General features: G+C 40.1%; 1 protein-coding gene across 1 annotated transcript; it reads left to right on the top strand.

The window, feature by feature from the left end:
* The first annotated feature begins 52,230 nt into the window (after positions 1–52,230).
* Positions 52,231–280,013, top strand: ANO4 (anoctamin 4). Its single transcript, XM_060112423.1, has 25 exons — positions 52,231–52,302; positions 89,793–89,929; positions 92,552–92,710; positions 120,660–120,760; positions 124,077–124,121; positions 134,345–134,476; positions 166,340–166,446; positions 172,745–172,800; positions 175,037–175,158; positions 178,363–178,497; positions 179,567–179,663; positions 184,755–184,815; positions 203,323–203,405; positions 209,744–209,884; positions 210,616–210,780; positions 217,161–217,197; positions 219,290–219,401; positions 220,324–220,381; positions 220,521–220,618; positions 222,462–222,604; positions 249,303–249,455; positions 250,836–250,983; positions 257,634–257,753; positions 277,950–278,055; positions 279,822–280,013. Exons 1-25 carry the CDS (start codon positions 52,248–52,250, stop codon positions 280,011–280,013), a joined length of 2,763 nt encoding a protein of 920 aa, XP_059968406.1. The 5' UTR covers positions 52,231–52,247.
* The last annotated feature ends 8,345 nt before the right edge of the window (positions 280,014–288,358 follow it).

Here is a 288,358-nt window from a genome sequence, read left to right as displayed (position 1 = left end):
TTTTGATTACTTCATAGCCAGAATTGAGTCACATGACTGCTCCTAGCTTCAGGGATGTCTGGAAAGCAAGAAGTTTGAACTGGGCATGTTGCTGCCTTGAACGCAATTCATACTTTCTTAGTTAAGATGGAACTAACAGTGTTTGCCACAGGGGACAGCCTATGGTAAAACATATACAGATAAGTCTCAAAAGAAAAATATACACGGTCTCTATGTATATGCAATATATATGTGAAAATTACAGAATCTGTAAGTTTCCAAAATGCAAGTTGAAACAACAAATAGTTACAGCTTTTGTGTATCAAGTTGGCAATTTAAATAAAAGTGATCATTCCCACAGTTAGCAAGCATAAGGTGAAATGGCATTCCTTTATTCTGCTGAAGGAAGTATAACTTGGTATAACCTTTCTGGGAGCAGTTTAATAATACATGTGGTGTGTGTGAAGGTATCTTGTTGAGGGTTTGTTTTGCATTTCCCTGATGACTAATGGAATTGAGCACCTTTTCATGGGTTTCATCTGAATTTCCCCCCCTTTGGTGAGTTGCCTGTTCAAGTCTCTTGCCTATTTTTCTGCTTAATTATTGTCCCTTTCTTAATATGAAGACGTTCTTTATTTTCCTGGGTACAAACCATTTGTCTGGGGTATGTGCTGAAAACATCTTCTCCCAGTCTGTAACTTGCCTTTTCAAAGCTCTCCTGATAATGTCTTTATGTACAGAAGTTCTTAATTTCAATGTCTCATTTTCAGTCTTTTCCTTTGTTCGTATATTGTATGTCCTCTTTAAGAATTTTCTCTTTACTCCAAGTTCTTGAAAAGATGTTCTAATGACCCAGAAAATTTGCCATATTCACCTTCATATTAGATCTAAATACACATTAAAAAGACTGTCCTCTCTCAATGACTTGGTATCATTACCTTTTCCATAATTCAAGTGCCTGTATACGCACTGGTTTCTTTCGGAGCTCTTGCCTCTGCTCCATTGGTCTATTTGTCAGTCACTGTACCAGTACCACTCTCTCTTAATTACTTTTTGAATAACTTTCGATATCCAAGATTTGGTAAGTGTTTCCACATTATTTTCCTCTCATAGTTTGGAACCTATAAATTCCTTTATTTACATTTACCTTAGAAATTACAGCATACTTCCCTTAACCTATTAGTCTAATGATAATTGAGGCACACGAAAATGTTTTCTATGTATACTTAAAGTTTAAAGATAGTGTCTCTATCCCAAACAACACAAGGATCTTGTCTTTCTTTTTCAAGAGGGTCTCGTATTCTTAGCCGATAAATACATGCTAGGATAAGTTTGTCATATAAAGCCTGTTAGGATTTTGACTAAGATTGCTTTATATTTGGAGACCAATTTGGGGAGAATTGATATGTTAAGTATTTTGAGACTTTCTGTACAGTATAGCTTGTCTTAAGGCTGCTTAGTTTTCTTAATTATGTTTTCCAGTTTTTTAGACAGGTATTATATAACATCAGGTTTAGCCTTAGATATTTGGTATTTTGACACTGATACAATAATATTCTCTTTAACTTTATTTGGTGTTAGAAGTATAATTAACTTTTAAGGTATTGACTTTATATTTAGCAACATTGCTAAAGTTATGAATTCTAATTATTTGTCAATTCTCTTCAATTTTCTATGAACATAATCATATCATCTGCAAATAATAATAGTCTTGTTTCTTTCCTTTTAAACTTTGTGTCTTTTATTTTCTTGTCTTACTGTCCTGGCTAACTATATCAGTTCAGTGTTGAAATGATGGTAGCATGCATATGTGCCTTGTATCTTTGAGAAAGAAACAAAACTTTGAGTAATTCACTGTTAAGTATGATGTTTTTGTATATTTATCATTAGATTAAGAATATTTTCCCCCTAATATGCTAAGGGATGAGCATATGACTTCTTTATTATGTTGACTTTTAAAACATTTTATTTTGAAAAATTTCAAACTTACAGGAAGGTTGCCAGAAAGTGCAATGTAGGAGGTTAAAGAAGATCTTGCTGCGGTTTATGTCAGTGTTTTTCCTATGTTTTCCTCTAAGAGTTCTATAGTGTCTGATCTTACATTTAGGTCTTTAATCCAGTTGGAGTTTATTTTAGTGTAGGGTGTTAGGTAGTGTTCTAATTTCAGTCTTTTACATGTAGCTGTCTAGTTTTCCCAGCACCACTCATTGAAGAGGCTGTCTTTTCTCCATTGTATGTTCTTGCCTCCTTTGTCATAAATTAGGTGACCATATGTGTGTGGGTTTATCTCTGGGCTTTCTTTCCTGTACCATTGATCTATATTTCTGTTTTTGTGCCTGTATCATACTCTCTCGATTACTGTAGCTTTGTAGTATAGTTTGAAATCGGTGAGCCTGATTCCTCCAGCTCCATATTTCTTTCTCAAGATTGCTTTGGCTATTCGGGGTCTTTTGTATATTAAAAAAAATTAATTAAAAAAATAGAGTGACTAAAAGAGGCTGTTAAAAAAAAACAGTGCAGTGTACTCCTTGATACTCTTCACTTAGATTCACTTATTGTTAACATTTTGTCACATTTACTTTATCACTCTCTATTCATATCTTTATTGCTATTGTTCCCAAACTACTTGAAAGCCAGCTGCAGATATCATGACTCTATAATCCTAAATATCTTCTAAGACCAAGGACATTCTCCTGTAAATCACTATACAGTTGTCAAATTCAGGAAGTAAGATACTGATATCACTCTATTATCTAATATATAGTCCATAGTCAAATTAACCCAGTTGTCCCAATAATGTCCTTTATAACAATTTGTTTTTTCTATCCCTGATCATGCATTGCATTTAGCTGTCTTATATCTTTAGTCTCCTTTAATCTGGAACCTCAACTTTTCTTTTTCTTCCATTTTACTATGTGCTTCCCATTTTTTTGGCTCCCTTTCTTGCTTTCTTTTGGTTTGGGTATTTTTTAACTTGTTTTTTCCTCTGTTAGTAAAAGGCTATAGTCTTTTACTTACCTTACCTTAGAAACTATAGCATGCTTCCTTGACTTGTTACAGTCTGGTGTTAATTGTAGTTTCCATAGATGTTGAAAATATACAGTAGTCAAGGGCTAAAGATAGTATCTTTACCCTTTTCCCCAACAGCACAAAGGTCCAAGTGCTGTTTAACTACACTCTTCCACTCCTTTAAGTAATATTATGGTTTAGTATTTTACTTATACCTGCTTTGTAATCACCCCCAAATTAATCATTATTTTTGTTGCTGTTGTAGTCAGTTCTATGTAGACTTACCAACACAATAACTAGTTTATTTGCTTATTATTGCTTTTTGCATTTCACTTATTCCTTCTGGATTCTGCTTGGTTTTTAACAAGGAGCATCTTTATGGCTCTATGAGTGGTAAAATCTTATTTTCTTGAAAATGTCTTTGTTTTGCTTCTTTCATCAATAATATTGTTGCTGAGTATAGAATTTTAAAGTGAGTTATTTTCCCTCAGTTCCTAGAAAACACTTTCTAGAGTTCTTAGAAGATATTTTTTCATTGCTTTCTGCACATTTTGTAGCTGATGAGAAATCTGTCAATCTGATTATGGTTTCCTTGTTGGTAATTTTCTTGTTCTCTCTTTGTTTTAGCTATTTTCCTCTTTCCTTTGAAGAAGTGCAGTATTCAGTTGTGACAGCTGTAGTTAGAAGTATCAGAGACCCATGTATTCCTTCAATTGTGAATTTTATTCAATTGTTATTTTGAATTTTCTCTCCCCAATTCTGTCTTTTCATTTTAGAACTTGAGTATACAGCTATACACCAGGTTGAATATTCCAACCTTCATGCATGTTAATGGATCTTTCATATTTTTCATTTCTGTTTCTTTAATTCTTGGAGTATAAATTATTTTATTTTTATCTACTTTATCTTCCACATGTTCCATAAATTTGTAGCTTTCCCTTGTAACCTTACCTTCTGCAGGAGTTTACATTATTGTGGTTGTTACGTGTGCATTAGTGGGGAGGGTGTTCCCTGTGTTCTCTTCTAATTCTCTTCTGGTTCCTTCCAGAACCAATTCATGTTTGCCCTCTAACTGACCTAGAGCATGAACTGACTTCTATTTTAATTTCTCAGCTCACGATCCTTACTCCGTACAAATGTGAGTTGGATTCTATACCCACCCATGCTCAAGCCTAGGGTTTGGATTTCTCACAGGTAACTTTTTTCCTTCCTCATGGCATTTTGCAGTCACCAAGATTCCTTGTCCCTTTCTTGGGTGAGTGGGCAGAGCTTATCTAGTACCCTTTTCATGGACTGGGTGACCTTCTGAGTTCCTGGGCTTTATTTGTGGGTGTGTAATACCAGCTCTCACCTCATGTGGTCCCAAGTCCATTCTTTTTATCTCCTCATATGCTTTATTCCCCAAGCTCCTAGGTTCTTATGTCTTAATCTGAAACCCATTTGGACCACGATTCCTGCTTCCTGATCAGGAGTTAAGTTCCTTCTTTGTTTCTGTAGATGGGCTGTTCCATTTCTTCTAGTTTGGTTCTGGCCACTTTATTTGTTAAATCTTGATTGTCATTTCTGTTATTAATGTCAGCTTGGTTCAGAACATCCTTTTCTCTTTATTTTTGATTATCTTCTATTTTCTGTTCTTAAGCTTTTATTATTATCATTGTTAGTATTATTTACTAAAACAACATTATGCTAACATTGGAGGAGTTTTTATAAAAACTAGAAAAATTTCCCCATAATCTCATAATTGGGGCAGAATGGTCTATCTCTAGTCCCTGGATATCCTTCAAATCTTTAGTCATAGGGTTTTGTAGTTCCAACTGTGCCAATATTTAATTTTGTGTTTTAATTCTATTCTGGTTTACTTTTTTTCCATATTTCTAAGTAATCTTCATTTTTAATGGCACTACGGTAGTCTATCGAATTGATGTACCCCATCATGCTTAGAGTTTCTTGTTTTGTTTTTCATTGTTTTAAACAAATTTTTCCCAGAATATTTTTTGGATATGTAGCTTTTACATTATTTTCTAAGGCTAAAGTCTGAGAATGGAGAATGTTAAATTAAAAGCTCTTGTTTGGGCACTGCCAATTTGTCCTTTGAGTGGACTTTCTCATTTTACAGTGATGTGAGGAATACATTCACATACCAACAACAACAACAACAAAACATTTATTTAACACCCACTGTGTGGGAAGCTCTACACATTTTGAATGCCATAGTGATGAACAGGACCTCCTTCAAGTTTCAAGGAACTTACAGTGAAGCCAAGGATATAGACGTGTTAACAACTTCTGTAATATTAGGGTAAAAGGAACAAGTATGGCCGTCAAAATCTAATCAAGGAAGAGATTTCACAGAAGAGCTTGCATTGTAACCATGGATAGAGGAAGGAGTAGGATTTCCCTGGACAAGGAGAGGCTGGACAATGTTCCATGCTGAGGTGGCTTAATAGACCCAAGAGCCAGAGGTATGAAGAAGTCTATGGTGCATTTGGAGAACATTGAAATTGATGATGTGGCTGGAACAAGGGGTGAGAGAAAGGAGTAGATAGGAAATGAAATTGAAAGAAGGTTGCTAGGTTGTAGTTCTGGAGGACTTGTTAAACGATCTTGGACATAATCAGCCAGAGTTTTCATTTCTGCTTTTAATGGCAAATGGTGGTTTTAGGAAAGCATGCATTGTAGAATCATGGTACCTTATGGTTGGGAGAGGACTAGCCAGCCAGCTCTTTATTTTACAAATGGGGAAAATGATTACTGTAGGAGTTAAGGAAATTTTCCAAGTTTATATTGATAAGTAGGAGTATATATGAAGGTAAAATTGCTCCCTCTTTCAGAGAATATTTGTTGAGCATCTGTTCATGGTTCTGTACTAAGCACTGCAAGGTGAAAAGATGAGTAAAGTATAAGGCCAGCTGTCATAGCCAGTTAGGGGAAAAAGGCAATCAATAGTTGTAAAAACAACAGGGTGAGAACACTGAGAGATGGGTCAAGGGTATTGTGAGAACACAGAAGAAGAGCAGTGTTTTAGCTTGTCAAGATGATAGGGGGAGTGTTTGTGGAAGATGCCTGTATTGTATTATAAAGGATGGGTAGGAAGAAGTTTGCCAGCTGTACCAAGACCATGGTTGAGGAAAGGGTGTTCCAAGTGAGCAAAGGCATGGGATGGAAAATAGAAAAGTGAATATGGGAACCAAAGCAGTTTCATATTGTGGGCGAATCACATGTAAGGCAGAGGGCGGCAGGATGTTAAGCGGGGACTAGATGCCTAGATCATGTTTGCCCTGGTAAGCAGTATGGGCTTTATCTTTTAGGACAGTAAAGGATCTTAAAATTTTTAAGAGGAAAACTTGGTAGGACTTTCTGATTGATTGGATGTAGGGGTAAGGATGTGGGAGAGATGAGCAAAATATGATTCTCAGGTAGACTTATCCTTCTAGTTTGGTTCATCAGGATTTAAGGTGGTGGTGCTTTTGTTTCAGTAGAAGTGGTGCAGTGTGGTGTCATGTGAAGGTGAAGAAGGCTTCACTGGCATATGGTGACTCAAGTGTTCTCGAAATGCCTGAGAGGATATCCAGGTACTTCTGGAGGTCACTGCCAGCGGCTATGCACATTGCCACATTTTTAATAGCCCCTCCTTACTGTGGAAGTAAAAATGCATTTGTAAGGTTCAGAAAACCTTCTTAAATGGACAACCTCAAGTGTACAACAGGTAAAGCAGAACCAGAAGTTTTTATGGGTCGTGGAGTTTTTATGGGTCTTGGAGCTCAGCATTACAGCATGGCAGTACTAGGTGGTAATAATAGAAACTAACATTATAGGGCCCTCACTATTTTCTACATATGGTGCTAAATGCTCTATATTAATGATCTTATTTAATCCTCACTACATCCTTCACATGGAGAAATAAGGGCACCAGAGAATTTAATTACTTGCCCAAGGTCACTAACTCTAATGCAGATCCTGGAGCCTTGACTCCAAAGGCCCTGGCTCGTCAACTCCAGGCCATCCTGCCTCCCCATGAAGCTCATACACAGGCAAGTGGGCTGCATGGAGACTTTTGGGGTTCAGCTATCAAAATGATGGCATCATTGAACCACTGATGTGAAATAAGAGGTGGGGTGCCTTACATCAGCTGTGTTTGAGGAGTGGTAGGATGTGGCATGGAAGGAAGAAACTGGATTGTCTCTGAAGCTCTCTGAGTTTGTATTAAACTACAATCTCCATAAACCAAAACTATAAAATTGCCTATGGCACTTCTTTTCTTATGAAAGAATTTCCTCACTAAATCAGTTAATGGGAGGGAAGACTAAACGAAACAAATTAAGATAACATGAAAACGAAACCATTAGAACCAGAAAAAGAAGTGCAACCATCTCTTTTTTTTTTTTTTTTTTTTTTCTTTTTGCGGTACGCGGGCCTCTCACTGTTGTGGCCTCTCCCGTTGCGGAGCACAGGCTCCGGACGCGCAGGCCCAGCGGCCATGGCTCACGGGCCCAGCCGCTCCGCGGCATATGGGATCCTCCCAGATCGGGGCACGAACCCGCATCCCCTGCATCGGCAGGCGGACTCTCAACCACTGCGCCACCAGGGAGGCCCGCAACCATCTCTTAATTCCTTAAGAAGGATATATATATATGAAAGCATAAACTCCGTCATTGGTGGCAGAATTTGAGATCAAAGCCTTCATAGGTTGAGAAGAGCAATTTTTTAACTAAACTGATGAAAATTCATATAATTAATATTTTATATTTGCGAAAATAAGCTATAGACCTATACTAAATAGAGAAAATGGACATTTTCTATATTAATATAGGCATGGATTCTATAACTAATTGCTGCTTATCGTCCTTTGCTTCTTAGAAACTTTATGCTCCCTCACGGTTTAAGGAAGGTCCTTCCGAATTTCTCCTGTTTGGTTACAGATAATATGTACATATGAATATTTTTGTCTTTCTTTGCCTGGTTTCCTGTTCAAATAGTCAATGCCCGTGTGACGTAGGGTCTTCTCTTCTCACAGATATGGAGTGGAGTTTGAGGATTTGGGGTTCATTTTCCTTCAGCTTCCTGTTTCTTGTCAGTAGCTTCATTGCAAGAACCACCACTTCTCTGCCATCTGCCCTGCTTTGCTTCCTTGACTATTTCCACCTCCAGTTCCCTCATTTTCTAATTACTCCCAACAGCAGTGTCTCAAACATATATTGGAAGCAAGATTCCCACCATGGCTAAATAGGAATAAGAAAGTGTCACATACTAGACTTTTCCAAAAGGAGCCATTGTGCATCTGAATTTTCTTCTTCCAGACAAAGAGAAGGAATTCTCAAGGGAAGTCAAGCCTTAGGACAGAAAGTAACACAATAAACATATTCAGGAATAGCACTTTCAAACTTCCATTTTGTTTGGTAGAGGTACCAAGACTACCTCTCAGGTAGTCTTCAGGGCTGTTCACAAATATTTTGATTCCCTCCCTCTTTGGGGGGTATAGTGCAGTTGCTCTTTCTTTACTCAGCTCAGCTGAACTCAGATATGACCGTATGTCTGTGCTAGCCAATGAAATGTTAGTGGCAAATGCACTTCTGAGTAGAACCTTTAAGAGCCAGTATGTGCTTTGATGTCTTCTAATTTTTGATAGTAGCTGCTCTATCAGCTTGAGTCTGAATGGCAGTGTGAACAGAGTCCCTCAGTTGATTCACAATGGAACATGAGCAAGAAATAAATCTTTTGTTGTCTTAAGTCACTGAGATTTTGGCAGGTTGTTTCTGTGTCATCAGCAAGTCCATCCTGACTAATACACCAAAACACTTCTAGCGTCTGAAACCCATAAAAAATGTGTAACAGATACAAATGTCAAATATCTCTTAACATGTGGATCAAAGATGATTTGAAGACTTAAAAATTAAAGCGTTCTTAAAGCATTCACTCTAAGAGAAGGTGCTTCTGCATCCGTATAGTAGTGCATAATCTATCACACCATAGTTTTGTGTTTATAGATCTGCCATGGTTCTGCAGGCTCTTTGAGGGCAGGGATGATGTCTCATTCTTTTTCAATCCTGGGCACCTAGCATGACATGTGCTATTTAGTGAGCACTAGATGATGTTACATCAATGAAAAGGACCAAAAAATTGCCTGGCACATAATAGGTGCTCAATGACTATATGGTGTTAAATATCTTAATATTTGTAGTTGTATTTCTGTCCTCCATGGCAGCTCTTTGGCTAATTTTCCGGGCACAAAGAAGCAGTTTAACGTGGATTCTCAAGTTGTATCTTCCCTGCCACCAAAGCCTTTAAAATGTCTTATTTAAAGAAGTACCATTAGCACATCTTTAGCTGGAGGGATGAAGTATTTGCATATAGGATGGTTTGGAGCTGGATGCTGAGCTTGCATCTTGACCATCTTTCCACTGGGCATTATAATGAGGAGAAAATTCGGATGCTAAAGCTTGTCTAATGTGTAGTTATTGATTCAAAGTTTATTGCTTCACCAGGGATAGCATAGAATTTTATTTGGTTAAAAAGTGCTTAGTGCATGTTATTCTGGGGTGTTGAGGGATCATGACTTGGCCGTTTCGTGTGCTCACCTTGATCCAGTGATAGCTCTGTCTCGGTCCCCAGCCCCCTGCCAGCCCCATTTTGTTCCTTTTCAGAAAGGATTTCAGGCATCTGGGAGAACACATGTACACAAGGCTGATGTGATTGGGTCCCTGCTTGCCTACCTCTCCATACTCTCCCTCCTAAATTTAAATTCCCTAAGTGGAGCACATTTTCCCTGGTTCTGCCCTTTGGCTAAGCAGTTTCTCCAGTGCCCAAAAGGCCCTTCCCTGGGTTCATTCATCCATTTTCATATGTGTATTAAGAGCCTCCTCAATGCCAAGCATTGTCCTAAGCCTTGTGAGTACCGCTTTCCTGGAACTTAGATTCGATTGGAAGAGACAGATGATTAACAAGCAAATATATGATATGTCAGTTGGCTGTAAGTGCTATTGTGAAAAACAGAGAGGATAAAGGGGATCATGATTGTGGGAGTGGGGTGGACCAGTGTTGCTAATTGCTGCAGGGAAAGGAAAGCCTAACGGATAAGGTGCTTATCAGATGCCTTAAGGAAGTAAGGAAGAAAGCCATGAGCACCTGGGGTGGAGAGGAGCTAGAAGGGGTCCTAGCAGAAAGAACAGTAAATACAAAGGCTCTGAGGCAGGAGCACGCTTGGAGGGCTTGAAGAAGAAGAAGGAAGCCAGAATCAGAGGGCTGGGATTGGGGGATTGGGTGGATCATGTAGGGCTTTTTGGTTGGTGCAATTTGGTCTTTAGTCTGAATGAAATGGGAAGCTATTGTGAGTTTTTGAGCAGAGGTGTATCTTAAAAGGATCTGGGTGAAGAAATGAGAAGAGACAGCAGGGTGGCTGGAACAGAAAAAGGATGATGGGTTAGGAACCTGTTAGACTAATGCAGCCGGAGATGACGGCTTTGACCTTCCGCTCTCAGCTCAACTGTTGGCTCCTCTGGGAACCCTCTCTTCACAGCCTCAGCTGAGCTGGATCCACCTCTTCTGAGCTCCCGTAACAAGCTTACTCTCAAAATTAAATTGGGTAGTTGAGTCCACTTAAGTCTATAACTGAGAGCTCTCAGAATTAGTTTTTTTTTTTTTTTTTTTGCTGTACGCGGGCCTCTCACTGTTGTGGCCTCTCCCGTTGCGGAGCACAGGCTCCGGACGCTCAGGCTCAGCGGCCATGGCTCACGGGCCCAGCCGCTCCGCGGCATATGGGATCCTCCCAGACCGGGGCACGAACCCGTATCCCCTGCATCGGCAGGCGGACTCTCAACCACTGCGCCACCAGGGAGGCCCTCAGAATTAATTTTTAATTAGAATACAAAGTTTAGTACAGATAATCAATAAAAATAGGCTATTTCAAAGTTTGCATGTATATTTTTAAAACTTAAGAGTAACGGTAATGATTGTTTAGAACTTTGACTAATCAGAAGATTTTTGAGGGAGGGATATTTTGATAAGGTTTAAAATTGCCAGTGAATGGTAATAATAAAAAGCAGACTGACTCATAGTGGGTTCTATTATTGTTTTTAAATTCTTTATAACCTACCCTCTTAATGCCTGCACCCAGGGTGGACTGGGGACACCTGATAAGTCACTGATAGTAAGTACTTTTTCAGTTGCAGGTGACAAAGCACCCAACTCGAAGTGCCTTGAGCAAAGGAAAAGTCCCATAAACTCTAGCTTCAGGCATGGTTTGATCCTGGGACTCAAACAGGATCATCAGAGTTGCTCCCCATCCTTCCAATCTGTTTTCCTCTGGGTTGACATCCTTCTTAGGCAGGCTGTCCACTCGCAGTTTCAAGGTGGCTGACAGTGGCTCCAACCTTTTGGATGCCTTGCTCCAGGTCACTGTAGTGAAAGTTCCACAATATGACTCTAATGCTGTCATATGATTCCTCTTGACTCAATTTCTGTGGTCAATGGGATGTGATCCTCGAACTGGCCAGACATACCTGGGTCTCTTTCCCCCTTGTAGGTCTGGGGGGATGGGTTGGGTCCATTTCACTTAAAGCCTATGGAACAGAGCAGGGGAGGGCAGGCCCCCAAGAACAATTAGGATGCTGTTAGCAGAACAAGGAAGAATACCTACTAGGTAGTCAAACAACAATCATGTACCACAAGCAGTTATTTCCTATGTCTGTCCAAAATTCTGTCCTAAAGGGGTCCCCAGTTAGATGTGAAGTTCTCACCCCTAAATTGATTGTCACTACAGCTTCCTCTCCCTTTAGGCTTAGGATCTCAGTGGGAATCCCCTCTTCAACCCTCACCCTCACACACATACGCGCTCTCACACAGATGCCTTTCATAACAAGCTCTACTTTTGCCTCAAGGACTTTACTTGAACTTATATTTATTGTGTATGTGATAAAAAAAAATAATGCCTCACAAAAGCTGTATTTTATTTTACCCTGTTGATGCTATATAAATCTGGGTCTCATCAGGAAACAGATGGAACACTCAGATTAGAATAATTTGAAGAATGTAATAGAGGGACCATTTGCAAAGGTGTGGGCAAGGTGCCAGGAAACCACAGGGACAGTACAGCACCCCTGGGTTAGAACTACAGCTGTGTTTACCTCCCGTAGGCCTGGAGGGGAGGGGGGAGGAGAGAGCCACTGGCAGACTTGGCTGGGAGAACACAGCCGTCTGTTGCTGATCCTACAGGGAAGGGACTGGGGGTGTTAATATCCCCCCATCTCTCCCCCTTAGCCCTCCCGTCTTCTACTGGTGCCTCCCATTGGCAGACCCCACTGGAAGCCACAGGGCAGGGGAGCTCATTGATATTATCCTTTCCAGCCAGCCTCTCAATACATAGGACAGGATGGAGAGAAGATGAGGAGGGGCAATGGACGATCCCCAGCAGGGCTACGCCTTTTGTGTTCCTCAGTAAATGCTCTTATCTTCTAAGTGAAAAGTCCTTATTCCCTTCACAAGGGACGAAGGAAGTCCCATCAGCTGTGGCTCATTGTTGAATAATGTCACCTCAGTGATACTCCCTCCTCCACCTAATAGCAAGGGAATAAAAGAACAATGTAAAACATAGCAGCTGCAGTTCTTGATTCTGAGGCACAAGCTGTTTTCTCCCATCCCCGCTCCGTGTTCCCCTTACTTTCTCCCAGCTCTTCAGCTAGATGCGGCTGGAAGGGGGTCTCAGACCCGGCAGCCCCTTCTTCACTGGGTTGCTTCAGTGTTCCCTGGTTCCAGGCATAGACCTCCATGTTGTCTTAGCAGCCCAGTTTCTCCCTGGTAATTGGAATTAATCAGTGAGTCCTCTGCCTGTTGGTTCGGTAGTATGACCAACCCTAACTACCCAGGGGTAAACTCAGCTTCCAAGTCTATGGAACTCTTGCTGTGTTTCCTGATGGAAGCATTTCTCCCTTAGGCACTGGGACTTCCAAGGTCAGGTGGTCAAGGTCATGAGGGTGAGAAGCAAAAATTCTGCAAGGGGGTTACTATGTGCTCAGGTTAGAGTTAAGATAGGAACACTCTCACCTTTCCTCGTTGTTTCTGGACCTAGGCATTTTGGTTGAGGAGGAGTAAAATATGTAAAATGCTGTTGACGTGGGAAACCTGATAAAACAAGCGAATCCCTGGATGAGAGTGCAATGCGACACTTCCGTTGCCTAGACAGAGGCAGTGTTAAATGAGATACCACAGCAAATGGGCACGGCATCCTGCAAGTCCTTGGACAGTGGAGCTGGCAGAAGTGTACCAGACAGTATTTCAGAGAGGTCTGATGCTAATAGTAAAGGTATACTGTTTTTTCTCCCCTGAAACTGAAAGCAAACTGATTCTGATTTACTTTATTTATAGGACGGGGGAAAGAGCATTTGTCCAGTCAGTAGCTGTGTACCAGATGCCAGTCTGTGTTGATTTCTACAGTAAAAATACTACTTCTGGAGCCACAGCTGTGATTGGCAGTGCCACTTGGTTCAGTTTGTGATTGTCTCTTAATAGTCTCCATAAACCATCTGGCTATTTTTTCCGAGTTGAATGAAGATAAGATAGGAATCAATACCCTTTAATTCTTCAAGTCTTCAATAGTAGCACCAGTCTCTGCAATTCCTCCAGGTGTGGCAATGATTTTAGTTTATTCTGTCTGGTAGGGTAGTTCTAGAAGTGCCTGTTTGCCCCTCACTCAGTGAATCCGTGAAACAATGTGAGGGTTTTGCCAGTTGACACATGTATCTATTTCTGCTCTGAATTCTGGGACAGGGGAAATAGCCCCAGGCTGGGTCTCTGGTGCCATTGAACCCATTATGGGCTGGACTCAAGCCAAGACTCTCTATCACGTATCTCCACAAGCCCTCCTCCCTCACATCTGAACGGTGCACCACAGCAATATTTCAGAGAGCTCTCCAAAGTGCAGTGTAAATTCAGACCCAGGATCTAAGCCGTGGAAGATCTGAGTAGTTCCATTTCTCCATAGTCTGCATAGTCATCTGGAAACAGCTACCAGATTCTCCGTGGAAGGCTTGAGGGACGCCTGAGGCAAGACTGCAGGGTCCTCCTCAAAAGGAACTTAGTAAGAGACTGAAAATCCCCGCTATTAGGTTTCAGTCTATCAGACCTAGAATTTTTCCACTTGTGTGTTTCAAGTAGCACCTTCATAGGTTGCCCATCTTTGTCTGTTTCATTTTGTTTGAATCCTGTGACCCTTAGTCATCACCACAGATCCTTGTGAATCAAGGCTGTGATTATCATCTCTGTGGTTTGTTACATCCGTCTTGTTACTGACAGTTACATGCTACCTGCTGCCTTTTTCCACTCTTGGATCCCTTTATTTCCATTGAGACCGAAGAAACTGATTCTATTTCAGCATCTTCCCCCTCACATACACACCCCACCACCATCTCCAGCCTGCAGAGGACAGCCACCGCAAACTTTTCAAGGGTGCCTTCCCCCTAATATTGGTGAAGTGTGGGATTTAGGGTTAGGGAGTGGCAGTTGCTCATAATAGGTTCACTTCAGCACTCCCATCTCTCGAAGTCTTGAGACTCCTTCCCCTACGGCAGGAGTCAGCTCAGCCAACTTCTCTGCAGGGCCAGATAGTAAATATTTTAAGCCTTGTGAGCCAGGAGGCAAAATTCAGCAACTGTTCTTGTGAAAGGCAGGTCATTGTGTATTTGTTTTTGATATTTAAGAATTATAAAAACAATTATTAGTTTCGGACCATCCCAAAACGGACAGGAGTCCAGATTTGGCCCATGGGCCATAGTTTGAAGACCCCCGCTCTACAAGATGGCAGGAAGTTGACCACATAAACTTAGGCCACCTTTGAGTCCAGGCTTTAATTTGACCTTTTGCCAGATCACTGATGCCACTCTCAGGTGATCAAGCTAAAACCTAAAATCCTGGGTGAATGTACATTGTCAATGATTTGAACCAGATCAAGGCTTCTATTTTGTCCTTGGGAGCTCGTAAATTCTCTCCTGATTCCTGCCAGTATAGATTGGCGAGATTCCGTCAATCTTAAGGTATGTAGTCTGTCTCCTACTTCTCCCTCTAGGCTGTGCTAGGACCTAACCTTAGAGGTAGACCTAGAGGCAATGAGAAGTGGTAGCAGTGGGTCCTGAGGGGAATAACCCACTAACAGATCATTGTGCAGGGAGAGGCCATTTTTCTTAGGGAGGAAATATCTGTCGCCACGTGCAGCAGGACCTTGTGGGTTCAGTTTTCAGCTTTGTCTGCTCACATGATCCCACCCATTTATCAGGATCACGCTCCCTCCCCACCAGTGCTTTATCTTACTCCAGGACCCCTGGTATCACTGTTCATGCTCTTGGCACCACAGTTCTGCCACCTTTACAGTCAGGCTCTGGGCTTGGGCCTCAGCCATGTCTGCCCTGCGACTCTAGAGGATGAAGGATTGCTGAGATTGTAGGAGATGAGTGGCTATGGGGATTTTCTGGCTTATCCATGCATGTTCTCAATTGTATATTCATAGATTTCAATTTCTCATTTTCCTTCTGTACACCTTCCAGGGCTCTGAGAAGCAGCCAAGAGACTTGATAATTTTATAATCACTGCCATCACCACAGCAATTAAGTGCCTCAGCCACTTGACCTGCCAGCACCTACCCTTCCACCTGACCTTCATCCTGGGCCACCACTGGTAACCATTTGAGTGACTGATGTCACCACTTGCCCTGGGTCACTGGTCTTTCCTTTCTTCCTGGCAAGGAGGTTCTGCCTGCGCTTCTCAAATATATGAGCAATTTCAATACAGCATCCCACTTCCAGGTGTCAGCAGAAAACAGCACACTCAAATTAGGATAATTTGAGAATTTTATAAAGGGCTCTAGAGGCCTGAAGCAGTGATGTGAGGGAGCATTTACTGGAACCCAAAGCAGACATAACTGTGTGGAAAGGGCTGCCAGAAAGGAGCTGAGAGGATTCTAAGTTGAGGCACATGGTCTGTACTCTTGAAGTTTTCCTGTAATATTTTATGCGGCAAATCTCATTTTAAATGTACCTTGTTTAAAACTCCAGAGCATCGTGTGACTCCTGTTTTGAAAAGTCCACAAAGTAATTATTTTACTTTCTTTAGACATCCTTATCATATTCTGCAGCTGATGGAATTCAGTTAAGCAGAATTGGTTATCTATTGAAAAAAATAAATGGATTATGGTGAGGATTCATTTTAGTTTAATTTTTATTTTTTTTTACAGCATAGTCCTTGAAAGATGAGTTTGTCATTCCATATAGTTGCAGGATTTTTTATTCTTTTATTTTTAGAAAACCATCCTGATTTTCTATTTTCTTACTTTCAAATACCATCACAGCATAATTTATTTTAACCCCTTAGCCTGTGGGTCACTTTTATCTGATTATTTCTCTCATTTAAATTTTAATTAGGGTTTTCAAGCCCTACTTTTAGACATTGCACACTGCAGGACAATAAATATACTTTTGTAGTGTGGCAGGGTGATCCATAGTCCAGGAAATCAATATCCAGGCTTCTATATGCATTAGTTCAAGGCAGGAGCAACTTTCTCATTTGTTCCTAAGATTACTTTGGGTTTCCAAACAATTATATTGGATTCCATCCATTAAAGGTATAAGTCTGTTGTTCCAAAGAAGTCTCCTTCTCCACAATGGTATTTTTCAGGTATTATTGGGATATGTTCTTATTTATCTGGAGAATGGGTACACTTTCTGTCTACATCCTTTACTCATTCATTGCATCATTCCTACCCAGTCAGAGGAGATGACAAAAAAACCCCTCATTTAATAGGTGACACACATACCTCTTAACATCACTGTCCCCATATATGATGCAATTAATTGTCTCCTAGAAATCCTTTTACTAGGACTGTTCCTTGAGGTCTGTCTCCATCCATCACTTTGTGATTACTGAATGTTTGAATCACCTTAAAATCTAAGATCTGTCCCTAAAAGAAAAGAGGTCATTTGTCATGTCTCTTTTATTAAAAGAAGGACTAGACAAGACAAAGAGGTGTTACATAATCCATTGCACCCATGGAACTTTCTAAATCCTATTTCAAAATGAATAACAATTTCTGTAATCAAACTCTGTACAAAATAAATGGGATGCTGTTTGTGAGAAACCCCTCTCTCTATAGCGAAGTTCTTTGCAGCCTTCAATTTACAGCTTAAAGGTCAACTTCTCTGTGAAGTTTTTGAAACTGCTGGAAGCAATTAGCTATTCCCAGAACTGTGCCCCAGTGCACTTTGTATGTACTTCTGTTATAGCACTAAACACCTCGTGGCTTGTAAAGTATCTTTTTACAAGTTTTTCTCCTACTGGAAACTGCGTACCCCCAGAGCAAGCACAGACTGTTAATTATTCATCATTCTGTACCTGGGGCTGCTTTAGTGCATGTTGCCCGACTGAGTAAATTCTGAGCCGCAGGGTTAGCTGAATATCTTGCCGATTGCCACTAATACCCCCAAATTACTGAATTTATGATGCACTAGTCATGCAATTTTCCTAACCCAACAGCCAAATTTTTCACTATTTCTTCATTCATTCAACATGTATTGAGCACCTACTGCATTCCAAGTTCTGATCTGAGCTTTGAGAATCAAGCAAGAGTAAGCTCTTGTTCTGCCTTGCCCTTCAGTTAGGAAGACAGACATAAAAACAAACAATTATTAGAGGCTGTCACAGGGCAGAGAGAGAGCAAAAGGAATTGAGGGGGGGCAGGGCGGCTCACCAACCCCAGGAAGAGACACGTGGCCTTGAGATCTGCTCGATTTTCTGAGCAGCACTGGCAAACCAGTGTACTCAGGAACATGGGTTTCTGAGTCCAGGTAACCATTTGCATTTCACTTTTTGTTGCTAAGTGATTACGAGGTTAGCTGCGGAATTAATGGGCATTTTCAGCTAAGCAAGTCATTAAAAATAAATGGAAGTCCAATTTAGCTACTCTTTTAGCTTTAATAAACTAATATGTTACAGTAAGAGCCTTGTTAATTTGTATGTTGATAGGAAAAAGCCACAAAAATGACCTGATTTGCACTTTAATTTAGATTCAAGCAACTATAATTTTATAAAAATGGGACATGGCCATCTAAAAAGTACTTAGTTACGTAATTTCTAGAAGTCATTGAGAGTAATTGTCGTATCGTAATCTAAATGCTTCCCTGAGGTTCCCATAGGAAAGAATATTCTGTCCTAAACCACCTCTAGGGCCTTATTTTCCCCCACTGTCATTTATTTAACAAATACTGAGTACCTACTATGTGCCAGTGAACAAAAAGACAAAAATCCCAAGGTCACTCGACCTAAGTAAGGGCACATATTATAATTACTGAAAAAGGTACCCTCAGAGGGTCCTTCCGACATCCTGCACACTGGGATTCCTGAGCCAGCCCTTTGTGAGGCCCCCTCTCCTTTTAAAACTGCATAGACCCCGGAGACCTGCTGCCGGAGAAGTGGTGAGTTTGTACTGGAGTAAGTCTGGTTGCTATAGCAGATAAACATCAAAATCCCTTTGGTTTAGAATAGAGGTTGCTCACTCAGGTGAAGTCCAACTGTCCAGCAGGAAGGGGTGAATCTCTGCTCCACCTCCAGGGATCCAGATGGCTCTGTTTTGCCATCGTGGACAAGTGGTTTCCAAGGTCAACCTGAGGTTCACCAACCAGCTGGCTGACCACACAGAGAAAGAACAGGTGATTTCATGCGAGAAGTTTCTCTGAGCCAGAATGGCACATGATACATCTGCCCTTATTCCACTGGCCAGAACTTAGGCATTTGGGCACACATACTGCAAGGGAGGGAGCCTGGGAAATGTAGTCTAGCTGTGTGCACAGGAAAAAAAATGGGGGAACTGGGTTTGGTGAACAGCCAGTCTCCACCACAATGATGATGACCTTTTTTAAAAAAAATCATGTTATATGCAGCTACCATTTATTGAATACCAACTTGTAATAGTAAGGACTTTATACCAATTACATAATTTTCATAACAGCCCCCTTCACCATTCATTTGTTGACAGATCTTTATTGTGCTCCTGTCACGTGCCAAGCAGTGGATGTGATAAAAAGTTGGTCAGATTAGGGACATACCGTTGACCCTTGAACAATACGGGTTTGAACTGTGCGGATTCACTTATGTATGGATTTTTTCAATAGTAAGTAAAACGGTACTACACAATCCGTGGTGGGTTGAACCTGTAGCTGCAGAATCCCAGGAATGGACTTGAGGTTATGGGAGAACTTCCTATAAGGAGGGCTGACTATATATGCAGATTTTTGACCACCTGGAGGGTCTGTTCCCCTAACCCCCACGTTGTTCAGGAGTCCACTGTATTTTGAAGGTAAAGCTGGTGGGATTTTTTTCATAGATTGATTCTGGGATATAAGAGCAATAGAGGGATCATGAAAGACTTTCAAGTTTGGGCATGAGCAAGTGGTAGAATGAAGGCATCATTGACTGAAATTGGGGCACCGAGGCAGGGACAGGGTGTGAGGTGGATAAAGGGAGCTTAAAAATTTTTTTTGGCCACGTCAAGTATGAGTTACCTCCTCGTCATTCTGGTGGGGATGACAAGGAGGCAGTTGTCTGGGGCTCAGGGGAGAAGTTTGGGACTAGAGATTTAATTTAGATGTCACCAGTATAGACATGGTTATTAAGCCTTGAGAGCAAGTGAGATCCTTAGAGTGGGGAGTGTAGTTAGGAGAAAAGAGTTGAGATGGTGCTTGGGGACCCTCTCATCTTTAGACACAGAGGAACCAGAGCTGGCTTCTGGGCATGAACAGACGACTCCTACGCTTAGAAGGGCCTCACGCTTGATTTAATGGTTTGCCATTATGGTCTTGAAGTTCTTACTTTTTTAAGGCCCTCCCCTATTTGCATTCTAAAGCGAGTCCTGCGAATTATGTAGCCAGTCCTGGAAAGAATTCCTAATGAGACAGGAAGCTGTGAGGGTGTGAGGTCCTGAAGGCAAGGAAAAGGAGGGCTTTCAAGAAGATGTGTGAGAGATCAAGGAAAATCAAGACAGAGGAAATCACCATGGGATTTATCAAGATGGAGATTGCTGGTGATGCTGACAAAAGCCATGAGAGCAGAGTGGAGAGGATGGAAAGCCCTTTGGAGCTGGTTGAAAAGAGAATGGTCCTAGAGCTGACTGTGCCCACAGTTTTGCTGATAGCAGGGATCAAGTAAGTGGAAGGAGATGCTGGGTCAAGGCATGCTTTTGAATGGATGTTTATCTGTAATATGATTCAGTAGAGAGGGAGACATGGGTGATGTGGTGAGAAAGTTGAATTACAGGGGAAAGTGTTGGAGGAAGTAAGAGGGCAGAGACTCAGAGGACAAGTGGAGGGATTGTTTTAAGAACAGACATGTTCTTCCATTTCAGAAGCAGAGAAGGCAGAGTCTATGGGCTTATGTAAGTTGGTAATTTAGAGTTGGTTCCAGTCTGGGTGCCTATTTTTTTCTTAATGGAGTATGAGGTGAGGTCAGCAGCTGAGATGGTGAGAGAAAATGTCATGAGTTTGGTGAGTTACTTCAGACCTGAAAGGTTAATTTACTTTATAGAAAAAGGTAGAATTGTTGGGCAATCCCACAGTGAGTTCCCATTTGAGATTTTGTGAACATCCATTTACAGTCAACATGGTTGAGTGATTCTTCTTCAGGTGCAAGTATAGAGTAGAAGGATAGTTGAGTTTAGACAGAATTGGTTCTTGTGGTGCTATTATTGTCCTTGTTTTACAGGTGAAGAAACGGGTTCAGAGAAGTAAACAACTTGCTAGTAATCAACAGAATTTGGACATAAATCTTCTGACCCCAGGCCCCCAGCTCTTGAACATTATGTCATATTTCAGAGCTGCTCTTGATATCATGCAGTAATCAGTATAGATTCTGCAATATTCTGTTCCTTCCTTCAACAGATGAGTAATAAAATTGAGATACAGACTATGCACTGTAATTTGTATCTCAATTTTTCTGGCATTGTCCAAAATGTTACATTTCTTAGCTAGTTATCAAATCCTGGCCTTTGGAATTGCAAAGCAATATCAGCCATTAAAGATATGCTGGTGGGGTGAGAAAGTATTGCAGAGTTTGATACCACTTCTGCTGCCTACTGGCCAAGTGACTTGCAGCACTGTGTAAAAATCCATTCAATAGTAATTGAGCATCTATAGTGGGCCAATCAGTACAGAAGGTGCTGAGGATACTGTGGTGAATCAGACTAGTCGTGTCCCCAAGGAATTAGAGTCTGGTGAATTCAGTGAGATAACGTATGAACAATGTTTGTATATTGAGTGTGGGCACTGGACAGGTGTTAATTCTTGATACAGTTGGTCGGGTACATGATGACACTTCTTGGTGAGAACATCAACACCCAATTCCAGTGGGAAGTTTGTTACATTTCCTGATCAGATACTAAGTGAGGGTCCCACTTATGTGTAAATATCCAGTGATGTTACTGTTTAAAAATTGGTCTAGGGGGCTTCCCTGGTGGCGCAGTGGTTGAGAATCTGCCTGCCAATGCAGGGGACACGGGTTCGAGCCCTGGTCTGGGAAGATCCCACATGCCGTGGAGCAACTAGGCCTGTGAGCCACAGTTACTGAGCCTGCGCGTCTGGAGCCTGTGCTCCGCGACGAGAGGTAGTGATAGTGAGAGGCCCACGCACCGCGATGAAGAGTGGCCCCTGCTTACCCCAACTAGAGAAAGTCCTCACACAGAAACAAAGACCCAACACAGACAAAAATAAATAAATAAATTAATTAATTAAAAAAAAAAAGAATGCAACACAATTCTTAAAAAAAAAAAAAAAATTGGTCTTACCCCACTGAGTCAGAATCAACAACTTATAGCCAAGGCAGGACTCTTACTGAATTGACTCTCCCTCTAAAATCTTTTTCCTAAACAATAGGAATGAACACAAGTTAGCATGATTGTCTGTTGGCAATGCTGGAATAGTCTCCCTGAGGAGTACTGTTCTCTAACTGGCAGTTATTGTATTTCATTTTTTTTTTTTTAATGAAAGGAGCATCAGCTTTTCTGGTTTATTTGCTTTTAAAAAGCAATGAGAATTCTTTAGTAAAATGAATCAACCATTGATCTTAAATTTTATCTTCTCAAGGATGCACGTTCTAATTCACCAGTCAATATTTATTCCTGAGCCTCAAACCTTGAAAAGGTCTGTCCATAGTACTTGAATTAGTGTGTCTCCAGAAACCAACACCTGGGAAGGTGCTTGTTTTGTACCACACATGAGGCTGGATTTTGTACTCCTGGAGGGGAGATATTTTGTCCTTCATCTCTGTATTGGAGTGCCCACAACAGCAAGTTCTGTTCAATGAATGAAGGAATGGACCCACCTTGGGGAAAGGGGTTTGTTTGATATCAATGTATTGAGTTTAGTACTATAAATCTTTTTTAAAGTTTTTAAATTTTATATTGGAGTATAGTTGATTTAACAATGTGGTGTTAGTTTCAGGTGTACAGCAAAGTGATTCAGTTATACATATACATGTATCTATACTTTTTCAAATTAGTTATAGAATATTGAGCAGAGTTCCCTGTACTATCCAGTAGGTCCTTGTTGGTTATCTAGTTTAAATATAGCAGTGTGTACATGTCAATCTCAACCTCCCAATCTGTCCCTCCCCTCCCACCCCCCTGAATACCATAAATCTTGCTTTCTAAAAGTTCTAGTGCCGTTAAAGTATCTGACAGTGAAGCAAGCGATTGAAACACATCCTTGTGAATGTTAGATGTATTATTATACACTCAATTTAGCTTTTTGTTTTTATATAATTCCTCTCTGAGTAGAAATCATGTTGTAGGTAAAGGAGCGAGAAGTGAAGTCTGGAGACCTGTTGATTAGTCTCAACCTCCACTAATAGAGCAGATAGCTTTGGATAACCGTGGGGCCTGATTTGGGGATATGGGATTGGAATAGAGCCTGTGAATCTAACTGTGGTCTACTTTGGAGGTTGGGAGTCCCTCAGGGCCGAGAGCAGATCTTTTGCATCTATTTCAGCACCTAGCACAGTACTAGGCACATTATAAATGTATCCTGTTTATTCTTTGGGGAAAGATATGTAAGTAAACATTTTTTTGTATACTTGAAAGTTGTTGAGAGTAGACCTTAAGCATTCTCACCACAAAAAAACCACTTAACTATGTGAGGCGATGGATGTGTTAATTATATTGATCTTGGTAGTCATTCTATAATGTGTATGTCTGTCAAATAATTACATTGTACACTTTATAAATTTATTTATTTATTTATTTTTGGCCACCTTGGGTCTTTGTTGCTGCGCGTGGGCTTTCTCTAGTTGCGGTGAGCAGGGGCCACTCTTCATTGCAGTGTGCAGGCTTCTCAGGGCGGTGGCTTCTCTTGTTGCAGAGCACGGGCTCTAGGTGTGCAGGCTTCAGTAGTTGTGACTCACAGGCTCTAGAGCGCAGGCTCAGTAGTTGTGGCACACGGGCTTAGTTGCTCCATGGCATGTGGGATCTTCCCAGACCAGGGCTTGAACCCGTGTCCCCTGCATTGGTAGGTGGATTCTTAACCACTGTGCCACCAGGAAAGTCCCTGTATACTTTAAATATATACAATTATTTGTCAATTTTCCTCAACAAAGTTCGGGAAAATAAATGAAGGCACAGACCATTTCTTGTTTTTCATGTATTTCTAACATCAGGCAAAATAGGGACATAGTAAATGTCCCGTAATTCCTTCCTTCCTTCCCTCTTTTTCTTTCATCTTCTACAGAAATTTATTGAACGCCTTCTAAGTGCCAGGCACTTGGGATACATCAATGAAGAACACAGTCCAGATGGGACAGTTGAATGTGTAGGCAATTACAAAATAATATAATAATAGTTATAGTAGAAGTATAAGAGAAGATAATGGTTATAACAGAATTTCACTGGAGCACAAAGGGAGGAGAAGGTATATCTGCGTAGCTGTTGGGGAGGGCACTTGAGAATGGTATTGGCTGAGCTACCTCTAGAAGGAAGAGTAGGGGTTGTTATGGTGGACCAGGATTGAAGGGCCGGGGGCACTCGAAGTAGAGAGGATGGCACACACATGTTTATGGAGTTATGATGTAGTACAGTACACACCATGGGGGTAGTTTAGGATGGCTGCAGGCAGAAGTGGGTAATGGGGGAAAGAGTGTGGACAGAGAGCAGAGAAATAAGATGATTCTAGGAGCTCGTTAGAAGTCAGATCCTGAAGAACATCACAAAATAGGAAAAATTGAATGGTATGTGTGCTTTTCTGGAAGACTGAAATTAAATTCTTTAGGTCCTCTATCAGTAGTAATAGTGGTAGTAATAGCATTGGCTAATTATTATTGGGTGTTTCCTAGAGACAAGTACCATTCTAAGCATGTGACTCATTTAATCTTCATAATAACTCTTAAGAGTTTATCCCCATTTGACAGATGAGGAAACTGAGGCATAAAGGTGCTTCATGCCAGATCACAGAACTAGTCTAGACTTTAACCCTGAGGGTCTGGATCAGGAGTCTGTTCTTAATTGCTGTGCTATGCTGCAGCATGGAAAATAAATTCTAATATTGCAAGCCTGAAGTTAATTTATTGAAGAAAAAGTCACATATATCATTTAATTCTCATTTCATATCCAAAGGGCAGCATGAATCACTGCTTCCGGGCTTCAGTGTTTTTTTTTTAATGCCTTGACCATGCTTCTTCCTAATGATGTGATATTTCTGAGGTGAACAGGTTAAGGTCACTGCCAATAGATCCTCACCACCATTGCCCTCATATAAACATGTTTTACTTCAGTAAAACATGTCAGTGTGTTTAGTGCAACTTCCAATTAGGCCTTTGTGCTGCAAGTGTGCCTAGTCTATCTAAGCTGTGAAGACATTTATGTGACCATCTGCCCTGAAATTTCCTTCTTTACATCCACCCAGTGTACCCTTAGGAGGAGTCAGATATTGTGGACAAGTATGCCTTTCCATCAGAGTTCGTTTGCAGAATATATGTCAAGCATTGATTGGCTCTACTTGTCAAACTCTCCACCACTTAATAATGAGTAGACCACAATGAAAAATGATTTCCATTTAGGTTTCTGGCATTAAACCTTAGCGGTCTGTTGTGATGGAAGGATTTCAGACCAGACTATCTGATCTTAGTTTTTGCTCAGATGCTAAAATTGTTATGTGGTCTTGCGCCAGTCATTGAACTGTTCTGGACCTTGGTTTCCTCATTTGGAATATGAGGATTTTGGAATAGATATCTGTAGACTTTCTTCCAACTCTAACGTTAACGTGCTTGTGGAGTGTTGCAATCCAACACAATTTTTTAAAAGGGAGAAAAGCAGTTGTCATGACAACTGTTATTTAGTACATAACCCTGTTTCTTTTGTTTTCAGCTTATATAGGTATAATTAACAAAATAGTAATATACTTATACATCATGTAATATACTACATGATGATTTGAAATACATATACATTATGAAAGGATTCCCACCATCAACTTAATCATCACCTCACAGATTCAGATTTGCTTTTCTTTTGTGTGTGTGTGTGTGACAACACTTAAATTCTAGTTTCTTGGCAAATTTTAATTCTATAATACAGTATTATCAATTATGCTCACCATGTTATACATTAGATCCTCAGACCTTACTCATCTTGAAAGTTTGTACCCTTTTACCAGCCTCACCATATTTCCCCCATCCCCCACCCCCTGGCAACCACCAATCTTCTCTGCTTCTATGACTTTAGGTTTTTTTAGATTATACATGTAAGTGAGATCATATGGTATTTGCCTTTCTGTCTAATTTATTTCACATAGCATAATGCCCTCTAGGTTCGTTCATTTAATGCAAATGGCAGAATTTCCTTATTTTTATGGCTAAATGATATTCCATTATATGTTTATACTGCATTCTCTATCCATTCATCCATCAGTGACATTTAGGTTGTTTCCATGTCTTGGCTATTGTAAATAATGCTGCAGTGATCATGGGGGTGCACGCATCTCTTTGAGAAAATGCTTTTGTTTCCTTTGGAAACGTACCCAGAAGTGGGGTTGCTGGATCATACAGCAGTTCCATTTTTAAGTTCCTGGGGAACCTCTTTCCATAGTGGCTGTACGAATTTACACTCCCACCAACAGTGTACAAGATTTCTCTACATCCTCACCAGCACTGGTTATCTCTTGTTTATTTGATACTAGACATCCTAATAAGCATGAGATAATATCTTGTTGTGGTTTTGATTTGCAGTTCCCTGATGATTAGTGATGTTGAGCATCTTTTTATGTACCTTTTGGCCATTTGTATGTTTTCTTAGGAAAAAGGTCTATTCAGGTCCTTTGCTCATTTTTTTAATTGGGTTCTTGTTTGTTTCTTGCTGTTGCATTATACGAGTTCTTGTGTACTCCATAACCAAAAAATGAAAAAAAACAAAACCTCTGCACAGCATACCAGGGTAGCAGAGAGGTCCATCCATCTGTGCACCTGAAAGTGGGTGGATTGGACTCTAGAGGAGGCAGCAGATTGAGGGAAGTGGTGGTGGAGCCAGTGGTGGCAGAGGTGGTGACAGCAGAGAAGGTGGTGGCTGGTGTGGCAGATGAGGTGGAGGGTGAAGGTGGTGAATCGGGCTCTACCTAGCCATGCGCACTGTAGCTGGAGGGACCAGTTGCTGTCTCTGAAGAGAGACTGCAGTGACTAAGAGGAGGGAAAGGAAAGGGCAGTAGGCAGACAAGAGAGAACTGAAGGAAAGTATCTTCTGCTGTCTGCCCTGGGAGACAAGAGGACTGCCCATGGACCTCTGGGATTCCCCTCACCTGAGGATCAGCCTACCAGGTCCTGGGCACACCCAAAGCCCCAGGTACTAAGTACAGACCTTCTCTGCTCTGTCAGCACCTCTTGCTTTTTTTTAATGCATTCCTTCCTTACCTTAGTGGTAAGGAAACCAAAAACTTATGCTATAGTGTTACCTTCTAGAAAATAAAAGGAAGGCACCTAACCATCAATCTATTGAACTGTTAGAATCGAAGTAAACAGAGCCTTATCTAAATAAGAAAGGTGCTTGCTACTTCAAATGCAGCAGCAAAGGCACTTCTCCTTAAACACCATGAGAAATCATAGTAATATGGTGTCACAAAAAGAAAATGACAATTTTCCGGCAACTGAAACCAAAAACATGGAATATGGTGATCTAAGTGGCAAAGAATTTAAAATAGCTGTTATAAAGAAATTCAGTGAGCTACAGGAAAACTCAGAAAGGCACTACAAATGGGTTCAGGATAAAATTAGCAAATGGAAGGAGTACTTTACCAAAGATGTGGAAATTCTAAAAAAGAACCAAACAAATTCTGGAGCTGAAGAACTCAGATGAGATGAAGAATGCTTTAAGAATCCATTGGAAATAGAGCAGATCATAACTGAATAAAGAATTAGCAAGTTCCATAATAGAGATATAGAAATGAATTAGGTGGAAGAGAGAGAACTAAGAGTTACAAGTGAAGAAACCCTATGAGGGCTGTCTGACTCCAATAAAAAGCCAACATAAGAATAATGGATATCCCTGAAGAAGAGAGGGAAAAGGGAACAGAGTTTATTTACAGAAATAATACCTGAGAACTTCCCAAACCTAGAGAAGGAACTGGATCTGCAAGTCCATGAAGCTAATAAAACACCTAATTATCTCAATGCAAAAAGACCTTCTCCAATATACATTATATTAAAACTGTCAAAAGTCAAGGATAAAGGGTTTTAAAGGCAGACAGGAAAAAAGGCAGTAACCTACAAAGGAACCCCCCCATCAAGGTATCTGCAAAAACTCTACAGGCCAGGAGATAGTAGAATGACATGTTCAAAATATTGAAAGATAAAAATGCCAGCCAAGAATATTCTATCCAGCAAAATTATCCTTCAAATATGAAGGAGAGATAAAGCCTTTTCCAGACAAATGGAAGCTGAGAGGGAGTTCACCACCACTAGACCTACTTTACAAGAAATATTGAACAGAGCTCTTCAAGCCAAAATTAAAACATGAAATCACCCAGAACTCTGATTAAGTTGATAGTCAGAATTAGAATACTAACTCTCTTTTTAGAATAGTATATTAAGCTTTTAACTATAGCAAAAGTTAAAGGAAAAGAACATTAAAAATAACAGTAGCGGGCTTCCCTGGTGGCGCAATGGCTGGGAGTCTGCCTGCCGATGCAGGGGACGTGGGTTCGTGCTCTGGTCCGGGAGGATCCCACATGCCACGGAGCGGCTGGGCCCATGAGCCATGGCCGCTGGGCCTGCGCGTCTGGAGCCTGTGCTCCTCAATGGGAGAGGCCACAACAGTGAGAGGCCCGCGTACTGCAAAAAAAAAAAAAAAAAAAAAGCTACTACACATTTGACTATATCATAGTCATAGCTACTACAACTTGGTAATGAAATTACAACATCAAAAATATAAAAAGGGAAGTGTAAAAGGTTGGAAACTTTATAGGTGTATGAAGATAAATTGCTATCAGCAGAAAAAGGACTATTTTATCTATGAGACGTTTTATATAAACCTCATGGCACCCACAAAGCAAAAATCTAAGGAAAAGACACAAAACATTAAATATGGTATTGCCACCAAAAATAGACACATCAACAAATGCAACAGAGTAGAGAGCCCAGAATTAAGCATCAGCATATATGGTCAACTACTATTCAACCCAGGAGACAAAAATACCCAATGGGAAAATGATAGCCTCTTCTCCAGCTGCTGGGAAAGCTGGAGAAACACATTTAGGACAATAAAATTGTCTCACACCACTCACAAAAACTAACTCAAAATGGATCAAAGACTTAAACAGGATACCATAAAACTCCTAGAATAAAACATGGGAAGAAGCTCATAGATATTGGTCTTGGCAATAATTTGGGGCACATGATGCCAAAAGCACAAGCAACAAAAGAAAAAAATCAACAAATGGGACTATATCAAATTCAAAAGCTTCTGCATGCAAAAGAATCAATGAAATGAAAAGACAGCCTATAGAATGGGAGAAATTTTTTGCAAACCGTATATCATGCAAGAGGTTCATACCCAAAATATGTAAAGAACTCAGTCAACTCAATAACAAAAACAATCTGATTTAAAAGTGGGTGGAAGAACTAAATAGACATTTCTCCAAAAACAATATGGCCAACAAACACATGAAAAATACTCAACATCACTAATCACCAGGGAAATGCAAGCCAATACAACAAGGAGGTAATAACTCACAAAGTTAGAATGGCTGTCAAGAAGGCAAGAGACAGTAAGTGCTGGTGAGGGTGTGGTGAAAAGGGAACTCTTATACGTTGTTGATGGAAATCTAAATTGGTACAACCATGATGGAAAACAATATAGTAGAGGCTCCTCAAAAAGTTGAAAAAGTTGAAAATGATCTATCATATGAGCCAGCAATTCCGCTTCCGGGTATATACCCAAACAGGATTTCAACAAGATATACATACTCCCATGTTTATTGCAGCATTAGTCACAGTAGCCAAAATATGGAAACAACTCAAATGCCCATCAACAGATACATGGATAAAGACATGGTACATAAACACAATGGAATATTATTCAGCTATTAGAAAGGAAGATACCCTCCCCTTTGCAACAATATGGATGGACCTTGAGCGCATTATGCTAAATGAGATAAGTCAGATAGAGAAAGACAAGTTCTATATGATATCACTTATATGTGGAATCTAAAAAAAAGTCAAACCTGTAAAAAAGAAAAAAAAAAGAGAAAAACAAAAAAAGCAAATTGGTAGTTACCATGGGATTAGGGAGGTATATAAGAGTGATGGTGTTTGGGAATTCCCTGGCAGTCCAGTGATTAGGGCTCTGTGCTTCCACTGAAGGGGGCATGGGTTCAGTCCCTGGTCAAGGAACTATGATTCCACAAGCTGCGCAGTGTGGCCGAGAAAAAAAAAGGAGTGATGGTGTTTAAGGGTACAAACTTCTAATAATTAGTAAATAAGCCATACAGATATAATGCACAGTATAGTGAATAGAGAGAATAATATTGTACTATAATTATATAATGTGATAAATATTGGTAAATCAGCAGTCATATTACAATATGTAAGTATATCAAAGTAACAAAACTGCACATCTTGAAGTTGTACAGTGTTACCCATCAAAGTTGTTCGACAACAAAAAAGAAAATTAAATGAACATGTATGCATGTCTTTATTTCTAGCTCTCTATTCTGTTCCATTGATCTATGTGTCTGTTTCTGTTCCAATAATATATTGATTAGTATAACTTTGTAATACAGTTTGAAATCAGGAAGTGTTGTGCCTCTAGTTTTGTTCTTTGAGATTGTTTTGGCTACTTGGGGTCTCTTTCGGTTCCATACTGATTTTAGGATTTTTTTCTGTTTCTGTGAAAAATGCCATTGGAATTTTGATAGGGATTGTGTTGAACCTGTAGATGGACATTTTAACAATATCAACTCATCCAGTCCATAAACATGGAATATCTTTCCACTTACTTGTATATTCAATTTCTCTCATCAGTGTTTTATGGTTTTCAGTGTACAGATCTTTCACCTCTTTGATTAAGTTTATTTCTAAATATTTGCTTTTTTGTTTTATGAATTTTATTTTATTTTTTTATACAGCAGATTCTTATTAGTTATCTATTTTATACATATTAGTGTATATATGTCAATCCAAATCTCCCAATTCATCCCACCACCACCCCAACTTTCCCCCCTTGGGGTTCATTACATTTGTTCTCTACACCTGTGTCTCTATTTCTGCTTTGCAAACCAGTTCATCTGTACCATTTTTCTAGATTCCACATATATGCATTAATATACACTATTTGTTTTTCTCTTTCTGACTTACTTCAATCTCTGTGACATCTCTAGGTCCATCCACGTCTCTACAAATGACCCAATTTCGTTACTTTTTGTAGCTGAGTAATATTCCATTGTATATATGTACCACATCTTCATTATCCTTTCATCTGTCAATGGGCATTTAGGTTGTTTCCATGACCTGGCTATTGTAAATAGTGCTGCAGTGTTGAACATTGGGGTGATGTGTCATTTTGAATTATGATTTTCTCTGGGTATATGCCCAGTAGTGGGATTGCTGGGTCATATGGTAGTTCTATTTTTAGTTTTTTTAAGGAACCTCCATACTGTTCTCCATAGTGGCTGTATCAATTTACATTCCCACCAGCAAGGCAAGAGGGTTCCCTTTTCTCCACACCCTCTCCAGCATTTGTTGTTTGTAGATTTTCTGATGATGCCCATTCTAACTGGTGTGAGGTGATACCTCATTGTAGTTTTCATTTGCATTCCTCTAATAACTAGTGATGCTGAGCAGCTTTTCATGTACTTCTTGGCCATCTGTATGTCTTCTTTGGAGAAATCTCTATTTAGGTCTTCTGCCCATTTTTGGATTGGGTTGTTTGTTTTTTTAATATTGAGCTGCATGAGCTGTTTTTATATTTTGGAGATTAATCCTTTGTCCGTTGATTCGTTTGCAAATATTTTCTCTCATTCTGAGGGTTGTCTTTTGGTCTTGTTTATGGTTTCCTTTGCTGTGCAAAAGGTTTGAAGTTTCATTAGGTCCCATTTGTTTATTTTTGTTTTTATTTCCATTACTCTAGGAGGTGGATCAAAAAAGATGTTGCTGTGATTTATGTCAAAGAGTGTTCTTCCTATGTTTTCCTCTAAGAGTTTTATAGTGTCTGGTCTTACACTTAGATCTCTAATCCATTTTGAGTTTATTTTTGTGTATGGTGTTAGGGAGTGTTCTAATTTCATTCTTTTACATGTAGCTGTCCAGTTTTCTGAGCACCAATTATTGGAGAGACTGTCTTTTCTCCATTGTATATCCTTGCCTCCTTTGTCATAGATTAGATGACCATAGGTGTGTGGGTTTATCTCTGGGCTTTCTATCCTGTCCCATTGAACTATATTTCTGTTTTTGTGCCAGTACCATATTGTCTTGATTACTGTAGCTTTGTAGTATAGTCTGAAGTCAGGGAGTCTGATTCCTCCAGCTCCTTTTTTTTTTTCCCTCAAGACTGCTGTGGCTATTCGGGGTCTTTTGTGTCTCCATAAAAATTTAAAAATTTTTTGTTCTAGTTCCGTAAAAACTGCCATTGGTAATTTGATAGGGATTGCATTGAATCTGTAGATTGCTTTGGGTAGTATAGTCATTTTCACAATATTGATTCTTCCAATCCAAGAACATGGTATATCTCTCCATCTGTTGGTATCATCTTTTTTTGTTTGTTTTAACATCTTTATTAGACTATAATTGCTTTACAATGCTGTGTTAGTTTCTGGCTTATAAGAAAGTGAATCAGTTATACATATGTCCCCATATCTCTTCCCTCTTGCGTCTTCCTCCCTCCCACCCTCCCTATCCCATCTCTCTAGGTGGCACCAAACTGATCTCCCTGTGGTATGCGGCTACTACCCACTAGCTATCTGTTTTATGTTTGGCAGTGTATATATGTCCATGCCATTCTCTCACTTTGTCCCAGCTTACCCTTCCCCCTCTCCATATCCTCAAGTCCATTCTCTAATAGGTTTGCATCTTTATTCCCATCTTGCCCCTAGGTTCTTCATGACCTTTTTTTTTTTTTTTTTTTTTTTTTTAGTTTCCTTATATATGTGTTAGATTACAGTATTTGTTTTTCTCTTTCTGACTTACTTCACTTTGTGTGACACACTCTAGGTCCATCCACCTCACTACAAATAACTCAATTTCGTTTCTTTTTATGGCTGAGTAATATTCCATTGTATTTATGTGGCACATCTTCTTTATCCATTCATCTGTCGATGGACACTTAGGTTGTTTCCATATCCTGGCTATTGTAAATAGAGCTGCAATGAACATTTTAGTACATGCAGAAAATAATAAGACACTGATGAAAGAAATTAAAGATGATACAAATAGATGGAAAGATATACCATGTTCTTGGATTGTAAGAATCAACATTGTGAAAATGACTATAGTACCCAAAGCAATCTACAGATTCAAAGTTGGTATCATCTTTCATTTCTTTCATCAGTGTCTTATAGTTTTCTGCATACAGGTCTTTTGTCTCCCTAGGTAGGTTTATTCCTAGGTATTTTATTCTTTTTGTTGCAGTGGTAAATGGGAGTGTTTCCTTAACTTCTCTTTCCGATTTTTCGTCATTAGTGTATAGGAATGCAAGAGATTTCTGTGCATTAATTTTGTATCTGGTGGCATCTTTAGAATTCTCTATGTGTAGTAGCATGTCATCTGCAAAGAGTGACAGTTTTACTTCTTCTTTTCCAATTTGTATTCCTTTTATTTCTTTTTCGTCTCTGATTGCTGTGGCTAGGACTTCCAAAACTCTGTTGAATAATACTGGTGAGAGTGGACATCCTTGTCTTCTTCCTGACCTTAGAGGAAATGCTTTCATTTTTTCACCATTGAGAATGATATTTGCTTTGGGTTTGTCGTATATGGCCTTTATTATGTTGAGGTAGGTTCCCTCTATGCCCACTTTCTGGAGAGTTTTTGTCATAAATATGTGTTGAATTTTGTCAGAAGCTTTTTCTGCATCTATTGAGTTGATCATATGGTTTTTCTTCTTCAATTTGTTAATATGGTGTATCACATTGATTTGCATATATTGAAGAATCCTTGCATCCCTGGGATAAATCCCACTTGATCATGGTGTATGATCCTTTTAATGTGTTGATGGATTCTGTTTGATAGTATTTTGCTGAGGATTTTTGCATCTATGTTCATCAGTGATATTGGTCTGTAATTTTCTTTTTTTGTAGTATCTTTGTCTGGTTTTGGTATCAGGGTGATGGTGGCCTCATAGAATGAGTTTGAGAGTGTTCCTTCCTCTGCAATGTTTTGGAAGAGTTTGAGAAGGATGTGTGTTAGTTCTTCTCTAAATGTTTGATAGAATTCACCTGTGAAGCCATCTGATCCTGGACTTTTGTTTGTGGGAAGATTTTTCATCACAGTTTCAATTTCATTACTTGTGATTGGTCTCTTCATATTTTCTATTTCTTCCTGGTTCAGTCTTGGAAGGTTATACCTTTCTAAGAATTTGTCCATATCTTCCGGGTTGTCCATTTTATTAGCATAGAGTTGCTTGTAGTAGTCTCTTAGGATGCTTTGTATTTCTGTGATGTCTGTTGTAACTTCTCCTTTTTCATTTCTAATTTTATTGATTTGAGTCCTCTCCCTCTTTTTCTTGATGAGTCTGGCTAATGGTTTATCAATTTTGTTTATCTTCTCAAAGAACCAGCTTGTAGTTTTATTGATTTTTGCTATTGTTTTCTTGTTTCTATTTCATTTATTCCTGCTCTGATCTTTATGATTTCTTTCCCTCTGCTAACTTTGGGTTTTGTTCTTTTTTCTCTAGTTCCTTTAGGTGTAAGATTAGATTGTTTATTTGAGATTTTTTTTGTTTCTTGAGTTAGGCTTGTGTAGCTATAAACTTCCCTCTTAGAACTGCTTTGGCTGCATCCCATAGGTTTTGGATCATCATGTTTTCATTGTCATTTGTCTCTAAGTATGTTTTATTTCCTCTTTGATTTCTTCAGTGATCTCTTGGTTAGTTAATAACGTATTGTTTAGCCTCCATGTGTTTGTGTTTTTTACGGTTTTTTCCCTGTAATTCATTTTTAATCTCATAGTGTTGTGGTCAGAAAAGATGCTTGATATGATTTTAATAATCTTAAATTTACTGAGGCTTGATATGTGACCCAAGATGTGATCTATCCTGGATTATGTTCCATGTGCACTTGAGAAGAAAGTGTAATCTTCTGTTTTTGGATGGAATGTCCTATAAATATCAATTAAATCTATCTGGTCTATTGTGTCCTTTAAAGCTTGTTTTTCCTTATTTATTTTCATTTTGGATGATCTGTCCATTGGTGTAAGTGAGGTGTTAAAATCCCCCACTATTATTGTGTTACTGTTGATTTCCTCTTTTATGGCTGTTAGCAGTTGCCTTATGTACTGAGGTGCTCCTACGTTGGGTGCATATATAATTGTTATATCTTCTTCTTGGATTGATCCCTTGATCATTATGTAGTGTCCTTCCTTGTCTCTTGTAACATTCTTTATTTTAAAGTCTATTATATCTGATATGAGTATTGCTACTCCAGCTTTCTTTTGATTTTCATTTGCATGGAATATCTTTTCCATCTCCTCACTTTCAGTCTGTATGTGTCCCTACATCTAAAGTGGGTCTCTTCTAGACAGCATATATATGGATCTTGTTTTTGTATCCATTCAGCAAGCCTGTCTCTTTTGGTTGGAGCATGTAATCCATTCATGTTTAAGGTAATTATCAATACATATGTTCCTTTGACCATTTTCTTAATTGTTTTGGGTTTGTTTTTGTAGGTCCTTTTCTTCTTTTGTGTTGCCCAGTTAGAGAATTTCCTTTAGCATTTGTTGTAGAGCTGGTTTGGTGGTGCCGAATTCTCTTAGCTTTTGCTTGTCTGTAAAGCTTTTGATTTCTCCATCGAATCTGAATGAGATCCTTGCTGGGTAGAGAAATCTTGGTTGTAGGTTCTTCCCTTTCATCACTTTAAGTATATCATGCCACTCCCTTCTGCTTGTAGTGTTTCTGCTGAGAAATCAGCTGTTAACCTTATGGGAGTTCCCTTGTATGTTATTTGTCCTTTTTCCCTTGCTGCTTTCGGTAATTTTTCTTTTTCTTTAATTTTTGCCAATTTGATTACTATGTGTCTCAGAGTGTTTCTCCTTGGGTTTATCCTGTATGGGACTCTCTGCCGTTTCCTGCACTTGGGTGGCTATTTCCTTTTCCATGTTAGGGAAGTTTTTGATTATAATCTCTTCAAATATTTTCTGTGGTCCTCTCTCTCTCTCTTCTCTTTCTGGCGCCCCTGTAATGCGAACGTTGTTGCGTTTAATGTTGTCCCAGAGGTGTCTTAGGGTGTCTTCATTTCTTTTCATTCTTTTTTCTTTATTCTGTTCTGCAGCAGTGAATTCCACCATTCTGTCTTGCAGGTCACTTATCCGTTCTTCTATCTCAGTTATTCTGCTATTGATTCCTTCTAGTGTAGTTTTCATTTCAGTTATTGTATTGTTTATCTGTGTTTGTTTGTTCTTTAATTGTTCTAGGTCTTTGTTTAACATTTCTTGCATCTTCTCGATCTTTGCTTCCATTCTTTTTCCGAGGTCCTGGATCATCTTCACTATCATTATTCTGAATTCTTTTTCTGGAAGGTTCTGTATCTCCCCTTCATTTAGTTGTTTTTCTGGGGTTTTATCTTTTTCCTTCATCTGGTACATAGCTCTCTGCCTTTTCATCTTGTCTGTCTTTCTGTGAATGTGGTTTTTGTTCCACAGGCTGCAGGATTGTAGTTCTTCTTCCTTCTGCTGTCTGCCCTGTGGAGGAGTCTTCTTAAATCCCTGCTCTGATGATGCACCCACTCACCTTGCTCACATACCTTCAGTGATTCCCCACTGTTTTAAAATGAAGATTATACTCTTCAGTGCAGCATTCAAGGCTCTTCAAAAATTCTCTAAAATTTAAAAAATTCCACACAAAAGTTTTCACGATCATAACTTTCAGTCTAAACGGCCAGTGTTACTGCTCACACATCTTACACATGCTTGAAACTGGGTACATTTTCCTTTCCTAAGTTGATTCTGTTCTTCCATGCCTTCATGCCTTTGCTTCCAGGAATGCTCTTTCCCTCCATCTCTGCCTTTTAGAAACTTGCCCAGCAATCCAGGCTTAGTGACAATACCACCTTCTTTGTGAAACCTTCCCTGATAGCCTTCTTCCCAAGCCTCTAAGTCAACCCATGGACAAAATCCAGCCCACCACTTGGTTTTATAAGTAATGTTTTATTGGAACTCAGCTACACATTCACTTACAGATCATTTATGGCTGCTTTGGGGCTACCATAATAGAGTTGAGTAATTGCAACAGAAGCCATATGGCCTGCAAAGCCAAAAAAAAATTTACTGTCTGGCTTTACAGGAAAAGTGCACTGAGCGCTTTTTCCCCTTGGAGTGTATGTAGTCTGAACTGTACCTCCCTTAGGGACTTTTCACATCTCCCTTCTATCAGAGTTAATTCTGTATAACTTTTTTCCTTGTGACAGCATACTCCTCTTGCAAACACAGCTTCTGCCTTCATCATCCTTATTTCTGTCTTTGGGCCCAGCATGGTGTAAGGCTCACTAGTTGCAGTAGAAATAAATTCATTGTGTAAAATATTCTTTTTAGCTAAATTTTACTCACTTGCTATATGACCAAAATCTTATATAACGCACTGTTCCCTCTAGGGGTTAGTGCTTATCATTTGGTGTTACTGATAGGAAACCATCTTGTGTTTCACTTCTAGAAGCATTTTATTGACTGCCAAGATAAGTTACAAAGTTGAGTCCAAGGATCTTATGGAATAGTATTCTTATACTAATTTAAGTTGCTCGCTTGGTAATATCATTTAGTAAGTGGTTCCACTGAAATTTTTCAGTGTATACTTTTTCACCATGTGTGGGTTTCACCATGTTAAGTAAATACCTAGTTTCTACTTAGCTATTTTGTTGCCTACCCCCAACTTTATGTACCTGGGGTGTGATAACATTTAACCATGGTACTCTGTTATGAAAAATACCAAATAATTACATTCATTTTAGGAAAAGCAGATGTGCTTTACTGGCTTCTTAAAGAGAGATAATTGAAGATCTCAAAAGAACTTTTTTCCAAGGTATTAATTTCAAGCTATATACTCGTAATTGCCTACATCCATCTTGTTCACATCCTTAAATATCACCTGTGACAGTTTTCTGATAAGTTTGATATCAGTCTGTGTGTGTGGATGGGGCAGGGGGGAAGGGGAGGGAGTACATTGTGCCTAAGTGTATGGAACACAAGGAAAACCCTTAAACTTTCATAAGATGAGAAGAAATCCAGTGTTTTCCTGAGTGATAATGTGGTAAAGATTTAGGATAAGTTAAATATCACAGGATGAGGTGAAGTGAGAAATTCACAGTTTAGATTAGCCTTCAGAGTAGTGAAGAAAAAGATGACCCCCAGATGAGAAAATCTTGGGGAATAAAAGTAAAGGATAGCAAACATGAAGTTTTTGAGAAGCTTCCAAAGAACTTTTCAGTGATACTGTTGAGTTATGAGAATGTAGAACCTTTAACTGGTAAAATTGAAGGAGAGGGATTTCCAAGACACTAATCGTCAAGGTTCAGGTAAAAACAGAATTTGAGTTAATGAATGGATTTTAATAAAAGGACTTCCTATGTTGCAAAGAGTGGTTGGGTTAAGGAAATTAATAAAGGTGGTGAAGTGCCCTGGGTCTACCAACAGTGGGAAGCCTTTACGATGTCAAAAGAGGCAAGGAGAGCATTAGAGACTAGCAGAGTGGGAGCCATGGAAAAGGGACCACCTGACAGGCGAAGATCTTGTGTGGGGCCCTCAGAAGTGCCGAAACAGGGAGCAGGGAAAAAGTAACTTGGCCAACACCATGAAAGCATGTTTTATGTGTCTGTTTTCATCATGTTCAGTAACATCCCCTTGGCTGAAGCAAGTCATAATGACCAAGTCCAAAATCAACAGAACAGGGAACACACTTTCCCTTTCTACTGGGAAGCACTGATGGGTCTCATGACAGAGAGAAATTATGAAGAATTGGGGGTAGTAATCTATTGTGTCACTGTAGTTTCCTAAAATGAAGTCCTTCTAGAAGAATTCTGTAGGAAGGGAAAAAAAGGAGACTCTAAATCAGCCCCAGTGGTAGGAGAGAGAGAAACTACCAAAAATTCTATGAAGAATCTAAAGGTGGGTTTGGAGGAGAGAAACCCTGGTAATTTATCCCCAGCACTTTAGTTGACTTGAAGTAATGCTGGTTGAACATTCTTTTAGGCTCTTATCCTTTCTGACTCTATAAATTATTCATATAGACATTGAACCAAAAGTTAAGTCTGGATAGTATTATATCTAGTCCTTAGCATTTCGGTCTCTTTTCAGTGTGCTTGAATGCCAAGGTAATGTGGCTTTAGACAGACAACTGTCACAATATTACAAATAACAGCAATTTGGCCAGAAGTCCTTCCTGGTTTTGATGTGTTGGTACTGCCAGATTTGTGTAACGTATGGATGCCAAGCCATCAAGTAGCCTATTCCAATGCAGGAAGACCAAACAGAAGGAGTCAGCACATGCCCAAGGACCTGGTGTGTTGGAGGAAGGTGGGGCTGGAGCAGGTCCTCTCATCAGGCCTCTTGAGATGGATTTGTTCTCTACTTTGTCAGTAAGTCTGAGAACAAAAGAAAACTAGAAATGAACCCACAGATGATTTTTTTCTTAATTAGGAAAAGGTGAGTCTTATGTTTAGCTCATGGTGATGACATTCAAAACATAGTTCTTCAGTGCCTTGAAAAGTAATTGATCTAAGAAGTGACAAGGAGAGTGATGCAAGACATAGGCGCTATTTCTGCAAGTTGTAGCACATTGACAGAGCTACAAATGTTCCTGTAGCACAAAGCGCCTCTGAATCACAGGGATGACATTTAGATGAAAGCAAATCACTTACACAGGCACGCTTCTACCGCACAATGTGGCCAGAGCTAGTGCACCTTGGAAGTGAGCCAGAAACAAAGAGCACCAAAGAATTGTATTTTATTGAGAAAAATACTTGTTTTAGCTAGAATTTTTGAAAACAAAATATATAAGGAGCTTAAAAGAAATCTAAGCCTTGTTTTGTTGTCAGGATATTAAACATTTATTGTGTTCTGTGGACCCATTAGGAGAAAACTCAAGCCAAGTAGGAAAGGTGGGCTTGACATTTAGGAGAGAGAGCAAAGTAAGAATGACTTGGAATGACTGTCACAAGGTGACAGCTGGAGACATAGAATGCATGAAAGGATGGAGAGAAAGGGAAGACCAACGTCAAAGCCTTGGGAAATGCCCACTGTGATAATGGCTCCCAAATATACATCCATGTCCTAGTCCCCAGAACCTGTGAATGTGACAGTTGGAAAAAGAGTTTGCAGGTGGGATCTTGTTTGCAGATGAGTTTGCAGCTAAGGATCTTGAGATGAAATTATTATCCTGTATTTTCCAAGTGCGTACTAAGTGCCATCACACACGTCCTTACAAGAGAGAGGTGGAGGGAGATAGACACAAACACAGAGGAGGAGGTGACATGACTATGGAGACAGAGGTTACAGTGATGTGGTCACAAGACAGAGAACACCAAGGAATGCCAGCACCCATGAGACGCTGAAAGAGGCAAGGAACAGATTTCTCCGCCAGAGCTTCTGGAGGAAGCACAGCCCCTGGAAACATCTTGATTTCAGATTTCTAGCCTCTAAAACTATAAGGTAATAAAGCCCTGTTGTTTCAAGCCACCAGAGTTGTTGTAATTTGTTGCAGTAGCCCTAGAAAGCTAATAACCCGCACCTTTGGGAACAGGAAGGGAAAGAGAGCTTAGAGTTAGGAGAGGTAGCAAGAAGGTTAAGTGTCATGGAAACCAAAGCAAGAGTTTAAAAAACAGACGAACAGAGGCAGTGATGTTAAATGTGAGGGCCTAAGGGGTGAGACTGAAGAGCAAGGGGAAGGCGTTGATAGGATGGAAGGTATTGATGACAGCTGACCTGTACCAGGCACCCGCCATGAGAACTTCATAGGTATTAACTCACTTCATTCTCACAACAACTCTAGGACGTATAAACTGTTATTATCACCATTTTATAGGTGAGTAAACTGAGGCACAAAAAGATTAAATAACCTGAACTCAGTAAAATAGGTAGTAGATGGTGTGGCCAAGAATTGAACCAGAAACCCTGTCTCTAGCACCCACATTTTAACCACAGACCATACTTCTCCTCCCTAAAAGTATGTGTTTCTCAAGGTTCTGACTTCAGATCTTTTATCAAGTAAGGTAAGTGATAGGTCTTGAGAGGAAAAGGCATTTTTGAAAGTCATTTTGGGGTAGAAAGGAGGGAGCATGAGAAACTTGACATCCCCTGGGCTCCATCTTTTCAGCCGAGGGGGAGAGGAAGCAGTACCGAAGCTGAAGGAAGCAGCCAAGCTTCAGGCCTCAAGGAGTCTAGGGAAGAGGATGAGGGTGAAACAGGGAGCTCTAAATTAAAAATGTGTTGCACAGGTGAACATGCTCCGTGTCATTTCCTTGACCAGCTTTTGACTCTGTGCTGTGTCTGTGCCCATGGAGCCTTCACACCATGCAGAACACGAGGTGCAGAGGGAGAAGTAGCTGAAGGGGAATTGTCACCACCATTTCTGCATGGAATGTCCTCTGTTTGGAGCTAAGGAAGGAGTCAGAAGTACACTGTATGATCCTTGTCCTTAGAGACTCTGGAGCTAATTGGAGAAATGGGACATCTGTGTGCCAGAAGGTAACAGAGAGTATGTGGCCACTATGTGATCAAGGCTAATGGCAAAATTAAAGAGACTGGAGTGTTGACCATGGGCCAGGGAAGCTAGAAGGGCTTCAAGAGGAAGATGCAGTTTCAGCTGGTTCTTACTGACGAAGGCATTGATAGCTGGTCAAGAACCACGGGGACATTTCAGATGGATGGAAAAGTCGGAGGGAAAGATTGTTTTACAAGAGTTTGGCTCAAAGGAGTGTCAGCGTACTCTACCTTCCAACCCTGCCTTGTTAAATTATTTAGAACCACTACAGACTTCAAACAATTCGCCTATGTATTGGTAGTTAACTCATCAGGCTACATGCTACAGTGGAAAAGATTAGAGTTAAAATTTGTTTCTCACTTGTGTGAGTAACTTTACCTCTTGAGCCTCAGGTTTCCCATCTGTAAAATGTAGAAATGATTTCTGTCTTTTAGGGTTGTGATGAGGCATTAATGATCAATATTGAGCATGGTACCTGGCATTGAATAGTGTTTACATTTTTTTCCAAAGGAGGTGACAAATTGGATGATGCAATTTATTATTATTATTTATTTTTATAAATTTATTTATTTTTGGTTGCGTTGGGTCTTCATTGCTGCGCAGGCTTTCTCTAGTTGAGGCAAGTGGAGGCTACTTTTCCTTGCCATGTGCAGGCTTCTCATTGCAGTGGCTTCTCTTGTTGCAGAGCTTGGGCTCTAGGCACGTGGGCTGCAGTAGTTGTGGCAGGCGGGCTCAGTAGTTGTGGCTTGTGGGCTCCAGAGCGCAGGCTCAGTAGTTGTTGTGCACAGGCTCCGCGGCATGTGGGATCTTCCCAGACCAGGGCCTGAACCCATGTCCCCTGCATTGGCAGGCAGATTCTTAACCACTGGACCACCAGGGAAGTCCTGCAATTTATTATTTTTGTTGTTGTTTTTTAACATCTTTATTGGAGTATGATTGCTTTACAATGGTGTGTTAGTTTCTACTTTATAGCAAAGTGAATCAGTTATACATATACATATATCCCCATATCTCTTCCCTCTGCGTCTCCCTCCCTCCCACCCTCCCTATCCCACCCCTCTAGGTGGTCACAAAGCACTGAGCTGATCTCCCTGTGCTATGTGGCTGCTTCCCACTAGCTATCTATTTTACATTTGATAGTGTATATATGTCCATGCCACTCTGTCACTTTGTCCCAGCTTACCCTTCCCCCTCCCCGTATCCTCAAGTCCATTCTCTAGTAGGTCTGCACCTTTATTCCCATCTTGATGCAATTTGTTGACTAACAATTCCTTTCTGAAGAGGTGACTACTGAATCTCCTGTAAATGTTAGCTTTTCATAAGACTGGAGTATATTTGCTGTCTTGTATACTAACTATTTGTGTACACGTCTCTTCCTCGTTGACTTAGCCTCTGTATGAGGAGAGCTCTGATGGTCCAGGCTCTTCATCTGTACCTCTGAGAATTCTTAATTCTTGGAGGACCCAGATGGGTTTGCTCAGATATCAGCGATTTTGCCCAAATTCCCCTATAACATGCCAATCTTCCTCATATCCATCCTCTCCTGGTAATACTTGTGAATTCTTTTTTATTTTTGACATTTTCCCCATGATCTACATTATTAGATTTTTTAACAAAGAGTTCAACAGTTTCAAGTACCTGTGGCCTTTATTTCCACTGTGTAATTTTTCTTCTTATCTGTCATTTTGTGCTCCTTGAGGGGAGTTATTTATATAAGAGCTAGAAGTTCCATGCTGAGTCACAATCCTGGTCCCTTCAACCCAATAAGCCTTGGCAAAAGGGACAAGAAGGAATGGTTCTGGGGGGAGATTGGTTCAAGATGGCAGAGTAGAAGGACATGTGCTCACTCCCTCTTGTGAGAGCTCCGGAATCACAACTAACTGCTGAACAGTCATTGACAGGAAGACACTGGAACTCACCAAAAAAGATAACCCACATGCAAAGATAAAGGAGAAACCACAGTGACATGGTAGGAGGGGCACAATCACAATAAATCAAATCCCATAACTGCTGGGTGGGTGACTCACAAACTGGAGAACAATTATACCACAGAAGCCCATCCACTGGAGTGAAGGTTCCGAGCCCCACATCAGGCTTCCCAACCTGGGGGTCTGGCAATGGGAGGAGGAATCCCCAGAGAATCAGATTGAAGACTAGCGGGATTTGACTGCAGGACTTTGATAGGACTGGGGGAAACTGAGACTGTACTCTTGGAGGGCACACACAAAGTAGTGTACATATCAGGACCCAGGGGGAAGGAGCAGTTGACCCCATAGGAGACTGAATCAGACCTACCTGCCAGTGTTGGAGGGTCTCCTGGAGAGGCAGGGGGCAACTTTGGCTCACTCTAGAGACAAGGACACTGGCAGCAAAAGTTCTGGGAAGTACTCCTTGGTATGAGCCCCCCCAGAGTCCACCATTAGCCCCACCAAAGAGCCTGTAGCCTCCAGTGCTGGGTCACCTCAGACCAAACAACCAACAGGGAGGGAATTCAGCCCCAGCCAACAGCAGACAAGCAGATTAAGGTTTTACTGAGCTCTGCCCACCGGAGCAACACCCATCTCTGACCACCACCAGTCCCTGCCATCAGGAAGCTTGCACAAGCCTCTTAGATGACCTCATCCACCAGAGAGCAGACAGCAGAAGCAAGAAGAACTACAATCCTGCAGCCTGTGGAACGAAAACCACATTCAAAGAAGGATAGACAAAATAAAAAGGCAGAGGACTATGTACCAGATGAAGGAACAAGATAAAAACCCAGAAAAACAACTAAATGAAGGGGAGATAGGCAACCTTCCAGAAAAAGAATTCAGAATAATGATAGAGAAGATGATCCAGGACCTCAGAAAAAGAATGGAGGCAAAGATCGAGAGGATGCAAGAAATGTTTAACAAACGCCTAGAAGGATTAAAGAACAAACACCTACAAGAATTAAAGAACAAACAAACAGAGATGAACAATACAATAACTAAAATAAAAAATATACTAGAAGGAATCAGTAGCAGAATAACTGAGTCAGAAGAACGGATAAGTGACCTACAAGACAGAATGGTGGAATTCATTGCCATGGACAGAATAAAGAGAAAAGAATGAAAAAAAAATGAAGACAGCCTAAGAGACCTCTGGGACAAAATGAAACACACCAACACTTGAATTATAGGGGTCCCAGAAGGAGTAGAGAGAGAGAAATGACCCGAGAAAATATGTGAAGAGAGTATAGTTGAAAACTTCCCTAACATGGGAAAGGAGATAGACACCCAAGTGCAGGAAGCACAGAGAGTCCCATACAGGATAAACCCAAGGAGAAACACTCCAAGACCCATGGTAATCAAATAGACAAAAATTAAAGACAAAGAAAAATTATTGAAAGCAACAAGGGAAAAACCACAAATAACATACGAGGGAACTCCCATAAGATTAACAGTTGATTTCTCAGCAGAAACTCTACAAGCCAGAAGGGAGTGGCACAATATATTTAAAGTGATGAAAGGGAAAAACCTACAAACAAGATTACTCTACCTGGCAAGATCTCATTCAGATTCGATGGAGAAATCAAAAGCTTTACAGACAAGCAAAAGCTAAGAGAATTCAACACCACCAAACCAGCTCTACAACAAATGCTAAAGGAACTTCTCTAACTGGGAAACACAAGAGAAGAAGAGGACCTACAAAAACAAACCCAAAACAATTAAGAAGAGGGTAATAGGAACATACTTATCGATAATTACCTTAAATGTGAATTGATTAAATGCTCCAACCAAAAGACACAGACTGGCTGAATGGACACAAAAACAAGACCCATATACATGCTGTCTATCAGAGACCCACTTCAGACCTAAGGACACATACAGACTGAAAGTGAGGGGATGGAAAAAGATATTCCATGCAAATGGAAATCAAAAGAAAGCTGGAGTAGCAATACTCATATCAGATAAAATAGACTTTAAAATGAAGTATGTTACAAGACTCAGGGATGGACACTACATAATGATCAAGGGACCAATCCAAGAAGAAGATATAACAATTATAAATATATATGCACCCAACATAGGAGCACCTCAATACATAAGGCAACTGCTAACAGCTATAAAAGAGGAAATCAACAGTAAAACAATAATAGTGGGGGAATTTAGCACCTCACTTACACCAGTGGACAGATCATCCAAAATGAAAATAAATAAGGAAACAGAAGCTTTAAATGACACAATAGACCAGATAGATTTAATTGATACATATAGGACATTACATCTGAAAAGAGCAGATTACACTCTCTTCTCAAGTGTACATGGAACATTCTCCAGGATAGATCACATCTTGGGTCACATTGATAAATTTAAGAAAATTGAAATCATATCAAGCATCTTTTCTGACCACAATGCTATGAGATTAGAAATAAATTACAGGGAAAATAAATGTAAAAAACACAAACACATGGAGGCTAAACAATACATTACTAAATAACCAAGAGATCACTGAATAAATCAAAGAGGAGATCAAAAAATACTTGAGACAAATGACAATGAACACATGATGGTCCAAAACCTATGGGATTCAGCAAAAGTAGTTCTAAGAGGGAAGTTTATAGCAATACAATCTTACCTCAAGAAACAAGAAAAATCTCAAATAAACAGCCTAACTTTATACTTAAAGCAACTAGAGAAAGAACAACAAACAAAACCCAAAGTTAGTAGAAGGAAAGAAATCCTAAAGATCAGAGCAGAAATAAATGAAATAGAAACAAAGAAAACAAGAGGAAAGATCAATAAAACTACAAGCTGGTTCTTTGAGAAGATAAACAAAATTTATAAACCACTAGCCAGACTCATCAAGAAAAAGAGGGAGAGGACTCAAGTCAATAAAATTAGAAATGAAAAAGGAGAAGTTACAAGGGACATCACAGAAATACAAAGCATCCTAAGCGACTACTACAAGCAACTCTATGCCAATAAAACGGATAACCTGGAAGAAATGGACAAATTCATAGAAAGGTATAACCTTCCAAGACTGAACCAGAAAGAAATAGAAAATATGAAGAGACCAATCACAAGTAATGAAATTGAAACTGTGATGAAAAATCTTCCCACAAACAAAAGTCCAGGATCAGATGGCTTCACAGGTGAATTCTATCAAACATTAAGAGAAGAGCTAACACCCATCCTTCTCAAACTCTTCCTAAAAATTGCAGAGGAAGGAACACTCTCAAACTCATTCTATGAGGCCACCATCACCCTGATACCAAAACCAGACAAAGATACTACAAAAAAAGAAAATTACAGACTAATATCACTGAGGAATATAGATGCAAAAATCCTCAACAAAATACTAGCAAACAGAATCCATCAACACAGTAAAAGGATCATACACCATAATCATGTGGGATTTATCTGAGGGATGCAAGGATTCTTCAGTATACGCAAATCAATCAGTGTGATACACCATATTAACAAACTGAAGAATAAAAACCATATGATAATCTCAATAGATGCAGAAAAAGCTTTTGACAAAATTCAACACCATTTATGATAAAAAACTCTCCAGAAAGTGGTCATAGAGGGAACCTACCTCAACATAATAAAAGCCATATATGACAAACCCACTGCAGACGTCATTCTCAATGGTGAAAAACTGAAACCATTTCCTCTAAGGTCAGGCACAAGACAAGGATGTACACTCTTGCCACTATTATCTAACATAGTTTTGGAAGTCCTAGCCTTGGAAATCAGAGAAGAAAAAGAAATAAAAGGAATACAAATTGAAAAGAAGAAGTAAAACTGTCACTGTTTGCAGATAACATGATACTATATGTAAGCAATCTTAAATATGCCACCAGAGAACTACTAGAGCTAATCAGTGAATTTGGTAATGTTGCAGTATACAAAGTTAATGCACAGAAATCTCTTGCATTCCTATACACTAACAACGAAAGGTCAGAAAGAGAAATTAAAGAAACAATCCCATTCACCATTGGAATAAAAAGAAAAAAAGTACCTAGGAATAAACCTACCTACGGAGATAAAAGCCCTGTACTCAGAAAACTTCAAGACACTGATGAAAGAAATCAAAGATGACACAAACAGATGGAGAGATATACCATGTTCTTGGATTGGAAGAATCAATATTGTGAAAATTACTGTACTACCCAAAGCAATCTACAGTTTTAGTGCAATATCTATCCAATTACCAATGACGTTTTTTACAGAAGTAGAACAAAAAATCTTAAAATGTGTATAGAGACACAAAAGGCCCTGAATAGCCAAAGCAATCTTGAGGGAAAAAGAGGAGCTGGAGGAATCAGACTCCCTGACATCGGACTATACTACAAAGCTACGGTAATCAAGACAATATGGTACTGGCACAAAAACAGAAATATAGATCAGTAGAACAGGATAGGAAGCCCAGAGATAAACCCACACACCTATGGTCAGCTAATCTATGACAAAGGAGGCAAGGATATACAATGGAGAAAAGACAGTCTCTTCAATAAGTGTTGCTCGGAAAACTGGACAGTTACATGTAGAAGAATGAAATTAGAACACTCCCTAACACCATACACAAAAATAAAATCAAAATGGATTAAAGACCTAAATGTAAGACTGGACACTGTAAAACTCTTAGAGGAAAGCATAGGAAGAACACTCTTTGACATAAATCACAGCAAGATCTTTTTTGACCCACCTCCTAGAGTAATGGAAATTAAAACAAACAAACGGGACCTAATGAGACTTAAAAGCTTTTGTGCAGCAAAGGAAGCTATAAACAAGGCGAAAAGACAACCCTCAGAATGGGAGAAAGTATTTGCAAATGAATCAATGGACAAAGGGTTAATCTCCCAAATATATAAACAGCTCATGCAACTCAATATTAAAAAAAAAAAACCCAATCAAAAAATGGGCAGAGAGGGCCTCCCTGGTGGCGCAAGTGGTTGAGAGTCCGCCTGCCGATGCAGGGGATACGGGTTCGTGCCCCGGTCTGGGAGGATCCCATATGCCGCGGAGCGGCTGGGCCTGTGAGCCATGGCCGCTGGGCCTGCGCGTCCGGAGCCTGTGCTCCGCAACGGGAGAGGCCACAGCAGTGAGAGGCCCGCATACCGCAAAAAAAAAGGGCAGAGACCTAAATAGACATTTCTCCAAAGAAGACATACAGATGGCCAAGAGGCACATGAAAAGCTGCTCAACATCACTAATTATTAGAGAAATGCAAATCAAAACTACAATGAGTTATCACCTCAGACCAGTTAGAATGGGCATCAGCAGAAAATCTACAAACAACAAATGCTGGAGAGGGTGTGGAGAAAAGGAAACTCTCTTGCACTGTTGGTGAGAATGTAAGTGGATACAGCCACTATGGAGAACAGTATGGAGGTTCCTTAAAAAACTAAAAATAGAATTATCATATAACCCAGCAATCCCACTACTGGGCACATACCCAGAGAAAACCATAAGGCAAAAAGGCACATGCACCCCAATGTTCATTGCAGCACTATTTACAATAGCCAGGTCATGGAAGCGACCTAAATACCCCTTGACAGACGAATGGATAAAGAAGATGTGGTACATATATACAATGGAATATTACTCAGCCATAAAAAAGAATTAAATTGGGTCATTTATGGAGATGTGGTTGGACATAGAGAGTGTCATACAGAGTGAAGTCAGAGGGAGAAAACATATATTGTATATTAATGCATATATGTAGAATCTAGAAAAATGGTACAGATGAACTAGTTTGCAAGGCAGAAATAGAGACACAGATGTAGAGAACAAATGTATGGACACCAAGTGGGGGAAAGTCGGGGGTGGGTGGGATGAATTGCGAGATTGGCATTGACATATAGACACTAAGATGTATAAAATAAATAACTAATAAGAACCTGTATAAAAAATAATTTTAAAAAATTTAAAAAAAGAATTGGTTTTGGGAGAGCCATCTATTTCATATATACAGACTGAGACTGCATGTACCATCTGATGTTGACTTCAAGTGTCCCTCCAAGCCCCTTCATCTGTCACCTGAAAATATGTGTGCATTCTTCTGAAGCCTTTTTTTTTTTTTTTTTTTGGCTGCATCTATTTGCAGGATATTAGGTCCCTGACCAGGGATTGAACCTGCGCCACTGCAGTGAAAGCGGTGAATCCTAACCACTGGACCACTAGGGAATTCCCATCTTCTGAAGTCTTGATGCATCTATAGACATTTGTTTTGCACCTTTCTGGAAATGTGGAGCATAGAATGGTAGTAACGAGCATGGCAGAGTGGAAGAATGCTGGGCTGATGCTGTAGTGCTAGTCCTGCCCCTAGACAGAAACCTATGAGTAAGGCTCATACTTGCTCAGGCAGCTGAGTGTCAGAGCAGGGCAAGCAGTGTGAGGGGAAGGCTGCCAGGCTGTCTCCCAAGGGGCCACCTAGCATGGCAGGTCTTACCAGGGTGAATCTCCCAAGAACAAGTCTCAGGCTCACAGCTTGTGGGCTTAGAAACCGGATCGTGAGGGCAGAGTATACTAAGTAATTTTTGAGGAGGTGGATGTGTGGAAACCCAGGGTGCCATTTTGTTAATCCACACCGAGAACCCTCTCTGCCGGAGAGGTGGGAATACTCGTGTGATTTCTCTCTCTCTGCCCTGGAAGCCACATCCTAATCCGAAGGTTGTCTGGTGAGCGTTGTCAGAGTGAGGGCAGTTAAGTGGATAAAGGAGAGAAAAATTGCGTGTCAGTGCCGTCTGGCTATGCATTTGGAAATTTTGAACTTTGCAGCTGTTGCCTGGATGGGCACTGCCCGGGTTTGTCTCTCTTACATGTTTTGTTTATTGTTGTTGTTTGTATTGTTATTGTCTTTTCCTTGGCTGACCAAACCTCATTCTGATTTGAATCATCCTTTCTTAAAATTCCTTAGAACTTACGAATTGGCCCAGGTCACATCCTGCCCCACCCCAACCTTGGGAAAATTTAAAGTAACTCTTCATACCTCTGACATGACCTATGATTGCTGATCTATAATTTACCTCTGAGCAGGTTTTTAATTTCCTTCATTTCTGGGTGTGTAGTAGACTTCTCACTGAGGCCTTCCAGTACTGATAATATGTAAACCGATTGTTTTACCCTGCCACTGCTCAGGTTCCTCATCTGTGTAAGGTACCAGATGAATTAGCTAACCGCTAAGGTAACTTCCAATGCTAAACTCCTACCTTCAAGTTTCAAGAGATTTTCCTCTTTTTTTTTTTTTTTTTTTTTTTACTGAAGTATAGTTGATTTACAATATTAGTTTCAGGTGTACAGCACAAGTGATTCAGTGTTTTTAGCTTATAATCTATCAAAAGATATTACAAGATAATGGCTATAATTCCCTGTGCTCTACAATACATTCTTGTTCTTATCTATTTTACACATAGTAGTTTGTATCTCTTAATCCCATACCCCTAACATTCCCCTCCCCACTTCCTTCTCCCAACTGGTAACCCCTCTAAAACATAATACAAAGGAACGTATAGAGCAAAACAGAAACAGACTCATAGAGATTTTCCTTTTAATGAAAAAATTTTGTGGTTTGGTGAACCTTAGCTTTCCTTCATCAGATGGCATGATTCCTTAACAAGTCCCCCTGGCTGGTTGGCATCAAATAAGGCTAACACCTTTCCTTGGCTTTTTTTTTAAAAAACAAATCTGGACTCAGTCCACCATGAGTTTGAATTGCAGCTCCGTACTCACAGTGCTTCTTTGGAAAAATCATATAACCTTTCATATTTTACTTGAGGCTTCTAAAATGATTTTCTAATTCTCTTTTCCATCAGTAATTTATTAACTGGAATTCTTCTGTAGTGAAAAACTTTGTCTTACCAACTATTTGGCTTAAGTATGGTTAGTAAAGGAAAGGCAGGGTAAATGCCTTCTTCTTTCCTTTTATTATCATTTTCTTAATAATGAATTGGTATTTTATCAACCCCCAGTGGTGATATGAGTGTTTTTATCTTTTGAGCTCAGAATTTTAAAATATAGTTTGTATGTATCAGCAGATGTAATCCATATCTATATAATCGATATAAGTTAATACAATCAATATTGTTTCTGGTGAAATTGACATGAAGTCTGGGATTTGCTTTAAACTGCTCTGGCACCTAAAAAGCAAACCGACAGCAAAGGGAGTGGAACAGGTGAATATTGGAAAGTTATTTTTTCAGCTTTTTGGGAAGATCTTTATTTAGTAAAGCTGGGTGGTAGGTACATCGAGTCCATTGTACTATTCTTTTCACTTTTAGTATGGTTGAAATTTTCCCAGGTAAAATAGCTCTAAAAACATACATAATTTTAAGGTTATGAGAGGTATAAATCTGAGTTCAGTCTTTAACTCTGGCCTATACATGAATACTGTGGAAAAAGATTCTTCAATGTTTATTGAAATGCCAGATATCACAACAGTTTCTAATCCTCATGCCACTGACAACAGCATGCCAATTATGTGCATATTTTCCAGGACTTTGGAAGAATTTTAGTATTTAACTTTATTGGATCTGTTTATAAAACTCTTGTCACAGTAACTGAGGCTGTCCACTTTTGAATGAAACAATATTCAGGAAATAATGTAATGTGAAAATCAATTGGTATCACAGTTCTTATATTACTAGCATCCCTTAAGAATTTGAAACAAAGTTACTTAATGCTTTCTGGATTTTATGCCAGAAAATAATTTGGCGTTTTAGCCATTCTGCACTGACTTCTTCAATATAATGGTGCTATTTCTTATTCCAGGTTTAAGTTTATCTATTCATGGGGCTGAAAAGCGTTTGCAAATCCACCAACGGCGAAGTGTGGCGAGCCACCCAGGGTCACGTCGCCTGCCCGTGGTCAGGCATTCCTCACTCCCACCAGGCAGAAGGTCAATAAAAATGGAGGCAAGGTCTTCTGGAATCACTAATGGGAAAACCAAAGTCTTCCACCCAGGTAATGCATGGGGAAGGGTCAACAGGGACCTGTGTTAGCAGCAGGCTGACACAGCCTGCATTATATTTTTATTGTCTAACTCTTCCATGCTTCCAGTTAAGCTCTTTTTTTTTTAACATCTTTATTGGAGTATAATTGCTTTACAATGGCGTGTTAGTTTCTGCTTTATAACAAAGTGAATCAGTTATACATATACATATGTTCCCATATCTCTTCCCTCTTGCATCTCCCTCCCTCCCACCCTCCCTATCCCACCCCTCTAGGTGGTCACAAAGCACCGAGCTGATCTCCCTGTGCTATGCGGCTGCTTCCCACTACCAAACATAAAATAGAAAGCTTGCTTTTTAGAAAGAGTCTTGTATTTTTTCTCTCTCTCTTCACTTCAGTCAGTGGTAAATGTCACCAAGACCAATAGGAGGAAAGAGAGCTTGATGTGTCAGAAAAGGTTAAGGCAACATTCCACTTACAGTGGGAGAAGCTAAATGAAAAATTTCAGTGAATAAACTTGCTCAGTTCAAAAAAGCTTATTGTATAATAAAATAATACAGAGATTTGGCCAGTTTCTTGATAATTTGCTCTAAGACAGCTCGGGGAAAAAGTCAAGCTGAAAATGTCCGCTTTGAAGCCTCAGTTATGTGGCTTGACTTGCCTGTATTTCCTCCTCAGGTGAAGGGAGAAGACTAAAGTCATATGAAGTTTCAAGGCTCTGAGAAGCATCTGTGATCTCTTAAAAATGTTAAAATGAGTGTATATCAAAGTTGGTAATTACAACTAAAAGTATTTGGGTGAGAGGCTCATTTAAGTATTCATTCACTCATTCACTCAACAAAGGTATTGAGTGCATACTATTTGCCAGGCATTGTTTTGGGTGCTGAGGAAAAACAAGTGAACACTGTCTTTCTGACTCACAGGAACATCAAATTGTGAGGAAATTCTGAAGTCACTTAGTATAAGTCTCACCCAATCCTGATTTCTCTGTGTAATGTCCTTGCAGGTGGCCACCCAACCTCAGCTAAAGTCAAGTTTCCTTCTCTAGCCATGTCATCTTCTTTCTCTCAGCTGATAACCTTGTTTCCTAACCTCATGGAGAAACCCACAAGCCACTGGGCCTGAATGACTGCAGTTCCCTTACCCTGCATCTCCACGTATATCTCTGTTTTCTCCCATCCTTCACCCTTTTCCTGTGGTTTTCAAAAGATGAGGGTCTTCCCACTGTCCTTGACCAAGCTTTCACCTGTGTCCTTCACCAGTGGCCTTGTCCACCCTTTTCCTCTCTTGGACCTTGCCCTTTCCCCTCATCCTGTGAAGAAGGCTAAAGCTTCTCTCGTTCTCATCATCTTCATTGGACACTGCATCCTTTTCTCTTCTCCGCCACTTCTCCCCTCCCTTCGGAGCCAGACTTCTGCAAGAGTAATCTGCTTGGCTGGGCTCTACTCTCTGCCTTTCCAGCCACTCTTCAACCCAACACAGTCGGATTTCTGCCTCCTCCTCTCCATCATGGCGGTTCTTGAGGCCCTTAGTGACCCCCTTTTACCATAATGTGGTGAGTAACAGACTCTTTTGATGCACCCGACCAGACTGGACCACGACTTCTTCCCAGAGCACTTCTCTGACTTCCATGATGGCCTTCTTTCTTGGTTCTCATCTCACATCTCTCACAGGTAACTCTTGACAGTTTCCCAACCTCCAGCATCTCTCTCATCCTCTTGCCTCCTGTCATAGTGTATCCTTTACACCAAAGGCAGGATGATTCATTTCCACCCCTGATCATGCCATTCATCTTGCTTGTCCTACTCATTCTAGGGCAAAGGCCAAACCTCTTAGCATGTTAAAAACAAATGCCCATCATGATCTAGCCCCTAGTGCTTCTCATCCGTTTTTTGCCCCCTTCTGCCTTAAACTTTATACTCTATTGTATCAGCTGGGGTTCAACCAGAAAAGCAGGGGCAGTAGAAGATTTATACTAGAGATTTATTAAAAAGAATTGACGTACATGATTGTGAGGGCTGTCTAGGCTGGTCTGAAATCCATAGGGCAGGCTGTTAGGAAGGTCAGGCTGGCACTCTTGGGCACAGTGGAGGTCACTGTCTACAGGTGGAATTTCTTCTTCAGGACAACCTTAGCTCTGGTTTTAAGACCTTTCAGCTGATTGAATCAGCACCCCAACCCTCTTGCTTAGAATAATCTCCCTTATTTAAAGTAATCTATTATGGACTTGTAAAATGCTTTCACAGCAGCATCCGGATTAGTGTTCACCAAGTAACTGGGGACGCTAGTCCAGCCAAGTTGGCTCATCAACTAGACCATGACGTCTGATCAGACTGACTTGCTTTCAGCTCTCCAGACACGTGATGCTATGTCATATCTCTCAACCTTTGCTCATGCTGCTCGCTCTAGGATACCCTGGTTTTGTTCCATAATCTTTTAATATCTTGAAATCGTCTGTCTCTCCACCATAAGGTCTTTAAAGGCATGGATTCTGGGATATTTATCTTGTACCTCCATTAAATAATTTGTAGGGTAGGACTGAACTGACTCTTCATTAGGTGTTTTTCATACTATTATTATAGAGTTCCTTAAACTTTTTTCTAGGTTTATTAGGGTATAATTGACAAATTACAATCGCATTCTAATTGCTCTACCTGCCTTTCGGCAAATATTTATTGAGGGCCAATTTGGTTGCCAAGCATTCTTCAAGTACTTGGAATACATCAGTGAATGAAACGAAGATCCCTGCCCCTGGAGAGTTAACATATTATATGGGGGAGATAGGTAATATATAAACATAATAAATAGTGTTTAGGAAGAAGATAAATATTATGGATAAAAGAAAAAGTAGGGGAAATCAGGTGGTAGGGTTGCATGTTGCAATTTTAAATAAGGTGGTCAGCATGTAGGCCACATTGTGGAGAAGATGTGTGATCAAGGGCTAGAAGGAGCTGAGCGGGCCGCTGAGATGGGCAAGTTCATCCCAGCAGAGGGATAGCCAGTTGACAGGCCCTACGATAGGAATGAGTCTGGCAGTTGGAGGAAAAGCACGGAGGCCCCTGAGCTTGGAGTGAGAAGGAAACATCAGCTCAGTGAGGTCAGAGGGACCAGATGGGGCAGGGCCTTGCAGGCCATGTAAGGACTTTGAGCCCTATATGAAATGGGAGCTTTTAAGGGGTTTTGAGCAGAAGAATCCCATGATCTGACTTATTTTTTAACAGGATCACTTTAGCTATTATTTGAGGATAGACTATAGGGGTAGAGGGTGAAAGGAGGAAGGTCAGATAGGAGGCCACCATAATAATCAAGTTGAGACACGATGGTAGCTCTTACTAGGGGTAGAAAAAGGCACATGAAAAGTGTTAAACATCACTAATTATTAGAGAAACGCAAATCAAACCTACAATGAGGTGTCACCTCACACCAGTCAGAATGGCCTTCATCAAAAACTCTACGAACAATAAATGCTGGAGAGGGTGTGGAGAAAAGGGAACCCTCTTGCACTGTTGGTGGGAAAGTAAATTGATACAGCCACTATGGAAAACAGTATGAAGTTTCCTTAAAAAACTAAAAATAGAACTACTATATAACCTAGTAATTCTACTACTGGGCATGTACCCAGAGAAAACCATAATTCAAAAAGGCACATGCACGCAAGCACTATTTACAGTAGCCAGGACATGGAAGCAACCTAAATGTCCATCGACAGATGAATGAATAAAGAAGATGTGGTACATATATATATATAATGGAATATTACTTAGCCATAAAAAGGAACAAAACTGGGTCATTTGTAGAGATGTGGATGGACCTAGAGACTATCATACAGAGTGAAGTAAGTCAGAAAGAGGAAAAAAAACATTGTATATTAACACATACATGTGGAATCTAAAAAAATGGTATAGATGATCTTATCTGCAAAGCAGAAATAGAGACACAGACATAGAGAACAAACATATGGATACCAAGGGGGGAGTGGGATGAATTGGGAGACGAGGATCGACATATATACAATAATGATATTATGTATAAAATAGATAACTAAGGAGAACCTACTGTAAAGCACAGGGAACTCTACTCAGTGCTCTGTGGTGACCTAAATGGGAAGGAACTCCAAAAAAGAGGGGATATAAGTATACGTATAGCTGATTCACTTTGCTGCACAGTAAAAGCTAACACAACATTGTAAAGCAACTATACTCCAGTAAAAATTTAAAAATAAAATAAAGTTGGGCCACAGAGTTTCAATGGATTAGATGTGGGATAAGAGAGAAAGGAGAGCTAAGTATGACTACATGGTTTTTGACTTGAGTAAATGGGTTTGGTATCAACTGAGATGGAGAAGGCTGAAGGCAAAGCGGACTTAGTGGATTTGAGGGCAGAAGTGGGGTCAAGATCAGAAGTCTGTGGGCAACTGGAGAGATCACGTGGGTGGTGGGATAAACATATTTGGAGTTTGAGAGATTGGTCTGGGAAGGAGATATAAAATCGACTGTTGTTGACAAGTAAATGACAAGTAAATCATCTTTAAAGCCATGAAAGGGAAAGAGATGACCAGATGGAGAAGGGGGAGAGGATTAAGGGCTAAAATCTGGCACACCTCAGTAGTAAAGGTCAGAACATGAACCACCAGCAAAGAAGGCCGAGAAGGAATGGCCAGCAAGGCTGGAGAGAAACCAGAAATCACATGTCTTGGAAGTTCAGTAAAGAAAGTTTATCACAAAGGGAGGAGTGATTATCTAGGTTAAATGTTGCTGAAAGTCAAGTAAGATGAGAAATAAGAATTGGCCGTTGATTTTAGTAAAGTGGTGATTTTGAGAAGAACAGCTTTGGTGAAGTGGTGGGGATGAAACTCTGATTAAAGTGTGTCTCAGACAGAATGGAATATGAATTGGATACTGAGAATATAGACAACTTTTTTTTTTTTTTTTTTGCGGTACGCGGGCCTCTCACTGCTGTGGCCTCTCCCGTTGCGGAGCACAGGCTCCGGACGCACAGGCTCAGCGGCCATGGCTCACAGGCCCAGCTGCTCCGCGGCATGTGGGATCTTCCCACACCGGGGCACGAACCCGCGTCCCCTGCATCGGCAGGCGGACTCTCAACCACTGCGCCACCAGGGAAGCCCCCACAGACAACTTCTTAAAAGTAGTTTTGCTGTGAAGGGTAGTGAAGAAATAGAGCAGCTGCTGGGGGAGAAGCGAGGTCAAGAGAGTTTCTTTGCAAAATAGCAAATCTCCAGCAGATAACTGGCTCTGGGGAGGGGGAAGAATTCACGATGTGAGGATCGGTGAGAGAAATGAGAGCCGTGTGCACGATAGAATCATGAACAGTTTATCTGTGATAACAGATGGGAAGGGAGAGTGTGTAGACGTTGGCAATGTGAGGAGGGTCTGAGAAGTTCTTTTGCCGCTGTTTCAGTTTTATCTGTAACGTGGTAAGGAAGGTCATAACTGAGAACGAGAAGGGAGTAAGATTGACTGAGAGGATGGTAGGATGGTGTCAACGGTGGAATATGGTTGCCGGCCCACGTTAAATGGCTATTGGAGGTTCATGGTCATGAAATTAAACTAGGACTGGTTGCGTTGGTTGTGTGTTTCTCTTTAACCTTGTGTAGCTATGTGAATGAAAACAAAGAATATATCAATATAGAGAGTTATATTTAGTCAGGGTTTTGATTTTGCCAAGGAATTAGGAAAAGAGAGAGAGAGAGGGAATCCAGGGTGCACTAGAGAGAATGATGGTAGCAGTCGATCATGTGTTTTAAGCTTAATACAGAGGGGATTGAAGACATCGGAGGGGGGAGTGAGTTTCAGTGGAAAGTTGATAGGATCACTTGGTTGAAGGTCCAAGAGGGGATTAAAGGGTACTGAGGCTAGGACAGGGGAAGAAGAGCTGAAAAGATAAGAGGTGGTAGTGAAAGAGTAGAATGCAGGGCACTGATACTACGAAGGGCGTTGCTGTTGTCAGTAATGATGGGGTTGAGGCTAGGGTATGAAGTTAGTGAGTGTAATATGATGGAGGGCAAGATCAGTGGAGGAAAGTATTCTCAGAATGAGAGGCCAGGGTTTGGGAAGGATCATCTACATAGATATTGAAGTTGAATTGAATAGTTTTGGGAGAGTGACAATAAGCCAGGAGGGAACCTCATCAGGAAATGAGGGAGCATGATGTGGAAGGCAGCAGGTGGGTGCAGTGATGACGGAGAGAAGGTGATATAATAAAACAACCTGAGATTCAAGGCTGGGAGAGTTTAGGGAAGGGGGAAGAACAGTGGTCTGAAGGTGGCATGAGGACTCAAGGAAGACACGCCCCCCTCCTCCTTCAGATCCTTTGGTGTGGGACAAAAATAGTAGCATAGGAAAGAGCCACGGGGAAGCTGTGACCTCTGGGAAGAGCCAGGCTTTCATGAAAGCAAGGAGATGAAGGGACCAATCTGAGAAAAGGCTGATGGCAAGAGAATTCTGGAAGGCCCAGTGAGCCCAGTGTTTGAAACCTCTACCGTTTCACCTCTCCCTATTTTTCCTGGCATCTTTTATACTGTGTAACCTGCCTTGTTCTACTTTATCCACAGCTCTGCACTGTTTCTCAAGTAGGCTTTTATGCTTCCATTTCTCTGCTATTCAAGTTCCTCGCTCTTTTTGGAATGCCCCGACCTCAATGCATCTCTCTCAAGCCCTTCTCATTCCTCAAAGTGTATCCCAAATCCCCCCTCCTCCCAAAAGCCTTTCTGATCCAACTGGTCAGAACTTGGAAGCCTTATCAAAGGCTGATTATTTGCTGTTTGTCGAAATCTATTGCACTCACTGGGTATAGGTTTGCATTCTGAAGTTATGCAGGGTAAATCTATTCTTCTTTCAGTGCTGATCTTTTAGTTGTTCAAAAACTCATCTTGAGCTATTTGCCAACTGAAACGTTTCCTAGATGCTTCCTTCAACAGCATGGTTTTCACCTTCTTTACCATCCTACCCACTTCACTCTTAGAAAAAGTCTTATTTCATTACTGCATCTTAGGAAATACAGTGCCCAGAATTGTACAGAATATTCTGTTTGTGTTTGACCCAGACAGAGAAGAGTCAGTCTTTGACATCCTCTACTGATATTAATGTAATAAACATTTGAAGAAATGTTAAGATATTTCCTAATGGTGTGATGTCAGCATATCTTGTCACTGCTCTTACCTTAAAACACACATCACTACATTTATCTATCATAATTTTATCATCGATTCTTGAACCCTACTTGCATTGGCTATTGGTTGAAAATATAAATAAAACCAATTCTTTAGCACATAATTATCGTTAAGAAAAATCATATTAAACAAATTATGATTAGAAACCTGGTTTTGAAAATATATGTATTTAAAACTCACATTATTAAGATAGATGTGACTTCAATCCCATCCTTTTATTTTTAGTGTACTTTTACTAATGCATCATAGTTCTCTGTTGGGAGATGATAGAAGAGCTCTCAAACCGAGTTTCTTATTTGCAGTGCATCATAGATCTTAGAAGCAGCATGTGCATTTTAGTCATAGTGAGGCCTATTAAATCATCCATCTACTTTTTACAAAGTTAATAATCTCGATTCTCAAAGCACTTTCTAAAAGCCCACTCAGACTGGTTGATAAGTACAAAAAGAAAGAACAAGAAAATCTTGTAGATCTTCTGTGCCATCAACCCTGAACAATTTCAGTTCATTTATTCCCCTTTGAGTTTACAAACATTTCTGAGTGCTTACTATGTCCTAACAAATACTTATTTGGAGGGTACTTCATTGGGGCTGGAATGGTGTAGAACTCTATTGGAGCTCACAGTCATGTCCAGAAAGACCATCAATCAGGGCTCTTTGGTTATAAATAACTGAAACCAATTATTTAATCCAAGCAAAGAAGGAATGTAAATTTGAAGGATATGGATGGAAAGGCTGGAGAACTGGCCTTGGAAAAGGAACAGACACCAAGAAAAGGACTATTTGACTTTCTGGAATAAATGAACCCTTACCATTTTTCTTTGTTTTTGCATCATTTGGCTCAGTTTTTGAAGACCTGGAAGAGATTCTATCAGCCATGTGCCTTTCCCTTGGTTGGGCAGAGAGTGATGAGAGATAAAAGGATAGGACAGAGGAGGCCTCCCTCTTCAGCTTTTATAATAGGAGGATAGGACCCCTTGATTTCTCCTCCCACCCAGGCTGCACACAGTAAGGGAAAGACATTTCCCCAAAAGGGAATAGAGGTGATGTTAGAAAAGGGAAATGTATGTGGAAGAATATCCACTACAGGGACCTATACTTAACCCGCTATAATAGAATTCATTGTATTAAGGGCTAGAATAGAGATATAAATAAAATTATGGAAACATTATTACTAGGGAAAAGATATAAGAAGGATTCTACAGATTGGACTTTGAAGGTCAGCTAAGAAATCAACAGGAAGATGGAGGGATGGCCATTCAGATATAGGAAAGAGCGTAATAATAGTGCATTATAGTGGTGATCAGTACAAGCTTTGTTGTTAGTTGTTTTAAACCCACATATGTTCCCTAATAGCTATGCAGACTTGGGCAAATGACTTTATTTCTCTGAATCTTTTTCCTCATCAGCAAAATGAGAATATTAATACCTATCTCACAGTGTTAGGATTGCCAGATGAAACACAGGACTCACAGTTAAATTTCAGATAAACAACAAATACCTTTTGGTGTAAGAATGTCCCATGAATTGCATGAGGCAGACTTATGATAAAATATTATTAGTTTATTTGAAATTCAAATTACCTGGGTACCCTATATTTTTATGTGTTATATCTGGCAACCCTATGTGGCATTGTTATGCCAGATAAATTCATTCATGTAAAATGCTCTATATGATCCTTGCACAGTAAGGTGACAGGGTCAAAGGATCATTTTTGTTGTCACCATCACCATAGACAAAATTCACAAGCCTGAAAATACTTATGACCCAGAATCATTTCTCACTCGGTCCTTGAAGCATAGAGCAGTTTCCCAGTTAACTTGAGCCAGGTTAACAATTAAGATGGTTTCCCTTTATGCTGCACTGATGCAGGAGCTGTTCACCTTCATCTTGTATTTGTATGGTTTCTCTTTCCTTCTGATTGTTTCAGATGTTTCTCTTGTGTATTGATTTCATTTTGACCTTATCTTTTAACCACTCATAATTAATGAATATTATTCCACTTTATAGGCCAATAATAAAAGTATTAAATGGCACCAGGCTTGGAACTGTCTTTTAAGGGTCAAGAACAGAGTCAACTGAAGCACTGATTGCGAATTTTCGAATTTGAAAGTGTAAAGCTTAGTGAGTATGGGTCACATTATCCCAGTTTAATGACTGTGCCACACAAAATAGAATTAGAAACTTTGTGAAATCTAAAATATTTCTTCTATTGCTTTTCCTTTATATGATAGGCCCATCGTACAGTCCTAGAGAAATGCCATTAGTCACAGAATTTGTCCTTTATTCTCTTCTAGAGTTGGTAAAGTGATGTTTTGCTGATATATTTCATTAGTTTCCCAAGTAATTTCTAACACAATTCCTTTTATCTCCCTTTAAAAGCCTAAGCAGCCCTTTCCCCTTTTATGCATGATTATTTTTCCCTTATATAGGTATGTATTTAAATGCTGGGACAAGTTGATTTCACAGGAGAGAAACTCTAGGATTTTGTTGTTTCCAGTCAGCTAGAACAACATGTATACATGTCGTCTGTATACTGTCATCTTATGCTATCTGTATACAGATGGTACTAAATGTTTGACAGTAATAAAATTACAGCCCCCCTTAAGTACTCTACCATATTCCCAACCTCAAAAACTGTTAAGCTATTTGCATTCATTATTTTATTTAATTCCATAATATCCTCATGCTGTCAGCCTTATTTTATGGTTGGGGAAACTAAGGCACAGAGAAGGTTTAAGTAACTTGCCCCAAAACACACAACCATTAAGTGGAGGAGGCAGGATTCCAACTCCAGTGGTTTGATTCTCTCATTACCTTCTTCAAACAACTTGGTAGCAATATTTCTGGCAAGTTTGTATACCAAAGCTTTGGAAAATTTAAAGCCCTATAATAGTTCAACCCGTAGCATAAGAAGACTGTATTGAGGAAGGGACCAGTTAGATTCCACTGAAAACACATAGTCACTTTAACCAGTTATTTCTTTCTATATCAGTGGTGTTCCACTTTGTAGCATCATTGTTGTTCTACTCTACATTAGACCTTTTTTTTTCAGCTTCCCTTTTTCAAATTCCAGTATTATGTCAAGGCCTGGTCTCAAATTAGGGAAACAGAATTAACTCAGCAAGTACCTTTCACATTTTGTTTAACGCAAGTACCAGAGGCTGTGGGGGAAAGGAGAGAAAAGGAGCAATTACGCAGAGATTTGAAAAAGAAAGACAGTGAAGAAAGACTTGTGTGTTGGCTGACTTGTTTCTAGTTCTGCCAAGATGAGAGTCAAGATTCAACTCATTCTTTAGGGAAAAAAAGTGAACGTATGGCTAATCTTGACCACAATAATAATCATGATACCACCACCTTACGTTAGACGATGCTCCATTGTCTCCAACGGGCTTCCACAAATATTTCTCCTGCATCTCACTGAGTTCTCACAGTGGTCCATGAGGCAGAATTAGCCCTGCTTTACTGTGCCTCAGGAAATGAAATTGCTTGACAAAAGTACAAAATTAGTCATTGATGGACCCTAGCTAAAACCCATGTCTTTAGTTTCTTACGAGTGTTTTTTCCCCCTGAGCCAATTTTTTTTCCTTGAGGGTGAAAATAGTTGAGTGTGAAATTTAGTGTTTTCTCATCACCTTATCCAGAAACAGACATTTTACTGAGAATTGTGCCTGAAACTTCTTTATTGAACCTGAGGAATCTGGCTACTCTTCTTGAATGAATCTGAAGCTTGGATGAAAATATGTATTTATTTTTCTATTTGTGAAACGGATTTTTGGTGTGGCTGGAAGATAAGATCTTCCACATGGCTTTGAGAATATGTGGGAGAAAAAGTATAAGAGCTACTTTGGACCTCTGTTTTATTTCTCATTGCCTTGAAGGTGAATGTGGTATCCTTCTAAACTATGGTTTAGAAACACTAATCATCCTTTATTTGAATCTCTTCCTCTTTAAGTGTTTTTTTTTGTAAAATGTGTGATGTGAGTTTAGTAAATAGAGGGGTGCTTAGGAAAAGAAGCTATTTTGAGCCTTGAAATGTGGGCATTGGGATCTGTGCTCCTTGCTATCATTTGCTGAGTAACAAAATTGAGTTTCCTAAAAATACATACCAAATTCTTCCCTTAGAAATTTTCACTTTTTCCCCTTTGCTGAGGGACATATGCACATATTTTGACCTATGTAGTGCATTTAGAGAGAATTTTCTGAAGAATCTTTTCACAACCATTTGAATATACAAAGTGAATAAAGAAAAGGTATCCACAAAGACAACTATTTCTGGAAAGAGTATTGTGTTTTAATGGAATTTAAAACTGCATCTTCTGCCCAAGTCTATTTCAAATAACTTTATATTTAAGAAGCTTGGAGAGATTTAAATAACTACTAACTCAAGATCATATGACTGACTAGTGGCCTGAGCCCTAACCCTAAACTAAGTTCTTAATTGTGGTAGATAGACGGTTAATAGTAAGCTTCTGCTCTACTTAATTCCCTGAGTTAGAGATAAGAGGCCGATGCACAAGATGGACATTGCAAGGCCATTCTCTTTCATACATTCATCTCAGGCCCTTCTGAAGATTTACTGTGCAAGTTAAAAGAGTAAACAACATTATAGTGATGCTGAACGTATCATGGTTTCTACTCCGTAACCCCTCCTAATCCTGAGTTTCTCTCTTCCCTTCCTCGGCAAGAGTCACTGTTGTCATAGCAACAGACCTCATCATCTAAAAGATTGGAAGACCCCCATGGAGCCCTGCCTACACTCCCACACAAATCCTTCCTGCCATTTAAAGCTTTGCAGCTCTGGTTTCCAGGCCCTCTTTGGAACTCTTAATGCAGACATTCTGTATAATTTAGATCACTATCTTGCCAATCCTGGGAAACATAGAAGTAATTTTGTTGAAGGTCAGCCATTACTGGCTGAAGCAGTGGGATTATTATTTCCATTTTAGACCTGAGAAATATCCACCGGCTGTTAGCTAAATGTGGTTCTCCAGTAAGGACCCAGTCCAGAATTGGGTCCTTAGAACTACTCAGTGTTAGTCATTTGAAGAAATATCTTTAGCTTTTATAGTGACGAGTGTGGGTGAATCAATCTGTGTATTCCTGCTAATACAAAGCCGAGATTTCTTCTGTAAAAGAATGATCTTGCAATATCACTAGATTTATAGTTAAGCAACACTAATATGAAAGAGTGGGATTTGTGTGTCTTTTTACAATAGCACATATGAAGCATCTTCTGTTGTGAAGGTTTTTTAGCTTATGGTACACTAAATAGAATTTGGTAAGCGCTATAAATGAAGTTAAGAAACACAGATGGAAAGTTTTTCCAGAACCAGTGAAATATCCCACAAGTAAATCTAGGGTTTCCAATGTCAGACCCTCCACAAGAATTGGGTTCATTTCCCCGCTTCCTTCCTAGAAGACTTATTGTGGACACTGGCTGATATAGGGAAAGTCTGAAAAGAAGACAGACTATACCTCCCTCCCTTCTTAATATCATTCTCCATCTTAACCTTGTCATAGGAACACTGAATTCATTCATGGGGAATTGAAAACACACTCCCACTTTCAAAAATGGTGTCTTTGCAGCCTCTTAAGTCCAAAAATATTACATGTGAGGGTTCATTTTAGATATTTATATCAAGTGTTGAAATATCACTGCTCTCTATTCTGTAGAAAATGCTGCTTTTGAGGATTTGTATTAAATATACCTCTCTGGACAGGAACTACCAATTTTATTTGCAGAATATAAATTGAATGTAGACAGAAGCTTAGATAGAGCATCATTTATTATCAGGTAGTCATGGAAAATACCATTTGTCCCCTTAAGCTTACTTTACAGGGTCCTCCATCTTTTGTCTTTCATGGGGAAGTTAAGATTTGATTTGCCACACTTTACGTGTTTCAATGCGGAGTAACTATTCCAAATCCAAATTACAGGATTTTTTTTACTAAATTGTTTTTATTTAGTATAGGTCCTAAACCTGGAATTGGCCCTCATTCTGCAGAGAGGGACTATATCATTTAAAATTTTTAGGGGATCATGATGGCTTAACACTATGAACCAAATTATTTATATATGTGTAAATAATTGATAATTTTTAAAAGAGCTCAAAAAATTGTCTCTTCATTTTATAAATGAGAAAAATGAGGTTCATTGTTTAATGGCTTAGGAACACATAAAAATGGAATTTAAATCCAGATCAGTGTAGTGTCAAGATATGCTTTTTATATCATTTTGTGTTAATTTGCAAATATAAGATCATCTGTATTTGATTGAACAAAAACATTGAATTTTAAGTAATTTATTTAAAGCCACTATACTAAGGCAATATAATAGAAAAATTCTATTGATAATAATTATTTGATGGGTGAGTGGGGGGCAAGGAGGAGTGGCAGTAATAGTAAGTTATATTGTCTTGTATCATAGCAGAAAACTATGTAACATATATTTGATCCTTAAACAATGGGGGGAGGCAGTTAATCTGCATATAATATATAGTTGGCTCTCCCAGTCAGTGGTTCCTTCCCATCAGCGGATTCAACCACATGCACTCTTAAGTACTGTAGTATTTACTCTTGAAAAATAGTCCTGTATAAGTGGACCTATGCAGTTCAAACCCGAGTTGTTCAAGGGTCAACTGTATAACATTGATCAAGAAACAATAGGATACACATATAGAGAGATCTAAAGGAAGTAAAAACAGAAACTCTTAAAAGGGGTTGGACTGAGGAAATAGGATTGGGGTTGAAGAAGAGTCGTCCACTGCTGATTTTCATTACAAGCTCTTTGGTACTTGAAGGTTTTCTTTATTATTTGACAAATTTTTAAAAGAAGGGAAGGGAAGAGCAAATGTATGATTTAGAATATGCCTTTCATAGTCATCTATAGCGGCGGTCCCCAACCTTTTTGGCACCAGGGACCAGTTTCGTGGAAGACAACTTTTCCACGGACCGGGGTCGGGTGGTTGGTTCAGGGAGTAACGCGAGCAGTGGGGAGTGGCAGATGAAGCTTCTCTCGCTCCCCCGCCACTCACCTCCGAGGTACCCGTCCTCGGCCCAGGGGTTGGGGACCCCTGATCTATAGATAACCTATCAAGATATGTTAAAATTGTGGACTAGAAAGGAAAACTGGGACATTTTCTTAGTCTGTATCTACTGCTGTTGCTAGTAATGTGAAATTGCTGTAAAAGAGCTTTAACTGAGAAACTAATATGTTCAAGGCCTTGTCCTAGGTTCTGTAGGAGACAAAAAGGTGGATGCAGTTTGGTGCCAGGCCTGCATCAAGTTACAATCTAGTCGAAGGTGCTAGAGATGAGGAAGAAATCTAGACAGGGAGGACTAGGAACTCACATTTGTCTGTGTCTACACGGTGCTAGGTAACTTTGATGGAAAACATGTACTGTAAAAAAGATAAAATATAGATAGTTATATGGGTTCAGTGGGTGAAAAAGGGTATTTACTTGTTAGAATCAAGAAATGCTTGAAGCACAGAGCATTTAGGAGGGGCCTTAAAAGTAGAAAGGGATTTCTGTAGACAGAGATGGTTGGGATGGGAGAGGAATTGACATATTTGGTAACTAAGAAGTTCATATTTGAAGCTTTTTTTTTGGTCCCTTTTGTATATAAGCATTTAGCTAAAATCCATGTACGCTAGGTACAAATCGAAAGTGAATTTTTAAGATGTTTGCTCAGCTGAAGATGTTTTATTGCATGCACATGCTGTTATCAAGGTTACTTTTTATCGAAACTACTTTCAGTTTTACTCATACTACAAATCACAATTAAGATTTGAATTTAATGACTCCTATCAATCAAGTGTGAGAAAAGCTAAAGGTAAATTTGGAGATCACATGAATTTTGTTCCTATTTTTCATTTTAAAAAATTGTTCAGTAGGTTCTCCACATCTTTAGGAAATCTTTTTAGCTTCCCTCTATAATGTAACTTATTTGTTTCCTTTTCTTCGGATTGCACTTAGTTGCATGTCAATTACTGAGGCCCTTCAGTTTGAAACCATGACATCTTCACCCTATTGCCTAGTTTTTTCAGAGCTTTGTGTTTTGACTCAAAGTCAGAGACATCCATGACCATAGGAAGAAGTACGATTCTCAACTTTTAGAAATCACACCAACACTACAGGATTAACAATGATTAATTAAATATCAAAAGTCCAAAGTAGACACACAACTTCTTGTATATTGAAGTTATTCAGTCTCTTTCACTTTTAGCAGTACGTGCTAAAGGTGTAGATTGTCACCTTGACGGATTCATTTGAAAATATCCTCGTCCAGTGATCACTCTCCATTTAGGAAAGTGTACAGAAGTCCTTGTTTTACAGCATCCCCTACTTCATCATCTTAGACTTTAGTGAATGACTTACTGCCAGAAATTCCAGACCATTATATTTTATGAAAGTGTATTTTCATAAAATACACTTTTTTGTACTTTATGAAATACATCTTGTATTTCATAAAATAAATAAATTTTGTATTTCTTCTAGAGCAGAGGAAGAAAAATGCCTTATATTTTAAGGATTCTAAATGCGATCTTAATGTTTAATATGAATAGAATGTTGTATCTTGCAATTTAGAGCTATTTGACTTATATAGGTTAAGAATTGTATTAATTTGGAAAAACTTTTATTATACTTTTATTAAATTAGTTCCTTAATGGTTTAACATCTTAGTCTTTAAGTCTTGAATCCTTAATTTTAAAAACTTAATATCCTCTACTGCCACAATCTGAATTTTTAAATAACTTTAAAATATTTTGTGTATTGTGAAAAACATAGAAAAAAATAAAGAATAAAACAAAATATACCCATTTCACAGCTGAGAGAACTTCTGTACCTAATGCAGTATTTTCTTCCTTTTCTAGTCATATAAAATGGTGTGGTTTTTAGTATACTTGAGATATATCTATATATTTATCTGTATCCTTATATCCACTTTCTTCACTTTTTTCTTCCCCACGTCTTTAATATTCTTTAAAGACAGACTTTGATGACCTGAATGCCTCTTTATATTGCTTCTTTTGTGACTTCTTATGCTCTTACCTGTGCTCTAACAAAAATTTATTAAAAATTATGGAATTTTAATTATGAAAAATTACTGTTATTTCATAGTCATAACTACTTCCACATGAATTTATGAACTCCTGTGACAAACAGCAAGTAAATAAATTGGGCTCCTATTTATTAGGCTATTTTAGAAGTCATTTGCTTTTTAGGTTATGTAATGACTTTTGTCCTGGTCCGAAGTCCTGGACTATTGTTAAGTCCAGTGAAAATTGGTAAATTTTCTTATTTCTAACAACCTGTGTTTTTGACTGCTTGGGTATGTGTGATTTTAAAGACCAGTTAAGGGCATGGGTTGGTGTTACATCTTTACAACTTAGTAGCTTTTTGGGGCAAATTACAACTTCTTACTGCACCTCCTTTTCAAGGTTAGAGTAAAAACTAAGTGAGACAATAAAGTACATAGCAGGCAGCCTGGCTGAAAAGTGGTATTGAATTTTTTTTTTCACCTGTCGATGTCATTGTGAGGTCTTTGGGTCTTTGGTTATTGAGCACAACAAAGGTGACTAGCCTTAGTAGAGGTTGAAAAGCAGCCAAACTTTTCCCTACCCATTCAAGGTAGCTGGCCATGGCGGAGAAAAAAACAGATAGCCCATTTAAATTCTGGGCCAGCAGGAAGACATCTTTGTTCTGTTCCATTGAGAAGCTTAGTCTCACCGATAACTTCACACCTTGCAATGAGCCAACTGAATGCATGCATTTAAAAATTCACTTCTGTGTCTGCAGTGCTTAACTGTCACTTTAAATGCATGCTGGTCCCAAATAATTGACTTATGGATTCCTTCTCATTATTCAATGGCTGGATAGTTTCTGTAGAAATGCCAGTGTTGCTATAATAAATTATTATGGATGATAATAGTAATGGCTTCCATTTACTGAGTGCTATGACAGCTAAGAGCTTTTCATGCATTATCTCATTTAGTCCTCATGGCTACTCTGTGTGACTGTTACTATCACCCATTTCATGGTTGAGGAAACTAAGATCTAGAGAGATTTGCTGTTCCCTAGTAAGAATTTGAATGCTGGTTTGTCTGCCTCCAGAATCTGAGCTTATAGCTTTACTTGTTACTCTCCTGCCTTTGTTTCATAAGTACTGCATATCCTCATAAATTTGTTCCATCTACATTAGTTGAGGGCCTACTCTGTGCTAGACACTGTTCTAAGTGATGGGTTATAGCATGCGGACAAAAGTTTCTGCCCTCCTAAAGCTCACCTTCTATTATAGTTACTTGTGTCCATCCCCCTCCCAGAATGAGTGTTTTTGTAAGATAGTAACTGTCTTATTCTTCTTGAGTTTTAGGGATGTAACTGAAATTTTATTCAAGGCTAAGAATAATTCCTGGGCTTATAAAAGAATTATTTCTACAAAAAATTTGGAAGCTAGAGTGTACCCCATTTTATTTATCAGGCTCTCTGTTAATTTTAGCACTGACATTTAGCCCTTTCAGACTCATCAGATTGGAGATGTTCTTACTGATTATTTTAAGAAGCATTCAGAGATTTATTATTATTAATGATAAAGCTACTTTTTGATATCTTGTTTTCTTTGACTTCCTTAAATGTTGTATAGGTGTGTGGAGCAGCATAAAAAAACCCTCTTTCTTTAGAACACACCAAAAATACATTGGGCAAACCTAGTACAAGGGCCTTAACTACTTCATAGAATAAATTAAAGTACTCTGGTATAATTGAAAAGTAAATGATACAACAGGGGAAGTCCAACTGTGAGAGAAAAAATTGATACCGTTTTTCTGTGATATCAGGAATATTAAATCCTTTCCTTTAAATGAATTATTACCATTTTAAGGAAGATGGTTTCATAAAGTATTAGTGGTGAATGTCCCTTTTTAGCCATGTAGAAGCTGAGAATAATTTTAAATGTCCTTGGGTGGAGGCTAGCATATTATATTCTTCACCTAGGAAATCATCCATAAATACTATGAAGTATGTGGTATTTTAATAAAGTAATTGCCTTATTTTTGCCTTGGAAATACAATTAAACCTTTGTGGTCCCATAAGGGGCAAATGGCTGGTAATGTTCCTCATTTTTTAAAAGTCATTTGTCCACGTGGGAGGATCATTGGCAAACCAGCTGGCTGTTCTTTTTAGATTTTGACATTGCTTCTCCTTGGGACCCTGATGCTGGACTATCTGATAACCAGTGCAAATTCCATGAATATCTTTCGTTTCTCTAGAAGGAGGTGTGGATTTGCAAAGCTACCAGCTGGATATGCAAATACTACCTGACGGGCCAAAGAGTGATGTGGACTTTTCAGAGATTCTTAATGCAATACAAGAAAGTAAGTTTCACTCCAATTTTAAATTCACGTGAAAGGAGAAACTGTTATAACACTTGGGAGGGGTAATTAAACTAGAAACCTTAGATGCCAAGCTTTAAAATAAAATGATGTCTTAAAAGAGATGCTGTGTAAAATAATTTTGATACCAGAAGAGATGGTTAGTGAAATGCTGGTTTAATTTTTGAAACTGAACCACATAGTTTTGGGGTCTTCGATGAAGCCTAGTGGGAAAACTGTAGAGGGATTATAAATTCTGTATATTTAGTATGCTATAATATTTAGTAAGTAACTGGGTATTATAATTTTTTAGATTCCTTGATTAATCATAATCAAAGAAAAATCTTTAAGAAAACAGAATACTATTCCTTCACTCAGATATCAGTAGTAAGAAGTAAATGTTGACGCAGTAAGCTGAAATCAGGAGAATTTTATTCTCCAAAATGGGTATTGGAGTCATTGATGCTGGGCCGTGACCAAGAAATAAATTCCTCTTTTCTAAGCATTTTGATTAATCAAGGTTTACTCTTCTCCCACTATTTTATTGTTATACAGTTCTCACTAAGAACTTTATCATAATCAATACATTTGCTCAAGTTAGAGATTTAGCATTGAGGATAGGGCTGCAGTATCACATACTAAGTCATCAGCATTCGGGTTTTGCTGTCAGAGCTCTAATTCTAGATAATGTTAGTCTTTTAATATCAAATAGTATTATGTAATATTGGATTTGAAGACTGTAGACTGGAAGAGCATTGTATAAAGAACTACTGCAATCTTTTGCTACTTTTAGTTTTTTGACATTGCATTTCTATACAATGAAATACATATTTCTAAATTATATTTATATTTCTATATTTTCTGTGAACATTTTAAAGCATTTTAGTACTATTTATCCCCTTTTGTCATTGCACTACCCTCCTGACCTTATGGGGTAATTAGTATGTCCACTTTACAGGTAGGACAGCTCAGGGTGGGAGAAGTTAAGTGCCGACGTAATAAGATAAATAATGGAGACCAGAGTGCAATGGAGAGTCTCCTACCCTTCATTTAATTCCTTCATGAATGTACTTGGTGTAGGGTTTAAACACTGAGGTGAAGGATCCTGGAATTGATGAAGATGAGGCTACTTCTGAGAGAAATATTTTTAATGAAGACTATAAGAGGACCAACTATTTGTTCTGGGTGGGCAACCCCTTCATACTAGGTTACTGAATAAAAGTGAAAAAATGTCCCCGGGAGAATAAAAATCAAATTAATAGACATTGGAAAGAAATTAACTTTTCATGGAAAGTTATAAAATTGTGTAATTACTTCCTTTGATTTGAAAGATGATAGATTATATTTTGCTGAAAGGATTTTTTTAAATAAATGATAAAAGCTGGCTTCTATGCAGATATAGGAGATGAACTTCAATTTTTTTAGGGCTGAATGAACTTATATCAGGACGGGAATAAAGACTCAGACCTACTAGAGAATGGACTTGAGGACACAGGGAGGGGAAGGGTAAGCTGGGACAAAGTGAGAGAGTGGCATGGACATATATACACTACCAAATGTAAAACTGATAGCTAGTGGGAAGCAGCCACAGAGCACAGGGAGATCAGCTTGGTGCTCTGTGACCACCTAGAGGGGTGGGATAGGGAGTGTGGGAGGGAGGGAGATGCAAGAGGGAAGAGATATGGGGATATATGTATACATATAGCTGATTCACTTTGTTATACAGCAGAAAGTAACACACCATTGTAAAGCAATTATACTCCAATAAAGATGTTTTAAAAAAACTTACTTATCAAAAAGCTAGTATTATTGTAAAAAAAAATGAACTAAATGTTCATAAGACTATTTTTATCATAATTTTTGTGAGCACACCTTAGTAAAAACACATTTGTTTATGATGTTAACTGTGTTTTAGTTTAGAATGGTGATCTCTTTATGAACAAGTAGAAGAGTACAAGTTTGTGAGAACTTGATATTTAAATTTAAAAACAAGAAAAAGGAAATATTCATTTTAAAAAGCAAATCAAGTTTTTATAGGTTTAAGAATTTTCCAATGTTTGAGAATTAATCTGTTTATTTTCTTGTTTAAAAAACAAGTTTTATGCTAAGTAGGTTTGGGAAGCTGTCCACACAGTCTGGGGCAACTCTGGTAAGAAAGATTTAGGCCGTTTATCTACCTTCAGAGTCTAACTAGAGATTCCAAATATGATTCAGATGTTTAACCAGTTCATTGAAATTTCTAAGTATAAAAACACATGGTTTGGTTCTTCAAGGGACTGTGCCTTAGATTGTTTATAGAAAGCTTTGAAAGACCAAAATATAAAAAATGTAAAAAATATAGGATTTGAACATCAGTAAAACTCCTTGTCTGTTACAAATGTTTTTATTGGGGTTAGCAGGATGATGGAAATATTTCACTGTTTCTTAGAATTTGTGGACATATATGTATGACCTTCAAGATTGGGCTAGAAGACTCTGTGTGTGTGTGTGTGTGTGTGTGTGTGTGTGTGCGTGCATGTGCATGTTTCAAACATTTCTTGAGTGTCTTAGCAGCCATCATAGTAAGTGCTCTCCCTTACTATCTCTTGTCATTGTTAAGACAACCGTAATTAATAGTTACTATTTTCTCCATTTTAAAGGTGAATATACCTCCCCAGGCGATATGATTAATATATGATAAAGTCAATATTTCATTATATGTCAGTCCTTGTTATGCTAAATAAAAAGTGAGATAAAAATGATTAGGAAAAAATGAACTACTTTAGATTTTTACAATTTGATTCTTATGTTGTTACATCTTGATGCAAGAATTCCTCTACCATGCTTCTACGTTGTAAAATACACTTACATTTTTTCCTATATTGCTTATGCCCTAAGTATAGCTTCATCTGTTCAAAAGAAGATGCCTCAGAATGGTTAACCATCCATAAGTTGTTTTTCAACTTCCCCCATATCAGATGTATGGCTTAGAGGAAGGAAAGAGTTATTTTATCCATCCATTCATGTATCCATCTCACCTGTCCTATGCCAGGTACTGTACTAGGCATAACACTTTAAAGCAGTGGTGGACGTTTTGGTGCACAGTTAGATTCAGGAAAAACTTTGTCTTATTGTTCAAAATGAAAGCAACCCACTTGCTTTCTAGGAGAAAAGCCTTTATATGTGGCAGTCTAATGTAAGGGGATACTTGTGTTTGGGTGTGTGTGTATTTTTTCCTTCATGTTTTTTTCCCCTCCCTTTCTATTCTCATCCCAAGTTAGCAGCTAGGTCTCTTCAACGCCTTTGTTTCAGCAGAGTTATTTTTTTAAAAAATAAGTTTATTTATTTGCTTGTTTTTGGCTGCATTGGGTCCTCTTGCTGTGCGCAGGCTATTTTTCATTGTGGTTCCCGGGCTTCTCACTGTGGTGGCTTCTCTTGTTGCGGAGTGCAGGCTCTAGGCATGTGGGCTTCAGTAGTTGTGGCATGTGCACTCGGTAGTTGTGGCTTGCGGGCTTTAGAGCTCAGGCTCAGTAGTTGTGGGTCACGGGCTTAGTTGCTCCACGGCATGTTGGATTTTCCCGGACCAGGGCTTGAACCCGTGTCCCCTGCATTGGCAGGCGGATTCTTAACCACTGCGCCACCAGGGAAGTCCTCTGCAGAGTTTTGTGTTGCCTAAAGTTCCTGCCTTTAGTTCTCTGAAAGTCTGAGCTCCTGAGTGCCTGATGCTTAGATAGGAGAAGAGAGAGAGAGAGAGAGAAATAGACAGGAGGAATGTCCTAAGACAAGCTTCCTTGGAGTGTCCTGCAGTGGTAGCATGGCTTCTTGTAGGTGGGTGGGAAGAGAGGGAGTGGCTGTGTTGTGTGCCTTGGGGGACTGTGCCTGGGCCACCTGAACTGCCAGCCATGGCTGAGATTCTGCAGCCTGAGGAAGGAACAGATCCTTCAGCATTCAGGGAACTTTGGAGGCTCTGGGAAGGCAGCAGTCTCATCTTCCTGTTTCTTTGTTGTATACCCAGTTCCTTGAGTAGAGTATGGAGTATAGTAGCTGCTCAGTATTTTTTGTTAATGCATGAGTGAGTGAATTCCACTGTAGACTCACAAAGGGGGCAGCTCAGCAGTAGCCAGTGGAACAGCTGGGAGACCAGAGTAGTTTGCAGAACCTCTAGAACTTTTGTGCAGTTCTGGATATGTGAGGTAGAGGAGTGGGAATGTCAGCAATGACTGAAATGAAACTGTCTGCTGCAGATGGGTTGGTTGTATCCTCTGATGGGAAACCTGTGGATATAGAGGGCCAACTGTATAGACTCTGGGCACTACTGAGTGGCATTCATACCCTGACAGACTTTATTGTGATATAGTCCATTAGGTTCTAATGGACTAGGAAACGAAAGAGAGCAAATAGCAAAGTATTTGGAAGGAGAACTGGGAGGTTGGAAGGATTATTGGATGATTGTTACACTATAGTCTGACCCTTTGTGCCTGCATATGCCCCTAAGCAATCATATAGCTGTTCCCACATTGGTGGTGCTCTTGCTTCTGTGGGTGATGAGACTTAGTCATTTCTCAGTGACATCCAGTGAGTCATTTTGAATCCAGTGTCTTGAGCCCTGATTTCCCATTGTATTTTTAATCCACATGGCTATGCTGTTTCAAAGGGGAAGATGGGGGAGAGGGAGGAACTGACATCAGTTGAACAGCTTGTCTGGCAACTCTGTGGTTGACTATTTACCTGTATTATTTTATTTAGTCTTAAACTCTCTTTGCCTTAATTTCCACATCTGTAAAAGGGAGGTAGTTATAGACAATCTATGCAAAGCCCTTAGTGCCTGGCACATGGTAAGAGCTGTGGACATGTTGGCGGCCACCTTGTCTTCATTTCTCTCAACAATCCTCTCTGGTACGTTGTATTATCCCCACTTAAAAGGTAAAGAAATTAAAGCTTGAACAAGTTAAAGAACCCAATTTAATAGTAAGTGGGAGGACTAGTGTTTGAACTCAGGTTTGTCTAAATCCAAAGCTCACACTCTTTCCAGAGAAGGGACAATTGTGGTCAGTAGACTTTTAGGATTTTTAATGCACAACATCACTGATCTTGTTTCTAGTTGTGAAAAGGGAACCGAGGCTATTGAGCAAAGTTTGCATCAGGTATACAGTCCTTCTCTAAATATCGTTCCCAGTGCTGTAAGAGGTGCCATCATTAGCTGCCTTGTTACAGAAGTGACCAAGGTGTCTGTCTTTTCTTTAGAATGGAGCAATTGCAAGAGAAGCTCTTCTTAAGAAACATGCTGTCTTGGGAACAAGTTAAGGATCTTGGCCCCGTTGCAGAGTGTATTGTGGGTACCCCATGCCGTCGTGTATGCTCAGTAATTTTATAAACAGCATCCTTCCCAACCACACATTTTTTAAAAACTCATGACGTTTTTTTAAAGGCACATTTTGAATCTTAAAGCATTTCAAGTTAACTTTCCACGGCAGAAAAAAAGTGCCTGCTCTCAGATCTGTAACCATTAGAACCCCAGCTTGCTTATCCCAGTTTTTCTTTGGGGAAATGTTAACATACCTATTTAATTGTTGCCATAACACAGTAGCAGAGGTCTCCAAACTTTTTAAAAGTCTTTCCCCCCACCATATATTTTTATATATAATATCAATAATATTGATATTATGTAATATAAATATTATATAATTAGAATATAATTATATATTATATTATCACATATAATATCTGTGTAAGACAGATAACTGAGCTGCTTGGAGTAGGTAGGGGTAAAAGGTATAGGACTTTGCGCAGTTTCCTTTTTGGCCTCCATGGCCCCTGAAGTTCCTCAAAAGAATCCTGGGGTTCCCAGGAACACACTTTGAAAATGACTGACCTATTAGAAAGGAATAAAGCCATCTAAGGAAGGATTTATGTCCTTTCCAATGATTTATTTTGAGTTTTCTAAATTAGGCTTGCTTTTTCTTCTTCTTGGTCCACCAGGCAATCTCTGCCTTAGGGACGTTATCAGATCCATTTGAAGACTAGTGAACTTCTAGAGGGTCCTAGTCTTGCTAGTGCCATATAAATGCTAAGCAGTGTTTGGTTTTTAAAATCCCAGCCGAAGGTTCTCAAAGCTATGCTGAGGCTGTGTGTTTTCCTGAATTTTTAAAAAACATTTAATCTGATCTATTTGTTGAATTTGTAAAAGTGTCAGACTTGTCGGGCTACAGATGTAAAGTCTAGCTTCATTCAGATAAATGTTAAATCTGTGACAATTGTTTGCTGGTTAAATGACTTCCTGTTCTTGAAAGCCAAACATGATTTAAGAACAGTAGAATGCTTTCCACAAAACCAAGGAGTCAGCTAGAAATAGCCTGGATTTGGGAGTCAGACCTGGGTTCAGATTCATCTCTGTCACTTATGAGCTGTGTGACCATACTTAGCACCTCTGAACCTGGCTTCTTTCTCCTACTGCCTGTCTCATAAGGTGTTCTGAGGATGAAAGGAGAAAACAAGCCTCACCATCCTTCACACCTGGTTGGCTCTGAATAAATTGTCGTCCTTTCCCACTTTCTTCCTATTTAACTCTGAATCCAAGAGAAAAACAGATTCTTTCAAGCAATGGCACTGAGATAATTAGAATAAGAAGAAAATGGCAATTGATATAATCTTAAACTAGCTTTTATTTTAAAATGGGCATTGAGCACCTCTTCTTTGCTAGCCCTTGTGTCAAATTTGGAGCTCCCTTGGGCCTTCACCTGAAAGGAACCCTAAATGTAAAGATGAACTGGTTATAAAACAGCCAGGTAAGTGTTTAAATTGAGACATGAACAATCTTTTTTCTTTTTTTTTTCTTTTTCTAATGAGGCTTTGAGGTCAATATGTAATACCTTCAGAATTCTGCCCATCAGATGTAATAATTTGGAACTCGGGATAAAAATAGTATAATGAACTGGCACGCTAGAGAACAAATATAGATACTTGGATTATACTGCACAGCCCTTTCATGTCTTCTTCAGTGACCTATAATTTCACTTTATTTTCTCTGCATCCGAAAATACTGAGATTAAAGTACTCCTGAACTATAATGCCAAGGTGGGGTTATTTTTTAAAAAGAGCAGGGAGTCGAACTATTTGATTTTTTGGAATTTATTTCTTACTCTTTTAGACTGTTTCTAAAACAGTCTAAACATTTGCGATTTGTTTTTTTGTTGCCTTTATAGCACTGATTCCTCAATTTAATCCTCTTGTCTGGAAGTACGAGGCTTCCCACTCATGTCTTGGTCATGTTTATACCTCCCGCACCTAAACTAAATGTTGGTTTAATGAACAAGTGACAGAAGATAATCAGTTCACTTGTTTGTTTGAGCCCTTGCGGTATATTTGCAGTCTCTTTTCCCAAGAGAATCGAATAATCGCTAACATCCCAAATGATTTTCACTGAAGGAATAATTGAAATAATTGCAGATATTTGAGGAGTAGATTCAGTACTCCGGCGGCAAATTTGCCTTCCCACACAGGAAGAGTGTCAGCATCTCCTGCTTCCTGGTCTTCTGCCTTCTCTGTTCTGCCTCCATTCTGGGAGAGTCACAAGCCAGCACTCAGAAATCTCTTTTCTATGCTGAGTTTGTGGCTTTACTCAGAGGCTGTAGCTGATTTTTGGTCTCCCAGGCAATTTGAGTTTCTTGACCCTTGTTCGGTTGTTAAATGTGATTCCCTGCTGTTTGGTTCCTGGGTCTCTTTAGGCTGAGTGCCTGCTTTTTGCAAAAGAGAATCATTTGGGGATCTCCCTTGCTTTCCCAAATGCATGGTACCCACCTACTGGGACCCATGTTAACTGCCAAGTTCTGTTCACACAGCCCTTCCTGAGTCTGAATACAACGCAGGTCCATACCTGGTCTGCATGGAATTTTTAAATCCTCTCTCTTTCTCTCTCTTGCCATTCTTAATTGACTTCTCTGAACATTGGACTCTCTTATTTAATGAGCCTAATTGCAGAATTCTACCAGGCAGATAATTATCAAACATTTTTTTATTCGAGAAAAGAAGTATGAGGGAGGTAATGGGATCCATTAACAAGTGACCTTGTTCGGTTGAAGAGGATGTTTGTCACGTCTGTGCCAGAGAGGGAGAGGCCCTGCTCCCACCTTGGCTGGACCATGAGCTCTGTGAGGTCAGGGGTCCTGCCTGTCATGTCCAGTACTTAAGCCCCAGCTTTTAGCCCAGCACAGTGTCTGCCCAGGGTAGGTACTCAGTAACTACTTGTTAAATAGATTTCTAAAAATAGGTGAACTTCAGAGTTGGGGGTTTTCTTAAAGAAGAGAATGAAAGTTTGCATCAAAGGAGGTTGTACTTTGTTCTTAAACCTTACCTTGTAGTTAAAGTGGATCTATCAGTGACAATGGTGAAATACTGACAAAGGGCACATGTTTATTCTGTGGAGTGTTTACATGTTCTAGAGTCGTCTTACTGACCACATGTTCAGCTCAGCATTTTCTTTTTTCTTTTTTTAGTTTAGTTTAGTTTTGTTTTGGTTTTGCGGTACGCGGGCCTCTCACTGCTGTGGCCTCTCCCGTTGCGGAGCACAGGCTCCAGACGCGCAGGCTCAGCGGCCATGGCTCACGGGCCCAGCCGCTCCATGGCATGTGGGATCTTCCTGGACCGGGGCACGAACCTGTGTCCCCTGCATCGGCAGGCGGACTCTCAACCACTGTGCCACCAGGGAAGCCCTCTTTTTTCTTTTTTTTTTTAATTTTTAAATTTTATTTTATTTCTTTTTTTATACAGCAGGTTCTTATTAGTCATCAATTTTATACACATCAGTGTATACATGTCAATCCCAATCGCCCAATTCATCACACCACCACCCCCACCTCCCCGCCGCTTTCCCCCCTTGGTGTCCATACGTTTGTTCTCTACATCTGTGTCTCTATTTATGCCCTGCAAACCGGTTCATCTGTACCATTTTTCTAGGCTCCACATATACGTGTTAACATACGATATTTGTTTTTCTCTTTCTGACTTACTTCACTCTGTATGACAGTCTCTAGATCCATCCACATCTCAACAAATGACCCAATTTCATTCCTTTTTATGGCTGAGTAATATTCCATTGTATATATGTACCACATCTTCTTTATCCATTCGTCTGTCGATGGGCATTTAGGTTGCTTCCATGACCTGGCTATTGTAAATAGTGCTGCAATGAACATTGGGGTGCATGTGTCTTTTTGAATTATGGTTTTCTCTGGGTATATGCCCAGTAATGGGATTGCTGAGTCATATGGTAATTCTATTTTTAGTTTTTTAAGGAACCTCCATACTGTTCTCCATAGTGACTGTATCAATTTACATTCCCACCAACAGTGCAAGAGGGTTCCCTTTTCTCCACACCCTCTCCAGCATTTGTTGTTTGTAGATTTTCTGATGATGCCCATTCTAACTGGTGTGAGGTGATACCTCATTGTAGTTTTGGTTTGCATTTCTCTAATAGTGATGTTGAGCAGCTTCTCATATGCTTCCTGGCCATCTGTATGTCTTCTTTGGAGAAATATCTATTTAGGTTTTCTGCCCATTTTTGTTTTTGTTTTTGTTTTTGTTTTTGTTTTGCGGTACGCGGGCCTCTCACTGTTGTGGCCTCTCCCGTTGCGGAGCACAGGCTCCGGACGCGCAGGCTCAGCCGCCATGGCTCACGGGCCCAGCCGCTCCACGGCATGTGGGATCTTCCCAGACCGGGGCACGAACCCGTGTCCCCTGCATCGGCAGGCGGACTCTCAACCACTGCGCCACCAGGGAAGCCCCATTCTGCCCATTTTTGGATTGGGTTGTTTGTTTCTTTAATATTGAGCTGCATGAGCTATTTATATATTTTGGAGATTAATCCTTTGTCCATTGATTCATTTGCAAATATTTTCTCCCATTCTGAGGGTTGTCTTTTTGTCTTGTTTATGGTTTCCTTTGCTGTGCAAAAGCTTTGCAGTTTCATGAGGTCCCATTTGTTTATTTTTGTTTTTATTTCCATTACTGTAGGAGGTGGATCAAAAAAAATCTTGCTGTGATTTATGTCAAAGAGTGTTCTTCCTATGTTTTCCTCTAAGAGTTTTATAGTGTCCGGTGTTACGTTTAGGACTCTAATCCATTTTGAGTTTCTTTTTGTGTATGGTGTTAGGGAGTGTTCTAATTTAATTCTTTTACATGTAGCTCTCCACTTTTCCGAGCACCACTTATTGAAGAGACTGTCTTTTCTCCAATGTATATCCTTGCCTCCTTTGTCATAGATTAGTTGACCATAGGTGCGTGAGTTTATCTCTGGGCTTTCTATCTTGTTCCATTGATGTATGTTTCTTTTTTTGTGCCAGTACCATATTGTCTTGATTACTGTAGCTTTGTAGTATAGTCTGAAGTCAGCGAGTCTGATTCCTCCAGCTCCGTCTTTTTTCCCTCAAGACAGCTCTGGCTATTTGGGGTCTTTTGTGTTTCCATACAAATTTTAAGATTTTTTGTTCTAGTTCCATAAAAACTGCCATTGGTAATTTGATAGGGATTGCATTGAATCTGTATTTTGCTTTGGGTAGTATAGTCATTTTCACAGTATTGATTCTTCCAGTCCAACAACATGGTATATCTCTTCATCTGTTGGTATCATCTTTAATTTCTTTCATCAGTGTCTTATAGTTTTCTGCATACAGGTCTTTTGTCTCCCTAGGTAAGTTTATTCCTAGGTATTTTATTCTTTTTGTTGCAGTGGTAAATGGGAGTGTTTCCTTAATTCCTCTTTCAGATTTTTCATCATTAGTGTATAGGAATGCAAGAGATTTCTGTGCCTTAATTTTGTATCCTGCAACTTTACCAAATTCACTGATTAGCTCTAGTAGTTTTCTGGTGGCATCTTTAGGGTTCTCTATGTATAGTATTATGTCATCGGCAAACAGTGACAGTTTTACTTCTTCTTTTCCAATTTGTATTCCTTTTATTTCTTTTTCTTCTCTGATTGCTGTGGCTAGGACTTCCAAAACTGTGTTGAAGAATAGTGGTGAGAGTGGACATCCTTGTCTTGTTCCTGACCTTAGAGGAAATGCTTTCAGTGTTTCACCATTGAGAATGATGTTTGCTGTGGGTTTGTCATATATGGCCTTTATTATGTTGACATAGGTTCCCTCTATGCCCACTTTCTGGAGACTTTTTATCATAAATCGGTGTTGAATTTTGTCAAAAGCTTTTTCTGCATCTATTGAGATGATCATATGGTTTTTATTCTTCAATTTATTAATATGGTGTATCACATTGATTGATTTGCATATATTGAAGAATCCTTGCATCCCTGGGATAAATCCCAGGGATGATCATGGTGTATTATCCTTTTAATGTGTTGTTGGATTCTGTCTGCTAGTATTTTGTTGAGGATTTTTGATCTATATTCATCAGTGATATTGGTCTGTAATATCCTTTTTTTTGCAGTATCTTTGTCTGGTTTTGGTATCAGAGTGATGGTGGCCTCATAGAATGAGTTTGGGAGTGTTCCTTCCTCTGCAGTTTTTTGGAAGAGTTTGAGAAGGATGGATGTTAGCTCTTCTCTAAATGTTTGATAGAATTCACCTGTGAAGCCATCTGGTCCTGGACTTTTGTTTGTTGGAAGATTTTTAATGAGTTTCAATTTCATTACTTGTGATTGGTCTGTTCATATTTTCTATTTCTTCCTGGTTCAGTCTTGGAAGCTTATACCTTTCTAAGAATTTGTCCATTTCTTCCAGGTTGTCCATTTTATTAACATAGAGTTACTTGTAGTAGTCTCTTAGGATGCTTTGTATTTCTGTGGTGTCTGTTGTAACTTCTCCTTTTTCATTTCTTATTTTATTGACTTGAGTCCTCTCCCTCTTTTTCTTGATGAGTCTGGCTAATGGTTTATCAATTTTGTTTATCTTCTCAAAGAACCAGCTTGTAGTTTTATTGATCTTTCCTATTGTTTTCTTTGTTTCTATTTCATTTATTTCTGCTCTGATATTTATGATTTCTTTCCTTCTGCTAACTTTGGGTTTTCTTTGTTGTTCTTCCTCTAGTTCCTTTAGGTGTAAGGTTAGATTGTTTATTTGAGATTTTTCTTGTTTCTTGAGGTAGGCTTGTATAGCTATAAACTTCCCTCTTAGAACGCTTTTGCTGCATCCCATAGGTTTTGGATCATCATGTTTTCATTGTCATTTGTCTCTAAGTATTTTTTGATTTCCTCTTGATCTCTTGGTTATTTAGTAATGTATTGTTTAGCCTCCATATGTTTGTGTTTTTTACATTTTTTTCCCTGTAATTCATTTCTAGTCTCATAGCATTGTGGTCCGAAAAGATGCTTGATATGATTTCAATTTTCTTAAATTTACTGAGGCTTGATGTGTGACCCAAGATGTGATCTATCCTGGAGAGTGTTCCATGTGCACTTGAGAAGAAAGTGTAATCTGCTGTTTTTGGATAGAATGTCCTATAATTATCAATTAAATCTATCTGGTGTATTGTGTCCTTTAAAGCTTCTGTTTCCTTATTTATTTTCATTTTGGATGATCTGTCCATTGGTGTAAGTGAGGTGTTAAAGTCCCCCACTATTACTGTGTTACTGTTGATTTCTTCTTTTATAGCTGTTAGCAGTTGCCTTATGTATTGAGGTGCTCCTATGTTGGGTGCATATATATTTATAATTGTTATATCTTCTTCTTGGATTGATCCCTTGATCATTATGAAGTGTCCTTCCTTGGCTCTTGTAACATACTTTAAAGTCCATTTTATCTGATATGAGTATTGCTACTTCAGCCTTCTTTTGATTTCCATTTGCATGGAATACCTTTTTCCATCACCTCATTTTCAGTCTGTATGTGTCCCTACGTCTGAAGTGGGTCTCTTGTAGACAGCATATATATGGGCCTTGTTTTTGTATCCATTCAGCAAGCCTGTGTCTTTTGGTTGGAGCATTTAATCTATTCATGTTTGAGGTAATTATCGATATGTATATTCCTATTACCATTTTCTTAATTGTTTTGGGTTTGTTTTTGTAGGTCCTTTTCTTCTCTTGTGTTTCCCACTTAGAGAAGTTCCTTTAGCATTTGTTGTAGAGCTGGTTTGGTGGTGCTGAATTCTCTTAGCTTTTGCTTGTTTGTAAAGATTTTGATTTCTCCATCGAATCTGAATGAGATCCTTGCTGGGTAGAGAAATCTTGGTTGTAGGTTCTTCCCTTTCATCACTTTAAGTATATCATGCCACCCCCTTCTGGCTTGTAGAGTTTCTGCTGAGAAATCAGCTGTTAACCTTATGGGAGTTCCCTTGTATGTTATTTGTCATTTTTCCCTTGTTGTTTTCAGTAATTTTTCTTTGTCTCTAATTTTTGTCAGTTTGATTACTATGTGTCTCAGCGTGTTTCTCCTTGGGTTTATCCTGCCTGGGACTCTTTGTGCTTTCTGGATTGGGTGGCTATTTCCTTTCCCATGTTAGGGAAGTTTTCGACTATAATCTCTTCAAATATTTTCTCTCTCTCTCTTTCCTTTCTCTCTCTCCTCCTTCTGGCACCCCTATAATGTGAATGTTGTTGCGTTTAATGTTGTCCCAGAGGTATCTTAGGCTGTCTTCATTTCTTTTCATTCTTTTTTCTTTATTCTGTTCCGCAGTAGTTAATTCCACCATTCTGTCTTCCAGGTCACTTATCAATTCTTCTCCCTCAGTTATTCTGCTATTGATTCCTTCTAGTGTAGTTTTCATTTCAGTTATTGTATTGTTCATTTCTGTTTGTTTGTTCTTTAATTGTTCTAGGTCTTTGTTAAACATTTCTTGCATCTTCTCAGTCTTCGCCTCCATTCTTTTTCCGAGGTCCTGGATCATCTTCACCATCATTATTCTGAATTCTTTTTCTGGAAGGTTGCCTATCTTGCCTTCATTTAGTTGTTTGTTTGGGGTTTATCTTGTTCCTTCATCTGGTACATAGCCCTCTGCCTTTTCATCTTGTCTCTCTCTCTGTGAATGTGGTTCTTGTTCCACAGGCTGCAGGTTTGTACTTCTTCTTGCTTCTGCTGTCTGCCCTCTGGTGGATGAGTCTATCTAAGAGGCTTGTGCACGTTTCCTGATGGGAGGGACCTGTGGTGGGTAGAGCTGACTGTTGCTCTGGTGGGCAGAGCTCAGTAAAAGTTTAATGCATCAGTTGACCATTTTCTGATGCTTCAGCATTTCTCATCTAGGCTGAAGCTCTTGAGAGACTGGCAGGTAATAATGATGCCTTCATACCACTCATTCTCCAAAAATCAGATTGCCTGACATACTAATTTCCCTTGAGTGGAAATCAGGTAGCATCAGTCCCATAATAACTTCCAGACAGTAATTCTTTTGGGCAGCAATAAGGATAGCAAAGGGCTTCTCTCCCATTTCCTAAGATAGCTGGTCCCTCTAGAATCAAATAGTTGGGCCTTTAATGTAGAGCAGAATTTCTCAACCTCAGCACTATTGACATTTTGGGCTGGAGAACTCTATGCTGTAAAGGCTATTCTGTGCATTGTAGGATATTTAGCAGCTTCCCTGGCTTCTTCCCACTTGATATGACTAGCACCACCCCTTGAGATAAAAAATGTCTCCAGACCATACCAGATGCCTTCAGGATGACAGTTTAGGGCCAGTTGAGGACCATAGATGTCAAAGGCTTTCTTGAACAGATTGTGACAACACCAGAAAGTGATACTGGTGGAAGATGACATGGTAATTTTCTATCTTTGGCAAAAGCATAGGGGCAATTCTCATGGATGGATGAATGGATATTCAAGAGTTTCTCCCCAGTGAGATCCAGTCACCAAGACAAAAATCTCAGTGTCCTCTTTAGCTTCCCCCTTTATCTCTCATCTCATCCCAATCCATCCCTCTGAATAACCATTCCAACTTGTAAATGCTTCCTCTGCCTTTTTGTTTTGATGATGCTAAAATGCTAACTTAAGGTCCCAGAGTCTAAAATCAAGAAACCAACATTTCTTATGCATCTGCCATATGTCAGCCACCCTGCTAATGTGTACATAATCTCACATAATACTCAGCAACCCTTAAAGAAGTTTTCTGTACCTGTCCCACCAGTGAAAAGTTGGGAACACAAATTCACACCGCTAAGCAGTAGAATTTGGAAAATAGTAAGCAGGTCTTCCAATGTTGTTAAAAGAATATTTTTACCCCATTGTTCAAATATAACCAATATCTACTTAGAAAGTCATCACTATCTCTTTGAAAATTTAACCGGTATCTACTTGAAACTCTGGAGCTCCTGGCTTGTGAATAAGAATTGTGTTTGGAGAAACGTATATGCAAGGTCCCAGAGGCATAGAACAGTGGAGAAAATAGGACTCTTACACATCATTAGATAGCGACCACTTCGAGGTCATTCTGTTATTCAACAAATATGTGTTGAGGGCTTACTCCATGCCTGGACCTCTGTACACAAGTCAAGACAGACAGGGTCCCTGCCCTTATGGAACTTATATTCTAATAGGGTAGACAGCCAGCATACAAATAAACAAATGAATAAATAATTACAGTCTACGATACATGCTGTGAAGGAAATGAGCAGTGAGAGGAAGAGATGGAGAGTAATTGAGTGAGGAGCAGCTTCTTTACATAGGGTGGTCAGGGAAGTTGTCTTTGACATCTCCCACAGCATACTGTACTTCCTCAAAAGTGTTAGTGCTTCTTCTTGATCACCTGGCACAGTGCCTGGCCCAGTGTAGATGCTCCTAAACCTTGATTGTATGAAAAGATTATGATGTTTTTCCTTTGTAGGCTCAGAGCCTAAAAACCTCTAGTAAGTGTATTAGTTACGTCTTGCTGCTGTAACAAATTACCACAAACTTAGTAACTTAAAACAGCACAGATTTATAATCTTACAGTTCTGAAGGTCAGACATCCTCAAGGTGTCAGCAAGACTGTGTTCCTTCTAGAGGCTCTAGGGGAGAATCTGCTTTCTTGCCTTTTCTGTCTTCTAGATTCCTTGACTTGTGACCTTGTCCTCTATTTTCAAAGCCATCAGCATAGCATCTTCCAGTGTCTCTCCCTCTCTCATTCTGACCTTCCTGCCTCTCCTGTAATTATATTGGCCTACTCATATAATCCTGGATAATCTCCCCATTTTAAGATCCTTGACTTAATCAAATCTATGAAGTTCCTTTTCCCATATAAGGTAACACATTCACACGTTCCAGGGATTAGGTCACCTTTGGGGTCCAGATTCAGCCTATCACAGTAAGCAATAAATGTTCATTTTATTTCCATGCCTGTTTTATTTTACAAATGAAAAACTTGCAGTTAAATGAATTGCCCAAAATCACACACTTGGATACAGCTTTAGATCCTGGTCATCCCGTCTAAGTACATTATCATTATTCTCTCTATATCTATATTCTCTCTATATCTAGACTCTGTTCTTTATAGCACTCAGCACACTTCACATTTCTTTGATTATTTGCTTTGTTGTTACCAGAAGGGCAGGAAGACACATCACTTTTATTCACCAAGGTACAGTCACTGCACAGCTCGGTGCCTGACACATAGTGTGCACACCTCTAAAATTTTTTTAGATGAAAGAATGAATACTCTTTTGTATGCTTGGATAAATAGAACTCAAACTCCTATAAATTATACTGGTCAGCAGCTTCTGATAGGTTAAAAATCCTTAGCTGTTTTTAAAGCATCAAAGAAAAAAGTGAACTTCAATGCTGACATATAATTTGAGTCAGTAAAGAAGGGGCCTCAAAAGCAAAAATAAACAACTGGGACCTAATTTAACTTAAAAGCTTTTGCACAGCAAAGGAAACCATTAACAAAACAAGAAGACAACCTATGAGAGAAAATATTTGCAAACAATGCGACTGACAAGGGCTTAATTTCCAAAATACACAAACAACTTATATAGCTCAGTATCAAAAAACAAAACAAAACAAAACCCAACAACCCAATCAAAAAATGGGCAGAATACCTAAATAGACATTACTCCAAAGAAGACATACAGATGGCCAACAGGTACATGAAAAGATGCTCAACATCACTAATTATTAGAGAAACGCAAATCAAAGCTATAATGAGGTATCACCTCACACCAGTCAGAATGGCCATCATCAAAAAGTCTACAAATAATAAATGCTGGAGAAGGTGTGGAGAAAAGGGAACCCTCCTACACTGTTGGTGGGAATGTAAATTGGTGCAGCCACTATGGAGAATAGAATGGAATTTTCCTTAAAAAACTAAAAATGACTCTGCAGTGCCAATCCTGGGCATACATCCGGAGAAAACTCTAATTCAAAAAGATACATGCACCCCGATGTTCATAGCAGCACTATTTACAATAGCCAAGACATGGAAGCAACCTAAATGTCTATTGACAGATGAATGGATAAAGAAGATGTGATACATATATACAATGGAATATTACTCAGCCATAAAAAAGAATGAAATAATGCCATTTGCAGCAACATGGATGGACCTAGAGATTATGATACTAAGTGAAGTCAGAGACAGAAAGCCAAATATCATATTTAACTTATATGTGGAATCTAAAATATGATACAACTGAACATATTTACAAAACAGAAATAGACTCACAGACATAGAAAACAAACTTATGGTCACCAAAGGCGAAAGAGGGGCAAGGATAAATTGTGAATTTGAGATTAACAGGTATACACTACTATATATAAAAATAGATAAACAACAAGGACCTACTGTATAACATAGGGAACTATATTCAATATCTTGTAATAACCTATAATGGAAAAGAATCTGAAAAAGAATATATATATGAATGTACATTCTTCCTGTACAACTGAAACATTGTAAATCAACTGTACTTCAATAAGAAAATAATGAAGGGACCCATACCTGGCATTATATTTTCCCATCCACTAGTGTTGAACTTTGCTATCTGGGGTACTGCAACAGTGTGTGCATTTGAGTGTGGTATTCTGTATTTATCACTCCATATACAGTACTTTATCTGTTGACATATTAGCATCAAGAGTCTTTTGGGAGAGTTCCTGAGTGGCTCAATTCATAATTTCAATTCATGATTAGAGGAAGAAGAAAGGCAAAAAACCTAACTGCATGCTTTATTACTGCATCAGCTTTTCTCTGTTAGGCCTTAAGAAGTAACAAAGGAGAAATAAAATCACAGTTCTTACTGAACTATGCAAGTAGCACACTTATGGGTTCACTTAGCAAGTTGTATGGCATTTAAATAAAAACAAAAATTTTTTAAATATAGATCATCTCCAACACAAAATGAGTCCTTAGAAGTCTTAAAGAACCTTATACTAAACAACTATATGAAGGAAAGCTAAACAAACACAACACCTCCTGTTATCATGGAAGACAAGTTATATTTACATTGTGAAGATACTTTGCTTCACGTTGTCCATCTTGCCTAATGAAGACACTGTTTGGTCAAACATGTTTTACATCTGACATCCGTTTCTCTTAGGAGATAATATACCTGCCATTCAAGGGGTTATTGAAGCAGTGAAAAAATATGAAGCCAAAGGGAGATGTCTTTACTTTTTTTGTGTGTCTTAATTTTTTTTAATTAATTTAATTTTTATTTTTGGCTGTGTTGGGTCTTCATTGCTGTGCATGGGCTTTCTCTAGTTGTAGCGAGTGGGGGCTACTCTTTGTGGCAGTGTGCAGGCTTTTCATTGTGGTGGCTTCTCATTGCAGAGCACGGGCTCTAGGCATGCGGGCTTCAGTAGTTGTGGCCTGCAGCCTCAGTAGTTGTGACGTGCGGGCTCTAGAGTGCAGGCTCTGTAGTTGTGGCACGTGGGCTCATTTGCTCCGCAGCATATGGGATCTTCCCGGACCAGGGCTCAAACCCCTGTCCCTTGCATTGGCAGGCAGATTCCTAACCACGGCACCACCAGCAAAGTCCCGAGATGTCTTTACTTTTAGTATTGCTTTTAAGATCCCAGGTTCTTACCCCGACTTGTATTTACTTTGATTCTAGTGGCCAAGGATGTCAATATTCTTTTTGATGAATTGGAAGCTGTCAACAGTCCTTGCAAAGATGACGATTCTCTCCTTCACCCTGGAAACCTGACCAGTACTTCAGATGATGCTAGCAGATTGGAAGCAGGGGGAGAGGTAAGAGTGTGCGATTTCTTAAAAACACAATTCTTGATCCAGGCAGGAACCTGAGAAGCATAATCCAGTAGATTGTTTAAAGTCATCATCTCATTGAACTGTGGGTTCCTGAGGAAAAAAAGGACCAAGTCTTGTAATCCTGTGATGTCCTCTAGGAGTCTAGCACATTTCAGGGATCTGAAATCTACTTACTCTCAAAACAAACTTTCAGTGGGTCATGCACTTACCTTATACCTAAAGGCATTTTGTTTTTATAGAGAAGATTCTTAAAACCACCCATCATTTTAAAATGATCTACATTCTGGGTGTCGCTAACTAGTAAAAAGTTAGCTTTACAAGGATGTTGAAATCTTGTAAAATTGAAATGAAATCAATTTCTGTTGAAATCTCCCAGCATGTAGAACAGTGACACAGAGTGGACCAGACCTCAGTAGGTGTTGTGTTGTCTGAATCCTCTCTGAGTTTCCATTTGCCTCTGTAATCTGGGAACTCACTGCAATTGTAAATAGACCCATCTGTTCATGTGTCATTTTGGGGGGAAAAAAAGTATTTTGTTAAAGGCATTCACTGTTGCTCAGCTGTGTCTCAGTGGAGTTTAATATCTCCTTTGTATATGCACTAGGTTTAGGTGATAGGAGCACAGATCAGAGTCACTAATTTATTGTGTATTCTTAACGTTTTTATTATTCCAGAGGCTGTTAACTAGTGAAAGGATAACACCTTTGACCAGGGAAAATTGTTTACTTCTACCAAGCTTCCCAGTCCTCTCTATAAATACCATATGCTACTTATCTATGTGTGCGGTTTTTTTTTGGTTTTTGTTTTTTGTTTTTTGTTTTTGTGGTACGCGGGCCTCTCACTGTTGTGGCCTCTCCCGTTTCGGAGCACAGGCTCCGGACACCCAGGCTCAATGGCCATGGCTCATGGGCCCAGCCGCTCCGCGGCATGTGGGATACTCCCAGACCGGGGCATGAACCCGTGTCCCCTGCATCAGCAGGTGGACTCTCAACCACTGTGCCACCAGGGAAGCCCTATGTGTGGGGTTTTTTTGTTTTTGTTTTTTGTAAGAAAAAACTCATTCTATCATCATCTCTTCACACAGAAACTTTGGATGCCATAATGTGGCATAAAGGAAGGACCTTGAAAGGCACCTCAAAAAGCAGCTAGTGTAATCCCCTTAATTTATAGATGATGAAACAGTCTCAGGTAGGTTAGGGCTTTGCTAACCCTCCTCTTGAAGCCTTGGCTGGTTTTGCAGATAGATGCTAATGTGTTAAATCTACAGGATGATTGTTAAGAAAGTGTTTATTTGGGTAGACTTCTGAGTACTTCTTAAGGCAGAAGCCAAAAATTGTCAGTGAGGATTGGTCCTCAATGATAAATACCTACACCAGGTATGAGACATGTTATTTCCATCACTCCTGACTGAGATTTTCCTTTTGGATGAGGTTGCATGCATGTCACTTGTGCATAAATATGGATTCTAGCAATGGCCTCGGAGGTCTGGCATGTGTTCCTTCTTCATACTACTGTTTGGAAACTGATGTGTACTGTGTCCTCCAATTTTTTGTGTGTTTATAAATACAGTTGACCCTTGAATGACGTGGGTTTGAACTGTGTGGGTCCACCTATACATGGGTGTTTTTCAATAGTAGACATTACATTACTACATGGTGTGTGGTTGTTGAATCCATGATGTTGAGGAACTGTGGATATGGAGGCCCCACTATGACTATAAGTTACAAGTGGATTTAACCCCGTTGTTGTTCACAACTGTATACACAAATATCAAAAGAAGAATATTTTTCTTATTGTGGGCAAAAAATTTGAGAAACCCTGAACTAAAGTATTACTAAAACCATCAAACCACTTGTGGTCCCATCCTTCTCTCCTACCAGATGGACTGTCTTCCTGAATTTTTGTGTTTTTTATTCTCTTGCTCTAAAAATGGTTTTACCATGCATACATAAGTAGCCTTAACAACTTATTTTACATTGATTTTATTTTGTGCTTTATAAAAAATGGTATCATGCAGTATAAAGTCTTTTGTGACTTGCTTTTTTTCTGTCAATATTGTTCTTAAGATTTTTGCTTACTATTAGATGTATCAGTAGTTCATTTTCACCGCTGTATAATATTCCACTGTATCACTGTTCTACAGTCTATTTATCTATTGGCCTGTTCATTGATTTGCACTGATTCCTATGTTTAAATTTTTTTCTCTTATGAATAATGCTGCTGTGAACATTCATATACATGTTTCCTAGTTGCTTTACCAGGAATTTCTGTAGGGATATATGTTATATAAATGTTCAATTTTACAAGATGATGCTAGTGTGTTTTCCAGAGTAAATATATCAATTTTCACTCTCACCTGTAGAATGTGAGAATTCTCAGTTGCTCCACATCCTTGCCAACAGTATTGTTAGCTGTCTTAAGTTTTGCCCATTTGACTGCTTTTTCCAATTTTTATTTTGTTTCCTCATTTATATTTTTCATTAATAAAAGTGTAATTTTGATAAAACCCAAGGAAATGCATTTAGTTTTAATTGTTCTTTAATATTACTCATCCAAGGCTCAGTTTTGAGTGTCTTAAACTGGTCCCTTTCTCTTTGTGTGCAGACAGTACCAGAAAAAAACAAATCAAATGGACTTTACTTCAGAGATGGAAAGTGTCGAATTGACTACATTCTTGTGTACAGAAAATGCAACCCCCAGATGGAAAAGAGAGAAATATTTGAAAGAAATATTAGAGCAGAAGGATTACAAATGGAGAAAGAGGTAAATAGTTTGCTTGGATGAGAAAAAATATAAATATACATCAATTCATATTGGGAGACAATTAAAAACTAAGCAGTTAGTCATTATGTTAACTGAATGTTTCATTTGCTGTGGTTTTGCCAATCTGCAGTGTGTGGAGAATGTTCTAGCAATTAGATTTTCGCAGCACAGTTTGCCTTTGAGAGCATTTTGATGCCAAAAGATTCCGTAAAAATCAAAATATTCAAATTAAATGGATTGTTTCAAAGTGTTATAATTTACCTGATTTCCTACACCTACTGCTTCTCAATGTTAATGGCGGGTTCTATTTGCATGGATTAAAGAAAACTTCGGATAAAATGCAATCACCCCACCATAGAGGCTCTTTTTACATTTCAGGAAACATAATGGGTTTGGGTATCCTCACACACAGCAGAAGAGACTGGCTGATTTGGCCCAAAACAGCTGGGACTTACAAAGTGATTCTGTTTTTAAAAGACATTCAGGTTGGTTTTATCAAGTTCCCAAACTTAGGGCTTACCTTATCTGTGTTTACTCTTCCCCTTCTCTTCTCTGCAGGGGAAGGTTGAGGATGGTACAAGAGGCCCAGCCAAGCCTCTGATAATAATCCACAATGGGATTATTGTGTACCCAGAAACGCTGTGCACATTTCTAGAACTTGGCCCTGTTAGCTGGATTATGTAACTCTTCTTAGATTTTCCCTAAACACTGTGCACAGCTTCTGGAGCTTTCCATAGTCCAGAAGAACATGTTGCCAATTAAAAGTGTTTGCTTCTGATTCTGCTTTTCAAGGCTAAAGTATAGATCTTTGAAGTCAGACATCCATGTTTTTCTTTATACGGTGAAGGTTGCATGCTAATCTTGGTACACTTTAGATAAATAGGATTTTTCCAGGTCTGTTAGACTAGCCTCAACTCTGGAGCATTTATAAAACAGAAGCAGTATTTTTCTGGAAGTCTCCAAAAAGAGAATTAGAAAAACAGTGAGATGAGTATAGCCTTAAGGGAACAGGTTCTCATTCTCAGGAAAGTGGAAGCAGATAGCTCAAAAGACTGCTTCAGCTGGAGTTTCCCCCAGAGCAACAAACAGAATTAAATATGTTGTTTTTTCCACTTTTATGGGGTTCCAGAAAATCTTTCCTATACCCACTGAACATGCCTTTGATAAATCTTGTTCTTTAAGTTTCTATTGAGACAGTTGTGTATTCTTTTCTTAACATTGATAGTACGTTAATATTTTATCCCTAAAAATCTTTTCTTCATCTTTTATTCTAAGTTTCAGAATTTTTATGTAAAGAAATAAAAGATCTGTATTGCGACATGATTTGAAATAACGAAAGTCCTTCGTGTGATCCGTTCTGACTCTGTCAAAGTTTTGATTCCCATCAAAACTAGGTAGTTTTCTTCAATTAATGAAAGATTTCTATTTTGAGCTTCATAACTATTCTCTTCACTCCTGGGGCTTCTTTTGTATAGGTCTTTTCAATGTCATCTTGTGGCTTACAAGTTAAAACTCAAAAAGCCTAATACTTTTCCAAATAAAATACATTACTAAAGAAATGACAAATCTCCTGTATGTCTCCTAAAAATCATCTGTACTACAGTATTCAGCTGCCAGAATTAGAGTGGGTAGCTGAGGACGGTTATTCTGTCTTTTAGTGTGCAGTTGGTTCTGTGTAGTCCAGAGTTGACCATAGTGTGTTAGATGTTCAGCTCATATGATTTTAGTGGTATACCAGATAATTTTGTTTGGTTCTAATTTAAAACCAATTTTAATACCTAGGTGTTTATTTTAATGTTTACTGGAAAAAAATAGCAGTTGGGAAATGGACAATATCACCATATGGCAAAACTTCATAAAAACTTATCTGAGCATCTCTTTCTCTCCCTTCCCCCGAAAAGTTCTTCTCTTGGTGGCAGCTTCCCTACAGTCCTCTATCCACTACCAACAGCTTGGCTTTCTGGAAACTTCTTCCTAAGCAGCTTTTCCCTGTGGCCCAAACTCTGCATAAGCAGCACAGTTTGACTCTAACTCTGTCTCTGAGCTCTGCTTTGCGTCCTCACAGCCACAGCCAGTTCAGCAAGAAGCGGGGGATCTCTGCACTTCCTTCCTTGCTTAGAGGCGGCAGGAAATTATAGCTAAATTAATTTTCCCCGTCACAGCGAATTAAAATAAAATGTCCCTTGTATGAACAGGAAATCTGTATCTCCTTTGTGGTATTAAATTTAAAACCCATCAGAAGCACTTTTATTTAAATCTAGTGTTTTCATAAACAGTTTCAGTAGAAAGACAGCAATTTTAACAGCTATTTCAGCTTCCAGAAGTTACTTCCACCTTTTATACATAAAACAAAGAACATAGTTCAAGGTGGAAAAGAAAAAGGAAAACCCAGGGGGGCTTCCTGTGAATCCACATATACCTGATGTGTAATCAGTGATGAACACTAAGTACGTTGTATGAATTATTAGTATCGTCTTCATTAGCTGTGTGTCATGATGTCCAACAGTTACAGAAAATGTTTCACAGACTTAGAAGCTTTTGTTTCCAAATCAGTAAAGACAGGCTCTGTAGTTGAACAGTTTAATAGAAAGAAAATCTTTATCTCTTTTAACATTGAAAGTCAAGAAACACCGCCAGGAAAATCTTTAATTCATGATAAAAGTGAGGATGTAGTCAAATTTCATCTTTGGTGGAAACTATGCCCCCCACCTGATTAGTCAGCAGGTAAGTGCTTGTTTTGGCACCCTGGGTCTTTAATATTCTGTAACTCATCTTTCATATTAGCCCAGAGAAAGCAATTCACAGCAAAGTTCCCAAATAAAGTATCAAATCCAAGTGATTTTCTTCTTAAGTGTCTGTCTGTTTAAAGAGATTCCCTTCTTTAAAGGTAAACTCATATTTATAAATTCACATTCTGATGAATTTATAAATAAAAAATAATTTTTTTTCATTTTTAATTTTATGTCCATCATTGACTCTTTGGTACCTATTTTTAAATCATTATCAATAAGAGGTTTATATCTTCCTTCATATAAAGGGTCAGGTTGTGGATGACTTTGGAATTATTTGGGATGTATGAGTACCAGTTAGATTAATGGAGCACCCTTCCTCTTTAGATTCACACAGAACATGAGGGAAAACCCATATCATCAGTTGTTTACCAAATAACTGTATTTATATATATCATACCATCTTGATGATAGTTACTTCATTCAACACATATTTATTACACACTTACTCTCTGCCAGGCACTGCCTTAAGCACTAAGAACTCAGCAGTGAATAAAACAGGCAAAAAATTCCTGCCGGGCTTCCCTGGTGGTGCAGTGGTTGAGAGTCCACCTGCTGATGCAAGGGACACAGGTTCATGCCCCGGTCCGGGAAGATCCCACATGCCGTGGAGCGGCTGGGCCCGTGAGCCATGGCCGCTGAGCCTGCGTGTCCGGAGCTTGTGCTCCACAACAGGAGAGGCCACAGCAGTGAGAGGCCCGCGTACCACAAAAAAAAAAAAAAAGAAAAGAAAAGTTTTTCAAGGCAAAGTTTTGGGAAATTTTTTCATACAGTTTATAAATGCCTTAAAATGTAACCATTAGGATAGCAACATCAACTGACTGTATATTGCTAATAATGTATATGCATGAATGAGATTAATGATTACCTTCAGTGCTCTTGGAAGAACTTAGAATACCTTAGGTAACATGTTTAACATGGTCAACGTTCAGACATTTATCTGCCCAGAGGATTTGGTTTTAGATTCATCAGGGAATAAAATTATAGAGCAACCCAGAACTGAAAAACTGTACTTGATTGCCCATCCTAGTCTTGCTTTACACCTATTCAAGGGAAAACTATACAAAGATTCCCCATGGAAGGTGCTAATCTCACCTAGATTGTTCTCTGCCTTCACAGGCTTCCTGCCCATCCTACCCTTCCTATTTTCATCCCTGTTTATGTTCTGCAACCACTGTTACTATAGATGTTCTCTCTGGATCCAGAGCTCTGAGAATGAAGGGGAAAGAACCAGAGTCTCCTCGCTTCTTTTATAGTTCAAACCATGATGAGTGTCTAAAATAAATCTGTCCGGACAAACTGAACTATCCAAATTCCTGTCCTCTAGTATTTTCTGGACCCTCAAAAGAGACTTAGACCTTACTCGACTTAATAATCTCCATTTTCTGATATGTCATATATATGTACTACCGAGGGTCTCAAGTTGGAGTTGAAGGGAGAGGAAAATTAAGGACAGTCCTAAGCAAAGAGTGAAGAAGGCAGATTTTCTTTTGAAAATCAAAGCCCTGGAAATTCCTTGAGTATTTGCCTTAATCTAATTGGGCCACTATAATAAAATACCATAGGCTGGGTGGGTTGTAAATAACAAAAATTTATTTCTCACAGTTCTAAAGGCTGGGAGTTCAAAATCAAGGTGCTGATGAGGACCCTGTTCCTGGTTCAAAGACAGCATCTTCTTGCTGTGTCTTCACATGGTGAAAGGAGGTAGAGAGCTCTCTGAGGTCTCTTTTTTAAAAGGAGCTAATCCCATTTTTGAGGACTCCATGACCTAATGACCTCTCAAAGGCCCCACCTCCTACTATACTACCGTCACATGGGGTGTTAGAATTTCAACATATGAATTTTAAGGGGATACAGTTCAGATCAGAGCAGTACCTTTCAGGAGTTCATTGTTGATCTGTACTGGCAGTGGACTTTTTAAAAAGTGGTGTCTGAGGTTGCATTTCTTTCCTAAACAGAAACAGAGCCTGAGGCAAGGATTCTTGCTAAAGTTGTTGATGGGTGGAGTGCTCTCAGGAGAAAGGGGAATGAGGGAAGTAGAAGAGGTCAGAGGAGAAAAGCTACACTGAGAGTATAGTCTCTGATCCAAGCGGGAAGCTCTGGAGCAGAGGGAGCACCACAGAGCTGGTTCACCTTTAAAGCAGAGGTCCCCCTGCCTATCAGTCATTGGCTGAGGCTGGGGGAGGTGATGGGAGGTGAGTGCTGCTCCTTCTTGGCAGAGGGTAGTTCTTCAACACCCACAGCTGCTCGGCTTCTGGGCTGTAAACCATCAGAATTCATTACCACTGACACTGTTATCTCTACTGATAGTAGAGATGCTGCCAAATCTGTGGTTTTAGATGGCCCACTTTGAGATTGCAGCAGTCAGGGAATTCATGGTGGTCTTGATGGAAGTGAAAAAAAGAGAGAACAGGTACACAGGAGCATTTATTCTGCTTTAATTTGTTCAGTTTTTCCTCTAAGTTTAGGATCCTCCATCTTAAAGGCAAGGATTCCATGTGGCTGGTGTAATCACTTTGAGGGCAGAGACGGTGTCTTACGGGTTTTTTACAGTAAGACCGAGCCCAATGCTTAGCTTGTGGGATTTTGAGTTTGTCGCAAGAGATTGTAAATAGCTGTGTAAATTTCCATGTAAATTTCCATGGCTGTGTCTGGGTAACATCAATCGATTTAGCTCTAGGATTTCTCAACCTCAGCACTATTGATGTTTGCGGCTGGGTAATTCTTTGTTGTAGCAGGCTGTTCAGTGTACTGTAGGATGTTTAGCAGCATCCCTAGCCTCTACCCACTAGATCCCAGCAGTATTCCTCCCCCAACTTCACCAAGTTATGACAACCAAAAATGTCTCCAAGTATGGTCCTGTGTCTCCAGGAGCAGGTGTATAAAATTGTCCCTAGCTGAGAACTACCGAGTTAGGCTCTTAATGCAACAAACTGCATAAAGTTGTATCTATGAGATGGCTAGAGGAATTCAAGGCAGCTATTCCATCTTACATCCACCTGGACCAGCTAACTTAAGCACTCTTAATATCAGACTCTTGAATCATGAAGATGCCTATGTCTTTGAGGAGAGAATAGGGTAAATTAAGATTGGCCTTTCAAACCAGACAACAGGGATTTAGATCACTTGCTACTTTCTCACTTACTGAGTAAATATCCAGGCAAGGCTCTTAACCACTCTGTGCCTTAGCTTCTTCTCACTTACTGAGTAAATATCCAGGCAAGGCTCTTAACCACTCTGTGCCTTAGCTTCTTCATTTATTAAACAGTAGATAATCCTAACTAATGGGGCTACTATGTAGATAAATGAGCTAATACATTATAACACGCTTAGAAGAGAGTCCAGCACATATTAGGTGGTTGTTGGTATTGATAAAAAAGGGAGTGGCTCCGCCCCTGCTCACCCTGTGTTCTGATCTCAGGCATTCAACCCCGTCCCCTCTTGGACTGAGGGTCCCTGGCTTGTGTCTAGGGAAACCTGAGGGGATCTGGTGAGTGGCAAGACATACCAATAGTAAGTCCCACCTCATCACCAGGATTTGTTCCTTCTGGTGTCACCTACCATTGCCCTAGATCAGTCCATCAGAATTAGAGCCTCATTCTCACTGGTCGCTCTTCTTAAGGTAGTTTCATCAAATGGTGGGAGCGAGGGGGCTCTCTCCTTCTCTCTCTCTGTCTCATTCTCTCTTTCTCTGTCTTTGTTTCTCTCCCTCTTTCTGTCTCTGTCTTCCTCTCCCCACCACTCCTCCTATTCTCACTCTAATTTTTGAGACCAGTTTAAAGAGCTGAGGGCCTACTTATTTTTACCTCAACTGCTTTTGCTTGTTTAGGAAGACAGAGTTTAATCAAAACATTTCTGTTGCCAGGTCAAGATGACCAGTACAAGTTATCCTGAACTGATTTACTCAAAGGATCATTCTAAATCAATACATATTTCATGTGACTCATGCATATTCCTTTGCTCAAGACAGAACAATGTTAGGGAAAAAATATACCCATTATATAAGGCACAGCTGAAGAACTCATGTCACGTTATGAACTATTGTTACCAATCCCACGAGAAGAAAATTAATCTAAAAGATCTTCTCACTGGTCTAAAATGAACTTGTCTGATATAAAACACATTTTGCATTGTCATTTGTTACTTACCAAATGTGGGCATCATAGAGTTGCAGCTGTGAAAGGAACTGAAAGTCTTTTCTTGACGGTGTTATTTTTGTTCCTGTTGTTCTTACTACGTGTTATGTTAAATTGCTGAAAACTACACAAAGTATATACTAAGGGATATGACATTAATTATTAATTAATGAGATGGAGTGATTTCAAAGCTTTGAAGCGGTCTGGAAAACCGTAAATCCATGGTCTCCTGCTTGTAATACTTACAAGTGGAAAACTTGAAAAAGGTGAACTGCAAGCTGAAGTTTATGAACCAAGCCTAATGTACTTCAATTGCAAAAGTGATGATGCAGCACTGTCCCTGGAGGCAAAGACCAAGGCTTAACTCGCTTCCTGTTGTGTCTTAGGCATATTTTAAGAGCAGTCAATGGCATCCGATGATTCCATTTCCAGATGGAGTCATTCTTCATTCATTCATCAAATATCTAATGAGCATCATGTCTACTGTGAGGGAAGAGAAGCATTAAGTGTGTCAGGTGCGATGAGTACTGTGGAGAAAATATGCAGGAATCCTGGGAGGGAGTCACTGTTTTGTTCAGGAGTTCAAGGCAAGTCACCAAGATAATGAGCAAACAAAGAGAGAAGTTGGCATGTACATTCCTAAACCCAGCTCTCAAAAGCCCCTCAGAGTTTTCCCACTGTTGGGACTACTTTTGCCTGGCATTTCCCCATGTGTGGACTGGGGTGAGGGTTGGAAGAATAAGTGGAACCACTAAGTAGGGTGAGCATGTGTCCTATAGAAGGAGGGAAACTGGCTGGATTTGGCTGGGGTGGGGGTGGGGAGGATGACAGGGTTTGCATCTCCACGACCTCTCCCAGGGCACAGAGCAGGGACAAATCAAGTGCCTGAGCAGTGTTGGGACCTTTGCGGAGACCTGACCTGGTTGCAAACCCCTCCCTAACTTGTCCTTTGCTATTCATTAGTTTAGCTTCCACCCCTTTTGGTGCTAGTCTTTCGTGGCCTTCCACACTTTTGTCTACACGTACATCAAGTTTCGTCTTTGAAGGTCTTCCCTCGTGCTTGTAACTGCTTGGCCCCTCTTCAGTTCGAGTTCTGCAGAAAACAAGCCACTCTGTGTCTTCCAAGAGCGAGGGCTTTGATACAGAGGCTTACACCATCGATAAAAAGGTCAGGGAAGTCACCTCCAGCTGCTTCCTGAAGCATCGTAGCGGTGGTCCCAAGCGCTGGCCTGGAAGCCCCTAGGGGTCCCAAGAGTGTTGAACTGTGACACAGATGATTCTCAAAAGACTTACCTGAAGCTGTCTCTAACGTACACAACTGTGTCTAGCTGCCTGCCTGGAGGAAAAAACAGCCTCTTCCACTTTCCAGATGTTACTTACCCCTCGTTGTTAACTCTAACCCAGAGCCCCCCAGAGAAGGGGATTCTGGGAAATGCAGTCCCAGCTTCTCCTCAGCAATGCAGAGGAGACTTCAGAAAGGGGGGGGGACAGAGATGCCAAGAGGACAGCAAACAGCATGGCACAGCCACTAGCCCTCCTCCTACCAGGTTTGACTGGACACCTGGCCCTTCATCTAAGGCTATGTCAGCCCCTTCTCTGTCATACCCAAAGGGTTTACAGTTGTAAGTCATGAATCCTAATACTGTCCCTCAGGGCGATGGTGGAACAGCTTTTTCTGGTGTTTCACGTGGCCGTAGCTGGATACCTTGACCGCAGACACAGGACCTCCCTCACACCCACACCTTTGTTCTGATGCTACCACTAGGCAATTCTTTGTTCACAGCAGAGCTGAATTCATTGGGACCAAATCTTTGGGAGTCAGACAGCAGCAGTCACAAGCCCACATAAGGAGACATCTGTGGGTCTGTGCTGCAGGAGGAAGGGAGAGGACAAAGGAAAGACAAGCTGAAAACTCCTCTCACAGTTGTGAAAAGAGGAAGGTTCCCTCCACCACTTGCGGCTCCGGTGGTGTTAGAGCGTCAGTCACCACGCGTACAGATGTCTATCACGTTCCAGGCTCTGTGCCAGGCAGAATCAAAAATGAAAGAATGCTCCCGTTATCCATTGTGGCCTAACAAACAACTCCAGAACTTGTGGCTTAAAACAACGGTCGTTTATTTTATTCTCAAGTCTGCAGTTGGGCAGGGCTCTGCAGGACCAGCTCTTCTCTGCTCCATGGGCATCAGCAGGGGGCATGCTCCCAGGGAGGCTGGTGGACCCCCTTTCAAGGTGACTCTCAGCTGAGAGCTCAGCCAGGCCTGGGGGCTGTAGGCTTGGTTTCTTTCCCTGTGGATCTCTGCACAGGCTTCTCTGAGGCTCCCCTGCCTCAGGCATCCTCGTGACGGGGTACCTATGTTCCAAGAGAATGAGACAGATGTGCATTTTTTTAAACTGAAGTATAGTTGATTTGCAATATTGTGTTAGTTTCAGGTATACAGCAAAGTGATTCAGTTACATATTTTTCAGATTCTTTTGCATTATAGGTTACTACAAGATATTGAATATATAATAGTTCCCTGTTCTGTACAATAGGTCCTTGTGGCTTATCTATTTTATGTACAGTAGTTTGTATCTGTTAATCCCACCCTCCTGTTTATCCCTTCCCCTCCTCCCTTTCCCCTTTGGTAGCCATGTTTGTTTTCTATGACTATGAGTCTGTTTCTGTTTTATGTATAGAGTCATTTGTATTATTTTTTAGATTCCACATATAAGTGATATCATATAATATCTCTTTCTCTGCTTGACTTAACTTCACTTAGTGTGATATCCTCTAGGTCCATTCATGTTGCTGCACCTGGTAATATTTCATTCCTTTTTATGGCTGAGTAATATTCCATTGTATATATACACCACTTCTTCTTAAACCCATCAATAGATGTGCATTTTTATGACCTAGATCCAGAAGTGTTTATTCTGCTCTCCATTGGCAGAGGTGGGAACAAAGGGAGGGGACATAGATTCCCACCTCTTGATGGAGAGAGGCAAAGTTCTGGAAGACATGTGGGATGAAGGCTATTGTCAGGGCCGTCTTTGGAAAATACAGCCACGTTATACTCAGTGCGTTTGAGGAGCTCATTGACTAAAGGTGAAGACAGGCATGAAACAGGTGATTAGGATACAACCTGAAAAGTTCCTATGAAAGCACAAAGGGAACTTCAGATTCTTCCCAGAGGTTTTAGGAAAATTAGAGGAAGTGACCTAGATCTTGAAGGATGAATTGACAGAGCAGCAAAATACAAGGGCATGGCGTTGAGACAGGAAGCAGTATGAGGAGAGGCGCAGTGACTTGTGACGGAGACATCACAGCTCCTCCGGCAGCTCTGCTTCCCCAGCTGGAGTGGGAATCCCATGAGGACCACACGGGTTTCCCCACAGAGCCTTGCATAGTGCCTGGCTCATCACTTCACCTCGACTTTCAAGCTGTTTATGCTCATTCAGCAATTTCCCATGAATGTAATTTACGTCAGATATAATTGTCCTCCTAGGCCTTGATGACTGGACTGATACTGGCCAGATAAGCATTTTTTAGTCACTTTTCTCCAAAATGGTCTAAACTAATATCATTTAGCTTCTTTGCAACCAAATCCATTACACTGTACTTCTGTTTAAGTAAAGTGTCGTCTTGTTGCTGGATCTCTTTCAGGCCAATTGTTTTACTAAGCCAACCATACCGCTATCACCTGAAAACTCACCCAAGATCATGATGGTCTTCCAAGAACATGGTATTTATTGCTCACTAGAGTTCTTTGTTTTTCATCTCCATTCTCCATTCTGACTTTTCCTACATAGGTTGAAATTAAAAAGAGCTTTATAGAAGGCTGGGAGGAGAGCAGGCAGGAGAATGAAACTGTACTGTGCACAGTTGTCCTTGACGTTAGCAGTCCAGTAGGCAGGAAAGAAAATGACACATGGTGAGACCTGGTGTCCGTTAGTGTTTCAAAATGTGTTATGTCTCCTCTCAGGGCCTCTCCTCTTCTTCAGTCTGTCGGTTCCTTGGTTTAGCCAGTATATTATTTTGGATTGCACAGCAGTAAATCACTTTGGCTTTCACTTGAGGCTGCCTTGATTCAGGTTTTCAGACTCTAATAAGTGCCTGTGGGTCTTCTAAAATCTAGTCCTAAATTCGGTGACTCATGGATTACACTGTACACATTATGTCTGACGTGTCCACTCTTGCTTCTGATTGCCAGAAGGGCTCTCCCACCCTGCAGTTCTCTATACAAACTCCAGTCAAATGAAGAACCCCTAGTCTTGATTCTTTTTGTCACACAGTGCTTTATTTGGTTGGCAAAACAAAGATAGCAATTAGCAGGTAAGTACTGAAGTTTAGTTTGTAGTTGTCCTTTTCTTCTTTTTCTATTTATACTTAGCAAAGCTATACCTTAATCTCTCTTTGAAATGAAGTCTCTTTAGGGAAAGACAGTTCTAAGTAAACCCTAAAATACTTGCAACTGAAACCTGCTTTCGAATGGGTTTAAATATTTTAAAATGTCACTGGAGTGTACATTGACTAGGATGATTAATTGTCCCAACCACTCTTTTGACCATCATTTCATTCCCCTCATTACTTCTCTTTGATTCTATGGTCCATCATTATGACTATTCATTTACAAGCACCTCAATTCTCTTATCCCTTTGTTTCTTTGACTTATTTGCCTGGCAAAGCCTTGACCTTGATTAAACCCCACCTTCTTTGTGCCTGCACCTGAGCATGTTGAATGTTGCTAGAAAAACATGCGGACTGGTTCACTTTATGGCCACCATCTCAGATGAGGACCAGAGTAACAAAGAATGCCAGGTAGCCTAGTAGGTTTGCTTCCCCCATCACCATAATGAGGAATTATCTTCATTTCTCCTTCTCATCCTTCCTTTCTTGGCCTCCTCCTTTCATTCATTCATTTTTAAAAGTTTATTCATTCAATAAATAGTGCCTGGCACAGTTCCAGGCATTCAGACTACATCAGGGAACCAAACAAAGAGCCCCTTTCCTTGAGGTGCTCACCTTCTAATGAGTGAGACAGTGAACAATAAACATAAGTAAATAGCATAGTATGTTAGAAGGTGATATGGCAAAGGAAAAAGTAGAACAAAGTGTGAGAGTACTGGGGGGTGAAGGGATATGCATTCTAAATAGGGTGTGATGTAGGGGGCTCACTGAAGATGACATCTGACCAAAGACTGAATAGGTGAGGGAGTTGGCCAGCTGTGATTCCCCACCATCTTCTTGCCCCTCCACCGTCTCACCTCCATTATCTGTATCTCCACCACCCACACACAAGCTCTGCTGATAACCTTGTCTATACTTTGATAGAGGATAGATTCAATCAGACAGGGTCTTCTGAGGCCATCCCCACACTCACTCTCTGCCTTCCCACCATGACTATGCTTGAAGTGTCTGCCACTGTTCCCAGACCCCTCCTGTTGTGTGCTGAATTCCCTCCCATTTCACCTTCTCAAGGACTTGGCTCCTGTGATCGTCTCTTCTCTCTCCTGCATCATCAATTTTTGCTCTCTTTCAATTATTATAAATATGCTCCTGTAACTCATATCTTAAGAAAAATCCCTTGAACCCCACATTCTCCTCCAATGACCACCTCGTTTCTCTTCTCCACTTCACGAAAGTCTTCTTCAAAGATTTGTCCAGCATCATTGTCTCCATATCCTCACCTACCATTCTCTCTCTTTTTTTAATTGAAGTATAGTTGATCTATGACATTGTGTTAGTTTCAGGTGTACAGCAAAGTGATTCAGTTATACATTGTTTCAGATTATATTCCATTACAGGTTATTACAAGGTATTGAATATAATTCCCTGTGCTGTATAGTATGTCCTCATTTCTTATCTATTTTATGTATAGTAGTTTGTATCTGTTAATCCCATACTACTAATTTGTCCCTCCTTCCCCCCCTTTCCCCTTTGATAACCTTAAGTTTGTTTTCTACATCTGTGAGTAAGTTCATTTGTATCATTTTTTGGAGTCTACATATAAGTGATATCATATGATATTTCTCTTTGTCTGACTTACTTCACTTAGTATGATAATTTCTAGGCTCATCCATTTTGCTGCACATGGCATTATTTCATTCTTTTTTATGGCTGAGTAATATTCCATTATAAATATATATACCACATCATCTTACAGCAGTCGTCTGTTGATGGGCCCAGTCTCTTTTCAAACTACTTAATCTGGGCTTTCTCCCTCTGTAGACACTGATTTTATTAAGGTCAGCTTTAACCAAGTCCAGTGCTCATGCCACCTCTGTTATCTTACTGGCTTTGTCAACAGCATTTGTCCATAAGGTGGATTGTTCCTTCCTTGAAAAACATTCTTTTCTTGACTTGGGAGACACCTCATGCTTTCCTGGATTTCTCCCTTCTTTACTGGCCCTTTCTCAATCTTGTTTGCTCACCCTCCTCTTCCATTTGACCTCCAAATGTTAGTACATCCTAAGACCTGGTCCTGGGTGCTTTTCCTTCTATATCTCTATCTCCTTGTGATCCCATGAAGTTCCATGTAGAGCTTTTATATAACCTCTACATTGCACTCAAGGCTTGAGCCAACAGGATTTACTACTTGATCTCAGGATAGCAGGGGAGGGGGAAGAGTTACCAGTTACTTGCAGTTACCAGGGACCCAGCATACCAGTAGCTTCATCCAGAAACCTTCCTCTGTGGAAGGGAATGGCAAATCACACACCAGTCTTCAAGGCTTCTAATCACAGCTCAATGGCCAGAGCTCATTATATGGCTCCAGATGAACACTGGGCCAGGAAACTCTGATGTCCATGTGCCCAGAGATACACTAATGGCTCCCACACAACAAGGTTTCTTGCATTATATAATTTTATATGTAATTTATATCTATATATACTTATCTATATATAGATATCTGACCATAGCTATATCTATCTATCTATCTTAGCCCTATAAAGTAGGCAAAGGAGTTATATCAGCATTACACCAATGAGGAACTGATATGGGTTGAGGTATAATCTATCAGCTACATTTTTGTTATTAAAGATCATATGAGCCCCATTTCTTGACAGCTTTTTCACAACCTTTAGGTAAAAAGCAGTTTGTAAGCTACCACTACATGTGCTGTTACTGCATCCTCTAATTTTGATCAGCATTCCACCAAGAGATAAATAGAATAGGCCTAGGAGGGATGTCATAACCTTTCCAAGTACATTAGAAAGTATTTCCAAAGTTAAATTGCTGCTTCACTGGCAGCAGACAATCTGCTTACTTGTCCTTTCTGGCTCACGCTTGTTTGATGGCTGTTAATCTCTGCAGCTTATTAAGGGCATAATGACACATGGGTTATTGACTGGGTCACAACTGTGCATACTTATCAGCAGTTCAATCGTTTGTGATAATATAAAGTATAACTGTGATGATATAGTTGTCCCCAAGTTCAACTTATCTAATACACCACCTTGAAGGATGAGAGAAATGTTATGATGAGGACTTTTGTTGGAGTTGGGTAGATCAGAACTGACATGGCTTACTTCTGAGGAGAGATTTAGTACTGCATGGAGGGAACATCCACAAAGGGAGCATTTTCTCTCTTGTGCTCCCACAGGACATGAGACCAACTTCTATTCATGTTCATCACATGTCTTAGCCTTCTCTGTATCCCAACATAGTACCTAGGATGTAGTTAAGTTTATCTTTAGGTATTTGTTGAATGACTTTATGAGTGGTTATGTTGTGAGGTAGATAAGACATTTGTTTTACATAATAGATGCACTGTGATACTAAGTAGATGTTGGAGGAAGGATATTCTGTATCAGTGTGTATTCAGTAGCACTACTCATCAGGTATAATCCCTCTTCCTGGTGGCCTCATAGACAAGTCCATATGATGACGTCTGTCCCGTGAGCTAGGCGCAGAAGTGGTGTGTGTCCTTATGAAACCCTCTGAGCTCTGCCTTCCCTCTGGCACAGTGACCCATCAGCATGAATCACTGAGTCACTGCAGTAAGCTGACCTGCAGTGGACATGTAGCATAAACAGGAAGTAGACCTTTATCCTAGCACCAGGCAATAGAAATAATGTAATTTAAATTTTTTGTAACAATATACGAAAAGTAAAAAACAGATGGAATTAATTTTAATGTTTTATTTCATCCAGTAGATCTAAATTATCATTTAAACATGTAATCAGTAGAGAAATTGATGAGATACTTTACGTTCTTTTTTTCAGACCTCTAAGTCTTCAAAATCTAGTGCATATTTTCCCCAGATCTCAATTTGGACTAGCTATATTTTAAGTACTTAGTAGCTACCATATGGACAGTACAGCACTACCATTTAAAGTCACTGATATTTAGAGTTATTTGTTGCTGCAGCATAACTTAGCTTATCCTGACTGATAACACCAAACATGGATTTTCTTCAGATATCCTGATGCAGTGAGTTTCCTAGGTGTTTTTTTTTTTTTTTTTTTTTTTGCGGTACACGAGCCTCTCACTGTTGTGGCCTCTCCCGTTGCGGAGCACAGGCTCTGACACGCAGGCTCAGCGGCCATGGCTCACGGGCCTAGCCGCTCCGCGGCATGTGGGATCTTCCCAGACCGGGGCATCAACCTGTGTCCCCTGCATCGGCAGGCAGACTCTCAACCACTACACCACCAGGGAAGCCCAAGTTTCCTAGGTTTGATGTAGGAATCACCAGGGTTGATGCAGAGTAACCAAGAGCATGTTGCATCAACGTTCACTTAATTGAAACACAGGGAACCTCTGAAGAAACATGGGAATTTGTGCTTAGCTCTTCAGCTTTGGACCTCTCCTGGTTGTGATCTAGAGGAGTGTTTACCTAAGCTTCTCATATGTAAATTTAAACCACCTTGAAAACTTTGTGGTGGCAAGAAGGTGAATTTTTCTGTCTAATAATAGTGTTTTAACAAGGTAATCAATAATGTGAGAAAGTTACTCATCTCAAGTAATTAATTAGTTATTAATTAATTAATTGAGGAATTAGTTAATTCCTCAATTAATCTGTGATCCCAAGATGTTCACAGATTAATTGAGGAAATGTTCCTTCTCCATGACTACATGCTTAGTAACATACTGGGTTCTGGGAATATAGTTGTGGGGAAGCTGTACACTTTCCTAAAGACAGCAGTGAAATATGTAATTTCAGAATTAATGGGGATATAACCTGTATTAGTTTTATATTGCTGCATAAGAGATGACCTCAAACTCAGAGGCTTAAAACAGCCCATGTTTATGATCTCATAGTTTCTCTGTGGGTCAGAAGTCTGGATAAAACTCAGTGGGGTCTTCCAATCAGGATGCCACAAGGTTGCCATCAGGGTGTCAGCCAGGCTGTGTTCCTTTCTGGAGTTCAAGGTCCTTTCACATGGTTATTGGCAGAATTTATTTCCTGGTGGTTGTCAGACTGAGGTCCCCCTTTTCTTGCTGGCTGTCAATCAGGGGCTGCTCTCAGCTGAGGCTGTTTACGACTCTTAGCCCTCCTGGGCCCTCTCACATGGTACCTTACTTCTTCCAAGCCGGCAGAAGAATCTCCCTGACCTCGAGACTCTCTTTTAAGTACTGACCTGATTGGTTCGGGCCATTCCAGGATAATCTTTCTTTTGATTAACTCAAAGTCAACGGATTAGTATCCCAAGCCCAGGAATGCCATCCCTCATATTCACAGGTCCCACCCACACTCGAGGAGTGGTGATTATCTGGTTATTCAGGATGTGTAATCCAGTGGGGTGGGAATCTTGGGGGCCATCTTAGAATTTGACTTGCCACATAACTTGAGATCTAAAGAAGCAGAAATTTATCAGGCAGAGAAAATAGCATATGAGAAAACCCCAAGACTGTCAGGAGTTTGGTGATGTGGAAAGAAGAGATGAGGGCCATGTGACTGGAACCCAGAGAAAGGAAAAATGATACAAGATAAAGGAGTAGCCGGATCATGCACTGGCCACCTTAGTGATTTTCCAGAGGGCCATGGGAAACCATGGATCACAGTGCATTTTTAAAGATGTCTCTGATGTCAGTGACAATACGCAAGGCAAGAATGGAACTGGAGGGAGCCCAGCTTCTAGAAGTCTTCAAGGAGCTCGATGATGGAGACTTACAGGGGGATGGTGTGGTGGAGATGGAGAGAAGTGGACGGATTGGAGAGAGATGTAGGAGGTAGAGTCAATCAAACACAATGATTGACTGAATGTGGGCTAAGGAAAAAGAAGTCAAAGGTGACTCTTGGAATTGAGGGACTGGGAGGATGATTGTGCCACTTCCTGAATCTGGGGACACTGAGGAGAAGAGCATTTTTTTCCAGAGAAGTGGATCTCTTTTAGACACATTGAGTCTGACGTGCCCATGCAACAGCCAGGGGTAGATACCATGTTGGCCGTTGGATTGGAACTCGGAAGAGGGGTCTGAGCCAAAGATAGGGATCTGGAAGAATCAGATGACAGGTGACATCTAAAGCCATTGGGAAGGGATGAAGTCATGCAGGGGGAACAGGTGGAATGAGACTAGAGCCTAGATGGAGTCCCTGGGAAGCCCCATTTAAAGATCTGCCAACAAGGAGTGAGTGGCCATTTCACACACCTATTTCCTGTCGCTGATGCTAATGTCATCTTCAGGGGGTGAGCATTGTGACCATTTAGGAACATACAGTAGCTCAGAGGCTTTTCTCTACCAGGGCACAATAAGTGTGTGTGTGTGTGTGTGTGAAAGAGTGAGTATGTGTATGTGTCACGCATGTACATGAGTTGTGGAGAGTGAATTGCGTCAGAATCAGCTGAAGAGTTTTTTTGAACTACACTCAGAAATTCCGATGAGTCCTCAGGGAATCGAGAATTAAAAAAATAAAAAGAAAAAAGTCTTTTTAGGGACTTATGCCCTCATTTTTCAGAGAAAACAAACTCAGGAAAGTGCAAGTCATTTGCCTGGTGACACACAGCTGAGTAGATGGAAGCCCCACTGAGAGGAGTTGAAATTGCTTAGCGATTACTTTGAGCCCTTTTAACCCTCCAGAAATGTACATTTCTCCATCCATTTCAGAGACTGGATTCCAGATCCACCAAAAAAATTCTGCCATTAGCTATAAATTAGCAGAATGTTCACCGAGCATTCTATGAGAGGAAGAAGGAAATTCTTACCTATTGAACCACTTGCAGTGGTTGTAAGCTGACAACCGTGTCAGCTTCAGAACAGTCATGCTTGGTATTGTCCTCATTTTACAGAGGAGGAAACAGGCTCATGAGCTGGTATCGTGCCAGAAACACCCAGGGAGTGTGAATGGCAGAACCAGGCTTCAAGTTTGTTTTTACCGCTGGCCTTACATTCATTTTAGGATGTTTAGAGGGAACTGTATGCACTGCACCTTGGATTTCAATACGTAACTAAGTATTTTTCAAAAAAAATAAAATGACAATGGAATTGAATCCACAAAGAAAATATATTCATGAGCCCCACTTTCCTCTTGTGAAGCAGCGGTTCTGAAGCCCAGCTGCCTTGGTGAGAATCCGGGCTCCCTCCTTACTCACTGTGTGATCTTAGCCAAGATCTTTGTGCTTTAGTTCCTCGTCTGCAGTAAAACAGGATAATGATGCTGGCTGCATAGGGCTGGTGTGAAGATTAGGTTATTTAACATGCGTAAAAGCCCTAAAACACTACGTAGCATGTGGTAGCACTATGTAACTGCTCCCACCTCTACTGCTCCTATTTTTTTTCTCCAAGAGGCTTATCTGAGTTTCCAAATTGGAAATTCATCTCTCCTTTCTTGTCCCCAGAGTGTCAAGGGTTTGCTTTGTTCTCCTGGCAACATAGTTATGAAAGAGTGAAATCCAGGTAGTTGCCTGAGTGGGTACAGAAGAGATGCAAGTGGCTATCCTGATTCGACCCTTTGTGCCCAATAGATGGAAACATGGAGCGTCTGTATGTCTCAGGTTTTCAGCCATTAACTCTTGTCCCTGCCCGGAATGCACTCTCCCTGGATAATGGAACAGCCTTCTTTCCTACTTCTTCAGGTTTCTGTTCAAACGTCACCTTATCAGAAGGCCTGTCTGCAGCACTCTGTCTAAAATAGCCTCTCCTTCTCACCGTTATTTTCTGTTTCCCTCCCCTTCTTTATTCTTCTTTGAAGCACACCGTCAGAAATATCGTGTGTCTGTTTATTGAGGGTTGTGTCCCCAATAGAACCTGAGCTCCATGAGGGCAGGGATTCGGCCTGTTTTGTTCACAGCTGTACTCCCAGCACCTAGGACAGTCCCTGGCACATAGAAGGCCCCCAGTGAAGGTTTGTGGACGACGTGCATGGATGAGTGAGTGAACGCTAAATTACAATTCACGTGATGAGATGTGTGGTCAGCTGCAGAGACCACCAGGATTTCCAGGTGCCCTTCTGCTGAACAAGTTTGGAACAAACCGAATGATTCTAGCCCCTCCTTTGCAGGTGAGGAAACCGAGGGCAGGGAAGAGGCCAGGCTCCAAATCTAAGGTGTAGCCAGAGACAGAGCCAGGATTGGGCAGTTTTCAACATGTTTTCACAGGCCATTTTAGTCTGCGCCTCAAAATAGCCCTAGATGTGTGTAGCCCCGGGAGTCATGTTGTCTCTGTGTGGCCAGTGAGAGAAGTGAGGTGACTTACCCAAACTCGCAAGGCAGAGCTGTGACAGGACCTGGCCCAGGTGTTCTGTCCACCACAGAGCAGCACATGGTTGGCTGTTGGCCAGTGATCACCTAACAAGTCACATCAAGGAGACTTCTAGAAGGTATCTAAGCCTAGGTCTCCTGTAGTCTTCTGTGCTCTAATGAAGTTCCAGCTCTTTTAAAACGGTTTTCTTCAAGGCTAAAAAAGGATTGGGGATCATCTTTGGAGCTGAGTGGCTTTTTTAAGTTCAATAGCCTCTTGCAGGGTTCCCGGTTGACATAGGGTACTCTGGGCTGCCGTAGACCCATGGGGCTATTTCCAAACAGACCCCTGTTTCATTCCCTGCTCACCTGTTCCCTGTCCCTGTTTGGCAGAAATGTAACACCAGGATGCACTTTGTGTCTTAGATGAATGAAATGAGCTTGCAAGTGAGAGACAGGCAGCTCCCTTCCAGCCAGGCATTCACTCTGTGATATCTGTGGAGAGGAACATAGTTCAGTTTGCAGATGCAGCTGCCTCTCCTAGGCCCTCCCAGCAAGCACCTTTGTGCTCCTAACGTTCCATGGCTATACTTTCATGGCCAAGATTTGGAAACCAGGTGGGAAGAAAGAAATCTTGTTCCTCAATTAAAGCTTTAACTTTAAAAAGTGTTTTTACCTGCCACAATTAATTACAAGCCTTCCTTCTTACTGCTTAAAGAGTATTTTTAGTGCACAAGGAACTGGCTAAGTACTTTGCATACATTAAAGCTTGTAGTCCTCTGAAGAAATCTGAAGTGCTGATGTTGTTCCCATTTCACAGATGAGAGAATTGAGGGTTACAGAGATTAAATAACTTGTGCAAGGTCACCAGCTACTAATATCAGATCTGGCACTTGAACCCTAACTCCAAAGCTTGGACTTTTAACCACTACACTGGGTGCTTTCTCTACTCTGTTTTCCTTCAGTGTCTAAAGAAAGGTTGCATATCCTCATGCAGCTCTTGTTTTGTAATTCTACTTAAATTCCACATATACTTTTTTATCTCCATGGCTAGGGTATTAGCATCTCAGGGGCAGGAATGGTCTCATTTTTGTATAGCCCAAAGCCAGTTGCCTTATTATAACATAAATGACCCTTTCCCAGCACAAGGCAAGTGGTTAACGCACTTGCAATAAATGTTTGATAAAGAAATGATTAACCAAATCCTTTTAAATTGCTTTCCTTTCTCCTGCTACCTTTTAAAAAGTGCCACCATCCTGTTTCAGTATAACCCAATCAGTGAAAGTGGACCTGAAATGAAAATAGATTGATAAAAATTTCCCAGGATAAGGTTTCTATGGCAAACGTGATTTCTAGTACATTTCCTTCATGCATGCACACACATTATCCACGTGTGACTGTGTACAGTATCATGATCTCATTCAGGCAAACATCATAGACGTCAAACAGAACCCAAAATTGCAATGAGTTTTTTCTTTGAAATCAGAGACGTGTGTCTAATGAGGGCCTTCAGGGGGAGGGAGGTCCCATCTGCATGTCTACCTGGGGAATCCTTGGAGGTTGCTAGGAGTGTTCATTGCCTCGGAATCCCTGGCAGGTGTGCGAGAACTACAGCCTGGGAACCTTGGGCACAGAGCGGAGACTGGAGCCGCTTCTGCCTTCTTGACAAGATGCTCTGAAGCGGCGACAGCTTTCCCCAGCATGGGCCAGGAGAGTCGCACATGGGCTTCGTCCGCTGGTTTGTGGGTGGCAGGGAGGTGTGCTTGGGAGACAGACACAGCTTGGTACCCGTGTGCCCTCCTCGAACTCAGCTCTGACTCAGGAAAGCCAGCCAGAACATGGAAGTTCCAAGTTTCCCTTCAGGGGACAAGCTGGACACTGTTAGAAGTGGAGTTCCATCTCAGCTCTACATCAGCAGCAGGACGGGGGCCAAGGGCAGTGTCAGCAGGCAAAGGGGAGGCGGCCACAGCAGCAAGGCTGGGACAAAGGGCACTGCTGAATGGGGCCACTTCTAGCCAGCAGCCCAGGCGTAGCTGCGGGAAGGGTTACCTGAGCTGCCCCTGGCTTATCTGACACAGCTCATCACTTCATCCTTCTAGAAACCCATTCCTCCTGGATTCTGCTTTGTCTTTGTCCCTCTCCTTGTTTCCCTCCCTCTCTGATGGCTCCTTCTCAGTCCGCTTTGATGGTTGCTTTCTCCTCTTCCAAACCTCTAAATGTTAGTGTGCCCCGGGGCTCAGTCCTTCCCTGTACTCCTTCCTTAGGTGACTTCATCAAGTTCTATGCTTTTAAATATCAGCTACATGCCTGCAATTCTCAATAAGTCCCACCCTCTGAGAGCCAGACTCCCATATCCATTTGCCTACTTCAAACTTCTGTGTACCTGTCGCCCAGGTATCTCAAACATGCACATCCCAGAGTAAACAGCCAACTTCTCCCTGACTCTCGTCTATATCAGCGTGGTATTAACCATCCCAGTTTCCCAGACAAAGCAACCTGCACATGATTCTAAGAGGCCGGATTCTCTTCTCACTCTCCTCATTTGATCAATCCCAAGTCCTTTCAAATCTACCTTCAGGTAGATCTCAAGTCTGTCCATTTCTCCCTTCCTTGCTGCATTTACCTTCTGGTTCCAGCCACCATCTTGTCTCACCTGGCTTCCTGGAATAACTTTTCTAGTGAAATTTTCAGCCCTGTGCTCCCTCTGGGACATTCCCCACAGGGCATTCAGAGTGTACTTTCTGAAACAAGGGATGCCGTCACCCCTCTGCCTTTAATCCATTGGTAACTTCCCATTGACCTTAGGAATACAATCCAAATTCCTTACAGCGCTGAGCGTGGCCTGGCAGTGTTTGTCCCCAGCTCTCCTCTTCAGCCCTATTCTCAGGTATTCTCCCTGCCTCACACTTCACAATATCCAGTCACCTGAGCCTTTTCAGTTCCTGGTGTCACCTCCCATCTCTGGGTCTTCGTACTTGCTGTTCCTTCTGCTTGGAATGCTTTTCACTTGGCTTCTCCCATAGCTGACATCTTCTCATCTTTTGGATCTGAGGTTAGATGTTATGGCGGCAGGGATCAAACAGCTGATCTAAAGCAAGTACCCTGCTTCTGCTGGCCCACAGCACTGTATTCTTGTCCGTTTTACCCCCTTTCGTAATTTTAAATCATATGTTTATTGGTTGTTCAATGTCTGCCTCCTGCTTCAGACTGTAAATTTGGGCTACTGTAATATATCCAAGCACCTAGCAGAGTACCTGGTATATAGTTGTCACTTAATGAATGTCTGTTGAATGAATGAATGAATCAATGTCCTTGGAGGAACATGTAGGGGACTGTGGAAGGACAGGAGATGGGATCTGGGGGCTTGACTCTCAGGGTTTCTTCTGGTGTAGCCTTGTGGTCAAAGACTGGAAAATCCTTTTCAGGTATTAGCTCCTTATCTATCATATTCACAGGTTGTAACTAGGTAACTAGCTGTGTTCTTCCCACCACTGCCAGTGTGGTGTGGCCCTTCTTAGAGATGACGATGACTAACATGTTTTGGATGTACTGTGAGTACCCCACCTGTCTTATGCCATTTAATACAACTCAATAGGTAGCTATTGCTATCATTTCCCATCTTACAGCTGAACGGACTGAGGCACAGAGAGGTTAAATAGCTTGTCCAGGATCACAGAGCTGGTGAGAGGTAGACATAGGAATATGAATCTGTGCAGTCAAACCTCGGAGTCTGCATTCCTAACTAACGTCTCGTCCAGCTACCCACGTGGCTCTGTACCTGTGCTCTCTCCCAGATTGACCTCATCCAATCCCATGGATTTAAATATTGTCTATGTCCTGGCCACACTTACTGTGTATCTCTGGCCCAGACTGCTCCCCTGAGCTCCAGACTCATTTATCTACACACAGGGCATCTTCTTGTGACCATCACAAACTTACTTAGCATTTCCTAAACTGAGTTCATGATGCACCTCCATGAACCTGCTCCCAGACCCTTTTCCAGCCATGGTTTTGGGACTCGTGAGATGTGTGCATCTACATGTCTCTGAGAGGTGGGTTGCTTGTGTTACATAATGACGTGCTATTTATTTTTTTCCTTACTGTTGCCTTATCTAACCTTCAGGTCAAGGACCATGGTTTATATATCTTTGCATTCCCAGCATCTAGTACATAGAAGGTGTTCAATTTGTTCTTGTTGAATGAACAAGAAAGAAGGAATGTTTTCTGTGAATCTTACCTATTTCTACTGCAGGTGTTTTCCATGCTACTTCTTAATTTCTCCAATCTTCTCCAAATGACATTATTTATAAGTACATTATTTATAAGCCTAGCCAGAAGACCCTGAATGAAAATACAAGAGATGAATTACAATTGCATTTCATCTACAATATAAAAACAATTCCCTGTAGTGCAAATGCACCCCAGCTAAAGCATAAAGTTGAGCTTTTTTTGTCAGCTGTGTAAAAATATTGGCTTGTTTATAAATACTATTATAAGGAGAGTTCAGCCACAAAGGCCTAACATATCTTAAACTATGAAATTTTAAATTGATACTCTTAAACTGTAAAAATTTAAATAGTATGCAGTTCAGAACGACTGTGTGTGAGAAAGATATGGATACATAATTGGCCGTTTTGCTAATTTAAACTGCTCTGGCTTACTGCTTCTCATCTTTCTTCTACTTCCTTCCACAACTCAGCCCTCCCCCTGGGAAATGACTTCTAAGGAGTCATTTGGCAAAGATTGGAGAAATTCTCAAATTCTTCTCAGATTTTCCAGACTCCTCTAAATGGTCATTTTTCTTCTCCCCAGTGTTCTAACCTAAGGGATTTTTATTGCAGTATATTAATGAAACAACTCTATGTTTCAAAAAATTCATTTTTATTTCTCTTCATTTTGGCACTTGCACACTTGGATTTATGTGGAAAGGAATACTTAATAACAAGGAAAAACCTATTTAAGCACAGTAGCGTAATCATTCAGCACTAGAGAAAAGAGTGATATATGAGCTATATAATTAGCAATCATCTGTTTCACATTTATTTGTCTGGGCTGAAGTTCAGTTTCTCCTTAAAAACAGAGTATAAGTAATAAGTCCCATATACATAGACACAGGTGTGTACACATGTGCACACACACACACACACACACGAATAGACACTCATCATCATTAATGGGAATTCAGTTAACATTTTTCTCAAGATTATCAAGATAATCTTAAATATAGCTTAATTTTCCCTCTTTGTTTTTGTTGCTTTGTTTTCTGAAATATGAAATTCTTTTCAGATTAGTCCATATAAACTGATAAAGAATTCAGAGATTGTGTCTTCAATGCACATAAAAGCCATGGATTTATTTAAACCTCAGAGTTTATCAGATAAAACTGACAAGGGAGTCAGGGGATGTGGGTGTGGACTCAGCTTTGCCTGGGATAAACTTTCAGTTTGGCTGTGGGTGACTTAACTTGACTTAGTCTCTTCCTTCTTTAAGAAATTGAAGTAAAGCCTCTCTTACAAGTTTGAGAATAAGATGAGGTAATGTGTAAAAGTGCTTCTAAAATTATAAAGCACTAAAAAATAGAATGATGGTTTTATAATTATTGTTATAATTGAAATAATAAGAAAATGGAGTTATTTTTATCATGCTGAATTAATCAAAGCAGTTGCTCTTTTATGCAGAAAACGGTTGAGATCCCACATTAGAAGTTTAGTTGACTCAGTATGTGTTCAGATAATGAACTTGGCTTTTCCAACACACAGAAGTATGGCATGTAAAACGTGCCCTAAATGGAATATAGTATTGCATTCTCCTTAATATTTTCATACATTCATGGGAGATCTACAAAATGATTATTCTTGCAATAGATTGTATATTTTCTGTAAAAGTAGCAATCACAGTAATTCCATGAAGAGAATATATTCTAAGATTATCCTCTTCTCTAAATCAAGGTTTGATTGATTCTGTAAATCAGTCACATTCCCATCTTCTTTATTTTGCACAATTTTACTCCTTCTCTCATGGGAATATGAGAGAAAGAAATAGCAGGAAGTGAGAACCTTGTCGGAAAGCTAGGTGAATTTAAAGCATTCCCGGTATTACCATGAAACCTCCCAAGTGAGGAAGCTACAAAACCTTCCCAGACTCTGAAGTGTATCTTTAGTATAAACAAAAAGGCCCATTTTAAGGAAGAATAATCTTTCTTTTGCTTTTTAACTTGGAAAACTATATTATATATGGAAAAACAAGTGGCAATCTTTTCCAAAGCACAAGAATACTCAACTGATAAGCTTTGAGAACATCTCAGATCAAGGCATCAGCACATCCACAGACATGAATGGGACACGATGGAGAGTGTGTGTGCTATGTTTCTATATATTCCTGTATGGACACTGCCACCCATGAGGTCATTCACACTACCCCTGACTACCTGGCTCTAAGCATCCAGTGCAGGGAGGTAATAGGTTACTAAACAGAAAACCAGTTTGTGCAAAGAGACACAGCCCTAGTCATTGCTTCTTCAGTGGTTGCTGGCGTGTTCGTTCTCTGTGTGGGCATCTTATTTGCAGTAACCGGCTATGTGGGCTCCAAGAGTCACTTAATCTTCATCACTCTGGCTTCATAGGACTCCCAACTTTCACTTGGGCCAGGACTAACTATTCACATTTCACTAGACAAATATTGGTTGAGTGTACCGTCTATAGCAGGCACTGTGCTAGGCCCAGAGGATTCACCCATGAATAAAAGAAACTTTCCTTGTTCTCAAGGGGCTTAGAGACAGGGGTCTGCTTATCCTAAGCTGAAAGATAAAACCTTACTTCAGCCTGAACTGCCAGAAAGTTTGATTTTTCTAACCAATATCAAAGGGTACCCCCACCACACCATTGTGGATTTGGGCCTTGGCCCTCCTCCCCATGGGAAATTCAGCATCACCAAAGTCCCTGAGAACACTGAGGTTGACACCAGTTTGATTTTCATAATATCTTGAGGAGTTCTTATGAATTAAGTACATTATTTATAAGCCTAGCCAGAAGACCCTGAATGAAAATACAAGAGATGAATTACAACTGCATTTCATCTGCAGTATAAAAACAATTCCCTGTAGTGCAAATGCACCCCAGCTAAAGCATAAAGTTGAGCTTTTTTTGGTCAGCTGTGTAAAAATATTGGCTTGTTTATAAATACTATTATAAGGAGAGTTCAGCCACAAAGGCCTAACATATCTTAAACTATGAAATTTTAAATTGATACTCTTAAACTGTAAAAATTTAAATAGTATGCAGTTCAGAACGACTGTGTGTGAGAAAGATATGGATACATAATTGGCCGTTTTGCTAATTTAAACTGCTCTGGCTTACTGCTTCTCATCTTTCTTCTACTTCCTTCCACAACTCAGCCCTCCCCCTGGGAAATGACTTCTGAAGGAAAGCTCCTAATTGGAGATGTCCCCTTGGCCAGAGGCATAGACCAAAATGTGGTGGGGGGTTAACAGAGTATGAAGCTCTAGTTTTACTTGCTTGTCTAAGTTCTGTGTTGATAAGAAGCCCCAGAGGAGGCCAAGGTTTGGGGCCAAAGAACACAGTCCTTTGAAAAAACCCTTGCTGATACTGACCCAGATTTAAGACTCACATCTCTTAGGTCCCTTTATCTCCACCACCACCAACTATTGCTTTTGCCTGGATGATTGAGAGCCTCTCTCTTTCTCTCTGCTTTCCCTTGTTGTTTATCCTCCACGCAGTAGCCACAGTGATCTTTGAATGCCTAAATCAAAATGACTTCCCCGTGTCCCTAGAATAAAGTTTAACCCTCTTGTTGTGGCCTGTGAAGCACTACATGTTCCTGCTCACCTTTCCACCCTCTGCTCGCTCCAGTCTCCATGATTAATCCACCCCAGCCCCTCTACTTGCCTCCCTGTCCCTCGACCATAGGACATACCAAGCTATTTCCCAACCTAGGGCCTTGGCACCCAGAACATTCATCCCATGCTCTTTATCCAACTGGCTTCTTCTCTATATCTCAGTTCACATGTCCCCTCCTCAGAGAGGACTTTCCTTGACCCTTTGCCCAAAGAAATGGGTACCCCACCCCAACTCTTCCTCCTAAGACTTTGTTGTCTTCAGAATACTCGTAGCTCTGAATCTGTCCCTCTCTCTTTAACTTGTTTTTGCCTGTCTTCTTCTGTGTGTGTTTTTGCAGAATGTAAATGCCATGCATCTCTCTTTTGTTCCTAAACTGGTTCTCTAGTGCCTGCCACACAGTGGTGTATTGGTTGAGTGGATATATGCACACATAAGGAGCCAGGTTGTTGCTGAACAATGCCCCCCATCTTAAACTCTGTACAAGTTCATGTGTTCTAAGTTCCAACTCAATTGAAACCATAGGAGACTTGGATATACTTTTCAATTTAGTTTCTTTTTTCTGTTTCAGTCCTCTCTAATAAATAGTGACATTATCTTTGTGAAGTTGCATGCCCCATGGGAAGTGCTCGGAAGATATGCAGAACAAATGAATGTAAGAATGCCTTTCAGGTAGGTGTAAAAGTATCCCTGCCCCCCATTCTCTCTGCTACTAATGTACTCCTCTCTCAATACAAATAAAACTGAAATACGGACTGGAACACTCTAAGAAAGTCCTTTAAATGTTTAGGAAATGCAATAAGTACTTCATGGCTAATAATGACTTCATGGCTTTTTGTGAAAATGTCTGGCTAATTCAGTCCTTAGAAGGGCAGATAGTTCACCTGCCTGTGAGAAAGAAATATTTTCCAAGTGGCATTTTCATTTCCAAAGTGCCATGTTTAGAAGCCCTGTGTACTGCTTCTTTGAATGGCCAGACCCCAGGATCAGTGGTGCAGGTCCTTACTGACTGGTCCCTTCCAGAAAAAAATGAAAATCTACTTCTAGTGAAACAAGTTCAAGAAATTTCAGGAAAATGTGGTCTTATTTTTTTAAATAACCTATTTTTAAATTTTAAAAAGTCAGGTCATAAATACTACACAAACACAAGCATTGATATTTATTCCTAGGGGAATAGAAAACACTTTGCATGGATTTCTCAGTTTATTAAAAGGATTCATTTTCCTCCATCTTACAGTGAATATTCTTATTTTCCCTGTAGATTAAGAAAAAGTGATCATTGGCTAGGTGGAAATGAAATAAAGTATTAAACCTCAAATTATAAATGCCAAGATATGTGGAAATAATGGGATCTCTTAAAGGAGGTGGAGGGGTGTCGTACCAAGGACAGTTCCAAAGGGACTAAAGAATTCAATACTTTTAGTTCACAATTTGCCCATAAAGACCAAGTCAGTGGGCAGATATTAGACAAACTGCCAATTCTAAAATATACCTCTTAATGAGCTGTGGAAAGTTATCCACACAAAGAACCATCTACATTCTTAGAAACGAAGAGGAGCTAGGAACACATTTAGAGAAGGGCAATTTCCATTCATAGGCCTGTAATATATCTCCTTGGTGCACCTTATTTTCTTTGTTTAATGGTCTTTATGTCCTAATACCAGTTCAAAATAGAGGCTGGATTTCTAGCGTCTATTTTCCTTAAGGCAAAATTCCCCAAAGAATTGAGACAGACATAATTCTAAACTTTTCAGTTATTAATCAATGTGAATTAATAGTATATCACACAAAAGGACCAAAACTAAATCTATGCTTAGAGTCATATATCAGACCAACATCTTATAGCCAACAGAGCTAAAAAGTCTACCTTTTGATAGTAGTAGTAGTTTTACAGTAGTAAAACCTAGTGAAACGGATACCCCCCTCCCCAGTAGCAATCTCATAAAACCTTTTGCCAGAACACACTTCTCAAGCACAGAACCTGAGCAGATTGTAGAAACATGAGCAATGTGATACAAAGCAAATTCCCTTAGTACCTGGAAGCATTTCATCTCTGAAGGGCCTGGCTGTATCATAGATAACACCTCTGTGTGCTCATTGCATAGCAGAAAAATGCTGCCTGCAGGCAGCATTAATACTTTTCTTATGCACTATTCAGAGACTGTGATCCAGGCAATAAAATGAAAACCATAATAGCTATGAATAATAATCTTAAATGTAGGAATTCCTACAGGGCAATATTTTAGGAGGAAATACTGTTAATGTGTGCCCACTAATTGGCCTTATTAATATTGATGTGATTTTACCTAAGCATAGCTTCACTTGATGCAACTTGGTGCATTTAAAATTTATGCTTTCATTTTGTCCGATGTTTTAGACAAATAACTCTAGCCTAAGGAGACATACGTATTTCCAAAGCAGGAATTGTCCTGCCATGTCAGTTCAACAAAATGTTCACATGTCAATTTAGCTGACTATTTAAATGCCTCCAAGAATCTTTATTTATTATTTTCTGTAGACTGTACTTCTGAATCCCAGGTTTAGTCTCCTAGGATTTTTATTTCTCCAGTGTTTAAAAGGAAGTGAGTAATAGGTTTCTTATGGGAAATTGTCGATAAAACCTGCTTCTGCTAAATACCTGTATGTCCATGGATATGGGTTTTTTAAATAGACTGTTTTTAAAACAGTTTTAGGTTTACAGACGATTAAATAGGTAGTACAGAGTGTTCGCATATACCCCCTCTCACCCTACTTACAGTTTCCTTATTATTAATATCTTGCATTAGTGTGGTATATTTGTTACAATTGATGGACCACTATTGGTACATTATTACTATCTAAAGTCCATAGTTCACTTTAGGGTTCACTTCTTGCCTTGCACAGTTCTATGGGTTTTGACAAATGCGTAGTGTCAGGTACCCCCTATTATAGTATCACACAAAATAGTTTCACTGCCCTTAAAAATCCCCTTTACTCTGTCTATTCATCCCTTCTCCCCCCAACCCAAACCCCTGGCAGCCACTGATCTTTCTCTTGTCTCTATAATTTGCCTGTTAACAACATGGGATATGTTTTTAAGTTTTCACAGATATGCAAAATAAATTTTGGTGTATAAACTTCCCATTCTCTCTAAGTGAGATATCTCAGTACCAGTTCAGAATCCGTACAAACCGTATTCATTTCATTACCACCCCATTGGTGGAAGCCCACACTATAGAAAGGGAGACTGCATTTTAATAAAGCATCTAATACATGTCTTCTCCATTCACACGACACCCAGCATTTACATTTGTAATACTTTTTAAAATGCAGGTATATAGAAGTACAACAGATCCTTAATAAGTCTGATTTTTAAAAAGATTTTTTTCCAGGATTCCTTGGTTCATCTCTTTAATTCACCTATATGAGGGCCAGTGGTTAGGCAGTATGTTCTAGTGTGGTTTTTTTTGCAGCAGGATGTTGATGCTTCTTTGTTAGTGTCCTTCCCATACTGATTGTAAAATATAAATATGTATTTTTATATTACCCTTGTCTATATCAGATGAGAGAAGCATTCTCTAAACTTAAAGTGCTATATAAATATTAGTGAATGTAATCCTGTGCCCACTAAATTATGTATGTTGCCAGCAGGCTGGCAATCCATCTCGGCATCCTGAAAAAAGAGCTGACCTCAGCCGAATTCCTACAAATACCAATTGCTCCAAATTATTGCTCTGCACAGTTTCTGTAGGCAAAGAGCAGCCATAAACAATGATGGTAACACGGAGAGGGGGCGATATCAATGGAAACGATTTCATATGATTTCATGACTCAAAAAATGCATGCCCTCCGTTCCCACTACATTTCTCACTGTTAATCTCTTTTTAGTTTTTTCTTCTTCACCTCTTACAGGCTTCTATCTTCAATCTCCTTTCCTTCCTTGCTAGTTCAAACTGTAACTGACGATGGGTTTTCTTCTCGACTGGCTTCATTTTTGCTGTTCTTCCAGGAGAAAAATCTATTACCTGCCCTGCCGGTACAAGTTCATGAGCAGGTTAGTAGCATGCTCTGTCATGATGGCGTTTGTTTTAGCTGTTGGCCTGTGTGCTCCGACAGTGACAAGGAATACAAGCTGGGGAAGGTGGGCCTTTGTCCCATGGGAAAGCTGGCTGCCGGGCCAAAAACCGCTATTTCAGGTTAGGGAAATAGCCTAGGGGAAAAAAAAAAGCAAAGATGGAAATGTTCCTCTTAGATTCTTCCCTGTGACTTCACACTTGGGCGGACAGAATTTATCTGCAGGTCTATTGAGGCTGGGTTTGGGGGTTTTTTTCTCCCCATTCTATTAGATAAATTACCAGAAAGACCCGCTGTTTAGAAAGCATCTTTGGTCTGAATGTTACTCTTTTCCGCACACAGACTCCTCCCTCTGCCATATGTAACTTGAAATCTAAGTGCAGAGACTCACCCTCTCAAAAAGCAGATGGCTTCTTGGCCCTCCATGGGTGGGGTCCGCCTATGTTAGTAATAGTTTGTTAATAAAGTCGGCAGATGTACGACCTTATTCAGAAGCCCTCCTACCCTCTTTTTACCCCTCCTCCCAAAAAATACTACTGGATGAAGATTTCCTTTACTGTGCTATGAATCCTTCCTAAGCTTGTTTCTCCTTGTTTTTTGAGAAGCCAGGGATCAAGGGGAGGCATCAGTGATGTCCTTTAATTTGACTCTGTGGTGATCATTGGCATTCTAATTTCAAGCTTTTAATTGGTCTTATGTAACCATTCACCCTGAGCTGAGCTGATAGTTAAACTTGGATACCATTGCATTTGTCTGAAAATCTTAGAGTTCAGTTCTGTGAGATTTAAGATTCCTATTCACTCTGTTTATGTGCTATGCAGAAGGATAAGTAGAAGAGTAGTTGATATATTTTAGTGAGTTACTCAAGTACCCGTGCACTCAACAAAGTATGACATGAGAATGGGCTTTTAAAGAAACTAAGACGTGGTTTCCAAAAATTTCCCTGAGCAGCATCCTTATTAGCAATCCTTCTTTCATCAGGCAGTTGCCATGGCATTTGGATTCACCACGATGAGACGAATCCCTTTTCACATAATGACCTTCTACAAAAACTTGGTGCACACTTTAGCCTATTTCAGTAGTTCTCAAACTTTAGCCAGCATCAGAATCACCTGGAGGGCTTATTAAAACACAGATTACTGGGCCTGTGCTGTAATCTATGATGTAGATGTCCAACTCTCCACCTGGAAGGTATATGAAGGCAAGGATGGCTCATCCAATTCTTTGTCTCCAGCACCTAGCATGTAGTAGGTGGGGCAAATGAATGAATGAATCTCCATACACAGGTATGAGAATTTGCTTGGGGGAAAAGGAGACTACAAAGAAAAGTATAGAAAAACCAGGACTGCCTGAAGTGTCAGACATAGACTGGGGACTGAAACATTTGCTCACACTATGGGGAACAGGTGAGGGCTTGAAAGAAAATGGTGATAAAAGGACCCATATAATCTCGGGGTTGGAGGGATATCAAATGTCATCAAGTCTAACCACTCATCGGCTACTTGAACCTCTGCTATATCATCAGGCAGCCTCTGTTTGAACATCTCTGGAGACAGCATATTCCTGAACCCATCTGTGAACACCTGTCTTAGAAAGTGCTTCCTTAAAATAAGTCAAAATCTCTCTCTCTTTAGCTTTCACTCTACAACACTCAGATTGTAGTTCTCCCTGAATAGCCAAAAGATACTCTACAAAGTAAACAGCAAAATATATGAGAAAGATTGTGAACTTATAGGCAAAAGGACTTAGCAGGTATTTGGAAATCAAGAGATGGTGGCGGACAGAAAGAGGTTTCCGTATTAAGGGATCGGGAGGCAAAAGAAGAGTAGAAATTCAGAGAGATACAGGTGTGGCAAGGAAGGTGGTGAATTTTGGTTTAATAATTCTACATTGACTCACAGTAGGTCTTCGAGGTGTTGGTGTCCTGAAGGCTTTTGAAACTGATGGCACAGCAGTTGAAGCTAGAGGTGACGCTAGAGAACCCAGTTTGGGAGACAGAGCCATAGAGGTCCTGACCTGAGCCAGGGGAGTAGATGGAATTTCCCAGGAAACGATGCAGGGAGTGAAGAGAAGAGGACCAGTAGCAATTGCTCAGAAAATCTGCTTTGAGGAGACAGGAAGAGATGGGGGAGGATGAAAAGGAACAATTGAAGAAGTAGGAGGAGAACTAAGGGAGGGCAGTGTCAAAGGCACCACGTATGAGTTCCCATAGGAAGGGGTGTTCTTCAGCTACTGATGAAGGATGAGAGATGAGAATTGATTTTTGGTCACCATGGTAACCACCGTGCTAGCAGTCTCCATGGAGTGGTGGTTCTCAAACTTTAGCATGCATCAGGATCACCTGCAGGGCTTTTTAATACTCGTATCGCTGGGCCCATTCCCCACAGGTGAGGCTCAAGAATTTGCACTTGTATCAAGATCCCGAGTGATGCTGATGTTGCTGGTCTGGAACTAGTACATTTTGAGAATGATGACTACAGAGTAGAGGGTAATAGAAGCCAAATTACAGCTGGTGGAGAATGGACAGCATCCTGATGAATCAGAGGCAGTGAGGGGTCACTACTACCTTGATAAGTTTTGTGACAAGAAGAGAGAAAGGGGATGGGATTTAGAACAGGAGCAAGAGGAGGAACACAGAGGAGGCTGCAACCATGTGACTCATCATATGTACTCTATGTTTATAGAAGGGAGGCTGGGAGTGAATAAGAGCTGGGGAAATCCTTGTTTCTGGAACTGGAAGAACAGCTTACTAAATACTAATTTTTGGCCTGAAAAAGTTGATGCTACTTCCTTAGTAGAGAATGGACTTGAGGACATGGGGAGGGGGAAGGGTAAGCTGGGACGAAGTGAGAGAGAGGCATGGACACATAAACACTACCAAATGTAAAATGGATAGCTAGTGGGAAGCAGCTGCATAGCACAGGGAGATCAGCTCAGTGCTTCGTGGCCACCTAGAGGGGTGGGATAGGGAGGGTGGGAGGGAGATGCAAGAGGGAGGGGATATGGGGATATATGTATCTGTATAGCTGATTCACTTTGTTATAAAGCAGAAACTAACACACCATTGTAAAGCAATTATACTCCAATAAAGATGTTAAAAAAAATAGTTGATACTACTTAAGTGCACACATTACAACTGTAGAAAAATCTAGGCCTTAGGAAGCACCGAAAAACTCTGGGTCAAAATAAAGGGGAAAAAAGTCCGAACTATGGTTTTATGACACACTGATTCAGAATGACCTCTTAAGCTTTACTGCTTACCACATAGGATTAAATCTGGGACATCACTTTGGTGGTATAACTTATTGAAGCCCAGTGTCTGGTGCAACTTTTTAAATGCAGTTTGTCAGAAAATTTTGTATCTACTTTAACTCTTCTCTTCACCTCAGAACAGCCTGACTTAGATGATGAAGAGTGTGTGTCTCTTTGTAGCCAGGGATGACATTACAAATTGAAGGGCACATCTATAACTTGTTATCCTAGTTGTACATCAGCAGTAAAATATTGACTTCCAGTATTCTAAAGTTCTCATGTCGTGCTATGTATGGATATTTAATTTAGCTTTTAGTTTCATCCTTACAAATGATATTTCACTTCATTAATCTGTGAAAGCACCCTTGAAACAAACCTACCTCCTTTCAGGATAAGAGAAATGAATTAGAAATTGTGAAGTTTCTGAGCAGGCAGAAAAATAGAGCGTCATTTCACAAATATCTTTATTTATGAAAGGTCACCTGACATCATAAAGCACACTCATGTAATTCAGATATGTATTTCTGGAGTAAAGGCTCTTTTCATTCACATACTTGGTCTATTAAAGGCTACTTCAACACGTACCTTTGGGCAGACTTACAGGTATTACAAATGACCTATCCAGTCAGGAAAGGAAATTTATCATCGTTCTTCTGCCTTATTATTATTATTTTTTGGCCTTCACCAGATCGTACAAATATAATCTGCAGAAGCTATGCTTACAAAGTAATAAATCTGTTGACTGTGGGTGGCTTGTAGCTGCCGTCTCATTACTACTCATTCCTTTTTCCTCCACGCCCCCGTACACATCCTGCCTGCTGTTCTCCTTCGCGGTGCTTGGCAGAATGAATGCTGGTCCCTCCTGCATTATACACTCAGTGCAGTCGTAATCTTATCAGATGAGTATACAGGCAACATGACAAAATGGCTTGGATGTTTCCATCCTCATCTTAAACAAATTAACATACGTAAATGTTCCAAACCCTTTGGACTCTTCTAATCTGTGCCCCAGTTAGCAGCCTTGTGACCTAAAAGATTGGCAGTAGCTTCCCAAGATCCCTAACGATCCAAGGAGAGGCTGCAAATACAGGAGACTTGGCTCTGAGAAGGGGAAAAAGAAATGCAAGCCTCCTGTTGTCTGTTATCCATCCAGGAGGGCTTCATTTCCTGCAATGTAAGCCTGTGTATGGTGCCTCCATTAAATTAAAAAAAAGAAAACCACTCATCTGTAGGTGCTCTCTGGGCATATTATCTCTGAAAATGTAATCTAACTGTTCAAAACCTGATGCTATTATTATAATATTCTGGTCTGGGGAAAAGCAGGTGTCTCTGAAGTAGCCTGTTTCATTTAATTCAGCCTACTTAAGTTGTCATTAGTACAAACTCCCTCCTGGGTTGTCAGTGGCTCCAGGGAAAGGCCCTCGTTTTCTGCTTCTTCAGGATATACCCTCAGCATCCAGGTTGGGACTCTGTGCACAGCCAGTGATTTATAAAAGCCTGCAGACAGGTTAGCCTGTTAGGGGTGAAGTCCTTTGCATGTGGCCTTTTCTGTAATCATCACCACTCCTGAAGGTGGGTAGGATTGTCTCCCCTTTACAACTGAGATAACTGAGGTCAAGTTGTTTTAACCAGGACTTTCCCAAGGCACATTTCCAAGGCACAGCCTGGGAGAAGTGGCAGGTCTGTGCCCATGTGTCTGTGATTGTGCTGGGCTTGCAGCTCTTTTCGCTGTGCAGAACCTCACCTGTCATGAACCGGCATTTGGTCAAGGACCCTGGACTTACCATCAGAACCACTTTCTTAAGAAAGTAACTCACCTTTTAGTCTAGATATTAACTTGGCAAGTCAAGGCCACAAATACCCAAGTGGATGATCCATCTTTATTGAGTTGCCTGTGTGGTCTGTGAGACAGCTTTTGCTCAGTAAATGGCAGAAATGGAACAAAGTGACAGTGTATCCAACCAAAGTCAGTGCTCCATCATTAAGCTGACGTTTTCTCTTTTCCCCCGTCAGAGGAGACTTTACTAAGTAAACCCTACTCCTATGTTGGAGAGACCGACAGGGTGCTTCCTGGTTAGTTGGTTTCTTGACTTTTACAGGCCTAAGTAAATTTCAGGATTGCCTGTTTAGGGATGTTTGTGGGACACGGAAGCACAGGCCTCAATATACAAGGGAGAATCATAGCTCTTGCACGTCTGCTGAGAACTCGGTAAATAAAAGTTCATTGTCATCATCATTTTCTTCATCCTAGAAACCACTACTTAACTGAGCATTTTGTCCATCCAAGGCATTGTGCAAACACTTATGCATTGTCCTTACCACTTCCTTAGGTAATGGGTACATTAGCTCAGAGGAGTTTAGTCCCTTCCCCAGCGTGGCACTCACCATTTTCATTCTGGGCAATGACGATGTGAATCCACTTCCCAGCTGACTCCAGAGTCGTCATTCTATATGAAAGGTTATCCATTGTGCCTCTTGAAAAGGAAAGCTCTTTTTTTAAAAAAAATAATGACTAACATTTATTTATTTACTGTGTTCCAGACACTGTACCAAGCACTTTTATTTTATTTTTTTATTAGTTTCTGCTTTATAATAAAGTGAATCAGTTATACATATACATCTGTTCCCATATCCCTTCCCTCTCGCATCTCCCTCCCTCCCACCCTCCCTATCCCTCCCCTCTAGGTGGTCACAAAGCACCGAGCTGATCTCCCTGTGTTATGCAGCTGCTTCCCGCTAGCTATCCACTTTAGGAAAGCTCTTTTTTTGACCTCAGCATGCAGGATCTTCGTTCCCCAGCCAGGGATCGAACCCACACCCCCCTGCAGTGGAAGCGCAGAATTTTAATCACTGGACCGCCAGAGACATCCCTAAAGGAAAACTCTTTATTAACTTGTTTGTTTAAAATGGTATAGCCAAGATATTATTGCTGAAGTCGCCACCACGTATTGAGAAGGCATCTGAGTTTTCATCTTAGAGATGAGGATACTAAGGCCCCGTGAGGAAAAAAGGGATAAAAGGCTTGTCCCAGGCACCCAGCTTAAGTCTCATGCTTTCCAGCCTGGTGGCTTTTGCACTATGTGTCTTTCCTTTGCAAGGTGGAAGGGGATCCTCCCTGATGTCTGAGTGGCACAGTTTGGGGACAGGAGTGGGTTTGTGGAAGAGTGACCATTCATCTCATCCTGCCACAGAGGGACAGACCCTTGTTCCCCGAGCCACCTACCTGGGAGGTAGGGGCAACGTGTAGGACGTCAGTCTCAGCCCATGGGGACCTGGCTAGCCAAGGTCGGGTCTCAAGGGAAAGACGGACCCAAGACCGGAGAGGTGTGTTAGTCTCCCATTGCTGTTACAATACATTCTCGCACTTAGCGGCATAGAACAACACAAATTTATTATCTCAATTCTCCAAGTCACAAGTCTGGGCTGGGGGAGGTTTCAACTGGTTTCTCTGCTTGGGGTCTCACTGGCTGAAATCAGCCAGCCGGGCTCTTCTTTGCAGGCGCTGGGGGAAGAATTGGCTTCCAGGCTCAGCCAGGTGGCTGGCACAGTTCAGTTCCATGCAGTCGTAGCACTGGGGTCTCTGTTTCCTGACTGGCTGTTAACCAAAGGTCTTTCTCAGCTTCTAGAGGCTGCCTACACTCCCTGGCTCCTGGCCCCCTTCATCTTCAAAGCCTGCTGTGGCCGGTTGAATCCTTCTCATGCTTTGAATCTCTCTGACCTCCCTTTTGCCTCATCTCTCCTGTCTCCAGCCAGAGAAAGTTCTCTGCTATTAAATGGCTTAGTGATTAAATGGGTCCCTCTGAGTAATCCAGGATGCTCTCCTTAATTTAAGGCCCATCACCTTACACCTGCAAAGTCCCTTTGCCATGTCACACAACACATTTACAGGTTCCAGGATTAGGGTGCAGAAATCTTTGGGGGGCCATTCTGCCAACCAGAAGAGAACACAAACTGTGGATCCCATTGGAACATTTTTTCTGTCATTGTGAGCACACAGCCTGGACTGGCATATGTGATGGGACCAAGGCAGCCCCTGCTTTGTCTCCCTGTTTCTTCTCAGGCTGCCCCGATGAAGGCTGCTTCACACCCTCCACCCCCAGTTAGTGTCTCAGGGGGCTTGTTTTTAAGATATCTTTTGAATATCTTTCTTCTACCATAGTGTTTCAAAAGCCCACTTCCTCCCCTTTCCATCCCTTTTACATTAGCCTCCATGGTCCTCAAGGAGTTATTAATAACACTGCTCTCTGCCTAACAGCTTCTTCAAAGCATTTCATGCACGTCCTCTTTTATAAGCCTCCTAGCAACGCTGTGAGGTCAATAAGATGATGATGATCGTAATGATCCAATTTTAAAACCCTTGAAAAATAAAGCTCAGAAAGGTGAGTGATTTGTGGAAGGTCACACAGCTGATAAGCAACAGAGCCAGGATTTAGGCATTCCAAGGACAAATCCCAGCTCCTTTCCACCATGCCAAGCAGCCTCCCCTCACTTCCTTTCCCCCCCACCCTCATTTTTCAATGAACGAATCACTTTCATACTCTGTTCTCTCTCTCCACCATCTCCACATTTCACTTAAATTGTGGTGCCACAAGCTGGTTGCTGAAAGCTACCATTTCATTCCCGTGGAGTATTTATGCCTGAATTTTTACAGCTTTGTTTTTATCCACACTGAGCACTGTACCCATCTGGATTTAATTCATAGTCATTGCACGCAGAGCCCAGATTCTGTGAGAATGCGAATTTTGCAAAGTGTAATCCGATTAGTGCTGCAGACTGGAGAGATGTGGGAGGTGAAAGCTCTATTACGGAAAACCTCTGGGCCAAAGTCTTCTTTCGTGAACAACTTTTAAGGCAATCAGATGAAATAAAGCCAACAGCCACAGGGAAGGCAACCAGCTTAACCTAGGAAGTCTAATTTAAGGACTATATCATTGAACTTGGACGAGTGATAGATGCCGGTGAAGCATAATTAACCTTTTGAATTGAAAGGCAGAAGGTCAAAAATGTTAAGAGGCAAACTGGTTGCTCAAATTCTTGTCTTTGGGAGAAAAGAAAAGATAGTGAAAATAGCCAGTGTTCACTGTGCACCAGATGCCGTTCTGGAGACTTTGTATACGTATCAATCAGTTAATCATCACAACCCTATGAATTGAGCATCATTATCATGCCCATTTTACAGATAAGGAAATTGAGACATGGCAAAGTTAAATAACTTGCCCAAGGTCACACTGCTAATAATTACAGAGCCAGGGCTTGAATCTGGGCACTCCAGCCTCAGAGTTCATGTTCTCAACCACTGTGTCGTATCACCTCTCTGAAGCTTATCATCTCACTGTATTTTAAGTGTCTTTAAAGAGATGATGGGGGAATGGGGTGGACTTGAAGGATGAAGGAGATGGGAACTTTTTCCCTTTCTTCAGCCTTTGGGCCATTCTAATCTATTATTCTTTTCTGGGTATATGACCCTGAGTAGGGTCTTTACTTCTGTGTGTGTATATGTGGTGGGGACAGGTCCTCTTGGAGAGGAGGGTCTTAAGGAAGCTGGAGGATTCTTTCCAGTTTGAACTTTCAGGGACTCTGGAAAAAGGACAGCCACCATCAGGCAGTGTGGGGGGGGGTGGTTGTGGTGAGGCTGGAACAGTGCTGAGGATAAAAGGTGGTAGAAGAGAAGTTTACTGTTATTTTTCACTTTGGAGTTGATTGGTTATATAAAAAATAATCCCTTCAGCTGAGAGTTTCACGGAAAAGGATGAATTGCCATGTAAATGATTTTAATTGGGAAAAGAAACAAAACATACCCAAATTCCATATGTTTTCGGTTAATAGACTTAGAAGGCATTTAAAGATTTTCATCCCCAGAGAAATGTGTCCCTTGAATAGCCCCTAAGTGAAGAGTTCCATTATCAACTACTTTGATGGGGGTGATCTTTAAAATCAAGAGTGCAGAATCTGCAATTTGGTTCTGGCTTTATTCTCGGGCTGGATAATCACCCCTGCCGTGGGTCTCTTTTGTGATGTGTAAAACGCAAATGGTAACCTGTTCAGTCTGCTTCACAGAGATGCTATTTGATATGTACCCTTGGAGAAAAAACATTTCAGGGGTACAGATACCTGAGGTAGCATAACCATTTAAAAGTCTGCTGTGGTATTTGCTCCTTCTAATGGTTGGCTGTGAGTGGGTGAGAATCTGGTCACTTGGAAGCCAGATGTTTTCATCAGCAGAAATCAGAGGGAACAGGGAGGTAGCCAGGGGGTAAACCATGGCTTGAAAACCACTTTGGAGACAGTGTTGTTTCCCTTGGCTTGGCATCATCGTGTGCCCTGGCCAGAGTGACACGTGTGTGTCATGATGCCCCAGCACCTGGAGAACTTTCATATCTTAGCTTGAAAAGAGACATGCAAGTTAAACAGCATGCCATCTGCTGTGAGGCTGCTTGGGGAAGGCGTGAGGGGCAGGAAGCAAATCGTGACATTGGGTTCTCTGTGCACAGTCCACCCCCTGGTATGCACTGTCACCCCTCTGTCAAAGCTAACTATAGCTACAGCTCTTCCCTGACCTCAGATGGGGAGATTTTCCAAGCACACAATGAGTTTCTGGAATCTGCAGGATGGACAAAGTTAAGGTCTCAGCTGCTTTGCTTAAGGGACTGTCCACTTCCTTTCCAGAGCTTTCCAGCCTTGTTCTGTTCCTTGGTCATTCACTGGCATGTGTAGACATATGACTCACAGCTGTGATATCATGGACAATCATATCAAAGCCCCTTGGTGAAATCCCAAGAACACTGAGTCTCGGCTCTCTTCTTTCTGTCTGTTGAGTGGGAGTTTCGTGAGTGCAGTGAGCATGCCCAGAGTGTGTGGGTCATATTTACGGCTCTGTGGAGACTTCCCTCCCGTGTTTTGGGGCAATGCTGACATGCTGTACCCTTTGGTCTTGCCTTTCATGTACCACAGGATCGATAAACAAATAAGCAGTTTTCGGAGATGGTTACCTAAGAAGCCAATGAGGCTGGACAAGGAGACACTGCCAGACCTGGAGGAGAGTGACTGCTACACTGCCCCTTTCAGCCAGCAAAGGATCCACCAGTGAGTGTTTCCCGTGAAAGCCCTTGTCGTACTAAGGACACGCAGCTGTGGTAGAGCCCTCTCTGCGCGCCTTTGATTCCTTGGCCCGTGGAAGGAACAGCGTAGTGCCCTTCTCCCGTGATAGTCCTGTGAGTGTTCATATCCCCTTTATATTAGTCAGGGTAAGCAAACTGCTCTAACAGACAATCCCCACGTCTCAGCGACTTAACACAATTGAATGCTCGTTCGTGTGTGTGTTGGTGAACCACCTTCTGCGTGGTGATTCAGAGACCCAGACTTCTGTCTTGTGGCTTCGCCAAAGCCCAGTGCTTGGAGCCCCCTGAAGGCTCATCTGCCTTGAGCCAGCAGGTAAGGAAGCTGGTCTATACCTTGCCCTGTTAAAAAGAGGGATTGTTGAGTTAAAAAAAAGCAACAACTCGGTTCACCTTTCAGTTTCCCTTTGTTTAACAACTCACCAAGTTGCCCCAGGAAAAGCCACAAAACCTAGCAGCCGGCTTCCTGGCTCATCTGTCAGTCTCTGAACAGTAATTTGTCACTTTTTACATGTGTGGTTGGGGGAGGGAGGTTAGCTAAGTAATGGAGTATTTGAGGAATTGTGAAAGTGATAAAGAATTAACTCTGAAGCTTCTGATTTGACAAGAAATCATGGCCGGATGGCAGGGTCGGTGGTAGGAGAGAAAACCATGCCAAAGGCTGTAAACAAGCAGGCAAAGACAGCCTCTTAAAAGGAGGATAAATCAAGTCAGCCTGGCCTTGCTCCCAGCCAGGCTTCAGGAATTCCTGGCTCTCCCTGTTCCAGCCATATAATAACAGCCTCAGTAAAAATGACTTACCTGAAGGGAAGAAAAGGGGTGACAGATTTTTTTTAAAAATAGGTTGCCAACTTTGAGAAAAAAATAAACCAAATGGCAGTTGCAGGGAGTGCAAGCTGGGGGCACATTTCAGCAACAGAAAATCAGTTAAAGCCTGTGGACTTCTAGAGGGCGAAGGAGGGAAGAAAAATCAAAGAGTAGATGCTCTGCATCAAAACGTATAATGCACGGGAAGCAACTCCATAAACTACTGAAATAGCCAAACTTTGGATCAGGTTAGGATTGATGCCAAACAAGCCCCATTATGTCAATGTTTAAAAGGGTTATTGAAGAAGACGTGAAACTCAGAGCCCAGCCTCAGAATCCTAGTTAAATCCTCCACGGGAAATAAGAACTGAGCGAGATTTCATGTTAACTCAGAGATCAGGACCTAGCATGTTTTCTGAAAAGAAAAAGACAGATGAAAGCTGATGTGTTCCCACTCTTAACTTAAACCCTCACTGTGCCTGTGTTGTTCATCTTGAAGTTTCTTACACAAGTGGGTGGTTGTTTGTTTTTAAATCCTCCTGGAGAGTCTGGTTTACATGCAGGTTTTCACTTTGCATCTTACTCGCTCGAGAGAGTACCTGGCACAGTGTAGGAGGGTCTCAAAAATTTTAGATGGATGGCTGGGTGGAAGAATCAATGAAATATATGTTGTGTGCCTGGGGTTTGTTTTACTTCAAAGGGACACAGGTAAATGGAAGAGGAAGATTTCCTACTCATTTTCATGCTGGTTATGTTTCCTAATGTTCTGGCTTTAGAACAGAGTTTCTCAGGAGGGTTCTCAAAATCAGAAGCACCTGGGCACCCATCAGGATCTTTAGGGACTAGAACTGAGAATCATACCTTTACAGGTACTTTAAACTATATAATAAATGAGAGATGATAGCATGTGGGATGGCGGTATTCAGTCATCTCTCACATATATTTGAGAAGCTTTTTTGACATGTTTTGGTATTCACTCACTGAATTATTGATTCATTCAGCGGTCACTAATTTGATGCCAGCTTCTTGCCAGACACTGTCTTGGTACAGGGGATATAAAGATAAATTAGACACAGCCTTGACCTTACCTGGTAAATAGATCATTTTATTTTATTTTAAATTTTGTTGGAGTCCAGTTGATTTACAATGTTGTGTTAGTTTCAGGTGTACAGCATAGTGATGCAGTTACACATATATTCATTCTTCTTCAGATTCTTTTCCCATATAGGTTATTACAGAATACTGAGGAGAGTTCCCTGTGCTATACAGTAGGTCCTTGTTGGTTATCTGTTTTATATATAGTAGTGTGTATATATTAATCCCAAGCTCCTGATTTATCCCTCCCTCACCCCCCTTTCCCCTTTGGTAACCATAAGTTTGTTTTCAAAATGCGTGAGTCTGTTTCTGTTTTGTAAGTAACGTCATTTATCATTTTAAAAATTAGGTTCCCCTAATTTTATGATATGAGTGATATCATATGATACTTGTCTTTCTCTGTCTGACTTACTTCACTTAGTATGATCATCTCTAGGTCCATCCATGTTGCTGCCAGTGGCATTGTTTTGTTCTTTTTATGGCTGAGGAATATTCTTTATCCATTCCTCTGAGAGTACACCATTTTAAGTAATTGTAGACAGTATGTTGGGTGTGACTTAAAAGAAGGAGTGCTCCATCCTCCAGATTTGGAAGGAGGTTGGTAAGAGATGAGGGTGAGTCACAAGAAGAAGATGTTTGAGATGGATCTTGAAGGATGACAGTTGTCCAGGTAGGTAAGGGAGAAGCACATCCTAAAAAGAGAGAATAACATATGTATAAAAGTATAAAGACATGAAACAGAATGGGGTGCTTGAAAAACCACAAGTAGTTTTCTGTGATGGGGTGTAGGGCGTGAGAAAACCTGGCATTAGTGTTTGAAAAAAGAGAGTGATCGGTGGAAAATGAGCTTTCAAGATAGGAGAACTAAGGAGGAAAAAGCAGAGGGCCAGTTGGAACAAAGCAAACCTAACAACCAGACCTCAGTGGGACCAAGAGAATAGTGTAGGCAGTTCTGTTGTGCCATTGGGAGATGAGAAATTGAACAAGTGTCTTGAATGTTATGGACGGGGGGATTTCTTTCTCTTTGAAAATTGTCATGCCACATGGACAACATCTCTTTAATGATAGTATAAAAGTAAGACTTGAAGAACACTGGCTGTCAAGTTGGAAACAGTTGTTTGGTACAATTAGAAAAAGATTTCCCTAGGATGGTTCGAGAGTGATTTTAGTGGGTTTAAAGTAATCAGAAGTAACTGGTTAATGAGCTCTGGGACTTATAACATGATCTCTTGGTTTTCCAAATGCAGTCAATAATCTCATGTGACTTCTTAGTTTTGCAGAATGTTTGATATTGTGTTAATCTAGGAATAAAAAAGGATAATAGAAATTTAGGGGTGTGTGTACATGAATGTAGGAGAAAGAGAAGACAATTGGAAATTTAATAAATAATGACCAAAATGGAAAAGAGCCTTAAAAATACTCTGCTTTTAGGATAAAACCCAGAATCCTAGCTTGGCCCACTAGCTCCTGCTTCTGTGGGCTTTGGCCACACTGAGCTGCTTTGACCTCATTAACTGTGCACTCTTGTCTCTGTCTACACATGCTCTTCCCTTGCCTGGAATACCCTTTCCCTTAGGCTCCCTTCTTGCACGTTGCATCAGAGACGTTTCCTCCAGAAAACCTTCCATAATTTCCAACCTTCACCCCTGATTCTGGGTGTGGGGCGCTCTTCTATGTCTAAGTAATAATGTTTTTCCTATCATAGCTCTTAACAGTATCACCCATTTTCATAGCTTTCTCCTAGACCATAAGCTCCTTGAAAGACCATCTGTATCACCACTGAGTCCCATAGTTGGTACTTAATAATGATTTGTTAAATGAGAAAATAGATGAATACATAGAAATGAAAATAGGAGAATCATATTATGAGCAAAGAATAAAGATGATGTGAAGTTAGTTCACTGCATACTCATCTCAAACCAAACTCAACATTTTCTCCTCAAACGTGGTCCACCTTCATTAGCCCCTGTCCCGTAAATGGCACTAATTTTTGTCCAGTTGCTGAAACCAAGGCCTGAAAGCTATTCTAGACACCTCCCTCACCTCCGCTTCCCACATCTAATACATCTCCAAAGGCTGTGATTTTACGTCCCAAGTGTCTCTTTAATCCAGCCATCTCTGCCACCGTGCTCTCACCTCTAAAACCCAGAAATAATATAACAGGTCCCCTGGCTCTACCCTTGCCTACCTCCATTCCATTCTCTTAAGTGCGTACAGAATGAGGTTTTAAAGATGCACGACTAATCATGTCACTTCACCCAGTTTAAAAACCTTAGAACGAATATGAAAATTATTGAGCATGACCTACGAGGCCTTGAATGGCCTGGCCATGCTGCCAACGCCTCTCCAGCCTTATCTGCCTTCACTGCCTTCCACCCCTCACTTCTTATGATCCAGACACATACAGCCTCCCTCGGTTCTTTGGATGTACTCTGCCTCAGGACATTTGCACATGATGTTTCCTCTCCTAGCATTCTCTTCCCATTCCTTCCCCCCTTCCCCAAGTTTATTCTTATTCATCCTTCAAAACTCAGCTCCAGAGACTCCTCCCAGGGAAGCCTTCCTCCCATCCTTCCAAAGACCAGGTCTCTTTGCTTTAGCAGAATGTTTCCCATGTAACATTTTTCATATATTAGATTTTATAATTATTTGGGTGTTATATGATTAATGCCTAACTCTCCAGGTAAACTTTGAACTCCATGGAGGCATAGGCCATGTCTGTTTCTGCTCACAATTATATCTCCAATACTTAACACAATGCTTAGTGTACAGTAGATGCTTCATACTTGTCTATTAAATGAAGTAAGGATAAAAGTAATAAAGATAACATGGAATAATCATAATTTTTTGTACTTTGAACTGCATTGTACAAAAGAATTAAAAGTTGAGACTCAATTAAAACACAAATAGCCTAGCTTTCTAGTTTCTAGTTAGTTCAAACAAATACCCATGTTGGGAAGCAATAAAAGCAATCCTGTGGGTACACACCTTTATATAAATCAATGTGTAGTGCCGTCGGTCATTTTATATGGTGTCACCGAAGGTGGTCCTACAGATGGGAAAACTTTATTTGATGCCAGATGCTATTTTAAAGACTTTAATCCTCACAGCAACCTGATGGGAGAGGAGGTATTATTATCACCATTCAACAGAGGAAGAAATCGAGGCACAAAGAGGTTAAGGAACCTGCAGTAGGTTACACAGCTAGGCTAGTCCACCTGCCTGAACAACCCCCAAGCATCAGTGGTTTAACTCTGTAGAAGTCTGTCTGTTATTCACATCGTGGTCTAGTGCAGGTCACCACAAGGAGGGAGGTGCATTGTCCCTTCTCTGTACAGACATTCAGGTACCCAGGCTACTTCTGTCTGGTGACTCTGCCATCCCCTAAATCCCTTCCATCTGGTTTACTGAAGGGGGGGAAAAGAGAGATGAGTGATTTTGTAGGAAGTTTTATGGGCCAGTTTTAGAAGTGGGGTACAGTACTTTTGCCCACATTTCATGGGCCTGAGCTCATCAGTTAGTGACCCCTAACTCGAGGGATGCTAACATAAATACCTGTGTGCCCAGGAGGAAAAAGGAAATAGGTTTGCTGAATAACTAGACAGTGATGGATCAGGAATTCAGATTCAGACAGAGAGGCACTAACTAGGTCCCACACTGCTCAACGTCGTGCTCTGCTGCAGGATGTCTCAACCGCGGCACTTTGATATTTTGGGCTGAATAACTCTGCTGTGGGGGCCTGGCCTGTGCATTGTAGGATGGTTCATAGTATCCATGGCTTCTATCCATCAGATGCTAATAGAAATTTCCTGCCGCTCCCCTTAGTTGTGAAAATCAAAAATGTCTCCAGACAGTGCCACGTCTTCCCTTGTGGTGGTTGGCAGGGTGAATGCAAAATCCCACCCCCTCCCTCCTTGAGAACTGTCTCTCTACTGTCTTTTATCACATGCCACCCTTCAGGCAGGCCCAGCCACTCTCTCAGATAAATTAAACTCTGGTCGAAGCTGATGGCTGTGACGGACAAGTCCATTCAGGAATTAATTTCTTCCTCTTCTCCTCCTTGCCTGTGAGTGTTGGCCCGCGTCAGTAGCACGGCCCTTCATTCTTAAAATGGCATCAGCAGTAATACCCTTGAGGCAATTACTTTCTAAGGTCGATACTCATAATAAAGTTTTTCTGCTGGGAGACAGAGAAAAGGAAATGTGCGTAAAAGAGTCATGTCATTTTTTATAATATATATATATATATATACGGTGTATTCTTTCAAGAAACAGATCGATTCTAAAATGCCTTTCAGAAAAATATTTGTGTAAGGTACAGAGAAAAATGTTCCTTCCTGAAATGGAAAACTTCTATCATTACCATTACTTTATTTTGATGAAAACCCATAAAAAGTGAGGTGACATTAAATACTGATCACTTCCTAATGGAAGAATCTGAAATGTTTGTTTGTTGTGTGTGCATGTGTTTAAATAAATATTCCTTCATTCACCTGCTCCATGCCTGTTGTTGTTCTGGGGGCTTGGGAATCAACAGTGAATAAATAGGCCAAGATTCCTGCCCTCCTGGAGCTTCCATTTTAGCTGGAGGTAACCAACACTAAGTTATAAACCAGTGGTTCTCAATCAGGGGAGTGATTTGGCAATGTCTGGAAACATTTTTGGTGGTCCCAACTTAGGGTGAGGGGTGCTACTGGTATCTAAGGGGTGGTAGGGTATCTAAGGGGTGCTACTGGTATCTAAGAGCAGGGATGCTGTTCAACATCCTTCAGTATGCGGCAGCCCCACAACAAAGAATTATCCAGCCCGGGAGGTCACTAGTGCTGACATAAAACTTTTTGGAGTCTAGTTGATTTATAATGTTGTGTTAGTTTCATGTGTACAGCATAGTGATTCAGTTATACATATACATAAACTTGGAATGGAATTTCCTCACATGCCTTTCTCCCCCTGCTAGACTGAGCTGCTGAGTGCAGGAACTGTGTGTCTGGCGGCCGGGGCCACCCGGGGCTCGATCGTAGGACCAAAAACAAAGGAGAGGAATCAGCAGAGTTGGCATTCTTGCCACCCCTGGAGGACAGAGCCTGGGCTCTGGAGTCAAGTTCGCTCATCTCCTAAAGCCAGGACACCCAGAGGAGGGGTTGAAAAACATAAATAGTATGTCATAAAACATAAACATAAAACATCAAGAGTCAGTGGTGGTCTCCATGTTCAGCTTGAAATTACCGCTGGCTTGCTGATTTATTTTTTGTCTCAATTCTGCTGAATGACCATTTTTCCTTTCCGTTAAATTCTGATGTCAGGACTAATGCCTGACCCCAAGATATTTAACTCATGCCTCAGACATTTTAATTTCATGTGTCATGTGCATATATGAAAAGGACAGTATAAAAAGACCACTTGACATGAAATTGGCTTACATGCCTTTTTTCCACCTCTAGACATTGAGCTAGGAAATCATGTAAAAGTCTAGGGAGTAACAGAATGGCACATCTCTTGGTGCCCAAGAAAGCACTAACCATGGAAATCTGGGTGCTGGGCCAGCAAGGGCTGGTAACAGGAGAAAGTTGCTGAAGGGGATGGTGGGTGGAAGTTTCTCTGTAACTGCCCCACCCCCCGCCTTTTCTTTAACATCTTTATTGGAGTATAATTGCTTTGCAGTGTTGTGTTAGTTGCTGCCGTATAACAAAGTGAATCAGCTATACATATACATATATCTCTGTATCTCTTCCCTCTTGCATCTCCCTCCCTCCCACCCGCCCTATCCCACCCCTCTAGGTGGTCACAAAGCAACGAGCTGGTCTCCCTGTGCTATGCGGCTGCTTCCCACTAGCTGTCTATTTTACATTTGGTGGTGTATACATGTCCATGCCACTCTCTCACTTCGTCCCAGCTTACCCTTCCCCCTCCCCGTGTCCTCAAGTCCATTCTCTACGTCTGCATCTTTATTCCTGTCCTGCCCCTAGGTTCGTCAGAACCTTTTTTTTTTTTTTTTTTTAAGATTCCATATATATGTGTTAGCATATGGTATTTGTTTTTCTCTTTCTGACTTCACTCTCTATGACAGACTCTAGGTCCATTCACCTCCCTACAAATGACTCAATTACATTTCTTTTTATGCCTGAGTAATATTCCATTGTATATATGTGTCACATCTTTATCCATTCAACTGTCGATGGACACTTAGATGTAATCCCCCTTTGATTACATAATCACTTGAACCTTCCTGTCAACCAAATAGGCCAGCAGACCATGGCAGTGAGGTGTGGACAAGAGTGGCCAGCCAAACGGCGGTCTTCAAGTAGTAGCGGCAGCCACTGCAAGATAAGAGTGACAAGTGCCCACTGTTAATAAACAATCCTGTGTTCCAGAATTATAATGTAGACGCATTACAACTCTGAGGGTACAGGCAGTATGATGAAGGTCAGAGAGACTAAGTGGCTTGCTCAAGGTCACTCCAGTCAATGGCAGATTAGTGAACAGGAGAGAAGTGTGTGTTCTCCACAGTTCTGCTACCTCAGGTATGTGCCACGTGAACGGGGCCAAAGTACATAGAGTTTTTCAGCCACATGACACTAGCGTGAGCCTGTAAATATAAAAATATTGGATCACCTTTGGAGTTTATTGTTGAAGCATTTGAGGTGGGGTAAAGAGAGAAAGAAAAGAAAATGGTAAAATATAAGCAAATATTCAAGCCAAGGAAAATATCTTTTAGAGTAGGCATTCAAGTTTGGGGAAAAAAAATAGGCTCAGATTTGCAGACCTTGATGGCCTATATATCTGTAATGGTTGACAAATAAGCCAATAAATTGGGCCCTAAGCCTAGTGGGCAGAGCAGAGGGAGAAATCTGCTTAGCAATCCCTCAGAGAAGTAGTGCATTTCCTAGCATTTGCAAGAAATAAAGTTCTTGCACAGGGAAGGGGGGGGGGCTCTGAGTGAAGTATCCTCAGCAACGTCCTAGAGTAAACTCCTGCTAGGGTTTCTCCAGGGACTGTTTCTGGCAGGCCCCTCAGTGTGGTTCTGGAGAATTAATTGCTCACGGCCATAACCTTCTGTAGGAGTTTAAGCACGTCTTCAGCAGAAGGCTACAGTCTACTCTAAACTAACCTCATTATAAATCTCTGTTGTTTGAACTACACCCTACAAAAATTAAAGTTGAGAACTTATTAAAAAGCACATAGCCTCACATTCTGTTTGAACATATATTCATGCTTGAGAAGCAATAAAAGCAAACCTATGGGTAGGCATGTTTATAAGCCAATGCATATGCCGTTTGGTCGTTTTATGTGGTATTGCCAGAATGGGGCCCACAGGCTGTTTACCAGCCGTGATTGTATGGGCACCTGAAATTTGATGCCACAGAGGACTCTCCTGCACTAGCCACCTGAGGGGCCCAAGGTTGTCAGCATTAGGGACAGTCATTTTATTGAAGAATTATAGTTCAGAAGACCCCTCTCAAACTCAGTTTCAGAGAAGGCAATTCAACACAACAGTAAGGAGTTTACTGAAGGAATAATGACATCTAATATTTATATGGTGCTTACTAGGTTCCAAGTACTTCACAGTTACAAATTCATTAGCCCTGTGAATAAGGTATAGCCATTATCCCCATTTTTATAGAGGAGGAAACGGAGGCACAGAGAAGTTAAGTAACTCGCCCAAGGTTACACAGTTTGTAAGTGGCCGGGCTTGGATTCTCAGGTCCCATATTATGGCTCCAGTCTTATCCTCCTAACATTATGTATTTGTGGCCACTGTTAAAATTACATGAATTCCACAGCTTAAAACAGCACAAACTGTTTTACGGTTCTATAGGTTAGAAGTCCAACATGGGTCTCACTGGGCTAAAATCAAGATGTGGAAGGGCTGCATTCTTTTCTAGAGGCTCTGGGGGAGAATCTGTTTCCTTTGCCTTTTCCAGCTTCTAGAGACGACTGCATTCCTTGGCTCATGGCCCCGTCTTTCATCTTCAAAGCCAGCAACAGTCCTTCTCACATCACTTTATTTCACTCCTTGCCTCTGTCCTTACATCTCCTTCTCTGACTCTTCTGCCTTTCTCTTCCATTTTTAAGGGCCCTTGTAATTACACTGGTCCCACCTGGATAATCCAGGCTAATCTCCCTGTTTTAAAGGCAGCTGATTAGCAACCTTAATTCCCTTTTGCCACGTAGCTTAACATGATCACAGGTTCTAGGGATTAGAATGTGGACATCTTAGGGGACTGTTATTCTGCCTAGCTTAGCTATGTAAATGTGCCAATCTGTAAAGCCCCAAGGATCTAGAACAGGTAAGTTTTGATGGGGGAAAAGAAGGAAGAAAGGAAGGGATGGAGGGTTTGGGCGTAGGATTTGGAGACATTAAATGAAATGACATGTAAAATACTTAGCCTGGTACCTGGCCCATGGTAAAGCACTCAGTAATTGATAGCTATTATTATTTTTATTATTAATACTAACAGTATTAGTAGTTAGTATTACTACTACTATAAACCAGGAGTACAGGGAGAATCCTTGGGAGAACCTCTGAAGACTTGCAGTTGCTGTATAAAGGGAAGGTTTGAGGTACAAACAGTGATTTTTGCAATGGTAACTATCTGACCCGAACTGGAACAGCATTACTTTTAAACTAAATTCTACTCAGTGTTCCAGACATGGACTGAATGTTTGTGTCCCCCAAAATACACACGTTGAAATCTAATCCCCAAGGCGATGGTATTAGGAGGTGGGGCCTTTGGGAGGTGATTAGGTCATGATGCCCCAATAAAGGGGATTTGTGCCCTTCAGAGATCTAGCTCACCACCTTTCCACCAGGTGGGGATACAGTGAGAAGTCTGCAACCTGCAAGAGGGGCCCTCACTGGAACTTGATCATGCTAGCATCCTGATCTCAGATTTCCAGCCTCCTGGAAATAAATTTCAGTTATATATAAGCCACCCAGTCTATGGCAGTTTGTTACAGCAGCCTGGACTAAGCCAGGGTGTATTACCATTTCACATTTATTTATCAGTAACAAGTGCATATTTGTTTTCTAAACCCTCTCAGCCTAGCTGTCTAAAGATACTGATTTTTCTAGCGTGTGCCTTTTACTGTATTTTCTTTTCAGCGTTTGGAGGTTTTGTGTTGTTTTCATTGATCTGAAATCTTGAGAGAGTCCTTTAGGCAGAGAGAGACTGAGATTGATTTCAGTAGGATTAATGTTCTTTTAGTGCCCCCATGACTTACAGCTGTCTCGGAGCCCTTGTTGTATGACAGACACGTATTCTGCATTAGGCTCGTCAATGTGCAGGTTGTTGGTATTGATCCATAGAGTCAGGGGAAACATCTTTCCTGGAAAGTTTTAAACTGAGATGAAAGTGAAACAAGCTGCAGAGCCTGAGATTTGTGCTTCTTGATGATGTGGCTCCTTTTAGGTAGCACATAACTTAGTGACTCCAGTTTTAAGGCACAAAGAGGGCACCTAGTCATGTGGGAAAAGTGTACCTTTGGGTGTCTGGAGATCCAGTGGTTAGTTAGCTGTGTTCTCTTAGTATTTGTGGGACCAACTTTGGATAGTCCCTTAGAACTCTTTTATTGCCATTTATCCATCTGTAAATAGTTCTTTAACATTTATCAACTTATTCATTTAACAAATGCTTTTGTATTATTATGTGGCAAGTATTGTACTATATAGTAGGGTAATATATATGTTACTATGTATTCATATGTATATTTATACGTATGTACTTTTTTTTTTTTTTTTTTTTTTTTTTGTGGTACGCGGGCCTCTCACTGTTGTGGCCTCTCCCGTTGTGGAGCACAGGCTCCGGACACGCAGGCTCAGTGGCCATGGCTCATGGGCCCAGCAGCTCCGCGGCATGTGGGATCCTCCTGGACCAGGGCACAAACGCGTGTCCCCTGCATCAGCAGGCGGACTCTCAACCACTGTGCCACCAGGGAAGCCCTGTACATATTTATTTAAAATTTTAACTCGAGCGTGTCAAATTTGACAGGAAGGAGGCTATTTGACTCATCAAAGTGGTACAAGGCAATTTAGAGCACCTTTGGGAAGAGGGAAGACTTGCCAAATTTAGGTACAATAAAATAAAGAAGGAGAAGGAAGGAGCCTGGGACCACATCTGTGCGTGGATTGTGTATGATGTAATGACACTGTGCACGATGTCACGTGGAACAGTAGTGGTCAGAGGGGGAGGAGACCACTGTGCCTGGTAGGTACCTGTGCCAGGCTCTGTGCCACGTGTTCTTCATTCATTGTGTCCTTTGACCTTTGCAGCAACACTGCAACATAATTTTATGATCCTCACTTTACAGAGGTGGAACCCAGGCTCTGAGAATTAAACGGTTTACCCAGGGCTGCATAGTAACAAGCAGACTTTGGGGTTAGAGCCCCAATCTGCCTGATTTCAAACTCCTGCTTCTTCCATGATACCATAGCTAGCATTTACCAAGTACTTACTAGACATTGGGCTACCCATGAGACTGATATATAGTATTGTGATTTCCATTTAGAGGTGGAGAAATGGAACAGAGAGAGAAAGTCAGTTATCTGAGTTCCACAGCTGGCAGAAGCAGGAAACCCTCTTGCCTGAACAGTCAGATTCCACGAACTCAGTCTTACCTGCTCTGCTGGCGCACTCACACCCTGGCTCTCCTTTATCTTCATTAGGGTTTGGGGATGAAAGACAATAGACTCACCTCTTTTAAATCACTAGTCTTGAATCTAAGGGAAGGGCAGGCCTGCTGGTAACAATTGTAAGGCCTCGGGCAAGAGTACAAACGAACCCTATAGCCCGTGTGTCTCAATAATTAAAAGTAATAAATGATGTTAACAATTAAGTACAACACTGTCTCTCCTACCTCAACAAATACACCTGCATAAAGACCTGGAAGTCCAAGTGCTCAGGCTCCTCAGAGGTCCTTTCCACTGTTGGGTGCGAGAAACAGCACCCCTACTGCCCCATGGCCTGCCCTCTTCTCTTCCCACCCATAGTTCCATCCCACACTGGGCTGCTGAGACTCATACACGTGGATACCCCAGCCCCCGTCCAGGCGCCATCCACAACCCCTGCTTGGCTACCATCAGAAAGAGCGGTGTCTTCAAGAGGCCCACAGGGGCTTCCCTGGTGGCGCAGTGGTTGAGAGTCCGCCTGCCGATGCAGGGGACACGGGTTCATGCCCCGGTCCGGGAAGATCCCACATGCCGCGGAGCGGCTGGGCCCGTGAGCCATGGCCGCCGAGCCTGCGCATCCGGAGCCTGTGCTCGGCAACGGGAGAGGCCACAACAGTGAGAGGCCCGCGTACTGCAAAAAAAAAAAAAAAAAAAAAAAAAAAAAACAAGAGGCCCACAAAGACCTGGAAGTGGGCTTGGCGCTTTGGGGGCGGGCTCCGGTGGGCACACTACCTTGGCCTTGCCGACAGCTCACCTCGTGAGGAGCAGTCAGCTGGGGGAGACCCACGTGTGAGCCCTGTGAGGTCCTGGGCTTGGGCAAGGTACTTCTTACTTCTAAGAGTAACACTAAGGAGGGGATAGACGTTAAACCTGTGGCCTTCGGGAAGAGTGCTTTATTCAAATGCCGGCTGATTCGGACCATGTCTTAGAAGTGTCTTTATCCCTGGGGGTACACCCCATTCTTCTCGTTTTCCACTTTCCTCACAGCACCCACACCATCAGTTTTGTGTTTCCCTCTCCTGACTAATGCTACCACTCCTGCACGATGACCACCTTCCTCACCGGCCGCCATCACCACCAAATCCCTTTGGTCCTAGTTCTTTTCTGACCTCACTGCCACTGCCTTGGTTGAACTGGCCACCACCTCTTGGGGGAACAGTTATAAGTCTCTTTGCTCCCTCTGTCTCTCCCCACTCCCCAGTCTGTTCACCACACTCATGTCACAGGTCATTGGCCAGGCTCCGGTCACCAGCCCATACAGCAATTTGAACAATTCCCTTCCTCCAGAATCCACAGCCCACAGATTGGCTAGCAGAGCCTGGGTCGGATTCCTCCCTTTCCTCAGCTCCTTAGCCAGGCACCCTTGGCAGGGAATTCCACGCACTGCCCCATGTGGCAACATTGCTTCCTTGCTCAAGAGCTTTCAAAGATTCCCTACGTCCTTTGAGATCAAGTTCAAACTCCTTCGCATGGCACCTAAAGCAGCTTCCCCAGCTTCTCCCCTCCCACCTAGCCTCCCGGGCTGGACAGGTTGGATGATCCTCCAACATGGCAGCGGGGGTTACCCGAATGCCTCGTGACTGATGCTCCCTCTTCCTGAGGTGGGCTCTCATTCTGCTCATTGCCTGGTGAAAGCCTTTCTTCCCCAGGAGCTAATCCAGATACCGCTGTCTTTACAAGACCTCTTATGTCTCATGCAGATGGCAATAGACTTCTGGGCCCATTAGCCTTTGTAAATGTTGTGATTATGGCACTGATTATATACAATTAGTTGTTTCCATCCATGTGTGTGTGTGTGGCACAAAACTCAATGCAGCAGCCAAAAGTAATTAGAAGGGAGTTCCAGCCTTTACTCGAGTTTCTCAAAGGACACAAAGAGAAGCCAAGTACATGGTCCTCAGAAACTACCACTCATTCTCCTTCCTTCATACCATCCTGTACTCAGGTGTTGCCCTTTTTCTCCCCCGACAAACCCATTCCTCCTTCACCCCAGCCTGCACAGTTTTTCTTTCCTCTTCCTTTATTGTTCCTCTCCTCCTCACAAGCCTCACTGCTATCTCCCATCACTTTCTTATGAGGACTGACATAGCTTCATTCACCACCAGGGAAAAAAAAAAAAATCCATCCTTTTCAGGAGAGGGTAAATTAGACCATAAATTACAGGATTGTCTTTGTTGGGTTAGAGACTGTGCCAGTCAGATTATGCTACATCCTGCTGCAGTAACAAACAACCCTCAAATCTCAGTGTCTGGCTTCTTTCTTGCTCACCTAACACATTAGCTGTGGGCCAACTGAGGCTCTTCTTCACAGGTCTCCTTTCTTATGAGATCTTGCCTGAAGAAGCAACCTGTGCCTAAGGCACGCATTCTCTCTCTCTCTTTTTAATTGAAGTAGAGTTAATTTACAATGTTATGTTACTTTCTGCTGTACAGCAAAATGACTCAGTTATACATACATATACATTCTTTTTTATATTCTCTTCCATTATGGTTTTTCTCAGGATATTGAATATAGTTCCCCATACTATATAGTAGGACTTTGTTGTTTATCCATTCTACAATATATATATATAATAGTTTGCATCTACTAATCCCAAACTCCCAACCCATCCCTCCCCCCACTCCCCTCCCCCTTGGCAACCACAAGTTTGTTCTCCATGTTTGTGAGTCTGTTTCTGTTTCGTGATAGGTTCATTTGTGTCATGTTTTAGATTCTACATATAAGTGATATCGTATGGAATTTGTCTTGCTCTTTCTGACTTACTTCACTTGGTAGGTAAGGCATGCATTCTCATGGCAGAAAAAAAAAGTAATTGTTGGGCCACACAATGGCTCTTAAAATTTCTGCTCATATTCCATCTGCCACACAAGTCTCACAGCCAAGCATGGTAATAGGGAGAGGAATTATACTTCTCCCCAGGGAAGGGGGCTGTAGGTCCTTGATAATGGGTAGGGATATATAATCCTCACAAAGAAAAGCAGCCAATTAGGAAAAATAATGCAATTTACCTAGGAATAACCCACGTTAGTATTTTTTTTTTTGTCCCGTCACATTTATATAACAGTAGTCTGTGAGCTCTTTCAGGGCTCAGATGATTTCTTATGCTGTTTTGTTTTGCTTTGTTTTGTTTTAGAAACCTTTTAGTTTTTTAGGAGAGGAAGTTTCCATGAAAGTTAGCAAAGATTCGGGCAGAAGAGAGAGAAACTCTGTGGGACAGAAATCAGACGTGGGATTGGAAGTTTTCAAAATTCAACTTCATAGACCATCTTTTTCTTTTTCTTTAAATTGAAGTACAGTTGATTTACAGTATTATATTTCATGTGTACAGAATAGTGATTCAGTATTTTGCAGATTATACTCCATTAAAAGTTATTCCAAGATCATGGCTGTAATTCCCAGTGCTATACAGTAGTACATCCTTGTTGTTTATCTATTTTATGCATAGTATACCATGGTGGTATTTCTTTCAGGTTAACAAACAGGACAGGTAGATGTCTGCTTATGTGGTATGTGATTTCTAAGAGAAGGAGTCAGCCTCTTCCCCTGACCTGTTTCTTTCTCTACCGTCCTGTATCACTCAGGCTCCATTCAGGAAAACTGAAACTCAGCAGTTATTTTAACAGAGGTTAAGGCGGGGAGTTGATTAGGTAGATATCAGAGAACTAACATGTCACCCAGGGAGCACTGAGGCCACACAGAAAATAACTTCAGGAAGTGAAGCAGCTATTGCTCCAAGGGCCAGAGGAACAGAAGGAAGAGGGTGAGGTTCTTGGAACCTTTAGAAGCTCAGAGGAGGAGCCCTGGAGCTGAGCCCTATACCTCTGAGGAGATGTTGCCCTGGCTGGTACCTCTGGGGTATGGGACAATGTAGTGAGTCTAGTTTGGAGTATTTTTTAAAAGATGAAAACTGGAACCAATTGCCACGATGAGGTTGAAGAATCACTGCTGGGGTGACATCGACAAGGAGAACGGGCAAACAGGAAAGACCGAGTCCCCTTGCCTCCATTTTTTTCCCCTTCCAGTGCCTCCTACTGGCAGAACATATCAGAGAGCCAGATGCAAAGTAGAATTGTCGTTGGCAGGGTCCCTGCTCCAACACATAGAGAATATAGAAGAGGGAAGCTAAAAGATAACTTAGTAAGCAGTACACTCCCTAATACCTGGAATTTTACAGTACGAACTTTAATCCTTTGGCTAAAGTCATCTGCATTTAAAATAAAAAATGTCCCTGGGAAAAGTGAAATTTTTAATGTTATTTTTCCTTTATATCCCATTATGAATAAGTTTATCAGATCTTTTCTAGAGAGTTAAAAACAAGGGGAGGAAGGAAGAGCTCTAGAGGGGGTACTGTCGCTGTAGCAGGAATAGATAGAGGTTGCCACTAAGATGGAAGAGAGGGGGAAAATGGTCAAAAAAGAAAAAAAAAAACAGGGATTAAGGAAGATAAATCTTTACCAAATTCCAAATTTTGTAGATGCTTGAAGTAAGTTCTAGGTCTTTGCTGATCACAACAACCAAAATAAACTGCAGGAAAGTAGACAGATCTGTCCCTTTGGTCAGCACTCAGACCTACTCAGCTCCAATAAGGGAATATAAAAACAAGATCCATGACCAAGACCAGACTAAGACAATAGCCATGGATGAGTCACTGAATGATTGATTTACACAGTGACAATTACTTAGGTAATTCAGGAGAAACCTTACTATTGACTGAATGACAGTAGGCACCCTAATTAGTAGAAAGCTAAGGCCTGGGTTATCCTAAATTGGATTTTTCTGGTCTGAGGATTAATTAGGACATCGCTTATGTTTCCAAACTTGCGTGTACAGATTTTTTAAAAAATTATTTCCTCTTCATTCTGGCTCACTTGAGTGGCAGATAAAAGTGATCTCTAATAAATTTAAATATTGCAGTGCTTTCATGTTTCCATTCTGAATATCCATTTCAATTCAGTCAGCGTCTGACAGGCACTGTGTAGGGCTGGACAAAGATGAATGAATCACAGTTTTTGTCCTTAAGTGTTAACGGTTGAGCTCACAGAGGCTCTGGAGTTTTGGGGTCCTGAACCCCAAATCCCAGCTCTGCAAATCACAAGCTGTATGATTCTGAGCTTCAATTTCTTTACTCATAAATTGGGAATAATAATACTCATGTAATACTGTAAAAAGTAGCAGCACAGTATTTAAGTACATATGATAAATGTTCAATAAATTTGTTATTGTTAATAATATATGTACCTGATATATAAATAGATAATTTTGATATATGTGAACTTTCTCACTAAAGATGGAGATACTGTAGGATTGGGCTGAATTGTTACTAATTCCAGGATATCACTTTTTTCTCTCTTCTTCTTCCCTCCATCTTTTGCTCCTCCTGCCACCTCCTCTTCCTCCAGAATTATCCAGATAACTGTCCATCTCCCTAGTTCGCTTGGTTCTGTGTATACCTAGCCAACATCAGAGATACCGTTTGGCCTACCATGTCCTAACAATAGGACAAGTGAATGCATATTCTCGTGTTAGGTGACTGACATTTCAAAAATATTTGATTCAAGCAATGATTCTCCAACCTTTTTTTACAATGACACACGGGAATGGTTACTTATGCAACACACTCCTTTGTGCTTTACTGTTCCTCTAAACAGTACATTGGTTTAAAAAAATAATTAGAATGGATTTGAGGTACCTTTATAATAACATCAATTTACTCCCATATATTCCATTCCCAAATTTAGGCACTTTAACTGTTACTAGTGTCACATTAATTATGACACACCTCACCACTAATCATGTCCTGATGTGACATGTGGATGAGACTCCCAAGTTTGTCTGTTGCTTCTTTCTTAAAACCTGTTCAAATGAACATACCAGAAATGCCACTCTTAGATATGTTCTTCTTTGAGAAACACTTGCTCATGTGCATTTCGTAGCATTATTTATAATAATAAAACATTAGAAATAGCTTAAATATACACCAGCAGGAAAGTGAACCAACAAACTGTAGTGTCCTCATACAACAGACTTCTAAGCAGCAAGAAATATGATTGGACTAGAGCTCCTTTTGTCAACATGGATGAAACTCACATGGTTGCACAAGGAAAGTAAGTTGCAAAAGAATGAGTAGAGCATGATACCATTTCTGTAAAGTTTCTAAACATACCGTCTAATGCTGTATTTTTAGGAATACAGCATTTTTGTGTATCTGAAAATATTTTATTAAAATAAAGATTTTTTAATACTTGATTTCAAAATAGCAGGTACTTATTTATCAGGGCGTGTTAGAACTTTGAGGATCAGTAATCTTTATAAAAAGTGTCAAAGAGAGAGCTAATAATATCATAAACCTACCATTTATGAGCACAGTGTGTACATGAGTACACTGCAGGCAACACCTCCTAATCTTCAAACCTCTCTCTGAAGTGGGTATTATTGTTGACCCATTTAAAAGATCAGGATACTGGGGCTTAGAGAAGTTACTTTTTAAAATTCAAATAGTTAGTACTTGGCAGAACCAAGACTCTAACCCAGGTTTGTTTTACCTTGAACCAATAAAGTAGATGCTATTATAAGAGCTCTTGGGTTCATAAAAAAGTATTCTATCTATCCATGAGGCAGCTTCTTCCTTCTGAATTGTGAGAAAATAAATTTCTATTGTTTAACTTACCCAATCCATTGTACTTTGTTATGGCAGCTGTAGCAAACGAATACACGTAGTTGTTATACTTCATTTGTAATGATAGTTTGACTAGGTATAGAAATCCTTTTCCCTTAGAATTTTTAAAGTCTTGATCCTTTGATTCTAAAACTCAATATGGCCACTGAGAACGTCAAAAACATTCCAGTTCCTAATTCCCTCTATGTAACTTGTTTTCTCCTCTATGGAAGCTTGTATGATCATTTCTTTGTCCCCCATGTTCTGAAATATCATGGTTATGTATCTTGATGTGGCTCTGTAGTCATCTATTGTACTGGTCCCTTTCAACTTGACTACTCTTATCTTTCAGTTCACAAAAATTTTCTTGAATAATTCTTGAATTTTGTGGATGAGTTGTTCTTCTCCTTCTAGAATTCTTATTTTTCAGATATTGGACTTCCTGAGCTGAGACTCTCACATCCTTATCTTTCCTCTTCATTTGTTATCTATAGTTTTTTGCCCTGGGAGATTTCTACAACTTATTTTCAAATTCTTCTATTGAGCTTTAATTTCTACTCTCATTTTGTTTTAGTTTCAAAGGACTATTTTGTTCTCGTAAGGTTCTAGCTTTTTAAGATCATATTTTGAGCTTTTTTCACAATTGCATTATCTTCTTAACTCTGAACATAATGATTTTTTAAATTGAGGTATAATTGACATATAACACAGTAGTTTCAGGTGTACAGTATAATGATTATTTGTATATACTGCAAAATGATCACCACAATAAGTCTAGTTAACATCCATGACCATACATAGTCACCAATTTTTTTTCTTGTGATAACTTTTAAGATTTACCCTTAGCAACTTTCAAATATGCAATGCAGTATTATTAACTAAAGACACCATGCTGTACATTACTTCCCATAACTTATTTATTTTATAGGTGCAAGTTTGTACCCTTTGATCCCCTTCACCAATTTTGTCCACCCCCACCCTCAGTAACCACCAGTTTGTTCATTTGTTCTCCGAATCTAGGAGCTTGTTTTCTTTTTTAGATTCCACGTATAAGCAAGATCATAGGTTATTGGTCTATTTTCCTCTGACTTACTTCACTTAGCATAATGCCCTCGGTATTCATCCATGTCATCACATGGCAAGATTTCCTTCTTTTTTATGTCTGAGTTATATATATACAACACCACATTTTCTTTATTATTCATTTATTGATGGACACAGGTTGCTTCCATATCTTGGCTATTATAAATAATACTGTAATAAATATGGGGGCACATATATCTTTTCAAGTTAGTATTTTCATTTCCTTCAGATAAATACCCAGAAGTGGAATTGCTGCATCATATGGTATATGGTAGTTCTATTTTTAATTTTTTGAGGAACATCTGTGCTGTTTTCAATAGTGGCTGTACCAGTTTAAAATCCCACCAGCAGTGCACAAGGACTCCCTTTTTTCCACATCCTCACCAACACTTGTTTCTTGTCTTTTTGATAATAGCCATTCTGATAGGTCTGAGATGGTATCTCATTGTGGTTTTGATTTTATTTTCTCTGATGATTAGTGATGTTGAGCATCTTTTCATGTTGGCCATCTATATGTCTTCTTTAGAAAAATGTCTATTCAGATCCTCTGCCCATTTTTTTATATCAGATTGTTTTTTTGTTTGTTTTTTGTTTTTTTTGCTATTGAGTTGTATGAGTTCTTTATATATTTCAGATATTAACCCCTTATCAGGTATATGATTTACAAATATTTTCTCGCATTCCGTAGGTTGCCTTTTCATTTTGTTGGTGGCTTCCTTCTCTGTGCAGAAGCTTTTTAGTTTGATGTAGTACCGCTTGTTTAGTTTTGTTTTTGTTGCCTTTGCTTTTGGTGTCAAATCCAAATAAATCATCACCAAAAGCAATGTCAGGGAGCTTACTGCTTATATTTTCTTCTAGGAGTTTTATGGCCTCAGGTCTTACATTCAAGTCTTTAATCCATTTTGAGTTAATTTTTATGTATAGTGTAAGATAGTGGTCCAGTTTCATACTTTTGCATGTGGCTATCCAGTTTTCCCAACACCATTTATGGAATAGGCTGTCCTTTCCCCATTGTATGTTGTTGGCTCCTTTGTCATAAATTAATTGACCATGTGTGTGAGTTTATTTCTGGGCTCTCAGTTCTGTCCTGTTGATCTTTGTGCGTGCTTTTATGCCAGTACCATATTGTTTTGATTACTGCAGCTTTGTAATATAGTTTGAAATCAAGGCATGTGATACCTCTAGCTTTGTTTTTTCTCAAGATTGCTTTGGCTATTCAGGGTCTTTTGTAATTCCATACAAATTTTAAGATTTTTTTTCTATCTCTGTGAAAAATGCCATTGGAATTTTGAGAGGGACTACATTGAATCTATATATTGCTTTGGGTAGTATGGACATTTTAACAATATTAATTTTTCCAGCCTATGAGCATGGAATATCTTTCCATTTGTGTCTTCTTCAATTTCTTTCATCAATGTCTTACAGTTTTCAGTGTACAGGTCTTTCACATCCTTGGTTAAATATATTTCTAGGTATTTTATTCTCTTTGATGCAATTGTAAATGAGATTGTTTTTAAATTTCTCTTTCTGAGAGTTCATTATTAGTGTATAGAAATGCAACAAATTTTTGTATATTGATTTTGTATCCTATAACTTTACTGCATTTGTTAGTTCTGACAGTTTTTTAGTGGAGAATTTAAGGTTTTCTATAAATAATATCATGTCATCTGCAAATAGTGAGTTTTACTTCTTCCTTTCCAATCTGAATGCCTTTTATTTCTTTTTCTTGCCTAATTGCTCTGCCTAGGACTTCTAATACTATGGAGTTTGGCGGGGGAAAGAGGGGGTTGTCTTTTTTCCTCCCATTTTTATTGAGATGTAATTGACCTTCAGCACTGTATAAGGTTAAGGTGTACAGCATAATGATTTGACTGACATACATCATGAAATGATTATCACAATATGTTTAGTGAACATCCAATAGTATGTGACTAAAAGTTACAACAGTTGGCCTCTTGTCTTGTTCCTGATATTAGAAGAAAAGCTTTCAGCTTTTCATCATTGAGTGTGATGTCAGTTGTGGGCTTGTCATATATGGCCTATTCATAATTATTTTTTAAATATTTCATCACTCTACATAGCCTAATTTCCTCTAATGTATTTCTTTCTGATTGTTTTTGTCTCTTTGCATTTTTCTCTATCTTTTGTGTTAATAGATTTCTTCAGATATGTAGTAATCTTTGGCTGGCTGTCCGTATTTAAGAATAGGAAATGCAAAACTTGAGAAGAAGTTTAGAGTATAAGGTAGGGCCTGTCAACTGTGGGCTTTGTGGCTGGGTAGTTTTATTTTGGAGTCTCCGATGTCACTTTAGATTTTTCATCTTAGGCTGGTCGAATTCCCCAGAGAGGTCTCTGCCAGTCTTCTGCCTGAAAAGTCAAGGCCTGGCTGCCAGTGTTATAGAGCCTAAATGGATGAAGATAGCTGGGAGTCTCAGCATCCAGGATGCAAATACTCACTTGATCCTCCGGAGTTCACTATGGTACCCCTACTCCTAACCATGCCTGATGTCTCAGTTCAGAGACTATATTACCCTATCAAAAAAAACAAAAAACAAAAAACAAAAAATACCTCCAGTACTCTGTTAGAGTACAAGTGAGGATCTAGGGATCTGACTTCTTCCTAAGCAGCTTTCAGCCAGTACTTATTTTAGCATCCCCTTCAGCCCACTTCTAGAGGTCACTGGTGCCCCAGTTCTACGATTTTATGAGATTTTGTAGCATAAATATAATTTGTCTTGGTTCTCCCCGGAGCTGATTTAGTATTCAGCTTTTTCTGGTCTCCTAACTGTTACCACTTGCCAGTCTACTTTTCTCATTCCAACATTTTCTTGCTATTTTCTTCTGCTATCCCGTCCCTTGAGTGTTACACCTTTATTTAAACACAAACACACACACATTGCTATTATTTTCATGGGGTTTTGAGAGAGAGAGAAATTGAATACAGGTGTTTAATTTTCCATCCTTACCTGAAAGTCTCAAGAGCACATATTTCTTAATTTGTATTTAACATTCAAATAGAAAAGGTGAGATTGTGAAGTACAATTAAAAATGACCATTGGAATAAAAATGTCTCACATTGCTTTTTATTCCAGTAGCTTATCGCCTAAAAAGAGGCCTGAAAATTTTTACCAGTCAGGACTCTGAATATTATATATTTAGTTCGATAATCATCTCATCCTTTTCCTCATAACAAGTATACTTAAGAAGTTAGGGGAATTCCCTGGTGGTCCAGTAGTTAGGACTCCGTGATCTCACTGCCAAGGGCCCAGGTTCAATCCCTGGTTGGGGAACTAAAATTCCACAAGCTGCGCAGTGCAGCCAAATAAAAAAGTTATTGCACTGCAGTTGCCTAAAGCCCCCAAAACTATCAAAATAGGTCTTGTCACATAAAAAATTAATTGGTTGCTTTGTTCCTACTTAGATTTTCACTAATTTGAGGACACAATTTAAGTGACAATTAACTGTATCACCTTTGCTTCTCTTTGTTAAAAAAAAAAAAAAGGGAGGTCTCTATTTAAAAGTCTAATTACGAAAGTTTCCTGAAATATTTATCTTTAAGGCATTAACCTTCACTTTTCTTTTTGTATTATGAAATAGTACAATTTCAACCATCACGAAAGACTGGTCTGTTGGTCATCTACTGCTATGTAACAGTAAAACTTACTGGCTTAAAACAGCACACGTTTTATTTGCTCATGATTCTTTTGTTTGAGCAGTTTGTGCTGGAATCAGCTGGTCAGTTCTTCCACTGGTTTCAGTTGGGGTCAACACATGGTTGCAATCATCTCTTTGCTCAGCCAGGCTGGACAGTCTGAAATTCTCTCCCTTACATGTCTGGTGGGTGGTGCCAGCTTGTGGCTGGGTTTCTCTCTCTACGTGGTCATTTATCTTCAGAGAGGCTAGCTCAGGCTTCTGTATGTTGGCAGTCTTGGGGCAGTGTTCCAAGTGGACAGGAATGGGTGCTCAGAGCTTGGGCCTCAGCTCAGAACTCAACAAAAATCACTTCTTCCACATTCTGTTGATGAAAGCCAGTCACAAGACATACTCAGATTCAAGAGGTGAGGAGATTGACTCTATCTCTTGATGGAAGAAGCAAGAAATTCACATCACAATGGGATGTGTATATAGGAATGGAAGGAAGTGTGACCATTTTTTGCATTCCACCACAGTCTTCCCTCTGGCATGTATTTTATTCACATTTCTCCCACAGAGAAAATATGCTCATTCCCATTTCAGGATCCCCAGAGTTCTCATCCCAATATGACATTAGGCTCAAAGTCCAGGATCTTTCGTTCCAACATCAGGTTTAATTGGGGATGAGAATCCTTGGAAGCAGCTCTTCAGGTATAGTTCTTGGACCAGAGACCTGTTAATATAAAAGTCAAACTAACTGCCCCTTAACTTTGCAACAGACCGTGAGGAGAGATGGGCCAAGATAATTACAATAGATGCTTCTGTTCAAAATGGAGAGCAACAGAAGCAGAGCAGTTCTGAAATCCAGTGGGGCACATACTCCAAGCCCCTGTGCTCTAGGGCCAAGAAACATGCCTTCATTAATAATCTGTTTCTGTTTCTTTCTTTGCCATATGCCTTAGATTTTTAAATTTATAGAAGTCAATAAGGTGGCTATGAATCTAAAATACTTATACAGCACCATCTATAGGTAGTTAAATGCTTCTTGAGAAAGTTTCCACTTGAAGTTTTAAACCATGGAGATTTTCATATCTTGGAGGATACTTGTTTATTTTATCAATTTCAGAAATTTCATAAGGTAGGTATTAAGCCAAATTTTTAAAAACCTCTTCATTGCCTTTATTTCCCCCAAAGTAGTAACACATACGAAGAAAGCATAACTATAAAATAAAACTGATTTTCAGAATCTTTAAGTTAGAGAAAAATGTAAAATTTATCTGTGATATAATCTGATGATTTCTGCAACATTCAGTGGGTCTCTAGGTATGGAAAACACATGGTCTGATTATTTACCCGGGCCCTAGAATAAGGAACAAGGCAGTCCAAGCCCTGCCTGCATTCTGCAGGAAAAGGGGGCAGACAGTGAACATGTAGATACATCTCTCCCCACCCCTGCCCCAATAAAAAAAATACAAAGTAAAACTTAAGAAGAAAATAAAACAAGGTAATAGAACAGAGAGGGAGTAACTTGTGAAGCAGGAGAGTGACAGTCCTAGCTAGGATGGTAAGGAGGTGACATTTAAGTTGAGACCAAAAAGTGATGCAAAAATCTAGGAACAGCATGGGCAAAAACCCTAGGCAATAACAAACTGGATTTTTTACAAGGACAGAAAAAAGGGCAATGTTGCCGGTTTACAGTGACCGAGGGGGAGAAGAAAGGAGATGAAGTCATTGGTGTAAGCAAGAACCAGACTATGTATGAGCATTTAGACCATGGAAAGGTGTTTGGGCTTTATTCAAAAATCGGTGGGATGTCATTGAAGAGCTTTAAGCAGAAGAGGGATAAGATTTTATTTATGTCTTAAAAGATCATTGCCTCATAGATTCATAGAGAATAAGCTAAAGGGAGAAAGAGTGAAATTAGAATAGTCAGGCGGCTACTGCAGTAGTCCTGGAAACAGCTTTGAAGCAAGAAGTGTGAGAAAGAATCAGATTCAGGGTAACATTTGGGAAGAGGAGCCCAAAGAACTTGATTGGATATCAGATATGAGAGCCAGAGGATCAAAGATAATTTCAAGTTTGTGACTTGAGAAATTGGGTGCATAGTAGTGCCATTTTTTTAAGATGGGAAAGACCAGGGAGAAAGCAGGTTTTTCTTTTACAAAGGTGCAGATCAAAAGTTCTGTCTGGGACATGTTGGGTTTGAGTTGTCTCTTAGACTACAAATGTGATCTCAAATAGATGATTGGACGCTATATCCAACTGCCTGCCAACTAGGTTTAGTGATCTATCTCAATAATTTATTGTCTCGCTTTGTGACTGTCTAACCCTGTCCTTGGGCAGTTAAGGCATTATGACCGTCATTTTCCTGACAGATTACTGCGTCTCAGAGAGGCTCAGTGACCTCCCCAAAACCACACAGCTAAAGGAGAAGAGCAGGACTTGAATTCAGGTCTTCAGGCAACCTGTACATGGACCTGGAGGGCACGCTCACCCCTCGCCCAGTTTCCTGCTCCAGTTACTGTAGTCAAAGGGGGATTCAAGATAAGGACCCCATCATTAGGCTCTGCCTGCATACTCAAAGTGTCACCCACAGTTTAGGCAATTGTTTATCTGCACTGTATCAGTTAGCTCCCAGCCACATGTGGCTGTTTAAATTTTAATCCATTTAAATTAAAGTAAAAATTCACTTTCTCAGTTACACTAGCCACAGTTCAGGGGCTTAATAGATACCTATGACCAGTGGTTACCATATTGGATAGCACAGATATAGAACATTTTCATTATCTTACAAATGTTTATCCAACAGTACTGGACTCTAGCTAATTCAAACTAAAGTAATTGTGAAGACAGTGTAGTCTTATCCTCATAGCTGTGGCCTAAGAGGAAAGTTTAGGAAAAAGAAATGAGTTGTTATCTGCTTTAAAAGTGGCATGCTTCATAAGCTGATTTTATACCCGGCTCTAAAAAGCACCTTTCCCCAGTTCACACCCTTGAATGTTGGCGTGTTTCTCATTTTATCGAATAGGAATATATAAGAAAGGAGCTGGGTTCTTCCCACTTTTGCAGTCCCCTAATTAAAATACATGCATACATAACATCCACGTCCCTTCCCACCCTCCACCCACCTCCATGTATAACACCCTCAACACACAGTGCTTTGCACAGAGCAAACAGAATGCTTGACTGCTAAACAGCCAGCATATTGTGATACTCTACAACACTGCCGTGGACAGCTGGCCCCAGGAGAACATATCAGTAAAGAGCAAATAACCACAGCCCCAGGAGGTCTGGAGTTAAACCTCAGTTTCACAGCGTTTTCCTTTTCTATTTCATCCCTCCTTGAGTAAAGGAGGTCGGAGCCTTCCCAAGTAAAAACCAAGAGCTGTTCTCCTCCAGGGAAGGCAGGAGGGTAGAGGTCCTGGAGGGGGTCAGCGGGAGCTTCAGGCTCAGGTCTGCCCATTACTTAGTGAGCAGGGCCTTCCTCATAGGGCAAGATGGAAGCATTCAGAAAGCCCCCTTCACACACATGCACACAGGCAGACCTTCCAGCAGTTCCTTTTACAAAAGAATAGGAAGATTTGGAGCAAGGCATTTGGGGTTTTTTTTAATTATTATTTAATTATTTATTTATTTTTGGCTGTGTTGGGTCTTTGTTGCTGCTCACAGGCTTTCTCTAGTTGCGGTGAGTGGGGGGCTACTGTTTGTTGTGGTGTGCAGGCTTCTCATTGCGGTGGCTTCTCTTGTTGCGGAGCACGGGCTCTAGGTGCGCGAGCTTCAGTAGTTGTGGCATGAGGGCTCAGTAGTTGTGGCTCGCGGGCTCTAGAGCTCAGGCTCCGTAGCTGTGGTGCACGGGCTTAGTTGCTCCGCGGCATGTGGGATCTTCCCGGACTAGGGCTCGAACCCGTGTCCCCTGCATTGGCAGGCGGATTCTCAACCACTGCGCCACCAGGGAAGCCCAGCATTTGGTTTTTTAACCCTTTCTCAACACCTGCTGGTTGTATGACTTTGGGCACGTTACAGAATTCCTCCAAGGGGTAGGATAAGGAGGTAGATGTTTACAGCCTTAATCATATAGTTGATCCTCCACCAATTCAGCAGTTTATTCCCCTCCTCACCACTGAGGGTGAAAGTAAGAACAACCTAGAAGAGAAATTGCATTTTCCCTTTAGATTTTCTTTTTTCTAGTATTTCAGGGGTTTTTTATAGGCAGTGCTTATGATAAAAATGTCTTAAGTGTGTTCAGTGAAGTTTCCTTCCTACCTTCCCAGTCACCTAGTCCTTCCCATAGGCAAACAGTCTTTCCAGATGTTTATATATCCTTCCATAGTCATTCTATGCATGCACCGGCAAACATATATGTCAACACATATATCTATGTACTCCTTTACATGTGTATGTTTTCCTCTAGGACACAAATAGCTGTATGACTGTTTTGAACCTTATTTTTGCCCTGTAGTATCTTGGAGATTTTTTATATCTACACTGAGCATCCTTAATCTCTTTACAGCTGCAGTGTTCCATTGTAGAGTTGTACCATTATTTGTTTATCCACTCCTCTGCTGATGAATTATTTAGGTCATTTCCAGAGGTTTGCTATTATAACCCATGCCACAATGAACATTCTTGTACATCTGTCACTTTGCACATGGGTGAGCATACTTGTAGAATAAATTTCCAGAGAGGAATTGCTAGATCAGAGGAGATGTGATGAGGCTATATGAATAATTTTGATAGACCTGGTCAAGATGCCTTCATACAATTTGTACTTGTTTGCTGCCCAGCAGCAATGTGTGAAAGCAGAGCTGAGTTTCTAAGCCTGGGTGGAACCCTCATACCTCAGAGACTGAGCACCAAGTCTTACATTTCCCAAAACAGCTCCACTTAGATGGTGTTTGTGTGTGATTTCATTTGAAGAGGGTTGTTTTGTAAGTGGCTAAGAAAAGCCTGAGAACCGTGATGTGGGAAGTCATCACTGTTCTTTCTCTTAGCCCTCCAGTTTGAAGGAGTGACAGAGAAAATGAGATTGCTCCCCACCCTACAAGAAGATCCTTAGACAAGTAACGTGGAGAGAATAGTTCATATGGTAGCTGGACAGATGGAGTGGGTAGAAAGGTTTCCAGGAAGCAGAAATAGAGGCCAAGGTATAATGAGATGAGAGTCAGTCTCATAGGTCCCCACATTAGCTGGCGTTCTCCAGAAGATCTCATTTGTTCTCATTTGAGCCAACTTTAAGGGCTTATCATATGCCAAACCCCGTACCAGTACTGGAAACAGAGATGCACGTGGTCGGTCCCTGCTCTGAAGAAGCTCTTACAGAGAAGACAGTCATGTAGGCAAACAAGTTCTATATAATGTTATAGAAACAACAGCAATGGTGACAGCTAACTCTGAGAGCTGATGAAATGCCAGACTCAGGCTCAGCGGTGCTCCTCATCTCAGCTAATTCTGCAGAAACCCTATGAAAATGATGACAGTGCTATCCCATTTCACAGATGAGGAAACCAAGACCCAGGGAAGTTGAGGGACAGTCCCAACACCACACAGTAAGTGGCAAAGCTGGGGTTCAGGCTGAGGTCTGTCTCACTTCAAAGTCTTAAGGGAAAGTGGGCGTGATGCTGAAGCTAAAATTTCATCTCTCTCTTTCATGAAATGGTTTTCTGCTCCCTTCTCTTTTCGTAGCACCACATTGCTCTTCAGGGTGCACGTGGGGGATTCAGGGAAGACCCCTGGAGGGAGATGTGACCTGAGCTGAGGCTCTAAGGATAAGTAGAAACAAGGAGAGCATTCCCAGCAGAGCAACTCTTGGGCTGATCCCCAGGAGAGCCAACGTCCAGGAGTCAGAAGTTTCTGCCCCAGGGAGGCAAGTGAGTGGCATGGATAAGATGACAGCCTCCGGAGCCAGACTTCCTGAGTTCAGATCCTGGCTCTGACCCTTACTGAGTGACTTGGGTGCATCACTTAACCTCTCTGGTTCTTCACCTGTAACATGGGGCTATACAGTACTGACCTCCCGGCTTTTTATAAGCGTGGAATGAGTTACCATACCTGGAGCTTAGAATAGTGCCTGGCAGCACATGCTCTATATATTTGTTCCCATTGTAGAATCTCCAGGATCCAGGTACAACCTAGATGTAAAGAAGAGGACAACAAAATTGTGAAGTTCACCTGTGGTGCTTATTATAGAGAACTGTTACATGAGCTCCCAAAATGTAATGGGGTGCTATCAAAAACAGAAGGAAGCGGAAAACCATTTAATGGAGGAGAGACATGCGCTTTTAGCCCAGAATTGTCTTGTCAAGCATGGTCATGCTTATCAGCTTTCAGTTATCTGAAATTGTGAGTCAAAAATGGGCTTCTTTATTTGTTATCTACTTCTTTATGACATCTTTATTGGTATTAAAGTGTAGTGGTCTGTCTCAAATAAGGTGAAAAAGCAGAGGAGGATAAAATAAAAGGAACCACATTTGATGTAACTCTTAGTTTTCCCCTCTTCCTCTTTGATGTCATAAAATGTTTTCAGAAAACCCTAGAGAAGACATAAGATAAATGCTGCAGCTTTCTCATTTACCCACATAGCATTTGTCTCTCCTCCACCAAGTCAAATTACTTTTTTCCGAGAACAATATTCTATAACAGAATACAAGAGAAGTAAAAATGAGAGGAAAGTCCTTCTCCAAGAAATCGGTCCATGTGATTTACATTTTGTCTTCATATTCTCTGGCCTTTTTCTCCTTTACCCCAAACTCACATTCCCAGTTCTATTCCCAAGCCAAACCCCATGCTTGGACCACCCTTTCTCCAGGCCAGTTTTATCTCCGAATGATTTGAGCAACACCGAAGAATTCATCTTCTTGGGAAAAGAAATTTTAATAGAGAGAGAGGAGAGAGTACTGAACTCTTTGGGTGGCAGAAGTGCAGCTGGAGGGATGGCAAGACTTGCTGAGGAAGGTGACTTCTGAGCTGGATTTTGAGGGCGATGGCTGCTACCATTGATAAGCCTTGCATGGTGTCCAATTCATGCCAAGTACCAAATAAAAGTTTGCTGAGTTAATAAACTTTATAATTTATGAAGCAATTATACTTTCCCAGTATCTCTAATATTCTACCATTTAACACGTTCTTGGTGGGGGAAGACCTGGCCACTTCGTGCTGCATTGTACGGTCCTGGAAGCTCTATCTGTTACCTGGAAAACCTCTCAGTAGGGTAGGAACACCTACTGGGAACTCAGTGTTGGGGGGGCGTGTGTGTGTGTGTGTGTATGAGTCCTGTGAGAAACTGCAGAGGCGGGGTGGGCCCTTGGCTGAGAGAGCAGCAATCTTAAGTACATGCTCTAGAAGAGAGGGGGGCCCCTTCCAGGAGAGGAGGAACATGGGAAAGGAGCGGAGAGAGGCAATTTCTAGAGACACGCCTCTGACCTCACCCCTGAGCCAGGCCAGAGCTCATTACCTAACTCTTGTGTCTATCACCCAAACCAGTTTCAGATATTAAAATTCCTGAAAATGACATGGGAGGGGATGAGGTAGATGACAAAAGGAGATAAAAACAAAATGAATTTTTAGTTGAATTTATCTAATGACCTTACTGAGAAAAAAAAAACAAGATATGAGGCTTAGCCTTGGTATTAGTTGAAAGTGACTTAATTTCATTTAGCTCCAGCTCTTTCCTGACATAATGATGTGAATGTTCTCAGGAGGCTGAGAACCAAACTGCTGAGATTTGTGAGCCTCTTGCCTCTGGTGTGACCTCTGGGTTCTCTCATGCTGTTCCAGACATACGCTCTCTGTGACAGATGGAAGACACCTCTATCTAAGTCACACCAAATTATATCAAAGATTAGATCCCTTGCCTCCAATTAATCCTCAACTTGTGCTTTCAATATGTGTGTGCAGCTTCATCATACACAACAAAGACACTTTCTTCAACAATGCCACGAGAAGTAGAATTGTACATCATATTTTACAAAGAATAAAGTATGAAGAAGGAAAAAACAAAATTGGTAAGTAGTATATTAGTATAACAAGCTACATTTGATTTGGGGGATTACAGACTCTATCGTTTGGTTTTATTAAGTTGATATCAATTCTAGAAATGCTCATCATTCATAAAGCCTCTAACTGCATACTCCCCTGATGGATAACTCAGAAGTGTAAAATCTTAATAGAATCCTTAGATCGCTTTTTAAAAAATAACATGGCATCTCATTTATCTAAGATCGTGGAGAAGTGCTCTCAATTCAACAAATATATAAGGAGTGCCCATTATGTGCCAGGTGCTGGGTGAGGTGTTGGGGAGATGAGCACCATTCTCTCCTGGAGCATATGTTCAAGGAGTTAAAAATGGACAATAAATAAGTAAACACAACACATAACATGAAGAAATCGAAATAGATGATGTTTCAGAGATAGACGGCTAAGGGGTGGGGGTGAGTTCAAGCTGAGATGGATGGAGTGGTCAGGGAAAGCTTTTCTGAGATGCTGAATTTGCACTGAAACCTGAATGACAAGAGGAAGCCAGTGTGGGAAGTTGGAAGGGCAGGTGTTCCAGGCACAGGGAGCAGCAAAGGACAGAGAAGAGCCGTCACACACAAGTACATCCTCCAAATAATCACCACCCCCAGTAAATAACCTCCACACATTACATTTGGGGGCATTTGTACGAGAGTCTTTCCGTAATATATTACCAAATATCCTTCCTTATTAAACAGATTACTATATATCAGGAGGATTTGGGTGGCTTTGTTTTTGGGTATCTCTGTCCCAGTGAGATTTTTATCAATACTTTGAAGAATGACCTATATCAGTCAGGGTCTAATCAGGACACAAGAGCCACACAGAATTTGAACAGGGAAAGTTCATATAAATAACTAACTGTGACAGAGGTTTGGAGTTCATGGAGGATTGGCTAGTAAAGGGTAAGAAGAACTCTAAAGAATAGAAGAAGAGCAGATATTAGGAGCAGCCACCACCCCTACAGACACTCCCCACAACAAAGCTGAGATGCAGACCTTGTTGGAAAGCGTGCAGCTGTGGTTCACTAGATGGCAGAGCGGTTTGCTGGGGCTTCTGTGCCAGGAGGACTCTCTGTGGATCTGCCATCTCACGTACTGGGAGAAGCTGCCTGGAGGGGTTCCAAGGAAGCCATTCATTGGGAGGCATTGCACCAGCATTATTACTCTGTGAAGCTGTTCAGGGGGACACCCGCCCTTAAGGAGGTGCCGAGGCTGCTGGCCACCAGGCACTGCAGGCGCTGGATTCCACAGAAGCTATGAGCTGCAGAAGCCTACTGAGAGGAGCATGCTAGCACCAGGAGGACAAACTCCTTCCTCCCCCATTGTCCCTGCAGTGCCTTCTACTGACAAAGCTTAACATTGTACCACCTGGCAAAGGAGAAATATTTACAAGGTCCAGCTCCATTATTGCAAAGCAGGCAATGAACCTGTATTTGGAGCTAAGGGGCAATAAATTGATACCTGGCACATAGCCTAAACGGTCTTCTCATCGGGCTTTCAGGTGGGATGGAGGCCGGAAGGATGCATTATGTTAGTCACTGCAGTCCGATCCCCATAGATCTCAGTGATCTGGAAATCTCAGCCACATCCAAAAGATGGCATTTAATAGTTTGTAAATGTAAAGTGCTGCACTCAAACTCAGCGAAACAGTTACCCTGATACCGTGTGGGAGAAATGTTGCTCAACACATCTTGAAGACGGATAGACTTGGGAGGTTGAGTTGAATGCAAGTGTGAGTCACTGGTATGCCGAAGCTGCAAAACACTACTTTGATCCCAAGCTGCATAAATTAAAATACTATAGGGAGAAACAGATACCTAGTCCAGATCTGAATACACCTGGAATCATATGTTCAGTGAGAGTCAATGTAGGTGGGTATGGTGAAGTTGAACCTGATTTAGGGCTTTCTTGACTTCGATGGGGTTGTAGGTTAGCACGTTCTGATATTCTCTGCAGCAGTCATCCATCCTTGGGACACATTCCGCCGCCCCCCCCCGCCCCGTCCCCAGTAATGTCCTCCATGGCCATTCTAGCTCCAAGGATTTCCTCTTCTGAATTCCAATGGCAATTATTTTTGCAGTGTCTATTTGACAATCATGTACAACTCTTCTTTCATTATGTTGAATTATTTACTTTCAATGACATTATGAAAATTCTACCAACTAAAGAGAACCATTGTTGACATTTTTGGGTACCAAATAACTTAAGTATCACATTAAGTACTCTTTTCATTTTTATACCCCATTTGTCCACGTGATTTTTTTTAACAAACTTAGTATGTGCTGTACATACTTTTATCATACTTTTCTTGGTTAACATCATATCAGGAACATGCTAGAAAACAAGTGAGTGGAAGTGAAATGATTATGGCAGTAGCTATTCTGGATTATTTCATAACATGCAAATAATTTTTAAAAACAGTCCCTTCACTAATATTGGTAGTATAATACCAGCACACCTCACAACTCATTATAACATACTAGGGTATTGAGAATCTGCAGCTAAAAATGGCTGATCTAGATAATAAGCTCCTCAGTTGTAAATAAGTTGCCTTATTCACCTTTATATCATCATTGCCTAGCACAGGCATATAGGAGGAGTGCTTGTTGAACTGAATTGAAAATCTTTTAAACATGATCAATGTCTAACCATCAGCATTCTTACACAATCAAAGACTGTGTACAGTGAGGCCATATAGCAATTATTGTGCTTAACTTTTGCATCTCAAAATGTGGGCTATTTTTACAACTAGTCAAGATGGAGACAGAAAAGGGGCAAAGACAATAATTTTTAAATGTTTTGAAAAAACACGAGAAGTGTAGTATTGTTACTAGTAAGAAATGATCATTGTAAAAGTTTCTCTCATTTGATGAAAGAAGGAGAATTCTCTTCAAGAACCCCAGTGCTTTGAAAATCAGTAATGACGAACTGAAAAAATATCTGGTTAGAAATAACCAATCTCAGAATAAATTACTAACCCAAGATCAGACATTATGCTGAAAAATATGGAGTAGAACTATAAATGCTCTGTTGACCCAATGTTTCATTATCATCTTTGGTTTCATAGATAAAAGAAACAACATGTTAGAAGAAAATTTAATTTATTGATAGAATTAATGTTTATCCTGTGTTATTTTCTGCCTGAAACTCTTTCTGAAAGTGGCATCTTGCATGAGCCAACATTGATTAGAGATAATACAAAAATACTGTCTGTAAACATGATTTATAAGGGTATTTCAGTGGAGCAAAAATTACCACTGTGCAAGTTTTTCAATTTCACTCTGAGTTTATTACAACTCTGAAAATCAAACCTAGTGAAATCCATTTTCAAAATAGAGCAATTAATAGATCAACAAAGATTTATTTAACAATATAAGTGGATAAAATAAATCTTGAGATGAAGGCATATTTTCAAAACTGGTGCTCAAAGGGGAAGTTAGTAAGGTGATAGATTTTAAATATTAACTACTTTCTTACTTTTCAGGTCTGTGATAAATTATCATAAATTTACAAAGGTCATCATGAGAAGTCTCTTATTAGGTCCCCGTGAATCTTATTTTTTCTGTTATTCTGGAATATTTGAAAGTTATTGATGATATATGTAGAATTATTGATAGAGGCTTCAGAAAATCAAAGCTTTCTACATAATCATTTATTCATTCATTACAAAGGTATTTATTGAGGGCCTTCTGTGTGCTAGACAAAATACAAAGCCCTATGGATATTTGTATTTCAGATGCTTTTCTTAGACATTTAGTGTTAATGTCAAAGCATCTTAAAATACATTTAATCATGTTACCATGATTAAATATACCTAAACATTAATTGACCCTCCATCAATAAAAAGTGAATCAGTGCACGTTCCATTTTCCAGTTAGGCTAAGCCTCTGGACTCTAATCAGGACCTAAAGCATGGAGAGTACTCACCTATAAGCCACTTGGGAGACATCCTTCCAGTCATCTTCTTTGAAGTACATTTTAGGAAGTAGGTAGTATTCTTGATCTGAAAGAAACTTTAAAGATCAAAACATTACACTTCCACTTCTGGCCAAGATGGAGTAACAGGCACAGGATTTGCTCTCCCACCTGAAACAGTCAAAAAAGGAAAAACAAAAAATGTATGAGACGACTATTTTCAAGACACTGAACATTGGGCAGTCAAGAACAGGGAAGCCCGAGGACAGAAAACAAATGAGGTGAGCCCTACAATTGCCCCAGCTTACTATAGTGAGATGGTTTCTGTACAGCAACACGGGGAAAAAGAATCCAGGCAGAACCTGGTAGACTCCATGAGTTGACAAGATGTTACTGAGAGTCCAGGGAGACCAAGGCAGCCAGAGTTCACAGGACAACATACCAGAAAGCAGAGAGCTTCCCAGAGAACCCTGAAGATCTGCAGAGGGCCACCTCAACTATTTAGTAGCGTACCGATTAGTACACACATCAGGAAACTACCCAAGGCCAGAGAAAGAGCAATCCAAAAGGATTTCCAATGAGATTCGAACACCTCGTAATTCACAAAGGATTAAATAGAAATGGTCTGAAAATCCCAGTCCAAAATTCAGAAGTTGCCACTAAATTTAAAAAGCAAGACCTGGGCTTCCCTGGTGGCTCAGTGGTTGAGAGTCCACCTGCCGATGCAGGGGACTTGGGTTTGTGCCCTGGTTCAGGAAGATCCCACATGCCGCGGAGCAGCTGGGCCCGTGAGCCATGGCCGCTGAGCCTGTGCGTCCGGAGCCTGTGCTCCACAACGGGAGAGGCCACAACAGTGAGAGGCCCACGTACCGCAAAAAAAAAAGACCTAATTTTTTTGCTGCCTGCAAAAAAACACTTTAAAGACACAAATAGGTTAAAAGTAAAAGGATCAAATATATATATATAGCACACTAACCAAAAGAAAGCTGAAGTGGCTATATTGATATCGGACAAAATAGATTTCAGAGCAAAGACTATTACCAGGGATAAAGAAAGCCACTTTACAATGATGGAGGAGTCAGTTCATCTGGAGGACATAACAATCCTAAATGATTATATGCTTAATAACAGAGCTTCAAACTACATGAAGCAAGAACTGCTAAAAGAAATAGGCAAGTCCATAATTATACTCAGAGGTTTCAGTACCCCTTTTTCAATAATTAATAGAACAAGTAGACAGAAAATCAATAGGGGTTAGAAGAACTGAACAGTACAGTACAAATAACTTAATTGATCTTTTAGACCACTTTACCACCAACAGTCGAATACCCGTTTTTTTAAGTGCACGCAGAACATTACCAAGAGACCATACTTGGGGACATAAAATAAGACTTAATAATTCTTTGACCACAATGGAATTAAATTAGACATCAGTAAGACCATCTCTGGAAAATTTACAAATATTTAAAACTGAATATATTTTTAAATAACTCATGGGCGAAAGAAATCAAAAGGGAAATCAGAAAGTTGCTGTATTCAATGAAAACACAGTATATCAAAAAGTGTGCAGTATTTAGGGAGAAATTTATAGCACTATATGCCTATACAGGAAAAGAAACGTCCCAAATAAATGACCTCTCCTTCCACCTTAAGAAACGAGGTGGGGAAAGGAAATTAAATCTAAAGTAATCTAGAGTAGGTAGATGAAAGGAAATAATAAAAATCAGAGAAGAAATCAATGAAATGGAAAACAAAAAAAATAGAGAAAATCAATGAAACCAAAAGCTGGTTCTTTGAAAAAAATTCATAAACCTGTGGTGGACACACCCTAGGGTGACTCCCCAATGTGTAGTCCCTTCCCCTTAAGTGTGGGTGGAAACTGTGGCTTATATCTAACCAATAAAACATTGCAAATCCACATATCCAATACCCCTCTCCCATTTTATGGATGAGAAAATTGAGGCCTGAGGACAAGAGGACTTTCCAAAGTCATCCCACTAGTCTAATGCAGAGGAGTTAGGTTTGTCCATATTAAAGCTTCTGGACGAAAATGGGAGAGCTCCTGGTGGAAAATCATCTTTTTGGTATGATTAATTCATCCACTTCTCTCAGCGCACACGCTTCTCTATGCCAAGCACCACGCTAGGTATGCTTCACTGTTTTGTTTCTGTTTGAAAACCTGATTTTCTAGTCCTTGATTCCAGTTTCCTAGCAGGTAGAAAAACTTTCTAAGCTATTGTCCCCAAGTAGTTTTGAACCACTTTTGAAAACGTAGATTGTTTTCTCCAAAAACTACCACCCTTACATTAGTCTTACATTGTGAGGATTTAAACTCAGTATTGATTCACATTGGACTTTTTTATTGTTATAGGTCTGAATCGTTTGCTTACTAATGGCTCCTATGAAGCTGCATTTCCTCTGCACGAGGTATTGTCCTGCCTTTTCTCCTTCTCTGTCAATTCCGTGTTATTAAATCAGCTTCTGGGGATAGTGATTAATTGAGTTTGTTGATATATTTGTTCAGAATAATTTGCTCAGTGGGTAGTTGGGGAGGGCCTATTTGCATTGTGATACCTCTCCCCCAGAGTACATTTATTTCTCTCTGTCTTTTTATTCTAATTGCATGAGTACTTGAATCAAGAGTCACTCAGCGTGAATTTAGAGGAATAGCTGAGGGACCCCAAGTCATAAAATTAAAGAGACATTGAAAATTTGCATGAGGTGCCAGACCCAGCGGGAAAATGTCTCTGAAATATATAGTCTCTGCAACAAAAAATTTTATAGCTAATCCTTAGAGAGTGGGAGGAAGCCATTTTGCAAAGTCTCTAGGAACTAAAGGATGATAAATAGAAATTAATAGTATTGTACTTATTGTTGCTTAAGATGTATAAATTTTTATATTCTCCTTATTTACTACATGGTCTTTGTCATCTATTAGGACTTTTATAAATGTAACTGTGATTACCCTTAACTGTGTTTCCCCCATTAGACTTTGGGTAATTTAACCCAGAATTCACTTTATATACATGGGTTTTCAGGGACGTAATTCTCATGACTGGTGAGAGATTACTGTCATTTTCATGGTATTGAGCCTGTACCAGTCGCAGTACAACACAGAGAACACAAAGATAAATATCATAGCCCATATCCTCTAGGACCTCACACAGTAGCCAGGGTGAAACTACTGTTAGAGAAATTTTCAGAAAAATCTTCTATGAGAAACAATGTTAACAGTTGGCCAATTAAGCTTGGAGGACAGTTCCAACTATCCACCAATGGCAAGTCTTTCCAAAATATACTTCTTATTTGGCTTATGGTGTTTCTTCTCTTGATTTTAAACACCAGGAGGATGGAGAGGAGGGTGTAGAATTTTTAGGCCTTTTTCATTAAGGAGACTAGAGGCTTTCATCTGAGGCTCTATTATAGACAGCCATGAAACCCTTTTGGAGTGATCCTTTTTGTGTAACAGAAGCAAATATTTTGACACAAAGGTTTTCTGGAGTCACACACAGGTGTTTCTGAATGTTAAAGACAGATGTCCCCAAAGCATATCATTATTAGTTGGCATTGCCCCCCAAAAAAGGGTTTCAGTGATGACTGCATCCTCCCCCTGCCCATCCCTTGCCTATGGTAAGGGCAGTGTCTGAGCAGTGGTAGGTGGACAGAAGTTTCTGTGCAGGCAAGTGGGTGGTGGACATCTTGCTAAAGCCCTGTATTTTATTAAAAAGAGAGCTTCCAAATCAGTAATAGCAGCTGCAGCAATAACATAATCGCTCTTTTGGCTTTTTGCTCTCAGTTTAACTTGATTATTTTATTTGACCACATAACAGCCTTCGAAGGCAGGAAGTGCAGCTCTTGTTGCCTTGTTTTATGGTAAAAATTTAAATACAGGTTTAGAGGAATGTTAGAGTGAGTTGGTGTTGAGCTGAGCTAGAACCTGAGTTCCTTGTCTCTTGGGCCTGTTCACTTTCCACTAAGAAAGGGCTTCTCAAGTTAAAATGTCAAAAATCAGTTCACCTCCAGAAAGTACCTGTTCTGTTTGTGAAACTAGCAATTCCGCTAACTGAACTTAGAAACGCCCTACTCCACTGGCCCACGGTCTCCTCATTTGTTCCATGAGGAGGTTGAATTATAGTTGAATTATTGTAATTTTTAGTTAACTTACCACTCTTGCATTCTAGGGTTTTCTTATAGACAAGACCATTTGACCAGGTTACAGCTGTGGCTGTTTACCAGCTACTCTATCTTGAGACAAGTGGGAAAGAGAACTCATAAGTCTTGGGCATGGCCTCTGGGGCAGGATGCTCTATTCATTCAAACCACAGAAGAAACCTAATGAGGCAGATGTTGTTAGTTCCACTATGACCTGGGAATCCAAGGCTCAGAGAGTATAAGATCTCCTAGCTAAAAAGTAACAGAACTGAATTTTAACTCAGTTCAGACCTGCCTGATTCCGGCAAGCGCGGGCTTCTTACTGCATGGCATCAACATCAAGATTATGTCCAGAATAACTAATCATACTGCTTTCCCTTCAATAGAATGGATCTGTTTTTTCTTCATATCACCCCTATTGCTACTCCTGCCATAAAGGCTAATATTACTATCAGCTTTTCCTTTTGGTTTTTGTGGGTATTACCTCACCAGCAGTGGTGTTTTTATCCAGGGAAGTTACAGAAGTAAAAACTCCATTAGAACCCACGGAGCAGTAAACCACCGCCATCTGCTCTATGAGTGCTGGGCCTCCTGGGGCGTGTGGTATAAATACCAGCCTTTGGATCTTGTAAGGTGAGTTTTGAACCAGATGCAAATATAAAGCTTACACAGGTTGATGAGGGCAGACTGTCAACTGGGACAAGCCAACATTGGGGGGAAAAAAAAAACGGTCTGAGATGCACAGCTGACTCTCAAATCTGACTTCTTCCCAAGAGGGCAGCCTATCAGAGGACATGGGTCATTCTTGGTAAACCTGACCTCCCTCTGATGAGGCTGGCATTTCCTCCAAAAGAGCCTTGGAAAGGGGCATGTGAGATCAGCCAGGCCTCCGTCAGGATTCCAGAAGAAGTTCATCACGCATGTGACTATTAATGACAAATTATCTATAACAGTTATAGAGAGGTAACACTGCTTTGCATATATTAGTGACAAATGGAATATTAATTACTATTATGCAAGTAGGAAATAGAGGGTGCTGTCATTCTAATAAATTTCAGGCTTACTTTAATTTTCACTTAAAACTAATAACCTTTAAAGATTGTTTTAATTCTGCAAGTCAAAAGAGTATATCAGCTTTTAACCTATGATATTTGTGCAGTAAAAGTGTGTGTTTTCTTTAACTGTCTGTGTATGCCCAGCTTTCTGCCATGGAGGCATTATACTCTGACATCTCATTATTTATTTAGAGACTGATTATTAAGATTGAGTAGTAACAATCCACACTTCATGGATTCCTTATTAAAAAGAAAGTCATGTCTCATTTCCTAGACTAGCCAGATTTATTTCACTTTTCCCCGAGCCCTTAAAAAATGATGCCAGAGGAAAATAAAATAATAAGACAACTCACTTTACATTTCGTCTCCCCGGGGAGTCATGCTTCCTTCCAGAGTCCTTGTTACAAGGGTTTACTCCTGTTGACCCAAGGCCATTGACGAATTGTGTCCCCTTCTCTGTGTGAGTAACAAATGATCCAGATGATCTGGGTGAGTGGACAGTATTTTCTGAGATGAGATCACTTGCCTTTGACGAGTCTCAATATACAATAAAATAGTAGGGAAAAAATATCAAAGCCAATTCTCTTTCCAGCCTGAGTCCCATGTTACAGGATTACATCGATTAAAAATTACAGAAGATTGCTGCAGGCAAAGCAGCTCCCATCTGTGACAGTATCTTGATTAAGATGTTATCATTTTTCAGTGAGTATTAATTAACTGCCCATTGTGTTCCTAGTACAATGCTAAGTACTATTGGCAAAGACACACAGAAGCCATGGTCTCTGGCTTTGAGAAATGCACAGTTTCTTTCAGGAAAACCAGCCCTGCAAACTTGAGACAACTGTAAAACAAGACCATGCATAATTTGGTAACATGTGTGATGGGGGCCAAATGTTCTACAAAAACTAAGAAAAATGGAAAGGATGGATATGGGCCAGTGCCCCTGTGGAAGGTGCGGAGCTGAGCCCTGGAAGAGCAGTGGGATTTGTGTTGGCCAAAGGGAGGGGACATGAAAAGCACAAGCAAGGTTTGAGTGGAATGAAGTTGTGGAGCAACTGGGGAATCTCATCTCTTAAATAGTTCTTGTCCTATATGTAGATTTTGCTTCCTCCATATCTCTGGAATCTGGCCACACCCCAGCATCTCCTCTACCACTGCTGCTTCCTTCACCCATGACCCTGGACTATGGCTGTTTTCCCCTACGTGGTCTCCCTTTTTCCTTTCTGGCCCTTCCACTCCATTCTCCACCCTGGAGACAGAATGTGAAACTGGTCATATCCCCAGATTGGCTACAGTCCTCTCATGGCTTTTCATTTCTCTCAGGAGAAAAATCAATGCATTTAGCATGGTCTGCAAGGCCCATCGAGGCTTATCCTGTGCCAACCTCACCAGCCCATTTCTTATTATCAGTGTTCCAGCCACACCACCCTTATTTCACCTGGTCCCTCCTATCACACGGCCTTTGTAGGTTCTGTTCCCTCTGCTGGAAACACTCTAGCCCATCCCTAACCCCACCCAATTAACTTTCATGCATCAGCCCAATAGTCACGTCCTCAGAGAGGTCTTCCCTGGCTAGAGTTGTCAGATGGCTTTGTTATATACACTTATCGCATTGTGTTCCCCTCCTTTGTAGCTGTTTTCCCAGTTTTGTGATTATAAGCTTATTTCTTTAATTGATTTATGTGTGTCTCCTCTGTCACCCTAAAAGCTTCATAGGAGGAGGGACCAAGCTTATTTTGCTCGCCATTGTGTTCTCAGAACTTAGCACAGTTTTTGACACATAGTAGGTATTTTTTAATTTGTTGAATGAATAACTGAATATTTGTGTATATGAATATATGTTGGAAAAGTCTTCTGGAAGTGGAAGGCTTCTGTTGGGACACAATAGAAGATGGGATAAATAAATAATCCATGCTTTTAGGAGCCATTGAGTACTCTAGGGGGAAAGCAGCAGACAGCATTTGGAAACAGATGGTCAACATTCGTTTAGAAGGAGAATAAAAAATAATTCGAATATTCTTACATTGGACTAAGAAGTAATTAACTTCTAAGTTATGAAATTTAGCTGTTGAAAAGCATAGAAAACACAATAATGATATTTAAGAAATAAAAACCAAACTTCACAGACCACAGGGCACTAGGCAGGCTGGTTAGTCTCAGGAAAATATTTATAGAGGTAGATGTTAATGCCTGTGAAGAGTCATCACTTAAAAGGGAAAGTTGCTCTCAGAATTGATTCATGTTGAATCTCAGTAATTAGAGTTCTTTCTGTGTAACATCTTATGATTTTAGCATTTTAAACATCTTGTAAAACTACAAAATATTGAAAGCGGTGTTTAAAAGTTTTTCACAGTACTTTTGTTTACTATTTTAAAAAATGTATGTAATTATAATACATGCATTACAAACAAACACACACTCAGAAATGGCAAAAATGAGATTATGTGTTGGCACCGACTCTTCAAATTCCCCTGGTTCCTTGTCAATAACAGTATCATGTATAACTTCCTGAATGAGCTGGGTTTATTCTGTGTTTTCAGAACAAGCTTGCATATAATCCTGTTCTTTTATGGAAAGGTTTATTCTATTTCTGATCTAGAGTAATAGGAAAAGAAATTTAAGTCCAGAGCTTAAATTTGGTCAAACGTTCCATTCTCTTGGCTTACTTTGTCTGCATGGTTATCAGCAAAGCCACAACAAAGTAAAATGACTGAGCAAAGTGTTATAATGCCTAACTTTAAACACTTCAGTATAATTTGCAAGGCTGCTGTGTCTTAAACAGGCGGTACTTCGGAGAGAAGATTGGGCTGTATTTTGCCTGGTTGGGCTGGTACACCGGCATGCTCTTCCCAGCCGCTTTCATTGGATTATTTGTCTTTTTGTATGGAATCATAACTCTGGATCACTGCCAAGTCAGGTACGGGGAGCTCTGGGTGAGCCTGCCTTTGCTTATATTTGGAGTTGGGCATTTGTGTTTTTGGGGTGTTCACAGACGATCGGTCTACTTAACTATTCATTTTAACTTCTTTCCAATCTCTCCTGGAAAAATTCAAGACGTTCAATTCACTAGGTCTGCCCATCCATTGCCCTTGTTGCTGTGGTCTCCAGCTACCAAGGAAGCAAAGCTCACATTTATGGGTATACAAACCACTACATATCCACAGAACAAATCACTTTCCTTCACTGTCTCAAAGTTGCTCTTTTTCTGACTTTTTCACCTTTTTCTTTCTAACTAATACTGCAAAATAGTGGGTTAATCATCCTTTTTTATCAATTATGTGTTCTTACAAGGGCCCTGTAAGCTGGAAAGACATCTCACCAACTTGCTGAAACCTTGTGAATGATTCACTGTTAACAAGTGTTATCTTGGCTCTTTTGCTAGAATATAGTTTAAGGTATTCATAGAGATCTTCGTACAAGGCCAGACAGTAATCTTAAATAATAAATAAATGTGCCTTTTAGAAGTGACTGCAAAAATAAAAGTGACCTGCAAAAATATTTTAATTTCTGGGGAAATTGTTAATGAGATGTGGTTTTCTCCCAGAACTACTCCCTAGTATTTTTATTTATTCCTCCATAACTTCTTCTTATTTATCATGCACATAGAAATTAAGACTGGCACTGTGAGGTATCTCATTGTGCCCATAATTCAGTATGAAATTGCTTCCAACCTGTGCAGTGTTGTGAATGACTTCTGTATAACCTGAGGTATAAACAATCAATGTTTTGCTTCATGTATTTTCCTGAGCTTAACTAATTAATATGTAAAAGCCAAGAAACAGCCTCACAAATACGCAGGTTTATCAAACTATTAAACTGTGCAGGCACTTGTTTATATTAATAACTAAGAAAAGGCTAAGAAGCTTCTGAGGGCAAAAATTTAATCTACTGAATCTTATTTACTGGTTGACTATTCTGGTGAAATTGAAGGGGAAAAAATGCTGTTATGTCATCAAAAAGCGGTCCTTTTTTGTTCTCTTTTCCAGTAAAGAAGTCTGCCAAGCTACAGATATCATCATGTGTCCTGTGTGCGATAAATACTGTCCGTTCATGAGGCTGTCAGACAGCTGCGTTTATGCCAAGGTAATTTCAAATATGCAGCATTTTAGTCAGATTGAACTTATTTATGTTTGTTTGTTTGTTTATATAAATTTATTTATTTATTTTTGGCTGCGTTGGGTCTTTGTTGCTGCGCGCGGGCTTTCTCTAGTTGCGGCTAGCGGGGGCTACTCTTCGTTGCGGTGCGGGGCTTCTCATTGCAGTGGCTTCTCTTGTTGCAGAGCATGGTCTCTAGGCGCGCAGGCTTCAGTAGTTGTGGCACGTGAGCTCAGTAGTTGTGGCTCGTGGGCTCTAGAGTGCAGACTCAGTCGTTGTGGCGCATGGGCTTAGTTGCTCCATGGCATGTGGGATCTTCCCGGACCAGGGATCCAACCTGTGTCCCCTGCATTGGCAGGCGGATTCTTAACTACTGTGCCACCAGGGAAGTCCCAGATTGAATTTAATATACACCTTCCTGAGAGGTGGTGGTGACCACATTCTCTCCGTCCTTTCTGGTCTTTGATTCTCAAGTTTACCTTGTAGGAGAGACTTACCTTCGTCATTCAGTATTCTAATTCAGATATTTGTTTTACTGTATATGTATTTAAAATGTATTGGCTCTAATTATTATCACAGGAAGCAAATAGAACAGTTGATGGAATCAGAGAAAGTTAGCTTCAAATCTTGACTGTGCTGTTCACCACTTGTTACTAGAGGAACATGTTATTTAACCTCTTCTGAGCCTCAGTTTTCTCATCTGTAAAATGGAGAACATGATACTCGTTTCACATGGCTGTTTTATAAGAAATGTGATAATGAGCATAGTGCTTAGCAAATGGTAAGGTCTCAGTAAGTGACAACTGCCATCATTTTCCTCCTCTTCATCATCATTATTGTCCAAAAGACCTAGATTCAAGTTCAGCTCAGCTACTTACCTCCTTGACCTTGCACATGTACAGACTCTTTGAGCCTGAGATTTCTCTTCTCTAAAATGCAGGCAGTGATACCTGCCCTCCCTGCCCCATGGCATGTCATGAGGACCAAAGAAGATAGTATATGTGAAAGTGCTTTGAAAAAAAGATACATAACACCATTATGTCTATATGTTATTACATACCCCTTTCTGATGTTACACCTCACTTTATTAAAATTTTAGACACATTCATCAAATTTCTAGAGTTCATTACTGAAAGGTAGTATCACTAATGCAAAGCAATGGCTGGAGTATAGACTGATGAAGACGTTTTAAGACCCACTGCCTATCAGCTCACCCAGATTCCAGGTATAAAAGGGGTTGGCAGATTTTATGTAACCTCTACAATCACTGCAGCTTGGATCCATCTAATTATACTGTTGGCATTGCAGAGTTTTGCTCAGTTTAAGTGTGGGAACATTAGATAGGCAGCCCAGGATCCCACCCATCCATGCTGTCTCTAGCCCTGTAGGTGGCCAGTCTGGTGGGAGGAACAGCAGCCAGCTGTGATTTTACAAAGATTTGGGCTTTTAGTATGTGCTGCAAGGGACCAAAAAAGCCCAAAATACTCTCCCTTCCTTTGGAGAACATACAGATAGACCTGCCTGGATGAGGACAAATTCAACAGAGTGAGCTTGGGAAATAGAGATGTGGTGAGAATCAAAAGAGGTTGGTCAGTGATATAATTTTGTTTAAAGATCATGAGTTAAGCACGAATGACTCAGGTGTAAAAATCCTGCTTTTGGGGAATCTCAGAAGCCCAGTTTTGTTTGTTTGGGCGGTTTGTTTGTTATGTGAAAGATCTGCCTTGAGTGAAATTCTTTTTTTTTTTAGGGGAGCTGGAATAATTCCTTAAAATGATCATGAATAGTTTAGAGGGCTCAGATTTTATAGGGCCTTCATTGGTCAGTTGTCCTATCAAACTCCCTAGATCTAAAATGATAATAATTATAATAATAGCTAGGCAACCTACATTTATTATTTCTAATTCTCACAGCAACTTCAAGGTAGGTGTTATTATTCCCATTTTACTCAGAGACTCAGAGAGGTAAAAGCTGTTTATCTGTGTTCACACAGCAGTAAGTAGCTGGCTCTTAGTTTATCTGAGTGCAAAACACATCGTTGTGCCATACTGAGCTTCAAGATGCTTAGATTCTAAATTTTGGATTTGGCCTGGCCTAGAAACTTAGTAAAAGGAAGGCTTAAGAGCCTCAGAATGAAATAACTGAAGTTATACAGAGTGTCCTTTAGAAAAATTTATTAGAAATGCCAGACTGATTTAATGAGACTGAGGATGCATAGAAATATTGGATCAAGTAGGAGCCCAGATCCAAGTCAGTCAGCAGCTCTTGTGCTCATCAGGAACGTTTTATCCCTGACCCTCGCACTTGTACTTGCACGGGTCAGAAACTCAATCAAACTGGCTTAAGCAGAAAGGGATTTACTGGCTCATTTCACCGCAGAAGATACAAGACCAGCTCACACTGTCTGAGCAGGAGGACCTCATGCCTAGAACTGGTCATCCAGGTCCTCAGATCTCGCTCTCTGGCCACCTGTCTATGTGATCATTCTGTAGACAGGTTCTCTTCTCATGACGGGAAAGATGGCTGCTGACTGTCACAGCTCCAGGCCTCCATCTTCCTTCCTGTATCTCCCTAAACATATTTGTACGCTTATTTTAAATTCTTGATCTGCTGTTACAGAACGTCTGTTTCAGAAGGTGTATATTGCCTACTTTGGAATTTTTTGGAGGCAGCTATCTTCCCCAGATTCTCTGTTACTTTGGCCTGTGGGTGCTTGTCCCATGGAGGTATCGACCACTTTGGGTGAGGGTCAGAGGCCAGGTCAGTCCTGGTGAGTTTCCAGAGAGAAGAGGACAATGTGTCCCAGGCACCACTGTGTGCTGTCACTCTGTCAGAGGACTTTTCTGGTCAGAGTTTCATTTTTAAGCCTGCTTAGAACAAAGCAGAATTGGAAGGAGGCGCTCTCCCTTAATTGTAACTACCAGCCCTGGGGTTTAAAAGGGAAAGGACTGAGAAGTGAACGTTCGAGGCCAGCCTGCCAGGCAGCACCTACATTCATCATCTCTCCGACAAAGTGGGACTCTGGGCATCCCTGATATTACCCCCAAGAATACCAGCACTTGTGATTTGACCTGTTGCAGCTGATTTCTGAGGGAGGGGAAACTAATTTTCCAGTGCCACTGTGGGAGAGGCTAGACTGGAACTTACGTATTTCTCTAACCTGTGTTCTCACTCTGCTTGGGAACCACTGCCACTCCCCACCATCAAGCACGCGCGCGCGCACGCACACACGCACACACGCACACACACACACACACACACACACACACCTTAAGGCAACTTCTGTTTCCCCTGGCATTTCTCAGGATCTTGGTTTGTGTGTTTTTGTGTTTTGTCAGTTCCTGAAATCTACTCTCCTGCTTCTCCAGGTTTGATTTTGGCAGACGGAGCCATCAGCCTGTCCTAGCTTTCCATCTTAGGAGGAACTAGAAGTCCCTATTAATTCACCCTGATTCACATATTTCCAAATCGGTAACTGCAGTGGGAAAATGTGTCTCTCCAAGTGTTTTCATACCAGTTTTAGGGAAGGACTCCGATTGGTTGTACTTGAGCCATGTTACCCAGAGAAGGAGGAAAAATGATCCCTACAGCCTAAAACAATGACAACCACAATCCATTCCAGAATCTTCCCTGATAGTGCAGGGAGTGTCCACCAGGAAATACCCTAGGAGGGGGCACAAACCAACCACTTACCACCAAGGCTTCCAGGCTTGATTTGATGCTGACCACCTGATATACATAGTGTAACACTCCTTCTGGCATCGAAATAAGTTGGCTTTAGACTTTTGTCTCACACTAGGTGTTTGAATGCTCCCCATCTCTCCTGTGTTTAAAGAAAGAAAAGTCATAAACTTTTGGAAAATTTTAAAATACTTCACAATCTGATATAATAGGAAAAGACCTGTTTATACTTGGCACGTTCTCCAAGGGACAGTAAAGTATACTTTATAGAGAGCTATAAAGCACCAAAACAAAAAAGGTTATGCTTTACGAACGTATCAGTCATCATTTCAATTTGGCTTGACGTTGGTGTGATTTATCCTGGAGGTGGAAATGAGCTTGGCAGTGTTACAGCACAAAGAGATATTTTTGCTTTCTGCTATGATGCTTGCAATAGAATATATTATTCTAGCAATAAAGTATTTGCTAGCTGTCTTTGTGTTATGTGTAAGAGGTAAATGTAGTGATTACCTGAGGCTTTAATAAAGGTAGAAGTGGTTTGTGTTAATGGGTTGCTCTTCTTTATAATGCCATGGTCCAGAGGGCAGCCCAGAAAATGTTTGCTCAAAACTACACACACAAAATGGCCATGTTTTCAAAGAGAATAAACGAAGCATTAAAAATAGTGCTGGGGAAATCAGAAACCTTTACAGCAGCAACATTAATACCTGCCTGGTCTTTTTTTTTAAATTTATTTATTTTTGGCTGTGTTGGGTCTTTGTTGCTGCACACGGGCTTTCTCTAGTTGCGGTGAGCAGGGGCTACTCTTCGTTGAGGTGCACAGGCTTCTCATTGTGGTGACTTCTCTTGTTGCGGAGCACAGGCTCTAGGCGTGTGGGCTTCAGTAGTTGTGGCACGTGGGCTCAGTAGTTGTGCCTCATGGGTTCTAGAGTGCAGGCTCAGTAGTTGCGGTGCAGGGGCTTAGTTGTTCCGCGGCATGTGGGATATTCCCGGATGCTCAAACCCGTGTCCCCTGCATTGGTAGGTGGATTCTTAACCACTGTGCCACCAGGGAAGCCCCCTACCTGGTCTTAAATATAAATCTATCCACATGAGATATGCATGTGTATTAGCTTTTATAGTATGCAAAAGGAAATTCTTAACAGCACCATTGGGGCTGCTGATAAATGCTCAGCTAAGTGATAGCCACATAAATGGAACAAATTCTCCTTTCCATAACCAAACTATTTCACAGAAAAAAATCCCTTCTTCCTTATGGTCCAAAAGGAATATGCCCCAAAGGAACCCTGTCAAATTCATTGCATTGTCAGAGCTATTTTTACAGAACGTGAAAAAAAAAAGTGAATTGCAATATTATATATAGTAAATTAGTTTAACTATGACTCATAATGTTCCCAGGTAACCCACCTTTTTGACAATGGAGCCACTGTCTTCTTTGCTGTTTTCATGGCAGTCTGGGGTAAGTGTTCTATATTCGTATAACTTGTTCCCATCATCTGCTCTATGATATGTTCCTTTAAAGTCTGATTTTGGATATGAGAGGAAGAAGCTTGAGTAAATTCAGTTGGCTGTTGTATTAGACACAAGTCGATAAATAATTCATTTGGTTTATTTTAAAAGTGATGTTGTAGAGGAGAACATGTCTTATTTCTCTTAAGCCTTCAACAGTTTCATCAGCATTCCATTATTGGGTAAAATTCACTTTCTGTTGGAGACAAAAATAAAGCCTATGGTATACCAAAAGGTCTGCTGACACCTGAATACCCATCTCAGTATATGTAGGACTTTCTGTTGTGAGTGGAATCTTTTCATCTGACTAATATGTGAGTACCCACCTCTAGGCTTCTTCCAGTTCTGGTCAAAATGACTCCTCATAAACAAGATCTACTCACAATACTGAATTGAGTCCTTCTAAATCGCTTCAAGCCAATAGCCCTATAATAACAAGGTATGATGGAACATTCACTTAAAGAATTCCTTAACCCAAAGAATTTACTTAACCCACTTTTTGATAAAATGGGTTTAATAATATCTTCCTAGTCAAATAATTGTAGAGCTCTAATTTAATAGTATAGAAAAGAGTCTGGACAAATACATAATAAATGATGAATGGTGGTTACCTTTGGAGAGGAGGCTACCTTTCGTGGAAAGGTAGGTGGACAGTGATGAGAGTCAGGCCTTTCACACTATATATTTTCCATTTGGTTTGAATTTTTTGACAATGATTATGCATTTTTTTCTAGAACTTAAAAAGCCAAAATCTGAATTTTCAGGTTATAGAACTCTACTAACTCAAGGCTTAGGTTCATGTTGTTCCTTATGTATGGAATGAATTTCAGAATCTTTGCCATCTTTCAGGGCCTAGCTGAAGTGGCATCTTCTCCAGCCAGAAGATGTCTTCCTCCTTTGAATTTCCATAGCGTTTGCTTTATGCCATTCTTTGGGCACTAATAATGATTTGCATACACAAGTTTTCTCCCCTAATAGGTTCATGGTCCTCAAGGACTATTATGGTCATGGAAAACCTTATGCATTTCTTTTGAAGACAGAGAGATTAATATTCATTAGATGGATGGATGAATAAATGGATGGATTGGGAAAAAAGAAGGGAAAGAGAAGAAAATTACCAAAAGAGTTTCTTTACAAGACAGTAAATATGTTTAAATGGTCTCTTTGGCATGTAGAAATATAAAACCTTGTTTTCTTTGGGAGGTTTGTGCTAAATATGTTATGTCTTCTTTACCTCGAGCTCTTCAAAAGCAAATTGTCCCACCCACCGCAGCTCTGTTGAAGGAAAATTTTTGAACCCTATGACTCCAGCCCCTTTCACCCAGTGGGCATTTGTCCCAAGAATAGTCAAACCATAGGTTGGTGAGTGGCCTGAGAGAAGGTTCTGCCCAAACAGGAGCTGGCAATGCCACCCAGAGTCTTATTCTTAAGAATGTGGATTGGCAAATGTGGAGTGACACAAGAGAGTTAGCAGTAGAAACAGGCACTGAAAGATGCAGAAGGGGAAGAAACGGGAGGGAGGAAGGGAGAGAGGGAGATTGAGATTGACCAGCAGGTAGAATTGGGGACCAGGAGGAATTATGAGCAGGTTGAGTTTATGAGAAATTGAACCTAGAAATAAGCAGAAGCAAAGAACTAGTGGAAAAAAGTAGAATAGAGGGTACAGAAGCCAACTGGTAGCCATCTGGGAGAAAACGCAAGACAGTCCCCCAAGAGAAGCAAAGAAAGAATGTGGCCAAGTCATGTTATTAGTGGAGTATCAGGGTGAAGACCCAGGGTCTCTTGTGGCTGTAGTCTCTCAAGCTGCTGGCTTCCATAGCCTGTCTGAATAGGTCCAGTCTTTTAATTCCCATGGGATTTCTGCCTCCCTTGGTGGACCTTGCAAAAGCCCTCACTATTTGTGCTACCCCTTACTGCATCTCTTGCAAACAAAGGAAGCTAGCCATAATAGAGTTTTGGTTACAGGAATGACCTCTCAGATCAAGAATGTGTATCTGGCTTTTCTAGAACACATTAGTATTGGTAACCATGATCATGAAATATAATAAGACATCCAGTATTTCAGCTTTGCCATGATCACAAATGAGGAGACTCTGGAAAATGTATTCATTTCCTAAACCAGTGGTTCCCAAACTTTTTCAAGTCATGACACACATAGGAAATGATATTTGCACAGCATGCTGATGTCCATGAAGGAACCTGCTCATGGCCAGGGATAATACTGCCCTAAGAACCTTAGCTTCCCCCAAAACTGATGGGATTATCACCTCTGGCAGACCTATAATCCATTCCTGGCACACATATTGGGAAGCTCTGTTTTGGGCTACTGTTCTACTGTGTAATAGGTTAATACTTCTGTAGAGAGAGTGGCATTCAGAAGAATTAACACACAAAACTCCCTTATCCATTTCAGTGTTCCACCCATTTTACATATACTTTGACTGAAATAATATTTTCTTCTCCCACATTTACCCAGAAGTAAAATTCTGGTAGAATGATAATAGTCTATAAGGTAGAGGTTGTCATCTCCACCCCTCACCCAGTACCACCACTGTAAAGGGGATGGCGTCCCTTTCTTGCAAGTTGGAATGTCTTATACTGGGGAAAACAGACCGACTTTATTATTTTATCTCTGCCAACCTCAGTGGACTGGTAGTGATTGCCTGGAGCATGGAGGTTTTAAGTAGGTGGGCTGGAGATCTGACAGTCCTTGTTCCTTGGAGGGCACTCAGTAAGCAGCTGATAGATGTTTTGTAATAACCTTTGAGCAAAGGGAACAATTTAGGGCCATTCCAAGCAACGCAAGCCTGGAATAATTCATTTTCTGAATTGCTTTGTCTTCGTAGACAACTTATTACTTAAATCTTGTATTGTTCCCAGCTTGAGAAAAAGAGTCATTTACCCCAGGTGTTTCTTTGCAGATAGGGCTTTGCCTTTTGCAGAAATCTAAAATAGCCAATGACAGTGATAGTTAGAATAATAGCATACACTTATTGAGGGCTTACTATATTAAGATTGTTCAGTATCATCTCAGTTAATCTGTATAGCAACCTTTGAGGAAGGGACTATTACTATTCCCATGTGATAGATGGGAAAATGGAGGCAGTAGCTAGAAAAAAGTGGTGAAGCCAAGAGGTAAACTAGACAAGCTCTTAGCTCCTCCACTCCACTGCTAGGACCATGTGCTGTCTGTAATCCTGTTTGCTTCTGTTTCACGGATCTGAACTTTAAAATAAAGGACGGTTACACTTGTCCCGAGCCCAGTATAAACACTGCTTTGTGATGGTGGTGTTCTATAAAAGCGTATCGGTTCTAACGGAGCTCGGTTTAATGGTCTCAGGATCATCCTTTACAATTGACAAGTTACAACATTTAGGAAAACAAATGCACTTTATTTTCGGGAAATTGCTAGATATGGAGATGATGAGAACAGATGTAAGGGATTTACAGGTCCTCAGAAGGGATGGGGTTGATGTGTCTGTTTTGTTGCCTTTTGCTTTGTATGTTCACCAGAGAAACAATAAGGCTCCATTTGGAAACAGTCTGTAGTTGCTGGAAGGGCCTTTGTGTGGGGTTAGAAATCTTGACAGAACTCCACCACCTTTGTTCTTGTTCACACTCGTGTGATGGCAGGGCCTCCTAGGGACTATTCTGTGAGCCTAGGGCTCTGGGCTTGAATCAGAGTGGCTCTTTCGTCTAGAAAGATTCAAGGGACAGAACAATTATGGTCTATATTAGCTCTCTACCTAGGGGGAAAAAAATGAGTCATTAAGGAGTTTGATACTGGCAGAGACTTGCCAGGAAGCATATTATTTCGCTGTTCTTTGTTTCTGTTTTCTTTTTTTCTTTTTTTTTCCTCTTTCAAGTGTTGCCAAAAATTAAATTATCCCCAGTAAACAAACAAATCGAGGTCCTCAGAGCTTTCCAATCAAAATCACAAGATTGCAGTTGTTTAAATGCAAATTCAAAGATTCTGCATATGGTCCCATCAGTAATTTAAGAATGAAGTATGTCTCATTTTTTTAAAATAAATTTTATAATACTTTGCCTTTTGTTTTTAGATATTTACACTAATTTTATTTTTATAATCTTATCTATATATCCAACGAAAAACGGTGATTGTATATTCAGAAAATGAAAATGTATACATTTACTAAATGCCTACTAGGTGTGTAGGTGCAGTCACATATGACACCTCATCAATTTCTCATAACCCACCAGGAAGAAATTCCTATCTCCATCTTATAGATGAGGATATTCAGGCTCAGAGAGGTTATGCAACTTACCTAAGATTACCCAGCAGCTGCTAAGTGGTGGAGTCTGGATTTTAAACCAGATTTCGTCCCCCAAACTCCAGAGTCATTCTGAAGTATGTCCACTGTGGCATGCACCTCCTATAGGATGTTATAAGATTTCATTACTCAGCAGACAGTGCATATTCACTGTCCCTTGGCACTGGGTATACCTAAAAAATGAGTAAGGTGTGATCTCTGCTTTCAGAAGTTGGTAATTATAATACTAGGTGTTAAGTCCAATTTATAAAGAGACAGTGAGGGTCCATGCAGCCAACTCCCTGAGGCAAAAAGGAAAAGCAGAAAAGCTTTTACTCAAGAATAGATATTGGAACCAAGACTTAAATTTGCCAGGCAAATAAATGGAGTTGGGGGAGGTATGAATAACATTCTGAGCTGAGAACAGTGTGAGCAAAACTCTGAAAAGGAATGCTTAGACATTACATGTGCTAGGGACATAGAATGTGTCCTAGTTTCCTAGGGGGTGCTGTAACAATATACCACAAACTGGGTGGCTTAAAACCCCAGAAAGTTATTCTTTCACAGTTCTGGAAACTAGATGTCCGAAATCAAGGTGTCAACAGTGTTGGTTCCTTTGGGAGACTGTGCGGGAATCTGTCCCATGTGTCTCAGATTCTTGTGCTGGCCAGCGAACCTTGGCATTCCTTGGCTTGGAGAGAACATGGCTCCAAGCTCTGCCCCCCATCTTCACCTGCATTCTCCCCGTGTCTCTGTTGTCTTCACATGACAGTCTTCTTATATAAGGACACTAATCATATTAGATTAAGGGCCCACCTTACTCCAGTATGAATTCAACTAGTTAATCTGCAGTTATTTCATTTCCAAATAAGGTGATATTCTGAGGTTGGAGCTTAGGACACCAACATATTTTTTTGCAGGGGGGACACAATTCAACCATAACAGAGTATATGTTGAAGCCTGAGTTCTGCTTATCACACATCTGTACCACAACAGAGAACCATGTCTTCACCCTGTAGGCAGCAGAAAGCCAGCTGAAGTTGTAAACTGGGGAGTGACATCATCAGTTGTGTTTGGGAAGCAACTGTGGCAACAGTGTGGGGAGGGGTGAAAGTGGGGACCAATAGGTAGCAGGTAACCACTAAGAAGGCTGTTCCAGTGCTCAGTTAAAACATTATGCAGAATTGGGTGTCAGGGAAGATCTTAATTACAGAATAAAAACAAATATATTGGGCTTCCCTGGTGGCTCAGTGGTTAAGAATCCACCTGCCAATGCAGGGGACATGGGTTCGAGCCCTGGTCAGGGAAGATCCCACATGCCGCGGAGCAACTAAGCCCGTGCACCACAGCTACTGAGCCTGCGCTCTAGAGCCTATGAGGCACAACTACTGAGCCTGCGTGCCACAACTACTGAAGCCCGTGTGCCTAGAGCCCGTGCTCTGCAACAAGAGAAGCCACCACAATGAAACGCCCACGCACTGCAACAAAGAGTAGGCCCCACTCACTGCAACTAGAGAAAGCCCGTGCACAGCAACAAAGACCCAACACAGTCACAAATAAGTAAAAATAAATAAATTAAAAAAAAACAAATATATTATAAACATATATAAATATAAACATATATTATACATAAATATATTTTCCTTGCTTTGTTTGTGACAGACAAAAATTGGAAATAACCTAAATATCCAACAATAGAATGGTTAAGGAAACTGTAAGTAGCCATTAAAAATCGTCTTTCAAAGCATATAATAATGTAACACAAAGCTATATTTAACTTTTTTTAATGTAGGATACAAAGTATACAAATAAAGTGTGATTTCAGGTAGAGAAGCATCACCGAGTCCAAAGTCCTACTGCTCACTGCATGACAGGCCAATAAATCGAGGGATGAGATACTGGGGCAAAGAATAGTGACTTTATTCAAAACGCCAGAAGACTGAGAAGATGGTGGACTGGTGTCCCAAAGAACTATCTTGTCTGGATTTTGATGCTAGTTTCATTTGTAGAACAAAGAGAGGGGAGGGGAGGAGGAAGAATAAAAAAGGCTATAAGTCATTGCAGATATTTCCTAGTTCTGGCCAGACTCTGGAGGGGATGTGTTAATTTCTTCTTTCCTGCAGCCATTCACAGTTGGGCCTGGTCAAAATGTTTTCTGTGAGCTAAACAAAGGTATTTTATATTATATTAATGGTGGTGTCCTCTGGGTGATAGGATTATAGGACATTTTTATCAGTTTTAGTTAGGTATAATTCACATAAAATAAAATCCAGTGATCTTAAGTGTACATTTTGACGTTATGTCAAATGTATATAGCCATGTAACTGTCACTGTAATGATGACATAGAACATTTTCATTCTCCAGAAAGTTTCTTCGAGCCTCTGAAGTCAGCCCCTTAGCAATCTCAAACCTGCTTTCTATCACTATAGTTTACTCTGTTCTAGAATTGCATACAAATAGTCTTTCAGTATTTAGCATTTTTTTTCTGGCTTCTTCCACTAAGATTAAAGCTGTTGAGATTCATTTATATTGTTGCATATGTTGGTAGTTTGTTCTTTTTAGTACAGAATAGTATTCCGTTGCCTGAAATATACCAAAATTTGTTTATTCATTTTATCCATTTCTTTACCCAAATGTTGATAAACATTTGGATTCAATCCAGTTTTTAGCTATTATGAATACAGCTGAGACTTAGCGGCTATTATAAAATTTTTTGCACATTTGCATAAAAGTCTTTGTATCTATTTCTCCTGGGAAAATAATTAGGAGTGGCATTGCTGGATCATAGAATAAGGGAATGTCTAACTTTATAAAAAATTGTTTTCTGAAGTAGCTGTGCCATTGTGCATTCCCAATAGCACTATATGAGAGCTCCAGGTGTTCCACATCCTCACAAACACCTGGAATTATTAGTCTTTATAATTTTAGTCATCCTAGTGGGTATATAGTGTTATCCCACTGTGGTTTTAATTTGCATTTCCCTGATGACTAGTGATGTTGAAATCTTTCCGTGAGCTTGTTTGCAATCTGCACATCTTTAGTGAAGTGTTTGTTCAAATGCCCACTTGTTATTGGGTCGTTTGTCTTCTTATTTTTAAGTTAAAAGAGTTATGTAAATAATCTGAGTAGAAGTCCTTTAGCATACATATGTTTGCAAATATTTTTCCCAGTTTGTGGCTTTCATTTTTATGTTCTTAATGGTATCTTTTAAAAAGCAAGTGCTTGCAGGGAGATCAGCTCGGTGCTTTGTGACCACCTAGAGGGGTGGGATAGGGAGGGTGGGAGGGAGGGAGACGCAAGAGGGAAGAGATATGGGAACATATGTATAACTGATTCACTTTGTTATAAAGCAGAAACTAACACACCATTGTAAAGCAATTATACTCCAATAAAGATGTTAAAAAAATAAAATAAAAAATAAGAATAAAAATAAAAAGCAAGTGCTTAGAATTCACTGGCAGTCCAGTGGTTAGGACTCCATGCTTCCAACTGCAGGGGGCACAGGTTTGATCCCTAGTTGGGGAACTAAGATCCCACGTGCCTTGTGACATGGCCAATAAATAAATAAATAAATAAATAAATAAATAAATAAATAAATAAGTTAAAAATAAAAAATAAACTAAAAATAAAAGGCAAGATTTTTTACTTTTGATATATTCCAATTTAATTTCTTCTTTTATTCTGTGATTTTTGTTTTTTTAAGAAATCTTTGCCAAACTCAACGTCCCTAAGATTTTCTTCTAGAGAGCTTGTAGTTTTAGATCATATATTTAGGTCCATGCGTTATTTCAAGTTGATTTTTGTATATAGTGTAAGGTAAGGGTCAGATCCATTTTTTTGCATATATGGATATCCAATTGTTCCAGTACTACTTGCTGAAAGATTATCCTTTTCTTCCTTGAATTTTCTTGGCATATTTTGGTTGAAAATCAGTTGGCTATGTATAGGTCTATATGTGAAATTTTTTTCTGTTTGATCTATGTCTGTACTTTTATGTAATAACGCTGTCTTGATTATTATAGCATAATAGTAAGCTTTGAAATCTTCCTCTTTTAAAAAATTGTTTGGTCTACTTTAGGTCCTTTGCATTTCCATATAAATTTTAGAATTAACTTGTCAATTTTTACCCCCCAAAAATGCTGATATTTTATTGTGATTGAGTTCAATCAATAAATCAATTTGGGAATACTGAAGACTTACTATCAAATATTTCTACCCATGAATGTCATTTAGCTTTTCATTTATTTAATTGTTCTATAATTTCTTTAAGCAATGTTATGTAATTTCCAATGTACAGGTCTTGCATGTTCTTAGAAAATTTTCCAGAATCATATTGTCTAGTACTCCAATTACATGTATGTTAGACTGCTGAATATTGTCCTACAGGTTACTTATACTTTGGTCACCTTTTTTCAGTCTTTTTAGTCTTTGTGTTCTCCATGCTCCTTTTTATATTGTTTCTATTGATTTGTCTTCAGGTTCACTATCTTTTCTTCTCAAAAAGCTAATCTTCTGTTAATCCTATCCAGTGTATTTTTCTTTTCCTATTTTGCATTTTTCATCTCAGATTTTAATCAATTGGATCTTTTTGTATATTTTATCACTTTCCCCATTGTGTTCAGGTTTTTATCTACCTTCTTGACATACGAAGCATATTTATAACACAGTTGATTCTTGAACAGCACAGATTTGAACTGCACAGGTCCACTTATACGCAGATTTTTTTTTCAATAAATATGTACTGGGCTTCCCTGGTGGCTCAGTGGTTGAGAGTCCGCCTGCCGATGCAGGGGACATGGGTTCGTGCCCCGGTCCGGGAAGATCCCACATGCCGCGGAACGGCTGGGCCCGTGAGCCATGGCCGCTGAGCCTGCGCGTCCGGAGCCTATGCTCCGCAACGGGAGAGGCCCCAACAGTGAGAGGCCTGCGTACCACAAAAATAAAAATAAAAATAAAAATAAAAATAAATATGTACTGCAGTACTACATGATCAGCAATTGGTTGAATCCACAAATGTGGAACTGCTGATACGGAAGGCCTACTATAAAATTGTATGTGAATTTTTCAACTGCATGGGGGCCGGCACCCCTAACCCCCACACTGTTCAAGGGCCAACTGTAGTTGTTTTGTCATCCTTGCTCTATCATTTCTAGGCTGTCAGTCTGAGATTGATTGAATTTTCTCTTAGTTATAGGTTTTATTTTCCTGGTAATTTTTAATTCAGTGCTGGAAAGTGTTGAGTTTTGGGGTTTTGTTGTGTTTCTTTATTGCTGGACTTTGTTCAGGCATGCAGTTAACTAACTTGCAGCCCTGTTTGATCCTTTTGAAACTTGTGTTTAGCTTGTTTATTGTAAGTCCAGAGACTTACAATAGTCCACAACTAAGGCATCACCTGTATTAGGCCTCTTATAATACTTACGTATTATAATACTCTGCATTCTGATTAGTGGGATTGTGAACTACTTCTGGCCCTCTGTGAACTCTGAGGATTGTTTAGCTACCAAGCAGCCTCATGTAGTTTCACCCCATGCATGTCAAGAGTAGAGGGGACCTTGTTGCTGATATTGCAGCTTTCTTTTAGTATAGCTCCTTCCCCTCTGGTATTCTGCCCCATAGATTATTGCCAACTCACCCTCCCTACTCAATCTCTGTCTCCCCAGCTCAGTAAGACCACTAGGCTCTGTTTTTGTTCTCCCTGCCTGAACTGTAGCCTGGGAACTGCCTAGAAGCAATGAGTTGGTATGCTCCTAGGGCCCACCTCATTTATTTCTTTTCTCTCGGTGTCACAGGTTTGCACTGTCTCTTGTCCAGTGCTGATAACAGCTATTTCTTATATTGTAATAGTTAATCCTCATGAGTGGAAGCGAAAGTCCTCAGCCTGCTGCAGTTTAATGGCTTTTTATAGAAGGGAAGCATACACTCAGACAAGGCCTCAGAGAATTGTGGTTCCCTGGAGAAACTGCCATGATCCATGGTGTCTCCTAGGCATTACCAGTTCAGAAGCACTGTTGGAATACCCAGAGCTAATCTGACCTGAGGATACAGACTCTTCTAAACTCTGCAAACACCAGTTCATAAGCTAGTATGTGAAAATACAGGTATATGGTAGTGAATATTATTTTATAATGACCATCACATTATTCCTCTGTCAGGAAACTTGGGAAACCAAATTAATCACCATATGTTGTTTGAGCATGGGAATCAGTACAGCTAGCAAAATCCCTAGAACATCAAAAGAATGCAATTAATAATTGTTAAATGAATAAAAGAGGGGAGCAAGAACTATTTTTTTTCTTCTTGATTAATCATTCTTATCCCATGTCAGGATACCTTTCTAATATCTACATTAGATGAAACTACCAAATTTGTGTTCTTAGACCTTTGTTTTTCCTCAGCTACCCTTGTTTTTCCCCTATCTGGACACACTGACTTTCTCCAGAAGAGGACCCAATGCCAGTAATAGTTTCAGCTTCTTAAAATGGAGTCACATTCCTGTCCTTCCTGGATCCTGAGATTACCCTCATCTTGGCACGTTAGAGTGTTTCACAAACTCTCTAGTCATTCATTTATATTCATTTGCGTTATTACTTCCAATGGCCTACCTCAAATGTTGCAAGTGAGCAACCCATAAAAATATTCTGTTTGGTTTTCACCAATTTTTGAAATATACGAATAAACTCTGAACATTTTAAAATTGAGATAGTCCACGTGAAAATACATTTTCATAGTTCCTTTTGAAACATTTGAAGAACTGGCCACAGCAGAATCAATGAGAACTGAGAAAAACCTACCACTTTACATGGTGCATACGCTTCCCAATTTGTCCCAAACCCCACCACTCCCTATTGTATGGCTTCTTCCAGGTTTTGTACCGATTTGGCCCATTTAGCATTTGAGTTTGTGACTTCTAACTAAGCTCACTCATTGTGTGAAGATTTTACACGTTAAGCGCTCAGGATGCGATGCACTCCTTTATCTCTAGGTCCTTGAAAAGCACATCATTTAAACTCCTCTGCTCTACCCAGCATGGCTCTCATTCAGATTCAGTGGAAAAGCCAAATGCTTTCCAGACAAGCAAAAGCTAAGAGATTCAGCACTACCACACCAGTTTACAACAAACACTAAAGGAACTTCTCTAGGCAAGAAACACAAGAGCAGAGAACAAAAGAGGAAGGGAAGAAAAAAGACCTATAAAAAAAATTAAGAAAATAGCAATAGCAACATACATATCAATAATTACCTTAAATGTAAATGGATTAAATGCTCCCACCAAAAGATTTAGACTGGCTGAATGGATACAAAAAACAAGACCCATAGATATGCTGTCTATGAGGGACTCACTTCAGATATAGGAACACATACAGACTGAAAGTGAGAGGATGGAGAAAGGTGTTCCACGCAAATGGAAATCAAAAGAAACTGGAGTAGCAATATTCATATCAGACAAAATAGACTTTAAAATAAATTCCTCTGTTCTTCCTCCAAATGAACATTCTCAGAAAGTTATAAAGGACTGAAAAGATGAAATCTGTTAATATTATTAATTTTACTTTTAAAAATTAAAATTAGCATTGGGAAAAAAAAAGATTGAAGGTGTGTATGAAGTAAGTCATTCTGCTTTCCTAGGAAGTAAGAGAATCATCTTGACCAGGTTTCTGAAAATGCTTTGAGTCATCAGACAGCAGGTCATCATTCTGAAATTAAAATCATAGGTACTCACTCATAGGTACTGCTCATTTTATTCCTGGCCAGAGCTCAATTCTTGTTTTTCTCCAAACAAATGGAACATAATCTTTTCTCAAGGAAAGAAGTTAGACTGTAGGATCTTTAAGCTCCTTGTTTTTTCAAAAATAAGAAAAATGCCTTTAAAATTATCTTCTGGGATTAAACATAATTTTCCTCTGGACTACCAGTGCAGACATTTTAAAGTGAAGAATCAAATTAGGCCTCTCAATACCTATTATGTTACCAGAGGGCAAAAATTGGCAGCATTGTATCCCTAGTAGCTTTGGGAATAAGTGTGGACTTTTCCAGGCCTCCCAGAAGAAGAGTATAGATCAGAGAGAAGGATCCAGAGCTAATGTCAGGCTCCCACAGTGAACCTATAACCCTGGGGCACAGCACTTCTGATTTATAACTAGTTTCAGCTCCTGTGGTTGGGAGAGTAGGCTCTCTTTGTCTTCCTTTGTCTCTCTTTTTGGCTTTTCCCATTTCAATAGAAGTTAAAGCTCCCAGATTAGCGTGTGGCCTCGTAGCTAGGAGTCATGTAGTCACCACCTCTGCTCCTACTCTAAATGCCAGTTGTGCCCCGAGTCCTTGTGACAGCCCAAACATCCCTGTGGTGGGTTGCATTTTGTCCCCCCAAAAAGGATATGTTGAGGTTCTGACTCCTGATACCGGTGAAAGTGACCTTATTTGGAAATAGGGTCTTTGAAGATGTAACCAAGTTAAGAGGAGGCCATAATGGATCACCAGTATGACTGGTGTCCTTATAAGAGGAGAAAACAGAGACACAGATACTCACAGGGGAGAATGCCATGTGAAGACAGAGGGAGAGGAGCAGTACCTCTGCAAATCCAGGGATACCAAGGATTGTGGGAAACCACAAGAAGCTAGGGGAGAAGCATGGAACAGACTCTCCCTCAAAGCTTCCAGTAGGGGCTTCCCTGGTGGCACAGTTGTTGAGAGTCCGCCTGCCAATGCAGGGGACACGGGTTCGTGCCCCAGTCCAGGAGGATCCCACATGCCGCGGAGCGGCTAGGCCCGTGAGCCATGGCCGCTGAGCCTGTGCTCCATAACGGGAGAGGCCACAAGAGTGAGAGGGCCGCGTACCGCAAAAAAAAAAAAAAAAAAAAAAAAAGCTTCCAGTAGGAACCAACTCTGCTAATACCTTGATTTTGGACTTGGAAGCTCCAGAACTGTGAAAAAATAAATTGCTGCTGTTTGAAGCCAAAAAAGAGGCAAATCAGGTTCAAATCTCAGTTCTGTTTTTTACTAGCCTTGTGAGTTCTCTGTACCTCAGATTTTTCATCCATAGAATAATGAAAATAATACCAAACTTTACAAGCTTTTTAGAGAATAAAGATTAGTACCTAAGATATAATAAATACTTACTATACAGTAACTAAATAAATGGTACAGTATTTCGACGCTGCCCTGGAACCTGAGATATGCAGCTGAAAGAGGAGATTTCCCTGCATAGGTCTCTATAAATGCCTTAGGAAGATGATGAAAGATAGTTATTCAATGGGTTTTTTTCTAACTATTTGCAGAATGTTAATCTGGCTATGCTTTCCAGAAAAAACCCTGTATCAGTTAGGATGAGTAAAGTTAGCTGCTGTAACATACAAACTGCAAAACCTTGATGCTCAGTAGAACCCACAAACTTAAAACCCAATCAGGTGTTCCTGGTTGTCAGATAGCCTTCTACGTGGTCATCCAAGTACTCAAATTCCTTCCATCTCATGGCTCCATCCTCTTCTAGATCCTCAGAGTTCTCTCCATTCATCTAGCAAAAGGAGAAAAGAAGCATAGGGAGGATACACCTACTTCTTAATTCCTCAGCCCAAAAGTGATGCACATCACTTCTACTTACTTTTCATTAGCCAAAATTTGGCTCATGGCCACATATAACTGCAGTAAACCTGGAAGATATAATCGCACTATGCTTAGAAAGATGATAAATGGTTTCAGTACATGCATAGGGGTCAGCCACAAATTGATTTGAAATTAACCATAATTATTCTACTTAAGAAAATGATAATAGAGTGTGGCCTGCAGAACACTCTATGTCATGTCTTCCTTTTGTGTCCCTTATGGGCTGCATGTGACAAACTTCTCAATTGTGTGTGATTTGGAGCCAAGAGTGTCCTGCTATTTGAGCACTAACCTACCTGAACACTAATCCCGACCCTGTCTGCACTGACAGAAGTCTCAGAATTTCCTAATGTGTCAACTCCTGTTGTGAGAGGATTGTTGTTTGGGATTGGCATTAATATCTCAGGTGAACTTGTTTGTGGGTAGATCAGGTAGAAGTACAGGGTGGGGAGTTGGGCACAAGCAGGGTCCTTAGGATCCTGGGCTGGTAACAGCGCTTTATTTTATGGGTGATGTGACTTTATTGACCAGCCCCCACTCGGAGACTTGGTTAGATTGGGGTTTAGAAAAATCATTAGCAGCATGGAAAGATAGATTGGAATCTAAGAAGTTCAAAATGCTAGCAGTAAGTAGCTGAGAACAAGGAAATTTGGGGGCCAAATTCTTGTGGAAATAATTGCATATATTAGAAAATGTTGACAAAACACTTCAGAATGTTCAGTCTTTTGAGAATCAATATATAAAAGAAATATACTTTTTTAAATTTTTTTTAAAGATTTTTTTGATGTGGACCAATTTTAAAGTCTTTATTGAATTTGTCAAAACGTTGCTTCTGTTTTATGTTTTGGTTTTTTGGCCCCGAGGCATGTGGGATCTCAGCTCCCCGACCAGGGATTGAACCCACACCCCCTGCATCGGAAAGGCGAAGTCTTAACCACTGGACCACCAGGGAAGTTCCAAAAGAAATATACTTTTAATCAAACTTAATCATAGTACTGGGCAGTATAAAAGAAAGATATAATATAAAGATATATATATAGAGATGGATAGATATACATATAGCATAAGCCAGCTTCAAAGGAGACAAAGAGGAAAGTGTGAGCTCATGACATAAGGCAGCATATAACTTACCACACCCAAAGCACATGGGCTCCCAGAGCGGTGTATTTAGACAAAGGACTTAAATCATGGAGTTACAAGGGTGGGGGATTGGAGCTTTGCCTTGAGAAGAGATCACCTATATTAGTTTGATTACATCCTAGTTCATACATAGAGATAGAAGCAGATTCCTCCTCAGATGAATGGGGATTTTCACACACAGACACAAGAAAATGGCAGCTGCACAAACAATTCATTTCTTCTTCTCATCTTCCCAAGTTCTAGAATGGAAGAGAGGAGAGGATTATTGGCCAAAGAAGGGAATTACTGCTTCAAGTTTCTTTCTCCTTGATGCAGGGTTCAGCACATGCTGGGGAGAAGGAAGCTTATGGAATAATTCTTACAACCACTGGCTTATCTTGGAAATCAGTTCCTACAGACGAGAACCACAGATGGGTCGGTGGGGCTTGTTGGGAGCAGCAACAGCCTTTAAGACAGACTAGATGTATATCCTGTGGCCTTAGGCCATCCCAGAATGACCCCCGAGCAAGCCTTTCTGAGGCCAAGGGGTCCAAAGCTTTTCTTCTTACGGAGAAAAGCCACACATTCAAGGCTTGGCTGCCTTGTCTCTTCAAGGTTAGGAGGGACTCTGGAGACCAAAGAGAGAAAATCAATAAAGTGGCATTTGTTTGAAGGGTCAGAGGACCTAGTCAAGGAGATGTTTCAGGGACCCCATGCAAGGACAAGATAATTTGGTGAGGCAGAGGGCAAATGTGCAGAAAGAAGTTAACACAGCAGGCCTGCCTTAGAGAGTCCTACTTTACAGGGCTGGCCTGTGGCTGGCGTCTGGGAACTTAAATTTCAGGAGAGTTTCTACCACCCTAACTGCTAAGAGTAACTTGTTTCACATTTTAAACGGTTTGCTCAAACATTATGGTTTGTGCTGAATACCTACCTGATTTTTTGTGAGGCTTGGGAATTTTGGAACGTGCTAGGCAAAGGATGCCTGTATGACCAGCCCCTGATAAAAACCCTGGGCACTGAGTTTCTAATGAACTTCCCTGTTAAGACAACATTTCATGTGTTGTCACAACTCATTACTGGGGAATTAAGTACATGCTGTGTGACTCCACTGGGAGAGGACTCTTGGAAGCTTGCACCTGGTTTCCACCAGACTTCAGCCCATGTGCCTTTTCCCTCTGCTGATTTTGCTTTATATCCTTTCACTGTAGTAAATCTTAGCCGTATGTACCACTATATGCTGAGTCCTATGAGTCCTCCTAGTGAATCATCAAGACTGGAGGTGGTCTTAGGAACCCCTGACACAATAAGACTCCTGGCAAGGATTCCAGTGGAAAATAGCTGCTCAGCTTTTGGCACTTTTCTTTTTTCATTTTTAATTAGAGTATAGTTGATTTACAATGTTGTGTTAGTTTCAGGTGTACAGCAAAGTGAATCAGTTATATGTACACATATATCTATTCTTTTTTAGATTCTTTTCCCATATAGGTCATTACATAGTATTGAGTAAAGTTCCCTGTGCTATACAGTAGGTCCTTATTAGTTATCTGTTTTATATATAGTAGTGTGTATATGTCAATCCCAATCTCCCAATTTATCCCTCCCCCCTTTCCCCCTGGTAACCATAAGTTTGTTTTCTACAGCTGTGACTCTGTTTCAATTTTGTAAATCAGTTCATTTGTACATTTTTTTTAGATTCCACATATAAGTGATATCATATGAGATTTGTCTTTTCTCTGTCTGACTTACTTCACTCAGTATGACAATCTCTAGGTCCATTCATGTTGCTGCAGATGGCATTATTTCATTCTTTTTTATGGCTAATATTCCATTGTATATATGTACCACACATCTTCTTTATCTACTTCTCTGTCAATGGACATTTAGATTGCTTCCATGCCTTGGCTGTTGTAAGTAGTTTGGCACTTTTATTAACCTCCAAAGACATATGTTTATTTCCATTTCCCACTTCTAGAATTAAGCACTTGATTAGTTTAGGCGTGACTTTCTTAACAACTATACTCTGAATTTTTCAGATTTTAGAGAGGCACTGTGGTACATATATCATATATTCTATAATACCCCATGAGGTCTGGGAAGGACCCCATATTCAAATACATTAATATGGCTGCTTTCAACATATGTATACTCTCATTAAGAGGGATACATGAAGACTTTGAGTAGCCTCACCTCAGTCCAAGTCACAGCTTGCCACAAGATGAATTTGTGCCAAACTTAGGGGAAGAAACTTACAATTTTTAGAGCATTTTGAATTTTGCCATTGCAGATAGGGATTATATTGCCATCCCTCGTTTGCTTAGCAGGAAATTGAGAATTAGAAAAGTTAATTCGTTTGCCAGTGGTAGCACAGCTTGTATCTGAACTGGATTTCAAATCTAGGAATGTCTAGGTCACAAGCCAGAGAGCTCTTAACCATTACCCTATACTGTCTTTCCAGTTACTTATTTTTAAATATGTCTTCTGTGTCCGAATACCACTAATAAGCAGGTAGTGTGAGAGCAAGGGGGAGTAGAAAAGAAGGAAGTAGTTATCTCTCGTTGGAATGGACATTTGGATGTTTACCTTACCCCATGAAACTGAGTCCAAATATATTACATATTTTTCCCTTTTGAAGTCTGACTACACAGCAAGGCCCAAGAGAGATGGTCAACAATTACCTCTCCTAGGGTATCTCTGTGATATCCTTAGTTGCAGTCATCCTCTGAGTGAGTAACTGAGTGTATGTGTTCCCTCATTGGGCTTGTGACTTCCAAGGCAGCAGGAATGTGTCTTGATTATTTTTTGATCTCTCTATCATTGTATAATGCTCAACAATTCATTTGTGTTGATATTTTTATATTGAATTGAGTAGAAAGTTACTTTGGCTAAATGAAGATCACTTCCAGCTTTACCTGAGGCCAACAGGTTGGGAAAGGTTCTTAACAGAATTTACACACTTTTGCCTTCAATGTGACAATAAAGAGATGGTTTGGAGAAAAGAGAAGCAACAGGACAGCTTCCTCCAACAAAATAGCTTCCTTCAGTAAAATAGGAAGATACAGTCTACACAGATATTTATCCTGAGAAGAATTTGGGAGACAAGAAATCACTGGCAATGAAATACATGTGAACTGCTAAGCTTTGCTTTTCCTTTTCTGCCCCTCACTTTTCAAATGATGTTGGTAACCTAGTTTTCTATATTCTTACATCTCAGGAGCTTCATCATTCTAGTAAGTCTGCTCTGCTGTGACTTGCAAATCAGCTTAATTTAAATCTCTGAGTTTTCATTGTGTTTGACACAGACTTAGTAAATCTCAGAAAATGATCCTTGTTAAAATTTATCTAGAAATTCTGATATTCAAGAATGCTTACACAAAGTGTCATTCTTTTACAATGGCTTCATTATCCATTGGCACAGTTAAAAGCATTGTTTTATTTGAAAATGTCTGCCTTTCTCTGCTTGTTCCAGCGACAGTTTTCCTGGAGTTTTGGAAAAGACGGAGAGCAGTAATTGCTTATGACTGGGATTTGATAGACTGGGAAGAAGAGGAGGTTTGTATCATTTACCTCAATTTTTTTTTTTTAAAAAAAGCTGATAACCAAGAAATACACAGTCCCTCTTGAGTCATCGCTCTCTGGCCTGTGATGGAAGTCAGGTTGATTCATAAATCATTTTTTATACCTGTCTTTACAGGAAATTTCAAGAGGAATTTAAAAAAAACACATTTTGATTTCTTAGTGGAGTAAAGTTCCATGATTAAGTAAAGCATTTCACTTGTAGGTAGAGGCATCAGAAGAATTGGTAGTAAGATTTGTTTAGTTTCCTTAAATATTATCCATTCTCTTTATCAGAAGGAGAATATTAGTTTCACAATTGTAGGCACATGGAAGCAGACCTCCTAAGTACTCCAAGGAAATGGTTCTGTGAACTCTACAGGACCCTGGACAGTGACCAGATGTGCACAGGCTGAGTAGTGCTCCCGTGAGTGATAAATACTGAGGGGAAACCACTCCTCAAACAGCCTCTTTGGTGGATGTGGCTAAAAGCAGGACCAGCTCTAGATAAAACCGTCCAGGAGAGGTAAATTCAGTCCCATAGACTTCACTTTCTCAGCATGTCACTCTCCCTTTATCGCCTTCTAGGCCAATACACCATGCCCTTTACTAACCTGTGTCTGGTCTTTATCCTCTCTCTCCTTGCCCCATTCCTGTCAGAAGTCTTGAGGACCCATGGGTGGGTTTGGTCACCATGTGCCCAGCCTGAGCTCCCCTTCCCTTCCTCTCATCCATTATCTCCTACCTCTCCTGAGTACCATTTCCTCAGAGCCTTGCTGGGCCAGTAAATCAAAAACACTAGTCATATATGATATGATAATGGGTATCAATGGGTGTTTTCCTTCCAAGAGACACAGATATATATTTTTATAAATTAAAAGGAATCTTCTGTAATTGAGAAGATTTAAAATTTTAAATTTTAAATTTAAAATTCTCAGATAACTGAGAATTTTAGCCCTGGGATAGGCTTGGTGGGGGGAGATAATTTTGAGGGGAGTGTTTTTTCCTTCAAATCATGCCTCGTGGATGGCTGCCTTTTCTCCTCACACCCATGAACACATTTGGGTAGTTTTTAAATCTAGAAATGATACTGGGATTCTCAGCAATCCCTGTTCTTGTGATGAGGCCTCTCTCATGCTTTTATAAGCATGCATTCTCTAGAAAATGGTTTTCTGAGTTGGAAGAGACTGCCCAGGTGACTTCTGGGGGCTACCAGCCACAGCCAGGCTACATTCAAGACTTCCTCCTGGGTGGAGCTGTTCTGGTTTTTGTTACATGTGTTTATGGGAGTGGCTTTCAAGTGGGATGGAAAATGCTCTTTCCTGGGAAGCCGAGTCACCACTAAGCAGCTGTGTCATCTAAGACAAATTACTTCCTCTTCGGACTTTTTTCATTTCTAAAGAAAAATGTTTCTAAATTTTCCCCTTTCAGCTATAAAGTGGGGCATTAAATAACTTTGACTAAACCAGTCTAAAGTCACTGTTGGCCCTTGTGGTGGGCCCGCAATATGAGTACCCTTAGGGTAAACATATCCCTTCAGAAGTCTAGAGCTTCTGAACTCCCAGCCCTGTTAAAAAGCGTGGAGTGCAGAACCCTGCTTTCACTCAGCACACCTGTGGACCGGAATCATATCAGGGGCCATGTGCAATTCTATTTCTGTTTGGGATTCATTGTAGAAATGCCTCTTACTTCTAGCCTGTGGTCCTCAGCTTGCTGTACAGAAGAGCCCAGACATGCTGCATGCCTTCTTCACGGGTAACCCAGGATGTTACTTTGCTAGAGCTGCCGTAACAAAATGCCGCTGACTGGGTGGCTTAAGCAAAAGCAGTTGACTGTCTCACAGTTTGGAGGCTAGTCTGAGATCAAGGTATTGGCAGGGCTGGTTTCTTCTGAGGGCCGTGAGGGAAGGATCGGTTCCCAGTCTCTCTCCTTGGGTTGTAGATAGCCATCTACTCCCTGTATCTTCACATTGTCTTCTCTCTGTGCATGTCTCTGTCTAAATTTCCTCTTCCTATAAGGAAACTAGTCATGTTGGATTAAGGTCCACCCTAATGACCTCATTTTAACTTAATTACATCTGTAGAGACCCTGCCTCCAAATATAGACACATTCTGAGATACTGAGGGTTAGGACTTCAACTTATGAATCGGTGGGTGGGGTGGGAACACAATTCAGCATGCAATACCCAGGATGACAGGTCTGGCTCCATGACTGGCCTAATTTTCTGGATGATTAACTCAGTGACCCTTGATGACACTTATAGCCTAATGAATTGAGTTTCCCAAAGAAGCAGAATATTCTAGATCTGTTTATATCCTAAAGTGTAACTACCTAAAATAAAGGAGGCAGAGGCTGTTTATAACTGTATCTCCCCCTGACCTTCCCCATTACCTGCCACTGTGTAAAGTCAGCATTGGGCTTATCCTGTGGCAGGAGACAGGCTGCCCTTCCTCCTACACAGGGAGGCCACTACCAGACTGTGCCCATCCTCCATAATCTCTCTTCTGTCAGCTCCTTCTTTGCTTTCTGTCAGTACCTTCATCTAAGTCTTGAGTGTTTCTCCCTGGACTAACTCAATCTCCACTGCACCAGAGTTTCTGCTTATTTTCCCTCCTCTTCCAAGACACTCATGTAGAACAAGTTGTTAATTAACCAGAATGACTTCAAAATACCCTTTTGCTGATTATCTTTTCCTAATCCCATAATTGCTTTTTAGTCAGAAGCTTTTCACATTGGATGGGGCTCAACTCAATGAAATAAAATCTCAGCTTGATTTAGAATTAGAGGAACCTTGATTTTAGCTGGATTTGAAAGGTATTTACCTTGTTTTCAATACCAATTAAGAGTACATTTCGGGGCCTCCCTGGTGGCGCAAGTGGTTGAGAGTCCGCCTGCCGATGCAGGGGATACGGGTTCGTGCCCCGGTCTGGGAGGATCCCATATGCCGCGGAGCGGCTGGGCCCGTGAGCCATGGCCGCTGAGCCTGCGCGTCCGGAGCCTGCGCGTCCGGAGCCTGTGCTCCGCAACGGGGGAGGCCACAACAGTGAGAGGCCCGCATACCGCAAAAAAAAAAAAAAAAGAGTACATTTCAAGTTCCTCCCATCAAAAAACTTGCACAAGCCTCTTAGATACCCTCATCCACCAGAGGGCAGACAGCAGAAACAAGAAGAACTACAATCCTGCAGCCTGTGGAACAAAAACCACATTCACAGAAAGACAGACAAGATGAAAAGGCAGAGGGCTATGTATCAGATGAAGGAACAAGATAAAACCCAGAAAAACAACTAAATGAAGTGGAGATAGGCAGCCCTCCAGAAAAAGAATTCAGTTAATGACAGTGAAGATGATCCAGGACCTTAGAAAAAGAATGGAGGCAAAGATTGAGAAGATGCAAGAAATGTTTAAAAAAGACCTAGAAGAATTAAAGAACAAACAGAGATGAACAATACAATAACTGAAATGAAAAATACACAAGAAGGAATCAATAGCAGAATAACAGAGGCAGAAGAATGGATAAGTGACCTGGAACAGAATGGTGGAATTCACTGCCACAGAACAGAATAAAGAAAAAAGAATGAAAAGGAATGAGACAGCCTAAGAGACCTCTGTGACAACATTAAACACAACAACATTTGCATTATAGGAGTCCCAGAAGGAGAAGAGAGAGAGAAAGGACCCTAGAAAATGTTTGAAGAGATTATAGTCGAAATCTTCCCTAACATAGGAAAGGAAATAGCCACCCAAGTCCAGGAAGCGCACAGAGTCCCAGGCAGGATAAACCCAAGGAGAAACATGCTGAGACACATAGTAATCAAATTGACAAAAATTAAAGACAAAGAAAAATTATTGAAAGCAGCAAGGGAAAAATGACAAATAACATACAAGGGAACTCCCATAAGGTTAACATCTGATTTCTCAGCAGAAACTCTACAAGCCAGAAGGGAGTGGCATGATATATTTAAAGTGATGAAAGGGAAGAACCTACAACCAAGATTACTCTAACGAGCAAGGTTCTCGTTCAGATTTGATGGAGAAATCAAAAGCTTTACAGACAAGCAAAAGCTACGAGATTCAGCACCACCAAACTAGCTCTACAACAAATGCTAGAGGAACTTCTCTAAGTGGGAAACACAAGAGAAGAAAAGGACCTACAAAAACAAACCCATAACAATTTTAAAAATGGTAACAGGGACAGACATATCGATAATTACCTTAAACGTGAATGGATTAAGTGCTCCCACTAAAAGACACAGGCTCGCTGAATGGATACAAAAACAGGACCCATATATATGCTGTCTACAAGAGACCCACTCTTCAGACCTAGGGACACATACAGACTGAAAGTGAGGGGATGGAAAAAGATATTCCATGCAAACGGAAATCAAAAGAAAGCTGGAGTAGCAATTCTCATATCAGACAAAATGACTTTAAAATAAAGGCTATTACAAAATACAAAGAAGGACACTACATGATGATCAAGGGATCAATCCAAGAAGAAGATATAACAATTACAAATATATATGCACCCAACATAGGAGCACCTCAATACATAAGGTAATACATAAGGCAACTGCTAACAGCTCTAAAAGAGGAAATTGACAGTAACACAATAATAGGGGGACTTTAACACCTCACTTAAACCAGTGGACAGATCATCCAAACAGAAAATAAGGAAACGCAAGCTTTAAATGACACAATAGACCAGATAGATTTAATTGATATTTATAGGACATTCCATCCAAAAACAGCAGATTACATTTTCTTCTCAAGGGCACACGGAACATTCTCCAGGATAGATCACATCTTGGGTCACAAATGAAGCCTCAGTAAATTTAAGAAAATTGAAATCATATCAAGCATCTTTTTTGACCACAATGCTATGAGATTAGAAATCAGCTACAGGGGAAAAAAATGTAAACAACACAAACACATGGAGGATAAATAATACGTTACTAAATAACCAAGAGATCACTGAAGAATCAAAGATGAAATAAAAAAATACCTAGAGACAAATTACAATGAAAACACGATGATCCAAAACCTATGGGATGCAGCAAAAGCAGTTCTAAGAGGGAAGTTTATAGCAATAGAAGCCTACCTCAAGAAACAAGAAAAATCTCAAACAATCTAACCTTACACCTAAAGGAACTAGAGAAAGAAGAACAAACAAAACCCAAAGTTAGTAGAAGAAAAGAAATCATAAAGATCAGAGCAGAAATAAATGAAATAGAAACGAAGAAAACAATAGCAAAGATCAATAAAACTAAAAGCTGGTTCTTTGAGAGGATAAACAAAATTGATAAACCATTAGCTAGACTCATCAAGAAAAAGAGGAAGAGGACTCAAATCAATAAAATTAGAAATGAAAAAGGAGAAGTCACAACAGACACCACAGAAATACAAAGCATCCTAAGAGACTACTACAAGCAACTCTATGTCAATAAAATGGACAACCTGGAAGAAATAGACAAATTCTTAGAAAGGTATAAGCTTCCAAGACTGAACCAGGAAGAAACAGAAAATATGAACAGACCAATCACAACTAATGAAATTGAAACTGATTAAAAATCTTCCAACAAACAAAAGTCCAGGACCAGATGGCTTCACAGGTGAATTCTATCAAACATTTAGAGAAGAGCTAACACCCATCCTTCTCAAACTCTTCCAAAAAATTGCAGAGGAAGGAACACTCCCAAACTCATTCTATGAGGCCACCATCACCCTGATACCAAAACCAAAGGTACTACAAATAAAGAAAATTACAGACCAATATCACTGATGAATATGGATGCCAAAATCCTCAACAACAACCAGAAGAATACGTTTCAAACCTATGGTTAAGGGTGAATGACATCTATAGGAGCTTATTAAAAAATAGATGCACCATGTTTTTAACTGCCTAAATCAAAAAATTTAAAAATAGTAGAAAACTAAGAATTATAACTCACAAAGCGAATTCTGAACATTTTGCTGTTCAGAAGCTTTCTTTGTCCTGGTGTCCACATCACTCCCTGGTAGTAAAAGTAAAAGCTTATTAGTTGTTTCAAACCACTAGGGACAGGACAAATTGGTCCCTTTTCTCATTCTCAGTTTCTTTCTTCAAGTATAGTTTAAAAAGATAATAGAGACACTTAACTATTAGTCTAAATTACATAGCCTTGATGATAAAAAGTCGAGATCATCATTCTGCAGATTCTCTTTAAGTGGCCGGTTTCCAAGCCCATGTCATTGACTGTGGCATTTGTTGACTCAGTTTTTCTGTGGCATAAAATGATTTTTTTCTTATTGTCTGAATAGTCCTTCAGTACATAAAAATGTGTCTGCTTGTTCTTTAGGAAGAAATACGGCCCCAGTTTGAAGCCAAGTATTCCAAGAAAGAGCGGATGAATCCCATTTCGGGAAAACCAGAACCATATCAAGCATTTGCAGATAAATGCAGCCGACTTATTGTTTCTGCATCTGGAATATTCTTCATGGTCTGAAACTTTTTTACAAAACTCTTTCTTTCATAAAGTACCAACCTGTAGCATGGTAACAACAATAATCATATCAAGTGTTTGGATATATGTTTGCACGTTCTGTTATTTAGTCCTCACAACCATTCTACGTGGTGGTCAGGGATGGCATTGCTGTCCGCATTTTACAGGTGGAGCAACTGAGACTCCAGAAGGGTAAAGGGCTTGCCCAGATTAGCCAAGAAATAGACAAGAGCTCAGATCCTCTAATATGCTGTTCTTTGCATTTGTCTATGTCATAATGAAAGGAACTAAAACTATGAGATAGTATTAATACCTACAGCAGTGTTTTCCAAACTTTTTTTTACAATGCCCATACAGTAAGAAATACAAACGTTGTCATAACCTAGTATATACTACGCAAATAGATGTATAAAACCGAATATGGTAATTGAAACAATGTTCATCTTTACAGTATGCAAGGAACTCTGTTACCCCAGTGTTACCCCATAGCTTAACGGTTTATCAGCTCTGAAGTTCTGTGGCTTTTCTGTTTGGATAACAAAGAACGTACAAACAGACAAGAGAAAGCATCAACCACATGAAAAGTGTGCATTTTGTTGTGGTGTCTTGAGTCAGGACCACTGCCGCTTTATCTCGTTTCCTCATCCGAGGATTTTCCAGATGGCGGGAGCCCCTTCCTCCAACTTTCCCTCACAGTGCTCACTGGGTGTCCTCTGTCTTCCTGCCAGATCTGCGTGGTGATTGCCGCCGTGTTTGGGATCGTCATTTACAGGGTGGTGACCGTCAGCACTTTCGCTGCCTTTAAGTGGGCGTTAATCCGGAATAATTCTCAGGTTGCAACCACAGGGACTGCCGTGTGCATCAATTTCTGCATCATCATGCTGCTGAACGTGGTAAGTGAGCTGCAAGGTAGCTAGTCAAATGGATAAAATGTGTGTGCTACAGGTGAGTTTTCTTCTGTTTCTAAAGGGACCTGGCCTTAGAGAGGCTGGTCAATTATGTGGCACTTATGGCCTGGCTGCAAAGTGCCTGGCATAAGGTGAACTCATCTGGGGATACCGAAGGCTTGAGTCAAGTCTGGCCTCCAGGATTTTCTACATTGTAAGACTGGGCAAGGCACCTGCCCTCTCTGAACCTCAGTTCCCTTATTTATCCAGTAAGATAACACTGTATACGTCTTGGGGAAATTTAGAGAAAAAATATATTTTAAAGGCCCAGCTCAGACTCTGTGACATAGCTCAGTAGTGTTGGTTCCTGTTTCCTTTTGCTTCTGAATGATGGGAAATTAGTATCCAAAGCATTTCTTGCGATAACCCAGCAAGGAATATTTCAGGGTGGTACTTGTAGCTTGTGTTGATTTCAGGTTTTTTTCAAATGTATATTTCAGCCCAGCTGTCTCCTTTGAACCCCAAACATCCTCACCTAACACACAACCCCCAACTCCCCATCTTCCCTCCAGAATGAGCTCCTCCTGCAGCCCCATTGTAGTCACCCAGGCTGAAACTTCTCTGCTTCTCTCAGCATCGAAATGTAACCAGAATTTGATCACTTTTCACACATCCCCAGTCCCCACCTTGGTCCAGGTCCCCAGCATATCCCACCTGGATTATTGCAGTGCTTTCCGAGCTGGTCTCCCAGCTTCCACGTCTGCTTCCCTCAATCCAGGCTTATCATAGCAGCTAGAGCAAGCAAGCTTCATCCATGTAAGTCAGCCTCTGTTCACTGTATCCAGTGGCTTCCCTCTCGCTCAGAATAAAAGTTCTGTCTTCACATGGAGACCCAGGGTCTCCCTCATCTGGCCCCAGTGAGGTCTCTGACTTTGTCTCCTCCCTCCTCACCTTGACTTTCCTGCTTCTCACTGGCCTTCCCTTCTTTCTTCAATGTGCCAGGTAAGCTCTCACCCTAGGACTTTTGACTTGCTCTTCTCTCTACCTGGAACATTCTTTCCCATGGGGTCTGCAGAGTTTACTCCTGCACCTCCTTCAAGTCTTTGTTCAACTGTTACTTTTCCAGTATAAGGCTTCCCTTGTCACTCAATTTAAAATTGCAACCCACTCCTGCCGTCTGACCATCTCCTAGCTCCTTGCCTGCTTAATTTTGTTCTATGGCATTAATCGCCATCTAATAGGCTATTTTTTTAATTTATTTTGTTATTTATCTTCTCCATTGGAATGTAGCCCCAAGAGGGCAGAAACTTTTGTCTCTTCTGATAAGAGTAGTAGAAGATCTAAGTTTCCAAACTCTGGCAGCCTCTGTTTCTGGCAGAGCCTGCCAGAAACAGGCTCTGGCTTATAGTAGGCTCTCAGTAAACTGTTGTTACTATTTGCAGAACAAAAGGCAATGGCTGACATTGTTAGACTTGAGGTTTGTAGGAGGGAATAAATAATGTATGTAGAGTATCATGTATAGTGTCAGGCATGGAATAAGTGTTCAATTATAGTTCCCCTCACCCTTATTTATACTGCAACTTAAATCTGGGCCATTGTGCTGAAATCACCGAGATAATGAAATATAGGTAACTTATTATTATTGTTAAAAATACAGGAACTTCTTTATTATTTTAGAAAAAAAGTTTAAAAATCCAGAAGGTAGGAAAAAAAAAGCACTTGCAGATCATTCTGACATGATGACTGTGTAACTGCTTGGTCAAGTGGAGACTGAAAGTGGATGTTTGTCACTCCCTTGCACTCCCCCTGTCCCCGGTTCAGCTAGTCTCAAAGTTAATTGTGGAATGAATAGTCATTGTGAAGGGGAGTGATTCATAGTGAAATTAACCGAACAGCCCGAGCAGTAAAAGATTCTGTGTCCGGGTAGGATGCCGTGAATTAAAGCTTACTGTATTTAATCATCTCTCTTCTCCAATGTCTTACTAAAAGTTCATTTACACACCTTAAGAAATAAATTTCTGCGTATATGCAGTGGGTCTCTAAACACATGCTTTTTGCTGGTACAGTTTGGCCAGGAGCCAGTGCTGTCAGTTCATTTAACTGAAAATCACTTATCCAAAAACCTCTGCTTCGTGGAACACAGCCAAGACAAGAAGAAATAAACCAAAAACAAAGCAGGAGGGGAGATGAAACAGTATATAATTAGGGCCACTACAAAGCACCTACGGTGTGCTAGGAGCTAGACAGCTAGGCTTTTTACGTTTTTTTTTTTTTTTTTTTTTTTTTTTGGTACGCGGGCCTCTCACTGTTGTGGCCTCTCCCGTTGCGGAGCACAGGCTCCGGACGCGCAGGCCCAGCGGCCATGGCTCACGGGCCCAGCCGCTCCGCGGCATATGGGATCCTCCCAGACCGGGGCACGAACCCGTGTCCCCTGCATCGGCAGGCGGACTCTCAACCACTGCGCCACCAGGGAGGCCCTTACATGTTTTATTTAACAAAGGGTTTCTGAGTCACCAAAATGGATGACCAAGCCCACACACTCAAGCTGACACGTATCATTCTTAGGAATGCCCTTAAGGTTTCTTTTCTTTTTTTTTTTCTTTATTTTTATTTTATTTTTTATTTTTTATTTATTTATTTATTTTTTTTGCTGTACGCGGGCCTCTCACTGCTGTGGCCTCTCCCGTTGCGGAGCACAGGCTCCGGACACACAGGCTCCGCGGCCATGGCTCGCGGGCCCAGCCGCTCCGCGGCATGTGGGATCTTCCGGGATCGGGGCACGAACCCGTGTCCCCTGCATCGGCAGGCGGACTCTCAACCACTGCGCCACCAGGGAAGCCCTTTTCTTTATTTTTAGATATAATGTGAACACATTTGGTGTTCTGATTTCTCAGCCAACATCAAACTAAAATAACAGAAGGTTACTAAGGCAAGAATACCGACAAGGTCAGAAAATGACAAGCCATAGCAAGGGGAAGGAAAGAAAATAAAAAGCATACACACTCTAAAACTAGCATCATCCAGGACCCTTTTGTGCAGTGACCAATTGCCTTACCCTCCTCGGCCATCTCTGAGGACATCCACATCCAGCACACACCTTTACACTCCTGTCTTATGCCCTGAAGCCTTGCAGGTTCCATTATGAAGGCAACCAAGTGTGTAATATAGCTGGGAAAGCTCTTCATCAAAATATATTTTTAAAAATTTTAAGTCCTTAAAAAGCAAATATTGAATAAAGGACAAACGACAGACTAATGACTATAACATAGCTTTGACCAATTCAGAACTAAACTATTAATGACTGCTGAAATGGCTCAATTTAAGACATTTTTATGACTCAATAATATAGTTTTTATAGCTATATAAATTGTTTTCAATTACTTAAAATTTTGGCCATACTGGTCTTGCAAAAAAAAAAAATCATTTGGACATTAATCATGAATACTTTTTCATTAACTGAATATAAAAATCTTGAGAGCTAGATTGGTATTTATGTTCATTAAAACCTCTTTCAAATAATTATTATAGATCATATATCCTATTTCTGACTTTCTTCCAATCCTAACTGAAGAAGATCTATAAGGAATGCCTATTTTCTGGATTTGACAATGTGTGTTTACTTTTATGTGCATTTTTTAAAAAATAAAGCTCATATTATTTTACAAAAGTATTCTGGATCCTAACAAACTATTATGCCTCTTAGTGACCAGTTACGGGGTTTTCATTTTATTCCATGTCTTGAAAAATAAATAGTTCAAAGACAGAGTGAATAGATAGATTTCCTCAATCCTCCTTGTCATGCTCTTTCAATTTTATTCTGCTTCACTAGTGACCAAAGAACATCTCAATATAGTGGTCTCAAGCTATATATGCCAAGAAAGGAAGACATTAAAAGTTATTACCATCCTTTTTATTCAGCCATACCAAAATGAATCTGACATTTCATTATAATCTGTAAACAGTGAAAACCACAATGACTTGTTCCAAAAAGAACTAAACCAGAAAATATGGCTTGCATCAGAACAAACCCACATATATTGATCAGGTGGACAAGATAAAATTAGAAGTGCTCATAGCTTCTTCTGGACATATCCTTAGGATCAGAAAGCTTGCTGTTAGTTAAAGATTCTAACAGTAACCATTTGTGGCATCCAGTTTGGAAACTTAGATCTTCTACTACCCTTATCAGAACAAACTATCCGTGCTTTCTGTCTCAACTGGCTAAAGAGAAATCAGGCCTTTTCCAGAAACCACTCATGTGACGCTCTCTTGTTGGCTATCAGTCCCTTTGTTTATGTGCTCTTTTCTGTTGCATCCTGCTCAAAGGCTCACTATCCATCTCATTGTATCATCAAGATAAAATGTTCACAGGTGCCATGAATCCCAGTGTCCTCATACACTTTACCTTACTTTTCAAAAGGTTAATAATAATTATATTTCAACTCCTGTGCTGTTCCTTTTTTAAATTCCAATTTTTTCAGTTTCCAAACAAAAATAACGATGGCATGTCACCAGCTCTCAAGGCCTTTGAGACAAGTGTGCAAAGCAAGGCGCTTTAACAAATGTACATCAACATGAAAGATTAAAGGATGAACTAGGTAATCAAAAATTATATTTTTGAGGGGGCTTCCCTGGTGGCGCAGTGGTTGAGAGTCCGCCTGCCGATGCAGGGGACACGGGTTCGTGCCCCGATCCCGGAAGATCCCACATGCCGCGGAGCGGCTGGGCCCGCGAGCCATGGCCGCGGAGCCTGTGTGTCCGGAGCCTGTGCTCCGCAACGGGAGAGGCCACAGCAGTGAGAGGCCCGCGTACAGCAAAAAAAAAAAAAAAAAAAAAAAAATTATATTTTTGAGAAAGGTTGTCTCACCAGCTGAATTTAATTTTCCTTGATAATTATGTAAGTAACTTTAATAATACCATGCCTTTGTAATATTAAAATAATTTTGATTAGAATATCTGTCCTAATATGTTTACCAGTATTTTATTTTTATGATAAAATTGAGATGTATGACTCATCTATAACACAAGATTTCTTATTGAAAATTATACCAGTCTGTTTTAACATTGGACTCCAAGCGTCTGAGATTTCTATATACAAACTTTGATACTGTGGCCATGTGAATTATTTATATCTTAATATAACAAACCACAGTCTTTGCTGAAAGTTTGGAGTCATACAATCTGAGTATTTAGACTATTTCTGTAGTTAGAAGAAATCTGGGGTAAGAGAATGCAAAAGTTAGGAAGGACCTCAAGATGAGTGTGTCCAATACCCATTCTCAACCACATGTAAAGAAAACGATGGTCTAAAGAAGAGGTGAGGTAACATGCCCAAGACCTACAGCTTGCTGGCAGTAAAGCTGTTATTCCAGCCTGGGGAATTTTAACCAGTGAAATTTCACTACTTTAGTCTAAATGTGATCTTAATTTTCATATTGTTCAAATCCATTTGACTAGTTTTCTTTTTCGTTTTCATTTATCATCTTTCATTTTAGAGAAAGCACTTGCTCTTTTCTTTTTCAATTTATATCCTCCCTAGGGAATCTCCTAGAGCTGGGTTTGCCCTTAACTGTACCCCCTATACTTCCATACACACACACAAGCACAGGGACACACACCCCTTCCATCCTATTAGGACCCTCCATTTACCAGATGGCTGGGTGAGTTAGGGATGCATCTAATTCACTAATAGAAAAGCAGAGTACCATAAGTTTGGCGGTTCCCAATAATGTTTGATCACTTTGGTGTTTAGGAATGCTATAATCTAGAAAATCAGCCCATAAAAACAATAGGATTACAGACTCTTATCAGAAGCAGTCTTAGAGATTTTACATTGAGGAGATTTTACATTGAGGAGGCCCAGGAATGTTGTGACTTGCCCAGCATCCCTTAGCAAGCTGATAATTAGAGGCAGCTGGCCTGTTGTTACAGAACTATTCACCCCAAAACAAGAAGTGAGACTTTTTTTTTTTTTTTTTTCTTTTTGTGGTATGCGGGCCTCTCACTGTCATGGCCTCTCCCGTTGCGGAGCACAGGCTCCGGACGCGCAGGTCCAGCGGCCATGGCTCACGGGCCCAGCCGCTCCGCGGCATGTGGGATCCTCCCAGACCGGGGCACGAACCCGTATCCCCTGCATCGGCAGGCGGACTCTTAACCACTGCGCCACCAGGGAGGCCCAAGAAGTGAGACTTTTAAAATATTAAAATGGGACCTTGTACAATTCTTTCTTGTCCTGAAAGGACACAGTTGTTGATGATGTTTTCATTGTTTGAGCAGTGGATGGTTAATGAAATTATTTTCATTTATGACTTACTTACCTATTTATTTCATAATTACAGATTTTAGAACATCTACAGTTTGTTAAATGTATTAAATTTATTTTACAGCTCTATGAAAAAGTTGCACTGCTTCTGACAAATTTAGGTAAGTGGAACCCTCTTTACTTCACAGTACAGTATTGTGGTCTGAAAAATACCTTCTCAAAGATTCATTTCTGAAACACTGCTGAAAACAAATATTCCCTTTATTTTGAATTGCATACAACAATTTGTTCTTTGCCCTCAACAGGACATGTTAAATATGTCTAGGAATTGAGAGAATCTTTCCTACCTAAAGCTTTAAAGCATTTAGACATTATCTTTCATGAGCTAATATAATTTAAAGTAGGTTTTCTCTTACAAAAGTACATGTGTATGAAGTACCTATAATCATTTAGAAAAGTGTTCATTTGCTGTTGCCTACAATTTTTATTTAATTAAAAACACAGCAAGTTTTAATGGCATATAAAATCACAGCAAAGTTAGTTGCTTTGAACACTGGGAGTCTTTTATGTAGACAGGCTAACCATTACTGACATTTGTGGAAGTGACATTCATCTGGACAAGTCATCCCTAGGAACGTTTCTCTGACTTTGTAAGGCACCAGAACAATCTGGTAACCAGCTATGAGCTGTACATTTACTACATTTTCAAAATAGAGGAATTGTCCCAATTTCATTAATGAGATATTAGTCATTTTACTCTATGCAGTTTGAGAAAATTACATGCTCCCACACAAAACCTGTTTTAGCACATTCCCATATGTAGCTTGCCAAAGGGAGAAAAAAATCACAAAAGTGTTTTTATTTATAATAATCATTATAATAAAAGATGCCAGATACATCTGGCATCTCCTCTGTTTGAGCCCTTCTATGTGCCAGATACAGAGCTAGGCACTTGGCATATCTCCTTTAAATTCATTGAAATCTTCCATCACCGCCACTCTTTGCCCAAAAAGATAGAAGTTTATGTCCACAGAAGAGGTAACTGCCCATTGATAGACTGTGTCCAGGGGGGACCTTGCTCCAGGCTGGAAAAGATGCCTGTGGAGATAACAGCCATGGTCAATCTGTGGTTGGGCCACCTGGGAACCCACCCAGCTGGCTGATGAGCTAGGAGACCTTCCTGTGTAACCAAGAGTTCATTAGCAGAAGTGAAGTAAAGCATCCTTTGTCATTTCTTCCCTCAACAGCAGTATGGCCTTGTTCTGAAATTGACACTTAAACCATTTTAAATCCGATTCTCATTCTTTCTCCCCTCCCTTCTCAGATATCCTCCTGGGAAGCATTTTGAGCTATAGTTTGTGGGAAAGGAACTGATGGGGTGAAATAGTAAATGAGCAATTAGAAGCTCAGGGAATGTGGAACCAGAAAGTGCTATTGCATTAAATGCATTTTCTTTGATGTTATTTGAGGTGAGGATGCAACTTCCAGGGAAGGATAAGCGCATTTGACATGAGATTTCAGGTTGGAGGATTGATCCATATTTTTGGTTTGTATCATAATGTCCAAAGGGCATTTGCTGTATGGAAATTGAAATACAAGAAGATGAGAATTGGTGCCTGACTGAGGTCAGGAAGTTGTAAGACAAAGATGCTGCTATATAATAAAAGCTCTAAAGATGAGGTCACCTCCTCGGTACTTGTCCTTGAGAATGAAAATGATGGTGGATGAGGGTGACAGGTAACGGGGTCAGATGCTCATTCTGAGATGGGGGGGGTCTGACTCCCTCTCTCCCAGTAGCACCTCACATCACAGCAGAAATAGAAGTCGAGACCAAGGAGTTACTAGGAGATGGGAGGGGACCTGACGCCACACAGGCCCCACCCCACAGGTGGAAACTAAGAGCAAAAGGAGAGGCTCCTGCAAGGAGCCAGGGCCGGGAGTGCGGCCCCTTCAGCCTGGCTGTCTCTACTCCAGGCTCTCCGGGCATCCTGGAAGAGCGGAACAAACGATATTCCCTGCCCTCAGACAAGTCAGTAGTCACTTCCCACCAAAGCCTCGCTGGGGCTGGTCTGGGAGCTTGAGGAACCCGTGGATGGTCCATTCCGTCGCATGTCATCTGTAGGCAAGCTGGGCCCTCCTGCAGCCTCCTTAGGAAGCCTGTGCTCCCACCCCGTGCGTCTGGGGAGCTGGACAGAGGGAGTTGAGAAGGGGTCAGATGCAGCCTCTCAAAGTCTGCTCCCCTTGTGTCCACAGAACAGCCTCGCACTGAGTCCGAGTGGGAGAACAGCTTCACCCTGAAAATGTTTCTTTTTCAGTTTGTCAATCTGAACAGCTCCACGTTTTACATCGCGTTCTTCCTCGGAAGGTAAGAACCCATTCTCTCCACATCTCCCCCGGCCAGGGACAGAGGTCACTGACCAAGGTGACAGAGAGGCCAGCCTTTAGGGTGACTTTTATAAAGTGTATAAAGAGAAGATCAGTCTCCTTTCCTTTCCCTTCCCATTCTGGGGAATGGTCTCCATCAAAGTCCCTTGTACCTTTTCTTGTTAAGGTGAGTAGAAGAAAATAGTTTGCACACGTGAAGTGTGAATGTAAAACTTGCAGGCTCCATCTGTACCTGAATCAGGCCTCTGGATCTCACACCTATAAGAGCAGGTGGCATGTCCCAGATCCCTGACCTCACAGAGGAGGGAAGGACATTCAGACAGGAAAGGGGGCTGACGTAGGATGCCGAAGGGGACTGGGTAGCTTCTGAATCCAGCAGTTCTGAGGATTTGGAACGTCCAGGTACCATGAACTTCGTTACACCAGGAAGTGTGTCTGAGGAGGCGAGAACCAGGGAAGAGCCGAGTATTGGGTTTTAGTGAAATGGATGAGCAGCCTCTCCGCAGTTTCTAGCTACTTCAGCATGGAATGCTAGTCAAATAGTTTAGTTTTAAAAAATAAAAAACACGGCATTACTAATATTCAAAAAGATCTGATGTGTTTAAACCCAACCTGCTGCTTACGCAACAGCCACTTGATATTCAGCAGAAAAAGTTAAAAGTCACAGCAGGCAGCAAGAACTGGCCTCTGTGGTCAGCAGCCAGACAGAAGGGCCAGGAGAGAAATATCCCCCAGAGAATTCCAGAAGCTGCCATTATGCCAGTTCCAGAGAGTTTTCCTAATTCCCTGAGACCTGTTCCTTACTGCGCCAGTAATTTTCACTGGAGGATGTGCTAATCTGAATATAATATTCACTGAAGGCTACAGGATGCTAATGGTTTGTTTTTCTGTGTGTGTTGAAGATTCACAGGACACCCAGGTGCCTACTTGAGGCTGATAAACAGGTGGAGACTAGAAGAGGTCGGTATTCTCCCATCATTCCTTGTTTCCTACAGACGTGCGTTAAACAGGCTTAAGGCAACTTTGTGCAGATTAGAAACCAGACAGCTGTTCTTCCTGTCCATTGATTCTTGAATTTCTGTGTTTGCTTACCTCGCAGTGCCACCCTAGTGGATGCCTTATTGATCTCTGTATGCAAATGGGTATTATAATGGTGCTAAAGCAGACCTGGAATAATTTCATGGAACTTGGCTACCCGTAAGTACCTTAGATATCTATACTTGAGAGGCAGCATGTCTCGTTGGCTTTTCTAGGTGTGGCAAGTAAGATAAGCAATGCAGACTCAGCAGTTAAGCGTGTGTGTGTGTGTGTGTGTGTGTGTGTGTGTGTGTGTGTGTGTGTGTGTGTGTGTGTGTGTGTGTGTGTGTGTGTGTGTGTGTGTGTGTGTGTGTGTGTGTGTGTGTGTGTGTGCCTGGAGCTAAGTCTTCATGCTTAGATATTCAAAGACAAATCATGAAAATAATAAACATTGGCTCTTTTGGAAGATTTAGCACAAATCCCATAAACAAAAGTGAATATTCTTTAAGAAGTCTCTGTGGGCCCCTAAATAAGTGGATACCTGCTTCCAGGCTGCTTTAAATGATGACGACACACTAACGAGGTCTCTACTCCCCAACCCCTGCAATAAATCAGAAATGGTAATTTCTTTAAACTTCCTTAAATTCAACTGTACAGGAAAGGAACTTATGGAAAGAAGACCTAAAGAAATGATTCAAAAAAGAAACTGGAATATTTCTAAGTAAGCATATCCTAACCAGTAAAAACATCATTACCTGATGATAACAGTTTATGTTGATGGCAATGGGCAAAAACTTGCATCACCTTTGTAAGGATAACATTGAATTTGGCTCTGTTTGCTCAGTTCTGGTCAGTTAAGTTTTAAAGGGACATAAATCAGCAGCACTTCTATTTCTTCTTTAATTCTACACCTACAGGTTTCCAGGTCAGCCCAAGTGTCTCCACAGAGAATTCCAGGTTTCAGGGAAGACCACTCAGCCAGAACAATTAGCTGGAACTTGGTTCACTTCGAAAAGTCATCTCTTAGCTCCCTGTCAGAACCACTGCCAGTAATTTTTCTCTTCTTAGATTTATTTTTAGAAAACTTCTTCCAAGTGTTGATGTTTTCTATAAAACTTTTTAAAAAAAGCATAAAATTTAAAAGTTAGAAGCATTATATTCTCTTTTAAAGTATCATCCATAACTTATCAAACTGTCATAGACATCAAGGGAACTATATTTATCTTCTACTAATATGGACATAGAGCAAAATTGTGAAGTAGGCAAAATTGTCTTTGATACCCATCCCCTTATTTAGTTTATTTCACATTTGTTTTTGCTTTGGCATCGCTACTCTCAGATACCCCTCAGCTTTCTCCTTGCCCCCTACAGTACACAAACCTGACCCCCGCCACCCCTATTTCTTCGACCCTGTTCCGTATCGTAAGATGCACTTCTGAACACTGCCAAGGATTAATGTACTAACCTCACCAGTGTGAGATGCATTTTATTGGGAATCAGAGCCTCTGTCAAACTCAACCCGAAAGCAGGCAGATCCAGTTGTCGACCTGTGGGCTTCTGTATGCCAGGAGAGGAGGAAACCTTTGTGGGTTTGCAGACCTTCTAGGGCCCTCGAGTCAGAGTATGCAGGTCAGCACCCCATGGTAAGACTGCTCATGGGTCCTCAACTAAGCCAGCTAGGCCAAACCATCTTCTTCTCAAGAGGCCTGCGGGTTGCCTTTGTACTGGGGGATCAGCTTATCAATGTTCTCAGTCCTCTACCCAACCCTCCAAAGCAACACTGGACGAGAGACAGTTTCGTGAATGATTAAAATAAGTTCATCGATCATTCTGTTCACTTTCAAGTACAAATGCTTGAAGTGTAGCCTCCATTGTTATTTCCTTGCTAATCCAAGGCTTCATTTCCTTGGCAGCCTGTCCTAAATTTTTAAAACTATTGTTCTATATTCTAATTCTATTTCTTATTACTTGTCTTATGAACAGCTATATACATTTTTTTAAATAAATTGATCTTGTTGTGCAGGTTAATTCAGAATTGGTGGACTAGAAGGAAAGTAAGACAAGAACATGGACCTGAAAGGAAAATAAGTTTCCCACAGTGGGAAAAGGACTACAACCTTCAGCCAATGAACGCCTACGGACTTTTCGATGAATACTTAGAAATGAGTATGAAAATAGCCTATTTTATCTGATTTTTAAAAATTTATTGAAGTATAGTTAATTTACAATGTTGTGTTAATTTCTGCTGTACAGCAAAATGACTCAGTTATAATTCTTTTCATATTCTTTTCCATAATGGTTTATCATAGGATATTGAATATAGTTCCCTGTGCTATAGAGTAGGACCTTGTTGTCTGTTTTAGCCTATTAATTATAAATGTAAATTCTAGCTACATTTAACTAGACATACACCATTATCATCGAGGCTAGCAGTATGGGGATTCTTGAGCTAAATGCAGAGGAAGGGTGTTCTTGCTTTAAGAAGCTTTATTGACAGAAATAGTGCCAAGTCACTTCACATTCTTCATGACATTGTGTCCTGTCCCTTGTAATAAGTCACCAGAAAAAAATGAGCTGAAAACTTGGTGAACCAAAGAAAAAGGAGTGATCACTCATGGTGTGATTGATTCATTCACTCAGCAGACAAGTTTTTTTTTTATTTAAGTATAGTTAATTTACAATGTTGTGTTAGTTTCAGGTGTATGGCAAAGTGATTCAGTTATACATATATACATAAAAGAATATAAACATTCTTTTTCATATTCCTTTCTATTATAGTTTATTATAAGATATTTAATATAGTTCCCTGTGCTATACAGTAGGACCTTGTTGTTTATCTGTTTTATATATAGTAGTTTGTATCCAGCAGACATCTTTTGAGCCATGTTATGTCCAGGCAGACATTATGTTTGGCACTAGCGATACAAGGAATCAGGCACAGTCCCAGCTCTGAAAGAGTGCACAGTGGGGGAAAGTCAGAGATATAAAAGGTAAGTGCAATAAAGTGGCATAGATGCTGCAGTATGAGTCAGTAGGGGGTAGACTGGGGACAGTCATTTCCCTTGAGGGGGTGGCAGGAAGCTGGGAATGCTTAAGCTATGCTACACTTCTATTGAAGGAATCTGATTTCTCTATGATCAAATCCAAGCTACTTATTTTAGCATGTATCTGAGAGCATGAGCTTTAGAAAGAGATTACCTGAGTTCAAATCCCAGCCCCTCACTTATTAACTGTGAAACCTTGGGCAATTACTTAATCTCTTTGTCTCACTTTCCTCTTCTCTACAATGGGGATAAAAAAAAGTAACCACTTCAGAGCATTTTTATGTGGATTAAATAAACTAACACATGGAAAGGGCTTAGAAAAATGCCTGGCTCATAGAATGTACTTGATATATGTCATCCATGTCATTATTATTATTTTTCTATTCTTCTTATCTTCCAGGGGAGAAAAGCTTAACAAGATCCCTTAGCAGATACACTGAGCATGGATAGCTTTTCTCTTTTTTTCTAATTATGTTTAAGCTCTGTAACATTGGGGTGAAAGTGGGGGTAGGGATGGGCAAGATACATTACTTCTGAAAGAAGTTCTTTCTGGGCAAATCTGAAAATTAAAGCAGTAGTAGAGTTGATACTTAATGTTTCTTAGATAGCTTATGTCCTAAGTACCTACCAATGTTTTTAGAGTTTCAATTATAGAATGGCAGAATGATATAACTTGGAGAAGAAATCAATCTGGGCAGTGATAATAACACTTAATAAAGGGAATTCATTAAGAGAACTAACCACTTGGAGGTCTCTTAATGGATTCTCCTCCCATAAAGAAGGAAATGAACAATAATGTTGGTATACAGAGTGCATGAAAAGAACTGGTAGTGCTCCAAATACTCCAGTATCTTTGCAGCAAGAAACAAATCTCAGAAGCAGCATTACAAGCAGACCAGTGAATCCTAACTGCTTGCTTCTGTTCTTGTTGTTTTTGTTATTTTCTTAATGACTTTCCTGCTTTGTTATATTTTTTAAATGTATTCATTGAAGTAGGATATATAGTGAGAAAAGCATATAAATCAAAAGTGTACAGATCAATAAATATTCACAAATTTATGCACAAATGTAACCAATCTATGTAGGTGAGGGGTTAACACACTACTGCCCTCAGACCCAAAGCCAGTCCACTGCCTGGCTTTGTAAATAACCTTCTATTGAAACACAGCAATATCCATTTATTTGCACATTATCTATAGTTTTTTAATTTTTTATTTTATATTACGGTTGATTTACAATGTTGTTAGTTTTGGGTGTACAGCAAAGTGGTTCAGTTATACATATACGTATATCCATTCTTTTTCAGATTCTTTTCCCATATAGATTATTACAGAATACTGAGTAGAGTTCCCTGTGCTATACAGTAGGTCCTTGTTGATTACCTATTTCATATATAGTCGTGTGTATATGTGAATCCCAAACTCCTAATTTATCCCTCCTCCCCACCTTCCCCTTTGGTAACCATAAGTTTGTTTCTGAAGTCTGTGAGTCTCTTTCTGTTTAGGAAATAAGTTCATTTGTATCATCTTTTTAGATTCCACTTGTGATATCATATAGCACTTGTCTTTCTCTGTCTGACTTATTTCACTAAGCACAATATTCTCTGGGTCCATCATGTTGCTGCAGGTGGCATTATTTCATTCTTTTTTATGGCCGAGTAATATTCCATTGTATATATGTACCACATCTTCTTTATCCATTCCTCTGTTGATGGACATTTAGGTGGCTTCCATGTCTTGGCCATTGTATATAGTGCTGCAATGAACATTGGGGTGCATGTATCTTTTTGAATTATGGTTTTCTCCAGATATATGCCCAGGATTGCTGGGTTGTATGGTAATTCTATTTTTAGTTTTTTAAGGAACCTCCATACTGTTCTCCATAGTGGCTGTACCAATTTACATTCCCACCAACTGTGTAGGAGGGTTTCCTTCTCTCCACACCCTCCCCAGCATTTATTGTTTGTAGACTATTTGATGACCGTCATTCTGACCAGTGTGAGGTGATTCCTCATTGTAGTTTTGATCTGCATTTCTCTAATAAATAGTGATGTTGAGAGTCTTTTCATGTGCCTGTTGGCCATCTGTATGTCTTCTTTGGAGAAATGTCTATTTAGATCTTCTGCCCATTTTTTGACTGGGTTGTGTTTTTTGTTATGATATTCAGTTCCATGAGCTATTTGTATATTTTGGCAACTAATCCCTTGTAGGTCACTTCGTTTGTAAATATTTTCTCCCATTAAGGGTTGTCTTATCATTTTGTTTATGGTTTCCTGTGCTGTGCAAAAGCTTTTAAGTTTAATTAGGTCTCATTTGTTTATTTTTGTTTTTATTTTCATTACTGTAGGAGGTGGATCCAAAAAGATCTTGCTGCAATTTACGTCAAAGAGTGTTCTGCATATGTTTTCCTCTAAGAGGTTTATAGTACCTGGTCTTACATTTAGGTCTTTAATCCATTTTGAGTTTATTTTTGTTGATAGTGTTAGAAAATGTTCTAGTTTCTTTCTTTTACATGTAGCTGTCCAGTTTTCCCAGCACCACTTATTGAAGGGACTGTCTTTTCTCCATTGTATTTTCTTGCCTCCTTTGCCATAGATTAATTGACCATAGGTGCATGGGTTTATTCCTGGGCTTTCTATACTGTTCCATTGATCTATATTTCTGTTTTTGTGCTAGTGCCACCCTGTTTTGATGACTGTAGCTTTGTAGTATAGTCTGAAGTCAGGGAGCCTGAATCCTCCAGCTCCATTTTCTTTTCTCAGGATTGCTTTGGCTATTCAGGGTCTTTTGTGTTTCCATACACATTTAAAATATTGTTGTTCTAGTTCTGTGAAAAATGCCACTGGTAATTTAATAAGAATTGAATTGAATCTGTAGGTTGCCTTGGATAGTATAGTCATTTTGACAATATTGATTCTTCCAGTCCAAGAACATGGTATATCATCTTTCCATCTGTTTGTGTCATCTTCATTTTCTTTCATCAGCATCTTATAGTTTTCAGAGTACAGGTCTTTTGCTTCCTTAGGTAGGTTTATTCCTAGGTATTTTATTCTTTTTGATGTGATGATAAATGGGATTGTTTCCTTAATTTCTCTTTCTGATCTTTCATTGTTAGTGTATAGAAATGCAACAGATTTCTGTGTATTAACTTTGTATCCTGCAACCTTACCAAATTCATTGATGAGGTCTAGTACTATTCCGGAAGCATCTTTAGGATTTTCTATGTATAGTATCATGTCATCTGCAAACAGTGATAGTTTTACTTCTTCTTTTCCAATTTGGATTCTTTTATTTCTTTTTCCTCTGATTGCCATTGTCTAGGACTTCCAAAACTATGTTGAATAAAAGTAGTGAGAGTGGACATCCTTGTCTTGTTCCTGATCTTAGAGGAAATGCTTTCAGCTTTTCACTGTTGAGTATGATGTTAGCAGTGGGTTTGTCATATATGGCCTTTATAATATTGAGGTACGTTCCCTCTATGCCCACTTTTTGGAGAGTTATTATCGTAATTGGGTGTTGAATTTTATCAAAAGCTTTTTCTGCATCTACTGAGATGATCATATGGTTTTTATTCTTCAATTGGTTGATGTGGTGTATCACACTGACCGATTTGCTTAGGACGACTTTAGGCAGCCTATCTGCTGATGGGTGGGGCTGTGTGTGTTCCCACCCTGCTGCTTGTTTGGCCTGAGGCATCCCAGCACTGGAGCCTGCAGGCTGTTGGGTGGGGCCAGGTCTCAGTGCCAAAAAAGCATCTCCCACCAGTGTCCTTGCCCCGTGAGCCACAGCTGACCCCCGCCTCCCCAGGAGACCCTCCAAGACCTGCAGGTAGGTCTGGCCCAGGCTCGTACGGAGTCACTGCTTTGCCCTGGGTCTTAGTGCATGTGAAACATTGTGTGCACCCTCCAAGAATGGAGTCCCTGTTTCTCCCACTCCTGTGGAGCTCCTTCACTCAAGCCCTGCTGGCTTTCAAAGTCAAATGCTCTGGGGGCTCCTCTTCCTGATGCCAGACCCCTACCTAGGCTGTGGAGCTTGACATAGGGCTCAGAACTCTCACTCCTATGGGAGAACCCCTGTGATATAATTATTTTCCAGTTTGTGGGTTGCCCACCCAGCAGGTATGGGATTTGTTTATATCATGAAAGTGCCCCTCCTACAGTCTTGTTGTGGCTTCTTCTTTGTCTTTGGGTGTAGACTACCTTTTTTGGTGGTATTGTGTCTTTTTTGTTGAGGGTTGTTCAGCAGTTAGCTGTGATTTTGGTGTCTTCATGAGAGGAGGTGAGCTCAAGTCCTTCTACCCTGCCATCTCGTCTCCAGGCCTCTACATATTATCTGTAGTTACTTTTGCACTACAGCAGCAGAGCTGATTACTTGTGACAGAGACTTTATGGCCCACAAAGCCTGGAATATTTACTATCTGGCTCTTTACAGAAAATGTCATCCTGTGAGCTACATCAAGAAATAGGATATTATCAGTATCAAAGAAGGCTCCCTTGTTTCCTCTCCCAGTTATAACACCCTCCCCAACCAGTTTCCTGACTTCTAATTTTGTTTTTTTTTAATCTCTATAGAAATGGAATTATACATTTTCTTTTGTAAATGGCTTATTCCATTCAATATCGTATTTATAAGATTCTTCCATGTTGCTACAGGTAAAATTTCATTTTCATTTTTGTATAGTATTCATAGAATGTGTACCTGAAGCAAAATTTTGAAACAAGTGAGTTTGTCTTTGATACCCACCTCCATCTTTCCTTAGTCACATGTAGTTTTTTTTTTCATTTCCAATACCAGATACTTTCCATTCCATCTTTCTCCCCTTCCCCCACCAATTCCTCACCAATCCCTCAATCCTTTCCCATATCATGAAATGGACTTCTGAGCACTGCTAAGGATTAATGAGCTAGATAGTTGCATTTTAATAAGAATCAAAGCCTCTGTCAAACTTGAGTCAAAAAAAAAAAAAAAAAAGAGGCAAACTTACTTGTGGATGTGCAGGCATCAGTGTGCCAGTGGATGAACTAGTTTGTGAGTCTGCAGATCTTCTAGACCCCTGAAAACAGGAATTCACCACTATTTACCCATCCATTCTACTGGTGAGATTTGTGAGTTATTTCTAGGTTTGGGTTCTTACAAACAATATTGCTATGAACATGGGTTTTGGTTAACGTTTGTATGTATTTCTGTTGGGAATTTATGCAAGAGTGGAGCTACCAGTGGAGTGGCCATCATAATGTATGCATTTGTGGATCTTCAGTAGACACCTGCAAACAGTTTTCAAAACTCCAACTAGCAATATAAGAGCTTCAGTTATCCACATACTCACTAAAACTTGTTAGTGTCAGTCTTTTTAAATTTTGGCCATTCTGGTTCGTATGCAGTAGTACCTCATCATTGTTTTAATTTGAAATTTCATGGCAACTTAAAATGCTGAATACCTTTTCATATGCTTCTGGTCATTTGGGTATCCTCTTTTGTGAATTCCCATTCAGGCCCATGATTCTGTTCTGTTTCTCTTTCTTAGTGATTTTAGAAGTTATTTATATATTCTGGATATGAATCTTTTGTCAGCTGGACCTGGAATGTCTTTTGTAGGAAAGTTTCTAATTATAGATTTAATTTAGTTAATAGATATATGACTATTCAGATTTTCTATTTCTTCAAGTAACCATTTCAGTAGTCTGTGGTTTAGTTGTGTTTTTCAAGAAACTTATGTTTCATCTAAATTTTCACATTTAGTGGAATAAAGTTGTTTATAATACTCTTATGAACTTTTAATGTACATAAGGTCTGTAGTGATGTTCTCTTTTTCATTTATACTTTCATAGTTTGTGCTTTTTGCTTTTTTCCTTTAACAATCTGGCTAGAGGTTTATTAATTTTTTCATTTATTTCTGCTCTTATTTCCTGCCTTATTCTTTCTTTGGGCCTAATTTTCTCTTTTCCAAACATCTTCAGATGGAAGCTTAAATAACTGATTTTCTACTTTTCTTCTTTTTCTAATTTAGGCATTTAGAACTATGATTTTCTCTAAGAATACTGCTTCATAGCTGTATCCTATAAGTTTTGATATGCTATACTTTCATCGTCAAGGCATTTGCTAATTGCCATTGTAGTTTATTTTTGACCTATGGGGTTTTTTTAGAAATGTGTTGCTTAATATCAAAATATTTGAGGATTTTCTAGCTATCCCGCTGTCATTGTCTTCTTACAGTTTTTTTTTTTCCTTGTAGTTGATTTCTAATCTCATAGTGTTGTGGTCAGAAAAGATGCTTGATATGACTTCAATTTTCTTTAATTTACCAAGGCTTGCTTTATGGCCCAGCATGTGATCTATCCTGGAGAATGTTCCATGTACACTTAAAAAAAATGTGTATTCTGCTGCTTTCAGATGAAATGCTCTATATCAATTAAGTCCATCTGGTCTAATATGTCATTTAAGGCCTGTGTTTCCTTATTGATTTCCTGTCTGGATGATCTGTCCATTGATGTAAGTGGGGTGTTAAAGTCCCCCACTGTTTTGTGTTACTGTCCATTTCTCGTTTTATGGCTATTGGCATTTGCCTTATGCTCCTGTGTTGGGCACATGTATACAATTGTTATAGCTTCTTCTTGGATTGATCCCTTGATCATTATGTAGTGTTCTTCTTTGTCTCTTATAGCAGTCTTTATTTTAGAGTCTAATTTGTCTGGTATGAGTATTGCTACTCCAGCTTTCTTTAGATTAACACTTGCATGTAATACGTTTTTCCATCCTCTTAGTTTCAGTCTATATGTGTCCACAGATCTGAATTGGGTCTCTTGTAGACAGCATATATACGGGTCTTGTTTTTGTATCCAGCCAGCCAGTCTATGTCTTTTGTTTGGCACATTTAATCCATTTGCATTTAAGGTAGTTACCAATATGTATGTTCTTACTGCCATTTTGTTAATTGTTTTAGATTTGTTTTTGTAGTTCTTTTTTCTCCCCTTCCTCTTTTGTTTTCTTCTCTTGTGGTTTGATGACTATCTTTAGTGTTGTGTTTGGAATGCTTTTTCTTTTTTGTGTGTTTATCTATTGAAGATTTTCAGTTTGCGGTTCCCATGAGGTTTTGATATAGCAGTCTATATATATACAGAAGATTGTTTTAAGTTTCTGGTCTGTACATTTCAAATGCATTTCCAATATCCTGCATCTGTACACTCTTCTTCTCACAGTTGCTGGTTTTGATATCCTATTTGTGTTTAGATGGTTTCCTACCTTTACTGTATGTTTGCCTTTACTGGTGAGCTTTCCCATTTGTAATTTTCTTGTTTCTAGTTGTGGCCTTTTCTTTCCACCTAGTGAAATTCCTTTAGCATTTGTTGTAAAGCTGGGTTGGTGGTGCTGAATTCTCTTGGCTTTTGCTTGCCTGTAAAGCTTTTGATTTCTCTGTCAAATCTGAACAAAAGCCTTGCTGGGTAGAGTACTCTTGGTTGTAGGTTCTTCCCTTTCATCACTTGAAATATATCATGCCACTCCCTTCTGGCCTGCACAGTTTTTGCTGAGAAATCAGCTGATACCCTTATGGGGATTCCCTTGTAAGTTATTTGTTGCTTTTCCCTTGTTGCCTTTAATATTTTCTCTTTGTCTTTAATTTTTGTCAGTTTGATTACTGTGTGCGTGTTCCTCCTTGGTTTTATCCTGTATGGGCCTCTCTGCACTTCCTGGACTTGGGTGACTGTTTCCTTTCCCCTGTTAGGAAGTTTTCAGCTATAATCTCTTCAAACATTTTCTCAGGCCCTTTCTCTCTCTTCTCCTTCTGGGACCCCTATTATGCAAATGTTGGTGCATTCAATGTTGTCCCAGAGGTCTCTTAGACTGTCTTCATTTCTTTTCACTCATTTTTCTTTATTCTGCTCCATGGCAGTGATTTCTTCCACCATTCTGTCTTCCAGCTCACTTATCCGTTCTTTTGCCTTACTTATTCTGCTGTTGATTCCTTCTAGTGTATTTTTCATTTCAGTTATTATATTGTTCAACTCTGTTTGTTTGCTCTTTATAACCTCTAGCTCTTTGTTAAACATTTCTTGTATCTTCTCGGTCTATGCCTCCATTCTTTTTCTGAGATCTTGGATCACCTTTACTATCATTACTCTGAATTCTTTTTTGGGTACATTGCCTATCTATCTCCACTTCACTTAGTTGTTGTTCTGGGGTTTTATCTTTTTCCTTCGTCTGAAACATATTTCTTTGCTGTCTCATTTTGTCTGACTTTGTGTTTGTGGTCTCTATTCTGCAGGATTGTAGTTCCTTTTTTCTGGTGTCTGTCATCCTGGTGGGTGAGGCTGGTCTAAGAGGCTTGTGCAGACTTCCTGGTGGGAAGGACTGGTTCCTGCCTACTAGTGGGTGGAGCTGGGTCTTATCCCTCTATTGGGCAGGGCCATGTCTAGGGGTGTGTTTAGAGGTAGCTGTGTGCTCAGGAAGACTTTAAGCAGCCTGTCTGCTGATGGGTGGGGCTGTGTTTCTTCCCTGTTGGTTGTTTGGCCTGAGGCATCTCAGCACTGGAGCCTACTGGCTTTTGGGTGGTCATCAGGTCTTGGTGACAAAATAGCAGTCTCCAGCAGAGCTCACGCCAATGAATACTCCTTGTTACCTCCACCACCAGTGTCCCTGTCGCTACAGTGAGCCACCCCCACCACCCCAGGAAACCCTCCAAGACCAGCAGGTAGGTCTGGCCCAGGCGCCTATGAAGTCACTGCTTTTTTTACTGGGTCCCAGTGCACACAAGACCTCCTGTGCACCCTCCAAGAGTGGAGTTTCTATTTCCCCTGAGGAGTTCCTGCAATCTAGCCCCACTGGCCTTCAAAGCCAAATGCTCTAGGGGTTCCTCCTCCTGATGCCAGACCCCCAGAGTGGGGAGCCTGACTCGGGGCTTATAACTCTTACTCCTGTGGGAGAACCTCTGTGATATAATTATTTTCCAGTTTGTGGGTCACTCACCTGGTGGGTATGGAATTTGATTGTATCATGAATGCACCCCTCCTACCGTCCTGTTGTGGCTTCTTCTTTGTCTTTGGATGTAGAATATCTTTTTTCATAGGTTCCAGTCTTTTTTGTCCATGGTTGTTCAGCAGTTAGTTAGTTGTGATTTTGGTGGCTTCATGAGAGGAGGCAAGCTCAAGTTCTTCTACTACACCATCTTGTCTCCAACCGACATCAAACTTTTTTCTTCTAATTCTACTGTGGTCAAGGGTACTCTGTGTTATTTTAGGCTATTAATATATGTTGAGATTTGCTTTATGCCCTTTATGCATATTGACTATTTAGATAAGTGCTTCAAGTGTGTTCTGCAGTTGTTGAGTATAATGTTGTCTGTCAATTGGCAAGGTTAATTGTGTTGTTCAAATCGTATATGTCCTATTAAACTTTGTCTATTTTATCTATTAGTTACTAAGAAAAGGGTCCACAGTCAACCTGGGAATTTTATCTTATGCTCCTTCTAGTTCTGTCAACTTTTACTTTATATATTTTGAAACTGTGTTATGTGCAAACAATTTAGGATTATTCTAGCTTGCTTACTGTTGAGTTGAAATTTTATCTTATTTAGAGCCATTCTTCATCTCTAATAATGTAATATTTTGAAGATGTGATGGGCAAGAGGCTAAGGAACTAACTGCAAAACCTCCCCAAGGACAGAACTGAGCCTCTTGTGGTCTTTCAGGGCCAAGATAAAGGCCCACCACGTTCTCAGTCACAGCCAGAGAGGTGGACTGAGCTTTACAAATTTACTGTACCCCATTACCAGCCTGGCTTAACTCGTGACCACATTGGAGTGATCCTCTCTTTCTTTAGCTGCCTAAGCGCAAGATGAGGAACCGTTTCTGCTGGAAAAGAACACTGAGAGCAAAGATTAATAACTTGTTCTTAAAGGGCTAGTAGTAAATACTTTAGGCTTTGGGGGGCCAAGAGGCAAGGCAAGATTGAGGCTATTATATTTTAGATGGTTGTATAAGTATTTATATAACTACTTAAAATGTAAAAACTATTCTTAGCTCACAGGTGGGTTTAAAAAAGGAACAGAAACAAAGCAGAGAGCTATTCAGATTTGGCCTTCAGGCTGTAGTTTGCTGACCCTTGATCTACAGCTTCTGTATGTCTGGCATACAATAAAAGTTACTAGGCTTATAACCTATTGAAAGCAAAGTAAGTATAAATTCTTAACTGGGGAAGGTGTCTGTTACTTCAAATGTGAACGCAGAAGTGCATATGGTCAAACACTGAAAAATCAAGGAAATACAGTGTTTCGTAAAGAAAAATAATGTTGCACTCAAAGTGATAAAGAATTCAAAATAGATGTTATGAAGAAATTCACTGAGCTACAAGAAAACATGGGAAGGCAATTCAGTGAACTCAGGAATAAAATTAATGAACAGAAGGAGTTCTTTACCAAAGAGATTGAAATTGTAAAAGAGACCAAACAAATTCTGGAGCTGAAGAATTCAATGAATGAGATGAAGAATGCAACAGAGATCACAGGTAATAAGACAGACCAGCTGGAAGAAAGAATAAATGACTTGGAGTATAGGAATATAGAAATTATTCAGTCACAAGAAGACAGAGAAATTAGATTTTTTTTTTAAATGAAGAAATCCTATGAGAACTATTAGATTCTATCAGAAAGACAAATCTAAGAATAATTGGTGTGCCAGAAGAAAAAGAGAGAAGAGGCAGAGAGTTTATTTAAAAAATATTAACTGAGGACTTCCCAAACCTGGAGAAGAAATGGGACATACAAGTCCACAAAGCTACCAGAACACCCTATTACCTCAATGCAAAAAGACCTTCTCCAAGCACATTAATGAAACCATCACACATTATAATGAATCTTAAAGGCAGCTAGGGGAAAAAACTAACCTTCAAAGGAACCCTAATTAGGATGTCAGTGAATTTCTCAGCAGAAATTCTACAGTCCAGGAGAGAGTAGAATGACATATTCAAAGTGCTGAAAGATAAAAATTGACAGCCAAGAATACTTTATCCGGCAAAATTATCCTTCAGCTATGGAGGAGAAATAAAGGCTTTCCCAAACAAAAGCTAAGGGAGTTCACCACCATTAGACTTGCCTTGCAAGAAATGTTGAAATAAGTCCTTCAAGCTGAGATGAAAAGACACTAATCAGTGACATAAAAGCATATGAAAATATACAACAATGATAACGGTGAAAAAATAAACAATCACAAAATGGTAACTCTGTATTAGAATGGTATATTAACCATTTAACTATACTATAAAGGTTAAAGGAAAAGATCATTAAAAATAACTATAGCTACTATAATCTGTTAACAAATGCACAGCATAGAAAGAGGTAAATTGTGACATCAAAAATGTAAAAGGGTGGAGCCTTTGTAGGCAAATGAAGATAAGTTGCTATCAGCATAAAATGGACTATTTTACCTATAAGATGTATGTAAGCTTATCGGTAACCTCAAAGCAAAAGTCTGGAGCTGATTCAACAAACATACAAAAGGGATAGACTGAGCATATCACCATGGAAAACCACCAACTTACAGAGGTAGGCAGAAACACAGGGGAAAAGGAACAATAAAGATATAAAACAACCAGAAGGCAAAAGGTAAGAAGGCAGTAGTAAGTCATTACATATCAATAATCACTCTACATGTAAATGGAAATGGAAATGGATTGAACTCACCAATACAAAGGCACAGAGTGGCTGGATGAATGAAAAAAACAAGACCCAACTCAGTCTCCCAAGGCAATAGAAATAGCAAAAATACACAAATGGGACCTATTCAAACTTATAAGCTTTTGCACAGCAAAGGAAACTGTAAACAAAACAAAAAGACAACCTACGGACTGGGAGAAAATATTTGCAAATGATGTGACCGACAAGGGCTTAATTTCCAAAATATACAAACCGCTTGTACAACTCAATAACAAAGAAACAATAACCCAATCGAAAAATGGGCAGAACTCCTAAAGAGACATTTCTCCAAAGAGGACATACAGATGGCCAAGAGGCACATGAAAAGATGCTCAACATCGCTAATTATTAGAGAATGCAAATCAAAACTACTATGAGGTACCACCTCACACCGGTCAGAATGGCCATCATCAAAAAGTCTACAAATAATAAATATTGGAGAGGGTGTGGAGAAAAGGGAGCCCTCCTTCTGTTGGTGGGAATGTAAATTGGTGAGCCACTATGGAAGACAATATGGAAGTTCCTCAAAAAACTAGAGTTGCCATATGATCCAGCAATCCCACTCCTAGGCATATAATGGGACAAAATTATAATTCAAAAAGATACATGCACCCCTATATTCATAGCAGCACTATGCATAATATCCAAGACATGGAAACAACCTAAATGTCCACTGACAGATGACTGGGTAAAGAAGATGTGGTACATACATACAATGAAATACTACTCAGCCATAAAAAAGAATGGAATAATACCATTTTCAGCAACATGGATGGACCTAGAGATTATCTTACTAACTGAAGTAAGACAGAAAGAGAAAGACAAATACCATATGATATCATTTATATGTGGAATCCAAAATATGACACAAATGAACTTATCTATGAAACAGAAACAGACTTGTGGTTGCCAAGGGGTATGGGGTTGGGGGAGGGATGGATTGGGAGTTTGGGATTAGCAGATGCAAACTATTATATATAGAATGGAAAAACAACAAGGTCCTACTGTATAGCACAGGGAACTATATTCACTATCCTGAGATAAACCATAATGGAAAAGAATATAAAAAGAATGTATATATATGTATAACTGAATCACTTTGCTGTACACAGAAATTAACACAAACTGTAGACCAGTTATACTTCAATAAAATAAATTTTTGAAAAAATACCCAACTATATGCTGCCTTTTGGAGACACATTTCAGCTCTAAAGACAAACATAAGCTCAAAGTCAAGGAATGGAAAAAGATATTTCAGGTAAGTGGAAACCAAAAGAAAGGGGAGGTACCCATACTTATATCAGACAAAATAGGCTTCAAGCCAAAAACAGTAAGAAAGAAGAGACAAATAAGTTCATTATATAATAATAAATGAGGTCAATACACCAAGAAGATATAACGATCATAAATATATTTGCCCCCAATGCCAGAGCACTTAAATATATTAAGCAAATACACTTGACTCTTAAATATATTAGGCAAAAACAGTTGACCCTTGAACAACAGGTTCAAAGTGCACAAATTCACTTATATGCGGATTTTTTTCAATAAATACATACTGCAGTACAACATAACCTGTGGTTGACTGAATCCATGGATGTGGAGCCATGTAAATAAAGGGCAAACTGTAAAGTTACATGTGGATACTGTGCAGATGGTTGGGGCCCTAACCTCCATGTTGTTCAAAGGTCAACTATATTAACAGATCTCAAGGAGAAACAGACAACAGTACAATAATGGGGACTTCAGTGTCCCACTGTGAGCGACAAATAATCCACACAGAAAATTAACAAGCAAACATTGGAATTGAGGCATACTTTAAACCAAATGGACTAAACAGACATATAGAGAACATTCCATCCAATAGCAACAGAATACACATTCGTCTCAAATGCACATAGAACATGCTCTAGGATAGATCATATGATAGGATACAAAATAAATCTTAGCAAATATAAGATGATTGAAATCATACTATCTTTTCTGACCACAGTGGTATGAAACTAGAAATCTACCACAAGAAGAAAGCTGTAAAACATAAAAACATGTGGAAACTGAACACATTTCTGAACAAATGACGGATCAAAGAAGAAATCAAAAGGGAAATTAAAAATTATTTCAAAACAAATGAAAATGGGAACACAACATATCAAAACTTATGGAATGCAGCAGAAACAGTTCTGAGAGGAAATTAATGCATATATTAAGAAATTAGAAAGATCTCAAACACTCTAACTTTACATCTCAAGGAACTAGAAGAAGAAGAACAATTTAAGCCCAAAGTTAGCAGAAGGAAGGAAATAATAAAGATCAGAGTGGAAATAAATGAAATAGAGACCAGAAAAACAATAGAGAAGATCAATGAAACCAAGAGCTGGGTTTTTTGAAAAGATAAACATAACTGACAAACCTTTAACTAGACTAAGAAAAAAGAGAGGACTCAAAATTGGAAATGAAAGAGGAGACATTACAACTGATACTACAGAAATAGGATAAGAAGCTATGAACAATTATACGCCAACAAATTAGATAACCTAGAAGATATGGATAAATTTCTAGAAACACACAACCTACCAAGAAAATCAGCAATAAATAGAAAATCTGAAAAGACCAATAATGAGGAAAGCAATTGAATCAGTAATCAAAAGCCTCCCAACACAGAAAACCCTAGAACCAGACAGCTTCACTGGTGAATTTTCTAACAATTAAAGAAGAATTAATACCAATCCTTCTCAAATGCTTAAAAAAGCTGAAGAGGAGGGAACACTTCCAAACTCATTCTGCAAAGCTAACATTACCCTAGTACCAAAACCAGATAAGGATACTATAAGAAAAGATAACTTTGGATCAATATCCTTGATGAATATAGATGCAAAAATTCTGAAAATATTAGCAAACTAAATTCAAGAACACAATAAAATAACTGTACACTACAACCAAATGGGATTTATCCCTGGAATGCAAAATTGGTTCAACATACACAAATTTTTAAATGTAATATATCACATTAATAGAATAAAATATAGGAGGAACCAAGATGGCAGAGTAGAAGGACATGCTCTCACTCCCTCTTGTGAGAACAACAGAATCACAACTAGCTGCTGGACAGTCATCAACAGGAAGACACTGGAACTCACCAAAAAAGATACCCCACAACCAAAGACAAAGGAGAAGCCACAATGAGATGGTAGGAGGGGTGAAATCACAGTAAAATCAAATCCCGTAATTGCAGGGTGGGTGACTCACAGACTGGAGAACACTTGAAGTCCACCCACTGGAGCGAAGGTTCTGAGCCCCATGTCAGGCTTCCCAACTTGGGGTTCTGGCAACAGGAGGAGGAAATCCTAGGGAATCAGACTTTGAAGCCTAATGGGAATTGATTGCAGGACTTTGACAGGACTGGGGGAAACAGAGACTCCACTCTTGGAGAGCACACACAAAGTAGTGTGTACACTGGGACCCAGGGGAACGAGCAGTGACCCCAGGGGAGACTGAACCAGACCTACCTGCTAGTGTTGGAGGGTCTCCTGCAGAGGCTGGCAGGAGGGGGCTGTGGCTCACCGTGGGGACAAGGACACTGGCAGCAAAAGTTCTGGGAAGTACTTGGCATGAGCTCTCCCAGAGTCTGTCATTAGCCCCACCAAAGAGCCCAGGTAGGCTCCAGTGTTGGGTTGCCTCAGGCCAAACAACCAACAGGGAGGGAACCCAGCCCCACCCATTAACAGTCAAGTGGATTAAAGTTTTACTGACCTCTGCGCACCAGAGCAACAGACAGCTCTACCCACCACCAGTCCCTTCCATCAAGCCTCTTAGATAGCCTCATCCACCAGAGGGCAGACAGCAGAAGCAAGAAGAACTACAATCCTGCAGCCTGTGGAACAAAAACCACATTCACAGAAAGACAGAGAAGATGGAAAGGCAGAGGGCTATGTACCAGATGAAGAAACAAGATAAAACCCCAGAAAAACAAATAAATGAAGTGGAGATAGGCAACCTTCCAGAAAAAGAATTCAGAATAATGATAGAGAAGATAATCCAGGACCTCGGAAAAAGAATGGAGGCAAAGATCGAGAAGGTGCAATAAATGTTTAACAAAGACCTAGAACAACTAAAGAACAAACAGAGATGAACAATACAATAACTGAAATGAAAAATACACTAGAAAGAATCAATAGCAGAATAACTGAGGCAAGAATGGACCTGGTAGACAGAATGGTGGAATTCACTGCTGTGAAACAGAATAAAGGAAAAAGAAATGAAGACAGCTTAAGAGACCTCTGGGACAACATTAAACGCAACAACATTCGCATTATAGGGGTCCCAGAAGGAGAAGAGAGAGAGAAAGGACCCAAGAAAATGTTTTAAGAGATTATAGTCGAAAACTTCCCTAACATGGGAAAGGAAATAACCACCCAAGTCCAGGAAGCACACAGAGTCCCAGGCAGGATAAACCCAAGGAGAAACACGCAGAGACACATAGTAATCAAACTGGCAAAAATTAAAGACAAAGAAAAATTACTGAAAGTAACAAGGGAGAAACGGCAAATAACATACAAGAGAACTCCCATAAGATTAACAGCTGATTTCTCAGCAGAAACTCTACAAGCCAGAAGGGAGTGGCATGATATACTTAAAGTGATGAAAGGGAAGAACCTACAACCAAGATTACTTTACCGGGCAAGGATCTCATTCAGATTCAATGGAGAAATCAAAAGCTTTACAGACAAGCAAAAGCTAAGAGAATTCAGGACCACCAAACCAGCTCTACAACAAATGCTAAAGGAACTTCTCTAAGTGGGAAACACAAGAGAAGAAAAGGACCTACACAAACACACCCATAACAATTAAGAAAATGGTCATAGGAACATACATATCAATAATTACCTTAAACATGAATGGATTAAATGCTCCAACCAAAAGACACAGGCTTGCTGAATGGATACAAAAACAAAACCCATATATATGCTGTCTACAAGAGACCCACTTCAGACCTAGAGACACATACAAACAGAAAGTGAGGGGATGTAAAAAGATATTCCATGCAAATGGAAATCAAAAGAAAGCTAGAGTAACAATACTCATATGAGATAAAATAGACTTTAAAACAAAGAATGTTATAAGAGACAAGGAAGTACACTACCTAGTGATCAAGGGATCAATCCAAGAAGAAGATATAACAATTATATATGCAACCAACGTAGGTGCACCTCAATACATAAGGTAACTGCTAACAGCTGTAAAGAGGAAATCGACAGTAACACAATAATAGTGGGGGACTTTTAACACCTCACTTACACCAATGGACAGATCATCCAAAATGAAAATAAATAAGGAAACAGAAGCTTTCAATGACACAACAGACCAGATAGATTTAATTGATATTTATAGGACATTCCATCCAAAAACAGCAGATTACACTTCATTCTCAAGTGCGCATGGAACATCTTCCAGGACAGATCACATCATGGGTCAAAAATCAAGCCTCGGGGCTTCCCTGGTGGTGCAGTGGTTGAGAGTCCGACTGCAGATGCAGGGGACACGGGTTCATGCCCCGGTCCGGGAAGATCCCACATGCCGCGGAGCGGCTAGACCAGTGAGCCATGGCCGCTGAGCCTGCACGTCTGCAGCCTGTGCTCCGCAACGGGAGAGGCCACAACAGTGAGAGGCCCGCGTACCGCAAAATAAAAAAAAAAAAAAATCAAGCCTCAGTAAATTTAAGAAAATTGAAATCATATCAAGCATCTTTTCTGACCACAACGCTATGAGATTAGAAATGAATTACAGGCGAAAAAAAGTAAAAAACACAAACACATGGAGGCTAAACAATACGTTACTAAATAAACAAGAGATCACTGAAGAAATCAAAGAGGAAATCAAAAAATACCTCGAGACAAATGACAATGAAAACACAATGATCCCAAACCTATGGGACGCAGCAAAAGCAATTCTAAGAGGGAAGCTATACAAGGTATACAAGCTTGTATATATAGCTATACAAGCCTACCTCAAGAAACAAGAAAAATCTCAAGTAAACAATCTAACCTTACACCTAAAGCAACTAGAGAAACAAGAACAAAGAAAATCCAAAGTTAGCAGAAGGAAAGAAATCATAAACATCAGAGCAGAAATAAATGAAACAGAAACAAAGAAAACAATAGCAAAGGTCAATAAAACTAAAAGCTGGTTCTTTGAGAAGATAAACAAAATTGATAAACCATTAGCCAGACTCATCAAGAAAAAGAGGGAGAGGACTCAAATCAATAAAATTAGAAATGAAAAAGGAGAAGTTACAACAGACACCACAGAAATACAAAGCATCCTAAGAGACTACTACAAGCAACTCTATGCCAATAAAATGGACAACCTGGAAGAAATGGACAAATTCTTAGAAAGGTATAACCTTCCAAGACTGAACCAGGAAGAAACAGAAAATATGAACAGATCAATCACAACTAATGAAATTGAAACTGTGATTAAAAATCTTCCAACAAACAGAAGTCCAGGACCAGATGGCTTCACAGGTGAATTCTATCAAACATTTAGAGAAGAACTAACACCCATCCTTCTCAACCTCTTCCAAAACACTGCAGAGGAAGGAACACTCCCAAACTCATTCTGAGGCCACCATCACCCTGATACCAAAACCAGACAAAGGTACTACAAAAAAAGAAAATTAGAGACCAATATCACTGATGAATATAGATGCAAAAATCCTCAACAAAATACTAGCAAACAGAATCCAACAACAAATTAAAAGGATCATATACCATGATCAAGTGAGATTTATCCCAGGGATGCAAGGATTCTTCAATATAAACAAATCAATCAATGGGATACACTGTATTAACAAATTGAAGAATAAAAACCATATGATCATCTCAATAGATGCAGAAAAAGCTTTTGACAAAATTCAACACCCATTTATGATAAAAACTCTCCAGAAAGTGGGCACAGAGGGAACCTACCTCAACATAATAAAGGCCATATACGACAAACCCACAGCAAACATCACTCTCAATGGTGAAAAACTGAAAGCATTTCCTCTAAGGTCAGGAACAAGACAAGAATGTCCACTCTCACCACTATTATTCAACATAGTTTTGGAAGTCCTAGACATGGAAATCAGAGATGAAAAAGAAATGGAAGGAATACAAATTGGAAAAGAAGAAGTAATACTGTCACTATTTGCAGATGACATGATACTATACATAGAGAATCCTAAAGATGCCACCAGAAAACTACTAGAGCTAATCAGTGAATTTGGCCAAGTTGTAGGATACAAAATTAATGCACAGGAATCTCTGGCCTTTCTATACACTAATGATGAAAAATCTGAAAGAGAAATTACAGAAACACTCCCATTTACCTTTGCAACAAAAAGAATAAAATACCTCGGAATAAACCTACCTAGGGAGACAAAAGACCTGTATGCTGAAAACTATAAGACACTGATGAAAGAAATTAAAGATGATACAAACAGATGGAGAGATATACCATGCTGTTGGATTGGAAGAATCAATATTGTGAAAATGATTATACTACCCAAAGCAATCTACAGATTCAATGCAATCCCTGTCAAATTACCAATGGCATTTTTTATGGAACTAGAACAACTCATCTTAAAATTTGTACGGAGACACAAAAGACCCCGAATAGCCAAAGCAGTCTTGAGGGAAAAAAATGGAGCTCAAGCAATCAGGCTCCCAGACTTCAGACTATACTACAAAGCTACAGTAATCAAGACAATATGGTACTGGCACAAAAACAGAAATATAGATCAATGGAACAAGATAGAAATCCCAGAGATAAACCCATGCACCTATGGTCAACTAATCTATGACAAAGGAGGCAAAGATATGCAATGGAGAAAGTCTCTTCAATAAGTGGTGCTGGGAAAACATAGGAAGAACACTCTTTGACATAAATCACAGCAAGATCTTTTTTGATCCGCCTCCTACAGTAATGGAAATAAAAACAAAAATAAACAAATGGGACCTAATGAAACTTCAAAGCTTTTGCACAGCAATGGAAACCATAAAGAAGACGAAAAGACAACCCTCAGAATGGGAGAAAATATTTGCGAATGAATCAATGGACAGAGGATTAATCTCCAAAACATATAAACAGCTCATGCAGCTCAATATTAAAGAAACTAACAACCCAATCCAAAATAGGCAGAAGAGCTAAATAGACATTTCTCCAAAGAAGACATACAAATGGCCAAGAAACACATGAAAAGCTGCTCAACCTCACTAATTATTAGAGAAATGCAAATCAAAACTACAATGAGGTATCACCTCACACCAGTTAGAATGGGCATCATCAGAAAATCTACAAACAACAAATGCTGGAGAAGGTGTGGAGAAAAGGGAACCCTCTTGCACTGTTGGTGGGAATGTAAATTGATACAGCCACTATGGAGAACAGTATGGAGGCTCCTTAAAAAACTAAAAATAGAATTACCATATGATCGAGCAATCCCACTACTGGGCATATACCCAGAGAAAACCATAATTCAAAAAGACACATGCACCCCAATGTTCACTGCAGCATTATTTACAATAGCCAGGTCATGGAAGCAACCTAAATGCCCCCTGACAGACAAATGGATAAAGAAGAGGTGGTACATATATACAATGGAATATTACTCAGCCATTAAAAGGAACTAAGTTGAGTCATTTGTTGAGACATGTATGGTTCTAGAGACTGTCATACAGAGTGAAGTAAGTCAGAAAGAGAAAAACAAATATCATATATTAACTCATGTACGTGGAACCTAGAAAAATGGTACAGATGAACCGGTTTGCAAGGCAGAAGTTGAGATACAGATGTAGAGAACAAACATATGGACACCAAGGGGGGGAAACCACAGTGGGGTGGGGATGGTGGTGTGCTGAATTGGGCCATTGGGATTGACATGTATACACTGATGTGTATAAAACTGATGACTAATAAGAACGTGCAGTATAAAAACAAATGAACAAACAAAAAAGAACAACTAATACTAAACTTTCTTTGGGTTATTTGTATGGAAATATGTTAATGTAAATGTTTCAGACATTACATGAAATTTCTAAAAACCTTATATATTCTGGTATAATGTTATAAGTCATAAGTCTTGTTATTACTTTAAAATGTATCTCAGAAATAACTAAAATTTCCTTGTCGATTGCATTATTATGCACTTTCATCAAATCTTTAACCATGGTCATTTTTAAGTCTTTTGTCATTTACAGACAGTTCTGGGTGTACTCTGATGCTTTTGCAAAAACGTTCCTATAAAAGGGTTTCATCTTCAAGAACTCTTGGAAAAGACTCTGACAAGTACAGGTTTCTGGTAACTGACTATACTGCTGAACTGAATGAATAAGCATTTTCAGAACTCTATGGAAAACTGATGAATTCATAAAAGTGCTAACAAAAGTTCAAGATGAAAAAAAATTAATTACACAGGACTGAGTGAACTGATGAGGATGATTATTAATTTTTGTGACTTTCTGTTTGAATAAAAAAAATCCCACAAGGACTCAGAGGCAAAAAATATACAAATCAATTTTCACTGCAAAGTAAAGGAGCTGTTACAGTGGAGGATTACTGGACTGAATGTCAATATTTTGACATAGTATGAGTGTGTTTCATGTTTGGTAATTGCAATCACTGTTGCTTTTGTTGTGGTTATCCACTTACAATGCTTGGTGTCAGTTTATTTATCTCTTGTAAAAATAAAGTACCGTGTGTGTGTGAAAAAAAAAAGAAAGAAAAATGAGAGACAAATTAATCCCATCAAAATGGCAACAATTCTTTAAAAGTTATAAGATGAGGTTTTGCGAAGAACGAAGGGAAATGAACTTCTCGTAATTGCTTGTGGGTTTTTAAATTGGTACAACTGCCACAAGGGCAATTTGGCATATTTATAAAAATTCCTAGATGTATGCATTATCATATATCTGTCTTCCTGTGCTAGGTCTTATGCTAGGTAGTAGAAGAGTGATGGATGGTAAGTGAGATATTATTCCTGCCTTCCTGGTAGGAGAGACAACTAAATAAGCAATCACAATAACGTGATCATTTGATGAAGACTATAAAATAGATTTTCATATTTTTGCAATAATATCTGTATGTGTGCATGCAGAATATTAAATACACTAAAAGAATATATACCAGAAAAAAAAATCCTCTAATGCTAAAAGCAGATAACTGACAACTCCACTTTAGACTCTTCTAGGAAATGACACATTTTGTCTTATTTTTTTTTTCCCCAAAACTATGGTTCGGAGTTGAAGCCCTGAGTAGGTCCAAAACTGTTTTGATAAACACCATCTTATTCTTGTTTGGGGACATCTTGTCCCTCCTTCCATTAAAATTTTAAGTGGTTTTGGAATTAAGTGGACTTGAGTTTCAGGACAGGCTTTGATTCTAATTATTAAAAAGATCTTGTACTACCAAAACAAAAAATAGAATAAAATATAAAAATCATGATTATCTCAATAAATGCAGGAAAAGCATTTGCAAAATTCAACATCCTTTCATGATAAAAATCTTGACAGATTGGGCATAGAACAAACATACTTTAACATAGTAAAGGCCACGCACAACAAACTCACAGTTAACATTATACTCAATGGAGAAAATTGAAAAAATTTCCTCTAACATCAGGAACAAGACAAGAATGCCCACTCCCATCACTCTTATTCAATATAATACTGAAAGTCCTAGCTAGAGTAATTAAGTAAAACAAATAAATAAAAGTCATCCAAATCAGAAAGGAAGAAGTAAAATTATCACTATTTGCAGATGATATGATTTTACATGCAAAAATCCCAAAGACTCAAAGAACTGTTGGAAGTAATCAACAAATTTCATAAAATTGCAGGATATAAAATCAACATACAGAAATCAGCTGCATTTCTGTATACCAACAATGAAGTATCTGACAAAGAAATTGCCCCATAAACAATAGCATCAAAAACAATAAAATACCTAGGAATAAATTTAACCAAGGAAGTGAAAGATCTGTATAACAAAAACTACAAGACTTTGCTGAAAGAAATTGAAGAAGACACAAACAAATGGAAAAACATCTCATGTTCATGGATTGGAAGAATATTGTAAAATGTCCATATTACCCAAACTGATCTATAGATTCAACACAATCTCTATCAAAATATCAAGGGCATTCACCACAGAAATAGAAAAAACAATCCTAAAATTTGTATGGAACCACAAAAGACTCCAAATATCCAAGGAAATCCTAAGGAGAAAAAACAAATCCAAAAGTATCACACTTACTGACTTCAAACTATACTACAAAGCTAGAGTAATATAAAAACAGTACAGTACTGGCATAAAATTAGACATATAGACCATTAGAACAGAATACAGAGCCCAGAATTAAACCCTCCGCATATGTGGTCAACTACTTGTTGACAAGAGAGCCAAGAATACCCAATGAGGAAAGAATAGTCTCTTCAACAAATAGTGTTGAAAAAACTGGATAAACACATGCAGAACAATGAAATTGAACCCCTATCTTACACCACTCACAAAAAGAACTCTAATTGGATCAAAGACTTAAACATAAGACCTGATACTATACAGGTAAAGAGCCATAAAATTAAGACAAAATAAGCTCTATGATGATAAGCAGAGTTGTGGGAGCTACAGAGGAAGCAGTAGTTAATGAAATGTGCCCAGAAGAGGGCACACTTGAGCTCACACTTGGAGAAAGAATAGAATTTCACCAGAGTATGAACAGAAACACTAAGTACATGACATGACCCCATAAAAATAGAAGTGTAGTGTGGATGGGCAGAGGATTGTTTGGGACACCTGTCTGGGTCATGGGGCATGTTTGGACATGAGGTTTGGAAGACACTTGAATGGCATGGAAAAAGTTGGGGATTTAGTCTACAGGCAACAAGAACCAACTGAAACATTTTGAGTAGGAAGGTGATGAGTGATGGGCTTTAACCAACGTTAATAGTAGGGCAATGGGGGAAGGAGGAGAAAGCCTGAGGCAGAGAAGCCAGTTAGAGAATCAGAGTCTGATTTGGGGACAGTGGAGAGGAGGGAGAGATGAGAGACATTTTTGAAGGGTAATTAATTTTGGGGACTTGGAGGCTATTAGTTCTCAAGGCTGAGCTAGCTAAAAGCTGGTTTTTATGTAAGACAGCTCCGAGGGGAGGTGGGGAAGAGGGACATGAAAGGTGGAGCAGGTTTAAGGATGAGATTGAGAGATTGGTTTGGAAAGTGCTGCTTCTGTAGCGTAGCAGCAGACAACTGGTCAGGGTTAGAGAGAGAGAGAATTGGGAAACCTCATCAGACAGATAATAAAGTCATGAGAGCAGATGGACTCACCCAAGGAAAGAGGGAAGTCAGGAGAAAAGTGGAACCAAGGGAAAAACTGAAGGGAATGCCTGTGTCTATTGGTGGGTGAAGTGCCAACCAGCATAGTCACTGAGTATGAATGTAACCAAAGATGGGGGATACCCTGGAGGTGGCAGTATCAGAGAGATGAGGTAAATGGACTCTTCAGGACTCTGGGACCATATCACCCATGTTAGAATTGCTTCTTAGTGATGTGTCTTGGGCAAATTACTTGACTTCTTTGTGCCTCAGTTTCCTCAGCTGTAAGATAAGGATAATAATAGTATCCAAATAGAGTGGTTGTGAAAATTGAGTTAAAATAGGTGAAGTAATTAGAACAGTGCCTGTTACATAGAAAATGGTGCATGTGTTAGTCATTGTTTTGTTGTTACTTTCTAAAATAAGGTTTTAAAAGTAAAAACAGTAGAAAATATGCAGTCATTCATTCAGCCAAGTGCTTTTAAATTTTTTTCAATTATGCCATCTGCTTGTTTTGCGTCAGGCACTGCCTTTTTTAAAACTTTTTATTTTGCGAAGTTGCAAACATAGTACAGAGTTCCTAAATACTCTTCACCTTGTTTCTCATAAGGTTAACATCTTACATACATATTGAAGCCAGAAAATTAACATTAATACAGTACTGTTAACTAATTACCTTATTTGAATATTGCCTGTTTTCCACTGTCTTTTTTTCTTGTTCATGACCCATTCCAGCATCCAACATTGCATTAGGTTGCATCTCCTTGTTCCCTCCATTCTATGACAGTTCTGTCTTTTTCACGATCTTAACTTATTTTAAGACTACTAGTTTTGTAGAAGGTCCATTTGGGTTTATCTAATGGTTTCTCATGATTAGGTTGAGGTTATGCATTTTTGGCAAAAATTCCACAGAAAGGATATTGTAGCCTCCTCAGTACACCATCTTGGGGGTATGATGTCAATATGTCTTATTACTGGTGGTATTAACTTGGATCACTCAGTTAAGGTGATGTCTATCAGCTTTCTCCATAGTAAACATATTTTTTCCTTTTAATTACTAACATGTAGGGAGATACTTTGAGAATGTAAAAATCATTTTTTTCCATATAATTTCCCCTAATTTTAGCATTCTTTGATGGCTCTTGCCTGCAACAATTACTACTGTGGTGTCTGACTACTGGTGATTTTCTATTTTTAGTCATTCCTTCTACATTTATTAATTAGAATTCTGTCATAAGAAAGAGCTGTCCCTTTCCCCCCATTTATTTATTTCAGTATATATTTATACTTGTATTTATTTCAGTATGGACTTGGATACTTGGTCTTTGGGTTGTAATCCAATACTATCCTTATTTATTTTGTTATACAAATTTTTCCAGCTTTGGCCATTGGGACCTCCTTCAAGTTTATCCTGTGTCCTATTGATGTGTCCCCATCATTTCTCAAGCACTTCCTAACTTTCTGGCATCACAAGATATTCCAGACTAATCTTGTCTTTTCCCTGCCATAGCTCTGTAATCAAACATTTCTCTAAGGAGCCCTGGTTCCTTTTATTAGAGAATGGTATTTAGAAAACAAGCTCTGGACTCTAGGTATGATCATTGCTCCTAGGATGCCACTGCTTTCAGGCTCAGGGAGTACCTCTTTTTCAAGTGTCCTGGCCGTCTTTCTAGAAGAGATGTTCCCTGTGCTTTGGGGAAAAATATGGGTTAAAACAATGACACATTCAAATTATTATCCTTTTGAAAATAGTACTGGAAAACCAATACTCTTTGTTCTTTTTCCTTCCCTAGTTCTCCAGTTTGGATTTACAACTATCTTTGTGGCAGCTTTTCCCCTAGCACCACTTCTGGCCTTACTGAATAATATAATTGAAATTCGACTTGACGCTTATAAATTTGTCACACAGTGGAGGCGACCTTTAGCTTCAAGGGCCAAAGACATAGGTAAGTAGGATTTTGGGTGTTTTTAAAAGATATTAACCACCTGGTAGATAAAATAAAACAGCTACCAGCTTTAGATTTTTACATTTGGTTTCCATGTAAGATGACTCAGCTAACTCTCACAAAAGAATAATTGTTAGCTTTAAATAATATTAGATAGGGCTTTCATGGTGGCGCAGTGGTTGAGAATCTGCCTGCTAATGCAGGAGACACGGGTTCGAGCCCAGACAGGGCTTTCATGGTGGCGCAGTGGTTGAGAATCTGCCTGCTAATGCAGGAGACATGGGTTCGAGCCCTGGTCTGGGAGGATCCCATATGCCACGGAGCAACTAAGCCCATGAGCCACAACTACTGAGCCTGCGCGTCTGGAGCCTGTGCTCCGCGACAAGAGAGGCCGCGATAGTGAGAGGCCTGCGCACCGCGATGAAGAGTGGCCCCCGCTTGCCACAACTAGAGAAAGCCCTCGCACAGAAACGAAGACCCAACACAGCAAAAATAAATAAATAAATAAATAAATAATAATAATATTAGATAACAAGTACAGCTACCTATTTTGAAATTTATAATTTCCAGTGCTAGAGAATTTGTGCTTAAATAGATTCTCAATTTGGTTGTTTCTATCCTAAGACTTTGGAATCTAAAAATTTGATTTATTACCATCTATTTCCTTTTTAAAGTAGATCTCCCATTTGCTTAACTTTGTTTTGCTCTTTCCTAAATGTTTGCCTGAGTCATAGGAAGTATGATCTAGTTTTTATAGAGGCAGAGATGGCCTTTGGTTTTTGACTAGAGATGCTGAGTTGAATCAGGTGCAGCCTCTCAAAAGCTGGCAGAGATCAGAGACTGTCTTTTATTCATTTCTGCATCCAGTGCTTAGGATAGAGCAGGCAGGTGCTCAGCCAGTGTGTGTAGAAGAGAATTCAGTGTGTATATGCTTAACTCAGCGGTCTTTGAACGTCCCAATGAAACAAACACACTCAATGAGCACCTGCTCTGGGTCAGTGCATCAGGAACTTGGTCCATAAAGATTGACTGGAGAGACCCTATAGGTACCCCCAAGGAGCTCCCAGTCTGGTGGCATCTTGACATTGCATGTGCCAATCTTATCAGATAGTGTTTGGTGCCTTATCATTGACCAGAATTCTCTACTTATATCTGAACCCGACTGATTTTTAAGTCATGAGCATGGGCACTTCCATGCAAACTCCTTCAATGCCAAGGTTTTTGAAGGTACAAATTCTTCTTCCTGGTTGCAAGAATCAGTATTTGGGATGGTGGAAGGACCTGTGAAAAGGACTATTGAAAATGAATTACCCCAGTTGTTTTTACAGTTATCACCTCTGCTGTTGTTCTGGAATTAATTCAACACTTCTCTTTGAATAGGAATTTGGTATGGAATTCTTGAAGGCATTGGAATTCTCTCTGTTATTACAAATGCATTTGTCATAGCGATCACATCTGACTTTATCCCTCGCTTGGTGTACGCTTATAAGTATGGACCTTGTGCAGGCCAAGGAGAAGCCGGGCAAAAGTAAGTGTGCCATAAAGCCATCATGAAATCCTCATTTCCTAGCCATTATGTGCTGTTGGACACTCAGTCAGAAGCCTCTGCATTGGAGTACATGGGACACAAGTCCAGGACGGAAGGCCTGTAGTGGGGAGGTGGAAATATGATACAATAACACTTTTGGCCAAAGAAAACACATTCTGATCTATTGAAGGGTTGGAAGTCATACAAGTCATAGAAGTTTTAGGTGGAATCCAATGTGAGAAAAGCAAATAATCATTTTCCCCCCTCCTGCTCACCATGAATTCAGAAGTGTGTGGTATGCTAATGTGTGTAGCAAAAAAAGTGTTCCATGATGTATAGTTATGCCATTTTTATGAGTTTATAAAAGTATAGTTATAATTTGATTCCTCTTGTGTCATGTGTAGACTCTGCAAACTTTACATGGGAAATGTGCAATCATGTGCCAAGTACTCACAAGGTATTCCATAAATATTTGTGGAATAAGTAACTGAATGATTCTTTCCTGGCTATGGACTTGACCAGTGTCTATATTACCACAGGCAAATTGGGTAAACTTAACTTGCTGAGAGATCAATACTATGGCATCACCTCAATGGTTCCCAAAACCAAGGCTCTGTATTTCTGGTCAGCTAAAGCCTTGGCAAAATTATAACATGTCCCCTAGCTTTCATTCCTACACCCTTGGAAAAAAGGTAAAAAGTCCCAACATACTTTAATGGGAAAAAATAAAACAACCCTGTTTGGCTAATGTCAAAATAATATAATTAACTGTGGGATTTAAATGTCTGTAGGTCAGAGTGGAATGTGTGTTGGGATCATAGGGTCCTTCTGGTTCCCCAGAAGTCATATCACTTAGGCTCCTGCATATTCCTACAAGCAGCCCTGCCTCTTAGTTTACTAGTCTGAGCCAAACTAATTCATCCTCTATAGCCAGTGTAGTTCCATCAGCCCCCAAGGAGTACAGTGCCACCAGATCAAGTCAGCTAAATTTATACACACCTGACCTAGGTCCAATTTCATTATTCATCCTACATAAATGCTCTAAGGCATAGATAACTGAATGAGATAAAGCTCACAATCCAGCTATTTGAGGAAGCTTCTATAAAGTTCTTCACTAACCACGTGGCCATTAAAGGTGAATTATCTAGCCACTGTGAGCATACCATCCCATTTCAAGAGAAATTTAAAGACTTACATTGTACTATGCATGCATTTCTTTCTACCTGTAACTGTTGTGAACATTCTCTGCTTGACTCAGCCTAGAAAAGCTTACCTTTGTTCAAACCACTTTCATGTATGTTTTTCATTTGATTCTCAAAACAACGCGGGTAGCGGGATATGCATTATTAGCCTCGCTTTGAAGAGCATAAAGAGATTGAGAGAGGTTAAATCCATAATCACAAGGCAGAGTAACTGATGGAGCCCACACAAAGGTAAAGCCTAGACTCAGACAGTGCCCTTCATCCTGAACCTCATAGCCCTCGGGGCCCTTGCCAATAAGGGCTTATCCAACTCATCTAACAGTCAACTCCCTGGCATTTAAATCTTGATGGTTACTTCCATTCTTCCGCTACTTCAAATATGGTAATACCTGTCTTGTTCTGGAGGAAACCAAAAAATAAAGTGGGAACATTTATGTGCAGTTGATAATGAATCAAAGCTTTAGAATTTTGACAGCCTATTAGATTTAAGACAATGTTTAATGGTGATTAGAATTTCTCTAAATAGCCTCCTTAATTCAGTTTTACTGAGCTCTTTGGGCCTTTTTTTTTTTTTAACAATGTTTCTCTTAAGAGCCTGTTGCTACCTTCAATATTTGTAGGTCTACTTTTTATCTTCTAATCCATTAGTCGTTTTTCTCATTTTCAAATAGTTACATTTGTGTATGTTTCTTCATGAATCTTATTTTCTGCCCCATCAGCTACTCTATTATCCTTTTTAGGTTTTTTTCTTTTTCCAGTTTAAAAATGCTTCAGAGATGACTGAACTCATAGAGGAGCAGCACTGTCAAATTTTAGACGTCATAGGCTTTTAAGGTAGCATGTGCAGTCAGAGTGAGATCCCACTTAGATTAAATCCGGCTGTGGAAATGCCATATTTCAATTTAAATTGACCCTAAATCAACAGTATTCCAACCAACCAGTCACCTTTCTCCAGAACTCCAGGCTTCCCTCACCTTACAGGTTTCCCTGGCTCCTCCATGGATGAGAATTTCACTCCTGTGTCCAGGGTCATTCAGTTCACAGGCCCTGTGTCCCTATGACAGCGTGCTTCAGTTATTCCTGGCTGCGCATTCCCACCAGTCTCAACACTCGTCTGCTCAGCAGACGAGTCTTTAGCAGCACAGTGGGGAAGACATTCTCATTTTTCAGCCAGATCTGTACGTGAAAGGAATACTGTGGTTTGAGGCAGTGGTCTCCACACAGCGGATACACAAGAATTTTTCAAATGTTTTCATCTTCCCTCTTAAGACATTCTGTCTTTCCAGCTGCCAGTGATCAGAGTGTTGTTCATTGCCTACAAAATGAAGTCACTTCGTCTTTCAGGGTATCTTCCCAAGGGTCCTTTAGAAAGAGCTTAGAGAACTAAAATCACCTCTGGGCAGACATCAGGAGACAGAAATTGTGAGGTCAAGTTGAAGGTGTATATTATAAAATTGTTCTGTCAATCAGAGTTAAAATTTCAATCAGCAAACTAATTTTTTTTTTCCAGAAAGCACAAATAACCAGTTTGATCCCTCACCCTCAATGAATGCAATAAACTAATTACTTTGTTATCAGGTAGACATGGATTAGAGTTTGGGAACATTCTCTAAGGATATATGCAGGCCTTAGAAAATTACTGTGAGGTATATACCTGATCTAGTGGTATAAATCAAGCTGATTTTCCTGTAAAAATAGTTATACCATAAGGAGTTAGAGATTTGATCAAGGACACAGTGCTCGAATTTTCACAGAATGAGCTACAAATATCTTAATGAACTATAAATAATGTATTTATATGAGCTATAAATCTATTAAATTGATCAACACCAAAACCAATTGCAAAGTTGTATTTCAGAAGATAAAGCTTATGGTTACAGAGGGCTACTCTTCTTATTTCATAATGTCTGACATTTTCAATGCAAGAAGTCGGAAGTCCACTTTCTTCTGTGCTTATCTCACTAGCCTAATTTATTACCTATAAAGTTATCTACAAATTAACCTATAAATAAATTAGTCATTTGTTTTCTACAAAGCATGTCTGATTAAAATGCACAAACCTGACCTTATTTCCCCTTGCTCTTTTGCCCTTTCAACCCTATCCCCATGCTATTTGAGTCACAATGCCTAAAACCTCAAAAGCAAATTTAGTAGAATTCAAAGCAGATGTGGCACATATATACAATGGAATATCACTCAGCCATAAAAAGAAACGACATTGAGCTATTTGTAATGAGGTGGATAGACCTAGAGTCTGTCATACAGAGTGAAGTAAGTCAGAAAGAGAAGACAAATACCGTATGCTAACACATATATATGGAATTTAAGGGAAAAAAAATGTCATGAAGAACCTAGGGGTAAAACAGGAATAAAGACACAGACCTACTTGAGAATGGACTTCAGGATATGGGGAGGGGGAAGGGTAAGCTGTGACAAAGCGAGAGAGAGGCATGGACATATATACACTACCAAACGTAAAATAGCTAGCTAGTGGGAAGCAGCAGCATAGCACAGGGAGATCAGCTCGGTGCTTTGTGACCGCCTGGAGGGGTGGGATAGGGAGGGTGGGAGGGAGGGAGATGCAAGAGGGAAGAGATATGGGAACATATGTATATGTATAACTGATTCACTTTGTTATAAAGCAGAAACTAACACACCATTGTGAAGCAATTATACTCCAATAAAGTTGTAAAAAAAAAAAAAGACACTCTGCAGTGAGTTTGATCTGGAATCTACAAACTCAAAAGTCACCTTCTGATTCTGTTCTCTCCCTTGAAAATGGTGATAATGATCACTAGCTCATCCTTTTCCCCCACAGTAAAGGATGGAAAGCAATAAGTAATGAATGGTTTTAAAACCAGAATTCTCACATTTAAATAAATGTCTTCTCAGAAGTTACTTGGAAAACATATGCATTCTCATTCAAACAATGCTGCCCTTGCATAAGACATTTTTCTGAATCTTCTTTCTTGGAAATGCCTTTAGAGGCCATCTGCCAACCCCTTAAGAAAACTGATGACTTCATTATTTTATATTCTCAGGAAACTCTTCCTTTGTCTGATACTTTTTTCTCCTTCCCTCTCACTTCTCCCTGATCATCAGTGTAGCCTCGTCTTTCCTGTGTCTCACCTGGAGCTGGGGGTGTGTCACAGTGACGATACATAGACCTCCTGCCAGCAAACTTAGCAGACATGGGATCTGCTGCTGCCTGTGACCTTCCTGATGTAACAATAGGTCACTGAGTTGACCCATGGATGCCACTGGCTGAACTCTATATGATGAAGTGTGGGAAACCTCATTTCCCTGAATTGATGATGGTCTCAACTGTTTGATGTTGGCAAGCTAAGATTCTACCACAGTGAAAAGAATTAGATAAATGCCTAGAAAATTCAGCATTAGCAGTTCCTCTTCTTCCTTGATTATGGAAATTATATGGAAGGAAGACTTATTAGTTCCATGTGTAATGCTTTGCACCCAGAAGGAGTACATGCCCGCTAAAGGCACATTTTCAACTAGATTCATGACTGACATTACATGAATATGCTTAATGAAGAGTTCAACTATGTCTCCCTTTTATCTTTTATTTTGAATGTAAGGTATTCAGCCTGTGAGATGGGTATTTCATTCAAATTTAGGCTCTCTACTGAGGTTTTTAACAGAGTAGCCATGAGCAGCTTTAATCTTAGTAAAGCTCAGGGCTGCTGTTTGAGAGAAGAATGTAGGAGGGGTTGTAATTATTCCATTTCAATGCTGGGCCTGCTTTTGCCAGTTTCCAGAGCACCTTTCCCTTCCCACAGCTGAGCTCCTGAAAAGACTCTGCCCTATTCTGTATTTCACAAAACCGGCTCCCTCTCTGTGACAGCTAATCATCATCAAGCTTCTGTTTTCATGTCATGTTCTAGGCAGTTCATAGATGAGGGAGAAATCATTTCAAATTATCTTTTTATGGAGTGATGGGAGAGGCCTGCTGCCAGTGGGAGTAGGGCATGTTACACACGCACTGACCATTGGTTTCACCCATGAGTGACTGTTGACAAATGGGTCCTTCTGCTTGGTTCATTTCTTTTAAGGCCACGATGAAACCAGTGACTTGTCTTGAGCAAGACAACACATGCACAGAACCTATGTGCTCTCAGAACTATGTTTGTGTTATCACTTGGGTTTGGTATTCAGCAACTTTGGATAATCACATCAGACATGTTAATGAAGAGAGTCTGAAGACCATGATTTATTCTTTCAATTAATAATTAAATATTTATTGACCTCCGAGGTGCATGAAATAAAATGAATAATACCACTCACATTTATTAAGATCTTGCTATAGGCTAAGCATTATATCACTTGCTTTACATATATCATTTCATTTCACTCCCACAATGACCCTATGAGGTGGACACTTCTGTTGCTTAAAGAGTTGCATAATTTGCCAAGATCACATGGCTAGAAAGCAGCAGAGCTACAATTTGACCCTAAAGCCCAAGTTTTTTGTATTGTAATATACTGACCCCCATTCCCCAACACAGAAAGAAAGCCATGTCCTCAAGAAGCTTATATCCCTGGGAGGTCCAGGCAATAGTTTTATTCCTGATCCATCTTCAAGACCTTGATAGAATCTCTGGTACTTTAATTTTCCTCCAATCAAATAAATTGAATTCAGTATTTACTGGATTCCTACACTGCATGAGACTGTCCTAGGATACCAAAATATTTATCACACCTCTTCTCATCCAAAAAAGAAAAAAACCACTATAGTCCAAAGGAGAAGACATACATGTATGCAGCCAACTCTAATATAAGCTATATGGCCATTGTGAAGTAAATATAGCTGCACCACAGAGAGAAGGGAATGAGTCTTCTGTCTGGGGGGATTAGGACGTTTTCACAAAAGAGGTGACATCTCAGTTGGTGAACACTATTACCACTTGTAAAACATGAGTAAGGAATCCCAAGAGAAAAGACAACATGAGCAGAGGCATGAAAGTATATGATACGTGAAAGGCACATAATCTAGCATGACTGTAGCATGGGATGTGAGTTGGGAGGGGGGTTATATTCATACTAGTTATATTCAGGGCATTATGAGAAATTATAGATAATCATTAATGAAGGAATGTGATTATGTGTGCATATGTATGTGTGTCATCAATGAAAGAAGTGGTGACTTACTTATGCTGATCATGCAATGCTTTTGCCCATTTCACTGAAGCACTGATTGGGGTAGTGATGGTCTAGATGATGATTCTGCACAAAAAGGACTATAACAAAAGAATGACTCGTTCTTCGTTCAACATACCCAGGGCTTTTCAGTGTATTCCAACTTGAGTACTGTGACAAGGCAGGTCCAAGTAAGGCACCTATAACTGCAGGGATTTCTAGGAAGTAGAGCCTTGGTGAATTGGATGCAGAGGAGATCAGAGTCCTAATTAGAGAATCTGTTTTCTTTTGTAGGTGCATGGTTGGCTATGTGAACGCCAGCTTGTCTGTATTCCGAATTTCTGACTTTGAGAACCGATCTGAGCCTGAGTCTGATGGCAGTGAGTTCTCGGGGACTCCTCTCAAGTACTGTAGGTAAGTGTGGCACTCTGAGCCTCAGCTGGGCTGGCTCTGCCGTGGGGAGGTGTTGCTCAGACAGTGGCCATTTTCGACTGAGTGGATTTACAGCTGTGGTTCTCAAACTTGATTATGCATTACAATCCCCTGGAGAATTTTTAAGTCTCTTTATGAGGCTGTGACCCACACAGATTAAAACATAATCTCTGGGTGAAACCCAGACTTCCAGATCCAGGAAGCCCATGTAAGAGGAACCCAAAGAGACCCCCACTAAGACATTATAATTAAAGTATCAAAAGTTAAGACAAGGAGAGAATATTTGAAGCAGCAAGAGAAAAACAATTTGTTACACACAGACATATGTCATTTTTGTGCACTTCGCAGATACTGCATTTGTTAAAAATTGAAGGTTTGTGGCAATCTTGCATCGAGAAAGTCTGTCAGTGCTGTTTTTCCAACAGCATTTGCTCACTTTGTGACTCTGTGTCACGTTTTGGTAATTCTCGCCATATTTCATATTTTTTCATTATTATTATATTTGTTGTGGTGATCTATGATCAGTGATCTTTGATGTTACTATCATAATTGTTCTGGGGTACTACAAACCCTGCACATATAAGACAGTGGACTTAATGTGTTCTGACTGCTCTGTTTCCCCATCTCTGCCTCTCCGTGGGCTCCCCTCTTCCCTGAGACACAGTATTGAAATTAGGCCAATTCAATTAATAACCGTACAGTGGCCTCTAAGTGTTTAAGAGAAAGGAAAGCCACACATCTCTCACTTTAAATCAAAAGCTAGAAATGACTAAGCTTAGTAAGGAAGGCAAGCTGAAAGCAGAGATAAGCCAAAAGGTAGGCCTCTTCCACCAAACAGTTTGCCAAGTTGTGAATGCAAAGGAAAAGTTCTTGAAGGAAAGTTAAAGTGCTACTCCAGTGAACACCCAAATGATAAGAAAGTGAAACAGCCTTACTGATGATCTGAAGAAAGTTTTAGTGGTCTGTACAGAAGATCAAACCAGAAAAAACATTCCCTTAAGCCAAAGCTTCATCCAGAGCAAGACCCTCACTCTCTCAATTCTGTGAGGGCCAGGAGAGGTAAGGAAGCTACAGAAAAGTTGGAAGCTAGCAGAGGTTAGTTCATGAGGTTTAAGAAGCAGCACCCATAACATGCAAGTGCTGATGTAGAAGCTGCAGCAATTTGGTTCAAGTCGGCAGAGTGGAAGGACGTGCGCTCCCTCCCTCTTGCGAGAGCACCAGAATCACAACTAACTGCTGAATAATCATCGATAGGAAGACACTGTAACTCACCAAAAAAGGTACCCCACATCCAAAGACAAAGAAGCCCCAGTGAGATGGTAGGAGGGTCGCAATCACAATAAAATCAAATCCCATAACCACTGGGTAGGTGACTCACAAACTGGAGAACAATTATACCACAGAAGTCTACCCACTGGAGTGAAGGTTCTGAACCCCACATCATGCTTCCCAATCTGGGGGTCTAGCAATGGGAGGAGGAATTCCCAGAGAATCACACTTCGAAGGCTAGCAGGATTTGATTGCAGGACTTCGACAGGACTGGGGGAAACAGAAACTCCACTCTTGGAGGGCACACACAAAGTAGTGTGCTTATCAGGACCCAGGGGGAAGGAGCAGTGACCCCATAGGAGACTGAACCAGACCTACCTGCTAGTGTTGGAGGGTATCCTGCAGAGGCGGGGGGTGGCTGTGTCTCACCATGAGGACAAGGACACTGGCAGCAGAGGTTCTGGGAAGTACTCCTTGGTGTGAGCCCTCCCAGAGTCCACCATGAGCCCCACCAAAGAGCCTCTGGCTCCAGTGCTGGGTCCCCTCAGGCCAAACAACCAACAGGGAGGGAACTCAGCCCCACCCATCAGCAGACAAGCAGGTTAAAGTTTTACTGGGCTCTGCCCACCAGAGAAACACCCAGCTCTACTCACCACCAGTTCCTCCAATCAGGAAGCTTGCACAACACTCTTAGATAGCCTCATCCACCAGAAAGCAGGTAGCAGAAGCAAGAAGAACTAAAATCCTGCAGCCTGTGGAACGAAAACCACATTCACAGAAAGATAGACAAAATGAAAAGGCAAAGGACTGTGTACCAGATGAAGTAACAAGATGAAACCCCAGAAACACAACTAAATGAAGTGGAGATAGGCAATCTTCCAGAAAAGGAACTCAGAATAATGATAGTGAAGATGATCCAAGCCCTCAGAAAAAGAATGGAGGCAAAGATCGAGAAGATGCAAGAAGTGTTTAACAAAGACAGAAGAATTAAAGAACAAACAGAGATGAACAATACAATAACTGAAATGAAAAATACACTAGAAGGAATCAACAGCAGAATAACTGAGGCAGAAGAACAGATAAGTGACCTGGAACAGAATGGTGGAATTCACTGCCGTGGAACAGAATAAAGAAAAAGAATGAAAAGAAATGAAGACAGCCTAAGAGACCTCTGGGACAAAATCAAATGCATCAACATTCTCATTATATGGGTTCCAGAAAAAATAAAGAGAGAGAAAAAGGACCCAAGAAAATATTTGAAGAGATTATAGTCGAAAACTTCCCTAACATAGGAAAGGAAATAGCCACCCAAGTGCAGGAAGCACAGAGAGTCCCAGGCAGGATAAACCCAAGGAGAAACACACCGAGACACACAGTAATCAAATTGACAAAAATTAATGACAAAGAAAAATTATTAAAAGTAACAAGGGAAAAATGACAGATAACATACAAGGGAACTCCCATAAGGTTAACAGCTGATTTCTCAGCAGAAACTGTACAAGCCAGAAAGGAGTCGCACGGTATATTTAAAGTGATAAAAGGGAAGAACCTACAACCAAAATTACTTGACCCAGCAAGGATCTCATTCAGATTCGACGGAGAAATCAAAAGCTTTACAGACAAGCAAATGCTAAGAGAATTCAGCACCACCAAACCAGCTCTACAACAAATGCTAAAGGAACTTTTCTAAGTGGGAAACACAAGAGAAGGAAAGGACCTACAAAAACAAACCCAAAACAATTAAGAAAATGGTAATAGGAACATACATATCAATAATTACCTTAAATGTGAATGGATTAAATGCTCCAACCAAAAGACACAGGCTTGCTGAATGGATAGAAAAACGAGACCTATACATATGCTGTCTACAAGAGACCCACTTCAGACCTACGAACACATACAGACTGAAACTGAGGAGATGGAAAAAGATATTCCATGCAAATGGAAATCAAAAGAAAGCTGGAGTAGCAATACTCATATCAAATAGACATTAAAATAAAGAACAGTACAAGAAACAAGGAAGCACACTACATAATGATCAAGGGATCAATCCAAGAAGAAAATATAATAATTATAAATATATATGCACCCAACATAGGAGTACATCAATACATAAGGCAAATGCTAACAGCTATAAAAGAGTAAATCAACAGTAACACAGTAATAGTGGGGGACTTTAACACCTCACTTACACCAATGGACAGATCATCCACAAGAAAATTAATAAGGAAACACAAGCTTTAAATGACACTATAGACCAGACAGATTTAACTGATATATAGAACATCCGAAAACAGCAGATTACACTTTATTCTCAAGTGCACATGGAACATTCTCCTGGATAGATCACATGTTGGGTCAAAAATCAAGGCTTGGTAAATTTAAGAAAATTGAAATCATATCAAGCATCTTTTCTGAACAAAACACTATGAGATTAGAAATAAATTACAGGGGAAAAAAAGGTAAAAACACAAACATATGGAGGCTAAACAATACATTACTAAATAACCAAGAGGTCACTAAAGAAATCAGAGAGGAAATCAAAAAATACCTAGAGACAAATGACAACGAAAACACAACGATCCAAAACCTATGGGATGGAGCAAAAGCAGTTCTAAGAGGGAAGTTTATAGCAATAAAATCCTACCTATCCTACCTCAAGAAACAAGAAAAATCTCAAATAAACAATCTAACCTTACATCTAAAGGAACTAGAGAAAGAAGAACAAACAAAACCCAAAGTTAGTAGAAGGAAAGAAATCATAAAGATCAGAGCAGAAATAAATGATACAGAAACAAACAAAACAATAGCAAAGATCAATAATACTAAAAGCTGGTTCTTTGAGAAGATAAACAAAATTGATAAACATTTAGCCAGACTTATCAAGAAAAAGAGGGAAAGGACTCAAATCAATAAAATTAGAAATGAAAAAGGAGAAGTTAAACAGGCACCACAGAAATACAAAGCATCACAAGAGACTACTACAAGCAACTCTATGCCCCCAAAATTGACAACCTGGAAGAAATGGACAAATTCTTACAAAGGTATAACCTTCCAAGACTGAACCAAGAAGAAATAGAAAATACGAACAGACCAATCACAAGTAATGAAATTGAAACTGTGATTAAAAATCTTCCAACAAACAAAAGCCCAGGACCAGATGGCTTCACAGGTGAATTCTATCAAACATCCTTCTCAAACTCTTCCAAAAAACGGCGAGGAAGGAACACTCCCAAACTCATTCTATAAGGACACCATCACCCTGATACCAACACCAGACAAAGATATTACAAAAAAGAAAATTAGAGACCAATACCACTGATGAATATAGATGCAAAAGTCCTCAACAAACTACTAGCAAACAAAATCCAACAACACATTAAAAGGATCATACACCATAATCATGTGGGATTTCTCTCAGGGATGCAAGGAGTCTTCAGTATATGCAAGTCAATCAGTGTGATACACGATGTTAACAAATTGAAGAATAAAAACCATATGATCATCTCAATAGATGCAGAAAAAGCTTTTGACAAAATTCAACACCCATTTATGATAAAAACTCTCCAGAAAGTGGGCACAGAGGGAACCTACCTCAACATAATAAAAGCCATTTACGACAAACCCACAGCAAACTTCATTTTCAATGGTGAAAAACTGAAAGCATTTCCTCTAAGGTCAGGAACAAGACAAGGATGTCCACTCTCACCACTATTATTCAAGATAGTTTTGTAAGTCCTAGCCACGGCAATCAGAGAAGAAAAAGAAAGAAAAGAAAACCAAATTGGAAAAGAAGTAAAACTGTCACTGTTTGCAGATGACATGATACTATACATAGAAAATCCTAAACATGCCACCAGAAAACTGCTAGAACTAATCAATGAATTTGGTAAAGTTGCAGGATGCGAAAGTAATGCACCGAAATCTCTTGCATTCCTATATACTAACAATGAAAGATCAGAAAGAGAAATTAAGAATCCCATTCACCACTGCAGCAAAAAGAATAAAATACCTAGGAATAAACCTACCTAAGGAGGTAAAATACGTGTACTCAGAAAACAAAAAGACACTGATGAAAGAAATTAAAGGTGACACAAACAGATGGAGAGACATACCATGTTTTTGGATTGGAAGACCCAATATTGTGAAAATGACTACACTACCCAAAGCAATCAATCTACAGATTCAATTCAATCCCTATCAAATTACCAATGGCATTTTTTACAGAACTAGAACAAAAAATCTTAAAATTTGAGGAGGGGGAAGATGGCGGAAGAGTAAAACGTGGAGATCACCTTCCTCCCCACAAATACATAAAAACTACATCTACATGTGGAACAACTCCTACAGAACACCTACTGAATGCTGGCAGAAGACCTCAGCCCTCCCAAAAGGCAAGAAACTCCCCACGTACCTGGATAGGGCAAAAGAAAAAAAGAATAAACAGAGACAAAAGAATAGGGATGGTACTTGCACCTCGGGGAGGGAGCCGGGAAGGAGGAAAGGTTTCCACACACTAGGAAGCCCCTTCGCAGGCGGAGACTGTGGGTGGCAGAGGGGGAAAGCTTTGGAGCTGTGGAGGAGAGCACAGCAACATGGGTGCGGAGGGCAAAGCAGGGAGATTCCCGCACAGAGGGTCGGTGCCGACCAGCACTCACCAGTCCGACCAGCACTCACCAGTCCGAGAGGCTTGTCTGCTCACCCGCCGGGGCGGGTGGGGCTGGGAGCTGAGACTCGGGCTTCAGTCGGTCGGAGCGCAGGGAGAGGACTGGGGTTGGCGGTATGAACACAGCCTGAAGGGGTTAGTGCAACACGGCTAACCGGGTGGGAGTCCGGGAAAAAGTCTGGACCAGCCGAAGAGGCAAGAGACTTTTTCTTCCCTCTTTGTTTCCTGGTGCGCAAGGAGAGGGGACTAAGAGCGCCGCTTAAAGGAACTCCAGAGACGGGCGAGAGCCGCGGCTAACAGTGCAGACCCCAGAGACGGGCATGAGTCACTAAGCCTGCTGCTGTCACCACCAAGAAGCCTGTGTGCAAGCACAGGTCACTATCCACACCTCCCTTCCGGGAGCCTGTGCAGCCCGCCACTGCCAGGGTCCCGGGATCCAGGGACAACTTCCCTGGGAGAACGCACGGGGCACCTCAGGCTGGTGCAACGTCACGCCGGCCTCTACCGCCGCAGGCTCGCCCCGCAACCGCACCCCTCCGTCCCCCCGGCCTGAGTGAGCCAGAGCCCCCGAAGCAGCTGCTCCTTTAACCCCGGCCTGTCTGAGTGAAGAACAGACGCCCTCCGAGGACCTACACGCAGAGGCGGGGCCAAATCCAAAGCTGAGCCCCAGGAGCTCTGCGAACAAAGAAGAGAAAGGGAAATCTCTCCCAGCAGCCTCAGGAGCTGCGGATTAAATCTCCACAATCAACTTGATGTATCCTGCATCTGTGGAATACATGAATAGACAACGAATCATCCCAAATTGAGGGGACTTTGAGAGCAAGATTTATTATTTTTTCCCCTTTTCCTCTTTTTGTGAGAATGTATGTGTATGCTTCTGTGTGAGATTTTGTCTGTATAGTGTTGCTTTCACCATTTGTCCTAGGGTTCTATCTATCCATTTTGTTTTTTTGTTTCTTTGTTTTCTTTTAAAAAAAATTTTTTTCTTAATAATTATTTTTTATTTTAATAACTTTATTTTATTTTATCTTCTTTCTTTCTTTCCTTTCTACTTTTTCTCCCTTTTATTCTGAGCCGTGTGGATGAAAAGCTCTTGGTGCTGCAGCCAGGAGTCAGTGCTGTGCCTCTGAGGTGGGAGAGCCAACTTCAGGACACTGGTCCACAAGAGAACGCCCAGCTCCACGTAATATCAAATGGGGAAAATCTCCCAGAGATCTCCATCTCAACACCAGAGCCCAGCTTCACTCAACGACCAGCAAGTTATAGTGCTGGACACCCTATGCCAAACAACTAGCAAGACAGGAACACAACCCCACCCATTAGCAGAAAGAGGCTACCTAAAATCATAATAAGTCCACAAACACCCCAAAACACACCACCAGATGTGGACCTCCCCACCAGAAAGACAAGATCCAGCCTCATCCACCAGACCACAGGCACTAGTCCCCTACGCCAGGAAGCCTACACAACCCACTGAACTAACTTTAGCCATTGGGGACAGACAACAAAAACAACGGGAACTACGACGAACCTGCAGCCTGCAAAAAGGAGACCCCAAACACAGTAAGATAAGCAAAATGAGAAGAAAAACACACAGCAGATGAAGGAGCAAAATAAAAACCCACCAGACCTAACAAATGAAGAGGAAATAGGCAGTCTACCTGAAAAAGAATTCAGAATAATGATAGTAAAGAAGATCCAAAATCTTGGAAATAGAGAAAATGCAAGAAACGTTTAACAAGGACCTAGAAGAACTAAAGATGAAACAAGCAACGATGAACAACACAATAAATGAAATGAAAAATACTCTAGATGGGATTAATAGATTAACTGAGGCAGAAGAATGGATAAGTGACGTGGAAGATAAAATAGTGCAAATAACTATTGCAGAGCAGAATAAAGGAAAAGGATTGAAAAGAACTGAGGACAGTCTCAGAGACCTCTGGGACAACATGAAACGCACCAACATTCAAATTATAGGGGTTTCAGCAGAAGAAGAGAAAACGAAAGGGACTGAGAAAATATTTGAAGAGACTATAGTTGAAAACTTCCGTAATATAGGAAAGGAAATAGTTAATTAAGTCCAGGAAGCACAGAGAGTCCCATACAGGATAAGTCCAAGGAGAAACACGCCAAGACACATATTAATCAAACTGTCAAAAATTAAATACAAAGAAAACATATTGAAAGCAGCAAAAGAAAAACAACAAATAACACACAAGAGAATCCCCATAAGATTAACAGCTGATCTTTCAGCAGAAACTCTGCAAGCCAGAAGGGACTGGCAGGATATATTTAAAGTGATGAAGGAGAGAAACCTGCAACCAAGATTACTCTACCCAGCAAGGATCTCATTCAGATTTGATGGAGAAATTAAAAGCTTTACAGACAAGCAAAAGCTGAGAGAGTGCAGCACCACCAAACCAGCTTTACAACAAATGCTAAAGGAACTTCTCTAGGCAGGAAACATGAGAGAAGGAAAAGACCTACAATAACAAATCCAAAACAATTAAGAAAATGGGAATACGAACATACATATCGATAATTACCTTAAATGTAAAATGGATTAAATGCTCCAACCAAAAGACACAGACTGGCTGAATGGATTAAAAAACAAGACCCATATATATGCTGTCTACAAGAGACCCACTTCAGACCTAGAGACACATGCAAACAGAAAGTAGGGGGATGGAAAAAGATATTCCATGCAAATGGAAACCAAAAGAAAGCTGGAGTAGCAATTCTCATATCAGACAAAATAGACTTTAAAATAAAGAATATTACAAGAGACAAAGAAGGACACTACATAATGATGAAGGGACCAATCCAAGAAGAAGATATAACAATTGTAAATATTTATGCACCCAACATAGGAGCACCTCAATACATAAGGCAAATACTAACAGCCATAAAAGGGGAAATCGACAGTAACACATTCATACTACGGGACTTCAACACCCCACTTTCACCAATGGACAGATCATCCAAAATGAAAATAAATAAGGAAACACAAGCTTTAAATGATACATAAAACAAGATGGACTTAATTGATATTTGTACGACATTCCATCCAAAAACAACAGAATACACATTCTTCTCAAGTGCTCATGGAACATTCTCCAGGATAGATCATATCTTGGGTCACAAATCAAGCCTTGGAAAATTTAAGAAAACTGAAATTGTATCAAGTATCTTTTCCGACCACAACACTATGAGACTAGATATCAATTACAGGAAAAGATCTGTAAAAAATACAAACACATGGAGGCTAAACAATACACTACTTAATAATGAAGTGATCACTGAAGAAATCAAAGAGGAAATCAAAAAATACCTAGAAACAAATGACAATGGAGACACGACGACCCAAAACCTATGGGATGCAGCAAAAGCAGTTCTAACAGGGAAGTTAATAGCAATACAATCCTACCTTAAGAAACAGGAAACATCTCGAATAAACAACCTAACCTTGCACCTAAAGCAATTAGAGAAAGAAGAACAAAAAAACCCCAAAGTTAGCAGAAGGAAAGAAATCATAAAGATCAGATCAGAAATAAATGAAAAAGAAATGAAGGAAATGATAGCAAAGATCAATAAAACTAAAAGCTAGTTCTTTGAGTAAATAAACAAAATTGATAAACCATTAGCCAGACTCATCAAGAAAAAAAGAGGAGAAGACTTTAATCAATAGAATAAGAAAAGAAAAAGGAGAAGTAACAACTGACAGTGCAGAAACAAAAATGATCATGAGAGATTACAAGCAACTCTATGCCAATAAAATGGACAACCTGGAAGAAATGGACAAATTCTTAGAAATGCACAACCTGCCAAGACTGAATCAGGAACAAATAGAAAATATGAACAGACCAATCACAAAGCACTGAAATTGAAACTGTGATTAAAAATCTTGCAACAAACAAAAGCCCAGGACCAGATGGCTTCACAGGCGAATTCTATCAAACATTTATAGAAGAGCTAACACCTATCCTTCTCAAACTCTTCCAAAATATAGCAGAGGGAGGAACACTCCCAAACTCATTCTACGAGGCCACCATCACCCTGATACCAAAACCAGACAAGGATGTCACAAAGAAAGAATATTACAGGCCAATATCACTGATGAACATAGATGCAAAAATCCTCAACAAAATACTAGCAAACAGAATCCAACAGCACATTAAAAAGATCATACACCATGATCAAGTGGGGCTTATTCCAGGAATGCAAGGATTCTTCAATATACGCATATCAATCAACGTGATACAGCATATTAACAAATTGAAGGAGAAAAACCATATGATCATCTCAAAAGATGCAGAGAAAGCTTTCGAAAAAATTCAACACCCATTTAGGAAAAAAAAAACTTGCAGAAAGTAGACATAGAGGGAACTTTCCTCAATATAATAAAGGCCATATATGACAAACCCACAGTCAACATCGTCCTCAATGGTGAAAAACTGAAAGCATTTCCACTAAGATCAGGAACAAGACAAGGTTGCCCACTCTCACCACTCTTATTCAACATAGTTCTGGAAGTTTTAGCCACAGCAATCAGAGAAGAAAAGGAATCCAAATCGGAAAAGAAGTAAAGCTGTCACTGTTTGCAGATGACATGATACTATACATAGAGAATCCTAAAGATGCTACCAGAAAACTACTAGAGCTAATCAATGAATTTGGTAAAGTAGCAGGATACAAACATAATGCACAGAAATCTCTGGCATTCCTATACACTAATGATGAAAAATCTGAAAGTGAAATCAAGAAAACACTCCCATTTACCACTGCAACAAAAAGAATAAAATATCTAGGAATAAACCTACCTAAGGAGACAAAAGACCTGTATGCAGAAAATTATAAGACACTGATGAAAGAAATTAAAGATGATACAAATAGATGGAGAAATATACCTTGGTCTTGGATTGGAAGAATCAACATTGTTAAAATGACTCTACTACCCAAAGCAATCTACAGAGTCAATGCAATCCCTATCAAACTACCACCGGCATTCTTCACAGAACTAGAGCAAAAAATTTCACAATTTGTATGGAAACACAGAAGACCCCAAATAGCCAAAGCAATCTTGAGAACGAAAAACGGAGCTGGAGGAATCAGGCCTCCTGACTTCAGACTATACTACAAAGCTACAGTAATCAAGACAGTATGGTACTGGCACAAAAACAGAAATATAGATCAATGGAACAGGATAGAAAGCCCAGAGATAAACCCATGCACATATGGTCAACTTATCTTTGATAAAGGAGGCAGGAATGTACAGTGGAGAAAGGACAGCCTCTTCAATAACTGGTGCTGGGAAGACTGGACAGGTACATGTAAAAGTATGAGATTAGAACACTCCCTGACACTATACACAAAAATAAGCTCAAAATGGATTAAAGACCTAAATGTAAGGCCAGAAACTATCAAACTCTTAGAGGAAAACATAGGCAGAACACTCTATGACATAAATCACAGCAAGATCCTTTTGGACCCACCTCCTAGAGAAATGGAAACAAAAACAAAAATAAACAAATGGGACCTAATGAAACTTCAAAGCTTTTGCACAACAAAGGAAACCATAAACAAGACCAAAAGACAACCCTCAGAATGGGAGAAAATATTTGCAAATGAAGCAACTGACAAAGGATTAATCTCCAAAATTTATAAGCAGCTCATGCAGCTCAATAACAAAAAAACAAACAGCCAATCCAAAAATGGGCTGAAGACCTAAATAGACATTTCTCCAAAGAAGATAAACAGATTGCCAACAAACACATGAAAGAATGCTCAACATCATTAATCATTAGAGAAATGCAAATCAAATCTACAATGAGATATCATCTCACACCAGTCAGAATGGCCATCATCAAAAAATCTACAAACAATAAATGCTGGAGAGGTTGTGGAGAAAAGGGAACACTCTTGCACTGCTGGTGGGAATGTGAATTGGTACAGCCACTATGGAGGACAGTATTGAGGTTCCTTAAAAAACTACAAATAGAACTACCATATGACCCAGCAAACCCACTACTAGGCATATACCCTGAGTAAACCATAATTCAAAAAGAGGCATGTGCCAAAATGTTCACTGCAGCTCTATTTACAATAGCCAGGAGATGGAAACAACCTAAGTGTCCATCGTCAGATGAATGGATAAAGAAGATGTGGCACATATATACAATGGAATATTACTCAGCCATAAAAAGAAACGAAATTGAGTTATTTGTAGTGAGGTGGATGGACCCAGAGTCTGTCACACAGAGTGAAGTAAGTCAGAAAGAGGAAGACAAGTACCGTACGCTAACACATATATATGGAATATAAGAAAAAAAATGTCATGAGGAACCTAGGGGAAAGACGGGAATAAAGACACAGACCTACTAGAGAATGGACTTGAGGATATGCGCAGGGGGAAGTTTAAGCTGTGACAAAGTGAGAGAGTGGCAATGGACATATATACACTACCAAACGTAAAATAGATAGCTAGTGGGAAGCAGTCGCATAGCACAGGGAGATCAGCTCGGTGCTTTGTGACCACCTGGATGGGTGGCATAGGGAAGGTGAGAGGGAGGAGAAATGGGAACATCTGTATATGTATAACCAATTCACTTTGTTATAAAGCAGAAACTAATACACCATTGTAAAGCAATTACACTCCAATAAAGATGTTAAAAAAAATCTTAAAATTTGTATTGAAGCAAAAAAGACCCCAAATAGCCAAAGCAACCGAGAAAGAAAAACAGAGCTTGAAGAACCAGGCTCCCTGACTTCAGACTATATTACAAAGCTACAGTAATCAAAAGAGTATGGTACTGGCACAAAAACAGAAATAGATGGAACAGGATAGAAATTCCAGAAATAAACCCATCCACCTATGGTCAATTAATCTACAACAAAGGAAGTGGGAATATACAATAGAGGAAAGACAGTCTCTTCAATAAGTGTTGCTGGGAAAATTGGAAAGCTACATGTAAAAGAATGAAATTAGAACACTCCCTAACACCATACACGAAAATAAACTCAAAATGGATTAAAGACCTAAATATAAGACCAGATAGGATGAAACTCCTAGAGGAAAACACAGGCAGGACACTCTTTGACATAAATCACCACAATATCTTTTTGGATCCATCTCCTAGACTAATGGAAATAAAAAATAAAATAAACAAATGGTACCTAATTAAACTTAAAAGCTTTTGCACAGCAATGGAAACCATCAACAAAACGAAAAGACAACCTACGAATGGGGGAAAATTTTTGCAAATGATGTTACTGACAAGGGATTAATTTCCAAACTATACAAATAGCTCATAGAGCTCTATATCAAAAAAACAAACAACCCAATCAAAAAATGGACAGAAGATATAGACATTTCTCCAAAGAAGAGATACAGATGGCCAAAGGCACATGAAAAAATGCTTGAAATCATTAATTATTAGAGAATTCAAATCAAAACTACAATGGGGTATTGCCTCACACCAGTCAGAATGGTCATCATCAAAAAGTCTATAAATAAATGCTGGAGAGGGTGTGGAGAAATGGGAACTCTCCTACACTGTTGGTGGGAATGTAAGTTGGTACAGTGACTACTGAGAACAGTATGGAGGTTCCTTAAAAAACTAAAAATAGAGCTACCATAGGTCCTTCAATCACACTCCTGGGCATGTATCTGGAGAAAACCATAATTTTGAAAGATACACGCACCCCAATGTTCATTGCAGCACTATTTACAATAGCGAAGGCATGAAAGCAACCTAAGTGTCCATCAACAGAGAAATGGATAAAGATGTGGTACATATATACCATGGAATATTACTCAGCCATTAAAAAGAACGAAATAATGCCATTTGCAGCAACATGGGTGGACCTACAGCTTATCATACTAAGTGAAGTAAGCCAGATAGAGAAAGGTAAATATCATATGATACCATTTAAATTTGGAATCTTAAAAAAAACCCCACAAATAATCTTATTTCCAAAACAGAGACTCACAGACATAGAAAACAAACTTATGGTTACCAAAGGGGAAAGGGGGGTGGGGGAGGGATAAATTAGGAGATTGGGATTAACATATACTCACTACTATATATAAAATAGGTAACCAATAAGGACCTACTGTATGGCACAGGGAACTATACTCTATATTTCATAATAACCTAGAAGGATTATTATAAAATCTGAGGAAGAATATACATATATATATTCTGAACTGCTGTGCTGTAAACCTGAAACTAACATGATATTGTAAATCGATTATACTTCAATTTTTAAAAAGTTGCTAAGGAAGTAGATCTTAAAAGCTCTTATCACGAGAAACAAAATTTTTTAATAATAAATAAAAGCAGAATCCAGAGTACTATGTTGAGCACTGCAACCAACTTTTACCCAAAGGGCATTTGCTGAACTGGGTAGACTTAACACGTTGTTTTTCAAAGCTTTACATGGTTAGGGAATATGAAAGCAAAGAGAGAAATGACCAGCTTGTGAGTATAAATTGAAATATACACTACATAAAACAACAATATATTCATACTAGAGTCTGTTGTACAGCAATGGCCACATGCAACAGCACAGATAAATCTTAGTGGCACAATGCTAAAAAAAAAAAAAAAAAAAAAAAGCAAGTCTCAGAAGGCTGCATACCGTATAGCATCCTTTCTAGAGAGTTCAAGACAAAACTGAACAATATCATATTCAGACAAATGAATATACATATACATAACAAAAATATGTTAATGATAAAAATGAAGTTCAGGATAAGGGAAGCAAGGAGATGAGATGAAGGAGGAGCCCAGAGGTGGATATAAGTCCCCAGTAATATTTTAATTCTTGGGTTGCATGGAGGATTTATGATCATTCATTATGTTATTAACCTATTAAATACATAAACATAAAAATTGCAGAAAAGAAGAACATGAATGGACTAATAAGATCAGTTATAAAAACTAAGAATTGTGGGCCTCCCTGGTGGCGCAGTGGTTGAGTCCGCCTGCCGATGCAGGGGATACGGGTTCGTGCCCCGGTCCGGGAGGATCCCATATGCCGCGGAGCGGCTGGGCCCGTGAGCCATGGCCGCTGAGCCTGCGCATCCGGAGCCTGTGCTCCGCAACGGGAGAGGCCACAACAGTGAGAGGCCCGCATACCGCAAAAAAAAAAAAAAAAAAAAAAAAAAACTAAGACTTGTGATTAGTCCAATTTTGTGCAACAGAGGGCCAAAATAATGTTATAAAGAAATGCAAAGGATGAAGAACAGTCAAGATATTTTTGAAGAATAACAAGGTGGATATTTACCTTACATTAGATATAGTATAAAATCATAATAATTATATCAGTGTGGTGTTTAACATATGAATAGAAAATGGAATAGAAATGAGAACTCAAAAATAAATTGTGCAATTTAAATGTACTCACAAAATAAAACAGTATGATTCCATTTATATAGAATTCAAAGCAGATAAAACTAAGCACTGTTTTATTTAGGAACACTTGCATAAGTAGCATAATTATAAAGAGAAGCAGAAAATTACAATAGTCATCACCTCTCAGGGTGTCTGGCTTTGCCAGTGAGGCATTTCTAAGCCACTGACCGTGATCTGTAGCTTAACTTGTATGAGGTTCACTTATCATTCTTTGAAATGTACATATGTTTTTATTTTCACAGTTTAAAAAAATGGGAATGAATTAACTGGTGCTAGAATATATCTGGTGCTAAAATTGAAGCCAAGAAATTTAAAGTTTTACTTTCTGAAAACAGTTCTGACTCACTTGGAAAAATCCTCCAAACATTAACACCACTGGGCTACATTGTATCTTGGAAGGTACTAGGCTAAAAGATCAGAAGAGTGAAACTGACTGATTATCTTGAGGCTTGGTGTCCTGGCTGTTTCTATAGAAGGGCAGGGAAGTGTTTTCTTTGTACAAGTGCCAGAGAACATGCAGCCGATCATTTTCCAAAAAAATTAGACTGCATCAAAAACAGAAACACGGGGTACAAATGACATCTGAGCACGGCCCTCACCAAAACTGCTGCTGAGTGGAAAAGGCCAAGAGACCAGGGGTAGACTGCGGTGTGAACTGAGAGCTCCACTTACAACAGTCATCTGCAAGCTCATAGAAGAAAAGAGTGAGTCCAAAATTTTACAGCAGGGTGGGACACACCCTAAGTTTGCTGATAGGGAAAACTGATGTCCAGCAACGCTTCATGAATTACCCAAGATCATTATTAGGCAAACCCCAAACATGGTTCCAGTATACTTTCCAGCACGTAATTCTGGAGACAGCTGCCAGCAGCAAAGCAAATGACAAACTCATTGGCACCACTGAGTTTTAATTCCCTTAGGGTAGCAATAAGAAATTTTCTACAGAGAAACTTGACTTTATGGTACAATGGCTTAAGAGAGTAGGAAGCCAGAAACCTGCTGCTTCTGAAAACAAACTTCCTAAGAATTTCACAACTTCTGATTCTCGTTCTCAGAACCTAAGTGCCACCGTAGATGTGTTGTGTTCCTCTGAGTACAGGTTAGCAGAACTCTGTGACAGATCACAAATGGATGTATATGACACACAGCCTAAACAAATAGATGCATATTCTCAACAACTTGATCCCTACATAGAAATTATCTAAAATGTTGCCAACTTACCATAGCCATGAGTATGTTTCCTAAATATTAAAAAGCACATGTAAAGAATGTTAATTTTTAAAATACTAAAAAAACATAAATTAACATTTAAAACCACCACTTAAAACCCTTTACCTTTTGCATATCGTATGTGTACAGTTTTACAAATGGTCATTGTGTTTGATAATCTACTCTCATTGAGTGATAAAAGTATTTCAACTTTCTAGTTTTCATATTTATATTTAATGGCTGTTTATATTTGATGCATACTAGTTTATTCAGCTATGCTGAATAAAGGAATTCATTTATTTGCTATGAGTTTACAGCATGAATTTTAAGAATGACACATCTGGGCCTCCCTGGTGGCGCAAGTGGTTGAGAGTCCGCCTGCCGATGCAGGGGATACGGGTTCGTGCCCCGGTCTGGGAGGATCCCATATGCCGCGGAGCGGCTGGGCCCGTGAGCCATGGCCGCTGAGCCTGCGCGTCCGGAGCCTGCGCGTCCGGAGCCTGTGCTCCGCAACGGGGGAGGCCACAACAGTGAGAGGCCCGCATACCGCAAAAAAAAAAAAAAAAAAAGAATGACACATCTGAATTGTATTTTTTGGAAATGGTCAAGGAAAATGGTCTGCAAGATCAAGGAAAAACTATGATTTTCCACACAGTGAATTTAGAAGGTATCTGAGGAGGAAGAGATTTGTCAAAATTCTTCAAATTAAAAGCCAAACGAGGGCTTCCCTGGTGGCACAGTGATTGAGAGTCCGCCTGCTGATGCAGGGGACACGGGTTCGTGCCCCAGTCCAGGAAGATCCCACATGCTGCGGAGCGGCTGGGCCCGATGGCTGCTGAGCCTGCGCGTCCGGGTCCGGAGCCTGTGCTCCGCAAAGGGAGAGGCCACAACAGTGAGAGGCCTGCATACCGCAAAAAAAAAAATGCCAAACAAGATCTGAGAAGCTAGGAGATGGAGCAGGCAAAACAAAGGGCAAAAGTCAAGAGCAGAGAAGAGCATAAATAGGAAAGGGACCAGTGGGTCCTGAAAAGAACTTCCCTTTTCTAATGAACACTATTGTGTAGAAAGTTTAAGGAGTCAGTGATGGTGACTCTTTTTTTTTTAAATTAATTTATTTATTTGTTTTTATTTTTGGCTGTGTTGGGTCTTCGTTGCTGCATGTGGGCTTTCTCTAGCTGGGGTGAGCGGGGGCTACTCTTTGTTGCGGTATGCGGGCTTCTCATTGTGGTGGCTTCTCTTGTTGCAGAGCACAGGCTCTAGGTGCATGGGCTTCAGTAGTTGTGGCTCACTGGCTCTAGAGCACAGGCTCAGTAGTTGTGGCACATGGGCTTAGTTGCTCCGCGGCATGTGGGATCTTCCCAGACCAGGGCTTGAACCCATGTCCCCTGCATTGGCAGGCAGATTCTTAACCACTCTGCCACCAGGGAAGCCCCAATGATGGTGACTCTTGAAGCAATTCAGGTTCCCTCCTTTTATATATACTTTTGTCTGATAATTAACCATGTGTATAATAAAAAGCATACTGCTCCTTTTCCTTCTAGAATATTTACTTGGACTATATTTGAAATATAGGTATCTAAAGACAAATAAAGGAATTACATGTTATCTTAATTGGAAAACACAATTCCTGGTTCTTGACTGCCTGTGCTCTGCAAAAAGTAAAAGAAGGTTAGAATAGTCTATGCAAACTTTTAGTCCTGAATAAAATTATTCTTCCTAAAATTTCAGGCATTGTTTATTGGACCTATGACAGGAGCAGATTATGTAACAATATATTAGAATGAGTGTTTTCAATGATTATCTAATCCTTATCATCATAGGGAGAACCAACAGTTTGAAGGCACTAACATTCACTTTTTTTTTTAAAGTATGGTTGATTTACAACTTTGTATTAGTTTCAGGTGTACAACATAGTGATTCGATATCTTCATAGATTATACTCCAATTAAAGTTATTATAAAATATTGGTAATATTCCCTGTGCAGTATGTTACATCTTTGTATATTATTTATTTTATACCTAGTAGTCTGTACCTCTTAATCCCCTCCCCTATCTTGGCCCTCCCCCAAGTCCTCTCCCCACCAGTAACCACTAGTTTGTTCTCTGTATCTATGAGTCTATTTTGTTATATTTATTTATTTATTTTTTAGATTCCACATGTAAGCAAAAACATGCAGTATTTGCCTTTGTCTGACTTACTTCACTAAGCATATGGGTATATATCCAAAGAAAATAAAAACACTAATTAGAAAAGATATATTCATCCCAATGTTCATAGCAGCATTATTTACAATAGCCAAAGTATAGAAGCAACCTAAGTATCCATCAATGGGTGGATAAAGGAAATGTGATATATAATTAGATATATGTGTATATACACACACACAATGGAATATTACTCAGCCATAAAAAAGAATTAAATTTTGCCATTTGCAACAACATGGATGGACCTGAAGGGTATTATGCTTACTGAAGTAAGTCAGACAAAGAAAAACAGATTCATTCTTAATTTCAGCACCAAGTACTCATCATAAATATCACATTACTGGCAAAATAATCATGATACATTACTATTATATTCCATAGACACTAATAATAATTAAGATGATATTGATGATGATAATGGTCACAGCTCATATTTTTGTAGTCCTTGATACTTTCAAGGATGCCCTGCATAGAAATTATCCTGTATCCTCATATGCAAATTAGTGCCAACCTTAAGGTTAGGTACCTGGACAATCATAGTTTTTATTCGGACAAGGGAAATTTAATATGTCTACACAGCAGAACTGTTGTAATAACCAATATTTCCATATCTTCTCACATTTCTGGAGCAAATGAAAAGAACATTCAAAACACATGAAAACTGTATGACGTTGAGAGTCACTTCTCAGCTTTTCCACCTGAGAATAGTAATGATACGGTAAGGATAAAATGGAGTCTCATGGATCTAAGTTCCTAGGATAGTGCTTGGCACCTAGTAGATAACAGACATCTGTGGAAGTTGATGCTTACTCAGAAGTTACAGTTGGAGCACATTTTAGGAAGGACTCTAGTGGCAAGTGGCAGAAATCCAGTATAAACTGACTTAAAAAGAAATTCATTGGTTCAGGTAACCAGCAGGTTGGAGGGGTGATATTAACGTTAGCAATGACTAGATCCCAAGTCTCCAGCAGTGTCAGCAAGAGACCACCTTTCTGCTGGCTCTGCTTTTGTTCTGTTGACTGCATTCTCAAGCAGGCTCACTTCACACAGTTTGTGATGCCCACCAGAAGCTCCAGGCTTTTACCTTCTGTGGGCTTTGTGATAATTCACTAAGTAATCATTCTAGCAGAAGATCTGGTGATGAGTCTTACTGATCAGGTCTGGCTCATCTTCTGAGCTGGGGTCAGGGAGGGGGAGAACCCTGCCCAGCCCACACAGATAATTCCCCAGAGAAGAAGAGAGATTCTTTTACCAGAAGAGATGCTGGACAAGCAAAACAACAGATGTCTAGTATACAGAAACTTTGTATACTTTTCTCCCGTGAATGAGGACTACATAGTGGGGCTGGAAGAGATTTTGGAGTCAGGAAAATCATAATTTGGAATGTAACACTCTGCTGTGTGTTTATAGATACCGAGACTACCGTGACCCTCCTCATTCACTGGTGCCCTACGGCTACACATTGCAGTTCTGGCACGTCTTAGCAGCCCGACTGGCTTTTATCATTGTGTTCGAGGTAAGTTTTCTCAACCAACTCCTTTATTTCCTCTGACATAATGAAGTAACTAGAAGTAATGAATGAATGTAAGTTATGAGAACTTTCAATATGATTATTTAAGTCCAGAAGCAGGAATAAGTAATACTATGTAATCTCTTTCTCTTCTTTTTCTTCTCCTTAAAGTACCTGAATTTTCTAAGAAATATTTGAAAGTCCAGGGTTGACTGTTAAAGAATAAGTCAGGAATCATTGGTCCTAAATTTATTTTTTTAGTACTTATTTTTTAAATTTATTTATTTATTTTATTTTTATGGCTGCATCTGGTCTTAGTTGTGGCACTCAGGATCTTTGTTGAGGCATGCGGGATCTTTTGTTGCGGCGTGCAGGCTCTTCATTGCTGTGCATGGGCTTCTCTCTAGTTCTGGCACGTGGGCTCCAGAGCACATGAGCTCTGTAGTTTGTGGCACGTGGGCTCTCTAGTTGAGGTGTGCGAGCTCAGTAGTTGTGGTGTGCAGGATTAGTTGCCCCACGGCATGTGGGATCTTAGTTCCCCAACCACGGATCGAACCCGCGTCCCCTGCATTGGAAGGTGGATTCTTTACCACTGGACCACCAGGGAAGTCCCATTGGTCCTAAGTTTAATATTCTAGGGCTGCTGTTCTTAAAATTCAGGAAAATTGCAGTTTTTCCATCCCCACTCCCAGAGATTCTGACACACTATGTCTGCAATTTGCTTTTCACAGCCCTCCAAGATGCTTCTGACATTTAAGGGCAATGTTTGGAAAACACTGAACTGAGTGTTACAAGCGGTAGCCTCTGGTTATGCATCATCATGACATTACTTATAAAGTATAATCTACCTAGTAATTGCCTGTATTATGTGTCCATAAAAATACACCATCTAGGGCTTCCCTGGTGGCGCAGTGGTTGAGAGTACGCCTGCCGATGCAGGGGACGCAGGTTCGTGCCCTGGTCTGGGAGGATCCCACATGCCGCGGAGCGGCTGGGCCCGTGAGCCTTGGCCACTGAGCCTGCGGGTCCGGAGCCTGTGCTCCACAATGGGAGAGGCCACAACAGTGAGAGACCCGTGTACCGCGAAAAAAAAAAAAAAAAAATACACCATCTATTTTCTTTTACTCTTTAAGAAAATTGCTACTAAAAATAGTTTGCATTCCCATAACTATACCCATAAATGGAACTTTCATCTCTCTTGTTACATACTTATATTAAAGCCAGATTAATGCAAGTGAAGGCTGCCTCTTGGCTCAGACTAGAAGTTTCCTATTCAGGCATACCTCGGAGATATTGTGGTCTTGGTTCCAGACCACTGCAATAAAGTATTTCACAGTCTGTGAAGCATTTCAAAAGATTTTCTTAAAATTTTCATAAGAACACCCATTTTGTGGATGAGGGAATTGAGGCTCAGAGTGACTTATCCTCAGGTAAACAGATAGCTCTTCAGTGGTAAAAGTAGAGCTGGAATTCAAACCTGGGCTTTCTGATTCCGCAGTGTATTCTTCTGGCTCTCCTTTGCATTTTCTGGCCATTGCTTCTCCGCCTTCTTCCCTGAGTCCTCTTCTCATTTCCTGTGTGGTGCCATGACACCAAGTTCAGTCCTCACCTATCCCTGTGACTCTGTTTCCTCTCACACCCACCCCCTGGCCTTATTCCACTTCCCAGACACACCAGAGGCTCCACGTCCCTGTTCCTGACCAGCTTCCAGAGCTCTTTCCGCTAAGGCTGCACAATAGACCTGACTGTTGTATTCTCCCCTGTGTTTTTAGCACCTCGTGTTTTGTATAAAACACCTCATTTCATATCTGATCCCAGACCTCCCAAAAGATCTAAGGGATCGAATGAGAAGAGAGAAGTACTTGATTCAGGAGATGATGTATGAAGCAGAACTGGAGCGTCTTCAGAAGGAACGAAAAGAGAGGAAGAAAAATGGAAAAGCACACCACAATGAGTGGCCGTGAACAGGTCGGTGAGAAGTGTTTCATGGTCTGAAACCTCTCCTTGTCTGGGAGGGGCGCTTTCAACTCCCTGAATCAAAGCTTGCCATTGTTCTCCTGATAGGGATGCAAATAAATCCTTTAGGAGCTTTCAAAACCAGCTTGTTTCTTACTAAAATTGCAAATTTAACTTAATCTTCCCTTTGCACACAACTCCTGCAACTCTTCTCTGTCTCTGTGTCACACTCTGGCCTGGCAGCCAAGGTCTTCATGAGTTGGCCTAGGTGTCCCCTGAAATAAACCCTCCTCCCCCTTCCACTCTAGCCTGGCTATTCTCTTTCATCAGAAAGAAGGGGTATGTTACCATGGGGATATTAAAGTCACTTTTTCATCTCACCCAAGATGGCCTTCCCTCCATCACCCATTTATTGTTTCCTCCCAGGCTGATCCACACCCGCTAAGAAGGTATCCTCAGACTCATCAGCCCACTGAGACTTTCTCCTTATAAACACCCCTGGTTACTGCATCAGTACCACACGTACTGACAGATATTGATATGTGTTGTTAATTTGTGATTTTCAAATAGTTATTAGACTTCCCCAGCACAACTGTAAGCATCTTTAGGAAAGTCTCTAGGGACTGTAATTTATTCTTCCAGCTGGTTAGCACAGCGGTAAGTACATGGCACCCACTAAATGCACATTTAATTAATAAAGGTTGGGTGCGTTACGCTTAAAAACACTGTAAGAAACTTTCATGATGTTCCCACATATCAGAAAGTTCTTCTGAAACCTTCTCTCTGGCAAGGCAATTACTATCTGTGTGTCCTTGGACAAGTCACTTAACTTCTCTGCGCCTCAGTTTCTTCAGTGATAAGATGAGCCCTCAGTTTTTATACTCTGTGAATCTAGTATTCCAGCATTTCTTTTGCCTTCCTTGCCTTCACTTCTCTCTCTCTCCACTTGTTTGGAGACTAACTTTGAAATGTTTTCCAAAATTTGGCCTCCAAAAGAAAAATGAGATATACAGGAAAAAAATGTATGTTTTTCACTTTTCATATAGGTTACGATATAGCAGATATCTGCAGAGATGCTTGTTGTTAAATTAGTGAAGTTTTATCCTGCATTAAGAGTCCAGGAGGTTACTGTGAGTTGGGTGTGAGGGTGGACTTGGAGGATATCACCTAGACCCCAGACCACAGGGGTAATATAAAAGGATACAGATGTTGAATTGGTTCTGCCCTCCATTGCAAAGTAGGCCTTGGCTTCACTAAAGGCAAGAAATGTTTTGCTACTTAGTAATTTTGCCATTTTCCAGATCTGCCATTTGGCTATATGAGTTCAGGAAAATTATTTAATGTTTCTGAGCCTGCTTATTGGGTGGAACTAATTTGCAGCTCAAATAAGGTTATGAGTGTGAGACATTTACAAAACAAAATGCTATCAAATACTACATCGGATTTGCACTGTTGTTAAGCGTTGCATTGTAGTCCAGCGGATTCTAGATCTGGCTGTCTGTTCTCTATCTGTATGACCTGGGGTGGAGCATTCCCGTGGATTCGGTGTCCACATCTTCAAGAGAAAAGGAGTTGGACTAAACAATACTTTAAGAGCCTATCTGGTTTTAACCTTCTGGGATTCTATCATTTGCTCCAAGCCCCTGGCCCCCTGCACCCATTCTGACCACCTTTTCTCTGGCTCTGGTCAGCTTTCAGAGGAGAGAGGCTGACTATCCAACGGCTTGAACTGGGGTAGGAGGCACACACTGTTAGTGAAGAGAACTGCTCCAGTGCCCAGAGACCAGCGTGCCGCGGGGGACTGTCCTCACCTCGGGGCTGTGCTGGGCTGCAGGGCCCTTCACACTTGAGAGTTCCTTCTAGCCTCATCATTATGGGTTGCTTTCTCCCCAAAGAGGACATCTGTGCATTTTGCTTGAAAGCATAGTCTTTGTCTGTCTCTATTCTCCCAACAGTTGGCAGGAAGTCACCTTCCTTCAGACTGCCTTTCTGACTCAGTCTGTTCATCTGTAAAGCAGGCACAGTAATGTTTATACCATACCTGACTTAGTTCAGGGTTACAGATTCTTCGAATGCCTTTGATTCACACTAAGTACAGACCATTGTACATAATGTCCTTTAAGCCATCATGTGTACTTTGGATTTTAATACCTTTTTTTTTTTTTCTCCCAGGTAACAGTTCATTTGCAGGCCAAGGACCTGAATTCTGTTTACTTCTCCCAGCTGTGCAAAAGCACATTCAAGTGAATGACTAAAATGCAACCGCAGTGCATGTCTCCGAGGTCGGCAGTGGCAGGGGGGTCAGCACCCTTAAAGGACTGCCTGGGAAACCATGCTGCTGTGAAATCACATTGCAGCCCAGCACACAAATGCTATCTATCCATAGACCATTCTTGACCAAGCAAGCATGCACATCATGGGCAGTTACATTCTCAAGTTTTTAAAACCAAGGGGAACTTGTATACTGGACCTGTTTTCCAGCCTGTTTGCTACATTTTTTGCATTCTATCCCATGTGAATTTTACAGACACTGGGCTGAAAAGGGTATTTGGACACCTGGACACACATTCCTAGAATGTCATATGGTCCTAATTCCGTGTCACCGAACAACACAAACAAGACCCTGTTTACAACTTTTTCTTTTTTTTTTAATTTCAGATCTTTCTGAGGAGATTATATATGACATATCTATAGCTATGTGTATGGCCATAGATGTATTTCTGTGTGTACATATGTATAGTCATGTATTCTTACATATGTACATACAAATACAGAGATATATAAAAGTACATAGAACTTCCTTACTTGTAAATAGCCAAAAGGTACTGACATGATGAATTTTCACATTTAAATAGTCATCAACATGAAGCCATGTTTAATGCTTGTATAATGTGATGCAATAAAATTTAAAATAAATTTATGCACATGGAATATTTTTAGCCGGGTCTTCTGAAATTCTGTTGCAGTTTCTTCTCACAAAATATGAGGAATCATAGAGTGGGGTCTTTAAAGAAAGTCTGTCACTCCCAAACACTGCTGAGAAATCACTTCATCCTTCAGAGAGACTACATTTTTCTTCCTAACCTACCTTTTCCATATTGCTTCCATTCTACCTTCTTAGAGAGGGTACCAAGCCAACTAATTAGAAATCACTCAGAAGAGTTTGGAAAATGCCACTGATGCACTTTGTTGAGGAAATGTGAAATATAACCAATGATACATACGATGCTTTTGATTACCCTGCCTGCTAGTATGCTCTGCTGATCCTAGCAAAGGGACTATCTGTCTGGATGGGGGAAGGGGGGCTGATGGGGGAGTTTCCTTCTAAGTAATGCCTGTTATTGTAATTACTCTTCTTCTAGAGATTGCAGAACCTGACTTTGAATTATGTTATCAGCTTGCCTGTGCCAGTCAGGGAAATGGGAATGCTCCCATTACCGCATCCATCAACACTGTCTCATTTTCGCTGTGGATTCCTGAGCTGTTGGATTCCCAAGAACCTTAAATGTTTCCTTAGATGGGAACAGTTGTCAAGAGTGGCTTCGGGCAGGCTAGAACTTCAGCCATTTCGTAGCTTCTTTCTAGTACTCCTTCTGACCTGATGTTCCTAGGAGTGAAATGCAGTTAACCCTTGAACACCACAGGTTTAAACTATGAGGGTCCACTTATAAACAGATATTTTTTCAATAAATACATAATACAGTACTACAGGACCTATGATTGGTTGAATCCATGAACTGTGTATATGGATGGCCAACTGTAAAGTTATATGCAGATTTCTGACTGCACGGAGATTGGCACCCATAACCTCTGCACTATTCAAAGGTCAACTGTACTAACCCTAGCAGAGCCTAAACTAAGGAGATGTATTTTATGGGAACTGAACACAAGCGGCCATTGGCAGAGTTTTCTTTTCAATCATGGCTAAGAAGTCTATGAAATATTTCACATCAGCCCTGGGGAAAGGAATTTCCAAGGAAAGTCTCAAAAGATGAAATACAAAGAGATGCTCCAAACAGACAAATTGCTCTACTGACCCAGTATTGTGACTTTTGCTTGTTACGCCTGAAGCTCTACGTCTAAGCATCAGGAACCAATAGATCTTTGGATTTAACACATCCATAGCTTCTCTCCTACTCCTTGGAGCAGGAAGAGTGGCAGACGCAGGGGGAAGGAATGTGAACCCTCCTTGGGTTTGCAATGGGCCATGAACATTCAGAACTAGGTAGATGACCACCCAACGCACTGGTCAGGATAAGGAAGTAAACATTTGTTAAGTATCGCTTTCTACCTGATCTGAGTATAGACTGAACCTAAGACTCTGGCCAGAAATATCTTTTGCCCATGGAATTCTGCCTTTGCTATTGCAAGTGCCTCTGGCAATCACAATCCCTGATACATTTCTAGCATATAATTCTTCTCTTTCCTCCCTTCCTCTCTCCCTCCCTTCATTTCTTTCTACCAGCACAGCGAATACACTCATTCATCTTCCCTGTTTTTGGTACAAGGAACACGTAGTGAATATCTTAAGATGTGTTTAGGTTTGTAGAAGAGAAAGGCAAAGAAGGTTGTAAAGGCTAATTTCTGAGGGACTTTGTAAGAAATCAAGTGTTGGGAATGACATCACCAAAATAGAGACATAGTTACTTTCTGACTTCCCTCCCTGTCCCAAGAAGAAAACTAACAACTATTCATGGATAAGACACCACTAAGAAAATCCTAGAACATGGCAGTGAGGCTGAAGCACCTCCCCCGCACCACAGAGACCGAGACAGACAACAGTATGGAGGTCCCTTAAAAAACTAAAAAGAGAGCTACCATGTCATCCAGCAATCCCACTCCTGGGCATATATCTGGAGAAAAACATGGTTTGAAAGGATACATGCACCCCAATGTTCATTGCAGGGCTGTTTACAATAGACAAGACATGGAAGCAACCTAAATGTCCATCAACAGAGGAATGGATAAAGAAGATGTAGTACATATATACAATGGAATATTACTCAGCCATTAAAAAGAATGAAATAATGCCATGGACGGACCTGGAGATTATCATACTAAGTGAAGTAAGTCAGACAGAGAAAGACAAATACCTCATGATACAAATGAACTTATTTACAAACAGAAACAGACTCACAGAGAACAAACTAATGGTTACCAGGTGGGAAGGGTGGTGGGAAGGGATAGATTGGGTGTTTGGTACTGACATATACACACTGCTGTATTTAAAATAGATAGCCAACAAGGACCTATTATATAGCAGCAGGGAACTCTGCTCAGTATTCTGTAATAACCTAAATGGGAACAGAATTTGAAATAGAATAGATACATGTATATGTATAACTGAATCACTTTGCTGTACACCTGAAACTAACACTGTTAATCAACTATACTCCAATATAAAATAAAAATTAAAAAAAAAATCCTAGAACATAGGGGTGAGGCTGAAGCACCTCCCCCACACCACGGAGACCAAGACAGGTGATATTAGAAGAAGAATGGTTACATGCTGACCACATTGCCCCTCCCCCAGGCCAGCACAGCATCACATTGAGAGGTCCTCCCCTGAGCCTAGGGTTCCTTTATTGGGAAATGAGACCCCGGGGTGAATATATAGCCCCCACTGTGTTGTGGGTCGCTTCTTGGAAGCCCCCACTCTCGTCTCACCCCGCAGGAATTGGGGGAAATCTATGGGGCTTGACCACTGAGAATCTAATTATGATAAAGAAGCGGGTAGGGGCTTGCAACAACCAGCACTCGGATCTTGATAGACCAAGTTCCTACCTGCAGGGCCCAACCAGCAGTCCCAGTCAGAGGCTTTGCTTACCTGCAGAGCCATGACTAGGGAACTCAGTGGGGTGCAGGTCTGCCTGATTCAGGTCCTCAAATGAAGAACCTTGTTAGCCCTGGAGCCTGGTCTGCCCTACCCAGGCAGGGGAGCTGAGTGATAGCCCAGCCCACTTCTGAGTGCAGCTCCCAGCACCCCCTGACCAGAAACTCTGGAAACTACATAGCTCAGGAATGCTTGAGCACAGAATGGCAGGCTGAGCTGAAAATTGCAGAGTCTGCGTCACCACAGGGCCAGGGCACTTGGAAAGAACGGATCAAATTGAGTCAAGACCACAAACAGGGAGCCTTGCCAGGCATGCAGGTGTCCAGAGCTCTGTCCAGGGAGGGAAACTAATTCATAGTCCCACCCACTACTGAGTGTAGCTCCTGGCCGCTCCTGACCAGAAAACCTGATCCAGAACACCTGATCCAGAACACCTGAGAGCACGCTTGGAGCTGGCCTTCCCATTTCACCCAGGCAGAGGAGTTAAATCATCACTTTATCCACTGCTGACTGTAGCTCCTGGCCCACCTGACCAGAAAGCCTGGCCAAAACACCTGGAAGCTACATAGCTCAGCAACACTCAGAGAGTATGGCAGGCAGAGATGATTGACTGCAAAGCAAAGGCAGCAGCCCTGTTTGGCCCCCTGGGGCATGGGTTGACCTGCGTCAAGACCACAAACAAAGAGCCTTGCCACCCTTGGAGACGATTCTCCTGCTCTATCTGGGCAGGGAAACTAATTGTTGCCTGCCCTTTGCTGAATACAGCATTCAGCTTGCCCAATCAGAGCACACTGGAAACTGTGCAGCCCATCCAACAGCCTTGGATGGTACTTGAATACAGTGGTACTTGAACAGAGAACACAACCCGTGGCTTTTCTGTCTGCAGAGCAAAACCAGTGACCTCATCTGGCCATAGAAATCAGTGCACACTCTTGCCTGATTCAGATCCCCAAACGATGAGCTGTGCAGGCCCTGGAGCATGTCCTGCTGCCATACCAAGGCAGAGAAGCTAATTCATAGTTCTGCCTACTGCTGAGTATAGTACCCAGTTCCAACTATCTAGTAAGCCTGACCAGAGAACTCCAGTAACCATGGAGTCCATCCTACAACCTCACCTAAGTAGGGAACAGAGCCAGAATTCTTATCCAACTGCTTTCAGCCAGCAGTACCCACCCCAGACCTCAGTTTGGGCAGTGGGCTCACCTGAAAATACACCCTGATAGCAAGCCCCACCTGCCCAAAGTTATTACCAGCAAACATGTCCAGAAACCCAAACTGAGCCAAATGGTGAAGAACTGTCTGTGTCAAAGAGAACCTATAAAGTCTGGAATTGGAGACCATTTACTAAAATGCACAGATGTCAACGTAAGGAATCAAGGTTCAAAAAAATCAGGTAAACATGACACCGCCAAAGGACACAAATAAAGGTCCAATAATTGAACCTAAAGAAATGGAGATCTATGAATTGTCAGAGAATTCAAAATGATCCTCCTAAACAAATTTAGTGAACTATAAGAACACACAGCAGACAAGTAAACAATCAGGAAAACAATGCTAAACAAAACAAGAAGTTCAACAACAGAAACCATAAAAAAAAAAATCCTAGAGCTAAAAATTACAATGACTGAACTGAATAATTCAAAAGAGAGATTCAAAACAGACTTCACCATGCAGAAGAAGGAATCAGTGACCTAGAAGACAGGATATTTGAAATTGTCCAGTCAGGGGAGCAAATAGAAAAAAGAGTGAAGAAATAATATGTGACTTATAGGACACAATTAAAAGAAACAATAGTGGCATTATGGCAATTCCAGAAGAAGAGTAAGAGACAGAAAGAATACTTAAAGCAATAATGGCTAAAAACCCCCCAACCTGAGGAAAGAAATGGATGCCCAGATTCATGAGGCCCAAAAGTCCCCACAGAGGTGAACCCAAGGAGGGCTACACCATGACACATTATAGTTAAGTTGTCAAAGTGAAAGACAAAAAGAATTTTGAAAGCAGTGAGAAAAAAGAGTGGAGTTACATACAAAAGAACCTTCATAAGACTATAGGCAGATTTCTCCACAGAAGCTTTGCAGGCCAGGAGACAATGGGATGATATATTCAAAATACTGAAAGAAAAAACTGCCAACCAAGAATTCTATACCTGGCAGAGCTGTCCTTCAGAAACGGATAAAGACCTTCCCAAACAAAAGCTGAGGGAGCTCATTAACACTAGAACTGCCTTACAAGAAATGCTAAAGGGAGTTCTTTATGTGGAGGTAAAAGGATGCTAATTAACATTATAAAAACACAAGAAGGTAGCATAAAACTCAGTGGTAATGTTAAATATAGTGTCAAAGAAAGATTCTATAATATAGTAATGGTGGTGCATAACTTATTTACAACTCTAGTTTAAAAATTAAAAAACAAATGTAGGGCCTCCCTGGTGGCGCAGTGGTTGAGAGTCCGCCTGCCGATGCAGGGGATACGGGTTCGTGCCCCGGTCTGGGAGGATCCCATATGCCGCGGAGCGGC

This window comes from Mesoplodon densirostris, chromosome 11 (assembly GCF_025265405.1).
Source record: "Mesoplodon densirostris isolate mMesDen1 chromosome 11, mMesDen1 primary haplotype, whole genome shotgun sequence".
Lineage (NCBI taxonomy): Eukaryota > Metazoa > Chordata > Mammalia > Artiodactyla > Ziphiidae > Mesoplodon > Mesoplodon densirostris.
The sequence above is the reverse complement of the archived record's forward strand: the minus strand, read 5'-3'. Positions and strand labels throughout refer to the sequence as shown.

Coding starts and splice junctions, on each gene's coding strand:
- ANO4 (XM_060112423.1), top strand. CDS start 52,248: ATGGAGGCAAGGTCTTCTGGAATCACTAATGGGAAAACCAAAGTCTTC. Junction 184,816..203,322: donor TGTTTTCATGGCAGTCTGGG/GTAAGTGTTCTA, acceptor TGCTTGTTCCAG/CGACAGTTTTCCTGGAGTTT. Junction 278,056..279,821: donor CTTTTATCATTGTGTTCGAG/GTAAGTTTTCTC, acceptor CTGTGTTTTTAG/CACCTCGTGTTTTGTATAAA.